The following is a 202397-nucleotide window of genomic DNA, read 5'->3' as shown; positions in this document are numbered from 1 at the left end:
ACTCTGAAGTACCAAGATTTGGGGAAACTGGGCGAAGCTCAGAGATAGGGCTATTTACTTCCCGAAGCAAGGTATCTTTGCAATTGACAGGGGAATCTTTTATTTTAAGCATCCGCCTGAGAAATGTGCATTATGTAAAACAATATCCACCTGAACCAAAACAGCTATCACAGCAAATTACCTACCCTCTCTAAGCCTCAGTCTATCAGTAAAATAGGGATACTGTAGTAGCAGCCCCACCCCTGAAGGAAGGATTCCATGAGCCCACTGTTAACAATGCACTCAGCAGGCCCTGGACCGTGTGACCTAGTAGTGGGAGCGTCACCGGTAACCGAAAAGATTCGAGTTCAATTACCCATCAGGGCGCATATCTATGTTGCGGTTCCGCCCCTGGTCAGGGTGTGCGATCCCCGGTATAGGCAAATGTGGAACGCAACTGTGTTTCTCCCTACACTGATGTTTCTCTCTCTCCCTTCCTTTCCCTCTAAAAGCAACGGGAAAAAATGGTGAGGATTTTAAAATACATGCACTCCGCAGGGTGCCTGACTTGTAACAAGCCTTCAGCAAATGTACCTGTTGCCGTTACTGCTGCGCTTCACTAAGGGAGGATGCATTTCACTTTGCGTTGAAACAACCACTGACTGCAGGAGGGACTGAGCACTCTTTTGGTGAGTAGACGTGGCTACTCACTACATTTAAATGAGATGAAAGTGGCTAAGCATCTAGGGCAGTGCCTGGTATGTGGTGATGCACAAAAAATGATGGACCATTATGATGGTTCCTTCTTTAATGAAACAAGGACATTGAGAGCAGGTGAGTTCTGCGTGGCTCTGGGAAAATGAAGGCTGATAAAGCACCCTGAGATGGAACTGGGAACCAAACTGGCTTACTCTTTGGTAACAGATTATGGCCAACATATTCCATCACTAATATGTGCCAGTCACTCTCTCCGTGATTGAAACGCAAAATCTTCTAAAATCCTCTCCATAATACTATGGTGCCAAAACAATTCTTAACCCTCATCTATAAAAGGTAAAGAAAATGAGAAGTTAAATTACTTGTCCAAGGTCACAAAGCCTGAGCCAGGGGAACTAATGATAGAACTGACATTCCCCTAATTACAGAGTCTGCACCCTTAGCCAGTTAGTTGTTACATTAAACTGCCTCTATGGTGGTGTGACAAACACACACGTGCACGCACACACACACACACACTCACACCAGATCTTGGATTCTAAGAGTCTTTGCTCTAAATTCAGGCTCTACTACTTCCTAGCTGTGTGACCTTGGGCAAGTCACTTCTCTGAGCCCGACTCCCCTCTGTGTAGTATTGTTCATCCAAACACGAGTGGCTTTGAAGATTCGAGAGTTTAGATTCAATGAATTGAGACAGGGCAAAGCAAAGCGTCTGGCACAAACTAGGTGTTCAAAGCTTAAAGTATGTTGATTTCCTTCTCCTAGTTCTTTAAATGATGAAATTAGAAGTAAAATTTTCCATGACACTCATTCCTCCCCGTGACACCACCATAAGGCAGCCACAGAATACGCTGTGAAAGAAAAATCCCAAGACCTTTGCCTTCCAGCTGCCTGTTTCAGCTCCTGGTTTTATCCCTGGTTTGAGGGAGGTAATTTTTACAGAGGAAGCATCCAAAGCCAGAGCGATGCCACCTCATCACCCCACCCCACACCTGCTCCAAATGTCAATGGAGAGCTGCTGTTCCTAGAAGCAGGAGGAAAATTGCAAAACCCCTTCTATGCTGAGAGAAAACCCCCATCATCTCGCCGTTCTTGAATCCATAGCAACGTCTTTGTGGGCCCTGAGGAAATCTTGGCTCCATCCAAGCTGGCCCTGAATGGAGGGTTTAGGTCTAGGTAAGATGCTGGGTTTGAGAGTTCTTTCCTGCTTCCAAAAGATGATGGTTCTTAAAGTGACCCAAGAGAGATGCCAATGATGAATTTAATAATCAGGAAAAAGAAGAGTGATTCCAAATCACTCACATATGAAGAAGAAGGAATTCTGGGACCTGCCTTCGGAGGCTCCTGAGCAAATCATTTTTCCAGCTTCTCAGTAGCAAAGAGGGGACATTATTCTTAGATTGCCAGGGCAACCTGGAAGCTGAGTGAATTGCCCTATGGAAGTATGAGCAAATAATAATAATAGTAAATAAATGAGAGACGGGAAGCCCCTGGAGTCACCTCAGTAGGCGAGACCCCTGAGTGACAGAAGAGGACAAAGCTCAGACAACATTAAAATTCACTCTACATTGATAAATCTTGATCATCACTGCTCTGAGTGCGGCTTTCTGCGAACTAAAAGCAGGAAATGATAGGCTGGCTAAGGAAGGATGTGTTGTTTAATTCAATTTTTTTATTTCGAGATGATTGTGGATTCACATGCAGGTGTAACAAATAATACAAGGAGATTGAGTGTACCCTTTACCCAGTTTCCCCCTGTGGTGGCATCTTGCAAAACTGTAGTACAATATAACAACCCAGGACTGACACTGATACAGTCGAGATACAGAGCATTGCCATCCCGCAAGGACTCCACATATCGCCCTTTTAGAGACACACCTATTTCCCTTCTGCCCCCTCCCCTTCCTTAATCCCTAGCGACCACCTCTCTGTTCTCAATTTCCATAATATTGTTACTTCAGAAATGACAATTCATACACTATGTAACCTCTTGGCACTAGCTTTGTTCACTCAGTATAGATCTCTAGACACGTGTCCGGGTAGTTGCATGTATGAATAGTTTGTTCCTTATTATTGCTAAGTAGTATTCCCAAGGTATGGATGTATCAGTTTGTAGAACCATCCACCCACTGAATGAAACCTGGGTTGATACCGGTTTGGAGCAGTTTACTATGAATAAAATTGCTATAAGCATTAGAAACATTCATGTGCAGGTTTTTTGTGTGAGCGTCAGTTTTCATTTCTCTGTAAAAAATGCCCAGGAGTACAATTGTTAGGTCATATGGTAGCTGTGTGTTTTGTTTTTTAAGGAACTGCCAAACTACTCGCTATAGTAACTATATCATTTTACATGCCCACCCACCAGCAAGCTATGAGTGATTGAGTTTCTTTGCATCTTCACCCACATTTGGTGTTATCACTATTTTTTATTTGAGCCTTTCTGATAGGTGTATCTCATTATGGCTTTAATTTGCATTTCCCTGATGACTAATAATGTTGAAAACCTTTTCATGTACTTATTTGCCATCTTTATATCTGTATGTCTTTACATCTTTTGCCAATTTTTTAAAAATATATTTTATTGATTATGCCATTACAGTTGTCCCATTCTCCCCCTTCATTCCCCTTCACCCTACACCCCCTTCCCCCACCATTCCCCCCCTTTAGTTTTTGACCACGTGTCACAAGTTCTTTAGATTCTATATTTCCCATACTATTCTTGCCCTCCCCCGTCTATTTTCTACCTACTGTCTATGCTACTTATTCTCTGTACCTTCTCCCCCCTTCTCCTCTCCCCCTCTCCTTTCACTAACCCTCCATGTGATCTTCATTTCTATGGTTCCGCTCCTGATCTAGCTGCCCTCTTAGTTTGCTTTTGTTTTAGGTGTGGTTGTTAATAACTGTGAGTTTGCTGTCCTTTCACTGTCCATATTTTTAATCTTCTTTTTCTTAGATAAGTCCCTTTAACATTTCATATAATAAGGGCTCGGTGATGATGAACTCCTTGAACTTGACCTTATCTGAGAAGCACTTTATCTGCCCTTCCAATTCTAAATGAAAGCTTTGCTGGATAGAGCAATCTTGCATGTAGGTATTTGGATTTCATGACTTGGATACTTCTTTCCAGCCCCTTCTTGCCTGTAAGGTCTCTTTTGAGAAATCAGCTGACAGTCTGATGGGAACTCCTTTGTAGGTGACTGTCCCCTTATCTCTTGCTGCTTGTAGGGTTCTCTCCTTCATTTTAATTTTGGCTAATATAATTATGATGTGCCTTGGTGTGTTCCTTTTTGGGTCCACCTTCTTTGGGACTCTCTGAGCTTCCTGGATTTCCTGGAAGTGTATTTTCTTTGCCAGATTGGGGAAATTCCCCTTTATTATTTGTTCAAATAAGTTTTTCACTCGTGGCTGTTCCTCTTCCCCTTCTGGCACCCCTATAATTCGGATGTTGGAACGTTTAAAGATGTCCTGAAGGTTCCTAACCCTCTCCTCACTTTTTTGAATTCTTGTTTCTTCATCCTTTTCTGTTTGGTCATTTTTTTCTCCTTCTGGTCCACTCCTTTGATTTGAGTCCCGGTTTCCTTTCCATTACTATTGGTTTCCTGTGCATTTCCATTCATTTCAATTAGTTTAGCCTTCATATATTCCTCTAATTTGTGACTATAATCAACCAGTCCTGTGAGCATCCTGATCACGAGTGTTTTGAACTGTGCATCTGATAGGTTGGCTATCTCTTGCTTGCTTAGAAGTAAGTATTGGCTCTGGGGCTTTGAGCTGTTGTTCTGGAGCCATAATGTTTTGGTCTGTTCCCGCCTGTTAGGTATGAGGTGGGGAGCCTTGGATGTTCACCAGGGCGGGGCAACCCAGGTCGCTGGGTTGTGATGCTGTTTGTGGGGGTGGGGTCACAGAGGGGCAATGCGTTTATTCAGCTCTCTCTCAGATTTCTGTCCCCTCTGCCACTTCCCACAAGAAAATTGAGCCCTTCTGGTGCTGGTTCCCAGGTGGGTGGGCTTGTGTACGTTCTAGGATCCTGTGGGCCTCTCCAATGAACTCTCCGTGAGCCTGGGAGCTTCTCCCAGCACTTCGGCCCCGAAAGTTTTTCCAATCAGTGCTTTTAGGCTTTATTTCCCAGCTCTGGGGGCCTGGTTTGCGCTCTCTGTCTCACTGCTCGACCCTCTGCCTGGTTTATCTGTGCACGAATGTGTGACTGCGGTCAGCCAGCCTCCCTGCACCCTCACTGGGTCTGCCTGTTGCCATCCCCACACCTAGGATCCACCAACCACCGCCTGCGTGCCTGAGTCGGTGGTCACCTTTTCCTGCACAACCCTGCTCTGCCAGCCGCTGACCCCGCCCCTCTTACTGATCTGGCTGAATGGTTTATTGTTGTTGGACTTCCGTACAGTTTAATTCTGTGTTTTGGTTGCGTTTTTGTTACTAAAACTTTGTTGTCTTTAAACTTGGTTGTGTGAGGAGGCACAATGTTTCCACCTACGCCTCCATCTTGGCAGGAAGTCCCTTTTGCCAATTTTTAATTGGACTGTTTGTTTGCTTTGTTACTGTAGAGTTTGGAGAATTCTTTATATAATCTTCATACTAGTCTTTTGCTGGATATGTGGTTTGCAAATATTTTCTCCCCATCTTTAGCTTGTTTTTTCATCCTCTTAAGAGAGTCTTTCACAGAAAAAATGTTTTTGATTTTAATTATGTCCAACTTCTCCATTTTTCCTTTTATGGATCACGCTTTTGGTATTAAATCTAAGACTGATTTGCCAATATCCCAAAGATTCTCCCCAGTGTTCCGTAATTTTACATTTCACATCTAGGTCTGTGATTCATCTTGAATTAATTTTTATATAAAGTTTGAGACTTAGGTTGAGTTGTTTTTTTGGTTTTTGTTTTTGTTTTCTCGGAGATGTACCATTGCTCCAGGATCATTGGTGGAAAGGCTATCTTTCCTCCGTTGAATGAATTTTGCACCTTTGTCAAAAAGCAGTTGGGTGCTATCTATGGGTTCTCTGTTCTGTTGTATTAACCCATGCATCCACCTTCTGCTGTGACCACACAGCCAGGATTACTGCAGCTGTATAACAAATCTTGAAATTGGGTACACTGTTTCCTCCCACTTTCTTCTTCTTTAAAAAAATGTTTAGTTAGCTATTTGCCTTTCTATATAAATTTTGGCATAAACTTGTCTATATCTGAAAAAATTATTTTAGGGACTTCATGGGAATTATTTTAAGCCTATTATCAATTTGGGGAGAGCTAGGTACATCTATTTGTTTCTATCTTCTTTACATTCTTGCATTGCATTGTATATTTCATTATATAAGTTCTGCACATGTTTTGTGAGATGCATACCTAATTAATTTTTTAGCAAGTATAAGTAGCGTTGAATTTTAAAACTTTGGTGTCCATGAGTTCTTTGCTAATAGGTTGAAATATCCTTGGTTGTTCTGTGTGTTTAACTTGTATGGCACGACCTTGCTGAACTCATTTATTAGTTCTGTGAGGTGTTTTGTAGATTCATCGGAGTTTTCTATGTAGAAAATCACGTCCTCTATGAGTGTAAACAGTTTTATTCCTTCCTTTTCTATCAGTATGCCCTCTATTCCCTTTCTTGCCTTAGTGAGTTAGCTAGAACCCCCAGGGTCATGTTGCATCAGTAGTGAATGCAGACATCCGTGTCTTCTTCCTGATCTTAGTGCGGACACATTCAGTGTTTCATCATTAATGGAAATGTTAGCTAAATATTTTTTTGTAGATGCTTTTTATAAAGTCATGGAAACTCCCCTTTATTCCTTTTCTTTTTCACTAAGGGTTTTTAAAAATTATGAACGGGTCTTGAATATCAGCAAATACTTTTTCTACATAAAATAATATGATTGTGTGATTTTTTTCTTCTTTAGCCTGTGAATATGGTGGATCACATCAGATCAATTTTTTTAATATTGACCCAGCTTTTCATCATTGGAAAAAACCCCACTTGCTCATGCTGCATAGTTCTTTTTATATACTGCTGAGTTCTATATGCTAATGAGGAATGTTGGTCTGTAATTTCCTTTTTTGGTCTGGTTTTGATATTAAAGTAATCCTGGCTTAATAAAATAGTTGGGATGTGTTTCCCCTCTCCTATGTTCTAGAAGAGATTGGGTAGATTACACTTAATTCTTTAAATGTTTGGTAGACTTTTCCAGCGAAACCATTTGAAGCTAGAGATTCCTTTTATTAGGAGTGATTACATTACCGATTCAATTTCCTTAATACTAATATCACTAGTCAAATGACCTGTTGCATACTGGGTGGCTTGTGATAGTATGTATCTTTTTAAGGAATTAGTCCATTTTGCTTCATTTGTCAAATTCACATGTGTAGAGTTGTTCATAGAACTTTCTTATTAACTTCAGATACCCACTGGGTCTGCAGTAATAGCTCCTGCTGCATTTCTGATATTGGTGATTTGTGTTTTCTTTCTTTCTTTCTTTCTTTCTTTCTTTCTTTCTTTCTTTCTTTCTTTCTTTCTTTCTTCTCTAAGGTCAGCCTTAGAGATGTCTCAATCTTACTGATCTTTTCAAAGAACTCCTCTTTGTTTCATTGATTTTCTCCATGGTTTTCCTAGCTTCCATTTCATTGATTTGTACTCTTACCTTTCTTTTCTTTCGTCTGTTTGCTTTGGGTTCATTGCGTTCTTCTTGTTCTAGGTTCTCAAAGTGCAAGCTTAGATTATTGACGTGAAACTTTTCTTCTTTTCTCATGCAGGCATTTAGTGCTATAAATTTCCCTCTCAGCACGGCTTTAGCTGTGTGCCACAAGTTTGGACATGTGGCATTATCACTTTCAGTCAGTCTAATGTACAGAGTGTCACCTCAGTACTCGTCGATAATTCATTCCAACAAGTGGTGAGCAAGTGCTGAGTGCTGAAACATTTTCTCCTCGTCAAAATGTAACGAGTACCAGGTTTAACGAGTTCTGAAGCCAATTAGCATTTACTGTATTTTTAAATTTCCTGAGACTTCCTCTGTGACCCATAAATTCTCTTTTAAAGATTTTATTTGTTTGTTTGTTTATTTTTCGAGAGAAGGAAAGGAAGGGAGAAAAAGAGGGACAGAAATATTGATGTGCAAGAGAAGCATTGACCAGTTGCCTCTCACATGCCCCCAACCAGGGACCTGGATTTTGCAAGCATGTGCCCTGACCTGGAATCGAACTTGCAACCTTTCGATTTGTGGGACAACATTCAACCCACTGAGCCACACCAGTCAGGGCGACCCATAAATTATTTACGTGTTATTTACTTTCCAAGTATTTGGAGATTATCCTGTTATCTTTCTGTTATTGGTTTCTAATTTGACTCTATTGTGGTCAGAGACTTTAATATAAAAAGATCACATGTACGATTAATTCTTTTAGATGTGTTGAGGTTTGTTTTATGGGCCAAGACATAGTCTATCCTGGTATATGTTCTATGGGCACTTGAAAAGAATGTGTGTTCTGTTGTTCAGCAGAGTTCCATATAAACGTCAACCAGATCCTGTTGGTTGGCGGTGCTCGCTGGCTTTCTGTCAAGTCGTTCTTTCAGTTGAGAGAGCAGTATCGAAATCTCGAAATACAGTGATGGATTTGTCTATTTTCCCCTTGCCTCGCCTTTGCCCCTTGGGATGTCTGATTGTTCCCAGGCCACTGGGAGCCACAGAAGGTTTTTAAGCAGGAAAAAATAAAACAAAATAAAACGGTTTCATGGAAGAATACTTGTTGCTCAATAATAGGTACAGATGTTCCCGATGGGCTGTTAGAAGAACCAGGCCAGTCAGGAAACACAATGTCCCGTTTTTATGACGCACACACACACACACACAGTGTAATAGAAATGATCTCTGAGCGACAGGCTTCGAGTCACGGGTGAGTTTCCTTTTCACATGTCCTGCTCTGTATTTTTGTAATTTCTCTGCCGAGGGCATTCAGTGGTCTGAAATTAAAAAGTTTTTTTTTGAAAAGGTAGAAAGCCTGACATCCGCTTTTTGACAAGCAAGCAGAACCCCAGCTGGAGGGATTTCCAGACACACAGTGCTCCCGTGTGGGGGCAATGTGCTCCCATCCCCCCCCGCACCCAGGTAACATTTGGCGATATGTGGACGCTACTGGCATCCAGTGGGCAGAGGCCAGGAATGCTGCTCAGTATCCTTCCCACAAGGCAGCCTGCATCCTACCCCACAACACAGAAGTATTAGACCCCAGATGTCAAGATTTAGAAACCCTGGCTCAGACACGAGGCGCTTATTCAGTCTTAGTGGGCTGGGAAAGATCTCATCGAATTTTCACAGCGATCCTAGGAGATAGGACTTGTCATCATGCCCATTTCACAGAAAAGGAAACTGAGGCTTTGGAAGGAGGAGGAGCTTGAGATGACGTAGCTATGTCCTGTAGAATCAGGAATACAGGGGGGTTTTGCCTGCAGAGCCTGCACTCTCCCCTCCCCACCCGACGCCCAAATCACTGAGTTGTTTGTTCTTTTTTTTTTTCTAAAGATTTTATTTATTTACCTTTAGAGGGGAAGGGAAGGAGAGAGGGAGAGAAACATCAATGTATGGTTGCCTTTTGTGCGTCCCCTGCCGGGAACTAGCCTGCAGGGAACTGGCCTGCAACCCGGTATGTGCCCTGACTGGGAATCGAACCGCGATTGTCTGGTTCGCAGGCCCGTGCTCAATCCACTGAGCTACACCAGCCAGGGCCTTGTTTGTTCTTTTTCAATGACAGACACTTTCAGATATAAACAAAAGTAAAGAAACCACCTGCACAAACCCCCATGGTCTTAGGGTCAGGGACTTTGTAGACATCACGTCCTCCCTGCAGAATTGAGAACCCCCTGAACGTGCCAGGAAAAAATCACATCAGACCTGGGCACCCAGGGCACGTGGTTTGGAATTTGTTCCCTTTTCCCCAGCAGAAGCGTTAGGTGTAAGATCACCTGTTTTCTCCCCAAGGAAGTGTCACCTCCTTCTGTGACAGGGGAGAAAATGGCTCTTCCCAAAGGAAAGCTGACCTGGGAGAACACACGCTCTGAAACACAGACACTCCCGCCCAAAGTCTTTAGTAGCAGGAAGGAATTATTTGCAGTGCGGGAGCGAGGCTGCTGTCCCTCGTGTCTGCAGGCATATATCAGTTCTTTGGGGAATAAGCGGTAATGTCTTCTATTCGAACAAATGTTTCCGGTTTCCACTTCGTGCCAGGCTTCCCTGGACTCAATCCAGAGCCACAGATGACGAGCATGAGTCAGTGGCTTCTTTCAAATGAGCCAGACCCTCATGGCGGGATGAATTTATAACCTGTCCCTGAGGTGCAGGTCCCTGCAAATGCTTGAACGGAATCCCATGAGCTGGGGAAGCAGCAGAAGAGGCAGCTGTGAAAGCGAGCTTTGGAATCAGACAGCGGAGCTGTTTCACCGATTAGCGGTGTGACTCTGGATAAGTGATCAACTTCTCTGAACCACAGTTCTCTTGCCTAGAAAAAGAGGATTGTTCATTTACTGTTTTGAGCCCCTACTATGCACCAATGAATGATTTCTATTATCTTTTTTGGGGGGGAAGATTTTATTTATTTATCTTTAGAGAGATGGGAAGGGAGGAAAGGGAGAGAAGCATCAATGTGTGGTCTGCACAGATTCTTAGTAAGAATCCTGCCACTCCTGGAACTCCCAAGGCTGTTTGCCAGAGTTCCTATCCCCAAGTCAAAAGAAAACTTGCTCTTTAGGGTCCTAGGTCCACAAATGGATTGCAGGCTGCTTCCCCAGAAATCCACACCCAGGCCTCAAAACTCATGTAAGACTTAACCTTTGTTATAGAATTTATCACACTGCATTGCAATTACTTGTTTTTCTGATCGTCTTCCCTCCTCATAGAAGTAGCTACCAACTATTGTGGGTCTCCTGTGTGCCAAGCATCTGTAGGCGCACATGCCCTACTTAGTCTATGCAATGGCCCAGCAAGGTACATTGATTAGACCCAATCTACAGATCAGAAGAACCAAAGCTCAGAGTGGCGAAGGCATATGATCCATCTCACTCTGACTCCTGGATCAGGATCCCTGTTAGACTCCCATGAGGGGAACCCCGACCTTGTGTAGGAGCTTTGGGTCACCATGGGAGGCCAGCAATGTGATGACCACATCAGCTGCCCCACCCCTGAGGAGGTCCCCCAAGTATTTCCAAGGATAGTGCAGGAGCTGAAGGAAGGCCACTAAGCAACAAGACTGAAGACCCCTGGCCATTGGCTGAGAATCCAGACCTTGTGGGTCCAAGCAGATGATCTCAGGAGGCAGCATCATTAGTGAAAAGAGCATGGACCTGGGGGCGCCCTTCTGAGCACCTGATGCCCACGTTTTGAATGAGAGGCCCGAGGTGCAGCTGCCACTCAAACACCACTGAGTGCAGCTCCTCTAGACCATGTGATCTTTGTTACAATGACTGTGTTTCACTTTCTAACAAGAGAAAACAATAGTAATCAGGAAAGCGAATTCCATCTTGGGAGCAGGCTGGGGCCTTGGGCAGCTCCTGGAGCAGGGCTGTGAGTAGGACCAGGGGGAGAATTCAGGAGGCCCCCGTCCTGCCAGGGCTGGGCATTCGGGATCTGCCCCCAGAATCTCCAGGAAGAAAATCCAGAACTGGGAACTCTTCCCTGTGGGAAGTCTGTCCGTCCTGGAAGGCCAGCTCACATGTATGCATGTATGTCATGAATGTGTGTTCATGTGTGCACACACGTGTGTATGTGTGCACATGTTTGGGAGGTGGTTTCTTCCCACACTCAGGTCTTGTTGGGTCTTGCACCCCCTCCACCCCTGCCTCCCGTGCCTATCCAGGCCCTCACCCGTCCAAGGCCCTGCTGCCAGCCGCCAGCCAGCCCAGCCGTCTGTTGTGGCAGATGTTTGGCTGTGCCATGGCAACGCCAGAACAGGATGTACCTCTGGATCGCAGCAGGAACAAACCCATGCTCCCAGGCTGCCCTCGCATTCCCCTGCCCAAAATCTTGTTGGGAAGAACTGGTGGGGTCCAGGTCGGGGACAAATGGTGTTTCTGTGGGAGAGAGGCAGAGCCAGCATCCTCCTCGGGGTCAGTGGCAGGGGAGGGGGAGGATGCACAGGCACACCCCGGCTGAGTTCTTCCCAGTCCTGGGAGCTTGCATGTGCTCTGTCCCTCAGAGCCACGATTCTTGGGGAGCAGGTGGAAAGAGAGGCTGGCAGGCTTCTGGGTTGGTCTGTGGGCGTGACCTCTGTCTTCCCCACGATAATAGCAACTAGTCACCGAGGGATTGCCCTGGGCCAGGACTTGCACTAAGTATTTTATAAGGCAAATAATATATCATTTCAGGGGTATTTACTTTGTGCTAATTACACAGTGCTAACCTTTACCACAGTCTGAGGTTATTCTTGTTTCTCGAATGAGGTAACTGAGGCACAGAGAGGTTAAGGCACTTGCTCCAGGTCACAGAGTGGGTGAGTTAAGGAGCCGGACCCCAGGCTGTCTTGCTCCAAAGCCCTGGACCAGTGTGGAGACAGTGCCAGGACCAGCTACATAATTTGCAGGGGCCCAGGGCAAGATGAAAAGGTCTGGCCCCTGTGGAAGAATTATGAGAAATATTAGGACAGGGACCACAGGGCATTAGGCCAACTGCAGGGTCTCGCGAGTGCGGAGTCCTGTGCAGCAGCCTCTGAGGGCAGCCCTGGGGGCTACACTTCACCATCACACCGTGCGGTGCCGCTGCCAGCCTCCCCCGTGCTCAGAGAGCGGGCCCGAGAAGCTGACAGCCCACAGTGGTGAGCCTGCCTGGCGCTGCAGAGCCACGGAGACCCGAGAGCAATCTCCCTGTTGGAGGGAACCTGCGCTGCCCAGCAGAGGGGAGACCCCCCCCCCAATGAAGTGCTGAATATCGTAGAACCACAGGCCTGGGAGCTTAGAGTGCAAATTTCAGCTTAATACAAAAACCTCCTTTTTATTTATTCTTTAATCCTCACCCAAGGATATGTTTATAGATTTCGGAGAGAGAAGAAGGAGGGGAGAGAGAGAAACATCAATTGGTTGCTTCCTGTACATGCCCAGATCGGAAATCAAACCAATAACCTACATACGTGCCCTGACCGGGGATCGAACCTGCAATGTTTTTGGCGTATGGGACAGCGTTCCAACCAACTGATCCACCTGGCCAGGGCCAAAAACCTCCTTTTATTAAGTCTTAAATTTTCATTTTTTATTATAAAGGCAACGTCATTCCGTTGCAGGTATTTTTGGAATAGATAAAAGGAGGGAAGTAACACAAACCTTGATTCCTACCTGTCTGACCTCGTTGCTGTTGGCAGGTGGCGTGCATTTTCTTCCTGTTTTTTACAGAGAGGCCTTCCAACAGGACCCCAGGGATGAGATAGCCGTCCCCACTTTGTCCCCAGAGCCTGGAATATGAGAGGGGCATCATGAACAGGCAGGAAAATCCTGGAATGGATGGATATTAAAGACGGACGTGGCTTGGATGACCTTTCGAATTCTTCTGGACTCTGAGAAACTCAGGATTCTTAGAGTCACAGCAAATTCCTGGCCTTGGCCTGGGGGGTTCGGTCCCACATGCCAAGAGCCCTTGTGGGGTCCTGGAGGTGACTGTGACACAGCCTCTGCCCTGGAGGAACTTAGTTCAGGCTGCCACGGCTGTTCCCAAACTTCCCAGGCCTTGGTGAATAGAACTGGGACTCATTTTCACAGCACATTCCATTCATTCACTCATCAAATATTTATTAAGTACCCACTACCTGCTAATGAGCGCACTAAGTACCTTAGGACTATTTTCTTTGGGGAAAAGAGAATGAGGTAGGAGGCAGATGAATTTGGGGTCAGGTACCCTGGGGTCTCTGTCCCTTCCTGGCTGTGTGGCCCTGCCCCATGTTACCTAACCTCTCAGGAAGCTTCAACCTTTTTGTAAAACAAGGTCATGTCTTGCTGTGAGGATCAGCTCAGCAATAGGTGTGAAAGACACTCTACTTCCTTTCCGTCTCCCTCCCCTCCATCCCTCCTGCCAGCACCAACAATAGCATTTACGATGTGCCAGGCAGAAGGGAGTCTGCATACATTATCAGCTAATTCTCCAATTATTGGCCCCACGAGCCAGGCAGTACCATCACCAACCCATTTGATATCCAATTGAAAACTCAGAGGGGCCTCTGCACTCCCAGTGAACCACTTGCGGGAGAATTTGTCTTTTAATGTCAGATCCCTCCTCCACCCCCAACACATCCCCTTCTACGCGGTGGGAGGCTGCTCATGGAAACGCTAACATTTTATTTACTGACACAGTTTACGGAAAAAGAAAGGAATTTCGTGCTGAAACAGGCTCCTCCGCAGTATATTCAAGGAGACCTGAGCAGTTTCCCTTTAAAAGGCAAAGCAGGGTGAATGCGACCTGGGGGAGGGAAACACGCCTCCCGTAGCCCAGGTAGCCTTGGGAGCAGGCACGTGGGTCAGATTCCCCAGGGGCCAGAGGCTTCATTTCAGACGCACAGGTGAGATCAAGATGCAGTTTCAACTTGCTTCTTTCTACTTCTGCGGTGGGGGACACCTGGGTGAGAGGTTTCGGGTGGGGATGCAGCAGTACCCATCCAGCTCCACCTCTTCTGAGAAGTAACCTTGGGCGAGTGGCTGACATGCTGCAGGGCTGTTTCTTCGGCTGTAAACTGAGGATGGTGTCAACAGGGCCACTCAGAGGACTCAATGTAAAGGAAGTTCTTTTGTAAAGTGCTGGGCACACAGAAGGGGCAGAAGCATTTCCTGCTCCCGGGGGCTAGGGTGCGTGATCAATGGCTGGTGTGCGCCAGACAGGCCTCACATGGGTAGTGTGGCTGCTACGTCTACTGTGGAAAGAGCTTTCCCGCCATGAAGTCGGTCCGCCCAAAATGCAGTCTCCCTCCACGCTCGCTCGGCCTGCTGGAGCCTCTTCCAAACCTCCTGCCAAGAGGGGCTTCCCCAGGCGTCAACACAAGCAAGAGCGCACCCCCTGCAAAACCATCCCCCACTGGAGGTGTGACCTGGGATCCCTCACAACCGCAGGGTTGCTCCTCGGAGAAGGAAATCGGGGTAAACACAGCCCGTTCTAGGATGTTCTCCCAGGGCCCTGGGTAAATGAGCATCTGGCGAGTTCTGGGAACACCCAGATTCTGTTAGGGTGATGTGGGTGTTGTCTCCAGAAAGCATGTGTGGAATGTGACTGCAGCTAGTGAAGTGGAAGCCTGCTGGATTGCATCACATTCCCATTTCAATCAATGGCTTCTAAACTGGGCCATCAGAATTCCCAGGGAACCCATCAGAAACAGCCCGTGCTCTGACTTGCCCTTGGAGCCTGGAGAGAATTTACTATGCGTGTCCAGCCTTGCCAAGGAACAGTGTGCTGAACCATGACCCTCAGAGGTTGTTTAGAAAACATCTTACAGAGGCGACTGCGTTACGGCTTCACAACACTACCCATTAGAATCAGTCCCCTGACTACTTTGATTTTGTGCACGGGAAGCAACTCCTCACCATAATGTGACTTCCCATGTAGGTTTGTCTAGGACTCAGTGTGCTAACTGGCAAGTGAGAGTCCTCTGGCCACAGCTTTCGTTCTTGTTCTAAAGTAATAAACTTGCATTCCAGCTTATCCCTCCAAGTCCAGGGAAGAGAGAGACAAGCCTTGGTGAGGAACTTTCTGGATCCGAAGTACTTGCGTTGGACAGTCAGCTCTCAGCACCCCCGGCAGCTGGGGTGGGGCCGCATCACAGGCCGTGCCCACTGGAATGTGAGTAGACATGAAGTTTCGTGCAGCCAAAGGCAGTTAAGCGTGAATGCGAGTCCCCATGCACTTTCCCTGACTGCACGGCTAGAAGCAAAGAACTCCAAGAAGGCGGGGTTTTAAATGCAAGCAGCCTGGCTTTGCTAGTTGCCAAGGGACAGCCACCAGAAGGTCCTGACCAGCAGTGGACTGGGACCTGAGCGTGAATAAAGCCTTTGCCCTGTCCGGTGCAGGGGCCTCCCCAGGGGTCCCGCCCTGGCCCTTAGCAGTGATCACCTCCACAGTCCCCTCCCCCAGAAAGTGCAGTGTCTGTCGCTTAGGCGGTTCTCTCCAGCACGCCACACGCCGCTAGGTTTACATTTTCTGCTTGTGCAGAGAGAGAGATCGCCCAAAGTCCAAGTTCCCACTCTGGGGGGGGGGGGCAGTTTTTCTTGGTATACAAATGCCTCCCCACAGGTGAGCTAGTTCTTCTTCACTGGCAAAGTCAGGGGAAAAGCCAATTCCTGGAGGAGCTATTTCCTCCCGAGATTAAACTGTCCAGGATTTTAACATGAGGCCCAGCACACAGCAGGTGCTCAGGAAAGACTGGACATTGTGGTGATAGAGATGAATCTGACCACCTTGGCAGGGGTTGAAGAGGCAGTTTCCTTTTGTACAGGTTCATAGGTCATCAGGCATTTGTAAAGAAAAAGTTTATTTTCATCACGAGAAGCACACAGACTATATGTACAGTACACACCAACAGAAGTAAAAAAAAAAGTGCGTTATGCATCTTCTACTGCAAATTCACAGTACAAAAGATACTGCCTTTTAAATATATACTATAAAAAAAAGAAAAAACAATATAATAAAGAAAACTGATATCATTACGCAACACATCAGAACCCACTGGCAGCTTCTGAAAACCAAAGGGCAACCCATCTTGTGGAGCTCCTGATTTTGGGGGGGCGGGGGAGGGTTCTGTACCTGCATTTTGTTGCGAAGAGCTCAGGACACCAGCAAAGAAGAAAATAGGGTGGCCCAGGTGGTAACAACAACAAAAAGGAATCTCTACTGAAGAAGAGCGCAGCTGTGTGATGGGGTGGAGGGCGTGGCCGGGGCTGCGCCCCCTCCCCTCGGCTGGCTGGCACACGGAGTTCTAGTCTCTCCTCACTGTTCCGGGTCACGGCGTGAGCCAGTGCCTGCCTTGCCTGCAGAACCCCCAGAGCCATTTCTAGCAAAGCTCCTTGCACAGCTGTGGGTGCGCGTGCAAGACTGCACAGCAGATGAGCACGGGGACGGGACAGGGCGCACCCCGGCCCCAACCGCCGCGGACAAGGCAAAGTATCCAATCACAGAAGGTGAGAGCTTAACAGTTTCCCATAAATACACAGTATTTGTAAACTATTATTAAGGCACTCCATTGTAAAACAACAATTACAGTGTCGGGAAAGAGGGAGGAGGCAGCCACCTTCTTGTGCAGCACCGCTGCCGGAGGGGACAGCAGAGGACTGGTGGTCAGGCCGTAATGCCTCCTGTTTAAGGGGCTGACTGAAGCCAGGGCCGCAGCCCCTCCTCCAAGACCAAACAAGGCAGTCGGGTCCAGATTGCTCCAGGTGACCTGCTTCACAGCTCGGTGACAGTGCGTGTGTGAATGAGAGGTGACGCCCATGATGGTATGACTCAAGTACATACATACTCAAACATGTATAAGCGGAGTGAAGTCAAACAGGTGTTCAGTTTCAGAGCAGAAAATGAAAGGACCCAGGAGCTGAGCTGGGAGGTCAGTCGACTACCTACCTTCCTTTGGCATGCAGTGAAGGGAACAACCTGCAGGGCGGGCCAGAGCAGGCGACCCTGCACTGTCTGGATGTCCCAGTTTCCCCAGCCCACCTGCCTCTCTGGCCAGCAGTGACATGGTCACCCTCACTACGGTGTGTGTGTCTGGGCAGCCCTGCTGGGTGGCAAGCCAGAGCAGCGTTGGATGAAATGTACTCTGGCACCAGGCATTTCCGGCCACAGCGAGCAAGTCCCTCTTGGGACACCTTGAGGGAGGTCACCTACATGATCTTGCCTACATGATGCAGCTTTGTTCCCAACGGGGAGGAACGGCCCCAGGAAGCACAGGGCTTCATCAGCCTTCTAGGATGGGGCCTGTATGGAGACAGAAGGGCCAAAGCACAGGGCCGCCCCGAAGGCGTTAACTCTATTGCAAACTTGGCTCCGGCCTGTGGCACACTCTGGGCTTGCTGACCCAGGAGGGAAAAGGCATGAGAACGGGCTGCAGTGCTTTTCAGTTGTAGAGAGCGGGGTAGGGCAGAGGGTTGGACAGTGCGGCCATCGGGGTACCTGGTGCGTGATCTGCATACCAGGTGGACGGGGTGCCACTACCTGACAGAGAACTGTCACCAGCCCAGAGGTCGGCCTGCGTCCCCACACTGACAAACGAGAAGCTCAGGCAACAACAGACACTGCTCCAGGACAAAGACGTGGGGACCCCAGCTTTGTCAGGGCACAATCAGAGGGCAACGTGGTTCCTCCTCACTCCAGGACCAGCTTCCCACTCACACGTGACAGAACGTGACCAGGTGACCTCTGTGTCGGTGCCACACGGAGGTCTGGTTCAGTCTCCCTGGTGGCATGCCACAGGAACAAGAGTGACGGGAAGGTGAGATGGAAGACTGAGGTGCAGCTGAGTATGCGGTGTCGAGCTGACCCAGGGCATTTTTGTTCTCTCCTAATTTGACAAAAGCGCTCCATGAGCATGGTGGTCACTGATATCAATGACTTTTCGAGGCACACACCCTGCCGCTTGCTTGTGCCGCTCATCTCAGCAATTTTCCCCATCGGCTAAGACTAGAAACAGAAGGTCGGTCAGGGTGTGGCGCATCTTATGGAGCAAACCGTCTCCTCAGAGAGCAGCGTGAGCCCCTCTGCCGCGGGGACCTGGGGGGATGCTCTGGTCAGTGTGTTTCAAAGAGCAACTCGCCACAGGCTGACACACGACCTGGTCTGGGGCTGGGAGAAAAGGCTCCTTCCTTTTCTCAGTCTCTCCCCCAGGTCAAGAAGGCTTCGTTCTGCTCTGATGACGGGGCCCTGGTCTGTTTCCATGTTAATATGCCGACTGTGATTCTGAAAACGCAGAGATGACTTTGACAAAAGCCAAAAACCCACTCCGATTTGTCATCCTCCTCCTGCCCTTTAACTGGGTAAGAAAAATTATGGCTTTCAAAATTAAAGTTTTCAAAAATATATCACTCTCATGCACAGGCATGGTTTAAAGAAGCAGAAACATAACCTGTCATCACCAAATCTAAAGGATTATTTTGACACAAAAATTAATCCACCACATGAAATTTAATTTGGCAAAACATACTGAACTGGATTTTTTTTTTTTTTGGAGAATATGCTTTAGTTGGCTGAGAGAGAGGGAGAAAAACCTAACAGAGTTTTCAAGAAAAGTGAGTAATCACCTTTTAATGTGATTTCAATTAACAGTGGTGGGAAAACAAATTCCTACAAAGTAAAATAACATATATGTCTAAAAATGAAAAGGATAAGGTCAGGGAGAGAAAGTTCCTGGAAAGAGGGCTTTTCCCCAAAACTCTCGCATTAGGTGAACATGGTCCCGAAGACCCTGCCCGGGCCTGCACACGGCGGCGGCTGTCGGGGGTCCTTTCAGACTAATGGAAGACGGCAGCCCGTGCCCCCACTGTGAGAACCCGGCTGGCCCCTGGAGGCTGTCCACTTTCACTGACTTAATCTGGCTGACCCTGCTGAGGGGGAGCTGCCCCTGCGGATAAGCTTCAGCCAGGAGGGTTTCCCCACGGACAGAGCTGGCCACCCTGCAGGAGACAGCTGTGGGTAGGCTGGCAAGGTCAGGGTCAGGAGGTGGATTGGGCTTGAGGTGTCTAGCGGCAGGGAGGCCTTCACATTTGCCCAGGTTCTTTGTAGGGGGCCCTGGACAGCCCTGTGCTATTGACTAAGACCAGGGGTCAGCAAACTTTTTCTACACAGGGCCTGATAAACATCTTAGGCTTGGCAGGCTCTGTGGCCTTTGTTGCCTATTAGTTTCTTTTTCTTACAACCCCTGAAAAAATGTAAAAACCATTCTTAGTTCATGAGAGCACATACCACAGTTTGCTGACCCCCAAATAAACCTTTCTAATCAAGCCCCTTCGCTCTTCTCGAAATATTTTAACATCCCGCCTTACTGACTGACACCAGAGGACCGTTCACTTGAGTCTAGAGCCCTCGGCAACGTGACGCACTGAGCCCACCTGATTCTAATGGAGCCACTCGCAGAGCCCAGGCTGGGTCCGCAGGCCCCCCTGGGCCCCACCTCTGCCACTCGGAACAGCCAGAGCGAGACAGGCGGCGGCGCTCCCTGCACAGAGAGCGGCGACTGTAAACGTCTGTGAAGCTTTTCGCCAGCGGCATTTCTCTCGGAGAAGCTCCTGCTCAGTCGCTCTTGGAGCGGAACCGATCATTTCCCACTGCTCGATTTTACTTTTCTTCCCCAAATACAAGTAGATGTAACCAAGCCATCCTGAGTGCTGGGGCTTCTGGATGACCTGCATCTCAAGACGACGGCCACCACGAGGTGCCTTTGCAACTCTTCACAGCTACTGGGCTCGACAGCAGAGGAGACTCAGCAGTGCTCTGTGGGCCCTTCCCCCCATGCGGGGGGGCCACTTAAAGTCCCCCATGAGCAACAGCGGAGGACATCATACACATCCCCCCCCACCAGACCCTAGCATGGGCCAGACACACCACTCAGCCGTGACGACAGACGGCTGGGACGGACAAGTCTGCCGAACGGATGATCTCCAGGTGCCACGGAGCTGGCCCAACGACAGCAGGTGTAGTTGAATCAGAAATCCTAACACTTTTGGGGGTCCCAAATGAAAACAAAACAAAACAAAACAAAACAACCCTCCTTTTTGGAAAACCTGTTTCTGACATAGCATTATTCCCTGGAATGAGCCTTGCTCATCAGTGTGTTTTAAAAATAAAAAGCTCAGCGAGAACAGAGGTAGGACTTATATTGCCACCCAAGATTTTCCCCATGAGGGCCTGAACGAGCTCAGAACGCGCGCCACGGTTCAGAGGCCATCACCGTGACTGTTCTCGCGCGTGTTGCAAATGGAGTACTTTTGATGTGCGTGCATATCTATCTGTGTTCTTCTGCAGACACGATTCTGGAAAACCCATGACCTGGGCTCAGAGCCTGCTGGCTGACAGCTTCTGGTTCTCCCAGCCACACAACGGACACTCCCTTCTTCTTGGGCTGCGAGCTTTTTTCTTCTCCTCCCCTCTGGCAAGGTGGGGGCGGGGAGTTAGAACACCATCCTTTAAGAGAAATCAAGATGTGAAGGGCCAGCCAAAACCCACAGTGAAACTAAGGGTTCATGTGATGGGCTAGAGGCGGGTCAGCTTTTGCTCAGCCTCGAGGGGCTTTTCAAGTTTTCTGGGGCAGAGTTCCCTGATGGTTTAGAGGTGGCGGCTGGGTGCCCGGGGGTTGCCCGGGGCTCATGCAGAAAGGCGGCCTCGCTCAACTTGGCATCCTGGGAGTCAACAATGGTGGACACGTCAGCCTCGCTGGCTAGGTCTTCTGTGGAGAAGTTGAGACTTCCGAGCTTGGCAAGAGAGTGTGAGCGCTTGAGTGGGGACGAGACGGTGAGTCCCGCGAGCCGGAGCCGAGTCTCGATCTCCTGGGTCCGCTGCTTCACCAGCCCTGGCTTCCCACGAACGCTGTGGATGCTGTCACTGCTCGAGCTGCGGGTCAGGTTGGAGCTCATGGAGGACGAGGTGGGGGTGTAGCAGATGGTCTTCAGGAAGTCTTTCGAGAAGTGGCTGGTGTGATCCAGGCGGCAGAGGAAGGGACTGGGGCTCTTCAGCGAGGCTCCCTCGAGTGGAACAGGGGTGGCCTCTGACTTCTCGTCACTCCCGTCCTGGCCAGGCAGAGCCAGGGCCCCTGGGGCAGGGACAGGAGCAGGGTCCTGGTTCTCCTCGGGGATGCTGGCCTCCAGCCTGCTGGCGCCGTCCCTGAAGGGGGACGCTGGCTCTGCGGCCGTGCCCTTTAGCCTCTCCAGTTCTTTGGTGTGCTTGCGGACCAAGCCTGCCTTCTGCAGCTGCATGATGGACTCCTGGTGCTGCATCAGGTAGCTGTGTGTGGTCGGCCTCTCGGCCTCTTTACTGAACAGCAGACGCAGGTCCTTGGCCGGCTTCACATCTTTTTTGGGCGGTGATTCTTCCTTTACCACCTCCATGCTGGGAGGGATCTTATCACAGTGAGAATTCTTCAGAAGGAGGGACTTTGGCAGGACTTTTTGGGTCTCTCTGGAAGGTTCCAAAAGGCTAGCTGTTAGTTCTGGGGCAACTCTAGCCCCAGAGCCACTGGTGTCTGGCCTCCTGGGGCTTGCTGGTGGTAGGAACGGGGGCGTTTCAGTTGGGCCAGAGGCCAGCTTCTCCAGAACGCGGGACCTGACGGATGTGTGAGCCACAGGAGACGACGTGAGGTGGGGCAGGAAGGTTGGCTGAGTGCAGATGGCGGGTGCGCCAGTGTTCCCGCGTCGCTCCCGGAAGGCCTCAGGAGCCCCACTGGCTGTCGGGTACATGCAGTCAGCACAGGATTTGTAGGAGGGCTTCACTTTGCTGAGGATCCCAAATATAGCATCGTGCTGCAAGGGGACAAGAATGTTGTGAGGGCACAACAGGAGCCAAAGACGACAAAATCCGAGGAGGGTGAGGGGTGGGCTGGGGGGGCACTGGGGAGGCAGTGCTCTCACATCAGTGAGTGCAGAAAGAGACCTGTCCAAATGCACTGGACCGTGTCTGGTGTGGGTTAGAGATGCTGGACCGAACTTTCCAGAAGCTGCGTGCCCACGGTCCTGAGCAAACCTTTGGCCACACAGCAGGCAGGGCCGCCAGGGCCTCTCTTCTCACGCCTGCCCCTGCCATGTGCATGAAGTGATCCTTTTCTGAATCTTGGTCTCATCTGGAATGCAGAGTAACTATGACTTTGTGGCACCGTGAGAATTAATGGAACGTTTCTAGCACAGCAGGTGCCTCTGCCTTTCTTTCTGTTTCAGAATCTGCGTTTGGGGAACCTGCAGCCTGGCAATGAGAGGTGTCCCTGCAGTGCGAACACAGCACGGCTCCAAAGAACGATCATCGAGCTGTGTTCTGAACAGGGAGGTGGCAAAGGGGAAAAGCGGGTTTGGAAAGACTCTCATTTGGACCCAAACACAGGTACGCCCACAGCCCTGTGAGGGAGCCAGGCTGACGAGGCTTCTATACACCAAAGGAAAGTACACTGGCATCGCTTCCCGAGGAAGCCGCCTGCCTCTCCAACCTTGTTCACCTCCCCCGTGTCTAGCAACAGGCACCAGGGCTGCTCTGCTGCGCTGAGATGGAGTTGAGAGAGGCAAACGAGGCAGTGGCGAGAACACTCCCCTCTCGAGCTGTTGAGCTGAGAGAATCCTATGCTGGTCTAAAACAAAGACCTTCCTGGCAAAGGGCTCTGCCTCCAAATGCCTCCCAAGCCCCGCACTTCTGTTCTCACCCATCTTCTGAGCCACCGTCACCTCCCGTTGCTGCTTCCACTCTCGCCCCATCAGCCTGCCGATGGACCACAACCAGGGGGCCTCTTCCCCTCCCTGCTCCAAGTCCTCCCGGAGCTTCCCAGTGCCCCTGGAACAACGCACAGAGGAGCCCTGCCATGGTGCCTGGAGACCCTGTGGGACCTGGCCACCTGTCCCAGCGCACCTCAGACCATGCCAAGCTCTCTGCTCTCAGCTAGCATCTTGGCACCTGCCACTCCCTGGGCCTGAAGATTGTCCTCCCGGCCCTTTGCGTGGCCAGCTCCTCCTCATTCCCTCCGCAAACCAAAACCACCTGTGGTTTTCTGTGTTACATCCTTACATGCCTGCCGTTCATCATAAGACTCTGCGCACTGAGCCATCTTACTCACAGCTGTGCGCCCTACCAACCTGGTGCCACAGCCAATGAACATGAGTTGAACAAGTGAATGAATGCTCGTCTCTAGATCCTACTCTCTAGATGAGATCTCCTATTCAATCCGGTTCTGGCCAGGAAAGGAGGACTGTGTCCCTCATTTGCCCCCTTATCCAAGCTTCTCCGAGTTCATCATTCTACAACTTGTGGCTGTGCCACTGCAGACCACCCATGGCACCAAGATCTTGGACCAAGAAGTTGTATATCGTCCATCTTTCCGGTATTTGCTTTTTGAGGGAAGGACGGGAGAAATTCATGAGTTATTAACACTTTGCTTGCAAAACGTTTTATGATTTGGAGGCTGGTAGACCGAACTGCCCCGGGGTGGTCTGCATTATAACTGAACAGCGACAGACCCTCCCTCTGCATGTGGGAACACGCCCGCCAGCTTGTCGAGCGCTCTCTCTCAGGTGAGAATCGCGGCAGCCCTGGGAGACGGGCAGTGAAGCCCCAGGGAATGAGGCTGTGCGCCCAGGCCACGTGAGCCAAGCCCAGGGTGTGGGCAGGGTGCCCCACAGAACCAGCCTCACTCAAGACAGCGAATGAATAAGCAGATGAAGTGGGGTGTAAAACGGGGCCACTCAGAAGAGGGAAAAGGCTGGACAATTCATGGTTGTCTGCATTCGCCTGCCAGGCTGAGGATAAAACCTCACTGCAGACAACCCACCGGGTATGACAGTTACATGGGGCTAATGGAGTTTGGCATCGGATTCTGAGTTCAAATCTAGACATTTGATGATGTTGGGGAATTGCTACCAAGTTCTTAAGGATGGCAATGGTGCTGTGGATACGTCGCATACGGCAGCATTGGTGAACGGAACGATGTTGTCTGGGATGTTTCAAACCCAGGGTGCAAGAAAGTGGGTTGGGGGTGCAATGAACTAAGAATAGCCGCATACTGAGAAATGTTGAAGCAGGGTGATAAAGTGTATGTTTTACTTTAACATAAAGAAAAAGAAGGAACTGAAAGCCCTGCCCGAAAAGTGGATGTGGTGTGTGGGGTGGAGAGGGCCAGAGGGTCGGTGCTGTCCCCGGTAGACCCCCTTCCCCTGTATGTCCGAATTCCCAGTTGGCCTGCGGGATCGCTCCCTGAAACAAACCCACAGGTCCGGGGTGAGAACTGCCCCACTGGCAGGAGGAAGGAGCAGAGGTGACTGGGAGGGGCTGCTCCTTGTGGCAGCAGGCGGAAGTGACGTGACCCGGAGGGTGATGCCCCCCACGCTGCCGGTGCCACACCTACCTCGAAGTCGTCTGGACAGCTCCTCTTGCTGTTGTTGTTATTTAGGTTTTCCCGGTTGAGCAGGTTTTTATCAAGCTGGGGTGGGGACCTTCCCCACCTCCCTACTCCTGGAGTCTCCTCCCTCTCCATCTCCTCTACCTGGGGCGAGGGCCCCCGCTGGGCTTTCGGGCTCCCAGACTCGGGCTTCTTCTGCGCCTCCTTCTCACGGAGCCCTGGGCCTCCCTGGGGAGGCCTGGCTGGCTTGTGCACCTCCTCTGCTGGCTGAGTGGCTTCCTCTGACAGAGCGTCCTTCTCCAGGTCCTCCAGCTGGACCAAACTGCCCACTTCGTCGTTGGGGGAATGCAGGAGGGGGTCCGAGAGCCGCCGGAAACAGCAGGAGAGAGAGGGCCCCCGCCCTCCTGGGGCCCCGCTGCCTGGGAACGCAGGCTGAGCAGCAGCATCCAAGCAGGGCAGCCGGGCTTCTGGGGCGTCATCCAGGGTCTCCGACAAGAAGTCGGCAGACCCCACAAGGTCATCCGTAGGCTGCTGGAGGCAGCTTTCAGTCTGCTGGCGCCACAGCTTGTTGTGCCTTTGTTTGCTGGGGGAGGAAGGGCAGAGGAAGGTCATCGGGGGCCAGTGCCCCGAGGCTTCTGGGAAGAGGGGTAGGGGGCGAGCCAGCAAGGGGCAGCCCAGGCTCGGGCGGATGCTGGGGGCTCACTTAGGTACAGCCTCTCTCTGTTCATTGGTCCCCGAGAAATGAAAGAATGAGAGAAACAACACTGGAACCCAAAATCATCGTGACCCTCAAAGGAAGCCTTACACGGCTTTCCATCACGTGCTGACGGTGTGGCAGGCATGTGACAGGGGGCTGGACCTGAAATGCTACCGTGACCCTGGTGTTCCACCTCCCACCAGCCATGCCACTTAGTGTTCCGTCTCTTGGTTTCTCCATCTGTCAATACGAAGTTTTCACGCATATATACTACACTACCACAGCACTGCACGCACATAACACACACGGATAGAACTGGGAAGACTCCACAAAACTGCCAATGTTTGGTCACAGAGATTACAAGTCAGTTTTAAGATATGTCTTCTAATACCATGGTGTTGTTTTTAGAGCACATTTTTCAAACAAAGGTAAAAAGAAAAGAGAAAGGCTTAGGGTGAAATAAGGTACACAAGTCACCTCCTTAGGGCAATACCAATACCAGGGGGTGGTGACGGTTAGGATGAGAGAGAATTAAGTGTGAATTAAGGAGCTGCTGCTGTGGTCCAATGAGAGTGTTGTGATCATTCACGACTTTGTTTCCCGTGCATGTTTCAGGTGAGGCCAAGCAGGCCCTCGATGGGGCTGCGGAGCAAGGTCAGTGCTGGGCAGTGGCGAACCCAGCCTGGAAAGCCCTGGGTAGGCTACGAGGGCATGATGGGAGTGCATGACTGAAAGGCCTAAGGGGCCCACACTCCTCCCCCTCGGCCCTGGGGGTCTGTCCGGCCACTCTGTGGTTGACAGTGAGATGTCTGGAGCTGTCCTCGGGACCCTGGCCGAGTGCCAGGGTGTTCCTGCTTCCCCAAACATGGTCAGGAGGACAAGACTTAGCCCGGGGCTCCCTCACAGTGCCAGTCAGAAAGAACCCAGCAGGCCTCCTACAGACTGAACAGGACAGGAAGAGGGAGGAATGAGTGTCGGAGCCCAGCACGGATCTTCCTGGGGTGACTGAGGACCCTTCCCCGTGAGGCAGGAGAACCTCAGCCCTGACTTGGAGGCCGCAGACCCGGGCACGTGCTCTGCTCTGCCTTCCAGTGGCTGTGTGACGTGGGACAAGTCCACCTCCTGCGCCGGCCCTCTATGCCCGCCTAACGGGGAACAACCTGTACTTTGCAAACCTTTTCAGGTGGGGCTTAGAAATGTATAAAAAACGACACCATTTTTACTAGGAAGCCAGTCCAGCAAAGTCGTGTACAGGTAAACCTGTTCGGCATTCATACACATCTCGCAAACACCCGACCAAGCGGGTGTTGGTGTTTAACTCAGAGAAGAGGGAGGCTGGGGAGAGTGACAAGCGTGCCCTAGGTTGCCCAGCTGGTCAGTGTGGGGCCCTGGTCTGCCTCTGCAGTCCTGGGAACTGCCCTGCGGCCAGGCCTGGCGCAGCGCTCGGCCCGAAGCAGATGCTCAGGAAACGGGGCACCCACACACCCGTGCCGCACGCGGAGTCCTGCCTCAGGTTAGAAGTCAGGCACCGTTCCCTCCCGCAGCCAAACAGCTGAGTGTGCCCACAAAATCGGAACGGATCACTCCTGGAAACCACTCATCAAATGCCAAACAATAGTTGTTTTTCTCAAACTGGTCTCCCTCGCCCTCCCCCCGAGTCAGGGTTCTGGCTGTGGAAGCCGCTGCGAGACGCAGACGGCGGCTTCTGGAGCTGGGTCCTGCCAACCCTCCGCAGTCAGTCACCCACCTTGCGTCCAAGATGCCTTCGTACTCAGACAGCTGTCTCATAAAGCCTGCATTGGGCCGTGCGATGCTGCGCTTTTGCTTCACGTAGTTGTACGCTTTCTCCAGGGGCCAGCCGAATTCCTTCATCGCGTAGGCTATGACTGTGGAAGCGGATCGACTGACTCCCATTTTGCAGTGCACCAGGCACTTGGAATGGTTCCGCCTGGGGAAGGGGGGTGAGGTTTTAAGAAGCTTAACTTCATTCTCTCGGGTTTTACTCAACGAGCAGTTTTAAACCCCGAAGTTATGTCATTGCCCAAATCTTCCTGGTCCCGATGTTTATGCAGCGTGTGCTCACCCACCCTCGAAAGGAAGTAACTTCACTGCGAAATCAATTAGTACACAATGGGAAACCGAGATCAACCTGTCCTTGCCCAGCCAAGTTTTGCAGGGAGAGCTCCAAGATCGGGCTGCCTTCAGGGACAAAGTGGGGATCTTCCCACACTGCTGGGATAGGCTAGGAGGCCAAAACCCCTTTTTGTGGGAAGCAAATGGGCAGCAAAAGGGAGATCTGCAAAAGATAACTCGGCAGCTGGAACAGATGGAGACAGGGAATGGGTTTCTGCAGAAAAATGGGGTCAGAGAACCGGAAGCCACAAGGCCCTCGGGAGACAGGAGTGTCAAGGAGCCAGGGTGAGGGCAGCAGCACCGCCAACTTGGCCAAGACAGAAAGAAGCCACAGGAGGGTGGGGCCCGAGGTTGTGAGGAGGCAGTGCTGGCCCAGGCGTGGCTGATTCAACAGACCCAGCAAGGCCAGACGCAGTGTTTCTCTAAGTAGCACTTGCTCAAGAATGCAAGGGAACACCGGGTTGGAAGGCGCAGCACCTGGCAGGCTTTATTTGTACAGGAGGTGAGCCCACCTGCCTATTTACATTAGAAGTAGCCAGCCTGCCAGGTGCAAGCAGACTCCTGTCCCCTACTTCAGGCTTAAAGTCACCAAATCTCAGTGCCTTTTTTTTTTTTTTTGGACTCTTGGTCTGAAGTCTTTCCTAGAGCATGCAATCAAACTATGAGGTCATGGTGGTGAGGACACGGTGGTAACCAGGACAGGTCAGTCATGGAGCTTTGACCTGGAGGGGTGGGGTGCAAAGTAGAAGATGGGGCCTCGAAGGCTTCTCTCTTTCTGACCCTGCCTGCAGTAAGACAGAGTCGTTCTGTAGGAGAATAAAGGGAGCACAGAGGCTGGGTGAAACCAGGGAGAGGCTCCCGGTCTGTCCCATTCTGCTCGCCCAGGAAAACCGTGCTGACTCAGGTGGAGCGGGCAGGCCTCGGCTCGGGGCATCTGCCCGAGTCTGCTCCCCCGGGGAAGCAGTCCCAGAGGTGTGCTAAGCACAGCGTGGCCCTCCCTGCTCTCTCCTCTGGCTCAGAGGCTCCTAGGAGTGTCCACGTGGTGCTGGATTCTTAACCGGAAGTCGTGCTGATGATGAAACTGGGGTCAAGTGTCACAGTCAATGACGGGTGGAAGAGAACAAGCTCATTCGTGCCCAACCTGGAGATCAGCAACTTTGCCCTGCTGGTGCTAGGGATCCTGTGGTCCCCAGTCAGAGGACCACGGACATCCACGGCTCCCTAAGCCAGGAGGTGCCCGTGTCTGGGACTGCCATTCATCGCCGCCCACCCAGCATCTGCCGGCGTCTTCCTCAGACCAGTGTCTCTGGCTCCCCTGCCCACTTACTTCGCTTTGTTTATGAACTGGTACGCTTCGTTCCAGTGGGCCAGGAGGTCTGTTGTCTCTTCATCATAGACTCGGATGTTGTGATATGCAAATAAGCCAGGGAAAAAATTATCTATTTCTCTAGTGACATTTAAAATGTAGTCAACACTGCAATGAGAGGGGAAAAAAAGAGAGAACAAATCTGGAGAATCAGAATGAGACACTACAAAACAAAATGTAACAAAAAACCGAACAGAGAAAAAAATCAAATATACATTAATAAAAGATTTATGTTTTTACGGTGGGACTTCTGTTTTTCCTTAACGACTTTTAAAAATATTTTCTAAATGCCCTACAATGGGAACGTACTATATTTATAATATAAAACAAACTTCTTTATAAAAACTTATTTTAAAAAAAACAGTTCAAAGCACTGCCAAGCAATGTTAATTCTGGAAAGTGGATACATATATTACTTAAATACATTTTCAACTTTCTCAAAGTTTCAAAATCCGAAACTACTACATGCACACAGGAGCCTTAAGAAAAACAAAGTCTCCACTTTTAAATAGTTAAACAGCACAATATATCTTTCCATTATTTATGTCCTTGGGAACTGCTTTACATCCTTTTTGAAACAAGGAAGGCTATAAATAAGTAAAGAGTTGAGAGGGTCTGCTAGCCAGGTTTTGTCCGTTCTAAAATTAATATGTATATCCCTGGAAGACCAGGAGTTTCAAAATGCCTCCAATAGACTTCATACGTGAATAGCTATAAATGCTCTAGACAGAAATACCTTTAAAATGATTTACTCATTTCCAGCAAAATAGAAAGTGCAGACAGTGTCACCCTACATTTTAAGAATGCTTTCGGTTGAAAGAACATAACTTAACCAGTAGTTCTAAAGATGTATTTTAAGAGTTGTTTAGTCTTGATTTTCGAATGCAGTAATTCAAGGATGCCATCGTGTCAAACCCACAGAATGGTGATTTTGTGGCTGTGTAGTTTTTTCAAAAAAAATGTCCAGACATCTGTTCTTGAAGGTCTAGATTTAAACATTTGTTATTCCTGCTACCGGGCCATTCTCAGACTATGACGGGCATGGATTTCTGCCCAACACCGAATATTAGCTGCAAGAGTCCCACCAGGTCCAAGAGTACGAGTTCAGCTAGAACCAGGAGTGGTCCGGGGACCAGAGCTTCTGAGTGGCCCAGCAGACAGGTGTGTCCACACCAGGACTCTCGGCAGCTCTGCGGGCAGTGGGGTTGGGGAGGGGCTTGAGGCCCTACCGGCATCCAGGCAGTCGATACCTCGATACCTCGGGACTGTGATTTAGGACTGTTCTCTGGGACCAACACCATCTCACGAACTCCAGGAAAATGTAAACCATGAATTATTCAGGAGGAGGCCTTCTAAAGCGCATCTGTTTGGCTATGCAAATCACCCTGGCTGCCAGGGTGCAGGCCGCTCTAGGCAGGTAGCCCCGGGGCTCAACCTGCGTGGCAGAGCCCAGGGTGTCTCAGCTACCTAGGAGGACAAGGGAAGACAAGAGGAGCAGACTCACCCTGAGCCCTGCAGTTCCTCCAGATTGGACGCATTCCATTCAGAGCCCTGGGGGACAGATCACACAAACCCCCATGAGTGTCATGTGTCAGCCTCGGACCGCTCTGGGGATGCTAGCCCTGCTGGTGATTTCACGGCCCCTGGCCTTGGTGGGCAGAGAGAACGGACGGAGGCCGGTATCCGAGCGCTCACCGCGTGGACAGCACAACAGGGGAAGGGCAAGGCCAGGAAAACCTGCCCCTCTCACCACTTCCTCTCCTGAGACGCCAGTGGGTCCCCTCACCGGAGGCGAGACCCCCTCCCGCTCGGGAGAGGGCACTGCCACCCTCGCGGGAGCCACTCTACCTCTTCTGGGAAGTGTGCTGGCAATATTCCGAAGGCTCCCACCCCCTGACCCGGAAATTCCACTCACAAACAGCTACCCTGAGGAAATACCCAGAATTTGCAGAGATTTATGGAGAAGGATATTTAAGGTTATTTATAATAACACAAGAGTGGAAACAACCCAAAGATCCAACAAGGAGAAATCAGTAAAACAAACGATGACGGATCATGGGATGGAGCATTTCGGTAACTCCTCCTTTCCGAGGACATTTAATGACACAGGGAAATGCCACGTAACGACAAGCAAATAAAGCAGGACACAAACACGAACAGTATGGCCCTTCTCCTTAAAAAAAAAAAAAGCTACATAGGCATTTAAAAAACCCAGAAGATAGAAAAATAAATATACCAAAACGTTAACTAAGACTACCTCTAGATTTGGGAAATTAGGAATGCCTTTAATTTTTTTCTTTAGACTTACTCATATTTCCTAATTTTCTATAACATGTTTTAATACTTAAAAAATGGTATTAAAGAAAACAAGCCCTCCATTTCTCAGTATCCAAAGAACACGGAGGGGAAGAAAAAACAACAAAGAAAAACCATCACTTTGCTCTTAGAGAAAGCAAACAACGTGTAAGCCCCAAAGAGCAAAAAAGCCTGCGCAGTCTCCCTATCAACTCCCTTTCCGCAGAGGGCAGACCCCTCTGCAGGCAGGGGCTTCAGGGACCCCGATGGGACTGGCTACGTGTGGGTACTAGCTGGGGCTTCGTACTGGAGGGAGAGGCTCAAGCAGAGAAATTCCTTTGGTATCTCTCATGGAAAAAGTGACATAAAACACCAACCACACTGAAAAATAACTGGCGCTTCGCTAACGCTGTGTCTTCTTGCCGTGATCGCCACCTAGTGGGGAGACGGGCCGGAGGTGCCTCGTGTTCTGTCTCCACCCGGGAGAACCACCAACTTCCCGGAGGGAAGCTGAGCCTGGGGCTGCCACACAGCTTTCAAGACACAGGCTTCACACCCACATACTTACGTATATTTGAGCACATTCGTTGAACGTGTAGAGGCTGATAACTATACATAATTAAATATACATTTAACATATTAAATATCCATCACGACGCATGCATTTGGAGGACTATTAATTACTCCCCACAGGCAGAGGACAAAATCCTTCTGCTTTCTGAAGCAAAAAAATACACTTCCTTAACTTCCCAAGGAAGTGATTTCTGCTCCACCGATGGTTACCATTTATTTGTGCACCAAATGCCTCAACTCTGTATTTTACTGATTGCTCACGATCATTCCACGAGGTCCAGGTTGAGGGGATAAAGAGGCAGAGACCCGCAGTCCCAGCTGTGTCCAGTCACACGGCCGGTCCGACTGGGGGCTGGGAGCTTGGTCTGGTGGGACCGATGTTCATTACCACGCTGCGCTGCCTCTAATTTTAGCAACATGCCTTCCTCACGGTCTCTCTGACTTTGAAATCTTGCCAGTGGCCTTCTATGGAGATTTACAGCTTTAAGAAAATCTGAGCAAGAAGTGGGGGCTGCATCACCGAGGCCTGCTCCTTCCACAGCTCGGGGGGCCATGCACGGAGTGGCCGCCCGGACAAGCAGAGGGGAGGCTGCCTTGCAGGCGTCTGGTTTGCCTTCCCTGCCGTTTCTCATAGGCGTGACTCTGGGGTTTGGTGAGCATGCTCCCTTTAGTAACTGGGGGTTTTAGCCCACAGACCACTTAGAGGTGTCTGCAGGGGGTTTGCCTGTTAGTGATGGAAGAAGGCGGAGGGGGCAAGGGTCTGAACACGGCTGCCAACTGACTGGGCCAGAGAGCTTTCACACAGCTCCCCACAGCCAGGCCGGGAGCCCCAGCGCAAGCGTCCGGATCCAGAGCAAACTGCGAGGAGGGGAGTCCCGTGCAAGTCAGGATCACGGCTCCTGTAACTCCAGCTCTCCCCTCTCCGATGTGCTCTAAGCAATCAAGGTCAAATTTATGTTCCCCAAGCCAAACCCTGCTGTGCGCTGTGCCTCTTACGAGATAAAGATGATCGAAGATGAGGGAGGGCTTGTCCATCTGTCCCAAGATTAGAAGCATCTCATTGTCTATGAATTCCTTGAATTCTTTCAAGTTACAGTTCATCTGTTTCTCCAATTCATTACGGATCTGTGGAGTGGAATACATCAGGAAAAGCGATTTGTCAAAGAAAACAGTCGTTGCCCTCCAAGAAGTGAAGTCACAACGCAAACTGTGGCTATTTTTTAAAAAAGCATGTTTTCTGCATTTAGATACCAGCGGCCCACAGGCATGGGTGGCAGGGACGCAGGCTACTCCGCCTTGCGTCAGTCTGACGTGGGGGCAGTCTGCGGTTTGAAGTCAGAACTCTGACTCCCATGGGGCCTTTTCTGGGTGTAAAGCACTTGTGCCTTTACAATTAAATATCAAACACATGATGGTGAAACCCAAAATCAGTCTTGTGTTGCTTTGGAAGGCACCACAATATGATGCGGTGCAGACTATTACTAAATAAAAAGATTGTAAGTAACTTTTAAAAATGACCTCTTAGATCTACCTGGCTTAAACTGTTATTAAAATGCACTGCATTCCTTGAACGAAAAGCCACTGGAAAAGGAAAAAATAAGATCCAGAGAAACATCAAAAGGTGGCAGGAAAGCAGCTCAGGGTTCGCGACTCACCGGTGAGGCGAGGTGGAGCAGAAGAGAGGGTGCTAACAGGTAAAGGCTTGTTGGGGCAGTCTACGCAGAGACCTGGGGCCTTCTCACTAAAGGCCTTATAGGTTCAGAGGGCCCAGGAAATCTGCCCAAGCCCCATAGGGCTAAGCAGAGCTAGGTTCAAACTGCAGTCTGACCCTAAGGCCTGTACTCTTTTTGCAAATCCTGCAGGAAAAAGCCACCAAGAGCTAGTGCACTGATTGGTGGAGAAGACCAGGTCTGTGCAACCGGACAGGGGAATGACCTCTGGCCTGCGGAGAAAGGTAGAGTTCTCTTACTTCTTTGGAGGTCACATTTTCTAGGTCTTGGCTCATCATGATGCTCCGGAGTTTGGCTTTGATGAGGCGCTCGGTCCTTTCCCTTTCAGTCGGCCTGGAGAGAAATCAGCAAAGTGCAGAACTATAGGAAGACTGAGGTCCAAGTTTTCTTGGCCTGCGTGTCCTCAGCAGGTGGCAGAGAGGGACGAAGAAGACCTGCTCTGTGTCCAGAACTCACAGGGGAGTCAAGAGTGGAGCAGATGGAGGGGGCCCGGAGGGGCTGGGAGGCGCCCTCCTCGCTCAGGTCCTGCAGAGCACTGGGCTCTCAGGGCAGGATGCTGGAAACACCACGTACCATCCCCACACCACGAAGTCCTTCAGTCTCTGCTGAGGACACGGCTGAGTCCTGAGTCCGCCCACGGGATCTGTGGGCAGATCCCAGGATCTCCTCACACGGCACCGAAATCTATGTATTTCCCTGTAACTTCCCTACGTCGACCCTGGTTCCCCATGTAGGGTCCACACGAACCAGGCGAATCCTGCTGTGACACCATGCCCCTCATTGGTCCAAAAGCAGCTGTCGCTTCTCCCCGGCCCTCTCACAAATTCCATGCGGTGCCATGTAACAAGGCCCTGGAGTGTCCTCACTCAGGCTGCTCCCCTGTGCACAGGCCCCTTAGGCACAGTGTCCCCCCCGACACTGTGGAGAAGGGGCCTGACAGAGAGAAAGGGCGGGCCGCTTCCCTCTTCTGGAACCAGGTTTCAATGCGGTGCAGCCTGTGGCCACACGAGCGCTGCTGGTAGCCATGTGTCACAGGCCACGCAACTCGCTCTTGCTGCCTATGAGGCTGCCCTTGGCCTGTGTGGGTGCAGTTGTGTTTTGGGACCCAAAGAAGTGGATGTCGCATTCACTAAGAGGTTGCTGGATGAGAGGGGGGTTGGGAGTCCAGGCGACAAAGGTGAAGGGCCTGAGAAGGGCAGATTGGCAGTCACGATGTAGTCACAGGGTTACAAAGTCCGGCACAGGAATATGGTCAAAGGCATTGTAACAGCCACGTATAGCACCAGGTGGGCACTGGGGATGTCAGAGGGGTTATGTCACTCAATGTCTAATCACAATGCCATATACCTGAAACTAATATAAAATAACACTGAACGTCAACCATCACTGAAAAATTAAAGTTAAACAAAATAAAGGGTAGAGAAAGAGGCTTTAAAGTCAAGTGTACGGTAACGGAGCCCTGCCCAGGAGCGGGTGACGCAGGTGGGCCACACGCTTCTTTTGAGATTTGATGGAAGCTAGGGAGCCGCTCCCCAGAAATGCATTCACTCCTGATGTGAATTTCTAAAGGGGGGTGGTGGTCACAGACCCTTCCCCTGGCCAAAGGCCACCCACAGGCCACAGGTCAGGAATCTCTGCCTGAAAGGCTGGTTCTGGGAGGGGCAGCCCTGGGGGCGGGGAGGAGGAGCCGCACTCACTTGTCCACAAACAGCGCTGGGGAGTCGGGCCGCGTGGACTCCAGGTCCTGCATGGCGTTCCACTCGTTGATGCAGCTCTGCTCGGAGCCCACGCAGCTCTCGTAGTAGCCGGCCCAGACCAGGGCCACGCCCCCGGGGAAGTAGTTGTGCCTTCGGGCCACTTCGCAGGCCTTGTGCAGGACCTGCAGGGCGGACCTGGGTGAGGGGGGGCAGCGGGTCAGGCCTGGGAGGCAGGGGTGCTGGGTCCTCCCTCGGACAAAGGGGTTTTTTAATGGGGCAGGGAAGGCCGGTCACGAAGGACCGGCTGGTGGGGACGCCGGCCTGCTGGGTAACACATCCGTCTCCGTGACGTGCGCACTGACCCAAGAGCAGATGGAACGTCCCCCACCATTCCCAACAGGAAACAAAAACTTCCTAACTCTTCCTGTCAGGCTGGCTCACACTGCATCCAACAGCGCACTGATTAACTCCCAAGGATTAGTAAGATTCACTTCTGAGGCCATGGTGGTCATGAACGCAGGAACCAGGGTTAGGCCCAGCCGCTGGAGGGAACGAGCCGTGGCTGTGCAGTGGAGACAGTTCACTGAAGGCTCATCGAGTCATTTCCACCCCTCCCAGCCTCGCTCCAACGCTCAGATTCCTAAGGAAATGAGGTCTAGAAAGTCAGTACAGAGGCCGGCAGTAGAAGGGGCTCTGGAAGGCGGTGGACAGGAGGGACAACATTACAAATGTTTATCGTTAACGGTCAATGGAGTCATTCTTGTTTTACTTCTTTTAACAAAAATAGGGGTTGGAAATTTCTCAGCGAACGGGGTGAATCAGACATTGCTGAGGGGTGGGAGAGTGTGGCCCCGGGTCGGGGGGCAGCTATCAGGGAGCAGGCCTATGACGGCCCACGGACCACTGCGGCCCACGTCACCTCTCCCGGAGGCACGCGCCGCTCCACTGTCTAGGCTGGTGGCGATACCTGAGCTATATACTAAGTTTACTTCCGGTTCAAAAGTTTTGGAAAAGCACATGGGGCTATTTTTCACTTGCCTGTAGAGAAAGAGATTTTAAAAAATCACCCAGGGATACAAAGAAACAGCTGGGACATCTAGAAAATTACAATTTCATGATTCTCCCCAAAACGATCCTGAACTGACTACAGAGCGGAGTGACAGAGGAATTCTGTGCTTATGGCCACGTCCCCCTACAGACTCGAAACTCCGTGTGGCCAGGAATTCTGTCCGAGATGCTCGGCACCAAGGAGAGAGAAGTGAACGCCCGCCGCATGCCAGGCACAGCGAGCCTCGTCAGGAGGAAGGACACCTGCAGAAACAGCCTGCCTTCCCCGGCGGAAACCAGCCACCTTGAAGAGTGGCCCAGGGACACCACAGACACTGCCCCGAAGAAGGAACACAAACGGCCAATGAGCGCATCCAGTGATGCTCAGCGTTTATTCATTAGGGAGGTGCAAGTCCCGACCATAATGAGAAACCACCCTCCATCCATCAGCGGCGAGTATGCAAAACAACAGAAAATCACAAGTGCTGACCAGGACGCAGAGAAACTGGAATCCTGCGCATTGCTGGTGGGATTGGTGGCTCCTTAAAACATTAAATGTGAAACTACCCCGTGACCTAGAAATTCCACTTCTAGGTGTAAACCGGAAGGAAGCGAAAGCGGGGACTCAGACCGGTACTTTGCCTGCCAGAGCTCACAGCAGCCCCACTCACAACAGCCAAAGGGCATTACAACTCAGGAGCCCATCAACAAACACGGATAAACTGAACACGTCCTGTCCACATGACGACTGTCACTTAGCCGTGAAAAGGAACAAAGTTCTCATACATGCCACAGCACGGATGAGCCCGGAAAGCATCACGCTCAGTGACAGGTGCCAGACACAGGAGGTCAAGCGGTCCCCTCACACGAGAGACATGAACAGGCAGATTCACAGAGACACAGGAGAACGGGTTACCAGGGGCTGGAGAGAGGGCTTGGGGGGTTAGTGTTTAGTGATGGGGACAGAGGTTCCGTCCGGGGTGACGGCAAAGTCCTGGGGGTGGACGGTGGTGCCCACTGTACAACACTGTGTGCGTCCTAACGCCACTGAACTCTGCACTTAAAAATGGTTGAGACGGTCAAGCTTGTTATGTATCGCTTGTCATACATGCAAAACAGATGTGCCTACATGGGCTTTTCGGTGGAAGGGGTTTTTCTGTCATGCCGTCACGTTGGAAACTATTTCTCAGGTGTTAAATAAAAGCCCCTAAAACCATACTCACCACATGGCCTGGACCGACACGGGCTTGAAGACGTGCATCCTTCCTGCTGTGCTGACGCTGAATCCACTAGGAGTGAACAACAGCAACAAAAAGACATCGCGGTGAGAAGACAGACCCTCTACCCACACCACTGTGGGACAACGGGGGCAGGCCTGCTGGGGACGCTCTGAGGACAAGTGTGTCTCGTGCTGTCAGATGAGGGACTACAGGCCAGCTGCGTCAGACAGGGGCAAAGCAAGGGGAAAAAAACAGAGGTCCCCAATCCTAGAAGGCTTGTTTCTAACCCAGCAACGCGAAGCCTACAAAAACTGAGGCCGTGGCAGCTTCTGACACGGTCTCATCTGTGCTCTTGCAGCAGCCCCAACCCACCTGCCACGCTCCACCCCACACCTCCCATCAGCCTGGGGTTTGTTTGTTTGGGAATTGCACTGAAAAATGTATTAATGGAAGGCAAAATTTTAAAAAGAAAAAATGTTACCATAATTCTACGTCTTCAAGAAATCAAATTTTTATTTCTTTCTCCCAGATCTACCTATGGGGCAGCATAACTTTTACTGCTGGAATCCCAGTGGGGATGATTTCCGATCCTGCTTCTTTCCACCCACCGCAGAACCCACGCATCTCTGCTGGGGACAAACGTATGCAGAACCTGATGGGCCTTCCTCTCGTCCACCGGCCCAGGACCAGCCCCTACGCCGCCCTCGGAACACTGCTGTGCCCGTTGCTGCATGTCCTTCCCTGCACCCACGGAGACTGTGAGCTCCTGGGCTGTCCTGTTTCTCTGTGAACTTTCGGGGACCAGCCCCACATAGAGGGCATGTCCTGAGTGTTCATTTACCACATCATGGCAAACGAATGAATGTCAGTTTTCTGCTGCTCTTGAACTTCACACAGCAGCGATCTCCTGTAATATGCTTCCACTGCTAGTTCACGACCCAAACTCCTTTGCGTACCGCCCAGAATGCCCCTCACCTTGTGTGGCTCCCTAGAGGGCAATATTGCTTCTCCTGATGCAATAAACATGTCATGCACGTGATTCTATTGCTAACGATTACCCAGTGATGTTCAAACCTACTCACGTTTCAGAGTTTATAGTGACGAAAAGGACCTTTCAAGAGGATCAGCTTACCCATCGCCATCGAGGTGGATTTTCGTGTCACTCCACAGTCGGAGAACCATCCCAATGGTACAGCTTTTACTGTGCGGAAGGAAAGAGAAGCCTCCTGGTGTTGGAGTCCCCTGCTTACCCACACTTCCCTGCGTCTTACCCAGCCCACCCAGATCACAGAGGGGACTGGCCCCTGACCTGGGTCTGGCTGCTGGGTATTATCTGGGAGAAGCTCTGCAGGCACTGCTCACCCCTGAACTCTAGAAGACACATCTGAGATGGCCCGCTACAGGGAGCTGCCAGTGACCCCTTCTCAGAGACAGTCACAGGGGGCTCTGACCCCACCATCCGGTGTGAGGGCAGGACTCAGCCCTCAACTCCATAAACACCAGGACTCAGCTGCAGCTCCCAGGGGACAAGGAGCAACCAGCTGACCACATGACCTCCATGCAGCAGGGGTGAAGTCGCTGACAGCTGGTGCACTCTGGGCACAAGGCCACACGCACTGGGGGACACGGGTGAGTGGTGGCAGCCGACCCAGCCTCTGGTCCTGAGGTGAAGGAGGGGAGGGTGCCAGCACCATTACTGGAGTACAGTGCGAGACCTCTATTTCTGTACCTTCTGTGCAGCTGCTGTTTTAAGAACTAGTTTCATCTGCTTTTGTTTTGCCCATCCTCACTGTGAAATGATACTTTAGAGACTGGCGCCGCTGAAACACACGGAGGGAATGAAAGGGCTTTATCAGTGGGGCTCCTCAGGTTATTGCAAACATTCTTCAGGCAGTTGAAAGAATCAGCTTGTGAGAAACCATTGTCACTGAGCCAAGACCAGCGCCACTGACCTCTGGGGATCTCCCACTTACATCTCTGCTACTGCTGCACAGCCGCCCAGGGAATAATGTTACGAGTGTGCAGCTGTGCAGCCAAGGCGCCTGGGTTCGCAGAGCATCTGCAACCACGCCGGGCTCTCCCACCCTCGGCTTCTGTGTCTGTGGGGAAGGGAGTTTTAAGTCCTTCAGGTAGAAGTAGACTAAGCCTTTTGGGTTAGGCCACTTCTCAGGTCCGACCCTGCAGTCCTGCCTGTTCTTGATGAACTAACTCTATTTCCTTTGCAGAGCTGCAAAACAGAACTTATTTTGAGACTCAGAGCTCCTGGAGCTTCGTGGCTGTATCGTTGCAAGGGCGAGGCAAGGAGGTCCCCAACTGACACGTCCCTACCCCTGAATGTGCCCAACTGCCCACTTGTCCTTTAAGACATGGCTTAGCCACCACATGCCCCAGCAGCCTTTGGCATGGCCCCTTTACAGCCACCCCTCTCCTGTGTCCCCAGTACCCCCCATGTGTCTCTGTATCACTGAGCCCACCAGCTGGCATCTCTGATCATGGCTCTCTTCTTCCTCACGGAGCTTACAGGCTCTCTGAGGCCAAAACCGTGTGTGCTGGTGCTCTGTTTACCTGCGCCTGGCCTATTGTCTCATACACAGGAGAATGAAAAAAAAATTGTTTGCTTAATGAATAAGCAGATTAATGAATGATGATTAAAGGGAGTCCCCTTAATCTGGTTTTAACAAATCTAGGCTTTGCAATGGTCTCACATGCATTACCTTATCCTAGAGGTAAGAAGAACCACTTGCCTTCATTTCACAAAAATAATAGGATCTATGATATCCCGAACTTGGCCTCTAGTTATTGGGAAATTCCAAACCTCTCTGACCCGGGACCTGTTGGCCAGTGCTTGGGAATCCTCGGGACAGCAATACTGGATGAGGCACTTGATGCGCTGCCCATCAAACACACACTTCTTACGTGGGCCGGTCTGCCTGGATGGCATCCTCCCTGCTTCACTGGGCTGGTTCCTGCTTCTACCTGGATGTTCACCACAGCCATCACCTCCTTCAGGGAGCCCTCCAGGCTAAGGTGCCCTTTCCAGAGCACCGCCAATAGCACCCAGTGTTAGAGCTCCACGCACAGTGTAACTTTCCTGTCCTCTCAGCAGACCCTGAGCTCTGAGAGCAGAGGCTGGATCTAGCACAGCACCCGCATGACAGAGCTGAGATGCCATGCTCTGTGGTGCCCGGTCACCCCACCACCTGCCATCACCCACCCCACCGTCACCTCCCAAGGTATGGGACCATGCATACCGCAGTCCCGTCAGACTCACCTTTCCTTACTGGAAAAGTCGACGCCCAGCAGGATGCTCTCCTCTGTGTCCTGCCGCCCGCTGCTGTCCACCACCACCATGTACCGCACCCGCTCCGCCCAGGCGCTCTCCAGGCGCACGGCCTGTGCAGGCAGAGATGCTCTCACCGGCTGCCTCTCCAGCGAGGGCCCCCCTCCCTCGCCCAACCAAGGTCAAGGGCTTCTGTTTTCTACCTTTCTTTCCCCCTGTGAGTTTAGGAATCAAGATGAGATTCTTATACACGGGAGCCACATCTCTCTTATACCCCCAACAAGAAGGATGGTGCCCGGCTCAAAGGAGACCCCCTCCCCAAGTTTGTTAAATGGCTGGATAATAGCATCCAGAGAATGAAGATGCCGACTTAGCACAGACTGATACGAGGCCCTGACACTCCTTTCTCTGGGCCTTCTGGGTGCTGAGGAGCAAACTTCACTTCGGCTTTTGTGAACAATTTGGGAGAATTTTTAAAACTCGGAACTCATACCCCACCCTCCACCATACCCACTGCTCATAATTCCCTACTAAATTTCACAATTAAAAATTCAAACTTGCCACTCTCGTCTCTTCTTACCAGCTTGATTCTGTCTTCACATCGCAGAAGATTGATCATTACTTGAAGGTGTTGGGGCAAGTCACCTATCAGACCAATGAAAAAAGTTTTAGAAGCTCACCCACCTACTTTCCAGGCAGAGACCTAGGAGAGGCTGATCTTATGGGCCCAAGAGAAGACCCAGGTGTTAAAACTCCTCTCCCTCCACCCCAAGGGACACATCACAAAACCATGAAGCCTCAGCTCTCTCACCCTGCTCCCAAAAAGTACAATGAGCAGGAGTGAGACACAGCTTTTTGCTCTGTTTTTAGAAGTGACTTTTATTTTCCCAAATACTTGCGATATGGGTTTTTAAATGCAAAATTTGGCAAAAATAGACAAGCCTGGAGTGGAAATATCATTAAATTCAAGCAAACGTCATTTTGCAGGGTAAGGCAGCAGGAACCAAGGACGCGGCTGAAGGAGGGGCCAGCGAAGAGCCTCTGAAGGGAGCAGGCCTGGACTGGGCGCCGCTTTCCCCCTCTCAGCTCTTCCGCACCTGCCATGTGAGGTTAGGCTTCCAAGAGCAGGGGGCACCTGACTCTACAGACAAAAGGCCGAGGCCCAGAGAAATGACAGCAAGCTGCCACTTTTTCTCTGCTTGCTAAAAATCACACTCCCCCACCTCCACCCCAAGTTATTTAAGAGGCAGCAATCCAGGGCCAGGTTCCCAACTTCTCTGAGTGGCCCCAGGGTGCAGCGGCCCCCCCGGGCTAGGCAGGGCAGGGAGGCGGTGGGTCTCCAAGGCCACGCAGGATCAGCCCAGTGGAAGGAAGAGCTGGGCATTCCAGGCAGTGGGGCCTCGGAAACCAAAGTTCCTAATTGGTAAGGAGCAAGTGTGACTCTAATGTCGCTCTTCTCCTAACTTGTACATTAAAAAAAAAAAATGTCTGCATGGGTTTCTTTCTGAAGAAAAGGTTCATCTGTAAAGATGCTGATATAGAAAAATGCAAGGAACACTCAGAAAAAATCTGTATTAATTTCATTTTGTGCAACACCCTGAGGCAACGATTTTCAACCTTTTTCATCTCATGGCACACACAAACTAATTACAAAAATTCTGCAGCACACTAAAAAAATGTATTTTTTGGCTGATCTGACAAAAAAAAAAGTAAAATTTTGATTCATTCACACCAGACAGCTATTGTTGTGTTGGCTGTTGCCGTTTTTTTTATTTGACAGTCTAAGGGAAAAGGGAAACTGACAAGTTTCTTGTGGTACGCTGCTTGAAAATTGCTGCCCTAAGGAAATAGAATTATCTTTTTTTTTTTTAAAAAAGAATTACCCTATAGAGCACAACTAGAAACCCAGTAGGATCAATACACTGAAGTTATTCCTTTGGCAAAAGTACCTTTTAAATTTTAGGACGGGTTGATATGTGATGTCCAAGTTGTACTTCCTGCCTCAGAGAGGAATTGGGTCATCAGAAAATTGCCCCTCACAAAATAAGGCACCAAACGAAGCAGAAACAGACTCGGAGACACAGAGAACAGACTGACGGCCGTCGGAGGGGAGGGGATGGCGGTCTGGTGACGAGGGGACAGGAAGAAGCAGTGCAAACTGGCAGTTACTCAAGAGCCGCAGGGATGTGCCTTACAACCCAGGGCACATGGTCAGTAACGCTGAGATAAACGGGTACGGGGCTGCGGGGGAACCACTCTGTAAAGTACCTGGTTTTCTAACCACTTTGCTGTTCCTGTGCAACTAATACAGAATAATTCTGAATGTAAAATTCAGTTGGAAAGATTTTTTAAAAGCAAGCCGCTCCTGCTGTCTGTTCTGTTCTAGGGTCCCCAGGGCACAGCACCCCGCACTGGCACCACTTCCCGTGAGGAATGACTCGGAGGTCAGGATGCACTTGGAGAAGGATGCAGGGCCCCTGTCCCTTTCCTCTACCTAAGGGCGCCCTCGCCTGTCCTGTCACCAATGCCACAAAGGCCGACAACCACCACGCGACAACCACCACGCGGGTCCTTGGCTTGCCTGGGCCCTGAGACCACCTGCTCTGAGTCAAAGCACACAGATGAAAGTGAAAGCAGCCCCAGGTCAGACAGGCGCCTACGGGAAGGGGACACTCTGTACAGAGAGATTCCTTTCAGCGGGACAGCTCGTGGAGGCGTGGGGCTGCCGAAGGGGTCCCGACCCCGGTCCGGCGTCCACACACGGTCTCCGCACGCCGGCGTGCTCGCCAGGCACCTGCACAGAAACCGGAGCAGAGAAGCACAGAGGGACTGGACTGGCTGACACGAACTAAATTACTTTTACGTGTACAGAACCCACCCTCCGTTGCACTCAGCTCTGCGCAGCGATTACTGATGGGGCTGTGGGGCACCCCGGGACGGTCCGCAGTCCCCCGCCTTTCTGAGCACACCAGCCATCCCAGACCCCAGGGGCCCACAGCCACCAAGCCAGCGGCCTTCCTCCTGCTCTCACGCACATTCAGGGGACACACAAGCCAGCCCGACCCGGGGTTTCTACAGAACAGTTCTGCACTTACTTCCTCCAGCTCTCGCGCAGTGTGAATGTACTGTCTGATTCAGAGGAAGGAGACGCTTCACACTCACACCGAGTGAACAAAGCCTGGGCATCGTTCACAACAATGACATAAACAATGATTAAACCCCTAACGGGGCAAAACTGTTGGCAAAATCAAGAGTGAAGGTTCTGTGGATGGGATTTTGGTCCTGGGAGCCATCACAGTAACCGTCATAGCTACCACAACAGAGCATGTACGAGGAGACAAATGTGCTACCCGTGTGAGTTTTGACGTCCACACCCTCCGAGGTTCTGGTCCCTGACACCCACTGTAAAGACCAGGAAACCAAGGCTCAGGGGCTGATGGTGACAGCGGAGTGAGCTGTGGAACCGGGATCGGGCGCCGGTCTGCCTGGCTCCGAAGCCCATATTCTTTCCCCAAACCACAACGCCTCCTTGTGCAGGGCAAGTATTTCCTTAGCTTAAAATAGACCTGAACCTTGATTACAAATATCATTACATGAAACTGTTGGTTGAGCCTTCGGTGTTTGCTATTGAACTGTAAGATACGAAGTTCTAATCGAGGCCCTCAGATCCAAAATGAGGCTGGATGACCGGAGGTCAAACAAAACGATCAAAGTGACAAGAAAACTGGCAGTCTGCCTTCCCCTACTGTCCGAGGGTCCAGGACCTTTCCAGCTCACACTCAGGTGTGTAAGGCCTTTCCAGCTCACACTCAGGTGTCAGTGGCTTGCCCAAGAAGCACCTGGAGAGGTCACCACCTATTACAAAGATCGACTTGTGCACAAATGTTTTCTGAATTCTACTTCTCAAATTGCCCTTGGTTTCATAGTCCAGTCACCAGAGAAAACCAGGCTTGTTACTTTATAGGTGTTCCTCATTTGTTTGCTTTTGGACCTAAAGTAATACTAGTTTCAATCCCTGCTTTATCACTTCCCTATGTGCCTGAACCAAATCCGCCATTAAAAACAGAGACATCCCATCTCAGTGCGTGCCAAAGGCTCGTAAATAGGTTCCCCAAACGAGGCTGGCTGGAGCTCTCTTTGCATTGTAAGAGTAACACATCCTGTTATAGAAAAGCTGGAATGAGAATTTAAAACCTTTATCACCTGTAGGCCCAACACCCGAGACAACATGTTATAGCTCTGTTCCACTGGAAGGCCAGCTAGGAATCCTCTCTGTTGGCACTGGGGTTCCCTCTGCCCCTGGCTGAAAAACGAGGACTCCATGAGTTCTGTCCGTGGGTACCCTCTCTTCCCACCCCTATGGGGTGGAAGAAGGGAGGGAGGGATGCACAGTGTGGACACACACCGCTCTGTGAGACCAGGTAGGCTATCCGCAGCTCATGTCAAATAGGTCACTAAATTTTGTTTCTTTCTAGATGGTCTTGGCAAAGTTTAATAACTGATGTTTTTCATTCAACTGCCTTTTATAAAAACAGATTTTTTTCTTTTTGATACTAATTGTAAGAGTAGTGGATTGTAGAGAATGTGGGGAAAAAAACCCCAAAGAAAGAAATTTTCCAAATGCTCAGAGAAATGACATCTCCAGCGTAGGTTCGTGGTACCCCAAGGTGGCTGGCGTCAAGGGGACACCACCTGGCTATAGTGCCTGCTGGTGCATTTGTTTAAAAAGTCATACTACAACTTAAAATATACAGTTAACTGTAAACTCTGAGTAGTAAATCTTCACATCCAAACCAAATACTACCAACCATTTGGTTGAGTCAGACACAGACACTCAAAAGGGTGGTCACCTGCTCCCGGTGCCACCTGCAAAACGCATGGACCGCCCGCACAAGGAAGGGCTTTCATTACAAGCTGGTCCCGCCACCGTTCTCGCCTTGCAACCCAGCAGACAGCTCACCACCAGTAATAGGAAGTCCCTCTAGTAGCAGAGAAAATACGTTCCGACGTGAGGACACCAGTTTACCTGCGTGCTTGTGGGGATGCTGAAGACTTCGCTGGCCTTGAGGGCTGCTCCCCTGCTGTAAGAAGAGGGCTGCTCCTTTCACCATGAAAAAGCTCTCACTTACACTGGGAAGAAGAAAACCCGAGCACAGTTAGGCTGGAATTCAGAGAGGAAAATGGGCCAAGACATGCTCCAGAGGCAAAGCTGGAGTGCGGACAAATAGCATATAAAAATCAAATGGGATAAAACAGCTTTTACAGAAACTTCACATAACAGTCTTTCTTCCCAAACCTTAGCGGCAAGCCTGCTGCTGGAGAGTTTGCATGATGAAAGAATGCTGCCACTAAAACGCCCGAGGTTTTACGTGGGCTCTTCCAGGGCCAAGAGCCCCTTCCTGCAGGGCACTGTAAAGGGACGGCACTGTAATACAGCATCTTCTAAAAATAGGGACTGACTCTCGGACTAGGACAGGGTGATTCACTGTGTGCATTGAAGTCTTGCTGCTGACCTCTGTTTCTGACTCCATGACTTTTAACAACTTGACGGCTTCTTGATGCCTTCCCGTGATGGAATCCGAGGAAGCGGAAATGACACTTCCACTGTTTGTTTGCATCTTAAGAAGAGAGAGTGGCTATTGACCTGTGATGTAACTTAGCCCAGGTTGCTCTGTCCACTGTTGCTGCAGAAAACCTGAACTTGACCCAATGAATTTTGGAGCAGAATGAATCTTTGGTCTTTTGTTATTTTAACTACCAACAACATTTACATTCAGCCCTGGCTGGTGTGGCTCAGTGGACTGAGTGACGGCCTGCAAACCAAAGGGTCTCCGGTTCGATTCCCTGTCGGGGGACATGCCTGGACTGTGGGCCAGATCCCCGGTAGGGGTATGTGAGAAGCAACCACACACTGATGTTTCTCTCCTTTTCTTCCTCCCTCCCTTCTCCTCTCTCTAAAAATAAATAGAATCTTTAAAAAAAATTTTTACATTCAACCTATAGCTAAAAAATTTGCAATTAAACATTTTTCAAGGTTTCCAAATGCCCCCAAAATTCTTTTGCTGATGGAGAAATTAAGACTGTATAAATTGATAGACTATATTATCTATTAATTACTAGAATTATTCAAAAATTCCATCAACTCTGAAAATTACCCATAAAATACACCAAAATTTTTAGCAGTATTTTTTGAGGGGTCGAACTATCCGTGATCATCTTCTTTCTACCCCTTTGTATGTCCCAAAGCTCCTACACTGAGCAAATACTAACTTTTTAAAAAGATTATTTTTGTTGGATTTTTCAAAGTAATAGAAAACATTGTACTCGTTATAACAAAAAAACACATTTTACTTTTATTAATTTTGTGAGAGAAGATCACAGTTCAAATTTTAGGAAACTAGCCCTGGCTGATGTAGCTCAGTGGATTGAGCATAGGCTTGCAAACCAGGCAGTCGCAGTCCGATTCCCAGTCGGGGCACATGCCTGGGTTGCAGGCCAGTTCCCAGCAGGGAATGCATGAGAAGCAACCATACATTGATGTTTCTCTCCCTCTCTCCTTCCCTTCCCCTCTAAAGATAAATAAATAAAAATCTTTAAATAAATAAATAAATAAATAAATTTTAGGAAACTGTAAAGATCATTAATTCTCTCTTGAGCAACCAATTAAAATGTAAATAATGTGAAGGGGAAAATCTTTTAAAAAACCTGCACTTTTTTTGTTTGTTTTCACAGAGAGCAAATCAATTCCTGACAGAAACACAACATCTTCTGTAACATGAAAAAGCAAGATCACCTTTGCCCAAGACACCTAAGGTGAGTAGTCGGACGTTCTAATCCTGAAATAAAACACTCAGCTGAGGGCTGTAACTCTAAGTGCTAAGAAAACTCACCACACAAACTAGCATGGAAGTCAGCAGATCCTGGAATCAGAAGAACGGTTATCTTCTGGAATGTAAGTCCATAATCAAATCTGTTCATTTTTCCGGTTGAATTCCCGTGCTAACGATACTGACCTGCTCGAACATTGAATACTAAGGCTTAGTTCTGCCTCTCTTACTTGGGCCTTTGCATTACCGCAACCTGGCTTCACAGATTTCCTAACACCAATACCTTACATCTGTACACCACTTCTTTATTCACGATTGCAAATGCACTGCCAAGCCATCCTTCCGCCTACTAGTCACATGTCTGTGCTGTGAGTTACAAGTGTTGAGGGGCCCGGGACTGCAAACGATGGAAGGAACGAGAAGCCTCCTTTCTCTGCTGTCCCACTCTCGCCCACAGATGGCAAGAAGCGCTTAGCGTCCTCCTGGCGCCTTTGAAATCCAGGTTGTCTCAATTTAGCAGGTGGCAGGATTGCCCAACACTTTCCGACCCTTCCAATGCCTCACCCTCTCCTTCCTTAAAATTTCACAACCACGTTTGTTTCCAGAACTACTCTATTTTAGACCCAGATCGATTACTACCTTCTCTCAGCAAAACCTGAAAGCGCTGCCCAAGGGACTCCAAAGCCCATGAAACTTAACAATCAGTTCATCAAAGCCGCTGGGGAAAATCTCTGCAAGGCAACATCAGCCTCTTTTGTTCATGAGTTAAAAAAAAAAAAAAAAGGAAAAAGAAAAACAAAAATCCATACTGACCAGAAACCCGAGCACTCTGGAAACAGCCAGCCATTAACGGTGACCTTTGCCTTGGAAATCATGGGCGAAAATTCCCCTTGGTTTCCCTTACACTTCCTTTGGAAAGAAAGGGGAACAATGCAAAAGAATAGGCCGGTTTTACCCCGTGATCCCTGTGACCACTGACGGGAGAGGCCAGCCGGGCCCCAGGGTTCCCGAGGCTGATAAAGAGCCGGAGCCTCCCGTGCACTCAGGCTGTGTGGCTGCGGCTGGGAACACACCACCTCTGCCCTCCTCCCAGCAATCAGTCACGGGCGTTTACTGGAAGAGTGAGACTGGAAGCCGCAGGGAAGCCCAGGGAACACATTATCCCCGAGGAGCTGGTGCCCTCGCCCTGTGCCTGGGGAGAGAGTGAGAGGATGCAGCACGGGGATGGCCACCCGAGATGACCGTGGGGCCAAGAGGCCGCGGAGCAGAGGCCACGGAGCAGGGGCCACCACAGGATTCACGGAATGAGATGCAGACATTCCTCTTGACCCTGCTTCCCGTCTCCTGGTCTGAGCTCACTGCGCCAGAGCGTCACGCACCCTCTGGCTGGCTGACGCCAACACCATCTCCTGCTGCCAGTGCTCCGTGGGGCTCTCGGCCCGGCTGCTAACACCCAGGGGCACTGCACCCCGATCCATCAGCCTCGAGGTGCCCCTGTGGGGAAGGAAGCCCTTTAACAGTGCACTTGGGAAATGGCACACATGCTTCCCTAGCTGCTCAGGGCTGGGAGCAAACGCCACCAGCCACCCATCCCGGCTACAGAAACACCAGCCATCGCCTCAAAGATGCTGGTGTCCTAAACAGAGTGACTAGAGCTCCAGAAGGTCAGACCCAGACAAACAAAACTGAACTGTCTTCCTCTGTCGCTGTAAGAAAAAAAATCAGGAATTGAAAGCAAAGCCGGCCCCTGCCCTCCCGACCCCCACCCTCAACGCTGCTATCTCCAGAGCGTAAACAGGCTCTCAGACGACACTGGCTTCAGATGATGATGACGCGGGATTCAAGTTTCTACAACGCACTGAGGACAGAGAAAAACCTCAATCCCTGCTCCTCAAAAACCCCCAGCCCTCAGAGCACACACGGCCAGTCATCCAGACATCAAGGCACGGGAGGAAGAGAGAAACCAGTGTTGACATACGCACTGATTTGGGCTGGAAACCCTGAAGAGCAGAAGAGAGGAGGCAGCTGAAGGGAGACGCAGAAGTCGGTGAAATGGAAAAGGGTCATGACTGCCGGGGTCACAGGCCTCACCGCCCAAGCTCCTGCCTCCCACCCCCTCCGGAGAAGGCGGAGAGGAGAGAGCGAGGCTGGAGGCCTTCAGCTGGGAGTCCTCGTCCTTGGATGATGTCCCCACCCAGAGAGCAAATGGCTCTTAGGAAACTCTCTCGTCTTCCCCTGATGTTTGGGCTGAAAAGGCCCTTGTCCCTGCACATGCTGATGAAAGAGGGCCATTCAGAGGGAGCGACGCAGCCCAAGTCCCTCTGATCGCTTGCCTCCCACGGCTGTGTGGGCCTCAGCAATAGGCACTTGGGTATTCGAAACCGCAGGGAAACAGCTGGTCACCAAGTCACCCACCCCAGGCAACGGGGACCCCAGCTTGTTGCCATCGACATAGTGAAGGATTTCCACTGATTGTCAAAACACCATCCATTCACCCAACAGTGACCGTGGGCAGCTGCCACAGTTTCTTGGCGCTTTCAAAAGCACTTTTACATTCTGGGAATTCTTCAGCCGTGCTAATCGCTACTCGAGGAGGCCAGTCCAGGGAGGGAGCATTCCAGGTAGCAGGACCCTGGGTGCACACAGGAGCTTTGAGAACTGCAGGCAAGGTGCTCGGGAAGGACAGGAGGCAGAGGCAGAGCAGGCCCAGGTCCCTGAGGGCCTGGCACTGTCTGTTTTTAGCACTTCTTTCAGCCAGTGAAATAAAGTAAAGACACTAATAACCATAATGCAGGGCAGAATGGGGTCCGTGCCCTACCAAAGGAACTCTACTACTATTTAGAAGAAGGGAGAGAACATCTACCCGGTGGATTGGGAAAGTCTTCATGAAGGAGGCAGCACTGAGTAGAGGCTTCAGGGAAGGTCTTCTGTGGAAGCTTCTCCCAACCCCAAAATCCTCACGGAAAGATTACGTGAAACACACACTACAGTTATTCGCATTTAGCAGCCAAGGGAACCACAGCTTGCCCAGGAACATACATCAATACCAGACTGAACTAGACTCAAGCACGTCTGTCCCGCGTCCACCTTCTTAACCCCTGCAATGCCATCGTCCCTACAGGTCCAGATGACTAACTGCAGCGCTCTGCTTTCCTTCCACGAAAGCACGTGTCACTGAGATGCCAGAAAATGAGCTCGTCCTCAGTGCCGGCTCCCGACAGGTGGAAGCGTCGTTTGCAGGAAACAGAGAGGGATTCGTGCAGGGCAACACGACCTCAGGAAGAAAAGCCTTGGCGTTAGAGCTCTTGCACTGGCCCTGGGGACAAGCAGAAGGCTTGGAAGACCACCCCAATCACCCTGCCCACGGGACACATCATCGCTGCCTTTGGACTGAATGGGAACTGTGACGAGTCCTGTGGGTGTCGCAGCCACGCTGGCCAAGCCGCTTCCCATCAACAGCACTGTCACTACCAGCACCCACCACATGGCAGAAACCGTGCCGGGCACTCGGCTACGCCCTGCCGCCTGGTTCCCACGGCTCTGAGGGGCAGGTGTGATCTGCTTCATGCGACAACTGCAGGAAGGCAGGCGAACGCCTGGAACAGTCCCCAGGGGGAGCCGGGGAAGCCCTGCGCCTAACTAACCCCCTTAGTGAGTCTGGTGCACATGGAAGCTCGAGGACATAAAAATGCACTGGTCTGGGCTGTAGTTCATGTTCTACTACACGGGTGTTCTGATGCTCACTTACAGGGCTCTGTTCTTTCACCCACACAGCCGATATTTGCAGACTAAGACGCACAGCGCCAAGCCGAGCCTGCCCGAGTGTCCACAAGGGCAAAAGTAATGCTCCCCTTTCAGGGACGGGCACATGTCCGGCTGGCCTGGGTGTGTGCCAGGCCACTTAGAAACGTAATTCCTTGAAAACCAGAAATATGCAGGGTAGCAACACCACAGTACAGACTACTGTGCTAATGCTCCCGATTCCTGCGTCCGGCCATACACCCGAAGAACCGGTGAAACCCCTACGACACACTCACATCTGCATGTAACCGTAACTGATTCTAATTCAAAAGGTCCGCGGTAAGTCTGAGCGTCTGCTTCTTCAAAGTTCCAGAAGCACTCCCAACACACAGCCAGGGTTAAGAACCCCTCAGTTTCACAGTCACAGAAGACACAGAGAAAACTGCTTTCTTCCCTGGGATTCACAAAAATGCCTTACACACAGTAGGTGCATGAGAAATGTTTTCTGTGGGTCAGAAGAGCCACCACTAAAAACACACAGTCCCTTTAGGGGAGAAACACAGTCGGGCACAATGGAGGGAGGTCACGCCAGGTCACAAAACAGAGCCGTGCCCTCCCTGGACGTGGCAGAACAGGTTCGCGGGGGAGCGCACGCGCCAGTCTTCTACCAGATGTTTTCAGGGCCACAACCGTTCCTGCCCTTGAACGGCAGCTGTATCTCCACACTGTGACGGTAACAGCCACAGATCAGACCTCTGATAAGCGCTGCTGCTGAAAAAGCCCTTTAGTTAATGTCAACTGACTGATCTTCTAGAAACTTCAGGGCAGACTAAGCAGGCATTACTATGCTCGATTTTATAGACGAGGACACAGGAAGTTACTTCCATGGTATGATTTTAGGGTTTCGGGCACTACACCTCGCACGAAATCAGAGAAAGGGAGCCTGAGGAAAGGGTGGGGGGGCTAAACCCAAGAGGGGGGGGAAAAACAGGGCAGGTTAAAAAGGGGCCCCGTAAGGGGGGGGCCCCATACCCCCAAGGGGGGGTTTTTTTTTCCTTTTTTAACCAAATTTGGAGGGTTTGGTCTCTGCCGTGAGAGGCCCCGGTGTGAATCCACACGCGTCTGTTCTGGTGTGTAAGCCAGTTTCTCATCAGTTTGGTGAGTGTAAGTTGGTTTCTCGGAACTTGACCATCAGTAATGAATTCAAGTTCAGGACGTGCAAAGCTAAGGGACAAAGCTTGGGCTTTGGGTGGAGCCGTCCCACCGTCCACCTGGGAAGTCGGCACCTGAGAGCCTGGTACACCACAGACACTTGACGAGTTTTGTTTTAAATTCGTAAATGGTACCTTCAACCTGAACAGTTCTTCATCGCTTACAGGTGGCCTGCCCTTACACTTTTGCTCTTCATTCTCAACAGAACGAGTTTTCATCCTTCTAATGAAAGGACCAAGACAGAACAGGTAAATGACTTATCTGCAGTCACACAGCTGATAAGGGGCAGACCCGGACTGAGACGCTCCAAGCTCCCTGCTCTTCCCGCAGAATCCTGCGTCAGAGGGCGGATGGTCTGGCCTATGGCAATGGCAGCAGGTAACACTCAAAACCACTGCTGGTGACGGTTAGGATTCAGAAGCCCATCCCTCGCAAAGTGAAGTTTCTGAAGGTGTAAAGGCGACGGGGGACTTACTCCGTGGAGGAGGTGGAGAGACTGCAGGTGGAGAAGAAAGCTGCTTCCCTTGCTCTTCTCCCACAGCTCCTCCCCTCGCCTGAAACTCACGTTCGAGTCTCAAAGACCCTGAGCTGCACCGAGGCCTCGTTCTTTCTAGTCTGTGCTCCACAGCCCAGGTTGGCAGGGCCTTGTGCCACAAGCCGCCCTCAGAGCACGAGGAAGCAAGGAACTCACCTGCCGCACCTATCAGCCAGAGCTCCACGCTGTCCCTGAAACACGGGACACTGAGCGCAGGGGAATTCCAGCCCTGCAGGGCATCACACTTGGGGAACAGGGTCACAGGCCAGCAATGCTGGCGGGGATCCTCACACATGGGTTCGCTGCTGGGCCGGGGATTGTTTGGCTGCAAGGCGTAGGCTTCTCTCAGACAAAAGGAATGTCCAGAAGTATTTCAGACAGTAAGAGACATTCTCTGAAGCCAGCTTCACAGCTCTCCTTCATACCAATGGGTGGGAGCAAGCAGCTGAATATACCAGCAAGCTCGCAAAAGCAGGGTTTTTTCCACTGTGTCAATAGGACAGCAAGTGATGTGCCTTGACTTGGCCTTATAAGCCTTAGGATAGTTTTCAGATTGCACCCCACCCCCGCCAAGAGCCCGCCAGGGCCCGTCTATAGAGGCCAGAGCTGGTGCCGCCATCCCCCGTACATCTGGTACACCAGGATGTAAGCCCCCTTGGTGAGGGCACCGTTCAGGAAATGCAGTGGCAGCCCGGACAACCCAGCCAGCCGGAAATAACAGCCACATGAAGAAAATGTTTCGAAGCAACTCAAAAATTCCAAGAATGATGATCTCCACCGTCCCAGGTTCTCAGTCCCTCCTTTGGTATGCAGCCCCATCCCATACCCACTGGTCGCCAAGTCCTAACCTTTTCAGGGGCCCCCTCCTTCCCAGCCCCTTAGGCGCCACTACTGTTCTGGCTCCCCTCACCACGGTGGGCCACGTGCACCCACAGGCCCCCGTGTGTGCCTGGCTCTCTGCTAGGGAGCTGCCCACGGTCCCCGCAGGGCAGTGCTGCTGAGGAAAATGGACACGTTCTCTCCTTGTGCCCTCCGAGATGACAGCCACTAGCCACAGGTGCCTACTGAACACTCAGAATGTAGTTAGTGTGACCAGTGAACGATTGCCATTTTAACGTTAGCTAAACTAAATTTTAATTAGCCCCATGTAGCTGGTGTGGCTGGCAGCTCTGGTACTAGGAGAGCATAGCTCTAGGAGCTTGCAGCCTAGCGAGAGCCAGGGCAGGGACCTCTGGCCTGGAACCCACTCCACACAGTTCCTAACGGCCGCCCCTGTCACGCTGTCTCCCAGCTGCAGGGCTTTCAGTGATGAGGCCCCATCTACAGATAAGAGTCCAGACCTCTTGTGTTGGCTTTCTGTGGGACTCACAATTAGCCCTTCTACGTGGTCAACCGAAATGTCATTCATTTGATACCCCCTGACCTCAAGGAGCTTATAATACAATCAGAAAAGGGGATTTATGTATCCCTTCCAGTACCATCGTCCTTACGAACTCTTTTACTCTGGGTCTCTATTCACGGCCTTTCCCTCCCTCGTCCCACTCCCCAGTCCAGCTTCACGCCTCGTCCCTCCCCACACTCGCTACAGGCCACAGGCTCTTCCCTCTCAGGGTTGCGTAGCACCTTTTTTCATTTTGCAGGAAGAAAACTGAGGCTAAGAGGCTAAGTCACAGGAACCCAAGGCCCTGATTCCCAGACTGTGCTCCCAGACCCATAAACCTACCAACTGGTGGGGAAGGTCTCTTCCTGTCAGCACCCTTCAACTTCGCAAGGGGACTCAGTGGCCAGGACACACATGATTTCCAAAATCTCCCCTGTCTGACATATAGTAGATTCTAAGTAAGTACCCAGAAAGGTGTATGTCCTGCTCTCCAGTCTCAGGGCATTTATTTCATGACTAACTCATCTGGGTAATCTCTGGGCAGCTGGAACTCTGGGCGCTGAACACACACAGGATGGACTGGCTAATTAAGACTCACCATACGGATGCTGTAAGCTACAGCCACCTGGAGGATGGGTCATCTTGGCAACCAAGTGCTTCAAACAACACACCAACTAAGTTCTCCACGTCTCCCTGAGGCTCTTAAGACCCAGGGCTATGACTTCTCCTTCTCTAGACCCTTCAGCGCCCAGAAGGCAATGTGCATGCACCCCAGCGAACCTGACTCCACCAATGAACATCTCTGTTGAGGGTCACGCCGAGCACTTTAAACACATCACCCAACCGGACCCTCAGCATCCCCCATATTTCCTACAGAGGGAAACTGTGGCTCAGAGGGGTTATGGCACCTGTCAGGTTCACACGGCCAAGAGGAAGAAGAGCCAGGAAGGGAAACCAGGAGTCTGGTTCCAAAGCACTGCACCTTTGTTGAATTCACACTTCGAGAAAACACAGGATCAAAAAAGTCCTTGTCTCTTTCCCAACAATTTGGACCTAAAACACTTGCTGGGCAGAGGAAGGCAGGCGTCTGTGCACGGGAGGGGTTTGGTTCTCGAGATCAGGGTGTATGACGGTGAGTGAGGGGAGGAGGGCATCCCTGCCGGGAGGGCTGGCTGTGGAGCGGGTAGGCTGGTTACAGATGGGAAGTGGGGCTGATCAAACAAGTAAGTGTTTCAGAGACAGGTGGGAGTTGCTTTTCTCACTGTCAGAGACAGGAGTTACAAACACGGAGAGAAAAACTAGAACGAGCCCAAAGATTTAGGATTGAAATGAAAGGTATCAGTTTGAACTCATGTTTTCTGACATTCTTACCATATTTTCGCATGTATAATGCATACACACCGTGGCTTAACAATAGGTGTAAGAATCCTGCGTATAAAGCACACAAAAACGTGGGTGCGCATTATACACAGCACAATATGGTCAATAGGTACAGAAATAAACACAGATGCAAAAGCGTGCGAGTGTGCACACACGCCCCTGCCTCACTCTGCCCGCCAAGAGGGCCTGTGGACAGCACCGCTCCAACAGGAGTAAGCACGCCTGCCTCGGCTGCTGAACTCCATGTTCCGCTAAAGGGGACCAGGGCTCCTGGGAGAGACGATGGGTTACAGAGACGCGGCAAAGACAGGACCAGAGGGGGCCCGAAAGGTCTAGTGTCAGAGAGCAAGAACGTGCTTAACAACAAAGGGACATGGGCCCTGGCCAGGTCGCTCAGTTAGGTAGAAGGTTGTCCCAACACGCCAAGGTTGCAGGTTCGGTCCCTGGTCAGGGCACGTACAAGAATCAACCAATGAATGCATCCACAGAAGGGGTAACACATCAATGTTTTTCTCTCTCTTCCTCCCCCTATGGCTCTAGAATCAACTTAAAAAAATAAATGAACATGGAAGACAGCTGGCATCAGACCCCACCGACCAAATCGTGGACAATCTGAACTTGGAAGTCAGTGACACAATGAACCAATTATAAACCACTGAACAAAACAGACAAACCAAGAGTCCATATGGGCATAAATAAGTGGAAAAGTTGACGGGGGACTGACATGATCTCAAAGACTCAGGAAATACTTCTTAATGATAAAGGGAAAAGAGTAACTACTGAGGAGTGAAGACAGACAAAACCCACCCAAGGACCGAAGTGGGCAGTGCTGGGACAAACGGAACCGGCATGCCAGCTGGCAGATTTCTCCAAGGACACAGCACCGTTCCTGTGTCATTCCTGCACAACCTGAATCTAATTACAAGGGAACATTGGACAAACCCAAACTGAGACACGTTCCACAACACGATGTCCCCGTCAAAACCATCCGGGTCACGAGTCAAAGAAAAATGGAAGAACGTCCCAGACTGAAGGAGACTCAGAGACGGGACAACAACACGCAACAGGTGACAGTGGACTGGACCTTTCTACTACGAAGGACGCTACTGAGTCAAACGGTGGACCCTGCGGGGCCTGAGGGTGTGACGTGACACGTCAGGGCCAGCGGTCACTGCTGTCGGGTGGAGGGTCTGCTCTGCAGAACGTCCTGGCTTGTGTTCAAAGGGCATCAGGCTGGCGACTACCCTCCAAACAATTCAGAAAAAGTTGCTGTACCTGCAACTTTTCTGTAAGTCCTGTTTCAAAATGTTAACAATTACTTTTTCAAATTCCACTTAATTGGATTTTGGTAAAACGCTACTTATTCTGCACTGCCAGCGACAGAAGCTTAAGACCATCGCACTGGTTCTTGTCACTTGGTGTCCTCCTTGGCTTTCTCCTTCCACCCACGGAAACCTCTCCCTGCCTCCGCACGCTTTCCAGAACAGGCGCCGCCCCGATTCGTGCCCTGGGCAATGGAAAGGGTGCGAAGCCCTGTTCTGTGCGTGCCCAGTTCTCGCAAACCTCACGCACAGGCTGCGCCGGCCCGTGTAAGACCTACATTTAACATTTTCCTGCTCTGAGCCCACACGTTGGAACAGCAAGGGGCCAGGCCGCCCTCTCGAGCCTCCCGTCCTGAAGGGCATCACAGTCAGGATGCCGAGGCCGGCCGGCAGGATGTGACTCAGCATCCTGTTTTCAAGGTTTCGGGCGACCGGCAGCTCTGGCGCCAGCACCGCCACTGACCTCACCTCTCAGGACCACAGACACCCAGGTTAACGGGCGGGACGGGCGCACCCACCGCACCAGGTCTCCACATGAACACCCACTGTGTGCCAGGAGTACCTATCAGGGTATCTGCCGGGAACTGTTCCACAGAGGAACCAACCTGGCGGTATTTTAAGGACACCGTGAGTCAAGCAGCTGGTCTTGTTTCTCCCTTTGTTTTGATTGTGGAAGTTCGAAGTCAGATTGGTAGCCAAACTCTGTTCACTGCAGCAACATTATGTCACATACTCCACGTTTACGCCCTTCTATGACTTCATTGTATTTCCCCTGCTTTCTCCCTGTCCCGTTTTTCTTTTCTAATCTTCTAATTTTATTTTCAAGTTTTGGGGGAAAGAGGAAGAGGAGAGGGAGGGAGGGAGGGAGGGACAGAGGGAAGGACAGAGGGAGGGAGGGAGAGAGGGAGGGAGGGAAGCACGATTTGCTGCTCCACGCATGTATGCGTTCATTTGTTGATTCTCGTGTGTGCCCTGACTGGGTATCGAACCCGCAACCTTGGTGTATCAGGACAGTGCTCTAACCACTGAGCTACCTGACCGGGGCTCCACTTTTCTCCTTTTAAATCACGTTGTTTCTATGAATGTGTTAAGCTGCTCCAAATCCCTTTCCAACAGAGCTACGGTAGACACAGCCCACGTTACCTCCAGAGGGTAAGACTAGCTTAACATGGAATCCCCAGCATTCAGCACAGAACCCATTACACAGACAAGGCACCGAATTTACACTGGCTAAATGGATAAAGCAAACAGCTGGACACAAACTGCTTCCATTACCAGGTTGCTTCACCACAGACGCACCTCCCTGCCGTGCACATGGTGGGGCCTGCACGGGGGTGCCCAGGACTTGGGGAGCAGGCGCCTTGGGGAGCCCTCTTGTGGAAGGTTCAGGGGCCCCAACCCCAGCCCTGCGGAGCGGCTCCGAAACTTCATCTGCAGCAGACCCAGTGCAGACCAGGCGGGTGACAAGAGATTTCCAGGGGCGGCGGCTGGCCTGGCCCCCTCCCTTGTGAGGGTTCTGACTGGGCCCAGATCTGGGGAGAGGCCCTGAGAACTCTGGGCAAGTGTGCCCAGCTCTGACGGGGAGTTCCTTCTGCCAGCGCAGGGTGCCCCCACCCCCGTCCCCTGGGAGAACAACAGACCTTTCCTAACAGGACCTCTGATGGCTTTCTTTGAAACAAAGTCTTTTTTAAAAATAGCTTTGAAAGTAGCCATTCAATAAAAAGGAAACAAAAAATCTGCAAAAACAAAAGCATATAAGACATGGTGCAAGTCTGGTACAAAGTTCAGTAGAACCTGGGGGGAAGTAGGTCAAGCATTAGTTGTTTTTCCTCTTAGCTTCCACTTGGTTGACCTTTAACCTCCGAAGTAAGAAAGCCTTGAGTCCATCAAGGGCAGGGAATATGGTCAGAGAGGGTGGTGGTGGGGGAGAAGCCCTCGCCACTCTCAATGCAAACACCACACAGCACCATGCATCAGGCATATCCGGCCAGGAGTAGGCACTACACACAACGTAAGACTCTAAGCCTCCCACAGACTCTCAATTTCGAGGAGGGCAGGTGGCTGGCACAAGGTCACGGTCATGCAGGTGGTCAGGCAGCAGGGTCTACAGCCGTCAGGCCCAGGACAGCCTGGGTGAGCTCTGTGACTCACTCGGCTGCCTTGTCCATCTCACTGTGGCGCTCGCGGCCACACGGCAGGGCAGGCCCGCTGGGTTTCTCATCAGCACATCCCCTCCGCCCGGGAACCAGCAACAGTACTTACCCCCCCCCCAACAAAGGGGGAGCCCTGCAGGTCAGACTCACAGTCTTGCCCCCACACCCAGCCCAACCACTCAGCACCTCTTAAAGATGACTTCTCCTTACTCTGACTAATCCTATTTTGATTAATCCCGAGCTCTTCTTGAAGCCTTCCTTGAAGCAGAACGACTCCTTTGGATGTTCTCCTAGCCTGAGGAATTTCCTAATAAGCTGTCCAAACCCAGAGATCTGGCCGCAGCACGACACAGGCCGAAGACAAGAGCTGAAGGTGGAGTCCCTTCTTTCTAAACGGCCACCACTGGGCACGTGGCCCTACTCCTGGGGGCAAGGCACACTGTTGAGGTGGGTCCACGTCTTCCCGGTGGTCACAGTAGTTTCCTCTGTCTCATGGTCAGACCACAGCACCGACCTAGCCAGACGCCCCACAATGTCGGAGCTTGCTCCCCGTGGGGAGATGAAGGAAAACTCCTGAAAGCATGGTACAAACCTACCATGACTAGAAGCACAGTGCAGCACAGCACTGAACTGGTGGGCCGGAGGACTCGTACGGTTGGTCTTGGAAGCCATCACCTAATATGGCTCTTCACTGGAGCATGGAAGAAATGGAAGCCCAGAGACATTTAGCAACTTGCCTAAGGTTGCACAGCAGAGAGCCTACTCGGGACAGAACCTAGGCTATCTGACTCCCTCTCACAGCTTGGTTCCATTTTGGAGGGTGACTGCCACTGTCACCTGTGAAGAGCCTGCACGAGCACTGCTGACAGGTGCACTCGCTCCCCTGACGTGCTGAGTGTGTGGGAAGAATGAGACAGGGGTCCCACAGCACCCGCTTGAAGTCTGGGCACCAGTACTGGAGTTTAATGAAACCTGCTACCCTGAGCAAAATTCATTTCAAGTTAACCTTAATAGTAAAGTTAATTAAGTTCCAACAGAATCAAATTAACTCTTTACCTCTGTTCCCATTTGTCTCCACGCTAGGATGAGTTTTCTAACAACAAAAATAGTTAATGCCTACTGAACACAAATTCTGATTTTAAAAATCAAATGTTCCAACAAACTTCTGGGAATAATACCTGAGTTAAACCGAGAGGAACAGCAAAACTGTAATGATGGCCCCAGGATTTCAGAAGTTTGTGGACTCCAGTATTTCAAATTTGGAGTCAGTGGGAGGCCGCTGCCTATGCCATGGCATTGGGGACAGGAAGGGACGAGATGAACACAAATTTGCACGTTTCCCGTGAGGAGCCAGACCAGAGAGGAAGAGACGTGGGTGTCTGAGTCACAGTGACCTGTGTTCCAGCCTTGGCTCTGGCCTCCCGGCCTCTCGGAGCTGTAGTTTCCTCGAAGGAGGCAGGTACCCACTTCCTGGCAGGTGGTGACAACAAGACAAGATCAAGGGCACAGTTCCCAGCCCAGTGTTTGCACCTACGGGCACCCAATAAACAGCTCGCATTATCATTCCCAGGGTGCCCAGGCGACTATATGGGAAGGGGGCTATGTTACAATTCTTGCTCTCAGTAGAAGGCAGGGAGGTCACGTGACAGGACTCGCCTGTAAAGCACACAGCTCACAGTGGGGCCACTAGGGCTGCAGCGGGACGGCCTGCAAAGCCAGTTCTTCCGGTGGGCTCCTGACCTGCTCTCTGCCCCTGGTGAGATCTGGAACTGGGAGGAGGGTCAGTAGAGATGGCTCTTAAATTCTGGGGTTAAGAGCACAGGTTCTGGAATGAAAAACCATAGCGCAGGAAGGTCTCGGCTCTGCCACTTCGCACCATATGAAACTGGGCCACTCACCTCTCGGAGGCTTTGTCTTCTCATCTAGAGAATGGGAATAAAAACGGCGCCTTCCCTACGGGACCTTTGCCTAGGCTGATGAAATAGTGCCATAAGGCCACTCACAGAGGAGGGTGTGTCTGAAGTGCTCACATCCACGCCCTCCGATCCACTTTACTTTTCTCCTTGGCACCTCCTGACACACTTCGCACTTATTCATCCTACCCACCAGAATGTTAGTCACAGGGGCAGGGTTTGTTTTCTTCATTGCTCTATTTCCAGCAACTACAGCAGTGCCTGGCATGTAGTAGGTGCTCAATAAATGTGTGTTGAACAAATGGCTCGTGAGCAGACAGATCTGGACAGAGGGGCCTTGAGATCAACCCAGCAGTGCCAGACTGCACGGGGAAACTACAGGAAAAGTACCTGTCCTTCGTGCCCATCTGTCGTCCAAACCGCTTTGAGTTCCTCAACGTGAAACAGATCACAGACGACTGAACTTACAAGACCTCGACGGCCCAGCCAGGGCATGCCAGGCGCTAGGAAGGTAGAGGCCAGGAAGGCCGTGTCCTTGGGGTGGCCATGTGCCCTTAATACTATGAAACAAGGACCAAGTCCCAAAGAAACACTGAAGAGAGAAAACCGCCTGTGGGAAGAAAATGGAAGAGTCGTGACTCACCACCCACAGGGGCCGGGCCCCGAAGGAGGCGCAGGCGGGGAGTGTGAGCAGAGCTTCGCGCGATGACCACATTTAATTCTGACAGCAACCCTACAAGTGTGTGTGACTTTGCCCATTGGAAACAGGCCTGCCTGAGGTCACATTAATTGCCAGCCGAGGGGAAAGATGACAGAGGTCACAGCCAAACCCAGGCCCATTTCTCCTTAAGGCCAAAGCTCAGGGAAGAAAATGTTTAAAGGTCAGCGGAGGTGGTATTTCAGAGGCCCGCATATTCAAAGTGGGTATGAACCCAAGAGATGTCACGCCTCGGGAAGCAGACCAGGGCGTGGGTGCTGAGTAGAGAGAACACGGCAGTAGCCGGCTGGTGGTCAATCCCCGTGGCATCCTGACGCTCCTGCCCTCTCCCTGCCGAGGACGGAGCATCCCTGAGCTGGTGTCGCCTTTAAATAATACACACCTGCTGCTTTTGTAGCGCCGAACAGAAACCTACGCAGTTACACGGCTGTTTCCTCTGGGTTAGATGCGGGCATCCCAGGGAGTCCCACTCACTGAGACTGGTAGGCAGAAGTCCCAGGTGGCCCAAGGTCCCGGCCCCTGGTGCAGGCACCCTGAGTGAGTCCCCATCCCGACTGCTCCCTTAGTTAGGTGACACTGTCAGGGAAAAGTGAGGGAATAGTCACTCCTGTGATGCACCCAGCTCCAGGACCCTGCAGCAGTGGTCCCTCCTGTCAGCCTTAGAGAAGCGGGCTGTCGCGGCTTCTGCAAGACAATGATTCTGCCAAGAACCAGTGTGACTTTGGAAGAGAAACCCCACCTCAAATCAGACCCCAGGCCTGGCCAACATCTCCACTGCAGCCGTGTGAGACCCCAAGCCAAGGAGCAGCTAACCCGCGTCCGCATTCCTGACCCACGGAAACCTCGAGATAATAACCAGACATTGTTTTGGACCCCAGCTTTCGTGCTAACTCATTCTACAGCCACAGCTAACTGCAATGGCGACCTGCCGCAAAGAGTCTGCACGCAGCGGGTGCCTGACACCTCTGAGCAGAACTTAACCAGACAGGGTATCGATGGGGTCGATACAGTCCAGGCCAAGAAATCGCCAAGAGGCAGAAAGAAAACCCTGAGGGCGGACGCGTGTAAGAGAAGAGGGTCCTGAGTGGAGATGAGGACACGAGAACCCCACCCCTCCGTGACACTGTGGGGGAGGGAGAGAAGGCACAGCCACGCTTCCAAAGGTTCTACAGAGAATGGGGTCCTCTGGGGAATTCCAGGTCAAGACCAAAAGGGAAAGGTGGAGGTCTAAGGGACTTTACAGCTTACCACTGAAACCAGATAAAACACAGAAGCCTAAACCCTGCCGCTCTGGCCCAAACATTGGCTTGGGTAGGCAAGAAAAAAATGAAAAGAACTCTAATGAACATTTTCATGCGCTTGATTCGGAAATGCTGGGAAAAAACCCAAAACCATTCACCCTGGATCCACACTCTGGAGACAGCACAGGCATCTTCTCTCCTGGGGCCCTGCCTGGCACACAACCACTTGCATCCCATGCCAGGCCGAGGCGGCTCCCAGGATGGCGAGGGAGCCAGGAGCGGCTGCCAACAGGGCCATCTGCTCACCAGTTCCCACAGTCTGAACAGCCCGGCTTCCAAGAGGGCACTGCAGAGGCCAGCGGCAGCCTGCTCAGGCAGAGCAGGGGGAGCGGGGCAAGAGGACGGGGTCGCTGCCGCCCTGCATCAGTCGGCTTTGTTCTGGGCAGGAGAGGATCAGTTCCTGAGACACTTTCCAGAAGGCCTTCAGAGAAACTGGCTCACTTGCAACACTGATCCTGCAAGCGCACACTGCTGTTTCCATCCTACCGAGAGGCAGCCAGGGGAAAAATGCAGGCTGTTCTGGGTTGAAGAGTACCCACCGTGGTGGCCCTCTCAGGGCGGGCCCAGCGAGACACCGCAGGCCCAACGCCTGCAGGGAGTCGGCCCGTCACTTGACGCTGTGAACTAACACTGACATGAGCAACAGCTCCCAAAGCCCTACACAGTAACCACACTCTAAGCCCATCAAGGACCTGACTCTGGGAGGAGCCCCGTTCAAACTACTGACAACCCTAAAAGGTCGGAGTTTATCGCCCTCTTACAGATGAACCGGCTGAGACCCCTAGAGGTGCAGCGACACAGAGGGAAAGGAACTCGGCTGCTAGCACCGGGGCCAGGTTCTGAATCTGCACCTGCCTGACCCCGAACCCCACATCTCTCCTCCACGCCTTGTCCTTTCTCATACGCACACACAATTTACTGCAGGCTCACAACTAAGTTAATGTGTTTAAACTGTTGAGATGTTGTGTGCAGGCAGGGAACGAAACGAAAGCACATGTACCTGTGTAGTACGTGGAACAGATGTAGAAACCAGAGCTACCTGCTTCCTCTGTAGAGAAGGGAGTGGTGAGCCTTTGGGGTGGGAACACTTGGGCCTGGCTGTGAGGGCTGTGGCCAACTGAAAAAGGAACTGGCTTAGAGAAAGACCATAGTCAGCCAGATAGCTCACTTGGTTGGAGTGGCGTCCCAATGTGCCAAGGTTGTGGGTTCAACGCCCAGTCAGGACACATATAAGAACCAATGAATACAAAGGTAAGTAGAACGACAAATTAATGTTTCTCTCTCTTCCCCTTCTTCTCTCTCTCTAAAACCGATCAATTAAAAAAAAATAATAAAGCATTACTCAGGGAGCAGGAAAGACTGAAAAACAGCATGTGCGAGAGGAGGTAACCCCAAAGATAAACCCATCAATTCCGGGTAGAGAGGCAGAGGAGGAGAGGAATAAATACCCTGTTGTCCCGTTTTTCTCCCTTACCAACATCCCTTAGAAACAAAATCATCTGTTTCCCTTCAGGATCAATTTGAAGCAAAGAGAAATCTGCTTTCCCTAACTCTCCTCCCCTTGAAACAAGCAAAAACCACCGAATATTCCAAACATTTTTTCTCTAGGAAAGGCTTAGAGAGAAAAGGCCTGAAAATGCAAATTAATACGCGGATGTGAATGAGTTTCAGTCAAAGTTTAAACCAGGACACCGGAGCCTTTCTTGTTTGGCTAAAAGGGTTAGCAGGCAGGCTGGTGTCCTCCGCCTGAGAAGGGGAGTGCAATGTCAAGGTGATGGGAGCAAGCCGGACAGCACAGGCTCAGAACCAGGTCCCCAACTCCAGCCCAGGGTCTCCTTGAGCTCACAGTGGCACTGGGGACCTGCTGAGATCAGTGAAGAGAAACTCCCAGTGGTCTTTAGAGTGACGTGACATCCTGGGAAGCACCCAGTGGTGGTCCTCAGCTCTGGCCTTGGTGCCGCCTCTAACACCTGGGGGACCTTAGGCAAGTTCTGTCCCCTATACGTCTGAAAGAGCTGATTCAACTGAACGAACGAACTGGTCTGAAGGGCAGAGCAGTACAATAAACCCAACTGTGACAGGCACCAGAGGGCACACTTCGAATATATGTCCTACACAACCGTGGGCCTCAGGTTCCTGGCCTATGAGCTGAGAAAACCCCACCCCTGCCAGAGGATTGTGGGGGTTAAATATGGCGACACACAGGGCTGCCACTTGGGAGGACCCCTCCGGCTCTCAACGGTGACGAGACAGGGGCCTTTCACTGGCCAGAAGGGCAAATACATACTTTCATAGCACAGATGTTTGTAAATTCTTTTTTAAAAAACATTTTTACTTACTGATTTGAGAGAGAGAGAGAGAAAGGAAAGAAGATGGGAGGGGGGAAAGAGAAAGAGAGAGAGAGAGAAATAGCAATTTGTTGTTTCACTTACCTATCTATGCGTTCATTGGTTGATTCTTGTACATGCCCTGACCAGGGATCAAACCAGCAGTCTTGGTGTATTGTGATGTTGCTCTAACTCACTGAACTACCCCACCAGGGCTATTTGTAAGTTCTTAATCTCAAAACATGATGCTGTCAGCCGATTAAGGGCAATGAAAGAAAACCAAAAACAGTTCTTTGCCCCAAAGACAAAGCGAGAGATCTGGGTCCTGGACCAGAGCCCTGAAAGGAAGGGTTGGGAGTCAAAGGGTTGAAGAGAACCTGACTCCAGGTAAGGGCTGCAGGGAGACAGGGGCGGGGACACGGGCACCTGCGGCTGTTCCGAGGGCCCTGCACGGCTGCCGCAGTGCTCAGGGGCCCCTTCTCCCAGTCCTGCCCCCAAAGAGCCTCCACGGAGCACACTTCCTCTTCCCCTCTCCCTGCCACCAAGCAGACAGCCACATGCTGGTGTGCTCTCTCTGCAGCTCAGCCTGTCACCGTCCCGGCTTGGGAGGCTGGCTGACCCAGCCCTTCAGCCCTGACCGAGACCCTGAGCAGCCCAAACCACCAGGTGAAAGAATAACTTTGTCATCGTCACTGGTCCTTCCTAGAGCGTGACGTTAAAATGAGGACCCTACAATTGAAATAGGGCCCCATTTTGATTTTTACAGGCTATTAGGTCCCTACATATATATGACCTTGAGAAATCATGTGTGCCACAATAAAAGCATGTTCCCTCCCTGCACTCAACCACACCGAAACTTCAAAAACAGGCTAAATACATTTCCATCCCTTCTGCATGCTGCGTGTGAGGTTGACCAGGGGAATAGCCTGTTCTCAGGAATGAATGCCTGACCCCAGTTTCTGCACACATATTTCCTTTTCCAATTAATTTTCCTCCTCCTCACAAGATAAAACCGACATTTTTTTTTGAAGGACAATATCCCTGAAGCTGTTTACTTTTCCCAAAGTGAGAGTCAGAGCTTAAGAATGGCTCCTTGGCACAGAGGAATATATTATATAATGAAGCGCTAAATCTTCTGTAAACCGACAAAATACTCAAAGGAAAAAACCTCAAATGTGTGCAAAGGAAAACAAAACTGCTTTTGGTGTCTACTCTTTAATATAGCAACTGAGGACTACAGCTTTGGGAATTTTTTAAATGAGTATAGCTAAAGATTTCTCATAAGCACTAAAAAAAAAAAAAAACCACCTTGAATTAATAAACTTAGGGGGTTGAATGTCTGTTTCAAATCAGCAATGTCCTTACCTCAGAAAAGATCTTACCAAAAGTAGGATAGAAATGTGAGAACACATTACATGATTTTATTTTTTTTAAAGCAAAGGGTAAAATCTGGAAGAAGGTACATAAGGATGCTCATCTCTTACTGGTAGAGTAAGGGTAGAAGAATAAGGACAATTAATTTTCTTTTTTTCCAAAATGTTATATAATGTTATTAAGACAGTCTATAGTTAAACATATATATATATATATATATATATATATATATATATTTTTTTTTTTAAAGACGTTATTTATTTTTAAAGAGAGGAGAAAGGAGAGAGGGGGGAAACAGCTACATGAGAGAGAAACATCACTCGGCTGCCTCACCACACGTGGCTGGAGTGGGGACTGAACTAGCAACCCTGGCACATGCCCTCACCGGGAATTGAACCAACAACCTTTTGCTTTGCAGAATAATACCCAACCAACTGAGCCACACCAGTTAGAATGAAACATGTACAATTCTTAAGGCACTACTAAAAAAATTGGTGTGTTCTTTTTTGAGGGCTTCTCCTTTTTGGAAAGAAACAAGAGTATTTCTTACCTGCTTGGAAGAAAGACTTCATGACTGAAAAGAAAAGGCTGCTTACCTGAGGTTTAACTTGCGATCTTCATCACTGCTAGCCTCCAACTACAGAGAAAGAGAGAGAGAGTCACGCCACAGACAACACCAGCAAAAAGCCTCAGGCTGTGTCTCAACGTTTTCTGCTCGGTGTCAGAAAGACACAGCTGTCCAGGAAAGCTGGCTACTTCTAAACAGGGCACCCTTTCCTTACTGACACGGATCCCTTGCTGACGCCGCTCCTGGGAGCCATTCCCACGGAGGAATCCAGAAGCTGCCCGAGTTTACCCACATTCCTTCCGCAGCACCGTGGACGGGTATCTGGTAATCGGACAAGGCTTTCTGGCATTGCTGCTCCACACGCTCGCTCAGCCTCCAGTTCTCAACTTTCCAGGGTTGCTTTGGATCTCATCCTGTTTTTCTTTTTTAAGGGGAGGGGGCTGTGTTTTAAGATAATCCATTTCCTCCTTCAAACTAGGCCATAGCTGAGTGATCAACACCATTTTAAGCCTCAACAGGCGGGTTTAAAAAAAAAAACAACAACACTCCAGGCAGGTCTTTCACAATGAAGGGTGGCCAGGATCAGGCCGGCGGGCCGTGGATCTGAAAAGCTCTCGCTGGTTCTCAAAAAGGCTTAAATGATGAATATAAAACTTTCTAGGTGATTAGTTTATTTATGTAAATGAAAGAAAAGGAGGGACATTTAATATTTTCTAAAAGGTAAAAAGACAAAAGGGGGGGCTCTGATAGTACTCGAGACCTTCAGCCCCAACTGTAATTTTTCCTTTTTTTTTTCCTTTCCCCTGCCCCCTCTTTCAAGGAGAAAACTGAAATGAGAATACACACCCCCGCCTCAATCCCCACCGCAAACAACTGCACCACTGGGACTTGGCATGTTTTGTATGTTACACAGAGGCGCCCATTGAATGGGAAGGAGAAACCTGGAAAGTAGCGATGGCTGGGAGAGATGCAAGGCTGGTCGAGGACAGAAACCTGACAGCGATGGGAAAAGGGTGCAAGCTAATGTAGGGAGGGGCCTGGCCTGAGAGGGGCACATGCCAGAGGGTTCTGGAGTCCCTTAGTTGTATTAGGATAATGCATGTATAGACTCATGCCAAGGCAGACATACACTGGTGGCCAGTGAGTTCTCACACTCCCCCTTACTGAGTAGAAAAATCACAGGCCCAGGAGATTCAGGCCCCGAAGTGAAGCACACAGAAAACCACTCACACCATCCCCCCACAACACGCCTGGACAGGCATGCCTGGGCTAACCCAGAGTTCACACCCGGGGGCAACTCTGCTCCGAAGGGGATGCTGGGCAATGCCTGCAGGCTCTTTTTGACGGGTGCTACTGGCATCTAGTGGGTAGAGGACAGAGTGCTAGTAACCATCCTGCAATACATAAGACCGCCCCTCGCAACCAAGAACTGTCGGCCCCAACGTCAGCAGTGCTGAGGCTCAGAAACTCTGACCCAACCCCCGCAGGCAAAATGGACTGGGCATGTCCCTGAGAAAAGTCGTCATCTTGAATGTCTGTCAGAAACAACAATGGGACCATCCACTCCTGACAGTTATTGATTTATCTGTTCTCGTGCCCTCTACCTATTCCCACCAAGGAATGAGATAAGGTTAACCGTAAAATGACTTAAGTGAGATGATTAAAGACTGGGGAAAAAAGGGAGAAAACGATTAAGAGAGAAGGGAGGATTGTTTTGCTGGCCAGGCTATGATGTCCCTCAGTTCCCACGCCATGCAGCAGGACAGGCTGGGTCAGGACACGACTGCCCTAAGTGTCTCTGCCTCAAAGGAGAATTTTGATGAATGAGGAAGTGATCTGGGGGTAGATACTTCTTGGTCACTCTCTTGTGATTGTCAGCATAAAAGGCAATGTCAGGTCAGTTACTCCAAAGAAACAAACCACATTTGTCAAAGAACACACACAAGGGGGGAACTCAGCCCTTTTGAATGAGCTGAGGCCCAGAGAGGGGAGGTAAGCTGAGGAAGGTCAGGCCAGAGGCAGAGCCACCTGGCCCAGGTCTCTGGCCAGCACGCAGACGCTAGCTCTGTTCAGTCTTGCTTTCCCACGCCTCATCCCACCTGGAAGCCTTGCCTTCCAGGAAACAGTCCTGCCTGGGCTCGCTCGCTGGGCAACTAGTGCTGCTGATTGACGCAAGTCAAATAAAAGCTGGCTGAGTTAGAGTCTATGTGTATCAGGTCATTGGCACCTTGTGCTTTATGTAATAACTTTAAATGTCTCTAGTGCAAACAACCCAAATGTCCAGCAAAATGTGGTTCATCAATACAACGGAAATAAAAAGGAATGAAGTACCGATGCAGCGTACGCCTCAGATGAGCCTTGAAAACGTGACGTAAGTGAAAGAAGCCAGAGATTAAAGCCCACACATTATATTATCCCACTTACAAGAAATGCCCAGGACAGGCGAATCCATGGAGACAGAAAGTACATTAGTGGCTGCCTAGAGTTGGTGTGAGTGCAGGGGTGGTGGGTGATGGATGGTGGGAGGAAAGCTCTGAGTGACGGCCAAGAGGTAGGGGGCTTCTTTCTGGGGTAATGGAAATGTTCTGGAATGAGACAGGGGCAACAACTGCACAACCTTGTGAATACACCAAAGACCACTGAGTTACACACTTCATGTGGGGCATTTATGGTATGTGAATTATATCTCAGCGAAGAAATAACGGAATAAAGCATTTTTCATGTGTCTAAGGCAGGGATAGATCTGGTGTAAGTAATGCCAGGAACGTGGGGTTTAGAACCAGAGATCCAGGCTGGGAGGCCCTTTCTCACACTGAATCTCCACTCATCTCGTATAGCTGAGAAGCAAACATGGGATTAACTGCAGAGAAGGACTTTGTCAATCACAAGATGGCAATAAGGGAACAGATGTTTCTGTGGGGAGGACAGAAATGACTGCAGCCTGGCTCCCAGGCCACAGGCAATGGCCACCCATGTCCCTTCTCAACATGCAGAGGAGGGACTACTAGAATCTTCTGTCTGTGGACAAGATAAGTCATGTAGCAGCCTCTCCTTGAGAGGAGGGGAGGGCAGCCAGTCCGAAAATGTTCCTTCCTGCCAGTGCCAGCAGGACAGGCCAAAGATCTACCCTGCCACGAGCCAGTGGGACAGATGGAGTTGCTAAACCATATCCAAGTCCTCATATCTGTCTCTCACAGACACACACCAACCTTCCTGAACTTCAGTCAACTTCCCCCATAGAGAAGGGGCCTATGTAGCTCAGATGCTGGCGGGGCCACTTCCTGGGTCTGCAGGGCTCCTCCTCCTCCAGCCTTCTCTTCCTTCTCCAAACAGTCCACAGTCTTCTCCTCCAGCTGCTCTATCTTCAAGCCAGCACTCAGCATTGCCATGGATGTAAGTTCAGACCCAAGGCCTTAACTGGTTCTCCAGGAGAAAGTGGGCAAGAGTGGGGACAAGAAAGTGGGCCCTGCAGCTGCCACAAAGACCTGCTTGGAGGGCTGATGCCCCAGTCTACTGCAGTCCTGTTGACTGTAGGCTCCAGAGGACCAATTTCCCAATGACCCCAGAACAAGGAGCCAGCCACACGTAGGCTGGATTGATCACACACAGTCCCAGAGAATCCTGTGCAGGGTAACCTTGCAGCCTCAGGATGCATCTGTGCAATGGCAGAAGCACCAGAATCAGCCTCTGCAACACAGTCAGATGCAGGTAAACATGTAGCCCCCAGAGATACTACAAAAAGGAAAAACCCAGACTCTGCTGCACACAAAGACATAGGACACTAGTCACACAGCACCCTGAGCCTACTTAGTCACTGTCACAATGACACAGGCACAGCCACTGACACCAGGAGCCAGGACTCCAGGGGCACGAAATCAAGGAAACAATCTCACACATTCATGGGGGCACGCTGGTGGCCTCTCTCGAAGCATTACACTGGCGCAGTTTCCAGAACACAGGCCACACTCACATGCAGTGAAAGTCGCACAGTTTCACATACACACAGCCAGGCGCCCAGGGAGAGGGCTGGACCAGCCACAGGGTCACAAATCTCAGAACCAGCGTCTCACGCAGTCAGCCAATTAGGAGTCTCAGTCGTACATCCAGTCTCCCGCATAGTCACCTCCAGGCGGGGCGTCACTGTTACACACCGTGTCTGCAAAGTCACCCCTAGGCAGGGGTCACAGCCAAACAGTTTCACTGCAGTCACGCCCAGTCAGGGATCACACAGGCAATATACAGTACCCCCAGACCGGGGGTGGGGGGGTGGTTCACACTCGCATACAGGATCCTGCAGTCACTACCAGGCTGGGGTCACAACTTCGCACACAGTCTCCCACACAGTCACTCGAGTCCGGCTGGTCAGGTGGGGTGGTACAGCAGTTTCCCCGCAGGCCCTGTACCGCTCGCAGCAGCCCCCTCGCTGCCCCAGCGCCCTCCGCCCCGTACTCGCGGCCAAGGCCTGGTGCGGGCGGCTACTGGGCCGCCGCTGCTCGGCCGCCAGGGCCGCGGGCCCGGGGCTCACCTCGCTGTTGCTGGCGGAGGAGGAGGCGGCGCTGGGCGTAGGCGAGCGCTGCAGGGTCACCAGGGCCATGTCTGCGGCGCGGCGGGCGGGCACAACCGAGGCCTCCGGCTACGGCCACCGCCGCCGCCAACCGGGCTGGGCCCGGGGCGCTCTAGGAGCCGCGCGCGGGCGGCCGGGGCGAGCCGGGCCGGGCCGGGCCCGCCCCTCTCCCTCTGCGTCCACCGCCCCCGCCCCCGCCCCCCACCTTCCGCCTCCCGCGCCGGCGCGCGCCGGACTTGGAGCTGGGGGAAGGGGAGGGGGGGAGGGCTGGGAGCGGGGGGGAGGGGAGGGGGGAGGGCTGGGGGCGGGGCTCAGGGCTACGCGCGTGCGCGGCGCGGGAGCAATAGCGACGCCGGAGGCCCTGACGGGCCAGCCAGTCACGTTCCGCGCGGGCTGAACACACGCGCTCCAGCTGGGGCGCCGGGCCCTCAGCTTGGGAGACCAGTCTACGAGCGCCGGTTCCGGAGACCTGCCCCCTGCACTAGCGTGGGAACCGAGGCCGGATGGCAACGCAGCCTGGACTGCTCGCGAGAGGGGTGGAGAGGCGCAGGGACTAGGAAATTAAAACATCCTTGATCCCTGCCCTGGAACCCCTGTAGGCAGTCTTTGCAGAAATTAAGCCATTCATCTGCTCATTCATCTATGAAATATTTATTGAGCGCGGAGTATTGAACGGTGAGCAAGATAGATAAGGATTTTACAAAAGTTAATCTCGTTACAGTGGTTCTTCCTTAACTCAGTTTCGCTTTCCCGGTTTCAGTTACCCGCGGTCCGAAAATATTAAGCAGAAAATTTCGGAAATGAACAATTCATAAGTCTTAAATTGTGCACCCCTCTGATTATCATCATGAAATCTCAAGCTATCCCGCTCAGTCCAGCCAGGACATGAATCATCCCTTTGTCTCCGTGTCACTCCCTACCTGTTAGTTACTTAGTAGCTGGTTATCAGATCCGCTGTCTCAGTATCACTGTGCTACTGTTTAAGTAACCCTTATTCTGCTTAGTAATAGCCCCAAAGTGCTAGGATAGGGATGACCACAATTTGGACGTGCCAAGGCTGAGGAGGGCTTCCTTGAAAAGTGACAAGGTGACAGTTCTTGACTTAAGGCAAAAAAAATGTATGCTGAGGTTGTTAAAACCTATGGTAAGAGCAAACCTATCCACGAAATTGTGAAAAAGGAACAAGAAATTCGTGTTGGTTTTCTTGCTCCTCAAGCTGCAAAAGTTACAGCCATAGTGTGTGATAAGTGCTTAGTTAAAACGGAAAAGGCCTTAAATTTGGGGGCAGGGGTGGATAAACAGAAAACGGATTGTGCCAGAAAGCTTTAACCCTCTAGGAAGACCTCAGCAAGGGATCTCCTAAAAGGAGTGGTACCAAACCACTTAACTGCAAGTGAGGGGCGGTTAAAGACATTAGGGGGTTGGTTTGGCATTTTATCATCTCATGTTACCAGAAAGAGAAGGGGGAGTACAGTACGGTAAGATGTTTTGAGAGAGACCACATTCACATAACTTTTCCTACAGTATATTGTTATAATTGTTCTATTTTATTATGGTGGTTGTTAATATCTTACTGTGCCTAATTTATAATTAATCTTTACCATAGGTATGTATGTATAGGAATAATCATAGCATATATAGGGTTCCGTACTATCCACAGTTTCAGGCACCCACTGGGGGTATTGGAACGTACCCCCCATGGATAAGGAGGTACTACTATACTAGGCACATTTTGAAAATTATTTTGCTAATCTTTTTATGTGAATTCCTTCTATGTGTCCAGAAACCCAGTGTCAATTAAGCATAAGTGAATCAGAAAACATTGGCTAGAAAGAAATGCTAAAGATTTATTCAAGGGTCTTAGGGTTTGTAAACCAGAAACATAGGTAGGCAAAACCCCAGAAATATTCCGAAAAAGAAAGTTAAGATTTCTTATAATAAAAAGCACATTCTTGAGAATACTCAGTCCCGCATTCTTAGCCTAGGATTGGCCCAGGACCATACCAGTCAGGGAGGCCCAGTCAGAGGAGAGGCAGTCTGGATGATGGATGCCAGATGGTCTGGATATGTGAGTCCTTCGGGGCTAATCACAGGGTAATTTGGAGGACTCATGTATACTCAGGCATCGACACAGGACTGGAAAGTTCATAAGTTTAAGTTCCCAGGCTAGTTAGAACCAGAATAGAATCCATTTCCTCATACTTCAACCTACTTGATTTTAGTAATTTAGCAGCATGACTCTAGTGACTCCGTTTTATTTCCTCACTCTTATTCCTCACAGCCAGCTGTTTGGGGGCAGGGAAGTCTGGGGAGGCTTTCTGGAGAATGGCAAGAGGCAGGGGGCGCTGTAGGAAGCTCTGGCTGCTGTGTGGAAACTGGACTTTTGGGCCAGAGGAGCGAAGGAAGACCGGCGAGGGAACTGCTGCTGTCTTCCCCCAGGAGAGGAGGCCAGTATGGGGATGGAGAGAGGGACGTGGAGTAAGATACCAGGAAAGTGGTGCTAGCTTGACTCGGTAATTGGAAGCTTTTCTTTCATTCAAAATCCCTTCCCTGGCACATGGCAAAGGTAGTGATCCAGTCCAGCCTCCCATCTTAACAAACTGGCTCCATCATCCATTTCACCGCCCAACCAGAAACCCAGGTGCACTCCTAGGTCCCTCCCCCTGCCTCCCTCAGATCCAGGGGTTTGGGCCTCCTGCACCTTTTGTCTCAAAGGTGATTCTCAGCGGGGGCACTACCACCCCTATGGAGCGTTTTTGCGGGGGGAGGAAATTTATGGGGATATTTTTTGTCTAACCAATGAGGACGGTAGAGCTACCGGTGCTACTGGAGTTTAGAGGGAGGGGCCAGCAAGGCTGAATGTCCTGCGATGCACGGGACAGCCACTCAGAAAAGAATCGTTCCGTTCCCACAAGACACCTGCCTTGGATGAAAACCAGGTTCATAATTATCTGAAGCCAGAACCTAACTCCGTTTTATATATTAACGCAAAGTATTCTTTACTAAATTGTCAGAAATGCAGCTATGTTTTAAGAGAGGGAAGACTAGATACTCTGTTCTGTTTGAGAGCTTTGTCAGGAGTGGCTCTCGTTTGGGGAAAGAAGTTTATAGATGGCAACCCCCCTCTTCATGCTGGAGCGGTTGACCCAACACGCCTGTGCCTGTAGCTTCACTGTTGCTGGACAGGCTGCCATACTTATTAAGCACTTATTTTAAATGTTCAGTATAAAACAAAAGTATGGACAATATTCAGTTGACCAATGATATCTCACTTCTCAAACCCAAACACGTATTTTTAAAGACTGATTTTAGAGAGAAAGGAAGGGAGAGGGAGACAGAGAGATAGAAACACTAATTTGCTCTTCTACCCACTCACGTATTCACTGGTTAACCCCTGAATGTGCTCTGACCAGGGATGGAACCTGGAACCCCGGCACAAGGGGATGATGCTCTAATCAACTGAGCTACCTGGCCGGGGCCTAAAAACAAGACAACAGGCCCAAAATGGAATTGCTTATGCTAAGCGCCATGTGATCAAACCTAGATTTAACTTAATTACAGTTCCAACTCTCCCAGAAATAGAATCTTTAAACAAGTCAGCCAGGAATTGCTTGATCGGTACCAGTTAGGAAATCTGCCCAATAAACCCCTCTCATCCCTTAAAGGAAAGTCTTCCTGTCATGACCAATCTGCTTTTCTGTGCAGCAGATATAACTTCCCTGTTCCAGCTCCCTTCTGTCTATAAGAGCCTTTCATTTCGTACAGCACGTCGGATGTCCTTTCCATCTGCTAGACTGGATGCTGCTAGATCCATGAGTCATTGAATAAAGGCAACAAGATCTTTACATTTTTATTCCGTTGAATTTTGTTTACCATATATACTGGGCATATACTGTGCATTGTGTCCTGTGGCAATCACTATTTCATTTTAATTTTGCGGTTATAGAAAGTCTCTAGTTACTTAGTTGTTTTTTTTTTTCCAGTTCTGCCTACAAAGCTTTAAGGGGGAACTTGGCTGAGATCCTGGGGACCATGAGGGGTGGAGCTAGGGGTGGATACTGAAGCGCGTGCACTTGGACCTTCGGCCCTGTGACCTCCTGACTGCCTTCTGGTTTCCTTCAGGACCAGCCAAGAGCACAGGGGTAAGGAGGACAAAGCTGGGGTACCTACCGAGTCTGCTTTGGCTCCAAGGTCCTGGCCTTATCACTATCCCTGCACCCCAAAGAGGTAACTGTGGGTGAAGAGTAGGCAAACTCCAAAAAGTAAGGGTAAAGAGAAGGGAGCTGGCCCTGGCCTGGAGACTCGATTGGAGCATCATCGTCCTGTACACCGAAAGGTTGCAGGTTCAATTCCCAGTCAGGGCACATATCTGTTGGGGATTTGATCCCCGGTTGGGGTGCATGTGGGAGGCAACTGGTCGATGTTTCTCTCTCACATCAATGTTCCTCTTCTCTCTCAAATCAATAAAAACATACCCTAGGGTAAGAATTAAGTAAAAAAGAAAAAGGAAAAGAAAAAGTTGAGAAACACCCAACTGGTTGAATCTGCCCATTTTACAGTTGGGTAAAGTAAGGCCCCAGAAGAGAAAGGGATGCGCCCTAAGTCCCACAGGGGTATCAGGCTCACTCGGTGGGGTGATCGCAAGGCCCTTGAGAAATTGTTCTGAAGTCCAGTTTACTGATTGTGCTAAAAGGCCACAAAAGACCTTTGGAAGTCATTTTTGTTTATTTGGCTAAAGTGTTAGGAATCAAGGATCTTTCTGACCCACTGGCTGGCTGATAAACAATGTCTCCCAGCCACTCAGGGGGTGGGGGGACACTCAGGCCAGGGCAGAAGGATGGTTTACGGGGGGGTCAGACTCTGTCGGGGAGCCATGTGAAGTCACAGAGTAACAAGTTAACCCCCTCACACACTCTCTCTCTCAGACACAATGAGCTTCATTATAACTTTTCTGAGTCTTAAGACAATCGTTATCTCCAGGATTTATACAATACAGAAAACGTAAAGAAAGTCCTATTACCCTGTCACCAATCCCACCACCAGGAAAGAGAAGCCATTCACATTTTGGGCAAATAGCCCCAAACAGTGTAACATGAACACACCACCTCATGTGACAAAAATGGTATCGCGTTGTACGTGCCGTTTCGACCCCAGTTCACGTATCATTGTGGCGTGTCCTGAACTTGTTCCCACTGGACGACAGACAGCGGAATTCATTCACACAGCACCATTGATAACAATTTTTAAAGTCAGATCCTACGGGGACTGACTTTATAAACAACTATGTCCCCTGCTGCTAAAGATTAAAAATTGCACATCCTTCCTGGGGAATATCATCTACTTAGTCCAAAAGCCAAGAATGTTCTGTGGAAGTTCACTTTCTGTAGTCTGTGTCATGAAAACAATAGGGATTCACCCCTTACCTCATTTCCCCAAATTAAATAATACTACCGAATACACTTTTTACACGGAGCACAGGACTCTCTGAAACCCCAGCGTCCTGCCCTGCTGTGTGGAAAGTGCCCGTGTTGTCCCTGAGACCCTTGGCTCTCGTCACTCAATGAAGCTCTCTAGCCCGGTGGCCTAGTGCTCCAGTTCTGGATACAAATTGCCTGGAGGCGGGGCTGGGGCATTGTCTGCGTAGAGATCGCCCAGATCAAATACAGGGCACCTTGTATTTTTATTTGCTAGACCGGGCATCCCTAACCTGGGTTCAGCTGTAAGCCTCTGATCACAGGCCCTGTTACCATGAGCAAGGCCCTTCTTTCTCTCTCTCTCCTCCCTTCCTCCCTCCTCCCTCTCGTTCTTTCTTCCTTCTTTCTTTCTCCTTCTCCCTCCTTCTTTCTTTCCAATGGTATTAAGTATACCCATCTTATTCTTAAATGTACAGCTTATGAATGTTCACGTATGCCTACGCTCTGGCAAACACCACCCAGATAAAGGTGCGTCTTGCCATCATCCTAGAATATTCCCTCTTGCTCCTTCCTCCCCCCGAGGTAATCGCTCTTTCCGTCTCCTCTATCACCATCCAAAAGTCTTGTCTTTTCTTGAATTTCGCATGTATGGGATCATGCAGTATGGGATTTTTCTTGTCTGGCTTCTTCCGCTTCACACAAGGACTGGGAGACTCATCCAGGTTGCTGTGTGTAGCGGTATTTGTCTTTTTCGTTGCTGCTTAATATTCCACGGTGTGCCTTGTCGGAAAACACCACAATTTGCTAGCTGATAGAGATTTTGTCGTTTCTGGTTTGGGTCCATGAACATTCTTATGCAAGCCTCTTGCTTGGCATTTGTTTTCGTTTCTCTCGGAGATCTACGTAAGATTAGGGCCGCTGGGTTTTACAATAGTTGTATGTTTAGCTTTCGTGGATACTGGGAGCAAGTTTTTGAATTGAAGGAAGGAATGATAATGACAGCACCTAGTTATAGAGATGTTGTGAGATTAAATGAGATCATTCAAGTACTTACAACTGGCACATTGAAATTCACAAACCTTAAAGCGTTGCTAGGATGGGAGTGGGCGGGACTGTGAAGATATCTGATTGACTTGTATTCATGTTGAGGTGTTTCCACCATGAACCTGAGACACAAGGACTTTTCCCAAGGTTGTGTGATATAAAAGTGAGACATGGCTATTCTTAAAACATGAAAGCCTGTGGAGTAAAAGGTAGAGTTCACCCTATCCTTTTTTAATTATTAAAAAATACTATGCACTAAGTGCTGGGCATGCATTCTCCGATTTCATCCTCTCCCCTTTTTTTGATGATGTTGAAGGTGGGGGGTGGGGTGGGGAGAGGCTGGATCTTCTAAGCAGACCTGAGGGGTGTCTCACCCAGGTCGGGCTGGTTCTTCTCTCTGGGCCTCAGTTTCCCCGTCCATACAGGGATGTGCCTGATGACCTTCGAGCCTTAATAATGATAGTCTAGCCCTGGCGGAGGAGGGACCCGGGATCCTGCTGCCAGTGTCTCTGGGGCACCAGTGTCCTCATGGCCCAAACAGGCGCCACCTTGGGTGTGTCTCTTCTTGGCTTTACCCACCTAGTGTCCCAGAATGGCACTGAGCTGGCCGGCTGGCCCTTGGAGCCCTGGTCCTGTCTGTACCTTTGGCCTCCCACAGAGGCTGCCAGACTGACCACCCCCACCCTGCCAGCCAGGGAATGACCCTCCCCCTCCCCGAGGGTGGCAGCAGAAAGCGAGAAGAAAGAGGATCGTCTCCAGCTGGCCTGGGAGACAGGCCTCCTTGTGCCCATCAGCCCTCCAAGAACCCCCGCCTGCCCCTCCCTCCATTGAGGACTGTACACAGGGGCTCGGGATCCGCCAGAAAAGTCAGGCAGCTTTTCAGGGACTGAGAGCGAGGGGAGGTGAGGTCTCCCAGCCTGGCCCAGGTTCAGCCCCTGTAGGCAGCACAGTGCCAAGCTGTGCCCTGTCTAGAACTCCAGACTTTGACCCTGAGCTCCAGTCCTGGCTGGCAGGCAGAGGGCTGAGGACGGGACGCCCCAGAACCAGGAGCCTGCCCTCGGGAGATAGGACGCTGCACCCACGGCAGCTGCCTCTTTTCTCCAGAAGTTTGGCATATCAGGTGAGTGGGGGTGTTTTTTTGGTGGGGCAGGGGTGCAGGAGAACTCATGTCCTCCCCGATGTCGACAGAGAAGGCTCCGCATCAGAGCCCGAGGCAGGGGACGGACAGCCTTGGAGTCGGACAGGGACTTCAGGTAAGCACCTTCACTTTTCCAAGTCTCAGTTTCCTTATATGGAAGATGGGATCCTAACTTACCTCTTCCAGGGTTAATTTGAATATTCAAATAGGTGAGTAATGTACAGCTCTTAGCACAGAACTGGGCATATAAGCAAGTACTCAGTACATGGTAATTATTATTTGGGGGGCAGGTAGCAGGTAGTCTGGCTATCAAGCATTTATAGAACCTGTCCCAGTTTGAAGATAAACTTTGAAAACCTCATCTTCATGAGACGCGGCCACATGGTGCCACTTGGAAGAGCTAATATGTTCATTCAGATACCTCACCCGTGATTTGCTGATTTTTTCAGAACGATCTTTCCTGTTCTTTGCTATGCACATATAGCCATGGAAGGCAGGATTGCCTCACATTCCTTTCTCGGGACAAGGGAGGTCATAAGCAAAGAAATGCAAGACCGAAAGGCAAGCAGAAAGCCTCTGTGCTGACTTGCTGCCGGATGCAAAGGAGGTTCACAGCACAGCGTGGGAAGCTCAGATCTGAACTCCGGCCCACACCGCTGGGGTGACTGCGGGAGAGTGGCATCCTCTCCCGGAACCTCAGTCCCGCCTCTGTAGAACCTTCCAGAGCAGTTGAGAGGATGAAGAGGAAGGTCTGTACTGTACAGTCTGACAAGTGACAGATGGCCAAGATCATTCCCTTTCTCTTCCACCCTCACAGAGACGCTACAATTACACACGCATATACCCCCCCACACACACAAAGTTGCTATAATCAATATTAAATTGGACTCACATTGCTTATTAAGATAATTAATTTAGGACACATGTCTTCCCCTCTTCAACTCTACACCTATCACCAACACACTGAAAAATCTCTAAAGTTCTTGTATTTTATTTTATTTTTTTTCAATGCAGGAGTTTCTGTGAAACATAGGGGTTTCGCTTCACCTGCCTGACCTTCAGATTGTTCACTTGTGACCCAGGCCAGCCTGGGCTCTGCTTCTCACCAGCTGGCTGGCTGAGCCTCAGTTGCCTTTTCTGGAAAATGGGCATCATAACAACCCCGAGGGTTGGTAGAAAGTTACAGGAGAAGAACCCTACGAGTTGAAAGGAGCGGCTGTTGTCATTGTTTATCTTCACATCTAGCTCTTTTCTGGACGTGGCTTCTTCCCAGCTTTCTTGGGGGCTTTTTAACCTCAAGACCGCACACATCTTTTTTTCACAAGTGTGGGTCTTCAGCCGAGTCCTTTCTCTTCGTTGGGCCTCAGTTTCCCCACCTGCATGGCGATGCCTTGCTCACCTTTAGAATTTTTTTTTTTAATAATAAATTTTATTTACTTACTTTTCAAGTACATTTTTTTATCTATTTCTCCCATCCCACCCCCCGCCCTGTCTCCCTCACCTTTAGAATTTTTACACCTGCAGAAACGAGCCCCATGCTGTGACTCGTCCCTCTATCTTGCCAGCTGTTTCCAGAAGTGTCTCTGGGTCGTCCCTCACGCTGTTCTCTTGGGCATGTGACACCATCCCTAGCCTGGCTCCTTACCGGAGACGCGCCACGTGCCCACTCAGCTTCTGCCCAAAGCCTCTTTCTCTCTGCCCAGAGACCTCGTAAGCAGTTTCAAACACTCTCTTCTCTCACCTCACATACTTTTGTTACATAAACAGCTTTCTTTCACCCTTGATCCTTTGGGTGGTGTGAGAGTGGAAACAACTGCGTCCCAGAAAAGCAGAGCTGGCCTCACTCCGCCTCCCTTCCTCCAGCTCTTGCTGTGACCTCTAAGTAACCTTGGCCTCTCCCAGCCTCAGCTGCCTCATCTGTTAAACTGGGGATGATGGTGATTGCTGGTTTAATTTATGAGCTCCCAAGCACCTTCAAGGATTTTCTCTTTTGATTCTCATAAGAACCCCATCCAATCATTCATTCATTCATTCATTCACTCACCTGTGAGTTGGTGCTATGGGCCAGGTACTGTTTTAGGTCCTAGAGCAGTAGACAAAAGTCCCTGCTTTACCAGAGCTGATATTCTGGTGGGGGGATAAAAAGCCAGGAGCTTTGTTAACCCTTAAAACTTTATAGGAGAGGACACTGAGGCTTGGTTACAATGAGCAACTCATTCCAGTTTGTCGCGGAGTTGTCCTGGTTTTAGCACTCAGGGTCTACATCCTGGGGACGCCCTCCGTCCAGGAAATCAGGGAGGTCGGTCACCCTTGCTCAGTCAAATGAAGTGTCTAGTCTGGGGTCACACGGTTGGTGTGTGCTTGGGCCAGCGGTGAACCTGGGTGGGTCTGACCCACAGCCTGGGCTGGTATTGCCGCCTCCCCAAGCCATGCCTCCTCCTGTATTCATTATGGGGAATTTGGAAAACACGGAAAGGCCCTCTATTCCTGCCTTCTTACTGCTCATGCACAGAAGTGCTGAGCTCTGTGGAGGTTACGCGAAGACAAGCAGAAGGCACAGACTGGGGAAGCCACTCAGCCAAGGTCACACAGTGAGCCGGCAGCCTGACTCTCCCTCCTTCCTCTCTTCTCCTCTACACCCGGCGTTCTTTTCTTTGCTCTGGTTACTCGTATTCTCTAGAGGAGGAGGCTGAGGGAGGAGGCTGGGGGTCCCTGACCCCCCAACCAAGCCCAGGTTGGCAACTGGAAGAAAAATCATCCAAAGCAATGACGCCTTTTTGTTTTGGGATTTTATCTTCCACTTGGCTGCTGAAACCCCAGAACAGTCCAGTTCTTGTGGGCTGGAGTCATTTCCCGCTTCACAAAACGAGGCCGCGCTGAGAATGCCCTGCCGTTCAGGGCCACGGGCCAGGAGCGAGGTCTGGAGGGGGAGACTTGTGAGTGAAGAGGAGGGAAAGTTGAATTTGGCCCTTTTGGGCACAAATGCCCCCTTGTTCTGCCTCAGCGGGAGCCGGAAGAATATTTCCCTGCTGTGGGGGCCCAAGCAGCTTCAAGGTCAAAAGCTGCTAGGCTTCCCATACTCCCGAGAACCCAGGCAGCCCTGCCCCTGAGGGGGTGCGCCGGGACACCCGAGTTCTGAGGCCAGCCATTGCATCCTGTGCATCTGATGTTCTCACAGCTGCATCCACTACCTGGCAGCCCGGCACACAGTAGGTGTGCAATAAATGCATGTGAGTTTATTCGAATTGAAATCAAATCCCAGTGACACCACTCCTTGGCTCTGTGACCTCGGGTAAGTGACTTCACCTCTCTGAGCCTCAGTTTTCTCATCTGTAAAGTGGAGCCAATAACACTGCTCTACCTCGTAAGAACATTAGGAGACTTAAATGGATTGAGGCGTGGGAAGCACTTGGCACTGAAGCTGGCTCACAGCAGGTGCTCCGCAAATGTCCTAAGTCACTTCTTAGTGACTAGACCACTGTACTAGACCACAGGTGGCAGACACAAGGCCTGCGAACCGAATCCACCCCTCCACCTTGTTTTATCCAGCCTGACATCTCATTTCTACTTGGCAGCATCGCTGAGCTCCTTTCCCCTAGTTAAGGAATAGTTACATTCCTACAGTCTTAAAGTTACATCTGGCCCTTTGAAGGCAACTGTGAAGCTGATGTGGCCACCCGTGAAAATGAGTTTGACACCCTGTACGAGACCCTGGATTAAGCTTTTTACATTTGCCTTCGTGGTGAATCTTTCATCCACTCTCGGAGGCATGAGTTGGCGTCCCCATTTTCCAGAAGAAGTTGAGGCTTACGAAGCATCCTGCCCAAGGTCAGTGGCCAGTAGGAGGGAGAGCTGAGATCTCAGATCGGAAGGCAGAGCTCATTGCCCTAACCATTAGACTCCCCAGCCTGGAGCTGGCCAGGTACTCTGCTAGGCCCTGTTTATATTTCCAAACAGATAAGGTGTATTTGGGGAGGCTTCCCAGAGGGAGTGGTGTCCCTCCCACGCTGTGTGGTCCTGGGCAAGTTGCGTTGTCTCTCCATGAGTCTGTGTTTCCCTTTGTGAGGGTCATTCAGAGGATCAGGTATTAGAAGGTTTGCGGAGGTGGTGGTGCTGGTGGCGGGGCTGATGGTGACGATGGCACACCACTACCCTTCCCTCCTGCAGGCTGGCACAATGCGCGTGGTCGTGATCGGAGCAGGCGTCATTGGGCTGTCCACCGCACTCTGCATCCATGAGCGCTACCACTCAGTCCTGCCGTCGCTGGACATGAAGATCTACGCAGACCGCTTCACACCACTCACCACCACCGACGTGGCTGCTGGCCTCTGGCAGCCCTACCTCTCCAACCCCGGCAGCCCACAGGAGGTGTGAGTGAGGTTCCCGGGGGGGGGGGGCAGCCAGGCGGCCAGGGGAGCCGAGTCCTCTCCAAGTCCCTGTCACCCATTACAAGTCCTTTGTGGAGGTGATGGCCTGGCATGATGTGAAAAAAATAATAAATATTAAGCTAGACAGAGGCTACACACGATCTTAGCAGTGACAGAAGTGATGCAGGCCAGATGGGTGGAGCCCTCTGTCTCCGTTCCTCCCCTAAACCAGGTGGCTGTTGAAGCCCCATGCGTTGGCGAATTAGGAATAGTTCTAAGTGGGTGGGTCAATGCTCAAGTTTAGCAAAGAAGTTGTAAAGGGCGTTGTGTTAGTTCTGAAGCCCCCAGCTGCTCTTACTTCCCAGCAATTCCAAAACCAGCGTTCCCGATCATTGGATGATAATTGAGGGACCAGGTTCCTTTCCATGTCATGGCTCTGCCCTCCTCCTCTGTTGCCATTCTCACGGGCTGGCGCCTGTGCAAGGAGCATAGCATGAGGACCACAGGTGCGCAGTCCTTAGCTGCCATGGGCTGGAAGGCAGTCACGTGGCCATACCTAACTGCAAGGAAGTCTCAGAAATGTAGGTGAGCTGGGTGCCCCGGGAGAAGAGGAAAGCATATTGGAGTGCAAGCTGCTTTTACAGTGGCGGGGGGGCGGGGTGTGCTCAGAGAAAGCCTGAACCATGTATGTCACTCATAGTCCCCCAAATAGGTCAAAGCCTTCATTTAAACTTGGCAACTAGGTGATCCCAAGCTGGACCTAGGCTCCCAATCGTTGTGATGGAGCATCTTTTGCTTCCCTCTTCTCCATTCTGTTAATGGGGAAATTCTGGAAAGCTTGGGAAGGGGGAAGGCCTGTAGGCATTTGGGGTGCCGCAGGAGTGCAAAGTGGAGGGACGCTGGCTTTGGACACTTCCCCACCAGCCTGAGCACAGCCCGACACAAGGTGACCCCTCAGAGCTGCCTTGCACAGCTCAGGGTGTCTTATGACACGACTCTGGGGGACCCTTCCAGGCACTGGAACCAGCAGACCTTCGACTATCTCCTGAGCCATGTCCACTCCCCCAAGGCCGCACGCATGGGCCTGGCCCCAGTCTCCGGCTACAACCTCTTCCGCAGAGCTGTTCCGGTGAGTGGAGTCCTGGGCTACCGGGCAGAGCCTTGATCAAGACCGGGGCTGGGCCTCAGGGTTGGGGCCTATTGTCAGTCTCGAAAGCAACAGACTTCTGTGTCCAAGACCAGTTTACTTTAAATCCCATTTGTTCCCTGTTCTAACTACTTTATAAATAGTTATTAATTCTCACAATAGCCAGGAGGTCAGTGTTATTATCTCCTTTCTTCAGATTAAATAAAGTACCTTACCTAAGCGCATAAAGCTTTAAAGTGGTGGCTCTGGGATTCGAACCCAGGCAGTCTGTGACTGCGTGGAGGATGTTCTCAGGTTGTTTGGCGAGGGTGATTTGGCTGCGTGCCCACAACCCCAAGCCAGCTCTTCATGGTTTAGTCAACACTTAACACTGTGCTAACAGCGTTACCCACGTTATGTGCTTACCTTCCATGGGACCAAGCGAGACTCAACTCCATGACACAGACCAGAAAACTGAGTCTCAGAGAATTCAAGGTGGTCGGTGGTGAGGTCGAAGTCTCCATTTAATTTTCTGACCCTGTGCTTCGCTGCCTCCCACTCCCACCCCTCAGCACCTCTCACTCACCTCCCTTTTCTCCCATACTTCTTACTAACCCTATCACTCACCCCAAGTCTTATTCTCACCCGTAACGGTTGAAAATTTGGACTCTGAGGCCAAACTGTGTGGGTTCAGACCTCAGCTCTACTGTTTATTAGCTGTGTGATCTCAGACAGTTACTTAACCTCTCTAAGCCTCAATGGGCCCGTCTATTAAGTGGGGATAAGGATAGTATCTAGCTCAGTGGGTTGTTGTGAAGATTACATGCAAGTAAAATACTTGCACACAGTCAACATGATGTAAATTTTTGTTGTTGTTATTATCGACTTTCACCCATGCCTGCGCCCCCTTCTCTCCTTCTTCCGCAGGACCCTTTCTGGAAGGACATAGTGTTGGGATTTCGGAAGCTGACCCACAGAGAGCTGGACATGTTCCCTGATTACAGGTAAGGTTACTGTCATGAGCAAAGGGGCTGAGGCCCCACAGTCCAGGTGGACCTGTCCAGAGGGCAGCAGAAGATGGAGTCACCAAACATCTTGTCCCACCCGATGCCCAGGGCCCTTCATCCCTTGGTCTCCTGGTGCTCCATCCAGCTCCTTGGGAGGAGACACCCACCCAGACTGGGCCTTGGGCTAAGGAATTGGGGGATGTGGAATCATAGGTCTCAAGGCCAGAGCTCCGTATCACTATCCTGTTTCATAGATGAGGAAACTGAGCTTCAGAGAAGCTAGTAACTTCCCAAGGTCACATAGGCAAGTGACCCAAATGGAATTCCAATCCAGTCAGGGTGACTCCAAACCCCTCTGTTCTTTTTCCTACAGCCCAATGTTTCTCTGATCCCCTTCTCACTCCACCTAATGCTTGAATCCCCTCTACAAATACACATCCGGTCTCCACTTGCATATCCCTATGTCAGGGATGGCTTTGCGTGGTAGAAAGGTTTTCTTTGCATTGAGCTCAAAACCACTTCCCCCTTGAACTTCACCCAGTGGACCTATCTCTACCTTTGAAAGCCACGCCCCCAAAAAAGCCCAGCACTGCTCCCACTTCTATTTGATAGTCTTCAAATATAACTTTGACTTTGATCCTTCATTCCTGCCTTTGTCTGCTATGACTCTAGCTATGGCTGGTTCAACACAAGCCTAATTCTGGAGGGGAGGATGTACCTGCAGTGGCTGACTGAAAGGTGAGATTTTCAACTTTAGTTTCAGGAAAGCACCTCCCAGGGTCCAGGGTTGTTCGTGGTGTTTGTCTTTGTATTGACCAACTCCAAATGTTAATTAACCCTTAGGCGTGGTAGCCGCTGTCCTTGGTCCTGTGCACTAAGACAATGGTTCCCATGCCTAACTGGGCAACAGAACCACTGAGGAAGCTCTTTACGTGTGATATTTATTATCGACCTCACTAAAATCTGTAATACGTGTGTAATAGTTTTAGGTGGATTCTGTTATGTTTTCCAGATCTATTTATATCATCTACAAAACATAAGTTGCCTTTTATTTTTATGCTTCCTTTTTTTTTTCTTGTCTAACTGCTGTGGCCCATACCTCTAGAAGAATATTAATTAATACAGGGGATAGTGGGTGTCCCTGCCTTGTTCCGGATGTTGATAAGAATCTTGTTGTGTTCTACATTAGCAAACATTAGCTTGAAAGATACATTTATATTTGTATTCCTATTAAGAAAGATTCTCTATGTTTCCTATATATTACTATTTATTAAGATTTTTAAAAACATGGAATAAATGGTGGCTTTTGTCAAATGATCTGGGGAATTTTGAAAAACATAGATTTGAGGACCCTGCTTCATATCTCGGGGTTGCATCTGAGGAAGTTTCCTGAGTGATTCTAATTATCAGCCAGGTTTGCAAGCTGTTGTGCTAGAACTTAGTTATTTCTTCTAACTTTGGGACACTGAGTGACTCCACTAGCCTCTTCCCAGAACAAATGCTCCCAGTTTTTCTACCTTTAGGAAACTATGTAGATTTTTTTTTAAAGTCCTGAGTTTATGCTTCAGCTTTTACATGTTTTTTTTTCTGCTGGGACATTTAGAGGGAAGGCTCAGTGTCCAAGCCCACCTCCCTCCTCATGCTCTGCTTCTGACAAAGGGGCACAAAAGCAATGAGTGAAAAGCAATGTGATTGTAGGGGGGAGCATCTCCAGCTAAGAGGCCTGGGTTTGAGTTCCAGCTCATCACTGACTCACTGTACATTACAGGGGTGTCAAACTCGTTTTCACCGGGGGCCACATCAACCTTGCTGTTGCCTTCAAAGGGCCCAATGCAGTTTTAGGACTGTGTAAATGTAACTACTCCTTAACTGTTAAGGTGTTGAAATTGCATCCGGCCCTTTGAAGGCAACTGGTGTGGCCCCCGGTGAACATGAGTTTGACACCCCTGCTGTCCAACCTTCAACAAGGCCCTTCTCCCATTGCCAACTGCCCGACCTGGAGCTTGGACCGTCTCAGGTTTCCCCAACCAGTGCACCAAGGTGCTTGTGAGCTGATTTGACTCCGCAGCTGTTTTCTCAGGGAGCATCCGGTGGAACAGAAGGTTCTTTGGGAAATGTCCCCCATGCCATCCTCTTAGAGAGATGGGGTGGAGAACTGAGTAGTGAGCTTTTTCATGTGTCTGATTGCCCCAGGTTAACTGAGAGGGGAGTGAAGTTCTTCCAGCGGAAGGTGGAGTCTTTTGAGGAGGTGAGAGGCAGGGCTGGAAGGGGCTGGATGTGGGAGGGAGGAGAGGAGAGGCTTTGCTTCCTGTTGCTGAGTTGAGGGCTCCCTTCTCAGCCTCTCAGGGTCCCCTTGAGGCCCATCCCAGACCCTAAGCTTTTGTCAGCCCCAGAACGACTCAGGCGTTTTGCCTCGCCCCCTTCCACCCCACATGCCCTGTTGGTTGCTGCCAGGTGGCAAGAGGAGGCGCCGACGTGATTATCAACTGCACCGGTGTGTGGGCTGGGGCGCTGCAACCAGACCCCCTGCTGCAGCCAGGCCGGGGGCAGGTCATTAAGGTGAGTGTGGGGATGAGGGATGAGACCCCCGACTTTTGTTGCTAGGAAGATTGTAGCTGCCTGCTTGTTTCATCTGCAAAGCGAGAGGATGTGTCAGGGACACCTGTTAGAGGAACTGCACGTCAAAGAAGCAACAAAGCCCAACACAACACAATCCTCCCAAGTGTTCTCTCTTTGGGTTTCCTCCTAACAGCAAAGCATGTGTGTATATGTTTGTACGTATGTGGGAGCTACATATAGGCACAAATATGCTTGTATTATAGTAAAAAGAGCCCTGGCTGGTATGGCTCGGTTGGTTGGAGCATTGTCCTGTGGACCGAAGGGTTGAGGATTTGATTCCTGGTCAGGGCATGTACCCAGGTTTCGGGTTCAATTCTGGATTAGAGTGTGTACAGGAGGCAACTGATCGATGTTTCTCTTTCACACTGATGTCCCCCCCCCCGCCGTTTCTTCCTCTAGCTCTGAAAGCAATGAAAAAATATCCTCGAGTGAGGATACAAATAATAATAATAAAAACAAAAAGAGTAAAAATCTGTGAAGTGCTTACTTAGTGCTAGGCACAGGCCTGAGCGCTTTATAGTGCGAATCGTTTAACCCTAACCACAACCCTTTGAGGTGGCCTGTACTGTATCACCATTGCCACCTCACAGAGGGGAAACTGGGGAGTTAAGTACCATGCACAAGTTCATGCAGTAGTCAGCGGTGGAATTGGGATTAGAACCCAGGCAGCCTGGTTTAGGAGCCTGGGTGTAAGCATCGGTCTGCGCTGTGTGGACCGTGTAGTCACTGTGTGTGTGTGCATGTGTGCAAGGCATGCCCGTTGTGAAAATACATGTGTGCATTCCTAGGTGTGGACGTGTGTGGGATGGGTGTGTGTGTGCATTTGCACACAGGTGCTGGGCTTTTCTGTGCACCTGTGGGTGGCACTGAGCGATGCGTCAGGGAGCAGGCCGGCTCTCACTCAGGGGGCTCTTCCTGCAAGAGCAGGCTTTCCGGGGCAGACTTGAGGCTGCAGCGTCCTGGGAGGGCTACGGAACCGACCCCCTTATCCAAACATCTGGTCTCAGAGTGGAGCAGGGCAGGGGGCTGCTGGTCCAGTGCCCCTGATGAGGCTTCCCCATCCTCTACCAACAGGTGGACGCTCCTTGGGTGAAGCACTTCATCCTCACCCATGACCCAGACAGCGGCATCTACAAGTCCCCGTACATCATCCCAGGGTAAAAACCTGACATCCTAGGCAGAAGGGGGCGCATCTTTACGCCCTCATTATGCTCCTGCTGCCCACCTCAGGCCCCTTGCTTAGTCCCTTTGGCTTTTTTCCTCCCAATTTTTAGAAAAGATTTTATGTATTTACTTTTAGAACAAGGAGAAGGGGGAAGAAAGAAAGGGAGAGAAACATCAGTGTGTGGTTGACTCTCACATGCCCCACCAGGGCCCTGGCCCACAACCCAGGCATGTGCCCTGACTGGGGAATTGAACCAGCGACCCTTTAGTTTACAGGCTGGTGCTCAGTCCCCTGAGCCACACCAGCCAGGGCCCAATGTCTTTTTTTAAAGTGTGGTTGAGCCATTAAATGCCTGAGAAGACACGACTCGGGTTTAATTGGACTCTCTCTTGAACTCGCTTTTGGACGACAGTGATGCTGGAGACAAAGGCATGACAGCAGTGACACTGGAGGCAGTTTGAGGCAATAAGAGGGAATGGTGATTGGAGTAGACGGTGACGTTAGTGACAGAGGTGATGATGTTACTGATTATGGGGGTGGTGTTGATTGATGGGTGACATTGCTGTTGACGGTGAAATAGTGGTAGCAAAGACGGTATTGTTTCTGGTGAGGTCAGTGTCGATGACGATGGTGACGGAGTCGGGTGGGCGGAGGTAGGCAGTGCTGACGGAGATGGTGGTGTCAGTGATAATGTTAGCAGAGTGACAGAGACGACAGCCTCAAGGTCAATGTCATGGCTATGCCGACTGTCTCAGTGGTGATGTTAATGGTGTGGAGAAGATGACACCACCAATGGCTAATGATGGTGGTGGAAATGGTGACCGGGGTTGATGGTGATGCCATCTTAATGGTGACAACGTATGTCGCCCGGCTAGCTCGGTCGGTAGAGCATGAGACTCTTAATGGTGACAAGGAAGTGGTGAAGGTGATGTTGTTGATGGATATGATCATATTTTTTACCAGCTTCATGGAGATATAACTGACACACAGCATTGTGTTCATTTAGGGTGTGTAAAGTGACCTGACACGTGTGTATGTTGTAAAATGATTCCCTCACCTCATATACTTACATTTTGTGTGCGTGGCGAGGACATTTGAGATCTACTCTTTTAGCAAGTTTTAAGTGTGTAATATGGTAGTGTTAATGGTGGTCATCATGCTGGACAGTGGAAGAGACGACAATGTTAACAGTGACGTCAATGGCGATGGTGAAGGTGGTGGTTGATGGTGGTGACAGTGACAATTGCTGTGGTGTTGATGGTGTCACGAGCAGGGATAACAAAGTCGATGGTAGCAGTGATTTAGGCAGAGGTGGTGGTGCGGGGGAGCACGGTGATGACCGCCATTTGTCACAAGGCTTTGTTTTCATCCATCCTTGACCCTCCTTACTTCCACGTAGGATCCAGGCACTGACTCTTGGAGGCATCTTCCAGCTGGGGAACTGGAGTGAGGTCAACGACGTTCAAGACCACAACACCATTTGGGAAGGCTGCTGCAGACTGGAGCCCACGCTGAAGGTAAGGTGGGGAGAGGTATCCGTTCCCTAGACCTGGATCCTGGCAGCTCGATCGTGAGGACCCCTGAGCATGGAAGGTTCCACCATGGGATCATTGGGTGGATTAATTCCAGCAAGCATCTGTGGAATACTCCAGAACTTGATAATGTCCAGGGAAGACCTGCTCTGGTCTGAGGAACCTTTACGGCCATGACTAAGAGTTGCTCTTTCTTGAGGTGCCACCCTCCAAACACCTTACTCTGTGTTCACCAGGGACAGGTGTACCTGTTGCATGAATCTCAGTTTCCCCGCGTGCCTGCTCGTGGCAATGGCAAGACTGATGGTGAAGAGGGTGTGACGAGGGCGTGGATTGGTAGGGGTGAAAACACTGGGGATGGCGATTCCGAGGGTGATGAGCTGGTGACTAGTGGCGGTGGTCAGTGCGGATGGGGTAGTTGATAAAACTGCTGGTGACGAGTGATAGTAACGACGGTGGTGGCTGGCAAAGGTGGTGGCAGTGGTGAGGAATAAAATGGACAGCGATGGTGTTAATGGCGCTGGCAATGATAGTGAGGTTCCAAATGCAAACTGTCTCTCACATAAAAATGGCCGCAGAAAAAATAATCCAGAGATGAATGACTAACACTTTTCTCTCCAGGAGGCCAAAATTGTTGCTGAATGCACTGGCTTCCGGCCAGTACGCCCCCAGATTCAGCTAGAAAGGGAACAGCTTCGCTTCGGATCTTCAAACACAGAGGTACACTCTGCTGGCTAGGAATGCGAGGCCCTCCTTCCTCCTAAAGCAGGTTCTTGGTAGTGGTGGCTAAAAGCACCTCCTCTATAAATGGGGAAACTGAGGTACAGTGATGGTAAAGGTTCTGCTTAAGGTTACCTGGAGGGCAGTGCCTGGGTTTGCTAAAGCCTGAGGTCAAGTAGAAGGAAATGGGCACATCTGCTTTGTGACCATGACCTGAAGGAGGTTGTGGAATCTGCCCTACGGCTCTTTGGGATCAGAACTATTCTCCCCACACTTCCCATGAGCAGACTCGGGCTCCATGAGGTGCAGTCACTCGCCCAAATCAGACCACTGGTGAGGGACAGGCCTGGGAGGTGGTTTGAGTTTGGTTCCAGCTCATGTCTCTTTCTGGCTGCTCCATGGTCTTCCTGGGGTCCTCTCTCGCGTTCTCTCTCTTGGGGTAGGAAGTAGGCCTATTGAAACCGTGGGAGTTGTTGTCCTGGGTTGAAGGCACTGATGTGAACAGGTGGCGGTTGGGCTTCCATCTGGGAAGCAGTCTCCCTGTCTAGGACACCCTGCCTTTCTTGTCCTGGGGGTGTGTGTGCAGAAGGGAAAGTCACACAGGGAATTTTCAACCCCTCACTAATGGTTTTAGCTTTGAAAACTGCCCCAGGGTCTTGCCTCTGTCTCCGGGATGAATTAGCATGTTACCCAGAGTCCATTCATACGGTGCCCCTGACTTTCTTCCCTCCAGAGCTGGGTAGAAGAGGTGTCTGTCAACACAGGAAGTTTGGCAGTCTAGAGCAGGATTTGACCTTAAGTTCTAGATGATTTTACATTTCCTGTGCTGAGTGTGTAAAGCAGGTTCATCTCCGAAGTGGAAGAGAAGTCGAGGGTGTCAACCTCCAGTTCCTCAAGCCATCTCCTTACTGCTCTTCCCGGGGAATCCAACCTCCCGTTAGGGTGCTCAGAAGAGGTTTGGTGTTGTCTGGCTTTGCCCAGGACTCTTCAGAAAGCCCCTGAATCTCCCGGGGCAGAACAGGCCACCTTGTCTCTTGCCTCTCTCAGGTCATTCACAACTATGGCCACGGAGGGTACGGGCTCACCATCCACTGGGGCTGTGCCCTGGAGGCGGCCAAGCTCTTTGGGAAGGTCCTAGAAGAGAGGAAGTTGCTCACGATGCCACCCTCCCACCTCTGAAGATGCCAGTGATCACCGACCCCCACACAAGGACACCCTCAGCCAATGAATCAACGTGCTCCTCTCTAAACCATCATCTACTCCCCACCCCGCCCCTCCCTGGCTCCTGTCCACAAGAAGCCTGAAGTGAGAGGGAACCACAGGGTCAATTTCTGGAGATCTTCGGGCATCTGGGATCAGTGATACCCTGCGTGCCGTGAAGGGGTCTCCACTGGTCCATGCCGTTACTGTTCCCTCCTGTATTGTTTCACCTGATGGGTTCTTCATGAAGTATCTGCCATGATTTTGGCCAGCCCTGAGCTAAGTAGAGTGAGAGCCAAGACCTAAGTTATAATAATAATAATAATAAATAATAATAATAATAATAATCCCAGCCCCTGTCTTAATGATGGTTTTTCAATTTTACAATGTTGCAAGAGCAACACATATGATAAATTATATGAGATGTTCGACACTATTATAAAATAGCCTTTGTCTTAGATGATTTTGCTCTACTGTAGGCCAACAGAAGTGTTCAGAGCATGTTGAAGGTAGGCTAAGCCTCGCTGTGATGTTCAGTAGACTAGATGTATTGTGTTTTGGGGTTATGATATTTTTAACTTATGCTAGGTTTATTGGGACATAATCCCCTCATAAGTCAAGGAGCACCTGTAATTAGTGATTATAATGATCATTATAACTAAAGTTTGTTGTGTTCTAACAGGTACCAAGCTCTGTGTTAAACTCTTGCGCACATCACGCATTTAATCCTCACAACCCCTCTGCCCCCCCCCACCAGTGACATAGCTATTATTCCCATTTCACAGGTGAGGAGACCAAGGCACAGGGAGGCCCTATGAGGTCAACAGCAGGAAAGCCACAGAATGGACACCCAGGGCCAGAAGTGAGAGGATTTCGGTGCCCCACTTTCAACCCTTGCACAACACTGACTCCAGGGTGGGGTGGGGGTGGGGGAGGAGAGAGCTAACAGCCGGACTGCTTCCCAGCTCTCTTTGCCAACACGCTGAGAAGGAACTAGCTCCTCCCTCAGCACAGCTGAGACTAGGAGACTCATGGGGCACATGGGTGGGGTGGGGAGCACGTCCCCAGGCTGCGAGTAGAACACAACATTTAAATTTTTTAAATTAAAGTTATTTCTTCACCCAACCTAAAAAATTCCCCAGGGAGAGCGACCCCTACCGGTCAAGGTTAGCTGTCATCAGGACCCCTACAGGACTCAGAACCCAGTTCACTCATACAAATGGCTGGGGCGAGTCAAGTTCGCCTTTAGACCTAGAGTGACCCTCCTGTTCTTTCTGTAAGTGGTAAGGACCTCTTTGCAATGTGGCTCCCAACCTGCTCTGAAGGTGGTCTGCCGCCGTGGGCTTAAGGGATTCTCGACAGCTTGATGAATTTCGGAAAGATTATTTTTTCATTGGATTGTCTTGGCACTTCAATCAATCAGTCATAAATGCATGGGTTAATTTTGGGGTTCCAATCCTCTTCATCTACATGCTATCTATGTGTAGTACCCCTTTGTCTCAGTTGCCGTGGCTTTGGAGTAAGTTTTAAAATCGGCAAAGGTGCGTCCTCCAACTTTATTCTTCTTTTTCAAGATTATACATGGTTGTTTGTACTGGGGCTTGGTGGTTTTTGTTTTTGTTTTTGTTTTCTGCAAATCTGGGTCTTTTGCATTTCCATATGAATTTTACAGTCAGCTTACCAATTTCTGCATGAAACGCCTGCTGGGATTTCGGTAGGGATTGCACTGAATTTATAGATCAATTTGGGGAGGGTTGGTTGATTGCTTAACAGTTTTAAGTCTGCTGACCCATCATCCTGGAATGTCGTTCCATTTATTTAGACCTCCAGTTTCTCTCAGCAATGTTTTGTACTTTGTGAAATCTTACTCCCCTCCTGTTAAATTTATTCCTAAGTTGTTTTTTTTTATGCTATTGTGAGTGGAATTATTCTTTCCCTGATGGATTTACAAAGGATTCTGTTTTCTGGCACGGTAGGTGGGGGTAGGAGCCTTTGAAGTGGTTCCTCATCAAATATTCTTGATTAGCCAAAAATGGTTATATATGATGTATCTGGATGTTCAAATGTCAAAGAATCCAAATACAGTAAAGCACCACCAGTGACGCAAGTCTGACCGAAACCACTGAGTCTTTGAGGAATCAGAAGAGGCCTCAGAAAGTTCTAGAGCTTCAGGGTTGGCATCTTGTGTGTCTCCCACCATGCTCCGCAGCCCTTCATTAGCATCCATGTCACCATGACCTGGTTATGCCTGTATCCGCCGCCACACTGTGAGCGCACGAAGACAAGGACCACGTCTCACTCCTGTTTTCATCCTCAGTGTTGAGTGTCATGCTCAGTTCATGGTGGAGACTCCATGCATGCTGACCACATGCTGCAACATAGTCCACAATAGTCACGATGAACAGACTTGAGAGCTGGCACGTGTCGCTGTGAGTTCCAGACATACCTGTCATTGTGACACGGAGTTGAAAGAGCGGGCCAAAGGCACCATGTTTGTACCTCTCAACCCCATCCCCCTAACCCATCTTCACTGGACCAGGACTAGGACTGACACTACTGTGGACCAATCAGCTGCCTCCCCTGAGCATTTGGAAGAAGGACATAGAGCATCCGAGTCAGCTTTGTTTGCAGAGCTGAGCCATGGCGAGTGGAAGCCATATGTGCCATTAGTCATGTGCAGCCACCATGGGGGCGCAGAAGAAAGCAGGGCTACAGGGAAGAGTGGAAGTGGGGTCACACGTCCAAAGAGAGGCTGTCTCAGACCCGGAGGGCTCCCAGGTTGTACTTTATTTCTGAGATCTTCTACCCTTTCAGAGGCTGCGAACTGGTAGCCCATTCACCAAACCTGGCCTGCAAATGCATTTTATTGGGCTCACACATCATTTACATTTTTTTGATCCAACATACTAAAATTTGGAGATTTGTCATAAAAATCCAGATGTCTGTCTTGAAGATTGGGAGATCCCATCATACCAAAAAAAAAAAATCAGCTACAACTGAGTAAATGCCACCCCCTTTCTGAACAGGGCCTGCGCTCCTTACTCTGCCACTGTCCTCCCCTCTTCCTGCTTCACTCTTTGATGTTCCCTGGGTGTCCCTTGTAGGAAACTAACTACCGATGACCCAGCCTTACAATAAAACTGTGCTTCTTAATCTGAATTAACCTGAGTCTAATCACTATGCCTTGTGATTGAAAAAGCTTTGATGAGAGCTCTGTGACAAGGCTTCTCTCCACCGCGCCCGTTCCCACCACGTCTTCCTTCCTCCATGCAACAGAATCCCCATGTTTCAAGAGGCCATGCATATCCCTTGATCCTGTGGGAAGTAGGTCCTTCCTTCCCCGGTCCTAGGGAAGGATTCATGCTGGGATGGGCAGGGGACCCAGGTCTGACCAATGCAAAATGGTGGTAAATCTGCTGAACGGCTTCCCTTTTAACCAAAGGCAGCAGACCCATTTGAAGGAAGACCTTTTGTGATGGCTCCTTACCAATCTATCTCCTTTGAAAATAAAGATGATGCCTGGCACTTCAGCAGCCATCTTGTGACCATGAGGTTTCAAATGGCCAACATGCAGGAGATGGCAGAGAAGAAAGGCAAAATGAAGTTGTGTCTTTGATGACATTGTTGAGTTGCTGAATCTTACCTAGAACAGCCTGACTCGGGGCTTGTTGTTAAATGAACAATTACTATTTTAATGGTTTAAGCTTCTGTTGACTAGTTTTACTTCTGCTTGCAGCTCAAGATATCCAGTCCTGGGATGTTTATTAGCAGTAACCAAGGGGGACTCTGAATCTCACCCTACAACGTTCTCTGTTGCTTAATAGTATTTAAAAATAATGAATGTCCATACTCATTTCAAAGCCTATCTCTAAGGTAGCCACTCCTCTCATTGCTGATACCACCAGGGTCATTTATGTGTCCCCAAGATCCAATACTATTTGAAGGGAAAGAAACTATATAACCCTGGCTACACGGAACATCTTTTGCCATTTTCTGAAATCTTTCCTAAGGCGCAGAGAAACAGATGACATTTCCATTAATGGAAACGGGAGCTTTTGGATAGTTCAAAATTAGATACAAATGTCTTCGGCCAAAGGCTTGGGCAACTTTTGTGGCAGCTCTTGTATCATTCGATAATATTGATTTTTTTTAAGGGCAGGCAATTTAGAAGGCAAGAATGTTTTTCATTTTCTCAAGAAGAGAAAGCTCTCAATGATAGGCCTCTTCATCCCCAGCCCCTGGAAAACATTCCTGCCCACCAAGCATCCTGTCCTCACCCCAGCCCCCAATTCCTTCAGGTTATTTGAGGGTAAGGGAGTGAGCACACGCATCCGGCAGTGTCTGGCCAGCTGGAAGGCAAAAAGGACTAGCGAAGGTTCTATGTTACCCGGGAGAGCTCAGCAGACCAGAAATAATTAGAGCTATAGCCATTCAGGGTTCAAGGGTACACCCTCATTGCCAGGAGAGGAGGATCCGCCAAGCTGTTTCCTCTCTGAATATTCTAGGGACACAGGATTGTTTGCAGTCGACCTAGGACACGAACCTAAAAAAGTTGCCCACTGTGACCTTGACACTCTTAGAAGAAAGTGTTGCCTCCAACAAACTCAAAGTCACAATGTTGGCAGCCAACTGTACCACGTTTTCCCTTAGAGGAAAGATGATCATATCATTAAAGTGTTGAGTTGACCCTGGAGGGACAAGATCAGCGAGACCATCGGGCTAAACTGTCACCAGGGCATTACGACAAATGAACAAACTTGGCCCCTTGTGATGTCCATCACCAACATGTTTTAATAAGAGATGAACGTACACATTTGGCTTCCTCGCAATACTGACTTTGAGTGGAAATCTCCATGCAGAGAGTCAGTCTTCTCCGGCCTTAGATGGGATCCGGCAGCTTCCTCTCTCCTTCTCTAGGTCCCCTGCCTTCGTGAGAGGGACAAACTCCTGTAAACCAAATCTAGGAGGTGGATGCTGTCGGCCGAGACACGGTGTCAGTCCTTCCTAGGCCAACCCGAAACCAATACGACCTTCTTTCTCTCCCTTTGAAAATGTACACAGTTCACACATCCTGTTCCTCCCCACCCTGTGGCATCCCTGCCATGGGCTCTGTTGCCGGAATCCCAGGAGCTGCCTCTGTGTAAAGACCAGGCCAACCCTCACTAGCAAGGGCGGTGGGCATAGCATCTTTTTGTTTTGTCTGTCTGTTTAGCCATCCACCCAAGCTCAAAATCCAAAGTGCTGAGACCTGAGTTAACCATTTTCTTCCCCCCGGAGTCCCCAATCCGCCCGACCGAGGAGGGGGCAAGAGAAGCCCCGACATGGCCTTTGCTGCTTATAAACGGGAGGCCCCTGTTTTGACTTTGGGCTTGATTCTCAACTTTCATTTGCCTCAGTCCCCAATGCATGGTGCAACAGCTTTCTGGGGTTGTCATCAGCTGTCCCCTTGGACACATTTGGACCCCCTAGAGCCAGGGGCAGTGACTCCAAAGGGGGCCAGGTGGGGCACGTGGCTCAAGTTCAAATGCATGTCCATCTGCCAGAGTCACCACAAGTCAGGCCCTGCCTGGGGAGGCAAACCAAGAGGCCCCTTCGGAGGAGCATTTCTCAGACCCAAGAAAAAGCTGCTCAGGCCACACCCAAGTCACCTGCAATTTCAAACGAGGCAATCTGGGGCCTGGGGTGTAGGAGAAACCTACTGAACAGGTTTGGCTGGTGGGCAGCAGGTCTCACCGGGGTCTGGGCCTGGACGGTATCTACGGAGATCCCTTGGTCAGTGTTCACCTAGGGTGTGAACCGGCTAACTCTGGATGGTGTCTGGTTTACTACCGGTGTCACCAGGCACTCCTAGTGTGGCAGTTTCCCATGCAGATCCACAGGGTATTAGCAAACCTCCCCACACACATACAGAAAACCCCCAGAGGAAATGCTTCCCCATCCATGAGGGATGGGGGGGTCTCAATGGATATGAGCAACCAGGGTCCAGGTTGTACTCTCGGGTGAGTTCTCGGTGTCGGCAGTGACGGTCGGCACCCCAGATGGGCTTCCACCAGCTCCCCGCACACTCCACAGCCTCAAAGACCAGCTCAGCCCCCCAGAGGTCACTACTCCTGAGAGCCAGAGTTCGACCTGGTGACGCCTGCGCCGTGCGTCCCTCGGCCGACCATCTCCTGCCCCCACTCCCGGTGGCTGGATTCCTGCAGTCCACGGCCTTTGGTCTCGATGGGCAAAAAGCAGGAAGCCACCGCAGCCAGGAGACAGCAGCTACTGTACACCGCCAGCGACAGGTACACGGAGGACTCCAGCATCACCTGGGGGAGGAAGACGCGTGTCAGAGAGAACATCCAACCTGCACGGGCTACCAGCCATTCAGATGATGTTGGTAACGCCAACAGGCCCTCCTATCAGCACGGTCTGGCTGCTCCATTTAGTCCTCATGAGAGCTCCATGAGGTAGGTTTTTGTCCCCATGTTATGGAGGGAAAAACTGAGGCTCAAAAAGGGTTAAGTATCATACCCAAGTTCATACAGATAATGAGGATGGGGCTGGGATCTGAACCCAGACCCCATCAGGCCTAAGAATCTATATTCCTTATAAAAACACTTTTCCAGAGCGGTGCCTCTGCTGACTTCCTAGCTTAATGGCACCGGGCGAGTCATGCAGCAGGGCCGAACCTCATTTCCTCATTTGGCAAATGGGCATAAGGGCAGTGTCCACTCCCTAACGAGAGGATACCTTACCAGCACTTGGCACCACGTGGGCACATGGCAAGCTCTCAACCAGTATTAGCTGGCAGCGACATACAATGGCTGAACACAAGAGCACAGAACAGAACCACTTGGGCTGCAACATGGGTTAGAATTCTATGTACATGAAATAGCCAGACAGGTAAATGCACACAGACAGAAAATGCAGACTGGGGGCTTTGGGGCTGCAGAGAGAGGGAAGTGGGAGCGACCACTTAGTGGGTACAGAGTTTCGTTTGGGGGTGACGAACATGTTTTGGAGGCAGCTGAGGTGATGGTTGTACAACACCGTGGATGTGCTAAATGCCATTGAATTGTTCACCTTAACATGGCTAATTTTTGTGTGATGTGGCTTTGATCTCAAATTTCAATGGGGAAAAAACAAATTAGATATTTAAAAGGCCAAAAAGATTTCAAAATAAGTTCCCTACATCTGGGTAGAAATGCTTCAAGACACATATGAAATTGTAAGATTCTATGACTGCACCTAACATCCAACTCAGAAACCAGGGTTGGGGACACTTGTGTCCCACAAAATGGTGTCAACCTACTTGTTTTCATCTGAACTACTTTCGGCCAGATTATATGACAGTGCCGGGGTCTTCTGCATGGGAAAGACCTGGGTTCAATCCCCAGCTTCTCTGCTTCCTGGCTGTGTGACCTTGGGCAAGTCCCTTGACCCTTCTGAGCTTTTCTCATCTGTAAGCAGTATGTCTTTTCTCTTAAGATAATGCACACAGAGGGCTCTACCGAAGGCTCAGCATGTAGTAACTGCTTGCCAGGCGCTGGCCTTTGCCACACGTACACACCCCCTCCGTATTTGGGCGACACCCACCTGAGCGATGAACGGAGTGATGAGAGCGCCCACTCTGGCCATGCCACTGCAGGTCCCCAGGCCCAGCGCACGCGTCGCCGTGGGGTAGACCTGAAACACAGCCCCCGGACGTGGCCTTGAAAAAAATGCACATCCTTCTTTATGCTCCAGCTCAGGAATGATGGGACTGGCTCCCAGGGGCGGGCTGAAGTTAGGGAGAACCCTCAGGTGTTGGTGACCCCGCCAAGGGGTGAGATGCTGGGGTGAAGATTCGTACCCCAAAGGGGAGAGGAAGTTCGACTGAGAAAGAGGGCGAGAAGGCTGAGCTGTGGGTGGGAACTCAGTAAGGGGGGTCCTTCTGCCCTGGTGGTCGCCAAAGACTCCTCTAGGAACTCCGTTAAGGACCCAGGCACTGTCCCGCCCACCACTTCCCCGGGTTCACCTTGAAGCGCGGGTCATGGACTCTTGAGGCATTTCACAAAGAGAGAGATGGAAATGTTTACATGGCTTCTCAGTTCATGCCCAGGAGTAGCCATGCGCCCGGTTCACCTCCAGACAAAGTGACAAGGGACTGCGCATCTTCCCAGACACGGTAATTAAAAAGTGGGAGTGTCCCCCCCCCCCCGCCCCCGTCTGCTGGTGGAAGAAGGGCCCTGAGGCTCCAGGGCAGGGTTTCCAACGGGGGTTTCCGACGGGGGTGGGGAGAGGTTGTCTGGTGCACTGTCGGATGTTTGGTGGCACCGCTGGCCTCTACCCACTGGCCGCGGTCACATTCCTGCACCTGCCATTCCCGCTGTGACAACCTAAAATGTATCGAGAGTGCCAAATGTCCCCTGGGAGGCAAAAATCACCCTTGGTTCCCAATCTGGATGAAGGGGTCACAAGATGCAAGGAGCCTCTGTGGGGAGGACAGCTGTCCATCAGCCTGGGACGCCCGTGTCCAGCTGTTTCTTAAGTGAGAAGCGTCTGTCGTGTCAACACATTCTGGTCAACACAAGTAGTTTGTCACCCAAAGTGGCACGCCCCTAACAAACGCCATGCTCAGTGAGAAAAGCTTTGAAAGAATGACAAGCCCGAAGAGGAAAAACACACTCGTGCGCGATCCCAACACTCAGTGGCCACGTCACATTTCATGTATATTCTCCTAGTTTTTCTGTGATTGTACACACGGTCCTTCTTTCATTTATTTGTACCACAAATACTTTCTGAATGCACACCATAGGCATTTGTATGTGAAATATTAATTCACCTAGTAACAAAAGCGACATATAAATATATTCTTATATAAAACCTCAATTCCCTGTTAATTTACTCCTTCTTTCAGGAAAATTCTCTCCATAGGACTCTACTATTGTAAAATTGAGATATATCCTGCCAGATCTGTTAGAAAATATAGGTGTAGAATATATGTAGCATTGGCCGTGACCAGCGTGGCTCAGTTGGCTGAGCGCTGTCCCACAAAGCAAAAGGTCTCTGGTTCGCTTCCTGGTCAGGTCACATGCCTGGGTTGCAGGCCCGGTCCCCAGCTGGGGCGTGTGTGAGAGGCAAACAGTCGATGTTTCTCTCCCTCTTTCTCTCTCCCTTCCCCTCTCTCCAGAAATAAATAACATCTTAAACAAAGAAAACATACAGCATTGTTTTTAACATATAGATGGTATCATTCCATACATGTCAGCCTGAAACTTGCTTTTTCCATTCAGCGGTATACCTGAAAACCCATCCGCATCCGCGGGCCGCCAGCCTCTACCTGCCACCTCATTCTTGTCAACGGCTGTGACTGTATTCCACGCCCCACTGTTCCTGTTTACAGTCCAGAGGAGACCCATGGACACTGTATTATGTTAAACTTAATATGTACATATATACACACACATTAGAACTATATACCCTACTATATAACAATATAACAGGATGTGATTTATATAGTTATATACATTAGTGTATCAATTAATAACTAACATATAACCATATATAGTTAGGTATATATCATATAGAGGATATCTAATATGTAAGAGTATAATATACAGCATGTATGTATACACTGTATAGTGTAGCAAGTACAGAATATAGTATATAGTACAGATACATGCTAAATAATATAGTATATATAGTATGTAAGTGTATATACAGTATATATTGTATAGATACACACTATACAGTACAGCACAGTATATAGTGTATGTATAGTACATAGTAAAGCATGGTATGTGGTATATAGTACATATGCTATACAGTAAGTAGAGTATACAACATACACTGTATGTGTGTACTATGTGGTATAATACAGAATAGCGCAGTGCAGCATAGTACACCAGCTGTTAAAAAGAACAAAGCAGACCCCATGTTCCATGCTCATTGTCTTCCCCCTTTTTCTCCAGAACCTCCCTCCACCTTCCCCACCTCATCCTCACCCTGGCAGCTGGCCCATGTGGACCACAAAGGGCTCCTTGGCCCTCTGGCTTCTGCTTCGGTTCAGCCAACGGGAAGATGCAGTGGGGGATGGGCAGGAGGTGGGAGAGAGAGGCTGGGCTATGTATTTTCCTGCTCCTCCCTTTCCAGGTTGCCTCAGGCCACCTGTGTCCTATCACTGAAGGTCACAGCTTGTCTCTACACGACTTTCTCCTGGGACCCTATAACACCCCTTCTCTGGTCTTGGAGGGTGACAGTGTCCCCAGCCACCTCCACCCCCATGTAAGCACTTTGGTGCTGCTCTGTCACTGTGTAGAATCCCTAAGCCCTGCCCACACCACTGTAATTAGGCCCTTTATGAAACTCTCCTCCGTTGCTCAGTTACTCATTTCACACACGCGCTGACATGTATTAATAGATGCTTAAAAAAACCTGGAAGAACATACACTGACCTATCCAAGAAGGATGTCTCTAGTGAAGGGGAGTGGGGGGTCCTCGAACTTTTGGCTTACACAGCTCTGCATCACTTGGAACTTTTACACTGAACAGAAGCTTTTATAAGCAGAAAGAAAATTATAGAAAGATAGCCTGAAATAACGAAGAGCTTCACAGTCATCACTCAGACCCAAGAACAAATCTCACATCGAGGAGGCCAGGCTGGGTGTTGCTGGAGACAGATCCCCCTCCCTCACCTCCCTGCTGCTCCCCGGCACCCCTCCTACCTCAGGCGTGTAAACATAGGCCGCTTGGAAGCCTCCAGAAATAAACGCTCTTGCAATGAAGAGTAACAGAGTGAGCATAGTTCTAGGGAAAGAAAAATAAAATGAACAGGCTTTTTTGTTATTCTGTCAGCTTGTTTCGGTAAAGTCCTATCTGCCCAGGCAGAATTTACACCCCAGAAATTGGCAACATTCACCCCCACTCTATACGCACTGATACAGCAGGTATGTGGGTATTTCTGTCTCAGTGCCGTTAGAGTAATGGCCTGCTTGTTTGTTGTTCTCCAAAGCACCAAGCTGAGAGATGGAAATGTCTGTGGAGCCCAGGTTGGGGGCCAGGTTGGGGAGAAGTGAGGTAAATAATCAGAATTCCAGGCAGGACCCAGTGGGGCAGGTATTGAGCCAGGAACCAGCTGAGCCAAGGAAAGTAAACTTCCATTCAGTACTTTTAGGGTAATCCTGATCCCCAACCTTCTGTTCCATTGTTCCCGTAAACATCTCAGCACATCAACATTCCTCGGTCTAAGCTATATCTTCAGACCTTTCACAGATTCCTCATCAGGTTTTGTCTGGGGCCTCTCACAGGTCAAGAGAGGCACGGCCCCTTCCATATTTTGAACCAGAAAGGGGTTATAAAACAAGGGCTATTTAAAAGGTTTCCATGGAACAAATGAACACTTTTAACCCATGCATAAATTAAACGTCCATCAGCAGGATGGCATTGGAAGATGCTGTTGAATGTAAATGTGATGGTGTTGGAGTTAACCCTGGACCAAAGTGCCTTCCTGTCCCCAACCCCATCTGAGGCTCCCCAACTTCGAGCCTGACCTTTTGGTCAGTTTTAAGGCAGCCAAGAGCCTCAGCCCCAGTGAGGGGCTGGAGGGAATCCCTCAGGTGACCCCCAGGGGGTGCAATCCACAACCCGCAGGCCCAAAGAGGCCCTGACCATGACCCAAGAAATCACCACCCACCTGCCAACACAGATGAACAGCAGGAGGCTGCAGAAAGAAAAGACGGCGAAGCACAGAGCCATGGTCTTCTTGCGGCCCAGGCGATCAATGATCCATAGAGTCACAAGGACACCTGGAAGGGAGCAGGCACCATGGCAGGCAGCTTCTGCGGTGGCTCCCAGTGACCCCCGCCTCCTGATATTCACACCCTCTACAATCCCCTTGGCAGTGGGGTGGACCTAGAGATTCACTTTGAATGACAGAATACAGCCACAGTGATGGAAGGTTGCTTCGCATGTGCTTGCCTTGGGGGCCACCTGGCAAGGAACGGAATGAACTTGAAGCCCTGAGCCCAACGACCCAGGAGGAATTGAATCCTGCCAACAGTGATGCGACTGAGCGTGGGAGCAGGTCCTGCTGCAGATGAGCTTTCAGGTGAGATGCAAACGCTGGGCCAATACTTCCACTGCAGCCTGGTGAGATACACCATGCTGGGGACTCAGGCAAGCCACTCGCAGGCTCCTGATCCACAGAAGCTGTGATAGATATGGGTTGTTTGAAGCTCCCCCAAACCGGCAATCACCGGCTACACAGTGACAGAGAACTAACGTAGGCACCAAGGGGAAACTGGACAGTGGTATTCATGAGTCCAGGCAGCGGACACCTGGGAAGGGGATCAGAGACACGTGGGTTCTAAGGCCTCATCTGCCCTCTCACTTGCCATGTGGTCTTGGGTTGGTCCCTCGCCTTCTCTGAGCCTCAATTTCTTTTTTTTTTTATTTAAAATATTTTATTTATTTTTAGAGAGAGAGGAAGGGAGGGAGAAAGAGAAGGAGAGAAACATCAATGTGTGGTTGCCTCTCACGTGGCCCCCACTGGGGGACTTAGCCCACAACCCAGGCATGTGCCCCGACTAGGAATCGAACCGGCGACCCTTTGGTTCGCAGCCCATGTTCAATCCACTTGAGCTACACCAGCCAAGGCTGAGCCTCAATTTCTTCATCCATAAAATGGAATTAAATAAAAAGAACACTCCTAGCCCTGGCTGGTGTAGCTCAGTGGATCGAGCTCGGGCCTGCAAACCAGACCATCGCAGTTCGATTCCCAGTCAGGGCACATACTGGGGTTGCAGGCCAGTTCCCTGCAGGCCAATTCCCAGCAGGGGACGCACAAAAGGCAACCATACATTGATGTTTCTCTCCCTCTCTCCTTCCCCTCTAAAGATAAATAAATAAAAATCTTAAAAAAAGAAAAAAAAAAAGAACACTCCTGACCTCTCTGGAGGCAGTACAAGATAGTGCTTATTATCACTAATAATAATAATTAAATGAGGGTCAAGTACTTTTACATCTCTTATTTTCACCTATTATGTCATTCTCCACATTTATTTAGTCCATACACTGAGTGTCTGCTGTGTGTCAGGAACAGTTCCAGGAGCTCGGGACGTGCCGGTGAATCCAAACAAAGAACAAAACAATAGATGTTATCCTATCGTGTTATCTCCTTTATCATAAAGGAGAAGAATCTGAATTTTAGAAGGATTAGATCACAGAAAGGGGCAGTGCTTGAAGTTGCAGAAATGGCAATTGGCCACACTGGGTTCAAGTCCAGAGTCTTTGCTCTTCCTTCCTCAGCTACAAGAGGAGAGGGTTTAGGAAGAAAGCAAGATGGTGTAGCAGAGGAGTGAGGGCTGTGAGCCCTGGGGTGGGCCCTCGGATCTGAGCTCCAGCAGCTGTGGGGCAGTGTCTCAGCTGGGCCTCCGAGAGGCAGACTCTGGGACAAGGGTGCACGTACGAAGTGTTTACTGGACAGGGCGTCCAAGGAAGTGCCAGTAGGGGCATCGGAAAGTGAGACAGGGAAGCAAAGCCCCTAATGAAGGTGCCTATCAAGCAGGTTACCACTGTGGGTGGTTGCTGCTGAAACAGCCGAATTCCACGGGAGGACTCTGGGAGCCAGTGTGGAGCATGCGCCTTAGCATCCGCCTGCCTGATGGGTGAGGAAGCTGGGGCATTGATACGCCAACCAACTCCTGCAGTTGTCAGTTGAAGGCTATTTCCAGGTGTTAATTCCCTGGCACTGCCGGCCACTTTGCTGGCCTTTAGGCTTCCCATTTCCCCCGAGACAGCCCTTGGGCCCAGAGACAAGGATACCAGCAGCAGCAAGTTGCAGGAACAGCTTCTGCTACACCTCTCCAGGGCTCAGTTCCTCCAGTTGTAAAATGGGAATAATGATAAAACTTCACAAGATGAAATGAGAACTTACCTGTAAAACATGTAGCACAGTGCCTGGTATACAGTAAGCCCTCAAAAAAACCCCTGCTAGATATTATTATAATGATCATTATTTCTTCTAAAGGAAAAAGACAGGTCGCTGTTGCTTTATGTGCAGGTTTGGGGTTTTGACTTGTTCATACTTGCCAGTGTGACGGGGGTTGGAGGGCATTGCCCTGTTGGTCTCTTGTATTTCTCTACGTCTTGTGAGCAGAGGGATTAGCTGCCCTTTTGTTCCAGATGACCATTTCAAGGTTGTTTTTTTATAGAAATAGCCTTGGGAGATAGAGATACAGTCTCCTTCCAGACAAAGGGCATATCTGTCTTCTGTCCAATATAATAAAGATGACATCTCCAGGACGAAGGCGGGGCAGGTTCCTGGCAGCCTATTATCAAAGATTTCGGTTCCTGAAGCTTGAGATTCCACAGCTGTGTTGCAAATGCCTGGTACTATAATATCTGCCTGGCTCCTTCCTCATCTTCCTCGTGGGACTTCGGGCAAGGAGAGCTGACACTTGTATGCTCCTCCTGCTATTCACTGTGCCACGAGTCTCTTGTCTTCAGCCAGCATGCATGAAACTGGGCAGCTTAACTTGTTAGCCTTTGAGCAGAGTAAAATCTCAGCCCCTTCACAGTTCTTGACAATTTGCAGCTCAGAGTTGGGAAAGCAATCCCCAATGCCCCTGGAAACGGGGTGTGCTTCCAGGCAGCACCAGGAATGTGACTTGCCCCATCCCCACTCCCCACACGCCCCTCACCTGGGAACTCAGAGAGGGTGGTCCACAGCAGGTCCATGTAGTCCTCCTCACTCAGGTACTCACAGGCCAGGCTGCACTTGGCCTCTACTGCCTTCTTTCGGCTGGAAACTGGGAGGTGGGAGAGAAAGGAAGAGAGGACAAGCCATGTACAGAGCCTCGCATCACACCACCCTGCTCCCCACACCTTATTCTCTGTGTGTGATTTGGCTGGGGTGCCGTGGAAAGAGCACGGGAAGATGGCTTTTAGGGTACACAACCTGCCATCTCCTTGGATTGTCAGCATCTGAATACAGTGTTGTAAAGACCAATCCTTGTCTCTACTCATCGGTTCTGGTAGTGACAGGCAGCACAAACACCAACTCTTCTGGTTTCAATTTTCCCTTTTCTTTAAAATTTTTCTTTTAACACCCCTATCACCTTCTAATACACTACTTTAAGCTAGTCTCTCTCTCTCTTTCTCTTTTTCCTCTCTCTACACCGAAATGGAAGCCCACAAGCAGGCATATTTGTCTTTTTTATTTTTATTCACTGATCTATCCTATATCCAGCACCTGGAAGGAACCAAGAAAATACTGAAGGAATGAATAACTTGCCCAAGGTTCCACAGCTACATGGCGCTAGAACTCAGGTTCCCTGGTTTTTCTGGCTGTGGACTTGTTCCACAGAATTACTCTCCCACCCGGAGATGAGAGAGAGCTTCTTAGTGGGGTTGGCAAACTACCACCCAGAAGCCAAATCTGATCTCCTGCCTGTTTCCACCTGGTCTGCAGGTTAAGAGTGGTTTTTACCATTTAAAATAATTTTTTAAAACCAAAGGAAGAATACCACTTCTTCGCATAAAAATGATAGGAAGTTCAAGTCTGTGTTCACAAATAAGGTTTTATCAACACACAAGCGATCCTTTTCATTCCAACCACTTCTCTGCTATAATGTCAGTGTGTATGTCTCACAAAGCCTAACATGTTTACTCTCTGGCCCTGTACAGAAAAAAAGGTGCCAACCCTGCTTTATAACATTCCACCGGATCCTCTGCTTTGCTTCAGCAATTGATGGTCCATCAATACCAAACCCCAATCTACAGCGGAGCTGCTTCCTCTGAGCAGTTCATTTAGACTCCCCCACCCCCCAGTGAGATGCGGCTCCTCCTTCTCACTAAATCTTTATACCACAAAACACAACTATGGGCTAAGATGAAAGACGCTTAATACAAAAAAGATAATTGGGCAAATCCTGCAGACAAGCGAGAACTTGATCCCTTTATTCTCCCATCCTGGGTTCAATGCTAGGGAGTTAGTATTCTCTTAAAGACAGAATGGTTTGAAAGCCCAGGCAGCGGCATAATAGACTTTGCTTTTTAGTCATTCCTTTTGTCCAGTGGTTCCTACCTCTGACGGCACAATGGGATCACCTGGGGAGCTTTCATAACCCACTAATGCCTGGACTCCGCCCCAGGGATGCCGATTAAACTGGTCTGGGCACAGTTTAACCAGCACTGGCAGTGTTCTGAAGCTCCCCCAAGTGATTCTGTTGTGTGGCCACTGTTCAGATCTAACCTGGTTCTCAGGCTTAACGCGCACAGGAGAACTGCCGCCCTGGGTCACAGTGGTCAGACTGAGTGCTGCACTCCCTGGAGCTCCGGAAGCGGTGACTCTGGCCCTGGCTGGGTAGCCCAGTAGGTTAGCGCACCCTCCCGACTGCCGTTGGATCCCCGGTCAGGGCACACACAAGAACTAACCAATGAACGCATCAGTGAGCAGAACAACAAAGCGATGTTGCTCTCTCTCTCTCTCTCTCATTCTTACCCCGCCTCCAAAAATCAATAAACATTGGGGAACAACTGTGGCTCTGCTGTCATGTCACTTCTACAATGACAAGATTGTCCAGATTTCTGTGAAGCACCTTGCAACCCACGCCCCCAAGATCTTTTGTGCTCAGACTTTGCAGGCGTTTTCTCCCCAGTGTTTGTGGGGTAAAGTCACTAGGAGTTGGGCAAGGGTAGGCCCCATGAGGGCAGGCCTGGGGCGGGAGTGTGTACGTGTGTGTGGCTGCGTGCGTGTGTCAGCATGTTGTGTGACGGCATGTGTGATTGTGTGTGTGTGACAGTGTGTGTTGGGAGCAGCGGGGCTTAACTGGTAAACGGGGCCGTAATACTCACTGCTGCAGACATCTCCTGCCTGGAAGAGCTCTGTGGTGAGCAGAACTAATCCATAGTAAGAAAACGCATTGGAAAACCTGCCGGGAAGGAAGCAAGAGAAGTAAAGCAATGGGCCTTTGGGGGCTCTCCTGGGGCCATTGAGCAGGTAGGTGGCAGGTACAAACCATGGTGATGTGATAAAGAGAATTAATCCTGTGTCCTTTGCAAGAGCAAGAACTGTGTTATATCACAGACCCACAAGGCTGTTTGCTTAACTGGCAATAGGGGGGAAAACGGGGGGGGGGGCGCGGAAATTTGGAAGAAAGCACAGTAGTGACACCTGTCCAGGCTTCTGGATTGAGGTGGTCTGTCTGGTCGACTTAGATAGGAAAGCAGGGGTGGGGTGTGAAGCTTTAGTAATCAACAGAACTGGGCTCCGGCTCTTTCTTTGAATTCCTGAGAGCTGACTCCATGACTGCAGCAAGCATTTATTAAACACCTGCTGTGTGTGCAGTAAAAGTGTGGAGTCTGCAGACGTCACTAGAATTTCAGATCAGAATAACACAGTTCATGAATTCCCAACTGTCCCAGGAACCAGAATACTCAAGTCTGTAGGACTAGAACATTCTCATATAGTACAGTAGGTGGGCGCTCAATCACAACTGGATGCCAGTGATTAATTTCCCTGGGTTATAATATGTTCTAGCAAATTTACTGATTTCTATAGAGTTCTAAAATGAACCTTTACTTAATAATTGCTTCCATATTCGAATAGTGTCGGCCCAACAGAATCACACGCACTCAAAGATAAATACCCTCAGTTCTGTACCCGCCTGCCCCTGTCTCTTTAAAAATCCTGCAGACTCTACCTTTATACTGGGCACACAGTAGGTGTTTGATAAATGCGTGGTGAGTCGGTTCAGCTCTCAGGAATGTGGAGGCAGAGTTGGCGTATGCAGTTCTGTGAATGGAGCCTGGTTCTGTACATTAGCAAGGCTTTGCCCTTCTCTTCTCTGACATTAACTGCTTTCACCGACACTCCCCCAGGAGTGAACACTTCTCTTCAAAGGTGAACTGGAAAAGTGAGGACTGGTTCAATAAAACAGGAAAGCTGTAGTCCAGCCGGCACTGTTAACGCTATGCACACGGCTTGGTAGAGTTGAAAGAACGGCTGGAATCTGACTAGGGGTGGAGATAAAGGCCTCCGCTGCAGCCCCTGCCAACGGCTGTTATTTAAGAAAAGTAGAACATGATCAAAACTGAAAGTTCTAAGAATGCCCATGTTGACTAAATCGGTGGTTCCCCAAATAGGGGCCCCATGCCCCTGGTGGTGTCCAAGGCACTGTGGGCGGAGCGGGGAACTGATACGGCATAAATACAGGATCTCGTGAAAAATATTTTTCCTTTCTAAGTTTCAGTTCTTCCGATGGTATCCCAGTCTTAAATGATGACTTGCTCAGGTTAATGAGCCCTTAGCAACTCCCTCTCCGTCTGGTTGTCTATCTCTCAAGCCACTCGGTGCCTTGGCAAACCATCAACCTGGCCACTTTTTACTGTATTTATCTTTAAAAGCACCTTCTATCTATGGCCTGAAATTAAGGTTCTATTCTTTAAAGAAGACATATAAAGTTTCCTTTTCAAAAGCATTTATCTGAGTGAAAAGTGAGTCAAGTTAAAGGGGGAAAAACAACTAGGAAAATAATCGTACAGGTGACACCTGGATCAGACAGAGGTCGGGACGCTCAAACTAGCGACTTGTGCAAATGCTGCCTGAGATCAAAATGTTCTCCGGGCTTTGTGTTACAACAAAACCCCAAACAGGGCACAGATGAAGGGGATCAAAGTGTCAAGAAATGGCTCTTACCATATAAACCACAGCAACAAGGTCGTCCATCTAAAATGGGGCGTGAAAAGGTCCCTCATTTTGCCTCGGTCTTCCTGTTTGGAGACAAAAATGTGCAGACATGTGGGTGCTGACTGGTAGACACCAGCCCATGGCTGAGAGGAGTGTTTCCTGTGTGCTGGGTACTCAGACCCCCAGCCCAATGCAGACAAATTGGCCCCTGGAGCCAGGATCCAGCAACTTCCAGAAGTTTAACTCTGAAGGATGGAGACGTTCCGAACCTCCTACCTTAACCTGGACTCCTGCAGCTGGCAAGCAGACCCCTCGGGCTTGGCCCCCTGACACCTCTCAGGTAATTTCGTGGACCCAGGGAGCAGAAAACCCATCCAAGGGGTGTCCAACCATATCATGTCTCACCCCCAAGGTGACAAAAATTGATGTGACAGTCACTTAGAAGCCATTTGCCAAAAGATAGATGAGCTAAATGACCCATTTACCAATTTTATAATTTGCTAATTTGTCAAACTTTGCCTTCCAATAGTCTTTTAAAAATATATTTATTCTATGATTATATTCTTCTTAGATATATTTCATGAACATATTTTTGTTAGCAGCAGTTTCAGAAATGATCACTTATTTAAACATAAGTGAAAAATTACAGGCCATAGGAGGTTTAGTCTTTGAGCACTGCCTTCATGAATAAAAATATTTTTGTGATATACTCTTTAATAAAAAGACAGTATTAATTAAATACGCTTTGAATATATTTGAAAGTATATTTATTGACTATATTTAGGAATATTTAAAGAGAATATATTAATGAATTAATGTGTTAATATGTACATAGAGAAAATATATACCTATTTACTAAATATATTTAAAAAGAACGATCCTCAAAATACGTTTATGGTAAACTGATACACTGGCAAGTTAATTCGGGAAAACTTGCTTTTGGAAAATTGGTCTGCTTCCGGAAAGCCCTTCTCTCCTCTTTTTTCTTGTCCCTAATCCAGCACCTCCTTGGAGCCTTCCTGGACCATCACCCTGCTGCCTGGAGTGGGTTTGGGGGAGTCTTCCGGCCAGTATCCTCGGACTATGCAAAAACACCTCTTCTCTATCTGCTGAAATTTCATTCGGTTCTTTTTGCATAATACAAAAGTAATCAGAAATATGATTTTACTTTAAAAGATAATTTCCTTGCTGGGTCTGTCTTTTGCTTAAGGGTATTTAGCATGGATGACGGCAGGGGCTGCAGCCTTCAATCTGACAAGCTTCACCCCACGTGCTTGGTGCGCCTGCGCATACGCAGGCGGAAAGCGCTAAAACGTTCTGACTGTGGTGTTTCTCCCTGACCGTGTTGCCGCCGGAGCTCGGCACCATCCATTAAGGATGCCTTCCAAGCATAGTTTGGCGCCCTGGCTGTAGGCCTATCACAACACTCTCTAATGTGGTTTTATTGTTCAGCCTTTGCTGATCAATCACATTTGCTAATCGGACTTCATTGGCGCTGAAAAGTGAAGCAGAAGCAGAAGTAGTTACAGGATCCATTAGTGCGCACGGCGTTACATTTCTGTAATCATTGGCTAAATTCTGCAGGTGGCACTTTCAGGACTTGGCAGTGAAAACACAGAGACTGGAGTTGCCAGATTGTCCTTGCAGGATTTGCCCACCGCACCCCTCCTCCTACTCCACATGCACCTGCGCTCACACACACACGTGCCCCACCCATGTACATTCGCCTGCATTCCTGCATGCACACGAACACGACTGCCACAGGGTCGGCGGAGCAGGAGCGGACCTGTCTGGAAATGATGAGTTTCCCCAGCGGCATGGGGGCTCCGTTTTCGGTCGCTATCCTCTTCAGGGTGGCGATGGCCTTTTCCTGGTTCCCGGACAGCACGTCATACCTTGCGCTCTCTGGCAGCCACTGTAGGGGCAGGAGAGCCAGGCGTGGCAGGTTAACGTGGTTCCCGCCTCACACCCATCTGCATGCGGGGACCTTAAGGGCGGGGACTCTGGAGCCAGAGGCCTGGCTCCAAATCCTGGCTCTGCCTTTGAGTGTATGGGTTGTGTGACCTTGAGCAATTATTTGACCTCTCTCTGCCTCCACTTCCTCATCCTTAACATGGAGTTAATGAGAGATCCTACCTCTCAGGGTCATTGAGAGGGTCAAGCAGAAGGACCCAGGCAGAGCGCTCAGCCCAGTGCCCGGAATGGGTTAGCAGAGCTGTCGCTGCTGCTGCTCCTGTAACTCGGTGCTTCTGTCAGAGCTCCAGGGAGGGACAGGCTGAATTAAGACAAGACTGCCACCAAAAACGGAAGAAGGAAAAACAACAAAGAAGACTGCCGGTCTCACCACCACTATCATCATCCCCAGCTCTCAAGAAACTGTGCCTCCCCTGTGTTCAGCACCATCTCGTAAGCTCAGCCTAAGAGACAGAAATCTGAAGGACCTTTAGGCCTAATAGAGTCCAATCCCCAAGGGACCAGATAAGTATGTTTCTGCAGAATGAAGCACCACCAATTTGTGAAATGAGAGAGTGCGAGACTTGCAGTCGGAAGCTCTGGTTTGACTTAGTTCTGTTGTTTATTTGCTGTGTGCCTTTTGACAAGTTGGTCAACCTCTCTGGTCCTCAGTTTCCTCATCAGCAAAATGAGGATGTGGTAGAGATTGTTAATGTCTGTTAAAACCCACGTTCCCTTTTTCAATAGTATGGAGTTGTCCCTGGACGTGGCAGCCCAGCCAGGAACTACATTTCCCAGGACCCCTCCTCCTTGCTTCTAGGCAGAGCCATACTTTCACCAATGGTGTATGAGCAGAATATTCCTGGCAAAGGTATTTAAGCTGTGAGTGGGCCTCTCCACTTGCCCCTCCCCAATCTGCATGTGGACCACTTGAGGAGGATGGAGCTACAACCCAGAAGGAACCTGGCCTGGGACTCGCACTTGCCAATCAGGAGCACCCATTCTGGACTATGGAGTAAGTGAGAAACTTGTGTTAAATTACTGAATGTGTGGGTTCTATGTGTTACAGCAGCTGGTACTATCCTAACTAACGTAGGTTTTCATCACAGTTCCACCCCCATTGGCTACTGGGAGGAATAAATGCAATAATGCATGTGAAGAGCCGCTTATCATTACCAGGATTTATCTTATTTACCATAGATAAGATCTACCCACCAAGAGGCTTATTTGGGGGCTCACTGGCTTTAAAGTGCTCCATGCACATGGTCTACACATGAAATGATTAAGTGTGTCACGTGATCTTATGGCAGGGCGGGGGGTGGGGTAGGGGGGAGGAGTTTACCCAGAGTGAGGCAGAGAGGTTATCTGAGCTTCTGGACCCAGCTGTGCAAATATTTGCTCCCTTGTGGGGTATCTACCTCTCTCTTTTACTCAAGCCAGTCGAACTGGGTTTGTCACTTGCAACTCAAGAGCCCCAACTATCCTAACACAGTTACCTTAAGTGCAGACCTTGCAGTGAACAGTAGGGCGCAGGCGCCCGCCCCCTTCCCTGTCATCACTCTGAAGAACCTTCCGGCAGTGTTTGTCCAGGGGAAAGCCAATACTCACACTGAGCCTAACCCCAGGCCCGGTTCCTTTGTCTCATTTCCTGATTTAAAAAAAAAATAACCTTGAAAGATGGCTTTGGTGCCCTTCTCTACCATCTCCCCATCAAAATACAGAGAACAGCAGGAGGCCACGTGGCAAAGGTTGAGACCTCTTGCAGGGTACCTACAAAACACAGGACAGCGAAGAGGAGGAGCGGGACAGCCGAGAGGATGAGCAGCCAGCGCCAGCCCAGGCTGGGCATCACGAACACAGCCAGGATGACCTCGAACACCGTCCCGATGGCCCAGAACACCTGGCACAGAAGAACGGGGGTCAGTGATGGGGGCGGCGTTGGGCAACACGGTGAGCAATTTCCCAGCCGTTGTAGACAAGGTCATCCCTATGGGTAAGGGGTCCTTGGGGTCAGCAAGGTCAGAATGGCCATCACTTTCCCTGTGGTTTCTATGGGTGGGCCAGAGCCACCATGTCACCCATCTCCAGAGAGTGCCATCCACGATCTACGACACCTGCATGGCGCCCACTGGAGTGTGGGCTGTGGCAGCTCTGGTTAAGGAATCAATATGCTCCATACTGTGCGAGGTCACTGTGGTAGTGGGCATGCTGGGTTTGTCCACTGACCTCGTCTCCCCTGCCCAGCAGTGCTCCAGGCCCCTCTATCAGAACAGCCTCCTCCCTGTGGGGCTGCATGTTCTCTGTTCGCCTCTCCAAGTCACTCTCCACCCTTTCCACCTGGCATCCTCAGGCTCCTGTCCTCTGCTCCCCGCTGGGTGCAGCCCAAAAGGGAAGAGAGATTGGGTGCGCGCTCTCTGCAGGGTCACCAAGGACTGGCTATGTCCCTCAGCTGAAGGTTACGGCTGCCATCCAGCACTCCTGGCCATACAACTAACTAACACACTCTCTCTCCCTCCTCTCTTTCTCTCTCTGTCTCTCTCTCAGCTTCCAGTTACTCCCTCCCTTTGCCCTCTCAGGCCTGGGGCAATAACACCCCTGCAAGGCCACTGTAAATAGTCCTTTTGTGAAGTCCTCTTCCAATATTCCTAATCTGAGTATGCTACTTTCTGCTGCAACCCTGACCCCACAATCATTGTCCACTCCCACACCGCTCCTTCGGCCATCCCAGCAGTTCCAGGGGCCCCCCAGAGCCCTCCTAAATCTCCTTTTGCTCACACTAACCACAGTCCATTCCTGTTGTCTAACTACCGGCGTAGCACTGACAATCAGAATGGACACTGGCCACACACCTCGTCCACCCCCACCATGACAGTGCCAGGAGATAACCCTTCAATTGCTGGATCTTGAAGAGTTCTTGGGGGCTTCTTAAGGGAGGACAGGGTGCCAGGTGGTGAGGGGTAGTCAGGGTTCAGAATGAGCATTTCAGTATTTAAACAACTGGTCCATCCGGACCAGCCGACAACCATCCTGGTTGTCAGGGTTGGGTGCAGGCAGTGAGGATGGTTAGGTTGGGCCCTGGGGTTGATGTGATCGATAGTGTCAGTGTCGTCATGGTAACGAGGGAGGTCAAAGTGGCATCATAGTTATCCCTGTGGACATTGGTGTCCAGCAGGGATAAATATACCATTCTGACACTACGTGGAGGAGGGGCCTCTGGCCAGCTGTGAGTTTGCCACGAGAGCCTCCAGGTTGTGGTTGGAAAGTGGGTCCCAGGACCCTGGCAGAAAGAGGGAGGACTCACTGGACCAACGGACTTTTAGGGCAGCCTGTAAACCCCAGAGGTGGCCAGGAATGGCGATCTCAGACAAGACACGGAGTGCAGTGGGATGATACGGGTGGAAGGCAGGAGTTTGGTCCTCTCAAAAGGTACCATTCAGTGCTAACTCTCAGATAAAAGCCATTTCCAGTTCAAGAAGGACATGCCACCTGCCAGTCACCATTTTTTTCCCAAAGGGATGACAGACTGAACTTTCTTGCCAGTTGAAGCACTTACTCATATTTCCATATTTTGAACTGCGTCAAAACCAACATAACTGACCTATTTAAGTCTGTGCATACCGAGTTTGTTATATTTTTCTTCAACTCCCTGGTCCTTATCCTAGGGCTCAAGACACCCAAGAACCTCATGCCAGATACTGAGAATTCTCCAGAAACCCAGCCACCCTCCTTACCTCGATCAGCAAAATACATTTAGCTCTGGCTTTCATGGGAAGGAACTCAGCGTACAGCGTCACCCTGGAAAAGCAGAGACAAAAAGGGTCAAGGTCAGGAGTGAGTGGAAAGATTGCTACCATTTACTGAATTCCCAGGCCAAGGTTCCTGAGTGTGGTCCATGGATCATTTGCATCAGAATTTCCCGGGATGATGACTTTATATGCAGATTCCTCGGGCCCCACCTAGACCTTCAGAAATGGGCTCCTGGCAGTGGGGCCCCAGCATCTGCATTTTTAACAAACTCCCCAAATGATTCTCAAATATAATAATTGCTTTCCCTAACCCTCTCCACAACCAGGGGAAAATGTAGGGGGAAATCGGGCCGTGGGATGATGTACAGCTTCGTTGTAGAACTGTCCCTCTGGGGGTCCCTGTCACTGCTGAGAGCGCTCCCTGAAGAAGTCACTTGTACAAGAACCTCTGCCTCGGTCCATCTGCTTCTGCAGCATCCAACCCACAACACCTTGCCCTGCAGACCAGCTAACTTTTTAAAAGTTGGCCTCAACATACCATGGAGATTTAGAAATAGCTTTGTCACCTGTAAAAGTCCTTCTTAGGATTAGGACAAAAGGCACCTCTGCCCAATGACTGAAGAATTCTCAAGAGCCTCAGAGGAAAGGCAGGGGCTTTAGGAGTTCAAATAGACTCTTTTTAGAGGAAATTATGAAAAAAAAAAGGTCCATGTCATCTCATTTCACCTTACGGTGTATGTTAGTGTATTCCTTCTCTGTGTCCTGGTCCACTCGCTCTCTCTATAAACTCCTGGCTGAGGTCATACTCAGAATTTTTGAACCTCCTTTTTATTCTATTTATAAATATTTCTATGCCATTAAAAATCCTCTTACATTTATTCTATCACATGCATGAATAATAACTACCTTTTACTGAGGAACTACTATGTGCCAAGCATGGTTTTACACTGTTGTAGATGTTTTAATTTACATGGTTTATCTACTCAACAAACATTGTGAGTCAATGAGGGTAGTTAATTATAGTTTCCAGTATGTGTCTGCATATCTTTAACTCCCATTTTCATGTCTATAGCTACTTATGTCAAAGAAGCTGTTAGCTGGCCGGGGTCACACAGCTAGCTAGCAAGTTAGTAAGTGGAAGAGCCAAAATTTTAATCCAGGTCTGTCTATATTGTGCATCCCATCAACCATTTCCCTATTTGGATGGTTTCACCATAACAAACAATACTTTAATGAACATCTGTAGGCTGATATCTTTGTCTTTATATGGTTTCCATCGGATGGATTCCTGCATGTAAGACTTTTGGGGATATATATACACACACACACACACACATATATATACACATATATATATATATATATATATATATATATATATAAAATCTCAAAGTGGTTCCAAAAAAGTTGTTCCAATTTATAGTCCCACAAGTACCTCTTTCAACAAGTGCTATTAGCAGCAATCAACTCTAAAAGCAGGAATCAAGGTTGCAGTGGCTACAAAAGATTACAGTGGTCACCATGAATAATTTCTTTGGAATTTTATTCTGTTCTCAAAAGGTGTGCTTACATTATTCTTACAAATCAATAATAATAATAAAATGAGAAGCATACTTACCTTTCCATCACCAAATTAAGGCCAAACCACTAATCCATGCAGACATGTGCAAAAGTGTATTCTAAGGGCAAAGCTATTCCTGCTTTAGATGCAGAGGATTTCTTTTTACAATGAACCTAAAGCCTGCAGTCTTCTTCTCCTTTTTTTTTTTTAAGATTTCATTTATTCATTTTTAGAGAGAGAGGAAGAGAGGGAGAGAAACAATTTGGATTGGTTTGCCTCTCACACACCCCAGCTAGGAACCCCACAACCCAGGCATGTGCCCTGATGACCAGGAATTGAACCGGTGATGGTTCAGTTTGTGGGGATGACACCCAACCCACTGAGCTACACTGTTCAGGGCAGTCTTTTTTTTTAAAGCTGCAGTAGTACAAGGATACATTAGGGTATATATGATGACCCTTTTTTCCCCTCATAACCCTTCTTCCATTCTCCTCCCCCCAAACCATTATGGCAGCAATTTGCTTTGCAACCTTTCAGCCCCTTCTCTACATAAATAAAAACATTTAAGCAACATGGTATGTTTTGTTTCTTTTTTATTCCCTTCCCTTCCCCTCCAACTCTCCCTTTCTTCTTTCCTATCTCCCTCCCTCCCTCCCTTCCTTTACTGAACGTATGCAGCAGACCCCGTCAGTGTCCCGCCCTTCCAAAGGCCCCGCCTCTTATTACTATCTCGCTTGCCACTCCAACTCCCAACAGCCAGAACTTACGAAACTTTCCCGAGGGCCCTCTCTGGCCATTAAAACTTGCTTTGCTAACCTGTGTGGCAGACCGGAAGTGCCGAAGAATGTAAACCGCGCAAGAGCAGCCCTCAACTCATCTCTAGCACAGGACAGTCTGGAGCGGGATGCTGCAGAGACTCACAGAGTAAAGCACAGCACTTGGCCCTGGAACGCCGTGAATTTGAATCAGGTGGGCCCGCTTACACGGGGATTCTGGCCATTTGCTATCCTTCAGGTTCACCTCCGTGGATTCAACCAACACCAATCTTGGGGCAAAAACTATTTTTGCATTCCCAGCAGCAGTTTCTCACCCATGGATGGAAAATACAGTTTTCTATTCATGGCTGGTTACGCCTGCAGGCGAGAAACCTGCGGGTCTGAAGAAATGACTGTAGTTAAGCTTTTGGGGAGCCAAAAGTTATGCTCGGATTTTCGACGGCTCAGTGGAGGGGCCCCAACCCCCATGCTGTTCTAGAGTGAATTGTACTTGTTCTTGAATCTGTGTCAGGATCCACTTCCAACAAAACAGTTTGGGGGCCTTTCCCTATTAATATACACAGATCTACAGCATTATTTTTTAACAGCTGCAGCCCTGTTGGTCCATATGCAGATCGGTTGCAATTTCTTGTTTTTCGCAACCCAGGCCACAAGAAACATCTTTTCCTGGAATTGTTGTGCCCCACACTTGGCCATCATTCATAGCAGTTTATAATGAAAATGAGCCGTGTGACCGCCATCCAAAGAGTGGTGATTATTACAATTACACTGAAGCATAAAAGAATGGGCAACAAAATCAGCAGCGCCAAGAAGCAGCTGATGCTCGTGTAAATAAACCCCCGCCGCAAGTAATCGCATTCATAGCAGCTTGGCGGTTAGAGATGTGCCCTTTGAATCACGTGCTTGGAAAGAAACGACCTTCGACCTCCATTTGACATTTCTGCTTAGTCTTTGGAAGAAAAAGCCATGCGAAGGGCATGTTTGTGAGCAAGCTCGTTGTAGACACCAGCCTGAAGAACCCTCTAGGGCAGGTTTCAAGGGAGAACAGGTGGGCAGCTGCTACCTGGGGCATGCGGCATTTTTAAGAGCAGCTAAAACACAGGTCAGATGCCAGCCTCTTAAGGTGAGTAGCATTTCTTCCGAAGAACGCAGCACCCTCTACTGGACATAGAAGTGATCTGCCCGAGTGCCCACCTGTATCTTGTACTTATTTTTGTGTGTGAAGTGGTAGGTACAATTCCAGGTGATCATCATTTCGGCAGTAGGAGGCTGCATTTAAAATTTTTTCTAAAACAAAAATGTCTCGTTTGTAATGATCAAAATAAAGGTACTTGTAACTCCCCTGCTCGAATTAAAGTTTCTTCCTTCTTAATGCTCCTTCACAGACAGAAAACAGAATTATCTGGCCTCCTAAATGTGATCCCTCTTTCCTGCCTTAATGAAAGAGAATAGCAGCTGCTCAGAACCACCCTTTCCGCCTTCCCGGAATCCTCTCCAAATCAGTACTGCGACCCGTGGACGTTAACGATTTACCAGGAACTTTCACCATGTAAGGCCAGAACTCTTTCCCAATATTTGTTCCATTGGAAGAGCTTCGGCATTGGACAACCTGGATTGGGACCCAGCAGATGGTCTGGGAAAGTTGCCCCACAATTTCCCTTCTCTGGATCCACGCTCCCTCACAATGGGACTGTGCGGCTCGTTCCATCCAGTCTATGTCCCCTCTCTTGAATCTGGGCTTAGTGACTTGCTTTTGATCAATAGAAGGTTTTAGAAGTGATAGTGTTCCAGTTCCGAGCTTGAACCTCAAGAGGCTTTGTGGCCTTTGCTTGCTGTCTTGGACCCCTGCCCAGGTACCATGTGACCAAGTGCCAGGCTAGCCAGCTGGAGGGTGACAGGCTTGTGGCACACGGAGGAGTCGGCTGCAGCCACGGTGGCCCAGCACCCATTCAATGCACCAGTTGACTGGAGACACATAAGTAAGCCCCATGGAGACAACCAGAACAACCGCCCTACTGCAGGATCGTGAGTTAAATCAGTATTTGAGGCCAGAAATGATGGAATGGTTTGTTACAAAGCAAAAGTAACCCCCACACATCACTTAATTACCATAGGACCTTAAGTGAGTCACTAATGACCTCTGAGCCTCAGTTTTCTCATCTGTAAAATAGAAATAATAGGGTTGTTCCATGGACAAGATGAGGTAGTGTGAACAGAGCACTCAGCATAGGCCCAGCACTTGGTAAGCACTCAATTAACATCATCATCATCATCACTACGAATGTTATCGTTGCTATCATCAAGAACCATTGTGAATACCTGCTTTGGGGAAAGAAGCAAAAGAAGAGAAAGAGAGAAGGAGGGACACAGAAAGGCACAGACCAGGGCAGAGGGATGGGCGCCTTATAAATAATATAATTTGTGTATGAGATAATGGATGTTACATAAACCTACTGATGTAATTGTTTTGTAAGAGAGATGACGCAGGTCATTCTGCTGTGCATCTCAGCCTTATAGAGTGCTCTATGTCAATTACATATCAATAAAACTGAAAGGCATTTTAATTAAAGTTTGTAATAATATAATTTGTATTTATGCTGAAAATTTACAATACATTATAAGGACTTCTGGTTGTGGGGCTTTTAAAAATTACACAGCAGCCCTGGCTGATGTAGCTCAGTGGAGTGAGTGCTAGCTGTGAACCAAGGGGTTGCCAGTTCGATTCCCAGTCAGGGCACATGCCTGGGTTGCAGGCCAGGTCCCCAGTATGGGGCGTGCAAGAGGCAACCACACCTTGATGTTTCTCTCCCTTTCTTCTTCTCTTCCCCTCTCTCTAAAAATGAATAAATAAAATCTTTTAAAAAATCAAAAATAAATAAAAATTACGCAGCAAACTCCTACTTGTTTGGTTTTGTGAGGTGGTGCCGTTGGGTAAAACTCTTCTAAATGAATGGAAACTCTCAGTTAACATTTAATTACATAAAAATATCTCCAATTAAAATGTTTTTCAATAATGAGCTTAGGGGAGCCATTTTTATAACTAGATAAGAACACTGCATAATTAAGATTATTATTTTTATGTAAATGGCTGAAGCAAGAACTGGGAAGCCAGAGGCATTCTTGGGTGGTAAAATATTTCTTCTGTGATTTTGTTCCTGGTTTTTGTTTGCTTTCCTCGTAGACAAAAGAGCTGTCGAATGGAGTTGTTACAAGGGAAGTTTAAATCTCGGTCTGCCGTTTACTCGCTCTGTGACCTTGGGCGTGTTACTAAACTTCTTTAAAGCCCCAGTTTTCTTACCTGAAACATGGAGATAATAATACCTGCATCCTGAGGTGTTTTGAGTTTTAAAATGGTCACATGTATAAAACACATGGTCCAGTGCCTGGAATGTAGTAATAGCTCAATAAACACACAGAACAGCTAGAGTAGTGTTCAAGAAATGAACAGCTAAATGGGGAGGCATGATATTTGGGGTGTGGGGGAAGAGAGGTTGGGGACCCTCACAACACAAGGGTAAGGGGTAAAGGCCCTCCCAGCCGCTTTGTGTCCTTATTTTATTTCCCTGGTGTCCCGTCCTCTCTCCTCAAAGACGTCTCCCGATTGCAGTTTTAGGAGGTGGTTTCTCTCGCCTCTGGTTCCTCTGCCATGGTAATCCCCTCTGCTTAGAATCTTCTAGAAGTTCCTCAAGATGTCTAGTCTGCTGCTGGCACCCTCTGCCTGCTCTCCAGCACCGTGACAGACTTCCCTATTTCTTATCCCTTTTATGCCACTTCCAGCCAATGGGGAGGAAGAAGAAGCAGAAATAAATGATGCTCACTGCAGCGTCTAGAACAAGAATCTCCACGGGCGTTGAGAATACTGAGTTCCTTTTTTTTCCCTCACGTGGGAAGAAAGTCCAGGTGGCTCTTTGGGGACGGGTTCTGCTCTTATCTACCTGAGCATTCCAGGGAGAGGAATTTAATGTGGACTTCTGTGAGTCCATTCCTTCCAGCCACTAGGGGACAACTGTCCCCCCAGACAGTGGATGGCTCATGAATGGGGGAGCAGCTGCGTCTGCAGGAATTCCTGGAGCTGGGCCTGAATGGAGCTCGTGGGCCACAAGCCCCCGCCAGCCCAGATTTATGGGTTTGGCTTAGCCACTGCTTTCAGCTCCAGTGGGTTTCCGCTCATCCCTGATCCAGGAGGATATGTCCAAGGCCTGCTCTGCAGAGCCCTGCAGGATCAATAACGAATAAGGTGAGGAAGGACTGAGAACTGAGAGCCACTCACTCACTGTCCCTTTGGCCTCTAAGTGGCAGAAAGAGTCTGGGCATTTGTTCCTGTGTTAAACCACTCCAACTTCTGCAACCCTACAGGATCGGCTGAGGCCTCTGTCACAATCACATTGCCACTCAAATTCTACCCACTCCATACAGAGGCTGACCCCAACAACCACCTGCATACGAATCTCTCAGTCTGTTTCCCAGGATCCAGACCTGCAACCGGGACCGTGTCTGTTTTGCTCACTGCTGCGTCCCCTGTGCCATAGCGGGCGCTCAAGAACTATTGGTTGAATAAATGAGTAAACTAGAAGGGAGCTACCGGGTCCTCGTTCAAAATGCCCCTAAATTATTTCGATAGGATTCTTTCCTCCAAACCCATCCTGCCCATCACTGCCAGATGAATGCTTCTAAAGTACCTCCTCTGCTCCAGAGCTCTCGGTGGCTCCCCACAGCCCACAGACACCCCTTTGGCCCGGCAGTCAAGGCTTTAGCAGGCTTGCCCTGCTCTATCTAACTTCCACTGCGCGGATCTCAGCCTGGTGAGCTCACTGGACTGGACCATCAGCCTCCCCCTGAGGCAGCTGTAGCTTCCTCCTTTCACGCAGTTCCCTTCCAGTGAAAAATCCTACAGTTTCCCCAGTTCCCCTCCTGGGTCTTTCCAAATCCTCTGCCTCCTTCATAGCAAGGCAGTAAATTGCAATGGTGATAGGCCAGGCTCTGGAGGTGGGGGGCCTGGGTTTGGTTTCTGGCTCTGCCTCTTCCTCACCGAGTCTCCTGGGGCAAGTTGCTTACCTCTCTATGCCTCGGTTTCTTTCTAGGCAAAACGAAATGAACAGAATTTACCCGATAGGGAAATCTGGGGGGAGGCTTAAATGAGATAATCTGGGTAAACTATTTAGAACAGTTAAGTAGTTGAGACTACTTAACTCTGCCGCTGTAGCATGAAAACGGCAGATATCATTAGTAAGTGAATGGGCATGTGTTTCCAATAAAACTTTATTTAGAGGACCAGTCAGCACATCGATTCAGCCCACATGGTGCTGTCTGCCTAGCTTTGCTTTAGGATTCCCCAACGTCACGGCCGAAAGTGACTTCTCCCGACAGGTCTGACTGCTCTCAGCACCTCAGCAGCAGCAACGACAGAACAGCACCCACCTCGCCAGTGGTGAGTCCCGTTCCCTGGCTCTTGTTCACATTACCAGGGGGTGAGAGGCATCGTGCATGGCAGTTAAAAGCATGAATGTCAAAGACAGATAAACTTGGATTCTTAGTTCCACCTACACAGTGTGACTTGGGCAAATGACTTCACCCACTGAGCCTCAATATCCTCACCTGTAAAATGGAGATTACAATAATTCGATAACATACTTCCTGGGGCTGCTGGGATGTGTTGGCGAGTAATGTCCAATCCATGCTAGGTCTATTGTTTTTACTATCAGTTCACATTTAAGACCTCCCCGCTATTGTGCTGCATTTTTTTCATTGGGAATTGTTGCCGTGTTGATAGTGATGTCATCTGCTGGTCACAGCAGGCCCCCTGGTACCACAAGCCCTGCTGTAGCCACCTGTGCATTCCTCAAGGCCTTGAACAGAGTCCCCCCACCGCCCCCGCCCCGCGTTGACTGACTGCCTGGCTGGAAGGCCAGAGCTGGGTATTGACTTACGACTGGGGGACCCCTCCGATCCCGAAGCCCACCAGGCCGCGGAGCACCAGGATCCAGCTGTACACGGGCGCGAAAGCACTGAGCACCCCGTAGTACAGTGTCCAGAGCACGCTGATCTTCAGCCCCTGCAGAGAAGGGAGACACCGAGTCACGGGGCTTCTCAGCACCTCCAGGTCGCATGGCGCCACGCATTTCACATCACCATCAGACTCATGTTAGAGGGTAACCCACACAGCCAAGGGTTCTCTGTGTGAGTGTTGCCAGCCTCGGGGAGGGGGGTATGCAGCGAAACTGCGGGGCATTCTTGCTGGTCCCAATGATTGGCACTTACTAGCCAAGGCCCAGACGTGGAAGATGTCCCACCGTGCATGAGACCAGTGAAGACTTGTTCTGCGTCCTCCACTAGCTCCAATCAAACTTCCACCCAGCAGCCATCACGCAGCGGAAAACTCTGCGATTACCCACGCCTGGATCTTCAGTCCCCCTTACGCACAGGCAGGGTTGGGGGTGGGGTGTAGTCTGAACATACTATACTCAATTTTTCAGGAAAGCAACTTCCAGGTAAATCAAAGGAAGATCATGCTTTGTTTTATCTGGAAGTTTATGCGATTGCCTTCCTTCCTCCCTTCATCATTTCAGAAAACCCGGTTGCCCATGGCAACGCTGTGTGTGGAGTTGGAGTCACTGAGGGAACATTTCCGAGTTGGTCTCCATTCACAGGGCTTTGACAGGACCTACTAATAGACTGATCTGAATCTTACTTCCAAATGTCAGCGATAAAGAAAAAAACATCAGCAAGACTCAGTTAAATATAGGCTTACTGATAATCAGGGGCAAATATTCACTGCTTCCTTTTATTATCTAGGCAAAGTTGTAGGGGACATTTGCATATTGAAAATAAATTTCACACTTATTATCTCCGTTTAAAAATTTCTCCCTCATATCATAGTTAGGGCATTATAACTGATTTCTTTTTTTTTTTTTTCATTATGCGAGTGGCTATTTCATTTTATCTTTGAAATTATTTCTGGAAACTAGGGAGCACTATTAAAACTTTTAATAACTTTTTTTTTAGTTAAGGGGACATTGTGTTTGCCAAGGTTAAGACCTACCTGGGGACACAATGGCACAAGAAAAACATGCTGCCTTTTCCTGGAGTGTTTGTTACTCTTGGAGATTGAGAAAGAATTGAGAGTAAATGTAATTAAAAGGACGGTTTTTATGTAAAAACCAACATCAACCCCATTATGGAGCAGAATGCAGACTTCACATTGGCTGGAGAACAGGCACCAGAAGGCCTGGGCAGGCCTCTCTGAAGCGCTCTGCCCAGATCCAGCAGGCTCCTCGGGGCCCCTGGGGACAGACAGGCCAGGAGAAAAGCGCAAAGCCTAGGATTTTAGCTTTAAACCCTTAAACTGAATTAAAATGACTTGGGAAAATATGGAGGTCTAGCAGATGATTTGGGGTCTTTGGGAACATGATTTTAGGTCATAGAATATTTTAAATAACTCTGAACCACCTAGCTAGAAGGTGGTTTCTTTTTCATTCCAATGTCCGCTCTTCTGGTTATGTCCAAAAGAAATTATTCGGGTGGTGCTAGTCTATCTTTAACGCCTTTTGACCACCTACTAATTTCTCTTTTGAACCCAGAGAGAGCAGTGAGGCAACAACGATAACCAGCGAGAACTTAATAACATTGTTTTATTTCTACTGCATTTATTTTTTTGCAGATATCTCCTTAGGGCAATTATTACTGATTTCCCACTTAAGATGCTCCGTAAAGTTTCTTTTCCCCCAGAATTCATTTTATTTAAAAAAAAAACCCACACAGTTTATACAAAAAAAAAAAAAAAAAGACACAGTGTGCACAAGATAACAGGTAGGACAAGAATTATTAAAGTAGGAAGCCCTGGATCTATTGCAATAATAATAAAGCAACATTTGTGCACCCCTAAACCCATGACTATGAAATTGGTGCCTACCACATACATACTTAATTCCTTTCTTTAGGCTTAAGCTAACTCAGTAGAGATTTTCTTCCCTGGAACCCAAAGAGTCTTGAGTCAGAAACAGGACCTTGTTAGCAGCAGAGTTAAACAAAGAAGGCAAACGAAGCAGGACACGAGGAAAAGGAAGAGAAGAAGACACCCAGACTGGGGCACAGAGGCTCAGCCTCTCTCCCGGGGCTGCCTGTGTTACCCCAGTGAGGTCACCGGTGACCCGCATGCCGGGCACCACACACAGGCACACTGGCCTGTCCTGTCAGATCACGGCAGAACAGCAGATCGCAGCTGTTCTGAATTTGCCCGCTGATGCCGGGGCCCTCCAGCAGCCCAGGAAATGAGGACTCAGCGCCTATTGGTGAGTAGTGCTGTGGCTATTTCGAAGCCATGAGTACTGCCAGCAAGTCCCCACCAAGCACCACTTAGGGATTCTGTAGAAATGTCCTCTGGGCTTGTCATTAGCTATACTTGTCACTCTTCCCTAACATCTGTTCTACCTTTTAGACTGTTAGCCCTGCCTTTTCTCCCTCCCTTCCTTCCTCCCTTCTATTCTTTCCTCCTTCCTTCATTCCATGTTTATTTATTGAGCATCCCCTGCATGCTAGCCTCTAGAAATAGATGCATACACATTATAGATTCATTAATTTGCTCATTCAGTGATTTATTTGACAGTAAGCATGTATTGAGTGCCTGCTGTATGCCAGACACTAGAGTACTGATACATATTATTCATTCAATAAACATGTATTGAACATCTGTGTGCCCTGCTCTGGAGGCACTGATATGTATCATTCATTCATTCACTCACTCACTCACTCATCTGTTCACTATGCATGTATTGAGCACCTGTTGTGTGCCTGGCAGTCAAAGTGCTATTACTTGTTCATTCATCCATTAACTATGCACGTATTGGATGCCAGGCACTGGACTTTGTCCTGGGCTACAGCAGGGAACACGACTGCCAGAGCCTCTGACTTCACGGAACTTTCGTTCACACGGATCCTCGCAGTCACCTTTGGAAAGAGATTATTTTCATTTCCAAAGTAGCACAGTGATGGTTGAAGTATTGGTAGTTGAGTGATTTGTTCGGGATCAGCAGAGTCCAAACTGAAGCCAGGACTTCTAACCCCAAATGCTGTACTGTGAACAAGCCACTCCCCTCCTCCAGGGCCTTCGATGGCTCCACATTACCTCTGGCAGAGAACGTACATGCACCAGGCAGGTGTGATGCAGCAAGGGCAGGTGAGCCTGGGTGAATGGAAAAGGACTTGACCTGCCTTGTCAGCCTCTACTCAGCTATGCCCAAAAGTTACCATCATGGGCCCTGGCCAGGTAGCTCAGTTGCTTGGTTAGAGCATTGGTCTGATATGCCAAGGTTGCAGGTTCAATTCCCGGTCAGGACACATGCGAGAATCAACCAGTGAATGCATAGTTAAGTGTAACAACAAAATGATGATTCTCTCCCTCAGTCTCTAAAATCAAAAGTTACCATCATGGAATGTGGATCCTCAGCTGCAAACAGGCCAATTAAAAAAACATAACTCTTGTATTTTTATGCAAAATATCTCGTTTTTTAAATAGAGGTAACTGACTCGGAACCCTGTGAGGCATTGTATGGGATAAAGAATACACACTTGTGGACCGTATTTGGCCCGTGGCTCATCAGCTTGCAACCTGGAGCTTGGAAAGGCTCCCAGCTCCTGCTCCAAGGAACTAAAAGTCTCACTACCATTTGGGTGGTAGGCCTGTCACCCCGAAGAGGAGCTTGCTCAGTGATGTACAGGTGACTCTCTCTTAACTGAACCCCCTAAACCAGGTATTCTTCAGTCATGCTCACGCACAAAGAAAAATAGTCACAAGGCAAGGAAGCCTGGGGAATCTTCAAAACACTGAAATGAGAGGCCCCCTGGTCACCTCCTTTCCCTCCTTAGGAATAACGTGGACCTGCAGGCTTTGAACTAGAAAATGGCCTGGTCACGTGCTACGGTTGTTGTTCCTGGAGTTCCAACCAATAAGTCACCAATGATCATGGGCTAACCAAGCATCAGTAAACATGGCTCTGACCCACACTGCCTTCTTTAAACAGCACTATGAGCTCTGATGTTGTCACCCCGATTTTGCAGAAGGGAAAGCTGAGGCTCGGGGAGGTAGAGTAACCTGCTCCAGGTTCACTAGGATGCAAACCTGGTTGCGTTTATTTCCAAACCTTCAAGCCTGCACACCCAACGTCGCCCTACCTTTCGGTAGCTGCCACAAGCCCCCAGGCTCCAGAAACTTCTGTAGGAACTGAAGCAGCCCACTGAGTCCCAACCCCATATGTGAGTCCCCTGCAAAGTCACGCAGCGGACACCCTCACAGAAACCTCCCAGCTGGGCGGAGGCAGACCAAGGAGCTAAGAGATTTTTAGTGCTCACCAAAGCTCGCCAGCTGCCCAGCTCGCCCGCTGCTCCTGGAGGAGTTCTCGGGAAGGTTTATAATTAGAGCCTGATCCATCCTTCCTGAGGTTGGCCCGGAACTCCATGCAGGAGACAAGGGGGCCTTGCAGTCTTGGGGTGCTTTCTCTCCTCTGTCCCTGGTCAAGCCAGCTTTGCATGGGCTGTGAAATTTAGCAAGCTGGTCAGAAGAGCTGGAGAAACACTCCAGGCAACCCCCCCAAACTTTATTTATTTGAGGTGGATGACTGTCCTACCGATCAACTGTATTCTGGGAACAGGTCAGCCATGTCTCCCAGCAGCCATGGTCAGGGGGAAGGAAAGATATCAACCCTGGAGCAAGACACACCCGCATTTTCAGCCTGGCAAGTGATGGGAATAATAATGGACATTTTTGAAATGCTTCCTTTGGGTCGAGGGCCCATTTACTCTTCATAACAGCCCAAAGGGAGAGGCTACCATGACCTCATTTACAGATAAGGCAGCTGAGACACAGCCAGGTTCAGGGACTTGCCAGAGGCCACCCAGCCTATCACTGGAGGAGATGAAATTTGTTTTTTTAAAAAATATATATTTATTGATTATGTCATTACAGTTGTCCTATTCCCCCCTTCATTCCTCTCCACCCTGCACACCCCTCCCCCATCATTCCCCACCCTTTCGTTTATGACCATGTGTCTCAAGTTCTTTAGATTCTGTATTTCCCATACTATTCTTGCCCTCCTCCCTATTTTCTACCTACCGTCTATGCTACTTATTTTCTGTACCTTCTCTCCCTTCTCCTTCTCCCACCCCCCTGTTGCTAACCTTCCATGTGATCTTCATTTCTATGGTCTGCTCCTGATCTAGCTGTCCTCTTAGTTTGCTTTTGTTTTAGGTGTGGTTGTTAATAACTGTGAGTTTGCTGTCCTTTCACTATTCATCTTTTCTATCTTCTTCTTCTTAGACAAGTTCCTTTAACATTTCATATAATAAGGGCTTGGTGATGATGAACTCCTTGAACTTGACCTTATCTGAGAAGCACTTTATCTGCCCTTCCAATTCTAAATGAAAGCTTTGCTGGATAGAGCAATCTTGGATGTTGGTCTTTGGATTTCATGACTTGGAATACTTCTTTCCAGCCCCTTCTTGCCTGGAAGGTGTCTTTTGATGAGGAGATGAAATTTGAATCTAAGCAGTTTGGTCTCAGAGCCCATTCTTATCATGATGATGTTATATCAATATTTCATTTGTTCAAGTGAGCCCCTTATTGAGCAAATGAGCAAATATTGAGATGTGGGTTGAATGGTCCCCAGGTGATCACCTGTGTTTCCTGTCCAGTCATAGAAGGAAGGGCTGTGGCTGGAGTCTGCTTCCTGTACAGCACTGTTGGAACATTCATTCATTCACTGAGCCAACAACATATATTTACCGAACACCTATGGATTCCATCCCCTAGCATCATGGTTAAGGGTCTAGACTTAGACTTGCCCAAGGTCACACAGCCAGGAGTAGCAGAGACTCAGGACTGAGCCCCGGTCCACTTGACTTCAGAGCTCAGCACATAACTACTGTACTATCCTGCCTCTAGAGAAACTGCAGGCTGATGAGGTGAGTCCAAGAAAGAAAGAGATGAATGAAGCGGTTGGGGAACATGATATCAGAACGCACACTAGTGGAGTGGCCTCTTTGCCAAGTAAAGCTCACCTACAGCTATTGAGATCTTCTCACCCCTGAGGCCCAGGCTTATAGTTGGAAGGACTGCAGCTTCACGCACTACCAGAATCAAAGAGCCCAAGTACCGTCTACCAAAACAAAAACAACTAAAATGCAAAGCAGACCTTCAAAGCCATGAAGTAACAAAACGGCACGCATTCAGCTCTGGGCAGATAGCTCAGCTGGCTAGAGCACTGTCCCAATACCCCAAAGTTGCAGGTTCAATCCCAGATGGGGGCACAGACAAAAATCCACCAGTGCATGCATGCCTAAGTGGAACGATAAACTGATGTTTCTGTCTCTCAAGTAACAAGTAAATAGGTAAAACTTTTTTGAAAAGCAGTAAGAGCTCCTTGCAATTCCAGACCCAGAAATCCCCTTCATGATTGCAAATCCACTTCCTGTCATCTCCTAGACAAGAATTCTAGTGCAAATCATTTATTTAGGAGGCAATCCCAGGAGGGGTGGGGAAGGCCAACAGTTCAAGGTGCCTCAGTGAGCAGGTTCCCCCGCTGACCCCACAGCTCCATCCTGCTGGGATTGAGAGGTGATACTTAAGGGCAAAGAAGCCGATGTCTTTCTCTACCAATCCTTGACTGCCCCCAGCCTGCTGTAAATGTGGAGTGCCCAGATCACGTGGGGGCCAACAGCACCTTCTACACTGTGAAATGCACATGCTTGGCACCCCCGCCCTGGGAATGTGTGACTTCAAGAATCCACAGTGGCTTCAGAGCAATGTCTTCTCACCGCATGTCAACATAGCTCCTAATTAGGCCTCCCAAGTGCTCAGGCAGCATACGCTCTGTTACTTGTCATCATCACCATGGAGATAACCCAAGGGACATGTGCTTAGGAGGAGTGGCCTTACTGTTTTCCTGCCGTACTGGTCTGAGATGTTTCCCCAGAGGGTGGAGCTGGACATCATGCCAACAAAGACCACCTGTGGGTAGGAGGAAGGTTTCTGTTAGACCGAGACACAGAGCAGCACAGAGAAAGGGAACAATGGATTGACCCTGTGACGTCACACCCTACTAATTGTAAGAAGCCAATGTTCGCTGTGGTCCTGCTAAGGTGCAAATGCTATTCCGCATGCTTCGTGTTATTGCCAAAACCTCACAGTCATCCTAGGGGGAGGGTGTTGTTATTTTCCCCATTTTACAGATGAGAAAACTGAGGTTCAGAGAGGCGAGGACACTGGACCGGGGTCCCACATCTGTAAGTAGCGCTGCCTGGGCTGGAATCAGGCAGTATGGCTGTGGAACTAGCATTTTACTAATTTCTAGCCATTCCAAAGAAATATCTTGTCCTGTTGCTAAGAAAATATCAAAGGTTGCAAGATAGAGTTTGGAGAGTACGAAAACAGGAGACAGGATTAGAAAGTACTGGCATCTCCTTTTTGGATGAGTGAGCTGTACAAGGTCTAAGTGACATGCCCAGATGGGTTCCAACTGCCTAGCAATTGAGCAGCACGTCTGGAGCCCCCAGGGGGTAGGACCCCTGCGTGCAGTGGTCCCACTGGTTGCCAACCTACTGGAGAGGGAAGGAAGCTGAGGTCGTGGTGTTCCCATGCAGAGTTTCATTCTTTTCTGCTGAGCCTTTGGCAGCAGTGAGAGCAGGGGGACACCCCACAGACCACCTGGGGGACCAGAGCTGTGTGCAACAGGAGAGAGCCACCGGCTGCCTACCGAGGTCAGCAGTGCAACCTGCCAGCTGGGGAGCCGCCACTCGCAGTGCAGCTGGGGCGCGAGGATGCTCAGGATCATCATTTCCATGGCGTCCGCCATCTGCAGAGGGGGAGCAAAGATCATGAGGCCAGGATGCTGCGCCATGCATGGACAGCTGACCCCTCACCCAGGGACCCCCAAGACAGCATACAGAAGCTCCTCTTCTACTGCCTGCTGAGCACCTACCACCTATCAAAACAAGTCAGACTCTCTAGGAATTAAAACAGTGTGGTACCATGCAGGAATTGACAACTAGACAGTTACTTTTTTTTCCGTGTGGGATTTTTCCATATTTAAAAAAATAGGGGCACTTCCAGAATAAAGTAGGAAAACATCCCATTTCAAAAATATAACAAAAACATTTTTTTTTAGAGATAGAGAGACAAGTATCTTTTCTCTTTAGTTCAGTTGGAGATTAGTTTGTCTTCAGGTTCAAGTCCTTGTTCGTGTAGCATTCTCAGTATATTTAACAAGTGTGACCTTTTAATATATTAAAATGTACTCAGAAGCCCCAGTAATTAAACATCCTTTACAGGACTAGATAGAACAATGGGACAGAAATGAGAGTACAGATGCAGCCCCATGAAGCTGTGGGAATGTGTGAAGGACCCAGGTAGCCTTTCAGATTAGTGGGAAAACGACGTGGGGAAATTAAAGATCCATTTGGAAAAACAATTTCAAAAATAAATTTCAGTTGTACTAATGGTCTAGGTGCTCTGTATGCAATAGGTCAGTGAAGGGATTTTCACCAGGGATCCTGCACCTCATGAAACAAGGGGTTCAGTTTTATGTGTGCGTGAATGCCTTCATCATCTCAGAGAGGCCTCGAGCCCCAAAGGATTGAGAACCGTTCAATTAGCCAGGAGCTCCAACTCCTCCTTGTGGGCAACTGCCAACATTACCAGACTTCCCCCAAGCACTGACCTGCATTACTATCCGCATCAGTCAGCATAAACCTTATTGGTTCAAGCCAAGGCTCTCTGTGGAGAGCACTCTGTCCTTCCTTGCAGGTGATGGAGACCCAGTGGAGCAGCATGCACAAGGGTCTCTTGGAGAGTGAATGTGAGGTCTCTGCCCCAGAAATACTTGCCCAAGCCAGGCCGGTGAGAACTGACAGCTTCCATTGAAATTTCCCGAACCCAATGGCTTCCACCGCATCTTCCACCATGAAAGTATCTGGGAAGGAGACAGGGAAGGGGAGGAGGGAGTCAGGGCATCCCGCAGTTGTCCCAGTGTGGAGCGGGGGTTGGCAGGGGTCTTCAGGCAAACTCGTTAAAGACAGCACATGCCGCTTCTAGAACTTATCCTAGAAAAACGTTCCAGCAAGTGTGAAAAGATACCTTGCTATCGAATCCACTGCAACGTTGTTTACAAAAGAGAAAACAGGAAAATGCAGAATGTCTATCAACAGGCGTTGGTCAAATAAATGGTGACATATATTATAATTTTATGTGTTTATATATCCACATAATAAAATGTGCCCCAACTGTTAAAAAAGAATGTGCATATGTAGAAAGATGCGTGCAATGTATTATTGTTAATTAATTTAAAAAAACGAAGCAAGATAGTCAACAAAATATTTAGAATGGTTCTCTTCTTTGGAATGGACACGTGTTGGGTGTATAGCACGTGTGACTATGCACAGAATAGATACAAAAGTTACATATGGTTTCACATTCATTGTCTTTGGAGGGAGGGAGAAAGGGAGAAATCATTTGCAACTTTAGCTTCCTTCCTTTTACAATGTATTACTTGCACAGTCAGAAAAAGAATAGTTTATAAAAGCAGAATTTCATCTGTACTTGAATGGAAAGGTGTCCACACGCTATTGCTATGTAAAAGGCAGTATGTGGAGAGGTTCCTGCTGTAAAAACTGTCTCTGAGATGAAAGCAGGTGTGTCTGCACCACGCACAGGAAGTCAGAATGAGTGGCCACTGGCTCGTCTTTGAGGACAGCAGCCGCTTACCTACCTTGCACATTTCTAGAGTGTCTGAATGATTTCCACATAAACACATGGTATTGGTATGCTCAAAAAATAAAGATATAATTGGTAAGCAAATAAGTGCTTTGGAAAATACTAAAAGACTAAGTCCAATGCAGTGTGCTGGGTTGTGTCCTGCAATGACTGCTGAAAAAACTGGCGAAGTTAAAATAAAAAGTCTGGTGTCTAGGAAAAGGTCTGGTATATCTGGGGTAGTGCACCAGAACTCATCTCCTAGTTGTGACGAACGTCCTCTAGTTGATGCCCGCATGAGGCACATATGAGCATTCTCGATAGTATCTTTACAACTTTTCTATAAATCTAAAACGGTTTCAGCATAACTTCTGGCAACTGTGGCTTTTTTGGAATGTCGATCATGAACCTCTAACCTCAATCAATGTTCTCTAAAAGTGTGAGCTGGTTCTGGCTTTTTTTTGGCAAAAATTTTGAGGAGAAAGCAGAATCAGTAACATCATTAGTAACATCAGATGTTACTGATGTTACAGAGTCTAACATCATCAGTGACATGAAGAGTGATGATGACATAATGGTGCACTACTGAGAGTTCCACATGTGCCAGGCACCAATCTAGGAGCTTGATGGGCATTATTACCTCATTTAGTCCCCGTCACAACTTTGTTAAGGCCCAGTCTCAGCCCCATTTACAGAGGAGGAAGTGGACTCTCCCAGCGTCGCTCAGCTGACACACCATTGACCTGGGAGTTGAGCCCAGACCGGCCTGACAGTAAAGACACTGCTCCTAACCACTGCCTCCCCTCTGCCCAGTCATTGCCTCCTTAGGTCTGCTAACAACAGGCCTTGGGTTCGGGTCAGTGATCCTCCCTCCTGCAGGGAATCGGGGGCCTTTCAGGAACTTGTGGAACGAATTCACCCATCAGCACCAAGCGATGAGGGGAGACCAGGTCCCACAGCACCACCTCAGGCTCTTTGTTTGAACAGCTCTGCTCAGAGGCAGCACAAGGTCATGAGTGAGAATGTGGATTCTGAGGTCAGATCACCTGGGTTCAAATACAGTTTGGCTTATTTCTAGCTGTGTGACTCTGGGCAAGAAGCTTCACCTTTCTGCACTTGAGTTTCCTCTTCTGCACAATAGGGAAGGTGACCATAATAGTTCCAATTAGAAATGTGAAGATTAAATGGGTAATATGTGTAAAGTGCTTAGAACAGTGCCTGGCACAGAGTAAACCTTCAGCTAATGTCAGCCATTCCCATCACGATTATCGTTATCACCATCACATTCACCACCAACATCATCACCACCACCACCATCACCGCTGTCATTATTATCACTGTCAAAATATCACCACCATTACCACCATCCTCATCACATCATCAATACACTGTCACCATTATCATCATCATCATCACCACCACCATAATCATCATCATCACTTATCATAATCATCACCATCAACACCATCACGCTCACCAACAATATCATATTCACCACCACCATTATCATCACTGTCACAATTCTCATCATCACAATCATTTTCATCAACACCATATCATCAATACACTATCATCATCATCACCGCCAAAATTATCATCTCTGTCATAATCGGCACCAATGTCACCACCACCATCATCACCATCATCATTACCATCACCATCATATCACTGTCATCATTGTCACTACCATCATCACCATCATCATCACCATAATCATCATATCTCATCAGCATCATCACCATTGTCATGGTGCTGTCCTCAGCCAAGGGTTATGCAATGACGCTGATGGCAGGGATTGTGATGTAACCCTTGCTTGGTGATGTAAGCCATGTAGGTTCAGCTCACACTTCCAGTATCACCCCTGGGCCCTCCTACTTGCCCTTTCAAGAGGTCCCTCTGAAAGTGCCACCTGGGGAGGCAACCCTGGCATCACAGAGCCCCTGACCGTGGCCTGGACAGATGTCTCAGCCGCAGGGCCCCCTCACCATCAGTGGGATTGGCAAACTCCTTGGGCACAGCCGCTCCATCGTCTAGCTCCACCGCCTCTAGGCCCGTGCGGACCCCTTCGATCTGGACCTCATGCTCTCCCGAAGCCGTGTCATCCTCTGACCTTGCACTCTCACCCGTGCGACGAAATTTCACCACTCTAGAGGACAGAACAAATCCGGTCATGAAGGCTAGAGCTCCCCCTCCCCAGCCTTGCTGCCCAGCTCAAGGTGAAGGGCTTGTTTCCATAGTCAGGGCAGTTGCATAGGTGGGGGTTGGTATTTCTGTTGAGTTCGAGTGTAGGGGGCGACGCAACTTGGAAGGCTGTGTATCAGTCAGGACTGCCACATACAGGTGAACAGGTTGGGCACTGCATAACTCCAGAGGGGCCCTGTTCACACAGTGGGCTGTGGGAATGAGGATCTCTTCATTCTAGACTTGAATACTGTTTGGAAGCATGCATTTCAGAATTTAGACTCATCTCTCTGTAACAGAGAGAACAATTTGGTCACCTAAAGGTTATATTATGCCCACAAAACATTGCTTATATGTAGTATTTTTTAAGTGGATGCCCAACTTTTAAATGGAGAGAATTTACATAAAAAGCAAGACTTCTAATGTATCTTAAAGTAGAATATCTGGCCATCTGGGGCCCACATTCCTCTAAGGAAATAGTATGGCTGGACCTGGGTGTCCCTGTAGATGGGACATTTCAACTCTGCAACCCACTGAGAAAGGGGTGGTATGAAGTGGGTTCTTGGAGGGGACTCTCTGTCCCCAAGAAGCCACCCCAAAACATAAAGGGTCCCCCAAGGTATTCAAACAAGATAAAAACACAGGTAATCATTAGGCAAAGGAAGGACATGAACATTGACTCACATTATTATCACTTCATTTTCAGGGATGAGGGAAAGGTCCGAGGATCACCCTCAACTCTGAGGGTGATGTCAGAGAAGGAAATGACCATGTGGCCTGACAATCTCCCCTGAGGACTGCTTTTATCACATCCTCTCCTGAAGAGTCGACTCTCCAGGACTCTGCGCTTCTTTCTGTGACTAATACCAACCACTACAACCTTTTCGGAAGGTAATCTGTGATAGCTTTCAAAATTTAAAATGCTCTGTGCACCCACCCAGATTGGCCGTGCTGGTAATTCATTACAGACCTAAGTGGGTAGGGATTTACCACACAAATAACCGCTGATGTGGACTATTAGCTTGTTGTGAGTCGGGTCCAGGGTTTACGCTTTGATTGTCTTATTTAACCTCCATTTCCACTATCCCCGTATTTCAAATGAGAACACTCAAGAACAGAGGGGCTGGGAGCTTGTCCAAGGTCACACAGTGGGTGTCTAAGCCAGACTTTGGCAAAGTCACCAGACTTCCCAGAGTCCTCACTCCCAGACACTCTGTGGGCGCTGTTCTCCCCCGGTGCTAGCAGGCTGTTTGCAGCTTTGCATGTGATAATTGTTAACTGAATGTGATAAGGATTAACAAAACTAGAAACAATCCTCAGGAAAGGAGTGATGAAATAGATTATGGCGCATCCACTTAAGAAAATGTTCTTTAAAAAAATGTTTTTGAGTTGATCTGTATCACAACAGCCAAAGATAGAAAGAATCTGAGTGTCCATCAGGGGATGAATGGGTGAATGGATAAGCAAAGTGCGGTCTATCCATACAATGGATTGTTATCCTGGCTTAAAAAGGAAGGAAATTCTGACCCATGTTACAACGTGGATAGACTTTAAAGACATGACGCTAAGTGAAATAAGCCCAACACAGAAGGACAAATATTGTCCACCTACACAAGGGGGCCACAAAGAGTCAGATTCACAGAGGCAGAAGGCAGGTGCTGGAGGAAGGGGAGAGCGAGGAGTCCGTGTTTCGTGGGCATTGAGTTCCAGGGGGGCAGATGGAAAAGTTCTGCAGAGGGATGGTGGCGATGGCTGTGCAACAGTGGGAATGGACTTACAGTCATGCCGCTAAAAGTGCACTTTAATTGATCCCAATGGTAAATTGAATGTGATGTGTATCTTACCACAATAAACACACATATGTGAACATGCACACAAGTTCATCTGTGAGAGCCAACTGGAAAAATTGTTGGGGCTCATTATTAAATAAGGTAGCATGTGACCCCATGACCTAGCCACTGAGACTGACGTGTGGTCTCAGACCAGAGGCCCAGCATCCCCTGGGGGCTTATTAGACATGCAGTCTCTGCCCCTGACCCAGACCTACTAAATCAGCATCTGCATTTCAACCAGGTCCCCAGACAGTGTGTGTGCAGTTCAAGTAAGTCTGAGAAGCGCTGCCATAGATTGATTATGCTTCTAGAGCCTAGACGTTCTGGAAGGATACATAAGGAGCTGAAGATTGGTTGCTTCTGGGGAGGAGCAATGCCTGGAAACAAGGCGTGCTGAGGAAAAAGAAATTGGTTTACTTTTATTTTGGACCTTTCTGTAACGTTTGCCATTTTTAACCTGGGCATCTACCCATTAATAATCAATACCCATAACAATGGTGACTATTTACAGAGCTCTTGTGGATCAGGTAGCATCTGCTAAGCATGTCACATCTGTGAAATAGGGTCGATGAGATGACAGGGACCATCAGGAAGATGAACTGAGCTTGATGAATGGGGAATTGTGGGCACTGAGTAAATGTTAGCTTCCCTCCCGCCCGGCTTCACCCAAGCCACCTTTCTGCCTCGAGCAGGGAGTATATTGACCTTTGTGAAATGTGACTTTGAGAAAGTGGCTTAGCTCCATGCAGTTTTAAACCAGGATCTGTTCACATTCCTGGCAAACCACAACAAGCCAGGGCACCTTTATTTATGAATGCTTGTTTTAAGACAGACATAAAAGGAGGCCTTTGACATTAAATTAGACTCAGAAAGCCAAGCTACATCTTCAATCGGCTGCATTTCTAAAAGTATGCATTAAGTACATGAGCCAAGATTTCCCAAGGGGGAAGAAAAAGAAATATGAAAGAAAATAGCAGTGGCATATGTTAAATATATGAGGACTTCAAAACAGGCTGGCTCGCAACTCCTTGGCATTTGTGGGGTATAGATAGCATATAATTCACCAAAATAGCTGAGAACATTTATTTTACATAATTTCACTATTTAAAGAAGAGAGGAACTTGAGGAAATAGCTGTCGATATAAAGATCTTAACTGCACCATCCTGAAATTCACTCCCCTCGTCCCTTATGTTGGGGTCTGAGACTCGATTCAGGTATTTTAGATAAAGAAGATTTTTTCTTTCTCTTTCCATCTGAGTTTTCTGGACCTTTATCCCCTGAGCTCATGAATCTATCAGACTGAAGAGGAAGCTTAAACCTCATTGTGATCATCTCAGGCTGCCCATTGAAAGTCTGTGTGAAGAGTCGCGGTCTGCCATAGGGAAGAAGAGAGCCCAGCTCTGCCACACAAAGTGAACTGGGTGTCAGTCCCATGCCTATGCCGTTCAGTAGCTATGGGACCCTGGGTAGGCTGCTTTACCTCTCTGAGTCTGTTTCCTGCCTGGTAGAATGGAGATGAAAATTCTTATCTCTCGGCGTTGCCATGGAGATGAAAGGAGGCAACAGAGAGAAAGCATCATGCAGCGGTCTCATCAGAGGAAACAGAACCTGCTTCTAGGTCCTTCTCTGGAATTCAAAAATGAGTCCTTATTAGGATGATCATGGGCACAAAGAGTTATCAAGAAGACAGTCATGTAGCCCTGGCTGGTGTAGGTCAGGGGATTGAGCCCAGGCCTGCGAACCAAAGGATCGCAGTTCAGTTCCCAGTCAGGGCACATGCCTGGGTTGCAGGCCAGTTCCCAGCAGGGAACGCACTAGAGGCAACCACACAATGATATTTCTCTCCTTCTTCCCTTCCCTTCCCCTCTAAAGATAAATAAATAAAATCTTACAAAAAAAAAAAAGAAGTCATGTAATCACTAAGTCAAAATGCATTCTCCCAACCTCCCTGATTTAAGAAGGGGATGGGGAAGCAGGGACAAACACAATGAAACAAGGCTATGTCTGATCTTTCCAGGTGGATGCAGCTGTGTAGCCACTGCTCTTAAGCAGAGTGATCGAGGTGATGAACAAATTTTTCTGGGCTTTCATTCATTAAGTTTTAATCTCTCAGCTTATATATGCTGGTCTACACTGGAGTCCAGTATCAGATGGAACCCAGGTGCTTGGGCACCTCAGACCCCTGCCATGTACAGCTGTCACTGTAGTACAGGAAGATGATAAATAAGTAAATTATATGTTAGAAGGTGAAAAGCGCTATGAGAAAGGGAAAAGTGGGAGATGGTGCTGGCAGATGGGGAAAGAGGGCGGCATTGTTTTCAACTGTGGGAAAATACACATATGATTCAACTGGCCATTTAACCATTTTTGAGAGTGCAGTTCAGCGGCACTAAGTGTACTCATGATGGTGTGCAACCATCACCACCGTCCAGCCACAGAACTCTTTTTATCTGGCAAAACTGAAACTCTGTACACATTAAACAACCCCCCGTTCCCTTCTTCTGCAGCCCCTGGCAACTGCTATTCTACTTTCTGTCTCTGTGAACTAGACTACTCCAGGTACTTCATGTCAGTGGTATCATATAGTCGTTGTCTATTCGTGACTGGCTTGTTTCACTGAGCACAACAATGTTCTCAAGGTTTATCCATGCTGTAGCAGGTGTCAATATTTCCTTCCTTTTAAAAGCTGCATAATATTCCATTGTATGGTTAGAGAGACCGCATTTGTTTATCTACTCACCCATCAAGAGACGTTTGGGCTGCTTCCACCCTTTGGCTATTGAAAATAATGCTGCTATAAACAGGAGTATACAAATATCTCTTCAAGATCCTGCTTTCAGTTCTTTTGTGGGTATATACCCAGAAGTGAGGTTGCTGGATTGTATGACTTATTTTTAATTTTTAAAGGAACCGCCATCTTGTTTTTCACAGAGGTCTCACTATTTTTTCATTCCCACTACCAGTGCACAAGAATTCTAATTTCTCCACATCCTGGTCAACACTTGTTATTTGTATTTTTATTTTTTTGCTAGGAGCCATGATAATAGTTGTGAGAGAGGGTTCCAGTCTTAAAGAGGGTGGTCAGGGTAGGCTTTGGTGAGAAGTAGCATTTGAAACTTGACCAACATAAAGCAGAGACTTTGAGGAAGAGCTTCCTAGACAGAGAACAGTGGGTCCTGAGGCAGGAGTCTACCTGGAATGTTTGAGAGACACTAAGGAGACCAGAGTGGCCACAGCAGGATGAGTTGGTGGCAGAAGGGAAGAGACTGGTGAGATGGGGAGCCATAGGAGGGTTTTAAACTGAGGAAGAACATGTTCTGACTTTTAAAGGATCCCTCAAGATGCCGTGTTGAGAAGGGGCTGTAGGGACCCAAGGGCAGGAGCAGGAAACCAGTAAAGTGGCCACTGCAATATATCCAAGTGAGAGACAATGGGGTGTTGAACCAGGAAACAGCAGTAGAGGTGGAGAAAACTGGTTGGAGTCTGTATATAGCTTAAAGGCAAGACCAGGGGGATTTCTTGATGGACTGAAGTGAAATATAAGAGAAAGAAGAGTCATACTTGACTCCAAAATTTCAGGCCCAAATGGGATGATAGATTTACCATCAACTGAGATGGTTGAGGCTGGAAAAAGAGCAAGATAGAGAGGAAAGATCAGGAGTTCAAGTTTGGACATGTACTTTCGTTAGCTTTCAGTAGGATATTTTCTTAGTGTTCTAAAAAGGAGACCACAGCTTCCTATTGCTTTACTACCTGAACAAGTTGGAGGGTAAGAGAAACAAATCCAAAGTAAAGGAAGACAAGTAACATCAGTGCCACTGACTAAGCCCTTACATGGATCCAGGACCTAGGCCAAGAGCTCCCCAGTGGTGACCTTCCCACCTTGCAGAGACTGTCACTCCCCTGATTTAAAGATGAGCTCCCAGCCTTGGGGAGATTAAGTCATTGGCCCCAAGGCCACCCAGATAATAAGTGAGTCGGGATTTGAACCCAGACCTTTTACCCCCATTTAAGACCAGGAGAAGTCAGGAGAAGATTCACTGAAGTGATGGACTTAAGTTCAGTCTTAAAAGAGAAGGTTTGTAAAAAAAAAAGAGAGAAAGTTGATTGAGTGAATGTAGAATGAAGTTCTAACTCCTTGTCACAAACTACAGGGTCCTGTATGGCTTGGTCCCATACTCCCAAGCCTTCTCCCAAGCCATTTATTCAATGTGCCCCACCGGCCTGACTCAGAGCTTCTCCCTCACACACAGTTCCCTCTGTCTGCACTGCCCCACGTCCCATCTCTCTTCTTGGATGACTCCTACACATCTCTGGGGACTCAGCCCCAGTGTCACTTCCTCAAGGAAGTCTTTTCTGATCCTCTCCTCATTCTAAAACCAGTCTCATTGTACCCTGAACTTGTCCTTTTGTAGCCTGTAAGACCACTCTCCTATTTATTCGGCAGTTATCTGTTCAGTGTCTGCCTCTCCTACCAGGTCAGTGCTATTCAATAAACCTTTCTGCAGGTGTGGAAATGTTTCTGATCTGAGCTGGTGAATAGAGCAGCCACCGGCCACATGTAGCTATTGAGCACTTGAAATGTGGTTAGTGCTACCAAGGGACTGATTTTTCAAATTTCATATATTTTATTGATAAATTATACTTATACTATATACGATACTGTAAAGGTTATTTCACATACAAATTGCATGATTTAGGCTTAAATTTAAATAGTCACACGTAGCTAGTGACTACCGTATCAAAACATTGCAGCGCTAGATTATAAGCATCTCAAGGGATGCTTGAGGGATGCAAGGGATAATGTCAACCTTATTCACTTGTAGAATCTCTTCTGTCAGGGATGGCGCCCAAGTAAACTGAATGGATGAATGAATGAATGAATGTAGTCTGCAAACTTGCTTTCAAGAAATCATCCCAGAAAGGAGAGCCTCAGAAAAGTCTAGCTTGTAGAAGGTCACACAGAAGGACTAACTAGATACAAAATCTCAGCTTCCTGGATCTCCTGTACATGGTGCTGTGCCTGAGTGGACAGCAGGTGAAAAGCTGAGGTTATCCACTGTCTCTAGAGCTGTGGGGAGGAGCCCTGAAGTACAAGGAAGAGTTATTTCCTTAGACATCCTCATTCCCTTTTCCCCAAGCCCTGACCCTGTAAACTACTTAGTGGCTTATAATCTATTAACACTTGGCCTCCCAAGGGTCTGAACTTATTCCAAACTCCATGCTTGCCAACCCTCTACAAGGCATTCCAATCTTTTAAACCATATTGCTCTCAGGAATCCACCGCCTGAAATCTGTACATAACATATACAGGGTGTGGTTTAAAGCCATCTAAGTCATGATTTGTAACCCACTGAAATTCACGCAGCTATTCCTTTTACTTTACTCTTAAAAAAAATAAATCAAGGTCAGTACCTCTCAGGGCTAATTTTGGCCTCATTCAAATGCAGTTTGGGGTTTGCAGATTACAGTTTTTGGAAGTCCAACGTAAGGAGCCAATATATTTTGTTTTTATAAATGGTGTTTCAGATGTAATAATAATAATAGTTAATAGATGTTGAATTGTTTGTGTGTTTCAGGTATGTAGTACATATTAGCTCACTTGAGCTTCATAATAACCCCATGAACAAATTACTACTGTGACCCCCATTTTATGGCTAAGGAAACTGAGTCTTAGAAAGGTTAAGTCACTTGCTCAAAGTCACATAACCAGGAAGTGGCAGAATCAGGGTCTGAACCCAAGTCTGTCTTACTCAAGGGCCAATGTTCTTAACCAGCACACAATTTGGCTTTTCTAACAGATATTATATGTATTTGTGTGCATAAAATGTCAAAAGGAATAAACAAGAAACATAAAATGGGTTTGAGGAGAGACTTTTTATTCTTGTGCTTCTTTTCTAACTTTATCCTATATAGATGATATAGTACTTTATCTTACATATTAATGAAGAATAAATTTTTTAAGCTCTGGCTGGTGTAGCTCAGTGGATTAAGTGCCAACCTGCAAACCAAAGGGTCACTGGTTCGATTCCCAGTCAGGGCACATGCCTGGGTTGCAGGCCAGGTCCCCAGTAGGGGGCATGTGAGAGGCAACCACACATTGATGTTTCTCTCCCTCTCTTTCTCCCTCCTTTCCCCTCTCTAAAAATAAATAGGTGAAGTCTTTAAAAATTAATAAATTAAATCTTATATTGAAATAAAAGCCTCTTATTATTTTACCTTTTTTAATTAAGAAAGGAATTGTGACAATAATGCCATGCCTATACATTAGTAAATTAAATATACATGAATGCTTGAGTAATTTGCAAAGTTCACATGCTCTGACATTGTTTGAAAATTTATGCCAGTAAATCTGCAGCTCCAATACGAATTGCATTGTTATTCTGAGTTCCAAATTTCATATTTTAGTTTCTGAATTATTTTTTATCTTGAGATAATATGTTGGTTTTTTGAACATGATTATTTATTTTCAGTGAAAGTAGTGTGTTTTCCTTGAGAGATTCGCACTCAGATATGTTCATTTTTTATGTATTCATACATCAACCTCTGCATATTATATGAGCATCCTTGAGCATTTGTGAAATCATGTTGTATTACATAAGATATGTTACTTGAGGATCCATTAATGAGACCTTAAAATTAAAATTTGAATTAATTAAAATATGAAATGAAAATTAATTTTACACTGACTAAGAAGGAAATATTACAATATCCTTCAGTTTTCAGAGCCTCAGAGGGCTGTATCAGTCACACTAAAAGTCACTTGGGAGAATTCCTCAGTGGCTCAGAGAGAGAAAAAAATTGAAGTCCAGAAAATACACACATACTAACAATATTATATCCTTCCCAACAAATCCAAATGGTGTCTGCTGTTAGCCATTTGGCTAGTGCTTCTAAAAAATAAAACAACAGTGCCTCTTAATGTTCTTTTTAATGTCCCATCCCACACTCTTGGAATTTGCTTAATAAATCACCATCGGCTTGTGGTAGAAGAAATCCATAAACCCCCTTTCAAGGCCTCCTTTCCATTGCTTGGTTGTATTCTCTCAAGAGTCTCAGAACAAATTTGGTATCGCTTTAAAATGCCCATCCTCTAAGCCGTACATTCCTGATGTTCCCAAGGATAGCTGTTGACAGAGTCTCACTCTAGCTGTTACAAAAGCCTTCCATTCAGAAGAAGGCAAGAGGTTTCCGTGAGGGTGCTCAGCCCTCTCATTCACACACTTCATAAACAACCGGACTTTGCCCAAGCCTCCCCTCTTGGAAGGCATCTTAGCTTTTCAGAAACCAGTTTGCAACATCAATTATCATCCCCTTCCAAAAGACCTTGCAGAAAAATGAGGAATTTCACAGCACAGGAGAAGCGCTGGAAATAACCGAAGTCATTGCATGGACTCATAAATTCAGTCCACATTTGCAAACAGCAGCTAATGCTTTCTTAAAACACAGACCTCAAAATCCCGTTAGGATTGAGAGCAATTAAAAGGAAAAACATAACACCCTGTCGGTTCCCATAAGATTCTGACGGATCTGAAAAATCGAACTGACTCAAAGATACAGAGACTGGGCTCCTGGGGTAGGAAAATGGCTTTTCTCTTCCAGGCCTAATTCTTTCCTCTGAAACAGTCCCCTTTGAATTCAGGAAGCCATGCAGCGATGCCCCCCTGCAGGTTTTCCTTTTTTAAAGGAAAGCCTGCCTGCCTCTCACTCGCCCCCATGGTACTCACGGCAGCTGCCTTAGCTGGAATAAGTCTTCCTCCATGTCCGCGCTGCGCCAGGACGAGCCCTTTTCATGGCCCTTACATGGTGGTGGTGGACGACCAGAGCTCGGGGTTTCAGCACCGGGGTGCCGGACAGCTCCCGCGCTGCTTCCTCCCTCTGGCGGCAGCTGCTCGGGGGTGGAAGCCGCCAGGGACCAGCCCACGAGACAAAGCCGCCGCCGCCAGGAGACCGCGGCGAGAGTGGGCGGAGAGGAGGCGGTGGAGGGCAGAGCCGGTTGTGCAGGGAGAGGGGGCGGGGAGAGCCCTTCTGGTTAGAAGAATTTACTAGCTCTCTGGGGCTGGTGGTGTTTTACTGGGGTGCCCACAGGGCGTCCCAGCCCGTGAAATGGCTGTCGAGGTACCAATGAGCACTCTCTGGTTGACAACACCTCACTAAATGTTTATCTGTAGGGATTCATTAATGTTGCGATGGGTATAATATCCTTGGAATTCAGGCTGTTATAACAAATGCACAGAATGAAAAAAAAAATTAATGTAGTCATGCAATCAAGTACTGTTTAGGGAGTGCCTATGGTGTGCCAGGCACCAGGCGTGTGACAGAGAACAAGTCAGACATGTCATTGTCTTTACGGAGCTGAAGGTCTAGTGAAATGAATCAAGAAAAAATGTAAAGTAAGCATAACAAGGGCAAAGAGCTCTCATTCATTCATCCAACAAGCATTATTAAGTGAGTTCTACAGCTGTGACGCTGGGAAATCAAGGATTAATTAAACCAAATTATTCTCCTCCATCTAATTCAATGGGGAGTGACTACTAATGCATGTGAGATTTCTTTTACAGGGGACAAAATGTTCCAAAGTTAGATGTGGTTACAGGCACGTATATGAATTATACTAAAAGCAACTTTGAAATGCACACTTCAAAAGGGTGAATTATATGACACGTGAGTTGTATCTCAAAAAAGCTGTTCCTTTGATTAAAAAAATTATTTTAAACTTGGTTTCCAATTTTTCCAACATATAAGTAGAGAGATTTTGTATAATAAGATTATTAGCTTCTGGGGGAAAGGGGAGGCAGCATTTCCCCACTGGGTCTTCCTTTCTCTCTGGCCCCTGGCGACCGGGGTCTACAAACAGCCTGCCTCACACCGTCCAGGCTGCAGCCAGGCTGGAGCAAGCCTTGCGCATGTGTATTCCCTGCCTTCATGCCCTGAAAACTTGGAGAACAGTACTTAGTACATGATAGTCAATGAAAAAAATCTTAGAGAACTAAATTAATACATAATGTTTTCCTTAATTTATAATATGTAATGTTTTCTCTTCTTTCATAGAAAATGGTTCTATTTTTCTAAAGCAGTGGTTTTTCACCTGCGCACGTGGGTCAGCATCCCCCAGAGGGCTGTTAACCCGCAGCTAGCCGGACACCACTCCCATTATCTCTGATTCAGCGGGTCTGGGGTGAAGCCTGAGTTTGCATTTCCGACAGGATCCCAGGTGATACTGATGCTGCTGAGAGTTGTGAATCCCTGTCCTGAAGTTATATCGGGATGATATTATGAGCTGAGAAAAATATAGCTTGTATTTTCATACCTCTGACCTTTGAGACATCCTCGGGCAGGTGAAAATATTACAAAGCCAGTTGCCCCCAGCTATCCGCATTACCCATCCACATTACTCATCCGCCTGGGAAATGGGGGCATGCCAAAAGCCAGATGGGTTTTCTTCACATCAGAGTAACTCACCGTGATGTCCCTCCTTGTGTTCTTTTTAAAATTTTTACTTATTGATTTGAGAGAGAGAGAGTGAGAAATATTAATTTGTTGTTCCACTTATTTATACAACCTTGGCATATCAGGACAATGCAATAGCCAATTGAGCTACCCAGCCAGGGCTTCCCTTATATTCTTTTTAAAAAGTGAATATTTTAAAATAGAGGCTGAACTAGAGACTCACAAGCTGCCCCTTAGCCAGAAATACTGAATATAAAAAGCACATGCTGTGTAAAAGCAGTTCTCCAGTCAGCTGAGTTTTATCCCCTAATTTTACAAAGACAATATTCTACTAGCTATAAAAATGGCAGTTAATTTTACAAAGTAAGCCTATGGATATAAATTGATAGAGATTTGTCCATTTTGGGAGGGGGAACTGACATTGGATAAAAAACTAAAAGGGAAAACAAAAACTGGTTACTCCAGGCTGCTGGGATTGTGCTGGGAGGTTTAGCAGTTTCGCACAATTGCTAAACTTGACTTTGCCCCAGGAGCCAGCAGAAAGGGGAGGCTTGGCTAGGAAGTTAAGTAAACCTTGGTTTAAAAATGTCAAGGCATGCAACTTCAAAGAGTCCTTTGGTCATATGTCCCATTTGGCCACAAAGTACAAGATGTCTAATTTCTGACTAGAGAAGCCCAGAGAGGCTAGAGAGAACATCTGTGCAGCTGGCTTGACAGACAAACTCTGAAACTCTCCCAGTTAAAAATTGCAGTCGTTCAAATGATGTGTTTGAGGGGGATGTAAAACACCCCCCTTCTGGGAGTCCCATCATCCTGATGGTGCCAAGGTTTCCCATCAAACAAGAGGTGAATTGGTGGCCAGTGAACCTGTGGAGAGGTAGCAAAGAGGTTGTCACACGGAAGAAGCTCAAGCTCAAGCCTGAGTAGTCGTTGAAGCAATGGTGATCTTCTCTCCACAATATCATCTCGTGTTTCCATTTTCACTCATTCAAAGTACTGAAAATTCCTCTTGTCAATTCTTCATCAACCCATTGATTAGTCAGGCCTGTGTTGTATAATTTCCATATATGTATGAGTTTTCCAAGTTTCCTTCTGTGATTGATTTCTAATTGTATTCCATGTGGTCAGAGAACATACTTGGTAGTTCTGTGTTTTTAAGTTTATTGAGACTTGTTTTTATGGCCTAACCTATGTTCCATCTCGGAGAACATTCCAGGTCCACTGGAGAAGATAATCAGATCTAGGTGGTTTACAATGTTGCTCAAGTCGTCTCATTCCTTGCTGACCTTCTGTCTAGTTGTTCTGTTCTGTCCCTTACTGAAGTCTCAAACTATCATTCTTTTTTTTAAAAGAAGATTTTACTTATTTATTTTTAGAGAGAGGGAAGGGAGGGAGAAAGAGAAACATTGATGTGTGAAAGACACATCAAGTGGTTGCCTCTTATACACCCCCAACTGGGGACCTGGATGGCGACCCAGGCGTGTGCCCTGACTGGGTCGGTTTGCAGGCTGGCAGTCAATCCACTCAGCCACATCAGCCAGGGCACAACTGTTATTCTTGAATTGTCTGGTTCTCCCTTCTTTTCTGTCCTATTTTTCTTCATGTATTTTGGGGCTCTGTTGTAAGTGCATGTATGCTTACAATTTTATATCTTCTGGATGGATGGACCCTTTTGTCATTATAAAATGTCCTTATTTGTCTCTAATAACAATTTTTGGCTTAAAATCTATTTTATCTGATAATAGTATAGGCATCCCTGTTCTCTTGTGATTACTGTTTGCATGGCAAAGCTTTTCCCACCCTCTTACTTTCAACCTGTTTGTGACTTTGAATCTAAAATGGGGATTTTTTAGACATAGTTTGATCATGTTGTTTCAACAATTCTGCAAATCTCTGCCGCTTCCTGCCACTGGGGCCTGCACGGTCTGTCTCACCGCTGGCTCCTTCACTGGTTTATCTGCAAGCGAATGTGTGACCGTGGTCAGCCCTCAGTGAGTCCACCGCCTTGCGCCCTAGTGGGTCCGCCCACTACTCCACCCTGGGATCCACCTACGGCTGCCGGCATGCCTGGGTTGCATGCCCGGGTCAGTCCAGTGGATCTTTCCTGCCCGACCCCGCTCTGCTGCTGGCTCTGCCCCTCTTACCAGTTTGGCTGAAGGGTTCGTTGTTGTCAGACTTCCCTGTAGTTCAATTTTCTGTGGTTTGGCTGCGTTTTTGTTGCTAAAACTTTGTTGTTTTTAAACTTGGTTGTGCGAGAAGGTACAGTGCTTCCGCCTACACCTCCATCATGGTGGAAGTCCCAAATCTCTGGCTTTTAATTGGAGAGTTTAGTTAATTTAAATTTAATGTAATCCTGGCTTATGTAGAATTTACATTGCTATTGTACTGTTTATTTTCAATGTCGGTTTGTTGTTCAGTCTTCCATTATTGCCTTCTCTTGTGTTAAATATGTATTTTCTAGTGTACTATTTAAATTCCCTTGTCATTTCTTGTACTACATATTTTTAGTTATTTTCTTAGTGGTTACCTGGAGATTATCATTATTATCTCAGTTTATAATCTAGTTTGGATTAATACCAACCTAGTTTCAGTAGTATACAAAAAAACTTTGCTTCAAAAAGTTTAAATAAAAATAAAATTAAAACATTTATTTAAAAAACTGTATGTATCTCATTTCTCCCTCTTATAAGCTTTTGTTGTCACAAATTATACCTCTATGCACTGTGTAATACAGTTTCTTAAAAAATATTTTTTAATATTTTATACTTACCTATATAAATGCCTTTACTGATGCTCTTTATTTCTTCATGTGGGTTTGAATTACTGTCTAGTGTACTTTCATTTTAATCTGAAGGATTCCTTTTAGTATTTTTCATAGGGAAAGTCTGCTAGTGACAAATATAGTATTTGCTTATCTGAGAATGTCTTCATTTCACCTTCATTTTTAAAGGAGAGTTTTGTCAGATATAGAATTCTTGGTTGACAGTTTTTTTTTTAAAGAACAGAAGAATTTTGAATATGTTATACTACTTCCTTCTGACCCCTATGGTTTCTGACCATAAATCAGCTGTTAATCTTACTAAGATTACTTTTGTGAGAGTCACCTCTCTCTGATTTCAAAATTTTCTTTGTTGCTTGGCTATTTTAATGTGTCTAGCTGTGACTTTCTTTGAATTTATATCACTTGGAGTTCACTGAGTTTCTGGGATGTGTTGATTATTGTTTCCCATCAAATTTTGAAAGTTTTTAGCCAGTACTTTTTCAAATCTTTTTTCCTGCCTTTCTTTTTCTCTTCTGGGACTCCCATTATGCATATGGTGTCCCAAAGGTCTCTGAGGCTCTGTTCATTTTTCTTTATTCCTCTTTGTTCTGTTCCTAAAATGAATAATCTCAACTGATCTACGTTCAAGTTCATGATTCTTTCTTCTCCCTATTCAAGTCTGTTGCCAGGACCCTCTAGTAATTTTTTTATTTCAGTTATTCTTTTCAACTCCAGAGTGTCTATTTGTTTTTTATTATTTCTACCTCTATTGATATCCTCTATTTGGTGAGACATTGTTGTCATTTTTTTCCTTTAGTTCTTTTATCAGTTTTCCCAAGTAGGGAAAAACCCACTTCTCCAACTGTGTTTCTCTCTTACTTTCACACTCACAACACTTTCATGTAGTAGACCACTCTGCCTGATTTTAGGAACTGTATCTCTACCCCTTGTGCCTAAGGGTGAGAGACGACCTTTGGAATGCCAGCTGCAGGAGACAAAGCTTGTCTCTGGTAGCAAACGCTGCCTCAGTTCCTCTCCCTGCTCCCAAAGCTTGGTCAGAAGTCAATGACCGGTAAGACCCCTCACAGCGGGGGGGGGGGGGGGGCAACCTAAGCCAGACTTGATCACTTGGGAGGCCTTCATGGAAGGACTCAGGGGTCTGCAACAAAGAGCAATGAATTCTCACCCCCTGGCTTTGACAAAGCCTGAGTCCCCATGTTCTCTGGGAGAAACGCTTCCTGGCTCTAATCCCCTTAAGCCTGAATACCTGTTGGGGAGAGGTGCAGCTCCTGGCCTTGCTAGAACATGCCCTGGGGAAAAATCTGGCATCACAAAGACTTGCTGATAAACCTGTGAAATCTGCTCTGCTAAGAGTGCTTTCATGCATATGATAAGGGTCTGAGAGGAAATGGGTAAGTTTCTGCAACTCTCTTCTTAACAGGCACTGACTCAGACTTTGAAGCCCTCAGATCTCTTTGAAATGTTATCTACTGTTCGATCGTTGCTGCCTTGTATTCCTGTGTATTACAACCCAATAAAAGGCTATGGAGAAAGGTGCTCGAGGAAACTTCAGCACAGTTCCTATGGAGAAAGGTCAGGGCTAGGAGGGTCCTCAGTGTGCAGGAGCTTTGGTCCTCATGGGATGTGTCACTCTCCTGGTGTGGGTGCTTTTGCTAACCTGGAAGCTCTCCATATGCCCTACCATTGGGATTCCTACCTACCTGGAAGAAAACATAAAGCAATGATAATTTTTTTAATCCAAAAAGACTTTCCATGCTACCCAGAGAGGGGCCCATATGGCATTGTTCTCAGTTCCCATGTAATTTAAAGGGAAACTTTCACAAGGTCAGGAGCCCTTGATGTCCTGCAAATGAAGGAGGAGGATGTCCCCACATTCCTTGCAGCAGGCATCCATTTGGATGCTAGCAACCTTGACTTCCAAGTGGAACAGCACATTTACAAAAGGAAAAATGACAGCATCTACATCATAAATCTGAAGAGAACCTGGGAGAAGCTTCTGCTGGCAGCTTGTGCCATTGTTGCCATTGAGAACCCTGCTGATGTCAGTGTTATATTGTCCAGGAACACTGGCCATCAAGCTGTGCTGAAGTTTCCTGCTGCCTCTGGGGCCACTCCTATTGCTGGCCACTTCACTCCTGGAGCCTGCACTAGCCACCTTCTTGGAGCCAAGACTTCTGGTGGTTACTGATCTCAGGGTTGGCCACCAGCCTCTCACCAAGATGTCTTATGTTAACCTGCCTACCACTGCTCTGTGTAACACAGACTCTTCTCTGTGCTGTGTGGACATTGCCATCCCTTGCAAGAGCAAGGGGGCTCAACTCAGTGGGTCTGATGTGGTGGATGCTGGCCAGGGAAGTTCTGAGTATGCATGGCACCATCTCCCATGAACATCCATGGGAGGCCCTGCCTGATCTCTACTTCTACAGAGATCCTGAAGAGACTGAGAAGGAAGAGCAGGCTGCTGCTCAAAACCCTCTGACCAAAGAGGGATTTCAGGGTGGATGAACTGTTCCAGTTCCCCAAGTTCACTGCTGCTCAGCCTGAGCTCATTGACTGGTCTGAAGGCACAGGTGCCCTCCATGTCTATTCAGCAGTTTCCCACTGAAGACTGGAGTGCTCAGCTTGCCACTGAAGACGAGTCTGCAGCCCCCACTGCACAGGCTACTGAGTGGGTAGGAACAACCACTGAGTGGTCCTAAGCTGGTCTTCTACAAACATGTAACAGAATAGAAATAAAAGTATGAACAGTTTCTTTTAAAAAATCTTTAAAAGATACCCAACTGGATTCTAGATATTTCTTGTAGCTTTATGTGACAACGTAATCACAGTTTCTGAGACCTTTCTTCTGAGACGCAGGAGAGCCAGAAGAGGGAGTGAAGACGATATCCAGAGCTATACTTCTCTCTCTCTTTCGGCCACTCACTCCTCTGGAATCAGGGAGAAGACTTTTGAATCACATTTGCGCTTTAAATTAAAAAATAAAGAAGACACCAATTTGTATATTGAAAGGAGATGAATCTCTGAAAGTAGATGCAAAGTTGCATTATTAAGGGACCTACTCCATGGTGTGAAAGGGAGAGGTCCAACTTAGTACACGTGGGGAAAGTTGGAAATAATAATACTGATTTTGGTTTTTAATACTCGGGAGTTGAGGGTCCTGAATAAACCATTTACCTGCTGAGCAATCCCAGCAGCTGAAAGATCTCCAAGACTCTGAATAGTGACTGTGTGCCAAATGTGTCGCAAACAATTGATCTGCTGGATGGATGTTAGAGCAGGACTTGCTGGTTCCTGGCTGTGGCATTGTTATCATAATGAGTAATATGTCTTTATTGATCGGAACATGTCTTAGTCAAGAACAACCATACCCCTATTTGTTAGAGGAGCAGTGAGAGCCGAGCTGGAGGAGACATTGTTAACTTCATGAAATGTGAAGTACTGTTATTACTCATGTGGCTATTGCAAGAATTAAAATAAGGTATCTAAAATGCTCAAAAATGCTTGTGAATTGATTAGGTATGGATATACTCTACAAATGCCAGTTATTTAAACTATAGTCCAGAATGTAGACTTCTCAGTAGACCTGTGGGTGAGATGGCAGGGTGAGGCTAGAGTAGGGATTCTCTAAATGAATTATTGCAAAACCCCTTGCAATATTGGGGACCCCTTCAGGGAGTTATGGAAGTCAAAACTATTTTCATAATGACACTTAGACATTATTTGCCTTTCCCACTCTTGTTCACTCACGGTTGTGCCCCGGAATTTTCCAGAGGCTACACAACATGGGATGAAGTCATGGCTGTGATGTCTAATAGAGGGTATACTTTGGTATTAGGTTTTAAATTTTTCCTCAGTCTTCAGTGGTTTCCAGGAGTTGAAGGTGGGTGGGTGGAGGATTTCACTACAGTGGGTCAGGGAGGAACTTGGCTGGGGTGGGGAATGATGAGTCAATATCTTAATTATGGTAATGGTTACATGATTACACATTTGCCCAAATTCATAGAGCTATACACTAAAGCTAGGTGAAGTTTATGCATAAATTATACTTCAATTTTTAAAAACCCAAAAGTCATTTCTTAATTTTAGTTTATCATAGTATAAATATAGTTAGATATAACCCACATAAACAAAACCTCTACAAACTTAAGCTCTACAAACCAAGAGGTTCTTAGACTGAAAACTTTGGAGAATCACCGAACGAAAGCATGGATTTCTTTCCTAAAGCAGTTGTGATTGTTTGCTCTGGAGTTGGGGGAAGTGATCAATAGAGATGGCAAATTCTCTCTCGTTCTAATGCTTTGTAAGTTGTGCTGTCCAGCATGGTAGCTACTGACCACGTGTGGCTATTGAGACCATGAAAAGCAGCTGGTCCAAATTGAAATGTACTAGATAAAAAAAGTAATATATCTCATTCATAAGTTTTTATGGAGAAATGACAATAATTTGGATATATGGCAGGGGTGTCAAATTCATTTTCACTGGGGGCCACATCAGCCTGGTGGTTGCCTTCAAAGGGTCAAACTAATTTTAGGACTGTAGAATTGTAACTACACTGATACGGGAAACTTTGAAAAACTGATAGGAGCCTTTGAACTCTGCTTCATCCGTAGATAGAACTAATTACCGCATTCTGCTTCTGTACCCTTGAACTCTGCTTCTGCCCCGTAGACAGAACTAATTACCGCATTCTGCTTCTGTATCCTGCTTTGCCACGTAGATAGGAAGACCCCTAATCTATATATTCCCCAAGAATCTTTTGTTCAGGGCTCAGAATTTGGAAATGACTCCTCTGGGCCCATGCACGTTAAACAGTAAAGCTCCTACTCCAGAATCCCTCGGTGTCTGGTCGCTTCATTTCCCATAACAACACCTTAACTGTTAAGGAGTTGAAATTACATTCAGCCCTTTGAGGGGACCCCAGAGGCTGATGCGGCCCCGGGTGAAAATGAGTTTGACATCGCTGACATATGAGGTCAAGTAAAAGATGTTCTTTTCCTCTGTTGTTTTTCACTTTAACATGGCTACTAGAAAATTTAAAATGTGGCCTGCATTGTTTCCATTGAACAGTGCTACCCTTGACTGCCAATCTTGTTTTTACCAAATACAAACGATGTCAAAAAGCATTACTTCTCTAATGTTCTTGGGTTTCATGGATATAAAATGCAGATAATGTTAAGGTTGGTGTGAAGATTGAATGTGAATGAATAATGCATGGGACGTGATTGGCAATGCACCTAAGTAAAAAATAAGTTTCATGGCTACCATTAAACGCCTCGGTTTCTTTGTTGATGCCATCAGAGATGGACCACGTGCTCATTTCTGGCCCTTCCTCTGCGACCTACTTCTACTCTGACTGTAATAACTACTGTTGTCCGAGGCCTGATCACGCTTTTGGACTGGGGCTGTCCTCTTCACGCCAAATAATTAAAAGGACACAGGGTCCGTCTTGGAAGTGGGATATCTGTATTCACGAACGGAGCTCTGGCAAAATCTGCAAATACAGCCGCCCAGGGCCGCAGGGAATCTCTTAGCAACCGACGCCAGGGCCCGTTGCTAGGAGGAAAAGGAAAAATAGGATGTGGTCCGTCGGCTTTTCCTCTCCGGTGGGGTGGCGGTGGCGGCTGTTTCCGGTCCTCCCGGGAGCCCGTCCTTCCGCCTCCCTTCCCCTGAAGATCAGAGACATAGACACAGGTTCCGCGCCTCAGGAGCCCTTGGCGACTTCTGTCCGTCAGCGGCGGTAGTGGCGGGGGCGGCAGGGACGGTGGGGACGGCGTCAGGCCTTCCACGCGGCAGTGATGCTGAGCTCCCGGGCCCAGGCGGTGATGAGCTCCGCCGACAGGGCCATCCAGCGCTTCCTGCGGACCGGGGCAGCCGTCAGGTGAGCTGGGGCGGGGGGGCTGGAGAAGCAGGGACCTGCGTCCCTCGCTTGGGCCTCTGGTGGCCTTTTCTCATCCTAGTCAGGATCCCCGAAGCCGGAGCGAGCATTCTGGAGGCTTCTGCGCCCTGCAGGGTTAGACCACCAGGCCCTGAGGCGGGTGGGCCTCTAGGGCTGTCAGGTCCTTGGCAACGCCAATTCTGTGTGCACTCTCCAGTGTTACCAGCGCCCCAGATTTTATCAGTGACCCTACCCCGGCTTGCCAGTGCCTCCTCCAGTCTTGTCATTATCCCCAGAACTTCTAGGGACTTTCAGGCTTGTCAAGGCCTCGAATTCTGTCAATGCTTCTCGGGCCACCCAGTGCCTCGCAGGCCTTCCAGGATCCCCCTCATCCTTTCAGGGTACCCCCAGTCCTTATCCCAGCCATGCCAGTTCCTGGCCCGCCAGGGTTCCCCAGGCTTGTCAACCTCGCCAGTCCTGTCATGGTTCTCAATCCTGTAAAGTGGTCGGGCCTGCTAGCGGCCCCCATTCCTCTTTGTCCCCCTCCCAATTATGCCGGGGATCCCCTATTCTATCTGAACCCCCTATCTTATTAGTAACTCATTATCTTGCAAGGGCCCCTAAACTAGTCAGGACCCCTTTACCTGTTCAAGCTCCCTGTCCTGCTGAGGTCCTCCATTCCTGCTAGGAGTCCCTCCCCAGCAGTATTGTCCCCAACTGTCAGGGCCACTATTTCCCTCCTCTTATTCACCCTCCATGGGCTCCAGGCTTCAGTGCTGAGCACTGCACCTTCATCACTGTCCCTAAACAACTGAGACCTGCTGTTCAGGTCAGCGTCCTTCCTCGGGACCTGGAGCAGGTCTAAGAAGTCATTATCCTGGCTGGAAGCGGCTGTGCTGTCCATTCTGTGGGTGGGAAATGTATCTTGAGAAGGCCTTGCCTATGGCCCTTCAGCTGACTGGATAGCAGAGCTGTGGACAGAAGCCGGATTTTTGCATGCATGTGCCACATGTTATCGTTCTGCAGAGGGGTGGCATTTCCAGAGTCACTGCTGGGCCCTGGGTTTTTTGTCGGAGGGCATGGGCAAGTTCTCTTTCCCCCACCCTTCAACACTCTGTTGTCCTTCAGTGTCCCTCATGAGCTTGGTGGTTTTAAGCACAGACTTGGCAGCCTGACAGGCAAAAGTTCACATCCACAGCGCCTCTCCCACTTCCACCAGTTGGCTCCGCCTCTTGGTTGCCTCATCTATAAAGATGGAGATGATAGCGCAGCCTGTTCCCTGGCAGTGTTTGGAGGATAAGCTAAGATTATCACCTGGCCTGACATGGAGTATGCACTCTGAAATGTTAGTGCTTCGATGCGGGATTCGACAGCATGTGGGCAAGTACTTCACCATTTCAGTGATAGTCCTTCGTAATCTTCCCAGACACTTTTACGAATATACCTATTGTGTAAAAGTCAGTACAGGATGTGTTAAGTAACTTTAGGAATAGCCTTCATAAATAAACTGAAAATTTTATGCTCAATAATCACAGCAGCTAACATTTACTAAGCTCTTACTATGTGCCCTGTGCATTAGTGCTGATTTTATCCTCACGAAAAGCCTCTGAGGCAGGTCTCAGGAGCATCCCCGTTTTACTGATTAGGAAGCTGAGGCTTAGAAGGTGAAATGATGTCCTAAGACAGCAGTTTTTGACCCTTTCCATCTCATGGCACACACAAACGAATTATTAAAATGCTGCAACTCACCAAAAATATATTTAATGCAGATCTAACAGAAAATAGGTATAATTTTGATTCACTCGCACTATCCAGCTATTGTGTTGGCTGTTGTCATTTTTTGTACTTGAGAAACTAAAGGAGAAGAGGTCAGGACCCCTCACTAAATGATCAGGTATTGCATGTTTTATTTATTTTTTAACTTTAGAGGGGAAGGGAAGGGGAGAGGGAGAGAAATATCAATGTATGGTTGCCTCTTGTGTGTCCCCTGCTGGGAACTGGCCTGCAACCCAGGCATGTGCCCTGACTGGGAATCGAACTGTGATACTCTGGTACGCAGGCCCGCACTCAATCCACTGAGCTACACCAGCCAGGGTTGGTATTGAATGTTTTAAAAATACAGCACCCCCGAGTGCCTCCTGGAGCATGCCAGAGCAGCGCACTTGCCCTTTCTTAACCAAGCTCTGGGCGGTGTTGACTCTGCTTGGGAAAACAACGATTCATTTGGAATTTGGTTATCAGTTTTGCATCATATCAGTTATGACACTAGGAAAATGTTAGTAGTTGTAAGATAAGAGTCCCTAGCGTCACCAGTAGCTGAGATCGAAACAATATTTACATGATCCACATACTGGGAGAAGAATGTATCCCCCCCACACATACCTGTATACAAACATATCTAATACATATATACAGGTATGTATTGCACGTATATATTTATACACACATATGTGGTTTGCTTTAGTCAGTGGAAAGGCATAACTTTGTATAAAAACGGTGGTTTAAATTGCTGGTGAAATTTCGAAATGTGCAGTAAAAGAATAACTTAAGTGTTCAGGACAAGCCTAAAATTAAGGATCTTTAATAAGTTCTTAAGAGATCTTATGTACTATTCCTTGTATACCTCCTCTTCATCAGTGCTCCAAAAGATGCTTCCATTTCTAGGTTCTCATCAATACCCAATCATTCAGTAAACTTTACTGAGGACCTACTATGTGCTGAGTATGATCTAGACCAGAGAATTTCACCTGGTGTGCCATGGCTACACTGGTGTGCCACAGGAATGGCTAAAACATGCCGTAACTGACTATTTTCCCTTAGACTGTCAAATAAAAAACAAATGACAACAGCCAACACAACAGTAGCCATCCAGTGTGAGTGAATCAAAATTATACCTATTTTTCAGTGTGCTGTAGAATTTTAGTAATTAGTCGAATGTGTGCCATGAGATGGGAAAGGTTGAAAATCGCTCTTCCAGACACTTGGGATGCGTCAGTGAGTAAAGTGACAAAGATTCCTGCCCTGGACACTTTGCATTCCATTTGCGGAAGCCAGGCAATAAACAGAGTGAATGGGTGAACTTTATGTTAAAAAGTGAAAAGAAAACTGAGTACTCAGTTTTTACTCAGTAAAACTGAGGAAAAGGGGCCAGGAGTGTGGGTTCTGGTAGTTTGTTGCACGTGAAGAGGAGGTGAGGGAGCGAGCCAAGCTGTGCCCTGGGGAAGAGCACACCAGGCCGAGGGAACAGCATGGCAAAGGCCCGAGATGGGCGGGGGACGGCCGGGGTGGTGGGGGACGGCCGGGGTGGCGCCGGAATGGCAAGCAGAGTAGCAGGAACACCCCGGCTTCTCCTCTGAGTGAGGCGGGACTTTTGAAAGGTTGTGCTCTGGTGTAGGTTTTAAATCCCGATGTGGAAATGTGCTGAGTTTTGAGGCATAATCCTGTACTGTATGTTACTTTAACTTGAAAGTTAGATGTTTGGAGGGCCGGGGGATTATTTTGATGAAATATTACTTTTTCCTCTCTCAGTATATATACTTAATGTGCTTGTGATGGGGGGACAGTAAACTGATTTTCTCTTTTAGATATAAAGTCATGAAGAACTGGGGTGTCATAGGCGGACTCGCCGCCGCTCTTGCAGCAGGAATATATGTTATTTGGGGTCCCATCACAGAAAGAAAGAAGCGTAGAAAAGGTAAGCCTGAGGCCCTGGCATTACAGTCTGTACACTTGACCCAAACCCTTCTTCCTCCAAAACACTACCAAAGGGGAGGGCGTTTTGGTGTTCTTGCACAGAAGTCATTTTAATGACTCATTATTTTATATCCTATAGTAAAATGATTTATATTTCACCTGTCAAGTCCTGAGTTTGAGACATGCATTGTAATGAAAAATTTTAGGTGGCTTAGTTGTCTAGTGTTCTTATTAATATAGTAATTACAGTTTTTATTTTTATTTTATTTTTTAAATTATTTATTTATTTATCTTTAGAGGGGAAGGAGAGAGGGAGAGAAACATCAATGTATGGTTGCTTCTCGTGCATCCCCTGCTGGGAACTGGCCCCTGCTGGAAACTGGCCTGCAACCCAGGCATGTGCCCTGACTGGGAATTGAACCTCGATCCTCTGGTTCGCAGGCCTGTGCTCAATCCACTGAGCTACACCAGCCAGGGCTAGTAATTACAGTTTTTAGCACTGCAGCTGACTTAACTGTGTGATGCATTTGTGGTTTCTGTAACTAGCTTCTAGTCAGTAGTAAATGCTTCAAGTTGTTTCTTCATTAACCCCAAAAATATCTATTTCCTTATTTTTTTTTTAATGTGCCTTTTGTAAATGTTGCTCTGCTTACGTTGGTTAAAAGTCAGCCTTGGAGAGGGAAGGGGTAGATGTAGCAAAATGTTCAGCACCCTTAAATATGAGGATGGTTATAATTAGAGTTTATTGTATGTTCTCTTTTATGCATGCTTGAGAATGATCATAATAAAAAGTGTTTTAAAAATTCTGGTAGAAGTGGGAAGTATGTCAGATTTTGTTGACCTCTTGCAGAAAGATTGATCAGAATCGCTGCTGCGTCTTTCCCACTGAATGTAAGAACGAAGTCATTGTCCAGGGAAGCAACAGCAGAACAATTGTTTTCTTCTGTTCTGGGGAACATTGTTTTCTTATCAAAGGAGAGAGGGAGAATGAGGGAGGGAAAGAGAGTGAGGAAGAGAGAGAGAGAGATGTTACTATGTCCTTTTATACACTCACTGTAAACCAGACTGTGCCAAATGCCGTGGTGGGTATCAGAGGTAACACAGGAAGGGGCCCTGTCCTTCTGTCATGAGTGTCCTGAAAGAGCAGAACTAGGACAGGGCCTCAGCATAGACAGAACGCCTGGCTCTGGATCTCTGTGGTTCAAGACTTCCTCACGTTCAATTTCACATTCAAAGCCACAGTGCAGAAGCTCTGGATCGCAGATGGGAGAGAACAGAGCTGATCCGACGCGGTGTGCTGTTCTCTTTCCCGTCCCACTTTTCCAGGGCTCGTGCCTGGCCTGGTGAACCTGGGCAACACCTGCTTCATGAACTCGCTGCTGCAAGGCTTGTCTGCCTGCCCTGCTTTCATCAGGTGGCTGGAGGAGTTCACCACCCAGTACACCAGGGACCAGAAGGAGCCCCCCATGCACCAGTATTTGTCCTTAACGCTGCTGCAGCTCCTGAAAGGTATCTGGTGGGACTCGAGGGCGGGCTGTGTGCATTTGCAAGGTAGTAGCCCAGGTGATAGGCAGAGGGTTAATTGCCTCTGGGTAGAGAAAGATTGTACAGATCATTATGGAAAAAGCACTTAAAGGCCCAGCAGATACAAACAGCTGCTTTACAAACAAATCAAATATGTGACCATCTTTTTTTAAAAATTAATCAGTTTGGTAACAGGTTTCTGTGGAAGAAGAAAATCCACTACAGACATAACCATTTTGGTCACAGAAAACTCTGGTTTCCAAAACATTAAAGCTTTTTTATTTTTAACGTACCTTGGGCTAGGAAGGAAGGGAATTTGCAAGAGGAATAATACAAATTGTATTTCGTACAAAGTGCACATATAACAAACACTCAAGTATTGAATTTACCCATCATCAAAGAAATATAAATAAAATGACAGCGAGGCACTATATATTTTTTTTTGCTTGTCAACAAGATTTGAAAAACAAACCCACACCCACTGGCTGCTGGGTGACATGTTCATACACACTATGGGGGGTGTGACTTTGAGGAAAGCCATTTGGAACCACACAGTAATAGCTTGCCAAATGCTCAGTACCATTTGACTTAGTGACGCCTTGTCCAGAAGTCTGTCTTACGGAGATAGAAGTGTGGTTGGTGGTTCACACGAGCACAAAGTGGAGAATTCTCAGAGTTCAGGAATGGCTGGATCCAGGCCCTGAGTGTGGAGAGGCACTCTGTATGTGAGTTTAAGAAGTCGTTGCCCTGGCTGGTGTAGCTCAGTGGATTGAGTACGGGCTGTGACCCAAAGGGTCACTGGTTCCATTCCCAGTCCGGGCATATGCCTGGGTTGCAGGCCAGGTCCCCAGTGGGGGCCATGTGAGAGGCAACCACACACTGATGTTTCTCTCCCTCTCTTTCTCCTTCACTTCCCCTCTCTCTAAAAATAAATAAATAAAATATTAAAAAAAAGAAGTTGCTGATCTAACTTCATTTTTAAACCACCGTTTTCAACTCCAGAACTACCCCCCCACCCCTTCCTACCACATTAACATCTGATGACGTCCTGAGGACTCTGCAGAATGTAATTTGGGAAACGCCGTTATGTGCACAGAGATCTCTAGCACCAAGTGGTCATGGGGGCAAAGAAGGGAGAGAATGTGCTTGTTCAACAGTAGAAAGATGAAGCAATCGACGGGGTGCTATTGGGCTGGCCAAAAAGTCCGTTCAGTTTTTTTCCGAAAAATCAAAGACATATTTTTCATTGTCACCAGTGGCTTTATTGATGTGGGTGTTTTGAGTGCGTTGGCTGTCTCCTGCTGTTGGCTTCTGGTGGGTAGAGGTGCTGCCAGGCATCTTCAGTGCGTGAGGCAGCCCCCTCAGCAAAGGGCTTTTTGGCCACAGTGTCAGTAGTACCAGGAAACTTCGGAAACCGCTTTTGACATGTTCAATCATGTCAAAAGCACCTTCTCCACACACTGAACAAATCTTTCTTTTTTTTTTAAAATTATTTATTTATCTTTAGAGGGGAAGGGAAGGAGAGAGGGAGAGAAATATCAATGTATGGTTGCCTCTCGTGTGTCCCCTGCTGGGAGCTGGCCTGCAACCCAGGCATGCGCCCTGACTGGGAATCGAACCGTGATCCTTTGGTTCGCAGGCCTGTGCTCAATGCACTGAGCTACACCAGCCAGGGCCAATAAGTTTTTTAAATGCACACTGATATGACAGCTGTCACAATACACTCGTAACAAAATTGTTTCGAATGCAGTTAAAGACAACTAAGTACTACTAAAGCCATCGTGTGGAAAAAACAAAACAAACTTTTGGCCAACCCAAAACATAGCCATTCGGAATCATCTATATGAAGTCTACTTTTCTAATTTGGGAGGTGGCATAAGCTATAACATTAAGTTTTAAAGAACAGGATACAAATAGGATATAATTTGATTTCAGCAAAGCAAAAACTTCTACACATAGAGACTGGACAGAAAAAGATCACAGTGTTAGCCGTGACCACTTTGGTATTGTGTACCTGGTAGTTTGAAAACATTTTTTAACTATTTTTTTAAAACTCAACAGTAAGCATATTTTATTCTCACAGTCAGTAAAAAATTGGATTGAAAAAGCACTCAGTTAAATATTGTTTCACGGAGGTATTTTCCCAAGTGGTCTCCGCTTGACACAGAAATCTTTATGAAGCAAGTTCTTAAAAAAAAAAAACTGTTGCAAAGTCTGTGTGAAAAGCCGAAGTGTCCACATAGGTGACCTGATGCAGATCTGGGAGTTGTGCTGACCCTGAACACAGGCTTCAACTCGGTGCCGGAAACCAGAGTCGTGCCAGGTCAGCTGTCCCTAGAATATATGGTCCTTTCTCTGCTTTTGCTTTTTAGTGTCTTTTATTTTGACTTTTAGAAAAAAAAATTCAGCATATAAGTAATGCCTGAATAACTTCTCCTTGTAAGCAATGAAAGCATTACAGATAAGGCTGGGGTCCTCTTATCACCCCCCCAAACCTGCTTCCTGCCTTCCTTCCCCAAAGTAAGGTATCAGTGCCTACTTCCAGACCATTTCCTGTGCACTTAAACACATTTCTAAGTGCCCACAGGAACTATATATTGTTTAGTTTTTAACCAAATAACATAATATATGCATTAGAGAAACACCTGTAGTACGTGTAAGCTATGCCTCATTCACTGTATTTTTTGCGTGTGTGTGAGTTTATTGGCTTTATATTTGTTGTCTTCTGCGAATTGCTTGTGCATGTCCTTTGCCCATTTTTAAAAATTTTTATTTATTTATTTTTAGAGAGAGGGAAAGGGAAGGAGAAAGAGAAGGAGGAAAACTGATACCAGTGTGTGGTTGCCTCTCACCCACCCCCTCCTGGGGACCTGGCCTGCAACCCAGGCTTGTGCCCTGACTGGGAATCGAAATGGCAGCCCTTTGGTTCACAGGCCCGCACTCAATCCACTGAGCTACACCAGCCAGCCTTCGCCCATTTTTAGAAATTGTGATTAAACATTTAGGACGTGAAATTTACCATCTTAATCATTTTCAAATGCACAGTTCAGTTCTGTAGCATTAAGTACATTCACAGTGTTGTGCAGCCGTAACCACTGTCCGTCTCTAGCACTTCTCATGATCCCGTGTTGCAGCTCCACCCGTGAAACCACCCTCCGTCCCCGCTCTGCCCGGGCCCCTGGAACTGCCGTTCTTTCCGTGAATTTGCCTGTGTACTTGGGTCAAGTGGCATCCTGCAATACCTGTCCTTGCATCTGGCTTATTTCACTCAGCGTGATGTCTTTAAGGTCGTCCACTTGCAGCCTGTGTTATGATTTCATTCCTTGTTAAGGCTGAATCTGAATAATATTTCATTTTGTTTATCCATTCATAAGTCAGTGGATATTCATGTCGTTTCTACCTTTTGACTATTGTGAACAGTGCTGTTGTGAGCACAGCTGTACAAATTTCTGTTCAGGTCCCTGCTTTGAATTGTTTTGGGCCTATACCCAGAAGTATATGAATCAGATGGTAATTCTGTTTAATTTATGAGGAACCACCCTACTGTTTTCCATAGAGGCTGTACCACGTTACGTTCCCACCAACAAGGGTTCCAGTTCCCCTCGTCCTCGCCAACACTTGTTATTGTCTGTTTCTTTGACAGTCGCCATCCCAGTGGGTGTGAAGTAGTATCTGATGGTGGGTTTGATTTACAATAATGATAAATGATGTTAAGCATCTTTTCATGTGTTTATTGGCTGTTTGTATGTCTTTTTCTTATAACTCTCTATTCAAGTCCTTTGTCCATTTTTGAATTGTCTGTATTTTTGTTGTTGTTGTTGGGTCTCTGGAGTTCTTTATATATTCTGGATATCAGTCCTTCATCAGATATGTTATTGGCAAACCTCATTCACTTTTACAGTTGCACAGTATCTACAATACTGAGACACCCCAGTTTATTTAGCCACTTGCTTCAAGTGCCTAATGCTGATAAACAGGTTGTAGTGAACACCCTTGTACATGTCAGGCATACACATAAGCATGGATTTCGCTAGGGTAGATCCTGAGAAAGTGAAATTGCTGGGTTGTAGGGTGTGAAAATTAGTAGGCCGTGCCAGATTGCTCCACAGCATTTTAGGCAAAATTGAGCTAACAGGGACTTGAAATTAACCTTGGGAGGGAAAATGCTGACAGAAGGGCTGCCTGGTGTGTGTAGGAGGAAAGAGGAAGGTGCAGTTCCTTCCCTAATGCGCTCCCTTTGTTCTGGAGGTAAAGGTCAGGCCTCAGGGTAACCTTTGCACGGGGAAGCCAAGCCTCAGGACTTCTTAGCACAGCACTGGTTGCCAGAGCTGCTGCTTCTCTACAGGGCCCTACTGTAGAGAAGTAGCAGTGTTCCAAACCTTCAGGGTTCAGAGCCCGAAGTATTCAAAGGAATCTTTCCAGTTCACTGGCTGCAAACCAAGGAGGAGAAACAGGCTGGCCTCGTTTATCTGGGGAGTCACTGAACTCCCAGAAACAGCACTGAGGTGACAGTGCTGGTTTTACGCCCCCTACTCTGGCCCAAGGGCCGAAGCTGCCCCACTGCCTGTTTTTGTAAATAAAGTTTTATTGAAACACAGCCCGGCCCATTTGTTGAGTGTTGTCTGGGGCTGCTTTTGTGCTACATCAGCAGAGTTGAGTAGCTGCTGCAGAGTCCCGTGAGGCCTAAAATGTTTACCAACTGCTGACCTAGTTTTAATTATAATACTAATTCATAAGCTCATCAAACTTTTCTTTGGAGTTGCACTGGAATTTTAAAAATTTAAGAAAAATTTTCAGTTATAGTTGACATTTAATATATTAGTTTCAGATGTACAGCATAGTGGTTAGACATTTATGTAACTTACAGAGTGATCTGCCTGCTAATTCTGGTACCACCCAATGCCATACAGAGTTATCACGGTATTACTGACCGCATTCCCATGTGGTGTATACTTCACATCTCCATGGCTGTTTTGTAACTGCCAGTTGTGCTTCTTAATCCCTTCACCTTTTTTCACCCACCCATTCAATGCCCCTCCCACTTGGCAACCATCAGTTCTCTATATCTCCATTTTGTTTGTTTGTTTGTTCGTTTGTGTTTTAGATTCCACTTGCAAGTGAAATCATATGGTATTTGTCTTCCTCAGTCTGGCTTATTTTATTTAGCACAATACCCTCTAGGTCCATCCATGTTGTCACAAATGGCAAGATTTCACTCTTGTGGATAAGTCATATTCTATTACATATATGTACCACTTTCTTTTATCCATTCATTGATTGATAGACACATAGGTTGCTTCTGTCTCTTGGCTGTTGTAACTAATGCTGCAGTGAACATAGGGATGCATATTTCTTTTGACTTAGCGTTCTGGGTTTCTTTGGATAAATACCCAGAAGTGGAATTGCTGGGTCCTTTTTTGTTTCTTGTCCATAACCTTTGTTTTAAAGTCCATTTTGTCTGATATAAGTATTACTTACCCTGTTTTTTTGTTTGTTTGTTTCCATTTGCCTGAAGTATCTTTTCCATCCCTTTACTTTCAGTCTGTGTGTCTTCCTATCTGAGGTGGGTCTCTTGTAGGCAGCACATGTCTGGGTCTTGTTTTCTTATCCATTCAGCTATCCTGTGTCTTTTGATTGGCACATTTAATCCATTTACATTTAAAGTAATTATTGCTAGGTATGTAGTTATTGCCATTTTGTTATTCGTAGTTTTCATTTCTTCTCCTCCTTATCTCCTTCTCCTCCTTCTAAGTTTCTTTAACACTTCTTGGAATACTGGTTTTGGGGGTGATGAGCTCCTTTAGCTTCTCCTTGCCTGGGAAGCTCTTGATCTCTTTCATTCTGAATGAGAGCCTTGCTGGCTAGTCATCTTGGTTGTAGGTCCTTGCTTTTCATCACTGTGACTATTTCATGCCAATCCCTGTTGGTCTTTCAGCCCATCAAACTTTCATTCTTGTTTATCAGTCTTGATTCTACTCATGATTGAAAAGTAACAACTCAGCAGACCCGTTTAGGCCGCCACACGTAGCTCCATGCTTTGCTGTGAGAATCAGAAACTCACATGCAGACAAAGACAAGCAGAGGCCCGACCTGTGCAGAGGAGTGAAGCTCTGAGTGCAGGCTGGACTGGATGACAGTGTAAGGGTCCTCCCACCCCTGAGAGTGGTGAGTTAGAATCATTTCGTTCAATAAGAATCCTGCAGCAATAAATTTATGTTGAAGGTAAATCAGATAACTGAAAACCAGTTGCATTATTTAAATGCTGCAGCCTTATGCAAAATCACATTCAACAAACACAAAGTGCTTAATAGTATACTAAGGTAACAAGGAAGAATGATGAAGGAGATATAATTCCAAGGTGGATTTGCAGTCCTTAAATTCTTAATTAGCTTTGATATGTTGGGCAGTGCGGGTTTTCTAGTTGGTCGTTACACTGGTGAGTTTAATAATTGTGTTACCTTTCTTTGTTTCCAGCTTTATCCTGCCAAGAAGTTACTGATGATGAGGTCTTGGATGCAAGCTGCTTGTTGGATGTCTTAAGAATGTACAGATGGCAGATCTCTTCGTTTGAAGAACAGGTGAACACCGCATTCAACACAGGTTTGCTAGAGAACCCTTCCCACTAACGAGCTGGGGTCTGAGCTCACAGTGATGGCTGAGAAACAGCTGCACTGTTGCCACAGGAAGAGTACCTGTCAGCATTGACCTTGCGGGTGCCTGGCCTGAGTGCGCATTCCCGTGACATTTTAGACAGCCTTCTGGGCTAGATTATGTGCATTGTTCCTGTTTTCATGATCAGAGGGGACATGGAGCTTTTACACCGACAAGTGGAAGGATTGTTAGCAGCATGGGGGTTAGCACAGTTGTCAAAGAGTAAAAATCTGCTTAGTTTTGAGTGATTTTGCACGTCAGTGGATGACGACAGGGCAGCTGGGTCCTTTAGAAGGGCAGGTGGCTTCATCTAAGGGGCTCAGAGGTTCAGGCAAGACCCTTTTGTAGACCCTGTCCTCATTTAAAAAAAACAAAACAACAAAGCAGAACGAGTCTTCAGAGGCTGGCTTAAGGTAGCCCCAGACTGGGAACGACTGTCCTGTGCAGCCCCAGGGCCTTGTCTGTTCCAGCAACTTCCACCTCCGTGTCCACACCTGCAGCTTCACTGCCTTCTTTGGTACTGGCCACCCTCATCTTCCTCCCCAGACCAGTGGACAGTCTGAGGCCAAGGCTCGGGACAAACACGTGGCACCCAGGGATGTACTGGTGCATCCTCACGAGCCACATTTCCAGACGGCCTTGTCCAGTCTGGGGTTGGCTGCTCTGTTTCACCCTCCAGGCCCTGGGCCGGAGGAAGGGGAGAGGGCCCTGGGGCCCCCAGTACTGTGGGGCTGAAAGAAAAGCATTGAAAAGCTCTGAAAAGGGAGGTGGGAAGGCCTTGTAGCTCCCCTTATTTTCAAAGGTTATCCGTTTGCACTTGAATCTGAAGCTGTATGTCTGTTACTTTTTAAACATGACGTGGGTAATACCTGTACTTTCTTACAGCACATCTAGAGTCACCCAGTGTATGTTGTGAAATGCTTTTCTGTTCAGAAAACACTCGTTAAAGCCTCCTCTAACTGGAATTATTTAGTTGTGCTTTTCATTTCTCTAAACTGAGAGTGACAGAGAGTTGGTCCCCAAGGACATCAGATACCTTCTCTGAGTCCTGCTCTTCTGTCAGGGGTCCACTTCAGTCCCAGGCAGCCCTTGGAAGTATCTCCGTCCAGCAAACGCAAAGTGCTCAGTAGTATACGCAGCAGTCGCTGACCCAGGGAGTGTGAGGGTGCGTGGAAAAGAGCCAGCCGTGTCTGCCTTCCTCTTTGAAGACATCCAGAGCATCTAGCACAGGGCCTCGTCTGCATCTTCATTGTGATCAATCTGGTTGATCGACAGCAGACTTCCGCCGTCAGTCACTTTCCAGTGTCTGCAGTCAGGCGGTGGGAGATGCGCTGGGCTAAGGGTGTGCTTGTGTGAGTTACGTTCAGTTCTCACAACAAGCCTGTAAAGCAGGGTGTCCAGCCTTCTGGCATCCCTGGCCCACACAGTAAATACACAAATGCTAACAAAAACTGATGAGCAAAAAACGTTTTAAGTAAATTTAAGATGTGGTGTCGGGCCGCATTCATAGCCATCCTGGGCCGTGGGTTGGACACCCCTGCAAGAGTTACTGTGATTATTCCCATTTACAGATGAGACACTGAGGTCCAGAGAAGTGAAGTAACTTGCCCAAAGCCACACAGCACTTGAAGTGGCAGAACCTGTCTGGTGCTCAAGTGCACACTTCAGCCCCACCCTCTTCTGTAGTATTTAAGTGGTTCCACGGCCGACTGTGACAGAGGCCGTTTGGGTCCGACTCCAGCCTTTCTTGGGACTTTCTCCCTGGCGAACCCTGCCCAGGACTTCAGGAGTTGACCCAGATGCCTGTTTTGAAGGCCCCCGGAGCCCTAGGAAGAGCTGATTGGATTCTCTCTCCGTCTCCTGTGGCTCGTTGGTCCTGACAGTAACATGGTGCTGCCTGGTGATAGTTAGGCAGTCACCTGTGTGGCTGGGTTGTGTCCCTCGAGGACAAGAGGCTTGCCTATGTGCCCTCGGCTGCTCTCGTGCTCTTGCTAACTGCCTTCACCGCCTGGGAGGGCGCCCGCTTATCCACACAGCAAACGTTTCCCCAGTCCTTTCCCAGGCTCAGCCTGCGGGGGACCTGCGGTTGTGCAGCAGACCTGACTTGCGGGTTCTGACGGAGCGCCCCTTCTAGTGGGGGTCGGGGCTGCAGGCAGTAAACAGGTGACTTCAAGAAGTGCTAACAACAAAAAAAAATGTGACCAAGTGTGAGTCGGGGGCCTGGAAGCTGGGTCGAGACCACCGTAGGTGGGGAAGGTGCTTCTGGAGGTGCGAGGTCTTTGCTGAGACCTGGAGTCGAAAAGAAGTGCAGCTGTGAAGGTCTTGGGTGTAGAGTGTTCTGGAAGCAGGAGCCAGGGCAGAAGCCTTGGGACAGCGACAGGGATTAGACAAGGATGCTGTATTTGCAGGGTAGTGAGAAGACCCGCGTGGCTGGGGCCGGGAGAACAGTGGAGGAAAGGGCTGCAGATGTCGTCAGGGAGTGTGGGTTGTGCAGGGCCCGGGAGGCCGTGGACTTCTGATCTGTGTGCGTGGGCAGCCATGAGAGGCTTTGAGCAGGGATCCAACTTCCATTTGAATGGGACCATGCTGGTCACTGTGTACAAGGGGGACTGCAGGTCCCCCTTGGCCATGGGGCCAAGATGGAAGCCGAGAGGAAAGTTGTGAGACCATGGCTGCAGTATCCAGGCCGGGGATGGACTGGCTCTCGGGCAGCGGGGCTGGAGAGATATTAGGGTACCCTTTGGAGGGAGAACCTGCAAACGAAGCGGCAGGGGTGGGGTTAAGTCAGGGAGGGTTGGGGGGGTGGGTCTCCCCAGGACCTTTGGTGGTGGGCACGCTGTGGTTACAGATGTTCAATCACAGCGTTGCACCCCTTAAACTCATAGAGTGTTATAAACCCGTGTTACCTCAACTTCAAGGGGAGGAAGAAAGGGCTAAGCGCTGAGCGAATTAAGACAATGAGAGCCGGAGTCCTAGGGCTGGATCCCTCAGGCACTGGCTGAGAAGGGGGGAGGGGTTTACTCTAGCTGGAAAGCCAATGGAAGTTTGAAAGCAGAAGAATAAGGTCAAGTATTTGCCTTTTAAAGGATCGCTTTGGGGACTGTGTGGTGGCAGACTGAGAGCTGAGGCTGAGAGCCCAGTGAGGACCAGTGCCGTCAGAGTGCGGGGTGGATCCGCCCCTCCTGGAGGAGTGGGGCGGCTTTGGCTTTTTGTGGGAGAGGGGCAGTGAATTGACCCTTAAAGAGTAGTCCCCCGGCCTCACGATACAGCAGTTCCACTAATGGGCATAAACCCAAAAGAATCGAAAGCAGAGACTCGGGCAGATATTTGTACACCCGTGTTCACAGCAATATTATTTGTGATACCCAAAAGGCGGAGGTAATTCAAGTGTCTGTCCATTAGCAGGTGAATGGATGAATGAAACATGGCATGTGCATATGTGTATGTGTTCACACGTGTGTAAATATATGCATATCTGTGTACACACGGTGGAATATACATACTCACACATAACAGATGTCATTCTGTAACATCGACGAACCTTGACGTTATGCCAAGTGCTATAAACCAGCCACAAAAGGACAAAGACAGTCTGACTCCACGTACAGGCAGGTCCTAGAATAGCCAAGTTCACAGAGACAGAAGGTGGGATGGCAGTTGCCAGCGGCTGGAGTGGGGAGAGGGAAATGAGGAGCTAATGCTTAATGGGTACGGAGTTAGTCTGGGAAGATAAGAAGGTTCCGAAGATGGATGGTGCTTATGGTCACACAGCAGTGTGATGTACCTACACTGCACAACTGCACACTTAGCAATGGCTAAAATAGTGATATTTAGGTTGCATGTATTTTACCACAATGAGAAAAGGGTAGCCAGGCTGGGTGGCAGTCAGGGCCATCTCAATAAGCTAAAATGGGCTCAGAGAAGCTGGTGGGGGGCACCCCTCCCACTTCCTTTTCTTCTCTGCCCCTTGGGGCTGTCAGGCCAGGGTCTCCACTGTGCAAGTGGCTGGGCCCTGGGAAGGCAGGCAGCGAACCCTGCCCACGTCAGCCGCGAGGGCGGCTGCCCAGGGGTCCTAACGTTGGGCGGCGTGGTTCCCATGCTGCCCTGGCCCCTCGGGCCTCCCTGAAGACTGCTTTGCCCTCTGGCAGGATGCTCACGAGTTATTCCACGTCCTCACCTCGTCGTTGGAGGATGAGCGGGACCGCCAGCCCCGGGTCGCACACTTGTTTGACGTGCGCTCCCTGGAGGTAAGCCAAGACCGTGTTCTGTACACTGAATGTGGTGCGTGCAATCAAACAGGTGTAGGGACCACAGGTATAATCTGTACCGTTTAAACTATCAAATCAGACCCAGTGCCAGTCAGGGGTGAGGCCGGGGCTGGGGGCGGGGAGGGCCTTAGACTGCCATCTTTGCAGGCGGCAACCACGATGAATGACCCCTCAGAAGGATTCATTGCCCCAATTTGTGTTGGCCTGAAAAAGAAAGAACACATTCTCCCCATTTAATGCAGGGGGACGCAGAGCTCTGGGGATGTCAAGCGGATCCTCGTTTCCCTGGAACATTATAAAAGTTAGCTAATAAAGGGAGGGGAGGTAGTGTTCCAGAGAGAGGGAATGTGTTTTGATTCCACTGGATGAGGGAATAGCACAGTAACCAGAGAGGGCGATGAAACCGCTTTCAGAAACCTTTGTTAACAGTTGGTCTGTGGGGTGGTCAGCGCAGAACCTTGTAAGATGCGGGGGTGGTCGGAGGGCCGCCGTGGGGTCTTCACTCGGTTTCTCTCCCCACAGCAGCAGCCGGAGATAACTCCCCAGCACATAACCTGCCGCACGAGAGGTAGTCACTCTCCATCACCTGTGACGTAGAAGATGGGTACTCTTAGATACAGCAATAATTGTTTGTTTAATCCTTTTTTCTGGTGATATCTAACCTGGCTTGAACTGTGTGTGCTTGCAAAAGGATTTGTGTTTTGGAAACAGCCTTAAATCGTCCCCTCGGTGAACATCTTGAGTTGTTCCTCATGCCTTTAGCCCTTCTCGGCTTCCTCCAAATGGACTTACTTCTGATACAGACAAGGGTTTTTACTTTTTATGTTCCTGAAATGATCCTGTTAGGAGCTGAACAAGCTGGAACTCATGTTCTCGGCACTTCTGCTTTGGCCGACCTGTCCTACAAGGGATCGAAATCCTCTTTAGAAGGAAATTCTTGTTTTCTTAAGACTTATGCTTTTTAAAAAAAGACATCCGTTCCTTTGTGCATTGGTCATAATAAGGACAATTCTCTTTGGAGCCCGTACTGTGTGCCAGGCCCTGGGATGTCCCGTTCAAGTCTCACATCAGCTCTGTAACGATGATACCAGGGACCGTGGGTCAGCACTTACCCCCATTTCCAGCACACTGAGGCTTCCTGGGTCCTGTAGCTGATAAGGAGCCAAGCCAGGCCCAGCTGCCTCCAGGGCCTGGGTTCCAACCAGCATGCCACGCTGTGCTTATTCCACTAACCCCCCGTTCTGTCCCACGCCCCCAAAAGAATATTTTCCAGAACTTTTTTATTCTGGTGATATTTCAGAAGATTGTTGTACTTTATGAACCATTCACTCAGGGTAGCCTTCTTTTGCTGCCTGAAGCATGTTAAGGATATATTTATAAACAGATGTTGCCAAACACAAATTCCTTTTTTCAGCGTGGCTGTTCCCATTATATAGAAACTACATTGAAGACCCATGTGAGTTTCCCTGTGAAGGGAACGGCTTGTCTTGCTGACGTGTGTCAGTAAGGAAAGCTATTCCAATTTAATTCTCAGGGGCATTTTGTTTTTCTAAAGAGAGTTGCTACCACATGCTAAAAAGGAGGGTGAGTTTGGAAGTTGGTGCCAGAGGGCTGGGGGAGGCAGATCAAAAGCCGTTTTATGTTCCAGGGGCGCCCCACCCCACGTCTGGCCACTGGAAACCTCAGCACCCCTTCCACGGAAGACTCACTAGTAACATGGTCTGCAAACACTGTGAGCACCAGGTAAGTGCGGTGCTGGGACTGTCTTCTCGTGGGTTTTTCAGTTGGGGTTCATGAGGGGTCGAGAGCATGTGGACTGGCGCTGGCGTGTGGCTTTTGGGATCTCCCAGGCCCTGCACACATGGTCGGCGACTGTCCCTCCCTGTGGGCGGTGCTGACACGTCATCCGCTCCTCCGTGGCCTCTTCTGTGCCAAGTGCAGCAGACCCACTGTGCGCTGGCAAGAACTTGTGGCCTAAGTTTGGGTCTATACCGAAGGCGGACACGACAGATTCTAGGGCTGGTTTTTTTCTTAGTTTGTTCATTTTCCTTTTGAGGATTTAAAATAGTTTTTTATTTGGAAAATTTCCAACATAAGACAAAAGTAGAGAATTGTACAACTATTACCTTAAACAATTTTAGGATGTTTTTATCACCTCCCCCAAAATCCTGCACCCATCAGCAGTTACTCCTCACTCCCCTCCACACACACACATTCACTTGCAACCGTAGGCAGCCACTCCTCTGCTTTTTGTCTGAATGCACGTCCGCTCCGGACGTTCTGTGTAAATGGAATCATGCAGGGCGTGGTTCTTTGGGACCGGCTGCTTCCACTCAGCTCTGCGTTTTCAAGGCTCACCCAGGTCGTGGTGTACACCTCTACTCCTCCTGTGTGCATTCCATGGTGCACAAAGACCGCACTGGGTCTGTCCGCTCACCGGCTGATGGCCATTTGGGCCATTTCTACCTCCGGCGGTTACGTATGATGCTGCCGTGAACGTTTATGTGCGAGTCTTCGTGTGCTCGTATGTTTCCATCTCTCCGGGGCAAGTCCCTAGGAGGAGAATTTCTAACCTTTTGAGGAACTGCCAGCCTGTTTTTCAAAGTGGCTGTGCCATGGTGCATTCCCGTCAGCAGCGAGCCAGGTGTCTAATGTTCCTGCGTCCTCACGTATACTTAGTGTCGTCTGACTTTGAGTCACCGCCGGCCGGCCCAGCGTGTGTGAAGTGGGGTCTCTTCGTGGCTCCTTTTCAGTGAGGAAGGTCCACAGCTCACAACTCATGTGTCCTCAGTATCTTTTCGTCTGTGACTTGTCTGTTTACCTCTTTTATTTTTCCTTGCATTTTAGTTGTATTTTGGTGCTAGTATAAGTGGAATTTAAAAATCTTTTTCTACTATATAGAAATGCAATCGTTTGTATGTTGACTTTGTATCTTGAGATCTTAAAAGGATTAATGTATTGGTTCCAGAAGTCTCGTTGTAGATTCATTACAATACTTTTTAGTATTTTGTTATCATTTCTCTCTTGGCTTTTAGCTATACGTTTTTAAATTTTAGGGGGATATGGTAAAATGATGCAATTTTAACATCACGGTCCCCTTAGTGTCAATGTCACATTCCACGCGAAGGACAGGCAGCTGACAAAAGTGCGGTTTTGCCCCGCCCCTGGGTGTTCTTTTTGTCACGTGTCTCTGCATCTATGCACATTACAGACCCAGTGACACTGTCGTGGTTTTTGCTTTACACAGTTAAATGTGTTTAAAAGAACTAAAAAGAAAGTTTCATATGTGCTGTCTTCGATCCTTTCTGTGGACCCAGGTCCGTTGGACAGTTTTCCCACTCAGCCTAAAAAGATCCCGTCAACCCTCCGAGCAGGCCCATTGCCAGCAGATTCACTTGGATCGAACTTACATGACAGTGTTTTCGTGTGGCCTTTTTTTACAGAGTAGTCTTGCTGAGTCTAGAGTTTCGGGTGGATGGTGTTGCCGTGGCCTTGGTTTCCTGCGGTTTATTTTCAGTCCACTACCTCGCAGGCATTGTTCTGTTGTCCCCGACCAGTCACTTCTGATGCTTAGTCAGCGTCCTTCCTTTCAGCCCTTTGTACAAAGAGCATCCCTTTTCCCTTCTGGCTACTTACAAGAGTTGCTCTTTATTTTGGGGCTTCAGCAGTTTGTGCTCTGCAATAAGTTTTTTGTATTTGCTTGGAGTTTGCCGAATACCTGTATGTTTTTCACCAGATTTGTACATGGTTTTGGGGAGAACCTCAGACACAAAGCCACCCCGTGCCCACCTCTCCCACAGGGCTCCTGTCGTCCCGAGAGTTGACTTCTTTTCACTCTCTGCCTGCTTGTGGCACACGCTCCCCAGTCGTTCACATTACTTTGTTTAGCTTTGGTCCAGATTTTACGATTGTCTCGAGGAGAGTTAGTCTAGCCAAGCCACTCTGCCGTCACCCAAAGCAGGGACCCTTACCCTACTGTATCATGTTTTTTGCAATGAAGAATGTAACGTGCACAGTCATTCATTCCTCTGCAACACTGTTTTTCATATAGGGTTCCGTTCTGTGGGCATAATATAATTTATGTAATCATTCTGCAGAAATTGCAGCTAGTCATGCTTTGCCATTACAAATTACACTGTGGCGAACATCCTTGTAGTTACGCCCATGTTATTCCCCTGGGACGTGACCCCAGAACCGCGGGTCAGCTGTGCCACATTAGGTTTCCCAGCTGTTCTTAGTGTTACTGTACCTTGTATGTTTCCAGGGTTGTTTGTAATAAAATTTGCTTCTAGGTAAGTACATTATGTTTCATTATGTTAATGTTGGGCATGTAAATATTAAATTTTAATAGTATGTACCTTCCCATCTGTAACATTTTGAATCCAACTTTGGGCCTTTCTGGATTTTCTGCAATATTGTTTCAGAGTCCTGTTCGATTTGATACCTTTGATAGCCTTTCACTAAGTATTCCAGCGGCCACATGGGTATGTACTGATCTGCGGTTTATCTGGGGCCCTTGGGGGGCATTTGAAGCTGAAGGGCTGTGAGGCTCTTTGTGTAGCTCCGGGGCCACGTGTTACTCAGACTTGCGATTGGCTGAACCCATCCCAGTTTTAATGTGTGGCACCATGGCCTCGTTTGAGGGGAGAAGAGGTGGGCTGCTTTTCTCTTGCTGCAGAAATTTTGGCTTTTTTGAATACACACACACACACACACACACACACACGCATTAATCTCAAATTAAAAAATACCTAAACCAGGGCAGAGGTCCCTAATTGTCTGCAATATTCCGTCCCACACCCTCGAATCCATCACAGGGCGCTCTGAGCTCCACATTTGCTTGGAGCATCCGGTTGTGTCTGGGCCACTTCTTTGCCCACGGGAGCGGACGGGAAGGCCTGGGATCCACATGGCTGCGCAGTATGGCTCCCTTTGAGTTGTAGTAGTGAGTTTTCCTCTGCTCCCGCTGCAGGGCCACCCACTGACGCTGGACCACTGCCTTCACCACTTCGTCTCATCAGAGTCAGTGCGGGATGTTGTCTGTGACAACTGCACGAAGGTACGCCTCACCCCAAACGCCGCCCGCCCACGGCCTGTGTGCCCGGCCACAGCGTCTCTCCTGCCACTGGCCCTGAGCTCTTCCCACCATTCCCACGGGGTCTTGTCAGCCACAGTCATTTCTACCAGGCTGGTTGGGGAGTTGGCAGCCCATGGGCCGCTCTCCTTCCCTGAGTTTTGTTTCAGATGTTTGGATATCTAAATACCATGCTTTGAGATTGGGCGTGCCTCCCCATTTGCTACAGCCCCGTCCCTTCCCACTGGTCTCACACCCCGCCTTACCTGTGCTGCCTGCCTACCCTCCTCCTAAGCAGTTGGATTTCACCCTCTGAGTTCAGGGGGACTGTGTGGAGCACAATTTTTGAAGACCCAGCAGATGGACTACCTGCCAGTGTCAGAGCCTCTTCATTTCTCTTTCCTCCACTGTTGCTGCCACATAAAAGGAAAATAGTAAAAATGACCCACAAAAAAATTAGGCAGCTGAGTTCACTTCAGCAGGTAGAAGTCAAGGGCCAGTTGAATACAGGTATAAATAACACCAACCTGCTGGGCAACTCTCCCTAGATGTCCTTCCGAGAATTTCAGCAGAGAGATGCTGTTTCTTGTATTTCAGAATGAAGCCAAAGGCACGTTGAATGGGGAAAAGGTGGAACACCAGAGGACCACTTTTGTCAAGCAGTTAAAACTAGGGAAGGTGAGCCCACAGCACATACCTTACCTACTCCATTTCAGAGGACTCTGGGTGGCTGCTCCCGACACTCAGCACTTCCGGTTTCCCCCCCTCCCTCCCCCACCTGCAGCTCCCCCAGTGCTTGTGCATCCACCTGCAGCGGCTGAGCTGGTCCAGCCACGGCACGCCCCTCAAGCGGCACGAGCACGTGCAGTTCAATGAATTCCTGATGATGGACATCTACAAGTACCACCTCCTTGGACATAAGCCTGGTCCGCAGAGCCCTAAACTGAACGAGAAGGCAGGGCCTGCGTTGGAATTGCAGGATGGGCCGGCAGCCCCCAAATCAGGTGTGTGCCCCGGGGCGCAGAGGCTGAGGGGGCCTGCGGCACAAAGCAAGGGAATTTGGCAGCCCCTTTCTGCCAGGAGGGCTTCTTCAGTGGCTGCTGAGGTTCTTGAGAAGAGCAGGATGGGGCAGGAGGGGTGGGCATTCCTTAAGAGGCTAAAACTCTATTCCAGTCATGAGCTGTATGGTTGTAAAAACTATCACAGTTGGAAAATACAAGAAGAGCTTCAGATTTCTGTTCAGTCTTTTGACTAAGCAATAATCGGCTTACATCATCATATCATTCCAGTGAATTTCTTCTCTTTTTCTTCCTAGTACAGTCATCGCCTTGACGCAGAAAATGTGGGGAGGAAATGTCCAAGCTAGGGATCACAGGACATCTTACTGGGGTAGATGATCCTCCTTTATCGATTCATTATCTACTTCCATTACTGTCCTCACTTGAGGTCCCTGGTTGAACTGGGTCCCCAGGGAAGCCAGCATTTACCCTCAGCCTGAGGGGAAAATCAGGGCTTCAAGAGGTTGAAAGATTGGTCCTTGAGCAAACAGCAAATGGGAGAGCTGGCACTGGAAGGCAGTGTCGGGCAGTGTCGTGAAAGTATCTCATATGCCGTGCTGAGACCTTTAGATTACAGGTGAGGGAAACCTGCTGACTTTATGGGCTCCTGTCCTGAACTCACCACCTGCACACTGCTTCCTCTCCAGAAACAGCTGTCTCCCTGGCACCCAGATTTCCCCTGCTTAGCGTTTCTTGCCATTTTATTCTTTTACATCCCCATTTGCATGGCCTGACAGGACGTCATTCAGGGACACTATTTTTGAGCGAGAGCTCAGTCCTCAGCCCATTTAAGTCAAGAACCTCTTCCCACCGGTGGCTGTCTCCCCTGGCGCAGGGCGCAGGTCTGCTCGTACTCAGAGTCGGGCAGCTGCACTGAAGGAGGCCAGCGCTGGGCAGCTCGGTGCTTACAGCCCCCACGGGAGACGCCTGGAAAGAAGACAGATATCTCCACCATTATTTTATCTGCACCCATAAACATCTGTTCACACTGGGACAGGCTGGGATTCCTTACAAGCTGACAATTAAAAAAAGAGAATATTTAGCTCAGTGGCTGGAGACAGGGAGTTTCACCCCCCAGAGGGCACTAGGCAGTGACATTTCTGGCTGTCCCAGCTGAGAGAGAGGGGCGTTACTGGTATTTAGAGGTAGAGACCAGAGATGATGTTAAATGTCCCGCACGGCATAGGATGGCCCCTGCAACAAAAAATTATGCATCCCAAATGTATGTCATGTCAAGGTTGAGACCTGGCTCAGGTCAAAGTGCCAGTCAATTAGCCACAGCTTAACTGACAGGGGTGGTTAGCAAACAGGGATGGGAACCTCATCCCTGTTTTCATCTCAGACTTGCACAGCCGTCAAAGTGAACAGTGGACCAAGTGTTCAGTATGCTTTTCCTATTGGGGGTTAAAACAGGGACAGAAAGGTAGGAAATTTTACAATATAACAAAAGGAAATATTTGTTTTCTCCTTGTAGCATTACTGGGCAGTTAAATTTCAGGGTGACTAAAGCCATGCTCTGTTTACCCAAAGCCACTGCTCATTTTCACTGCCTTGGGCCTTTTTCCTCTTGCAGTTCTGAATCACCCAGGGGGCCCCAAACCCCAGATTTTTATGAACGGTGCCTGTTCCTCGACCGCGTTGCCTACCCTGCCAGCCCCAGTGCCCTTGCCCCTCCCCGTTGTTCCGGACTACAGGTGAGCCGTCCTCACTTCTTGGAGGCTGTTCTGTCTCTTGGTTTACAAAATCACCTTTTCTCAAATGAATGACAATGAAGAGATAGCTTTCTTTCAGTTTGAAGGTGGAACTTACTATTATGCATTATTTTTGTTCAGAATGGAAGTCACTGTATTTTTTTAAATTAATTTTTATTTTTCTTAATTTTATTTATTTATAGACAGGGAGGGAGAGAGAGAAACATCAATGTGTGGTTGCCCCTCACGCACCCCCTACTGGGGACCTTAATGCATGTGCCCTGACTGGGAATCGAACTGACCAACCTTTGGTTTGCAGCTCAGTGCTCAATCCATGAGCCACACCAGGCAGAGCTATTTACTTATTTTTAGAGAGAGGGGAAGGGAGGGAGAGAAACATCAATGTGTGGTTGTCTCTTGCACACCCCCAACTGGGGACCTGGCCCACAACCCAGGCATGTGCCCTGACTGGGCATCGAACTGGTGACCCTTTGGTTCACAGGCTAGCACTCAGTCCAATGAACCACACCAGATAGGGCTGGAAGTCACTTTAAATATAAGCATTATAAAGTACATAAAATTCAAATATATGTGCATTGTATGGATGTGTGGATATATGTGTGAATGTATGTAGAAAAATATAAAGCAACAAATTCTTACTTTCTTGGGCTTCCACCGAGAGATCGCCAGTTAAACCCTTTAGGTCTTTCACTCTGTGAAGCCCCGTGAGTGTGCGCTCGCGCGTGCGCGCACACACACACCCCCACACCCAGAGTGGGCGTCACGCCGGTGAATGTAGGCCTGTGTGTTAGTGGTTTGCAGTATTCATTTGTACAGATGTGAATTGTGTCAACCCCCCGTTGTTGAATGGGATTGTTTTACTTTTTGCTTTTGCCTGTGAACCTCTGTTGTATTTGTAAACGGCTGGCACCTGTCCCTCCCGTTCAGCTCCTCCACGTACCTCTTCCGGCTGATGGCAGTTGTCGTCCACCATGGAGACATGCATTCTGGACACTTTGTGACCTACCGACGGTCCCCGCCTTCGGCGAAGAACCCCCTCTCAACCAGCAACCAGTGGCTGTGGGTGTCGGACGACACGGTCCGCCGGGCCAGCCTGCAGGAGGTCCTGTCCTCCAGCGCCTACCTGCTGTTCTACGAGCGGGTTCTTCCCAAGGTGCAGCCCCGGAGTCGGGAGTACACGTCTGAGGAATGACCGTGCCCCACCCCCAGAGCTAGACCTCATGGCGCTGTCCACTGTCCAGGAGAAAGACTCAGACCGCGTGTGTGCGCATGTGCAGGCAGCCCGCTAGAGTCCTTCAGCCTTCTGGTGTGTGTCCCAAGAGCAGGCTCCTCCAGGGGGCTGGCGGCCCCGACGCAAACCGAATCAGGCCCCTGCACAGCTGTGCTGGTATGCACTGGACAGTGTCGCTGTCGTGTTAGGGCAGCACGCGTTCCGTCTAGAGCATCGTTCCGCTCACGTGATGCAGGTCGTTAGAAGACAGCAGACTCCGGAAGCACCTCTGATATTCTTACAGGAAGGCGTTCTCGGAGGGGCCCCCTGGGTCAAAGCCTCCGATGTTTCTGCGCAGACCTTTGGTTTGTAATGAGCAGGCCCACGTAAAAATTGTTGGCAAGAATTAGTGAAGGTATCCAAGGCAACAATTTAGAAGAAAAAGTGCCTTTCACTTTTGACCACTTTTGTAGCGTGTCCGTTATGGAAAACAGACATTCTCTAAAAGTCATAGGAACAGTTTTTGAAAAGCCCTCTTCTAACTTTCTCAAGGGATAGCAGAAGAACAGTTAACAGATGCCTAGAGAACACCCGCCTTCCTTTTTGTATGTCTTTTTCTAACCTTTTGATCCTTTGTGTATATACATACAGTAAAAGCTCACCTGCCAAATCTGCCCCTCGGGGGAACTCTGTCACTATTTCCTCCTCAGTTCCAAGTGAACTGCTCACTTGCTGCTCTTACCTTTTGTACGCGGGACTCAGAGTTGCGCTGATAGTGTAAATCCCTGTGCACAGCCAGAACTGTACACCTGCGCTTCCTCTGCTCCGCAGAAGCCCTTTCTTACTAACAGCCACTCTGGATGGTTCTCCTCGTCTCTTTGTTCACTGCTCATGCAGAGCTCTTAAGATGTACAGGTGGGGCCGGGGCCGCGTAAGAAGGCAGCCCTGCCTTGGTTCGAGAACTTGACTCAGAAGGAAGGGCGCAACCACAGGGCCACAGCCCCACTGGGCCTCCACTTCCTTGTTTGTGACGGGAAGGGTGAGACTCGATGGCCGTCGAAGGCCAGGCTTCTCCACAAAAAGAAGTTTAATTTATTTGTTACACATACACCTGTACCCGACACCTAGGACTGTTGCTTTGGTATAGGCCCACACTCGTCCCCAGGAGCCTCTAACGCAGAAAGACTACGGTGAGCGCTCTCTTCCCTCTTCAGGTAAGTCTCATGCCTGCAGCCCAGCGCAGGAGGCATTTCGGTGACACAGGAGTTATCTATGTTTTAGCTAGATTTTTGTATTTAAAAAAAAAAGATACCAAATTTGTATGGATTCTTCCAAGATAAGATTTGGAATCAGACCTATCCAAAATGCCTCCCCTGGTGGGGGTGAGCTGGCGGACACTTGTGGATGATGCCTCGGTGTGGGCTGAAAGCACAAGAGGCCCAGGCGGCTGCCATCCCGCCAGGCCCGGCAGGCATCCCGAGAACACGCACACTGGAGAGCCCGTGTGAGGGTTCTGCAGGCCGCGACCACCTGGGGGCAAGGAGCAGCTTGAAGCATCTGACCCGCTCATTGCCGCTCCCTCCCCAATTCTGGCGAAGACCCAGGCTTTGATCTCCAAACGAGCATCCCTGGTTTACCTGAGTCTGGTGGACAGACACCCAATTGTGTGACCTTAAACTGCACCTCAAGGTTGTAGCTTTGAGTACCTGCTGCTGTACTGCTTTGAGATCTGCCATTAAAGGGAGAGACCGGGTGTAGAAGGGGTGGATCCTTGGAACGTGCTGGAAGCAGACTGCTGGCAGAGGCTGGGCTGTGAAAGTGAACAATACGTGTGCAGTCTCTTAACCTGGCTTGAAGCTGACTCCCTGCTTTTGTAAATGATTAGGCACTGAGTAGCAGCCAGATAATCTTATTTCTAGTTTTAAGTTATTTACAAAATAGCTTCTTTTTGCAAAGTCATAGTTTAAAGTAGTAGCTTATGACATAAAAACTGCTGATTTATGTCACTTGCAAAAGGCACCTTTTGTATCTGCTGTGTATTATAGCAATAAAAGCATCATTTTGCTAGGAAAAAAGTCAACTGGTATGCTTTCATCATTTACTGATTTGATAGGAACTTCCTCTTTCCGAATTTTCCATTGTTATGTAATGTTACACCTTTTCTTTCCTCCATGGTAAAGGAAACGCCATCTCTGCTTCTTTGAGTAGAAAGAGGAGGAGAGAAAACAAGCACTCACTGGAAAACCTGTTTACTTCCTAGCAGGCAGAATTTTACGAAAGGTCAGGTTGACGCGCGGAGCCAGAACCTTCTTGCGGACGGGGAGACTGTGATACCAGCAAGAGTTGGTTGGGGGCTTCATCATCAGCAGACTCCCGTGGGCCAGCGGGAGCCTGACCACCTCCACCCTCCGGGTGGGGTTTTTCCCGCGGGAGTCTTTGTGCCGGAAGAAGAAGTCTCTGCAGGCCCCGAAGGAGACGGAGGCGATGGGGCTCCCAGGAGCCAGTTCTCTTTCGTCATCTCGGTGTTCCCCAATGTGGTCACGGCCATCTTTGTACCTGCAGTGAGGAAGCAAGCCCAGGTCACAGAACAGCCCTCCTGAAGCCCACCCGAACCCCAGCAACCTCGTTTCGCACAGCTTGAAGTGCCGCCCCGAGTGGGCCGGGCTTCTGCCAGGCTGGAGGGCCCGCTCTGGCTCCACTGGTGAGCCTTCCCCAGGGGCTGTTCACTTTGTTGGCCAGTCCTGGTTGATTGCGTGCTTTAAAACTCAGCAACCAACAGAAGCCAAAAAAAGTGTCTTCCAGCTCTCCTGGTGCACGTATGTAAACCTTTGTCACTGAAAGTTCCCTCCTTACACCCAGAATAAAACCCACATTCCTTGCACTGGCCCTCGCCCACCTCTGAGCTCATTGACCACACCCCTCTTTCCCTATCTCACGGCTTTCCGCCAGTGTCAGTGGGGTGCCCACTCCACAGATCTCCAAGAGCCCTCTGCTCTTCCTCCCAAATGCTGTGCGGCTCGTGCTCACGCTCTCCATTTCAAACGGCAGCACGCCCACAAGCCCTCCCATCACCGCCATCCCCACACCCAGGGTCCTCAACCAGCGCAATTCTGCCCCACCCTGGGAGTAGGCAATGTCTGGAGACATTTTCGTTGCTCTGACTGGGGAGAGGGTGCAAGTGGCGTCTAGTGGGTCGGGGCCAGGGGTGCTGCTCGACACCCTACACTGCACAGGACAGGCCCCACCACGAAATTATCTGGCCCTAAACCCAGGCCCTTCCGGCCACATTCTCGGTCAGATCAGCAAGACACTCGTCAGTGCCTGAAGTCATCTCATTTGGTGGCTCAGCAGTCAGTCACCTTTCACTCCCCACTGTATGGTGAGGGCTCCAGGAAGACCGTCAGTTTGTGGTACTCCACTGCCATAGACAGCCCCGCTGCCCTGCAGAATTATTTCTTGGGCAAATGAATAAAACACGGGAGAGGCAGAAGACTGATACGATTCAGTGGGGTGGCCTCAAGAAAAAAAGTGAAAAACAAGTAGGGTGTCACCTGTTAACGAGCACGAAGTTGAAGGTCCGTCCAGTCACCAGCGAAACACGATCCCGGACTCGCTCTAGCACCGGGATCCAGGGCTTTGGGGACAGAGTGAGGCCTGAAAACGTGTAGGTCAGCCCGGGGTCACCGTAGGTCGCCTGCTTCCTCGGCACACTGTGCCACTTCCCAAACACCTGCACCTGGGCCAGTGCGCCTGGGCAGATGAAACAGCAGCTCAGAAAACCAGGCACACTCGCTCCCTGAGCATGCGGGATCGAGAGAGAAGTAAAACAGGAATAACGTAAACACTTTTTTTTTTTAATCCTCACCCAAGAACATCTTTTCATTGCTGTTAGGGAGAGAGAGGAGCATCAGTGTGAGAGAGAGGCACCGTCTGGTTGCCTTCCCATATGTGCCCAGGTCAGGGACTGAACTCAAAACCCAGGTGTGTCGTGCCCTGACTGGAAATCGAACCCATGACCCTTTGGCCAGGGGACAACGCTCCAACCAACTGAGCCAACCAGCCAGGGCAGAAATAACTTAATCACCTGACCAAGGACCCCGCCTCAAAAGTCTGTGTGCCTTGCCCAAAATTTTCATGTAAGAACAACGATTCTCATCCTTCCTATACTTAGAAAAACATGGTCCTCGTCCAATTTTCTTTAAAACATAACTTAATTGCCTGAACAACAGTAGGAACAGAATACAGAGGCTGAAATGTGAGCAAGATGAAGTTAGGTGACAGACTAGAGTGACTTCTGCCAACTGTGGGGACTAAGGACATAGGGTCCCATGAAAGATGGGACTGATGGAGCTCATCTGTAGGTTGGGGTCTCCTCGGGCTTCTCTCCGCCTCCAAGTGTGCTGCTGCCTTGCAGTGGTCCTTGTTGTGTGGTCCTCAGCAGCACCCCTATGACCTGAACATGCAGACGTTGGACTGCGGGGGTGGGGCTCAGCAATGGGAGTAAGGTAAGCAACAAAGTCCTCCAGGTGATGCTGAGTATGTGGTGCCGAATTTCCTGGTCATTCGCTGTCTCTCCTACTAGACCAGTGGCTCTTTGCCATGGCTGCAGGTTCGAATCACCAGGAAGCTTTCTAAAAACACCAATACCCAGGCTGCACTTCCCAGCCCTTGCCATTCAATGAATCTCGGTCAGAACTCAGCATTTTTTTTTCAACTTCCCCAGATGATTCTCCCAGAGAAGACTCGCTTCGGTCATCTGTCTGCTCCCAGTGAACAGGTAATCCTGTTTTGTTTTGTTTTTAAGGTCTGTATCCCAAGTACCTAGCCAGGGTCTTGGCCCACAGGCACCAGGAGAATGTGCTGAATCAATTGACAAATTCATCAGTAATTAACGGCCCCCGAGTTCCGATTTCTTGAAACATAAAGGCTAGTTTTATTAAACAAGCCTTCAACACACACCCTGCAGTCCTCTGCTTACCTGTAAAATATTCCACTTCTTGCTCCAACTCCTGGAAAATCTCGTCCGCTTCGGCTTTGCCAAACAGGATTGTGTAATCACAGTCCAGGCCCTCGGACCGAATGTGTTGCCAGCTGGGGCCTGCCAAGTCCGCACCCTTCCCCAGTGGTTCCCTCCTGGGCCTTTTCCTGGTGCTTTCCTCGTCTTCTCCCTGCCCTGCTGGGCCTTTTCCTGCCTGCTCTTGCTCCCTCTTTCCCAAAAGGTCCCCTGGAACCCTCTTCACCAGGAATCTGTCCATCCTGCCTCCACAAAGCAAAGACCTGGGAGTCAGTGATGGGACGAAGAGAGAGAGATTGCCCAGGCTCTGGCCCAGGCGCAGAAATGTGCTCTGTGGCAAAGTGATTCACAGCAGCGTTCCCGCGGATTGTTCTCAGGGTTCCATTTTAAAGTTTAACACCATGTTCTGGAAAGGAAGTAGAGGATTCCTGTTGGAATAGTGGTCCCTGGGGTTATCTGGTCCAGCCCAGCGCCTCCCACATACTTGGCTATGCTCCAATCAGCTGGTTAGCTTGCAAAAGCCCCAAGGCCTGCACTCCACCCCCAAGCACCTCAATTTGTAAAGACACCCCTCCCACGACACGCCCCCACACCCCCACCGAGCTTCCCCTTCGAATTCACACACCACAGTCAAATTTGGAAACTACAATCCAAACCCTCACTTTACAGGGGAGACTGACACCAGAAGGTAGGGGGCTCACCCGAAACCATCCAGGGAAACAGTGTGTATATCTCCCTTTCACCCGTAGCTGACTGTCCCCCGCAAACCATTATTAAAACTGGTAACGAGTATAGTGATCCTCAAATGGATATGACTCTGAATCTACGTGTAAACAGTTAAACGCGATCCATGGGCAAGCATGGGGAATTCTGATAGAAAAAAGAACTGAGATACGTGCGTGAGGTGGGGGTGGCGAGGATCCTCTTTAGAATCCCCCCCACAGTAGAAATGGGGGTGGGAAAGAGAAAACGACTCACAAGGGCCGCAGCAGTGCTTCCGGGTAAATCCCCGCAGCACGCTGGGAAATGCAGGCAAATCCGAGACACAAGGCGGTGGGCGGCACTCTGGCGCCACCTATTGGCCTCCTGGGTGTGTTGCAACCACTACCGTGCGTTGAGTTTAGTGTTTATTAGCAACCGTTGAGAATCATCTGTGGTGGGGGGCTGTTGTTCGGTGCACCTCTCCCTGGGAGTTAGGCCACGAGCATCCTGTTGCAGGTAGAAGCACGAGTCCTAAAGTCCTACCCTGTGGCTTCCATTTCTATCCCCTCCACTCTAGCTGTGTGGCTCCTACAGGTTATTTACCGTCTCTGGGCTTGAATGGCCTCATCGGTATACTGGGGACTATAAAACCTGTGCTGTGAGAGCACCGTGAGGCTTGAGAGGACGTGTGCAAACTGCTTTCATGTTCCAAAGGTCAGGTTCTAGTGCTGCTCCTAATCTTGGTTACTGTCTGTCTCCTACAGTGGAATGAAAGCTCTACAAATTCTGGCTTTGTTAGGAATCTTCTTCATGTGCCGTCCTGCAGATTTACACAAACGTACACAATTGTGTGTCCACCACCACAGTCTAGATCCGGAACAGTTCCATCACCCGGCCCACAGGGTTTCGCCAAGCCCCCAAATCACTGATGTGTTTTCTGTCTCTATAGTTTTGTCTTTTCTCGAATTCACTAATAAAGGAAATCATACAACATACAGCCTTTTGGGTCTGGCCCCTGTCGTTTAGCATAATGCTTTTAAGATGTACCCTTGTCGTTTGTATCAGTTGTTCCTCTGATTGCTGAGTAGTTTTCCATTGTCCTAGTGCCCCACTCTCTACCCATGGAGGGACATTAGGGTTGATTCCACTTTAGGTCAATTCCAGATAAACTCCACCCCTGAAGAAGCTTTTGTGTGAACGTAGATTTTAATTTCACTTGCGTAAATACCTAGGAGCGTGATTGCAGGGGCACCTATAAATGTTTGTTTTATTTAATACGAACTGCTGAACCGCCTTTTCAATGCTTCCAGATAGAGGGGCGATTCGTGCAAGGGTGTAAAGGCCACACAAGGGACAAGCTGGTTATGTCCAGTGAAGGCTGGAACCCGGAGTCGGTCCTGCCACCATAGTGGGGGCTTCTGTGAGGGAGGGAAGCAGCCCTGCCAGCAGAGCAAGAAGCTGGCATTTTATTCTAAGTATACTTGGAAGCTGCAGGATTTTCACCTGGGGGGTATCATGATACAATTTGCATTTCAGTCAGATTACTTGGTAGGAAAGAGGTGACTAGCTGGGATTGTAGCCAGGAGATGGAGAGAGCAGCCGCTGAATTCAGAGTTTATTTTGGAGACGGAACCAAGAGGACCTGTTGATGGTTTGGATGTGAGGAGGGAGAGACAAAGAAGAGTCCCAGGTGTATTAAGGGTGAGGGAGTGCTTTTCGGAGGATGACTAGTTTGAAGTTTAACCTTTACGAACTCAAATCTCCCCCAAACCTTGCAGGTTAAGGCAAAATGTTGGACCGTTCTTGGCCTTAGTTTGCTGTCAGTAAAATGAGTTGTGAAAATGGGGTGAGATAAGGTAGTATCTGAGCCCAACAGATGCTATTTTAGTGCTAATTTCACTCCCACAAAAGGCACTTTTATCTTTTTTTTACAGCCGAGAGAAGCAGGGACTTGCCCCAAGACAGAGAGGTGTGTCCTGAAAGAGTAAATAAATGAGAGAACCTACCCTGCCCCCAGCAGCCCCTCCCGCACATGCGCACTAGGCCTTCCACCGCCCCCTGCCCAGCCCACCCCCTGGGTTGGAGCATGCGCGAGCAGATTGGCGCCAATTTCGTACCGCCACTGTTTGCGCCAGCCTTGTGGGTCCTCGGGCGGCGCCTGTTCTCTTCCCTCTCGGCCTCGGGATGATCGGCCAGAAGACTCTCTACTCCTTTTTCGCCCCGAGCCCTGCTAGAAAGCGACGTGTCTGTAGCCCCGAGCCGGGCGACTCGGGGACCGGCGTGGCGGCGGTAGCTGAGGAGAGCCTGGATGCAGCGGTGAGGCACGGCGGAGACTGCCTGCGGAGCTGGGGAAGGGGGAATGGGGAGGGAGGGGCCAGGGAAGGGGGAAAGGAGAGAGCGGGCTCCGTACGACCGAGGAGCTGCAGAAACGTGCCCCAGACTTAGAAAGCTGAGGTCCCGGTTCAAAATAGCCGCCTCAGTGCTCCGGCGGCCATGCTAAGAAGCCAGCCAATGGGGGCGAGCTTTGGGGCCCACGATACCAATCAGAAACCAGGGGGCTGCCCTCCTTGCCCCTCCGTCCAATCTGAGGGAGGAAAGGGCGGGCCTTCGGGAGGAGGGTTTTTGCCGCGAAAAGACCACATGGGGTTGAGTGTGGCGGGTCCGGCGGGGCGGAGCTTCTTGTTACATGGCTTCCGCTACCCTGAAGTGATTCTCTCCGCCCGGTTTTAGTACCAAACGCGTAACTGGGGGACGACGGCCTGGTTTTCCAGAGTCCGGTTTTGCACCAACATTGCGAGTGGAGCTGAAACCCACGAATGGGTGTCCTCTTCTTTGGGCCTTTGGGGTGGGGGCGAAGCCTGCTGGCTCCTGCGGGAGGTCCCTTGAAGCTTGTGACCCGTCTCTGCCGGGACCACTTGCAGGCTAGCCCGGCCAAGAAGGCCCGGGCAGAGGAGGAGGAGCCCGGCACACCGCCCTCATCGCCGCTGAGCCCCGAGCAGTTGGTCCGCATCCAGAAGAACAAAGCCGCGGCCCTGCTCAGGCTCGCGGCTCGCAACGTGCCGGTGGGTTTTGGTGAAAGTTGGAAGAAGCACCTCAGCGGAGAGTTCGGGAAACCGTATTTTATAAAGGTAAACAAGCCTGCGGACCCTTTGCCTTGTTAGTATAGCAGGCAAAGGCCACGTTTCTAGGATATTACTTTCATAGTTTCCTATTTTACCTCCCTTAACGTCTATTCCACGCTGAGGGGGTAAAAGAAAACCATGGTGTTTGAATGCGCATATTTATGTTAAAATGTTTAAAAGATTAAGGTGATAGGGTTTCTTTCAGTGCATTTAGTCTGTTTTCCAGGAAAGTGGCAGAGTAAAACCACAAATACAAACCTAGCTGCAAGAAAGCTGGCCCCGCCTTTGAAAGGGGGGAGGGGTTGGCAAAACAGGAAATCGAGGCGTCTAGGCCAATCAGCTTTAACCCAGCCCAAAGAAAGAGGGAGGGAGTTGAACAGATTGAGTAAATTTTGTCTTTTCTTTTGCAAATGAATTGATATAAAACAAGAAAGCTAGGTGATGCTTCAGCTAACTTTCCTATTGAATTCGTATGCTTTCCACTGAGAATCTGATTTTCAGTCTAGCTTCTCTTCAATCAGCTAATGGGCTTTGTTGCAGAAGAAAGAAGGAATTACACTGTTTATCCACCCCCACACCAAGTGTTCACGTGGACACAAATGTGCGACATAAGAGATGTAAGTACAGGTTGTGGATCAATTTTAGTAAGAGTGGGGTGGGTATTAAATAGTATTTCTTAATTAGTCACATCAGTGTCCATAATTCAGTGATAAGTAAGATACTAAAACTGTGAGGTTTGTCAGGCTGTATTTTAACCTGTTTTACTGTTTTTTCAACTTCTGCCCCGTGTCTGTGTGCTCTCATTTCTTATATGTTATTTAATCCTGAAACGCACCCCAGGCCTGTGTTAAGTAGTGCTGCAGTGGTGAGGAGGAAACAGGCACAGAGCAGTGACATCTTTGTCACCTGGTTGTGGTCAGCCCTGCCTCAGCTTGCAGCTCTGCGGTCTCTCTGTCTTGCCTCGCTATCTTTTAGAGCTGACGCTTTCAGTCTCTTAATTTCTGTCCCAAACAGTTTTGCTGCCCTGGTAACAAATCCCTTTGCTTTGGTTCCCTGTGCACAACGGCTGCTGCCTGGGGGCTGTGGTCCTGCCAGTCTCCTGCTCAGAAGCTGGTCTGTGGCTTCCCACTGTCTGAACTATCAAAGATGAACATGAACATGGCTGCATCCTGCTCACCAGCCTTGCCACCGCCTCCCGTTTCTTGACATCGGAGTTGAGCAGTGTGGCAGCCCGAGCCTCGCTTCTGTCTTCTGACAGCCCATTAGATCTATGGCGCCTCACTGGAGCCTGTTCCACCACCTTTGTGACGTGGTTTTCCTCTCAACTCCCCAAATATGTAGTGTCTGCTTGCACTGGAGGTTTTTACATTTTGCTGTTACTCCTTTCCCTCCCGCATTTGTAAGTCGAGAGCAGGGATCCTGTGATTTAATAAGAATATCTGTTAAATAGTGAAATAGGTGAATAAGCCATCTTGATAGGGTGACTATGCCTAATACTTAGCGAACTCCGTTTAGAGTTAGGACTTTGGATATACCTCCATGTTTCTGAAGTTAAAAAACAAAACTCAGTCCTAAATTCAGTACTGTTTTGCACCTTGTTTGAATAGCATGTCCTGTTCTGAATACCAGGGATCGACAGAAATAGGGGAGAATAAGAAAAAGCATGAAACTGAGGATCAGGCAGCCCAGTGTGGCTTCTTTGCAAAGGAGCAAGTGGAGGGTAGGGGTGGGAGGGTTACCTGGCTCCTCCCAGCTGTCCCTTTCCCGGGACCAGAACTGAAAAGCTTTCCTGCTGGGACAGGTTGCTGCATGCTGGGCACCATGTGAGCCCCAGCAGTAGGAAGGGAGAAGCCCTGTGAAAGCTCCCTGCTGAGCGGAGCCTCTAAAGCGGGAGGATCTGGTGTGTGCCAGCAGTGGGAGGAGATTCCAGGATGGCAGGTACACCTTGAGCAGCAGCATAGGGGTGAACAAGACGTGGGTGGCCTCCAGATCAAAAGGACTAGCTGTGTTTTAATGTCCCTGTGACAGTGGCCTAGTTACTTTTCACTGCATCTGCCACCCACTCCCCGGGCTCTTTGGCCTGGCCTCCTTATCTTCTGGTTTCCTACCTCGGTGTGTGTAGGGGAACAGGCACCTTCCTGTGCCTCTGGTGAGGAGTTTGAGTTGCTCTAATTTGTTGAAAAGCAATTTAGGGTGTGTCTATGAAAACTTTTAACATACTCTTACCCTTTGGCCTTCAACCCACTGTTAACAAATATTCTGTAGAAATAAAGGCAACAGTGTGGAAAGATACATGTACTAGGGTGTTTACTGTATAACTTTTGGTAATGAAAGAAAAAGTGGAAAACAAGCTGACTGCCCATCAGTGACTGAACTCTACGACTTGAGGGGTACCCAAAATGTGTGATGTGTGAAACAAACGTGGGGTAGTGAGTACAATAACCCCAACTCTGTAGGTAATTACACTGGTTGAATGTGAACGGGATAGGGTGCCTGGGAGATCGCCGGGTACTTTGTATGTTTCTGGGTGGTAGTGCTTGTTTTCAAGGATGTATTTCAAACGAAGTTGACCCTAACTGTCAGAAGGGAGGGGGCAGTATGGTGGGTGGTCAAGTGAAGGAGGATTTGGTGATGGGAAGTAATGATGTCCCCTCACCCACTGCTTTCCTCTGGCTATTCTCAGTTGGGTCAGCAGGCGGGCTGCCCTTCTCATTGTCTTGTCCCCTTGTGTGGGTCATCGGTCAGCCAGGTGCTCATCTGTGCTGCTTGTACTGGAATATTGTTTAATTTGCCTCCCGGTGTTTGCAGGTGAAGGTTGTCATTCTGGGACAGGATCCATATCACGGGCCCAGTCAGGCTCATGGGCTCTGCTTCAGTGTTCAGAGACCTGTTCCACCTCCGCCCAGGTATGATTGGTTGCTCTGGATGGCTCGGGTTTGTGTGCAGTTACTTTCAGATGTTTACTTTGCAAATGACAGGCAAGCCTATTATTTGGGGTGACTTGCACTAGCTTTCAGAGCAGGTTTCTCTATATGTTTCTCTTTTTTAAAGATTTTTTTAATTTATTTTTAGAGAGAGACAGGATGGGAGGGAGAAAGCAAGAGAAACATAGGTCAGTTGGTTGCTTCTTGCATACACTCAACTGGGGATCTGGCCCAAAACCCAGGCATGTACCCTGACCAGGAATCGAACCAGGGAAGGGCTAGAGCAGATTTCTGTCTCAGCACTGGTGTCGTGGGGGGAAGGGTTGGTCCTGTGCACTGGAGGGCGTTCCACGGCACTCATGGCCTGCACCCACTTGACACCAACAGCACTGGCCCACTGGAACCAGAGGGTTCTAACAAAATGGCAATGGAAGGTGTCCTCACACGTTGCCAGGTGTCCCTAGTGGGACAGAAGTCACCCCTGCTTAAGAACCACTGCTTTAGAGGATTTTTATAAATATATAGAGATATAAGACTGACTAAGCATCCACTGGGGGATAGGGGAGTTGTAACTCTTGGGCCAATTTATTTAGGTCTTAAGTACAGTTCCTTAAACAGACCAGAATGAAGGACTTAGGCAGAAGGAATGGCTGTATTTCCTCTGAATCAGTGTGTGTGCTTTTCTCCCCTCAGGGGCTGGCTTTTTAGGCTATAACTTAACATGTTGAGAGGTTATTGAATTTTCAGAATTGTGCTTAAGATCGTCTCTTTCCTTCTGGCTTGCTTTCAGCTTGGAAAACATTTATAAAGAGCTGTCCACAGACATAGATGGTTTTGTCCATCCTGGTCATGGAGATTTATCTGGGTGGGCCAAGCAAGGTAAAACCATCACTGCCGTATATCTCGCAGGCTGGGCTGGCAGGCCTTTCCTTTCTGTCTATTTCTGTTTGTAAAAGGTGGTTTTGGAGAACAAGAGTGCCCCGAGTCAGGAAATGTATCTCCGTTGTGTCCTGCGGCCCATGTTGTCTTTCATGTTCTCATCGTAATTTGGAAAGTGCGTTCCTCATTATTATTTGTCGTTTATCCACTTAGTCTAACTTTGACCATTTAGAAGGTGGCCTCCACTTTTTGTCACTTAAAACGTATGTTGTATTGTGTGTGTTAAATATGTATCTATGGACTTTCTTAACAAATAAACTGTAACTAAGATAAAGAAAGAATAGTTACTCTTTGGTTTCTTACAGTTAGATTTTTTTTTCCGATGAAACACTACTTTTGTTACTTTCTGGGGCTAGTTAATGTCACTTAGGGGATACTGTTTGAGAATTCTTTCTGATTCTTTTGGTGATAAGTCATTTCCATTCACTGTTGCAAACTTGGAAGATGTTGAAAGTGCAGAGGTGAGAGCTGGTTGCCCTCTGATCTCACCGAGAGGTGCCCAGCAGTCTATTGTGTAACACTTTCTCTATGAGAATTTCAGACGCCGCTCTGGATTCCATTCTGAGAAAGGTCTCCTTGGGTGTCAAGCTGGCTCGTTGCAGCCTGCCTTTAACCTGTTTCTTCCATGTGTTCGTAGGTGTCCTCCTACTCAACGCTGTCCTCACAGTCCGGGCGCATCAGGCCAACTCTCATAAGGAGAGAGGCTGGGAGCAGTTTACGGATGCGGTCGTGTCCTGGCTGAACCAGAACTCAAGTGGTCTTGTGTTCTTGCTCTGGGGCTCTTACGCTCAGAGGAAGGGCAGCGCCATCGACCGGGTATGTGGTTCTGAGCCATTCAAACCAGTTGGGAGAATTCTAGGAATTCTTGCAGTGTGGTCCTAGAAAACTTAACATCTTCCACATTCGTTTTCCAAGCCAAATTTCCCTTTCCTCATCCATCACTCATTAAACTTACTCCTCTGAACTACCCAAAGATAAAAAGTACCATCTACCCGGTTGTTCAGCCAGAAGTCAGATACCATTCATAACACCTCCCTACCTCTGTCTTTTTCCCCCGCTTCTCCCTGTACCCTTCCCATATCCAGTCATTCATTCAGCCTTCATTCTCTCTTCACTGTTGCTCAAACCCTGCCCCACCCGAAGCCTTGGTTTAGGCCGCCTCTGATCTTGCCTGGGGCATTCAGGTGCTGCCCTGTCCCGGAAGGCCCTGACTCAGGCTGGCAGGCTGGGGTCCCACGTTGGGCATGGCCCTGCTCTGCCTCTCAGCCACAGCTCCCCACCTCTCTCAGCTCTGGGCTGCCTGTGCCCCCTCAGCTTGGTTCCCTGTGCCCCGCTTCCCTGCCTGCCTTTGAGCACCCTACTGCCTTTGTCCTGAGTGTAGAGGTCTCTCCCTTCCCCAGAGGCAGACCAACACGTCCCTCAAAGAAAGCTCAGCACAGCCCCCGTTTCCATGACGGGGCCCGTACGCCATGCCAGACAAGGTGCCGGTGAGCACTTGCGTTCCATTACCCCTCCTGCCACTCTGCACCTGCAGTCATCCATCGGTTCTCTTGCAGTAACTAGAAGCTAGGCGCTGATGATATTTCTAATTTACAGGTTAAAAAAAAACAATAGCCTCTTAGGGGGGCTCAGCAACTTCCCCGTGGCTGCACAGCTAAGTGGCAGAGCCAGGACTCAAACCCAGGCTGTCCACCTCCAGGCTCTGTGCTCTGGACCACACTGGGCTGCCTGGCTCTGTTAGGGCCCCTCCTGGACTGAGCAGCCCAAAGGCAGGGATGTTTGAAAGCAATGATTTGTTAGGTGGTTTTTATTCAAATACAGAAAAGAATAAAGAAGAAAACAAAAGGTCTGGCACCTTCCTGTTCAGGTAACGACAGGTGGCATTTTAAACTTAACGTGCTCCACTTGCTGGTGAGACCATTTGGACAGTAACGAGAGGCACGGCTAGAAGTCAGTGCTTTCTACTGTTTCTTTTCCCTGGAACAGCTAGTACAAATAGTGTTTAGGGTATTTATCCAAAAAAAATGTTTTTTGGTGCAATTACCTTTTTTTTCCACTTGATATATTTTGAAGGTCTTCCCTAATGAGCACATGTAGTGTGGCCTGGTTCTAGTGGCCACTGTAAGAACCTCAGAAAAATATTTCTGGTCAGTTGCATAACACTGGACTCACATTAGTTGTCACCCAGATGAGCAGGGCTACCGTGGACCTCCTTGACCCCACGTCTTTGTGTAGGTAGAGGCCTCGTGGGGTCCTTTAGCACATGTGTTCTCAGCAGTGCAGTTGCAGGATCCTATGATACGGCACTTAAAAATGGCATGGGCAGCGCCAAGTTGGAGACTGAGAGGCAGCTTCTGCAGCCCCTGCGCATAGCAAAGGTCATGCCCCACAAAGGAGTGAGCATGCGCACTGGTGCTCTGGGGGTGAGCGCTGAAGGCAAACACACACAGAGAAGTGGGACGGTTTAGAGTGGGCAAAGGGAGCGGCATACCTGCCCACAAGCGCAACGGCCAAGGAGTTCCAGGCGTGCTCCCTCTCAGCCACGCTCTCATTCTCTTTCAGAAGCGCCACCATGTGCTGCAGACCGCCCACCCCTCCCCGCTGTCTGTGTACCGCGGGTTCTTTGGATGCAGGCATTTCTCTAAAACCAACGAGCTGCTGCAGAAGTCTGGCAAGGAGCCCATCAACTGGAAGGATCTGTGACCTTGAACTGGTGGGGTGTGGTGGTCTCCAGGCAGTTTCTAGAAGTTTGTCAGTGACGGAGTCAAATCGAAAAAATAATTTCCCTGGTGATCCTTAAGCATTCTGTGTATGGGAGAGAAGGTTTGGGTAAAGTGGGCACCAGCCACACTGCCCTGGATTGGCAGCTCTGTCCAGCAAGACTGTGACCACGTCCATCTCTGTGTTGTGGCTTTGGCCTAGGTTATGCAACAAAGTTCTTGGAAGGGAGAGGGGCTCACATACTTGACTCTCCTTCTCTCCTCTGCTTTATAGTTAGAGATGGGGAGATTGGCACCTTTTTGGTATGTATAATTCGCTGCTACTTGTTTTTACCTGTAGGTTACACTTTAGGTTATAAAATGTTAGGTGTTTTTATTTAGAAAGGTTCCCTTTGCACATCCTGGTGGTCCAGTCTGGGCCAGTTTCCTCCTTGAAGGAAATAGGATTTTTTTTTCCTTCCCCCTCTCTCACCAGTTGCCAGAAACCTAGGGCTTGATTTCCTGATGGTAGCAATACGCAGTGAGCCTTCAGACAGGCAGAGGCCAAGAGAAGTGGGCGGATCTTGTTTATACGGCTCTGAGTGTTTCTAGGAATGAGCAGTAGAAGTTGAACCAGGAAGGAGGAGAAAGGGGAATTTTTTTAAATTTTGTATTTTTTTTAGAGAAAATATTTTCCTTTTCTCCCAGGTGTATCCTGAATTTGGTTTTTAAGGCCGCATAGTGCCAGGTGCTGTTTTATAGGGGCCGAAATCACTTTGGGGTGCCTTCTGCAGCGCTGGAGAACTTCGTTTTGTGGGTTTTTTATACTTATGCAGATGTGTATGTGTATTTTTTCAAATCCTTTGGTGAAGAGATGATCTTTAGGTCTGCACGTCCATCTCAGATCCTGCTAGAAATGCTGTTTTGCTGTTAGCTGGGTTCAAAGTTGAACCTGGTAGGGTTTGGAAATAAAAGGTTTTTGAAGTTTCACTTTGTGCAGAGTGCGCTTTAATACTGAGTGCCCTTCGCCAGCCTGCTCCTGAGCCTGGGCCTCGGAGGAAGCCCTTGGGCTGCCTTTGGGCTCTGGTTGCCGTGGTGACCATTGTGGGTGGAAGGGCCGGCTCCACTCTGCCCTTGCTCCTCCGGACCCTGGGATGAAGCCTCCCACCCCTCTGCCAGGCTTCGTCAGCGCTGAGCTGGGTTCCAGGGAGGGGTGCAGCTCACCCTGGAGTGCTGTGGGGAGTCTAGACCAGTCTGGGTCTGCTGAGACCCTTAAGGGGCCACTAAAGCCAGAACACATTTCTGCAGGGATCTTGGCATTCCTGGCAGTGCTGTGTCCTGCCAGGTCCTGGGATTGTGAGAGGGGAACTTCCTACCTTCCCTGTGTTAGCGTTTGCAGATGGTCCGGGGAAATGAGGTGAAGTGGGAGGCAGGTTGCTGGAAGGGCACCGCCATGGCCCATCAGGATGAAAAGCTGGGTGGATGCCCCAGGGGTCAGAAGGCTCCATAACACGTGTGCCTGTATTTAAGACTGTTAGCAAGAAGGCCAACCTGGAGAATCCCAGATGTCTCTAAGAAAGCAGGATGGTCTTTCCTAGAGGGGAGATAGAACAAAGATACAGCCTTCATTTGCCCCCTGGTACCTTGGGCTCCTCCCTCAGCATTCCAGTGGGTTGGTATTTCTGAGAAGTTGGGTTTTGGCACCTCCCTTCCCCCCATTGCTGTGAGGGGCAGAACTCAGTAAGTGCTGAGTTACCATAAAGAATTGGAAAAGCATTTTCAGAAGTAAATTGAATCTTTGTAGTGCCCATGTAAACAACAAAGAGTGGTGTCTTAAATGGTATGTGACTTCTCTCCCCCCCCCCCCCCCCCCAATAATGCAAGCTTAGCTTAATCACTGAGGTTTGGGGAACAAGACTCCCGGTGAACTTTCAGCTGTGTAGTTGTCAATTTTTGCAGTTTTTCAGATTAGTTACAATTAGCGTGTGGGGTGTACCCCAGTGAAAGGCAGTCTTGGCCCTTTGGGGCAAGGGTCAGCATAAGTTTTCTGTAAAGGGTCAGGTAGTATGTATTTAATTAAGCTTTGAGTCATCCCCTCTCAGAGCTACTCAACTGCTATAGAGAGAGAGCTGCCACGTGCAAAGTAAACAGGTGTGGCCGGGTGCCAGTAAAAGTTTGTGGACCCTGAAATTGGGAGGTGATGTGATTTGCACGTGTTGTGAAATCTCTTAGTTTTTTCAAGCACTTAACAGACATCTAAACCACTTTTGTTCGGGAGCCATAGGAAGACAGGCAGCGCAGGTGCCATTTGCAGACAGATCGACCCATTCCAGGGGCTCCTGCTCAGACGCCAGCAATGAGAGCCCGGCTGCTGGGTCCTCGCACCATGTACGCAGCTCTGCGTGGCTCGCTGCTGTGGGAGCAGCTGAGAACCTGGCCAAGAGTGATTGCTGTCCCCCACCCTCAGCCACCCCACCTCAGGCATGGGGAAGGGGGGCTGCCGGCACAAGGAAGTCAGTTATGCAAAATGTGCTGGGAACCCCAAGTTATAAAATAACCATGTGGAAGCCACTATCAGTGATCGGAGTCCAGCAGGGCAAGGTGGCGGGGGTGAAGCATTTTTATAGACCTCAGCACGTCATTAATATGCTTCCATCATTAGATAAGATAACACATTTTTTTCCTTTTAAAAACTCACTTTCCTGCTTCAGTTGGCTCCTGGTGTAAAAAGTCTTAGGAGGGTTTTGGACTGGAGAAGCAGACTCGCTGGTGTGCCTGTGTGTGGTGGCGGCTTTCTATCTTGTCAGGGCTTAGAGATATGCGAGGTGTGGGTGCTGGGCCATTCCAGAGGGTCCTGGGGGGGGGGGGTTTGCCTGGCAGCGACTCAGGCTGATAACAGACCGGAAGAGATGCTGGCTGGAGACGGCCTCCTGTTCAGGGTAGAGTTACCTGTTTGTTGTCTCAGTTGGAACCAGCTTTTACATTTTTGAGGCATGTTTGGAAATGCAGACACGGGGGAGTAGGGATGGCTGGGCGCTTAGGACTTGGAATTCTTGGCTCGTCGGCCATGGGTTTCCTGTGTCCTCGTATTTGGGGCCACAGACCAGGGGGTCCAGGGGCTTGAAATAAGCAAGTAGTACTTAAGTTTGGTGGGAGAAGTTTGTGAATGGCTTTGGTTTCAAGCCTTTCATTTGGCTTTTAGAAACCTATGCCTTGCCCTGGCCGGGTAGGTCATTTGGTTAGAGCATCATCCCGATACGCCAAGTTTGCAGGTTTGATCCCCCACTCAGGGCACAGACAAGAATCAACCGATGAATGCATCAATAAGTAGAATAACAAATCGATGTTTCTCTCTCTCCCCCTTCCCTAATATTACAAAAATAAATAAAACCTCTGTCTTAGCCTCAGAGAAGAGCTGGGCCACCGGAGGAGTCTATCAGAGCACGTGTTGGGTGTGTTTCTAGTCCTTTTGAAAGTGAGGCGTTTCGTTACATTTTTTTAAGTGCCTGTCATAAGCAAGTCACTATGCTAGAACCTCACCCTGTGTTGTCTCCTTTAACTTTCTTACCCAAGTAGGAAGTCATTGGGTGAGGAAACCCATTCGACCATTTGCCCAGCACCACAGGTAACAGGGCTAGGATTCAAACCCACACCAGCCTGGTTTCAAAGCCCAGTAGTTAGCCCTGGCTGGTGTGGTTCAGCAGATTGAGCACCGGCCTGGGAACCAGAGGGTCCCCTGTTTGATTCCTGGTCAGGGCACATGCCCAGGTTGCAGGCCAGGTCCCCAACAAGGGGCGCATGAGAGGCAACCACACATTGAAATTTCTCTCCCTCTCTTTCTCCCTCCCTTTCCCTG

General features: G+C 48.8%; 6 protein-coding genes and 1 pseudogene across 18 annotated transcripts; 4 read left to right on the top strand and 3 right to left on the bottom strand.

The window, feature by feature from the left end:
- Window positions 1-16160: 16160 nt before the first annotated feature.
- Window positions 16161-72265, bottom strand: SSH1 (slingshot protein phosphatase 1). Of its 6 annotated transcripts, none has more exons than XM_037156296.2 (15): window positions 72033-72265; window positions 67536-67576; window positions 45782-45885; window positions 41336-41400; window positions 40747-40868; window positions 38608-38676; window positions 37479-37544; window positions 35209-35403; window positions 33751-33844; window positions 32778-32906; window positions 30418-30464; window positions 28875-29021; window positions 27162-27362; window positions 24862-25300; window positions 16161-22147 (listed from the first exon to the last, which is right to left on the bottom strand). In XM_037156296.2, the coding sequence occupies exons 1-15, from the start codon at window positions 72099-72101 to the stop codon at window positions 20897-20899; spliced, it is 3039 nt and encodes a 1012-aa protein (XP_037012191.2). In that variant the 5' UTR covers window positions 72102-72265; the 3' UTR covers window positions 16161-20896. The 6 variants fall into 6 exon arrangements, with proteins under 6 accessions (XP_037012191.2, XP_037012189.2, XP_037012193.2 ...); XM_037156294.2 differs by having other exon boundaries at window positions 24724-25300; window positions 72033-72264; XM_037156298.2 differs by lacking the exon at window positions 45782-45885 and having other exon boundaries at window positions 24724-25300; window positions 72033-72080.
- A 7004-nt stretch (window positions 72266-79269) lies between these two features.
- On the top strand, window positions 79270-96359 carry DAO (D-amino acid oxidase). Of its 5 annotated transcripts, none has more exons than XM_037156184.2 (12): window positions 79271-79649; window positions 80682-83495; window positions 83835-84037; window positions 85049-85163; window positions 86088-86164; window positions 86840-86905; window positions 88361-88415; window positions 88622-88726; window positions 89861-89943; window positions 91351-91468; window positions 92105-92203; window positions 93251-96359. In XM_037156184.2, the coding sequence occupies exons 3-12, from the start codon at window positions 83844-83846 to the stop codon at window positions 93380-93382; spliced, it is 1044 nt and encodes a 347-aa protein (XP_037012079.2). In that variant the 5' UTR covers window positions 79271-79649; window positions 80682-83495; window positions 83835-83843; the 3' UTR covers window positions 93383-96359. The 5 variants fall into 5 exon arrangements, with proteins under 5 accessions (XP_037012080.2, XP_037012079.2, XP_037012078.2 ...); XM_037156183.2 differs by lacking the exon at window positions 80682-83495 and adding an exon at window positions 79718-79782; XM_053669914.1 differs by lacking the exons at window positions 79271-79649; window positions 80682-83495 and adding an exon at window positions 79724-79782 and having other exon boundaries at window positions 93251-93508; window positions 94189-96359.
- Window positions 96360-98216: 1857 nt separating this feature from the next.
- Window positions 98217-147778, bottom strand: SVOP (SV2 related protein). The gene is made up of 16 exons (XM_037156274.2): window positions 147572-147778; window positions 137816-137976; window positions 134966-135051; window positions 133837-133935; window positions 133020-133091; window positions 126022-126146; window positions 117743-117806; window positions 115786-115911; window positions 113845-113973; window positions 112068-112141; window positions 110225-110301; window positions 108070-108177; window positions 105063-105174; window positions 104095-104176; window positions 100985-101074; window positions 98217-99714 (listed from the first exon to the last, which is right to left on the bottom strand). Exons 1-16 carry the CDS (start codon window positions 147604-147606, stop codon window positions 99508-99510), a joined length of 1647 nt encoding a protein of 548 aa, XP_037012169.1. The 5' UTR covers window positions 147607-147778; the 3' UTR covers window positions 98217-99507.
- LOC119057379 (40S ribosomal protein SA-like) lies at window positions 147648-154775 on the top strand (annotated as a pseudogene).
- Window positions 154776-157735: 2960 nt separating this feature from the next.
- USP30 (ubiquitin specific peptidase 30) lies at window positions 157736-185293 on the top strand. 3 transcript variants are annotated; one of them, XM_037156174.2, is made up of 14 exons: window positions 157736-157954; window positions 161536-161645; window positions 162971-163153; window positions 169643-169746; window positions 173968-174066; window positions 174613-174655; window positions 175736-175830; window positions 178512-178571; window positions 179060-179146; window positions 179759-179839; window positions 179946-180165; window positions 180482-180550; window positions 181793-181913; window positions 182859-185293. In XM_037156174.2, exons 1-14 carry the CDS (start codon window positions 157872-157874, stop codon window positions 183121-183123), a joined length of 1620 nt encoding a protein of 539 aa, XP_037012069.2. In that variant the 5' UTR covers window positions 157736-157871; the 3' UTR covers window positions 183124-185293. The 3 variants fall into 3 exon arrangements, with proteins under 3 accessions (XP_037012069.2, XP_037012068.2, XP_037012070.2); XM_037156173.2 differs by having other exon boundaries at window positions 174610-174655; XM_037156175.2 differs by lacking the exon at window positions 180482-180550 and having other exon boundaries at window positions 174610-174655.
- Window positions 185294-185374: 81 nt separating this feature from the next.
- On the bottom strand, window positions 185375-189157 carry ALKBH2 (alkB homolog 2, alpha-ketoglutarate dependent dioxygenase). Of its 2 annotated transcripts, none has more exons than XM_053669854.1 (4): window positions 189134-189157; window positions 188120-188561; window positions 186693-186891; window positions 185375-185697 (listed from the first exon to the last, which is right to left on the bottom strand). In XM_053669854.1, the coding sequence occupies exons 2-4, from the start codon at window positions 188394-188396 to the stop codon at window positions 185391-185393; spliced, it is 783 nt and encodes a 260-aa protein (XP_053525829.1). In that variant the 5' UTR covers window positions 188397-188561; window positions 189134-189157; the 3' UTR covers window positions 185375-185390. The 2 variants fall into 2 exon arrangements, with proteins under 2 accessions (XP_053525829.1, XP_037012072.2); XM_037156177.2 differs by lacking the exon at window positions 189134-189157 and adding an exon at window positions 188857-189119.
- Window positions 189158-190964: 1807 nt separating this feature from the next.
- UNG (uracil DNA glycosylase) lies at window positions 190965-199531 on the top strand. Its single transcript, XM_037156248.2, has 7 exons — window positions 190965-191173; window positions 191779-191985; window positions 192501-192596; window positions 194788-194885; window positions 195694-195782; window positions 196480-196658; window positions 198405-199531. Exons 1-7 carry the CDS (start codon window positions 191042-191044, stop codon window positions 198543-198545), a joined length of 942 nt encoding a protein of 313 aa, XP_037012143.2. The 5' UTR covers window positions 190965-191041; the 3' UTR covers window positions 198546-199531.
- Window positions 199532-202397: the final 2866 nt, after the last annotated feature.

Source organism: Artibeus jamaicensis, unplaced genomic scaffold, assembly GCF_021234435.1.
Source record: "Artibeus jamaicensis isolate MK-2021 breed Jamaican fruit bat unplaced genomic scaffold, CSHL_Jam_final contig_525, whole genome shotgun sequence".
NCBI lineage: Eukaryota > Metazoa > Chordata > Mammalia > Chiroptera > Phyllostomidae > Artibeus > Artibeus jamaicensis.
This window is presented reverse-complemented; position numbering and strand designations above follow the sequence as displayed.

Bases quoted from the DNA above. Each gene is read 5' to 3' on its own strand.
- UNG (XM_037156248.2), top strand. From the start codon at position 191,042: ATGATCGGCCAGAAGACTCTCTACTCCTTTTTCGCCCCGAGCCCTGCT. The intron at 191,986-192,500 runs GTAAACAAGCCT...CTCTTCAATCAG, and splicing joins GGAAACCGTATTTTATAAAG to CTAATGGGCTTTGTTGCAGA. The intron at 195,783-196,479 runs GTAAAACCATCA...ATGTGTTCGTAG, and splicing joins ATCTGGGTGGGCCAAGCAAG to GTGTCCTCCTACTCAACGCT.
- ALKBH2 (XM_053669854.1), bottom strand. From the start codon at position 188,396: ATGGACAGATTCCTGGTGAAGAGGGTTCCAGGGGACCTTTTGGGAAAG. The intron at 186,892-188,119 runs GTAAGCAGAGGA...TCATCTGCCCAG, and splicing joins AGAAGTGGAATATTTTACAG to GCGCACTGGCCCAGGTGCAG. The intron at 185,698-186,692 runs GTGACACCCTAC...TCCTCACTGCAG, and splicing joins AACTTCGTGCTCGTTAACAG to GTACAAAGATGGCCGTGACC.
- SSH1 (XM_037156294.2), bottom strand. From the start codon at position 72,101: ATGGCCCTGGTGACCCTGCAGCGCTCGCCTACGCCCAGCGCCGCCTCC. The intron at 40,869-41,335 runs GTAAGAAGAGAC...CTGCCTGCACAG, and splicing joins GTGAAGACAGAATCAAGCTG to GCCGTGCGCCTGGAGAGCGC. The intron at 27,363-28,874 runs GTAAGTGGGCAG...CCCCTTCCCCAG, and splicing joins CAGTTCATAAACAAAGCGAA to GCGGAACCATTCCAAGTGCC.
- SVOP (XM_037156274.2), bottom strand. From the start codon at position 147,606: ATGGAGGAAGACTTATTCCAGCTAAGGCAGCTGCC. The intron at 117,807-126,021 runs GTAAGTCAATAC...CTGCTTTTCCAG, and splicing joins ATCGGAGGGGTCCCCCAGTC to GGTGACGCTGTACGCTGAGT. The intron at 105,175-108,069 runs GTGAGGGGCGTG...GCTCCCTTCCAG, and splicing joins CACCCTCTCTGAGTTCCCAG to GTGTCCTTGTGACTCTATGG.
- USP30 (XM_037156173.2), top strand. From the start codon at position 157,872: ATGCTGAGCTCCCGGGCCCAGGCGGTGATGAGCTCCGCCGACAGGGCC. The intron at 175,831-178,511 runs GTAAGTGCGGTG...ATATTGTTTCAG, and splicing joins GCAAACACTGTGAGCACCAG to AGTCCTGTTCGATTTGATAC. The intron at 179,147-179,758 runs GTACGCCTCACC...CTTGTATTTCAG, and splicing joins TCTGTGACAACTGCACGAAG to AATGAAGCCAAAGGCACGTT.
- DAO (XM_037156184.2), top strand. From the start codon at position 83,844: ATGCGCGTGGTCGTGATCGGAGCAGGCGTCATTGGGCTGTCCACCGCA. The intron at 84,038-85,048 runs GTGAGTGAGGTT...GGACCCTTCCAG, and splicing joins CCCGGCAGCCCACAGGAGGT to GCACTGGAACCAGCAGACCT. The intron at 86,165-86,839 runs GTAAGGTTACTG...CTATGACTCTAG, and splicing joins GACATGTTCCCTGATTACAG to CTATGGCTGGTTCAACACAA.